General features: G+C 41.7%; 29 protein-coding genes, 2 long non-coding RNA genes and 2 pseudogenes across 31 annotated transcripts in view; 14 read left to right on the top strand and 19 right to left on the bottom strand.

The window, feature by feature from the left end:
• The window catches only part of rbpms (RNA binding protein, mRNA processing factor), a 13714-nt gene extending 2270 nt beyond the window's left edge, over positions 1-11444 (top strand). The window contains exons 4-8 of the mRNA XM_059546893.1: positions 3630-3692; positions 5541-5691; positions 7172-7290; positions 10592-10663; positions 10992-11444. Of these exons, the coding sequence (XP_059402876.1) occupies positions 3630-3692; positions 5541-5691; positions 7172-7290; positions 10592-10654 (396 nt within the window). The 3' untranslated portion in view covers positions 10655-10663; positions 10992-11444. The remainder of the gene's footprint in view (positions 1-3629; positions 3693-5540; positions 5692-7171; positions 7291-10591; positions 10664-10991) is intronic.
• Positions 11445-41408: 29964 nt separating this feature from the next.
• Positions 41409-42818, bottom strand: LOC132133984 (piggyBac transposable element-derived protein 3-like). Its single transcript, XM_059546892.1, has one exon. It carries the CDS (start codon positions 42816-42818, stop codon positions 41409-41411), a length of 1410 nt encoding a protein of 469 aa, XP_059402875.1.
• Positions 42819-48123: 5305 nt separating this feature from the next.
• On the bottom strand, positions 48124-48641 carry LOC132133953 (histone H2B-like). Its single transcript, XM_059546862.1, has one exon. The coding sequence runs from the start codon at positions 48544-48546 to the stop codon at positions 48172-48174; it is 375 nt and encodes a 124-aa protein (XP_059402845.1). The 5' UTR covers positions 48547-48641; the 3' UTR covers positions 48124-48171.
• Positions 48642-50368: 1727 nt separating this feature from the next.
• Positions 50369-51299, bottom strand: LOC132133957 (histone H1-like). Its single transcript, XM_059546866.1, has one exon. The coding sequence runs from the start codon at positions 51201-51203 to the stop codon at positions 50580-50582; it is 624 nt and encodes a 207-aa protein (XP_059402849.1). The 5' UTR covers positions 51204-51299; the 3' UTR covers positions 50369-50579.
• A 13579-nt stretch (positions 51300-64878) lies between these two features.
• Positions 64879-65258, bottom strand: LOC132133976 (histone H4-like). The gene has a single exon (XM_059546885.1). The coding sequence runs from the start codon at positions 65236-65238 to the stop codon at positions 64927-64929; it is 312 nt and encodes a 103-aa protein (XP_059402868.1). The 5' UTR covers positions 65239-65258; the 3' UTR covers positions 64879-64926.
• A 180-nt stretch (positions 65259-65438) lies between these two features.
• LOC132133965 (histone H3-like) lies at positions 65439-66350 on the bottom strand (annotated as a pseudogene).
• Positions 66351-70005: 3655 nt separating this feature from the next.
• Positions 70006-70523, bottom strand: LOC132133968 (histone H2A-like). Its single transcript, XM_059546877.1, has one exon. The coding sequence runs from the start codon at positions 70467-70469 to the stop codon at positions 70083-70085; it is 387 nt and encodes a 128-aa protein (XP_059402860.1). The 5' UTR covers positions 70470-70523; the 3' UTR covers positions 70006-70082.
• Positions 70524-73026: 2503 nt separating this feature from the next.
• On the bottom strand, positions 73027-73822 carry LOC132133983 (histone H1-like). Its single transcript, XM_059546890.1, has one exon. It carries the CDS (start codon positions 73741-73743, stop codon positions 73027-73029), a length of 717 nt encoding a protein of 238 aa, XP_059402873.1. The 5' UTR covers positions 73744-73822.
• Positions 73823-83861: 10039 nt separating this feature from the next.
• Positions 83862-84269, top strand: LOC132133973 (histone H4). The gene has a single exon (XM_059546881.1). It carries the CDS (start codon positions 83911-83913, stop codon positions 84220-84222), a length of 312 nt encoding a protein of 103 aa, XP_059402864.1. The 5' UTR covers positions 83862-83910; the 3' UTR covers positions 84223-84269.
• A 655-nt stretch (positions 84270-84924) lies between these two features.
• LOC132133978 (histone H2B-like) lies at positions 84925-85405 on the top strand. The gene has a single exon (XM_059546887.1). It carries the CDS (start codon positions 84958-84960, stop codon positions 85330-85332), a length of 375 nt encoding a protein of 124 aa, XP_059402870.1. The 5' UTR covers positions 84925-84957; the 3' UTR covers positions 85333-85405.
• A 4370-nt stretch (positions 85406-89775) lies between these two features.
• On the bottom strand, positions 89776-90327 carry LOC132133962 (histone H3-like; annotated as a pseudogene).
• Positions 90328-91215: 888 nt separating this feature from the next.
• Positions 91216-91698, bottom strand: LOC132133979 (histone H2A-like). The gene has a single exon (XM_059546888.1). The coding sequence runs from the start codon at positions 91679-91681 to the stop codon at positions 91295-91297; it is 387 nt and encodes a 128-aa protein (XP_059402871.1). The 5' UTR covers positions 91682-91698; the 3' UTR covers positions 91216-91294.
• A 445-nt stretch (positions 91699-92143) lies between these two features.
• On the bottom strand, positions 92144-93074 carry LOC132133960 (histone H1-like). Its single transcript, XM_059546870.1, has one exon. It carries the CDS (start codon positions 92993-92995, stop codon positions 92372-92374), a length of 624 nt encoding a protein of 207 aa, XP_059402853.1. The 5' UTR covers positions 92996-93074; the 3' UTR covers positions 92144-92371.
• Positions 93075-104887: 11813 nt separating this feature from the next.
• On the top strand, positions 104888-105808 carry LOC132133961 (histone H1-like). Its single transcript, XM_059546871.1, has one exon. The coding sequence runs from the start codon at positions 104967-104969 to the stop codon at positions 105588-105590; it is 624 nt and encodes a 207-aa protein (XP_059402854.1). The 5' UTR covers positions 104888-104966; the 3' UTR covers positions 105591-105808.
• A 461-nt stretch (positions 105809-106269) lies between these two features.
• On the top strand, positions 106270-106745 carry LOC132133969 (histone H2A-like). Its single transcript, XM_059546878.1, has one exon. It carries the CDS (start codon positions 106285-106287, stop codon positions 106669-106671), a length of 387 nt encoding a protein of 128 aa, XP_059402861.1. The 5' UTR covers positions 106270-106284; the 3' UTR covers positions 106672-106745.
• A 910-nt stretch (positions 106746-107655) lies between these two features.
• Positions 107656-108189, top strand: LOC132133964 (histone H3-like). The gene has a single exon (XM_059546873.1). It carries the CDS (start codon positions 107689-107691, stop codon positions 108097-108099), a length of 411 nt encoding a protein of 136 aa, XP_059402856.1. The 5' UTR covers positions 107656-107688; the 3' UTR covers positions 108100-108189.
• A 4368-nt stretch (positions 108190-112557) lies between these two features.
• On the bottom strand, positions 112558-113324 carry LOC132133970 (histone H2B-like). The gene has a single exon (XM_059546879.1). The coding sequence runs from the start codon at positions 113008-113010 to the stop codon at positions 112636-112638; it is 375 nt and encodes a 124-aa protein (XP_059402862.1). The 5' UTR covers positions 113011-113324; the 3' UTR covers positions 112558-112635.
• Positions 113325-113900: 576 nt separating this feature from the next.
• LOC132133975 (histone H4) lies at positions 113901-114309 on the bottom strand. Its single transcript, XM_059546883.1, has one exon. The coding sequence runs from the start codon at positions 114257-114259 to the stop codon at positions 113948-113950; it is 312 nt and encodes a 103-aa protein (XP_059402866.1). The 5' UTR covers positions 114260-114309; the 3' UTR covers positions 113901-113947.
• A 17626-nt stretch (positions 114310-131935) lies between these two features.
• LOC132133981 (uncharacterized) lies at positions 131936-133304 on the bottom strand. Its single transcript, XR_009429305.1, has 4 exons — positions 133111-133304; positions 132879-133017; positions 132672-132744; positions 131936-132559 (listed from the first exon to the last, which is right to left on the bottom strand). It is a non-coding gene; the product is annotated as an uncharacterized LOC132133981 (long non-coding RNA).
• A 6159-nt stretch (positions 133305-139463) lies between these two features.
• On the top strand, positions 139464-139886 carry LOC132133974 (histone H4). The gene has a single exon (XM_059546882.1). It carries the CDS (start codon positions 139528-139530, stop codon positions 139837-139839), a length of 312 nt encoding a protein of 103 aa, XP_059402865.1. The 5' UTR covers positions 139464-139527; the 3' UTR covers positions 139840-139886.
• A 9617-nt stretch (positions 139887-149503) lies between these two features.
• Positions 149504-149947, top strand: LOC132133982 (histone H1-like). Its single transcript, XM_059546889.1, has one exon. It carries the CDS (start codon positions 149519-149521, stop codon positions 149945-149947), a length of 429 nt encoding a protein of 142 aa, XP_059402872.1. The 5' UTR covers positions 149504-149518.
• An 8091-nt stretch (positions 149948-158038) lies between these two features.
• LOC132133966 (histone H2A-like) lies at positions 158039-158636 on the top strand. The gene has a single exon (XM_059546875.1). The coding sequence runs from the start codon at positions 158086-158088 to the stop codon at positions 158470-158472; it is 387 nt and encodes a 128-aa protein (XP_059402858.1). The 5' UTR covers positions 158039-158085; the 3' UTR covers positions 158473-158636.
• Positions 158637-159403: 767 nt separating this feature from the next.
• Positions 159404-159959, top strand: LOC132133963 (histone H3-like). Its single transcript, XM_059546872.1, has one exon. It carries the CDS (start codon positions 159459-159461, stop codon positions 159867-159869), a length of 411 nt encoding a protein of 136 aa, XP_059402855.1. The 5' UTR covers positions 159404-159458; the 3' UTR covers positions 159870-159959.
• Positions 159960-165681: 5722 nt separating this feature from the next.
• LOC132133958 (histone H2B-like) lies at positions 165682-166123 on the bottom strand. Its single transcript, XM_059546867.1, has one exon. The coding sequence runs from the start codon at positions 166102-166104 to the stop codon at positions 165730-165732; it is 375 nt and encodes a 124-aa protein (XP_059402850.1). The 5' UTR covers positions 166105-166123; the 3' UTR covers positions 165682-165729.
• A 1571-nt stretch (positions 166124-167694) lies between these two features.
• On the bottom strand, positions 167695-168053 carry LOC132133977 (histone H4). The gene has a single exon (XM_059546886.1). The coding sequence runs from the start codon at positions 168051-168053 to the stop codon at positions 167742-167744; it is 312 nt and encodes a 103-aa protein (XP_059402869.1). The 3' UTR covers positions 167695-167741.
• Positions 168054-173765: 5712 nt separating this feature from the next.
• Positions 173766-175460, top strand: LOC132133980 (uncharacterized). Its single transcript, XR_009429304.1, has 4 exons — positions 173766-173959; positions 174053-174191; positions 174326-174398; positions 174511-175460. It is a non-coding gene; the product is annotated as an uncharacterized LOC132133980 (long non-coding RNA).
• A 12590-nt stretch (positions 175461-188050) lies between these two features.
• On the top strand, positions 188051-188449 carry LOC132133971 (histone H4). The gene has a single exon (XM_059546880.1). The coding sequence runs from the start codon at positions 188090-188092 to the stop codon at positions 188399-188401; it is 312 nt and encodes a 103-aa protein (XP_059402863.1). The 5' UTR covers positions 188051-188089; the 3' UTR covers positions 188402-188449.
• An 856-nt stretch (positions 188450-189305) lies between these two features.
• Positions 189306-189761, top strand: LOC132133952 (histone H2B-like). The gene has a single exon (XM_059546861.1). The coding sequence runs from the start codon at positions 189339-189341 to the stop codon at positions 189711-189713; it is 375 nt and encodes a 124-aa protein (XP_059402844.1). The 5' UTR covers positions 189306-189338; the 3' UTR covers positions 189714-189761.
• A 3799-nt stretch (positions 189762-193560) lies between these two features.
• On the bottom strand, positions 193561-194168 carry LOC132133967 (histone H2A-like). The gene has a single exon (XM_059546876.1). The coding sequence runs from the start codon at positions 194109-194111 to the stop codon at positions 193725-193727; it is 387 nt and encodes a 128-aa protein (XP_059402859.1). The 5' UTR covers positions 194112-194168; the 3' UTR covers positions 193561-193724.
• Positions 194169-194575: 407 nt separating this feature from the next.
• LOC132133959 (histone H1-like) lies at positions 194576-195614 on the bottom strand. Its single transcript, XM_059546869.1, has one exon. The coding sequence runs from the start codon at positions 195425-195427 to the stop codon at positions 194804-194806; it is 624 nt and encodes a 207-aa protein (XP_059402852.1). The 5' UTR covers positions 195428-195614; the 3' UTR covers positions 194576-194803.
• Positions 195615-200349: 4735 nt separating this feature from the next.
• LOC132133956 (histone H1-like) lies at positions 200350-201388 on the bottom strand. The gene has a single exon (XM_059546865.1). The coding sequence runs from the start codon at positions 201199-201201 to the stop codon at positions 200578-200580; it is 624 nt and encodes a 207-aa protein (XP_059402848.1). The 5' UTR covers positions 201202-201388; the 3' UTR covers positions 200350-200577.
• A 5971-nt stretch (positions 201389-207359) lies between these two features.
• LOC132133955 (histone H1-like) lies at positions 207360-208247 on the bottom strand. Its single transcript, XM_059546864.1, has one exon. The coding sequence runs from the start codon at positions 208209-208211 to the stop codon at positions 207588-207590; it is 624 nt and encodes a 207-aa protein (XP_059402847.1). The 5' UTR covers positions 208212-208247; the 3' UTR covers positions 207360-207587.
• Positions 208248-224184: 15937 nt separating this feature from the next.
• Positions 224185-224989, top strand: LOC132133954 (histone H1-like). The gene has a single exon (XM_059546863.1). It carries the CDS (start codon positions 224188-224190, stop codon positions 224809-224811), a length of 624 nt encoding a protein of 207 aa, XP_059402846.1. The 5' UTR covers positions 224185-224187; the 3' UTR covers positions 224812-224989.
• Positions 224990-227500: the final 2511 nt, after the last annotated feature.

The raw sequence follows: 227500 nt of genomic DNA, 5'->3' as shown, positions 1-227500 counted from the left end.
TTTTTTTTACCTGGAGCTTTTATTTAGTTCCTGGTTCCTGCGGTGGAAACACACTGAGTACCAGCCTTAAGTGCCTAGTTCCTGGGTAAAGTTCCTGCAGTGGAAACGCGGCTTTAGAAACACAATCCCAGCAGTGTGAACTATATAAAAGAGGTTTGTCCAGATTAACTTGAGAAAGTTTGTAAAGCTTGAGATTTGAAGCTCTGCAGTCATGCAGAGACACAACAGATGGTTGCAAAGGGTGTTGTGGATGCTGTTGCAAGTGTTCTTTGGTTGGTTGCTCTCAGGTCACAGGATGGATGTATTGCGAGTTGACATTCTAGCGAGACGCAGTTAAAGATGTGTTAGGTCCTGTAAATTCACTCATAATTTCTAATCAGGTTTGCAATCACCAGATTAATGCTCCTGTGATGCAATGAATTAACTTATAAAAATAGAAATATTTCACGTTAGGTCTCAAGGACTTTTACTAAACCTGCACTAGTCCTGTTTAAGACTAAAACCGGTTTAAAACAGTTTTAGATTGAGTTTAGCTAGGTTCATTCTTTCTGTCTGTCTATGTGAAGCTTTCAATTCTTGATGTGTGTGTATTTTTAGAAATGCTTCTTATCTCTTTCAAAAGCATGAAGGCTGTGGAGACACACTTTCCGTGTGATAATGAGGACATTTTAGGGTTAGAAAATATTATCTTAAAATGAAAACTTATGTCTGTTAGAAGCTTCTCTGAAACAGTGCATATATATATACATATATGTATATAAAACTTTTTGTTCCTGTTGCTCAAGTGGTAGAACATTGCATTAGCAGAGCAAGGTTATGAGTTCAATTACCAGTCTGCTAAAGGCATAAATAATTAAATAATAATAAATATATTATTTTAATGAAAAATAAATGAAAGTAGTTAAGCTACAGTCTTCTCTTCTACATTGAAAGTACATTTTCCCCCACAATAATGTTTATTACAAAAAAAGAATAAGCACTGGAATGTTTTCAGTAAAATATTTGAAAATTTATAAAATATTGTGGTCCAAGTGAAAAAGGAACTGTTTGACTCCGTCGGTCAAGGATTGAGATGCTGTGTCCTTCAGACTAATAAAAGCAACTCCATTTATATTCATACTGATGAGAGATGGTTGTGTTTTGGAAAGTAAATGTGTTTTCTGACTGTTACGTCCCCTGTAGTTAGTAAGCGGTATGGGGAATAACATTTAGTGTTGGGGATTGGCTTCGGTCCAATACCAGGGCAAGCAGTGAAAACAAATGTGCTAAAGGCAAACAACAAGTGTTTTATTTACAAGGTTATTATAGGAAAGCTTATATACAAAAAAAAAAGAAAAAAACAGCCTGCAGTAATGTTTACATTAAAAACAGACAACTAGGGAAAAATAAGGAGTGAATTGGGCGGCAATCAAACAGATGAAATAATCAAAACATAACCCTCTAACTCAATTATCAATTCTACACTAGTTACAGAAAAAAAAAAATCTTCAGTATCCAAAGATACCCTAATATAAACTACTCTCACTAGCTCAAACTAAAAATACAGCAGGTGACGCACACCCCTTACCTAGTGTATAAAACAAAAGTTCACTGCAGGATGAGAAATGTATATCACGTGATATGCTTACCTTTCCTCTCCTTCCTTTCCCTTTGTATACATACGAATCACCAACCAAAAGATATTTAAATGAATGGAGGTCAAACTGAGGTTTATGGTAATGCCGAACACACGCAGATATTCACAAACAACAGCTTAACCACAATACACAAAGTTAGCGTCGGCTAAAAAAATCACAATAACAAAAATACTAGCAACAGGCAACAAGCAAAGCCTCTCTTGCATTGTCAGCATCTTCCTTTTATAGATCCCGATCTCTGCCAGGTGGAACGAATCAGATGACGTCATCACCTCCAACGATGATTGGCAGGAGGCAGGACCAATGGCGTAGCACTAAGAAAGGGAAAATAAAGATGAACCAAAAGAGAGAAGAGAAAAGAAAACACCACAAAATGACACCAGCCGTAACACTGACACTTAACAACTACTAGAGGGACAACAGTAATCACTGAATGAAGACTGTTTAGACATACAACAACGAAGTAAAACAAAAAAAGTGTCTTTAATGGTGTCAGAAGCTTGTGTGCTAATATTCTGCTCATTCCAAAGGCTTTGACATGTGCACTGCTTGGTTGAGTGTGTGTATGAGTGCTAGTCATCTTTTCCAGACTCATTTAGAAATGCTGCAACATCAGTGAACTCAAGATCTGCCTCTGCATCAGTTTCTTCATCATCTTCAGCAGAATCTGAACCATTGTCTAAAGTGGTTAACGCTGCTTAGCTTTGAAGGCTGAGTTCCACGTGAACACTTTCCAGCATATCTGTGTCTTCCCTTGATCCTCAGGCCTTGAGGAGATCTCTGAATCTGTCCAGTCAAACTCTTAGTTTTAACAGACCATGTATCTGTGTCTGTTATTCCTGCTCAGAGAGAACTTCACAAACATCTGCCTTCATGGAAGCATTGCTCATCCAACATTTTGACCAGTGTCTTTCTAAACATCACTATCATCTAGACATTGGTTTGAATAATTCTTTAAAATCTCCCCTTTCAAAAATACTGAGGGGATGAAGACCCTGAGTAACAAAGTCAGGACCATATTGCTGAAGATTTCCTAGGACCCTGGTCTTGTGGAATTCTGTTCTCAAAGGAGGGGACTATCATCTTATTTCTGAATTGTTGCTGTGTTCTCTGTATTTCTTACAGTTTAGACAGAAGCAGTCGCTGAATGGGGACAGAACAAATGGGGGAAAAGCAAACATTACAAAGGAAAAATTAACTAATGGCATTATAATTTTAAAAATAATAATAATAATAATAATTATTATTATTATTATTATTATGCAAGACAGAAATATATTAGCCTGATCATTTAATATATTACCACACTACAAAATAAAGGCATGTTTCAGAATTTCTGGATTTTCTTCCATCATGGATAGTAGTGATTGTTAAATTTGAAATATTAACCCACTCCTGAAAATCATGACATCATTAATGATAATCATATAACTCCTTAAAAATAACCCCAAGAAAATTTATTACCTTGTTACTTGCCAGTTGTTAGAATACTATATGGATTGGATTTTAACTGCTGTTACTCGCAAAATGTTATAAAAAAAATGTATATATATATATATATATATACAATTATATGAATATGTAAACATAAAGCTGTAAGATGCGTGATATCCCAATAGATGTTGGCAATCCACTATTTTAGTAAGCAATCTGGTAAAAGATGCTGCGCTAGATGTGAATCTAGTGTTGTGCACATGTTTGTGTGATGGATGAGTTTTAGGGTCAGGTGTTGAGTTAGCTGATAGAAAATCAGAGGAAATCTATGCAGTATCTTCACTGATATAGTAAAAGAAAGTGTTATCAGTGACAGCAGTCAATGCTAGTCAAACAGGAAAAGCAAGTAAAATGTTCTTTGAATGTCATTTCATGCTTACTTTCCCTCACTCGCCTCCATATCTCTGTAGTTAGTCATGAATCTGTCTCAGACTGTTATTCTGAGCAGTTTGAAGAGCTTCTTCTTCTTCTTACCTTGATTTCATTGTGTTTCTGCAGCCGGTGGGGTTTGTCAGTTTTGACAGTCGCTCAGAAGCAGAGGCTGCTAAGAACGCCCTGAACGTAAGTTTAACGCTTCATCTTGACATACAACCACTAAAAAAAGACCAAAGGCTCCTCGTGTGGTGATTCTGACAGAAGACACTTTCAATCACACACACACACACACACACACACACACACACACACACACACACACACACACACACACACACACATACTTGTTGGTATATGTGGTTTATGGGGACTTCGTAATGGTTTTTATTCTGAACTGTACATTCTATGTCTCTACACCTAACCCTAGACCTCACAGGAAACTCTGTGCTGTTTCATATTTTCAATACACACATTTATGTGTGATTTATATGAAAAGTGGGGATATGGGATAATGTCTTGAGAAGTCACCTTCTCCTTGTAATACCTATGTTATACCCTTGTCATTATACCAATATATGTCCTGATATGTCACAAACACACACACACACGCTCTTTATAGCAGCGGTAATTGTGGGAATATGATCAGATGCCACTTTTACCTTGGAATGGAGACAATCGACAGATTAAAGAGCTTCATCTTACTCTCTTTCTCTGTCTCTCTGGTTTTCATTGATCAGGATTTGGTTGTAATCTCAGTGTGAAGAGGAGAGACTTAACCTTGAGAAGATTTAGATGCACACATAATGAAGACAGTATTAATTAAAATGGCTTTGTTTTGTATTTGGTTGTTTCCCATGTATTTGTATAGGTTACTCTTTTAAAGTGAACTGTACAAAGCTGGTTAGTTTTTGATTGCAGTTGATGTGTGAATTTCATCTAAACTTGATGTCTATTTTGACTCGTAGATGAGCTATTTCTTATGTCACACAGAAAGCTAGTGTACAGAAATACAGAAAGTATTTTTAATAGGGCTGCTCCGATCACGATCGGCCGATCGTTATGCGCATCTCGTCAGTAAAGCCAGTTCTCTAATCAGAGGTAAATTCCCTCAGGTGCGTGATTTCACAAAGAGCAGCTGTTACTACACAGAGCCGTTGTTAACTGAGAAGATTCGCAAACAAACGCTGAAAATGAACGTGGATTTGCGCATCTTCTCAGTTAACAATGGCTCCGTGTAGTAACAGCTGCTCTATGTGAAATCACGCACCTGATGGAATATACCGCTGATTAGAGAACCGGCTTTACTGACGAGATGCGCATAACGATCGGCCGATCGTGATCGAAGCAGCCCTTATTTTTAATATAGTTCATCTCTTTGTTTCTAATGTAAAATTTAATTAGATGTAAATTTTCAATTGGGGGAAGATCTGCAGAAGTGTTTAATGTGCAAGAACAGCCTCCAGTCGTCCGAGTTTAACTCCACAAAACACAAATCTTCACAAGCAGACTTTCTTTGTCATTTGAAAATGCAGAATACTTAATTTTCAAAGCTGAAGCTGTTGTCCTTTCTGATATGAGTGTGTGTGTGTGTGATCACTGGCTGCATTAGAAGCCCATCTCAAACTCCATTATTGGCAGTATTGAGGGTCAAAGGTTTCACTGCCAATCCAAACTTCTGGGAGTCTGCTGGCGAGGACATCCAGAGTCCAGATCGAGCCACTTTTTGATCAGCTATGACAGCATTAAATCCACATATGGTAGTTTTTATTGTCCGGGTGGGTCAGAGCGTTATGAAGCATATGTAATACTGAATCTATTGTGGTGGAAGACAAACTGCAGTCGATCTTTGGAGTCTGGAATGACGTTCTTCAGCATTTCTTATAGCAATGTTTTCCCTGATACCTCTGACCCATCATAACAGACCTGACATCCACTGCATTATGAATGAGATGAAAGAGCACACATCATGTCAAGTGATGTGAGGATGAGGTTGATCCAGCACGTTTGCTGTAAATGTTTGTTCCTCTTTGTCAGGGCGTTCACTTTGACCCAGATATTCCCCAGACTTTACGGCTGGAGTTTGCCAAAGCCAACACCAAGATGTCCAAGAGCAAACTAGTAGGAATCCCAAACCCTTCGCCGTCCAGACAGAGTCCTGGCCCTCCCTGTGTCACTCGAGAGACCTGTGAGTAAAACACACTCAAGCGTTTGTATAACTATATCTAGATCTCTTTATCTAAAACTGAGACAGTATGACTGCAGACTTATCCAAACTCCGAGAGAGCCTGTAACCACAAAACATCCTGCAGATCTGGGCCTGTATACACAAAACATTCTTCTCCTAAATGGCAATAAACATGTTCTCTTAAAACCAATTCATAATCCTGCTGAGACAAACTTTTACTAAGGAGAAGTAGAAGGAGAGGTCTTCAGTTCTGACTAAGGGTTAGGATGATGTCAGCATGCTTATTAACTACTCACACAGTGATTGGCTGATAGTCTCTGTCAGAGATTTATTCATAGAAATAATCTTGCCATATTCAATTAAAGGTTTAAAAATGAAAATGTTAATAAACACATTCAAATAAAGATTTTAAAATGCAGGATAAGTGTCACTGATTAAACAAGTATATGTTCAGCTAATTGTTAGCCTCTTACTCTTGCTCTAGTAAACGATCTGAGCACAGATTGCCAGAAACAGCTATTTAAATATTGTTTAAAGATCGTGGCTTGGTCTTATAGTGACTTTGGACTCCTCTTCACGCTTCCTTACCTTTCACAGATTTAGGAGCTAGTTTAAGTGTCAAAACACCTTGTGAAATACTCTTAGAGCAAAAAATTAGGAGACCTAAATTTATGACTGACAGGCCCTTTATTTTTAATTTTTTTTCCTAAATCGGGGAGTTATGAGCTACATTTAGCCTTAAGATGTTTTGTGAATACGGCTCTGAGATCCATCTACTGGCTTCAACACATTTTACTCAGGAACACACCATGCAATGGTAGCATGATCAAATTAATATTCATGTGCTATAACCAGATTTTTTACCCGTAATCCTCTGCAACACACAAGCTTCATCTCTCTTTATTTGATTTTGGTTTAGGATTTACTCATATAAAATAATCTGTGGCTGTCAGACACCTCAGATGAATAAAAAATGCTCTCTTAGAAATCAGTTCAGCCCTCCTGAATCCTGTATTCATTGTCAGTGTGTCATTCTGTCGACAGGACAGATCGAGCTTTTTAAGTATTCTCATCTGACTGTGCTGTACCTAGTGGGCCTGTAGTTTATGAGGCTCAAATCACCTGCACTGTTGTCCACATGGACAAAATGGTGAGACTGTTCTGCTAAGACACATTTACATGGATTGGGAAGTTTAAGTCACAATGCGGTGCACAGCTTAACTCACACTCATCTACATTCTTCATCTACAGCGATATCGTTGACTTGATTGCAAATAAATGCACAGACACTATTTAACTGAACAGAGATGACATCACTGAATTCAATGATTAACTGCCTTTAACTGTCATTTGCATTATTGACACACTGTTTTCCTAATGAATGTTGTTCAGTTGCTTTGACGCAATGTATTTTGTTTAAAGCGCTATGTAAATAAAGGTGACTTGACTTGACTTGACACTCGCCCTGTTGTTTGTTCAGATGACATGAGTGTTCCTGCGCTGTACGCCAGCGGTCCTGAGGTGTGGGCGTCTTACCCACTGTACCCTGCTGAGCTGCCTCCGCCGGCTTACCCCTACAGCTCCTTGCTGCAAACTCAGGTAACAGACATGTCTGTGCATCAAACAGCTGCATGATTCCCACAAAGACACTGCAATGTTAACAATCATACATCTGTGGGTCGTGAATGCTGCTAATTTACTAAAGGGGACATCAGATGCCCATTTTACACAAGTTGGTATTATTCTTTAGGCTCTTCAGGAAATGTCTACAAAACATTCTGGTTACAACACCCTTTTTGCCTTGTCAAAACCAGCTCTGTGCACAGCGAGCCATTTCAGTTCATGATGTCCCTTTAAATGCTAATGAGCTGCTGCTCACCCCACCCCTCTCTTCTGTTTCTTGTGTAAAAGACAACTAATCGACTGCATCCTCAGTGGCTCTCATTTCAGGACAAGATAGAGTTATTTGGATTTTTATCAATGCATGGTGGATGTGTCCACACACTGCTGCACATTTACATGCAAATACCATGTAAAATGTAATTTTTAATCTAATGTCCCCTTTGAACAAATGCATCTGCACTATAAAAATTAAAGGTTGAAAAATATATCATCAAGTTGTTTTGGACAATATTGGAGTTTTGCCGATACCCAAAATGCTGATATTTTTCAACTCATTTTGGCTGATAGCTGATACCTATATATAGACACCAAATCTTTCCTGTGTGGAAATTATAAGTACATTCTTACTAACCCTAACCCTAGGTCCCAAGAATGGATTATTTTCTTTTTTTAAAATGTTTTTTTAATTATTCCTGAGGTGTACTTATATTGTTAGTATATACTATATAAAAGGTGCTGGAAGAGGTGCTAGTGAGGCCAGCAGGGGGTGCTCACCCTGTGGTCTGTGTGGGTCCTAGCGCCCCAGTGTAGTGATTGGGACACTATACTGTCAACAAGCACTGTCCTTCGGATGAGACGTTAAACTGTGGTCCTGACTCTCTGTGGCCAGTAAAAATCCCAGCCTTTCGAAAAGAGTAGAGGTGTGACCTCGGCATCCTGGCTAAATTCGCCCATTGGCCTCCGACCATCATGGTCTCCTAACAATCCCCATATCTGCTGATTGGCTTCATCACTCTGTCTCCTCTCCACCAGTAAGCTGGTATGTGCTGGGCGTTTTGGCGCAATATGGCTGCCGTCGCACCATCCAGGTGGATGCTGCACACTAGTGGTGGATGAGGAGATACCCCCTGTCTATGTAAAGCACTTTGAGTGCCTAGAAAAGCGCTATATAAATGTAATGAATTATTATTATTATTATTATTATTATGATTTTTACATTTAAAATGTAGAAATAAAAGGCATTTTTATAACCTGATTTTAGCCCTCTGGCTTGAATGCTCTGTTTGAAGGGGTGTGGCTGCTGCGAGACTCAGAGTGAACAACAACTGTTGTGATTGGCTGACATCTTTGCATTCGAAATGCGCATTACATCTGTAACCTTCTCAAATACTTTTACTATGTATATATATATATATATATATATATATATATATATATATATATTTTTTTTTTACTATTACAGCTGTTAGTAAAATTGAGATTAACGAATCGTGGAAGTGTTGATTATAGCATTATTAGATCTTTTCCCATCAAATGAAAAGCTGCAGTGATGAGCATTGAGTAGACAGATTCTGTGTATCGCGTGAATGCATTGATCTTGTCATTGCAACACATTTTCTCTAACACAATGCTTTCACAACAACTAACAGCAAACACAATATTGACATGAAAACAGTAAAAGTTTCATTGTGCAGCATAACAGTCATTCATTATAACTGCAGTTTGGGCAAGTGTGCAGATATACTCGCGATGTGTGATTGACAGCTCCGAACAAAGGAGCATTCTTTGATCGCTCTCTGTAGTTAAATCGCAATTTAAATAACAGATTTGTTTCATGCTATGCTACTAAGAGAAACAATGTGAAGTTGATCGTTTAGTCACTGGCTTGATTCACTGATGCATAAACAGTATTCAACGATTTAGAAAGAAAGTCTGTGTGAACTTGAATAATTAGCTACACATCAGAAATCACTGATCAGGCATTAAAGGAGCATTGCGTAGGTTCTGAAATTTGTAACCGTTACTGACACCAGTGGCCGTTAGAAGAACTGCAACCAGTCTCATGCTCATTATCAGTGCGCACGCTCTTTTTTTTTTACTTACGAGGAGTGTCCGTGGGTGTCTGAATTGTGCTGGAGGCTGGTCGCTTCTTTCCATCCGCAGAGTCCATTTGAAAACACTATTGCCGCTGTTACTATAATGGCTGGCGTGCCATACGGTTGTAAGCCCAAGTAGACGAGAACGCGCATGACATCACATTTTGTGAATTTTCGCTCCAATTCAGGCCCGACTCCTCCACACACAATTGAGCCTACAGGCTGATAGAGGCAACCGTGGTGGACAGTCGAGGTGTCATTCTTTTTTTTACATCATGGTTGGCTCATACATGTACAAATGAAAAATCTATCTTTAAGATTTTTTTTTAAGTAAAAACCATAGCTCCTTTAATGAACACTGTTACTCACTGTATGGGGCGGTGCTGTCGAATCCCTATCGTAAAAATCTGTAACACCTGTGCTGACATTGCGACTGAATTAAATGTAAATGTTTGGGCGGGCAAAGCATAGAAAGGGGAGGTAACCTTTCCCCTTATGACGACATCCAGATCGGCCGTCTGAGCTCTTGTTTTCTCAAAGACAGAGCAGGACACCCAGGGCTTGGTTTAAATCTATCGAAATTTCAAGCCACTGGGGGACCATAAACAGGCTAGAGAAACTAGTATTAATGTTAAAAAAAACCTCATAAAGTTAAATTTTCATGTCATGGGACCTTTAACTATCAATAAACTATATATCAATTTCTATTTGTATTTTACTTTCATCACCCACCCTGCTCTCCAAGATATCAGCATCAGCCTTTAAAATACCTACATATCAGTCGAACATTAGTAAAGATCCTAACTGCAGTGAATGAGAAGCTGTTACAGCCCAATAGTGGCCTCCTGCTTTAAAAAGTGTGTCCTTCACCAGAGCTGTACTCACTATTAGAACAGGTTATAGATTACTATTCACCCTCTGGCTGCATTTACACTGGGCCTTAACATGCAACATGTATCTGGATGTTGTCCAAATACACATTGAAAAGACAAGTGTAAACGCATTTCTGATGGCAATGCTATCCGATCAGTGTGTCCTGGTCCAGAGGTAGTCAAGGACACATTGATCGGTTATCCAGAAAAAGAAGTGTGCTGATGTTGACAAGTTTAAATGCACCATGTTCTGATTGACTGGTGATCCAATGTTGATGCAGATGATCTTACTCCAGTTTCTTGTGTCAGATTCGCTGGCTGCCAATTGCGGACGCAACCAATCAGGGCTGGAAGAACCGACAGTTTTGTTGACGTCTGTGTGTGAGTATAACACACACACACACCCACAGAAAGTGTCCTTATAAACCATGTTTACATTGTAATACCCTCATTAACATATATTCAAATACACACAGAGTGAACACAAGATTTCTAAATGACACGCCTGTGAAAAATACAGTAACTCCTTCATCCATGAACACCTTTAGCTCAAGTCCAGGCATTTCAAGGTCATGGCTGTCCACTGAATCTTGTTTTGTTAAATCAGGAAATTCTGTCTCTTTGTGAGAAGAAACCAAACTGATCTTGGTGAGGAGCTGAAGGCGTTCTGTCTGTTTCTGCAGTCTGAGAACGGTTTCATGTTTTTCAGTCTGCAGGTGCAGCAGTGACACAGATGACATCCTCATCTTTTCAGTCTTTCTTTGTTCATCTTTACTACTCTCCGGTCTGTCTTCTGCCAGAAACAGATACGTGAAACCGGAAACAAGAAGTGAGTGACTGTTGTGTAAGTGAAACATTCAATCAGCAGCGAGGTCGTGAAATGAGCCAGCCATGTAGGAAATAATAGTCAGTTTAGTGTCATACATATAGGGCTCTGTTTACACCTGGTCACTTCATGTGTTTTCTCTGATAGGATATCTATCTGATTTTCAGATTTATACTTGACAACATGAACGTGTTTCTGCAAAACAAATATAAGTCCAATCTTCAATTCCCGTGCTATATACAGTTCACCTCAAGGAAAGCAACAGTTAAACACTGCATTTTGTTCATCATCAGCTAATTTCAAGATCAGAGACCACAACAAGAGTGAGAGCGGCATCAGCACCTGCGACATTCATTCAGTTTTATTTGCATCCATTTGTGTGTCGGTCTGCTGAAATATGGAAGCAGATTAGACTCAATAATACTTCACACAAAAGACACGGTGTACACATGTATCCCAATTCACATGCATGAAACTTAATTCACATGCACAAAAAAAAAAAAAAACATATACACTTTTATATATAATTCACCTGCACAAAATAAGAAAAAAAAATATGATTCACAAATGCAAAACCCAATTCACAGATGTACAACTGCATACAAAGTAGACTTGTACTCTTAAGCCAGTCAGATTTTAGCTTGTCAATTGACCAATCATAACCAACTGTGGGCGTGGCTACTTGGATGTTATGTCATCAATGCGAGACCACGGTTCAAGTCACGGGAGAGGTTTGTTCAGCTGATTGTCTCATTTCAAATAACTAGCCTTGTAAATGTGTATTATTTTATCTTTGCATGCTTAAAACTTGAAAGTAAAATCATTGAGACACTCGTTACTGTGACAAGTGTTAGCCAGCAGCTACTGTTTAGTCCAGAGTGTGTTATGATTTAATATTGGTCGATTCTTATGTTTATTTAATAAATAATCATTATTCATGTTGATGACATACCACATTAAGATATTAGATTTACAAAATAAGGTTTTGACTGATGGGACATTTTGCAAATACATTTTTTCAAGCAGTCTCTTGTGTCTCTTGCAGAGCTTGTCTTGTGTATAAAGTCCTGCGATGGCACACATTCAGCTGATGATGTTTGTTATAACATGCACACAACGTAAACCATGTACATTTCATTTTAGTTTGTTTATGCTGAAAATAATATTTATTTCAGAATTGTGAGGCTGATGATGTACAAATTACATAGATAACCATGACCCTGCTGCTCCTCATTCATCCCCAGCTTATGAGGCGATGTGAATCTAGAAATTTCATTTGTAACTGTAACTCTTTCAAAACAGTCATGCTCCAACCCATCCATTTTGACAGTTTCAACAGATTTTTTTAAATCTACACTTCTTTTAGAGAGGTACCCAATGACTTTTTTCATTTTAAGGCATAAAGCTTTGTTATGCATTGTTAAATGGGCTAGAAGTTCTTCAGTCAAAGGGTATTAAACATCATTTACACTGAATTTACACTGCTAGTATAGTGTCCCATTTAGAGTCTTTAGCATTCTTTAAAAGTAAATGTGATGGCCGAATAATAAATACATGTAATACATTGTACAATCTGACTTTGCTGCAGCCTGGAATTGAACTACTGGGGTTGTCTGGTCAGAGGAGAACTGGCCCCCCCAACTGAGCCTGGTTTCTCCCAAGGTTTTTTTTCTCCATTCTGTCACCGATGGAGTTTCGGTACCTTGCTGCGGTCGCCTCTGGCTTGCTTAGTTGGGGTCACTTCATCTACAGCGATATCGTTGACTTGATTGCAAATAAATGCACAGACACTATTTAACTGAACAGAGATGACATCACTGAATTCAATGATGAACTGCCTTTAACTGTCATTTTGCATTATTGACACTGTTTTGCTAATGAATGTTGTTCAGTTGCTTTGACGCAATGCATTTTGTTTAAAGTGCTGTATAAATAAAGGTGACTTGACTTGACATTGTGAAAAGTTAATGAATCAAATGTTTTAGATCCAGTCTTCACTATTTCTCCCTCTGTCAGGGCATGCCAGATTTTCTTGTGATATTGAAAGCAGTTAAAGGGGGGGCTACGATGGTGTTTCATATATTCAGAGTTGTTCACAGTGTTAAAGAGATGAATTCTCATGCTAAATATGGCCAAAGTTTAAAATAAAGTCTCCAAAATTTATGCGCTGAAAATCTTGCCCGCACACACACCGATCAGAAGAGAGTGAGGCCACGCACATCAATGTGTTTCATCTGGAAATTGTTGGCAGCACTGCATAAGATTTGTTTGGAAATGTCTCTCAATAAATGCATTTTTGGATGTGAGGTAAAGTTTACCATGTTCAGCTTCCCAAAGAACCCAGCGTTACACAAACAGTGGATGCAGTTTACTTTTCCGGGGCAGCAACGGAGTGTAGCAAGTGCGTTTGTGTGTTCTCGTCATTTCAGTGATGGCACGCCTTCAGGAGCCCGGCTTTTTCCGGAGATAATCGGAAAGCTCTATTTTTCTTTAATAATTATGATAAAACTAAATAATTTTTTGGAGATATGAACAATGCAGAACTACTCTATAGGTACTCAAGATTAAAATGAGATTAGGTGAAACTGTGTATGTTATGTACCTTTTAACACCTCGCCTTGTTAACTCTTATACTTTTACAAGAGACACAGATACAGAAAGTGCAGGAAGCATTATATGATTGTATATATATATATATATATATATATATATATATATATATATACAGAGGTGGAAAGAGTACAAAAATATTCTACTCAAGTAAAAGTACCATTACATTAATGAAATTTTACTAAAGTACAAGTAAAAGTACCAGTCTAAAAATCTACTCAAGTAAAAGTAAAAAGTAGCTCATTTAAAATTTACTCAGAGTAAAAATTACTTAGTTACATTTTAACAGTGGGAGGGAGTCAAAAATGGGACAGGCCAAGGGTGTCAAACTCAGTTCCTGGAGGGCCACAGTCCTGCACAGTTTAGATTTAACCCTAATTAAACACACCCGATCAAGCTAATCTAATCATTTACGCTGAGTCCCAATTCGCATACTATCCGTCCTAAATAGTATACGAAACTAGAATTAGTACGTCACAAATCGTAGTATGTTGAAAAGAGTATTCCAAAGATACCCGGATGGTCTACTATTTCGAAGTGCAGATCAATGCACACTCTAATGGCTAATATTGCCCACAACCCATTGCGTGCGGGAGGGAGGAGCTTTGCGATGGCTTTGATACACACATTGCACATGAACGTCAGAACCAGCCGCCTCACAAACGACCTGCGTTTGGTTCTACGACGATGCCGCCCTGCTTCTTCACCCCTCAACTTGGTAGAAGAACACAATTGTAAAATGTATTGTGAAACAAAAACAATGAGAAAAAAAGATGGGAATAGTAAATTAAATTTTATTGGACATACAAGAATGAATGAAACGTTAACAGTTGTGGTGTGCGTAACTAGGCCACCACGTCGTTCATGTTGCATGACGTCATCGAAGTATGTCCCAGAACGTGCATACTCTTTTGCTACACACTCAAAAGTATGTACTTTTTCCTCACAAAAAAAGTACATACTTTTAGGTCGTAGTATAAGTAGGCTAATTGGAACTCAGCATTAGGTTTATTTGAAAACTACATGATATGTGTGCTGGAGCAGGGTTAGAACTAAACTCTGCAGGGCTATGGCCCTCCAGGAACTGAGTTTGACACCCCTGGGATAGGTCTATTAATCTCAAACTAGTTATTTTTAATTAAAGGAATCAGTTATTTAGAATAATAAAACATTTGGGCTGTTACCAGGCAAATCAGTATCAACAAACTCATCTTTTAATGCAGAGGAAATGCAGAAGATTCATTGGAAGTGGCATTTAGATGTATTACACTGTTTAGTGCCGGACAAGAATGCATTTAACCTGCAGTTACAAATGCATGAATAATGTTTTGATATACAAGACATAAAATGTTGAATACTCATTTGAAATGATAAGAAATTAATTATTTTTAAAAAAATCAAAAGATACTTTAAATGTGAAATTAAAATGGCGAGTATGTGTCAGCAAGTCACTGTTAATAAGTGAGTCATTGCGATTGAACCGAATCATTTAAACGGGTGATTCATTCAGGAACGAAACACTGTCACGTTGCTCAGAGACGCAAAACTGTGCTTTGGTGGCTGTGTTTGGAATTATTTTCTGTTGTAGAAATAGAGCTAAAAAAGGCAATATGGTGTCTAAAACGCAAGTCTCTTAATTAACTTGTTTACTGAACTGTTATATATATATATGTATGTATATATTCATGATGATTTTTGGAGGAAAAGATGGCATTCTTTGTGTGATTTTGATTTAATATATGAAATTATATAAATATGTGAATTTTCTGCCCCTATATCTTCAATTTTGTGATCATTCTAAATGCATTTTAGGAGACTGAATCACACAGTAAAAGAACGCACTATAAATGTGCGCGCACATCATTAAAACAAAAAATATTATAATATTGCAGACGATATATATAGCACACTCCTCACCACTGTCTTTGTGGCTAATTTGTGCAAAACCTCTTGCTAAAATGTCAAAGCTTAATTTTAACCACCAATGCAACGATGCAATTATTTAGCTTACCTCTACATTCTTGCGAAGGGTTGATGTCTTGTCGAGATTTTATAAGCTGCTAGTTTGTCCTAGACAAGTACAGCTTACACTGCATAATAGAGCATACATATGGCCAGGGGTTCACTTCATTTCCTTCGAGTTCAACTTCAGAATATGACGGGGTTTCGTTTTCAGTGGTGTCTGCACCACTAACGCCTGTTTTGTCCGTCTGCATCTTTCTTGTGATTTTAGCGCCAGTTTGCCCTCCTGCCCATTATTTACTGACGTAGTTTCCATGGAGCGGTTTATTTTTTTAGTTATTTGTTTTTTACTCAGTAATTAATGTGTTTTAAAATGTAGCGAAGTACAATACTTTAAACAAAATATACTTAAGTAAAAGTAAAATTACAGATTTAAAAAATTACTTTAAAAAGTATTAGTACACAAAAAAGCTACTCAATTACAGTAACGCGAGTAAATGTAATTCGTTACTTTCCACCTCTGTATATATATATATATTATACATTATATATGAGATGATGACATCACTGAATTCAATGATGAACTGCCTTTAACTCTCATTTTGCATTATTGACACACTGTTTTTCTAATTAATGTTGTTCAGTTGCTTTGATGTAATCCTTTTTGTTTAAAGCGCTATATAAATAGAGGTGACTTGACTTATATAAAGTGATAAAATCACTGAATAATGTTTACTGAACAATCTTTGCTGCATTCCTTTTTATGATCATGATTATAGTCTGTCATTGTCTGACCAGCATAAACTCCTCAACTGTTACCAAGCAAATAAAATCTCTGCTTCCCAACATCATCTGGTGCATTGTAATCTCAAAGATTTTTACATCACAACACAACACAACACAACACAAGACTAAACTTTTACATTGATAATTGTTAATCACAGTAATCATAATTATAATTAGTCGATCGACAGGCTGATTGGCTAAAGAGTACGAGTGTCTCACGTAGGAGGAGTTTGTTGCCAGGAAAGTCTCAAAATCACACAAATCCAAGGCTGTTCACACATCCAAAGTCCATGAAGAACTCCTGAATTTTATGTAAATATTCTACATTTTTGTACACAGTTGTACTTCTGTGAATTGGGTTTTGGATTTTTGAAACGTATCTTATAAATGTATATTGTTATTATATTCTCATAATAAGAATAAGCATATATGTATATATATATATATATATATATATATATATATATGTATATCCGTGCATGTGAATTGGCATATTCATGTGTGCATTGCGTCTTTTGCGTGAATTAGTAGTCAAAGTCAAAGTCAAAGTCAAAGTCACCTTTATTTATATAGCGCTTTAAACAAAATACATTGCGTCAAAGCAACTGAACAACATTCATTAGGAAAACAGTGTCAATAATGCATAAATAATAGTTAAAGGCAGTTCATCATTGGATTCAGTTATGTCATCTCTGAAGTAGTAGTAGTAAATAGTACTTGAGTCTAGTCTGCTTCCATACTGAACAGATGATCAGATACTCATCCGTAGAGATGCGTGTTGCATTAGCCCTGTCATATCTGACATTACATCTGATTACATGTCATATAGGCTATAACATGCTCTCACATGTTTATTATTTAACATTTTGGAAGGAATAAAATTTCCAATTGTGGTTTCAATAACCAGATGCATTTACACTTTTTCCAGTTTCCTCTGAATTTGACCCAGACCACCTCCTGAAGCGATCTGAGTGATTGGATTTAAATCTGTCTAGAAAGCATTCCAGGGATGAAGATGATAAGAATTGTTGACAAAATCCCAAAAACCCAAAAATGGGTTATTTTTGTTTTCTTTGTGCTCAAAAGGTATTCTCGTAGCTTCGTAAAATTATGGTTGAACCCGATTTCACGTGGACTAATCTAACAATTTCCTTGCTATGTTTCTGTGAGTTGATTGTGTTTATTACATAGCAGTCTATAGAGAATCAGAGAGCTCTCGGATTCCATCAAAAATATATTAATTTGTGTGCCAAAGATGAACAAAGGTCTTATGGGTTTGAAAGGACATGAGGGTGAGTAATTAAGGATGAACTCTCCCTTTTTATATAGGGTAGATAGCAGTTTCACTATATTTGCAGCGATTTATAGTAATTATTAACACATAATGTGCATCGATTGTGTATTTATAATGAACATAGACTGTATAAAAACATGGAAGTAGTGTCCTTGACATCACTCGTAGACTCCTGAAGAGTGTTTTTGAAGCTCAAAGTGTGCAGAGCGGACCGTTGCCATTTTGGCAGTGCGTCACGGCGTGACTCTCCCGGACAATCAGAAATGGGCCTCTTAGTGCGACGGCAGTGTCAGGAGCTGCAACCCATCTGTCACTCAAGTGACCACGCCCTTTTGAATTTGTTGAGTCTTTAAATTTAACATTGTGTGTATTACCAGCCTTCCTGTTCTGGAGTAACTTGTGTGGATTTATTAAAGATTGTAAGCCGTCGTCTTTGTTGTTCATCGACACAGAGCATTACAGGTTTTACATTTGGTTGTATATTTTAACACCATCAAACACTTGTTTTTTTATAAGTTTTATTATTTATGTATTTTTTAAATGTTAAATTTAAAAAGGTTCATTATTCACAGTGTTATTTAATGATATTCACACAAGCATACAAAATAAGTGAATGTTAAATAGGCAAGCATATAAGGAATTTAACCCAATAAAAAAAGTTTAAAATAATGTTAAAAGTGTACTTATAGTATTTACAATGTGTACTTATAGTATTTACAATACCTATACTATAATCCTGAACCTACCATTTAATCTAACTCGGCCCTGTGTAGTTACCTTATTACCAGAACTTTCTTAGGTAGGTACACTGTAAGTACAGATATTGTAAAATAAAATGCAACCCTAATTTCTATAGGTTGTTTCTTATATTTACTATGATGTTTTTTGATGGCTATGAATGTTTTATTGAGCTTTAAGCCTGCTAAAATCATTAAAACACTCTGAGACAGGTTGAGAGACTCTTTTAATGTTTAAATATAGTTAGAGAAACTTGGTCACACTCAGATGTTCTAATAATAGAAATGCTCTATATTTGACCATCAAAAGTGTTTCTGAAGCAGTGTTTCTGCAGACCGAAGCATGTGCTGCTGGATATAACTTGAGTTCTAACAAATGTTGCATTTATATGGTTACATGGTTTTCCACTTTCAGCCTTAAAAATTAAATCTGCCCCTCTGTAACTATTAGCTGAGGCACAGAAGAGGAGAGGCAGGTTCCAAACGCAAGCAGGATTAGATTTAATGAAACGAGCCAAAGTAAGGCATGAGAAGGAAACAATAAAATATGAGGAACAGAGCAAAATAACACACACTACCACTTAGAAAAGACAACAGCTGAAGATTAAAACTGGGCACACACTGTGCGATTTTAATTGTCCTTTGTGATTATTGCTTGTCAGACTGTATGAACACATGATCACTGTGACACTGTTGGCTCTCAGTTGTGATTAATGACAGACTGTATGACACTCAAGACTTGTGCGTGGAAGAATTCAACATTAACAAGCCACAATCGTTCAGTGACTGTGAGAAAAAAAAAAGATCTCAAAATTAAAATTGTAATGATTGTTGTCATTTTGCATTTTAGACATTGCACTTTCTCCAGTAAACACAAATCAATAGAACATGGTGTGATTTTACCTCATCAAGTGTATTGATTTATTATAGGCTTTTTTATAATTTAATACCAAAGACATTATGTAAACCGCTAAAACAAATGAAAAATATTATAACATTGAAATTCCAAGTAATTCTTCTAATTCCAAATTAAATTAAACTATTTCTCTGTTAAAACAACAGAGGTTGAGTAAGTCCATTTCTTCAGCGATCACAATCACAAACCGTACAGTCGAGATCTCATGACAGAGCACAGACTGGCTGAAAGATGCTTTCATTTAGATCGTTAAACTCCAGCTTCTTTGTTTTTCAGATCATCTGTGATGGCGCTGACGCTCAAGGAAAGTGACAGCATACTTTTGATGGACAAAATAAACAGGATCACAAAAAAAAAATCACAGAATAAGCATATCTAGTGTGTTTTAGACATCTCCTGGGCTGAACCCAGCAGAGCACTGGTCCCCGGATCAGATGAAGTTAGAGAAATAACATCAGCCTCCGGCAGCTCTCTCTCATCCATAGCCGATGAGCGTGAAAGGGAAAGTCCCTCTCTAAACTCCTCAACCAGATCCACCAGTGATCCCCACAAGCTCATTATCCTCCGTGCCTTGGCAGCGGCAGGTCCTGAACCGCAGGAAACAGAAGGCTGCCCCTATTTCCTCGAAAAGAGAGACAAACGAGAGTGAAGCTTTTTCATTGGAAAACGCTCAGAATGCATGCAGATAGCCCCCTCAAAGACATTGAGTGCGTGCTATTCGCCCAAACAAAACACAGAGATTGTGTGTGTCATCAGGTGTCAAATAACGATGACACAGATGCACACATCCTCTAAATGTTTTGCTAGTGCTCGCCATGATAGAATAAAGATCTCCCTTACCATGTTCAAAATGCACGCTTCAAACAAAATAATCAGTGAAGATGAAGAAGAGGGTGAAGTGTTCTCCCAACGCCTATTTACACTATAGTCACACCGGTAGTGCTGTCATGGGCTGTTGCCGGGCCAATGTGCTGTTGGTGTTTTTACATGGGTAATGTGTCCTGGCAATTGTTCCCGGGTCGCTAAATTTTGCTCTTTTCACACTGCCAGTGATTTCCCAGAATATGTGCATGCGTTCACACACAACCCATAAATGTCCCGTAATGACACGTGACATCTGGATGTGGCGTGTAATGTATGAGTCTAAAACGCTAGGCACGTTAACTACCAATTTTGTTCACAGAGAGCTCATTCCGGGACTGAACCTGGCAATATTACTAGGTCCCCAACCCGGGATCAATCCCGGAATTAATCCTGGGATGTGTTTGTCTTCACACAGAAGGCAACCCGGAAATGTTCCGGGTCCAACATGCAGTGTGAAAGTAGCCTATGCTTCAGACATGGGTCACTACGAGGCTTTCCACATAGCAACCCCTAGAGGACGCAGATCAAAGTTCCCTTGAAAAGGAACTTAAGGTTTAAGGTTTCCGCAAATACTGTGCACTCATGCAACATAATATATATCTGAGTAATAGGGTGGGAAGGGAAGTTTGTGAGTGAGAGACATGATATATATATATATATCACGTGTCTCCAGCCTGTTTGTGGATTTACCTATTGACTACTGAACCTTTTCTTCTTCATCTTCGTCATGTGTTTTTTGTAACTGATTACATGTGACCAGGGTTAAGCAATCAGATTCCAAAAATTAAGTTCTTGTAATTAGATTATATTACATTTTAAAATACTCATTATCAGATTACTGTTAAAAATGGCCTACTGAGTACAAACATTCATAAAGTCTTCCAGTTTTGTGGGCATTTACAAAAAGACCAGTCACTAGTCAGTTTACTATAATTGCACAGGATTTACAAGATTCACAAGTTTTTTTTCAAATTTGAACCTGCATACATGAACTGTTTAGGCCTGTGAGAGCACTCATTCAATTACAGAGGACATTTTACTTAACTTATCTGTATCCAGTGTGGTGATAATTGTTTAATGCTGTATCTGTATCTACTGTGATTTATGCTGATCTATTCAAATCCAAAAAATCTTTCATTTCTGTACAAAAAAAAACAATAAAAATGATGATGCATGCATATTTTGCATTATAGTAATGAGAATGTAGGGTTGTTATAACATTTCAATTGTCAATCCATAATGTCCTTTATTTTTCTTTTGATTTGGGGATGAACTATATGACCCATTTCCCGACTAAATAACTGTTTGTTAACACATCTGTCTGTCTTCTCTGTGATTCTGGGTTGGGTTATGTGTTTTATTTGGGATTGATGATGTTTAGACACCCAGATGTTAGACGGAGTGTTTCACTGCTGGCTTAGAGTGTTATAAGGAGGTAAGAGGACCAGAAAGCAATTGCGGAGCAAATAGTGTCTTTAATGAAAAACAGGAGCTTCCCAGAGAGTTCATTCAAAAACAAACAGAAATCTTCACGTTGAAATATAATAGAACAAAAATTCACTTGTAGTAGAATAACAAAACCAAAAGCGTCGGCTGTCAGGGCGATAAGCAGTATGTACAGTAGACAACTCCATAGCCACGAAGAGGGAACAGATAGATGGGCCCGTGGATGAGCGGCGACAAGCTGCGGTTCTCTCTGTTTACTCTTGGAGAAACCGAAGGGACACAGGTGCTGGCAGCCTTGAGAGACCAGCGAGCTGGGCAAACTGCAAAACAAGAAAAAAAAGTAAATACAGAAAAAATCCAGCTAAATGGACTTCTGGGTATGGCCGCAAGCTAGAAGTTCACGTTCGAGCCTGCTCTCTTTAACAATCCTGACAAATCTTTTTAGTTGAGCCAAAAACTCTCTGATAAGCCTAAATCAACTATGCAATCCAAATTACCAGGCTTTAGATCTCATGGCATAGAGCAGCCAGCTAACAAGGAAGCTAACGTTACGAATGATGCTAACACTGCCAGCAAAGGAACTAATGAAGGTGATGCGAACAATAACGCAATGATTTCACCCAGCAAAAACCAACAGCTGCTAAATATGGCTAAAGATGAGATATTGGGAGAGATAAGCAATTTGAAAACAGAGTTCACGGGAAGATTTGGTGGCTTACTGAAAGCTATAGAAGAAACAAGAAAGGATATGTCTGAATATACATAGCAGACGGGCGAGGCTAAGGTGCGTCTGTCTAACGTGGAAGACGAGCAGGTCGACTTGAAAGTGGTGGTCGAGAGTTTACAGAAAATAAATAAACATCTTGAGTACAAAATGGTCGATATGGAAACAAGATCGCGTTTGAACAATCTTAGGCTGGTGGGTCTCCCTGAAAATTGTGAGGGCTCCGACATATGTGGGTTTTTGGAGAGCTGGTTGCCAGACGTGCTGGAGTTAAACCCAATGCGTCACCCTTTAGTCCTGGAAAGGGCTCACCACGTTGGTCCAAAGAGAGACACTGATGCCTCGCCGAGAACAGTAATCATGAGATTTCTTAACTACAAGCAGAAAGAAACTGTACTAAGAGCTGCCAAAACAAAGAAGGAGATCTTCTACAAAAACCAACATGTGAAACTGTTTACTGATGTCGTTATGGAGGTGCACAGGCAGCGGAAGCAGTTCGATGTTGTTCGCGACCAGCTGCGCAAACTAAGGGTGTGGCATGGCATTCTTTCCCCATCCACGTTGGTGCGGACATACAAGGAGAAAGCCCACAAGTTCACTTCCCCAGCGGAGGCCAAGATCTTTGTCCAGAAGATCCAAATGGATACAGAAGAAACAGAATGACTTGTGTTTATAGGTACTGCCACTGCCATAACAACCACACATTGTAGGTATTTTTGATAAGGCATTTTTGAAGTTGTAAATGCAAGTTCTGTTGAAAAAGAATACACTATTTGAATACAGTTGCAGGTTAACGTTGAGATGTTGCTATACTGACAACAGTTCAGATCTCAGGAATCTGACGGGGTTAGCGGTTAGAAGTAGTGTATTTCAGGGGTTTACCCAGTTAGCTGGGAAAGGTTTTTTTTTTGATGTTCGTGCTGTTTGCAGCTTTTAGTTCATGTTCCAGTGTTCTATTGTGTCTTAACTCTCAGACACATTTATATTGTGTAAAAATAATGCTATTGTATGTTTTGCTTAAAATAAAAGATCTAGGCTCTAAAATAGTTTTCATGCAGGAGACCCACACTCTTGAGGAGGAAAATATTAGAATAAGCAGGAGGTGGCAGGGATCACTGTATGCATCCTCATTTACATCTAGATCTTGAGGTGTAATTACACTAATTCATAAATCGATACCATTACATGTCACAAATGTTATAAAAGATAGATTTGGAAGATACTTGATTATTCAATAATCTATTTTACATGAAAAAAATTTAACTTAGTGAATGTATATGGACCTAATATACAATAATACAGATGATGATCGATTTTTATAAATGTATTTCTAACCATTTCTTCCCTCTCAGGAAAAAAAATATTATTGGTGGAGACTGGAACTGCGTTTTAAATCTAATTCTAGACCGATCAACTGGAATTGACCAGACTCATCATAAAAGCAGAGAAATCATCCAGAAATTTATGAAGGAGTTGCAGATCGTAGATATTTGATGACATTATAATCCAATCGATATTACATACTCTTGTCATTCTAAAACATTTAATACATATTCTTGCTTAGACTACTTTCTGATTTCGGCAGACTTGTAGCCTAATATGGGAGCATGTTCCTATGATAGTATTACAATATCAGACCATGCTTCATGTAACATGAAATATACTTATAAAGATTTATTGATAGACCCTCCTAGATGGTGCTTACATCAAAAATGGCTGAAGAGGTGTGTGAACTTGCAAGCACGATGTCAGACAATGTAATATGCTCTGGTCCCCTCCCTGGTTACCGTGGTGACGAGATGCATAGCACATTGTCATCACTCAATGGCTGGATGTCTAAGTGGTGCCCACAGAATAACATAGGTTTCATAAACAATTGGACGAGCTTTTGGGGCAGACCTGACCTGTTGAAAAGAGATGGTCTTCATCCCTCCAGGGGTGGCGCCACTCTTCTCTCTAGAAATATGGCAAATAGTCTTAGTGTTTATACTTGACTAACTGGGGCCCAGGTCAGGAAGAAGACAAACTGGCTAAACCGACCATCTGCTAGCTGCCTCACGTCACAGAGGTCAGTTAATTCTCAGTACATAGAGACTCTTTCACCTAGATATCACACTATAGAGACTGTGTCTGTTCCCAGAACTAGAAAATACAAAAAACGTCCAAACCAAGTTAAGATTAACAATTTAATTGAGGTTCAACAAATAAAAAACAGATGCAATATGGATAAACAAATGATAAAGCTTGGCTTATTGAATATCAGATTCCTTTCTACGAAAACACATTTTGTAAATAATATGATCACTGATCATGATATTGATGTGCTCTGTTTGACAAAAACCTGGCTAAAACCTGATGATTACATTATTTTAAATGAGTCCACCCCCCAAGATTACTGTTATAAACATGAGCCGCGTCTAAAAGGCAAAGGGGGAGGAGTTGCTTCAATTTATGACAACGTTTTTAGGATTTCTAAGAGGGCAGGCTTCAAGTATAACTCGTTTAAAGTAATGGTGCTTCATATAACATAATCCAGAGAAACAAATGTTAATGATAAATCCCCTGTTATGTTTGTACTGGCTACTGTATACAGGCCACCAGGGCACCATATAGACTTTATTAAAGAGTTTGGTGATTTTACATCCGAGTAAGTTCTGGCTGCAGATAAAGTTTTAATAGTTGGTGATTTTAATATCCATGTTGATAATGAAAAAGATGCATTGGGATCAGCATTTATAGACATTCTGAACTCTATTGGGGTTAGACAACACGTTTCAGGACCTACTCATTGTCGAAATCATACTCTAGATTTAATACTGTCACATGGAATTGATGTTGATAGTGTTGAAAATATTCAGCCAAGTGATGATATCTCAGATCATTATTTAGTTTTGTGCAAACTTCATATAGCCAAAATTGTAAATTCTACTTCTTGTAACAATTATGGAAGAACCATCACTTCTACCACAAAAGACTGCTTTTTAAGTTATCTTCCTGATGTATCCAAATTCCTTAGCATATCCAAAACCTCAGAACAACTTGATGATGTAACAGAAACTATGGACTCTCTCTTTTCTAGCACTTTAAATACAGTTGCTCCTTTACGCTTAAGGAAGGTTAAGGAAAACAGTTTGACACCATGGTATAATGAGCATACTCGCACCCTAAAGAGAGCAGCCCGAAAAAATGGAGCACAGCTGGAGGAAAACAAAACTAGAGGTATTTCATATTGCTTGGCGGGAAAGTAACCTATCCTACAGAAAAGCATTAAAAACTGCTAGATCCGATTACTTTTCTTCTCTTTTAGAAGTAAACAAACAAAACCCCAGGTATTTATTCAATACAGTGGATAAATTAACGAAAAATAAAGCCTCAACTGTCGGGTCTCGGGGCTAATCACCTGTCTTTTTGGTGTGGGTGTGTGTGTGTTGGGATGGTTTGACAGCTCACCGCGTCTGCCTGTTTGTGTTTTCCCCGCCTCCCTTGTTTCCCCGTTGTTAACCTTAATTGCTCGCCACCTGTTCTCTATGTCCTTCTAATTTTTCCCCTTTATTATTCCCTGTGTTTCTCTGTCTATTGTCAGACTGTTGTTATTCATACCAATAGCTCCGATCATCTAGCAGCTCTTTGAACTCACCTTGTCGTGTCTTGTCCTCAGGCTCCAGTGTGTTTAGTTGATTCCTCTGCCCTTGTTCTTACAAGCCTTGAGCTCCTAGTAACTTCCAGCTGTTCATCCCTCCGGTCCGGCGGTTATACGTACTTCTGTGAAACGTGACTCATCTGCTAGTCATCCTGTCACTGCGAGTGAAACGTGACTCATCTGCTACTCATCCTGTCACTGCGAGTGAAACCTGTGAGACGTGACTAATCTGCTACTCATCCTGTCACTGCGAGTGTAACCTGTGAACCGTGACTCTTCTCCTCTGTTTCGAATAAAGCCTTGAGTTTACCCGCATCTGAATCCAGCCTGCTTTCTCCTGACACTCAACAAGTGTTGACATTTCCCAACACCACAGCAGTAATGACTTTATGAACTACTTTACTTCTAAAATCGATAATATTAGAGATAAAATTGCAACCATTCAGCCGTCAGCTACAGTATCGCATCAGACAGTGCACTATAGACCCCCTGAGGAACAGTTCCACTCATTCTCTACTATAGGAGAGGAAGAATTGTATAAAATTGTTAAATCATCTAAACCAACAACATGTATGTTAGACCCTATACAATCTAAGCTCCTAAAAGAGGTGCTTCCAGAAGACATAGATCCTCTTCTGACTATTATTAATTCCTCATTGTCATTAGGAAATGTCCCCAAAACCTTCAAACTGGCTGTTATTAAGCCTCTCATCAAAAAACCACAACCTGACCCCAAAGAACTAGTAAATTATAGACCAATCTCGAATCTCCCTTTTCTGTCCAAGATACTAAAAAAGGTGGTATCCTTACAATTATATTCCTTCTTAGAGAAAAATTGTATATGTGAGGATTTCCAGTCAGGTTTTAGACCATATCATAGTACTGAGACTGCTCTCCTTAGAGTTACAAATTATCTGCTCTTATCATCTGATTGTGGGTGTATCTCTCTATTAGTTTTATTGGATCTTAGTGCTGCGTTTGACACAACTGACCACAACATTCTTTTGCATAGACTTGAACACTTTGTTGGCATTAATGGAAGTGCATTAGCATGGTTAAAATCGTACTTATATGACCGCCATCAGTTCGTAGCAGTGAATGAAGATGTATCATATCCATCACAAGTGCTGTATGGAGTACCTCAAGGCTCAGTACGAGGGCCGCTACTCTTCACGCTTTATATGTTACCCTTGGGAGATATCATCAGGAAACATGGTGTTAGCTTTCACTGTTATGCTGATGATACTCAGCTAGTAAACTTGTCAAAGTGGTTCCTGTCTGAATTACAATAATAAATAAGATAATAATTTTTTAATATAATTTTTAAATAATTTTTTTTTAATTATTATGAAAAACTTTTAAGATTCTCAGGGCCATACAGATCTAAAAAAAAAAAAAAAAATTCTTAGACAAGTTAAACATACCAACTATTGCAGAAGATCTAAATCAGCAAATTACTAGCAACTCGTTTACAGGAAACCCTTAAATTGATCACACGCAGGGATCGAAACTGCTTTGTTTTGGGTCGGCAAGGTCTGCACAATGTTAGGAGGGTTTTCAATGTCATTCAAGCATTAGACAACACTAGGAATACGGCCCTCTTCTCCTTGGATGCCGAAAAAGCATTTGACAGGGTAGAGTGGGCCTATCTTTTTGACGTGTTAAGACGCTTTGGTTTTGCACCAGAAATTTGAAAATGGATACAGTTATTATATTTACATCCAACTGCAGAGATTTTAACAAATAAAATGTGTCTAAACCAATTTTAGTTGAAAGGGGATGTCGGCAGGGGTGTCCGTTATTTCCATTGCACTTCATTTTAGCAATGCAGACCTTGGCAATAGCAGTATGGTCACACTTACACATAACCTGAATCACAATTGGTCAGGTAGTACACAGACTGTCGTTATATGCAGATGATATAATTGTATTCCTTTCACAACCAAATTCATCTATTCCTGCTTTGTTAAAACTAATTGAGGAGTTTGGTCATATTTCAGGATATGTAATTAACAGATCAAAATCATCTATCTTGTTGTTAGATAAAGGAGAGAGAGAAAATCCACCCATAGTTTTTTCACAATTTAAATCAGTTTCTAAATTTACTTACATATACTTAATACATATCCTTCCAAATATAGATTAAATTGTTCAGCATAATTATGAATCGATAACTAATGAAATTAGAGATAGTGTCAACAGATGGATTCTTCTTCCCATGTCTCTTATTGGTCAAATTAATATTTACAAAATGAATATACTTCCAAAACTGTTGTATGTTTTTCAGAATATTCCCTTGACACCCCCTGCTGACTCGTTTAAAACATTTAAGAAACTGCTTCTTGATTTTATATGGTCAAACAAACGTGCTAGAATAAGACTGTCGTTACTCCATTTGCCCTACCATGAAGGAGGCTTGATGTGCCCAAACATAGTATGGTACTACTGGGCAGCTCAGCTTAGATCTACAGGGTACTATTTTAGCAAAAATATCACCCCCAATGGACAGAAATGGAAAGTAACATTTCGAGCCAGCCGTTACCTTTGTACCTTTTTTCTGAAATAGAAGCTAGTTTTGTGAAGAAAACTAAAAATCCAATAGTTTAAAACATGGTTAAGGTGTGGTATAATGTTAAAAGATATATTGAAGAACCAGTTATTTTATCACGGTTAACCCCAATTTGGGGAAATCAGAACTTCTCCCTGGGGAGAGCCTATGTAGTGTTTAAGCAATGGGCTTTAAATGGATTGGAGAAAATTTAAGATCTATATCCAACAGACTCCGACAATATGATGTCATATGACATGTTTAGACACAAATTCAACATTCAAAGGAAATATTTTTTTAAAGTATCTCCAACTTAGAAGTTATATAGGAACAAAACAAAGCAATTTATGAAAATCACCCAAATTTAAGTTAAAAGAAATAAGTGAATATAGCTTTAAATCAGTAACATACTCAGGGGCTAGACCATGCAGAGACTTAAAATGTACAACAGCGCTTTGTATTGAATTCTGTATCGTATGGGTAACCAATGTAGTTTAATTAAAACCGGAGTAATGTGTTCTCTCTTCTTAGTACCCATTAAAAGTCTGGAAGCGGAGTTCTGAACGAGCTGCAAACAGGAGAGAGAAGCCTGACACACCCAAATACAATACATAATCCAAACGTGAAGACACAAAGGCGTGAACAACCTTCTCCATATCATTAAAAGTAAGAATAGATTTCAATTTAGATATTGATCTAAGATGGAAGAAACTATTCTTAACAACATCATTGATTTGCTGCTCAAATTTAAGCTCAGAGTTAAAAATGACACCAAGGTTCCTCAAGCTAGACAGTTTTTTCCCCAGGAAACAACCCCAGTCATCATCCACACACCCCTTATTTCTAAATAAAATGATCTCAGTCTTATCCTCATTAAATTGAGAAAGTTTGCAAGCCAGCACTTAACTTCTGCCAATCATGCATGAAGAGACTGAATGTCACTTTTATGCCCATGTTTCAATCAAGTCAAGTCACCTTTATTTATATAGCGCTTTAAACAAAATACAATTGCGTCAAAGCAACTGAACAACATTCATTAGGAAAACATTGGGTCAATAATGCAAAATAATAGTTAAAGGCAGTTCATCATTGAAATCAGTGATGTCAACTCTGTTCAGTTAAATCGTTAGGGTTAGGGTAAATACATTTGAGAATCATCTGCATAAAGATGATACTGAATCCCAAATTTCTCAAAAATAGAACCTAGAGGGAGCATATAAAGGGAAAATAAAATTGGCCCCAGTATTGAGCACTGTGGAACCCCACACACAAGGGGGCAATGGAAGAAAAATCCCCTAAACTGACTGAAAGAGTCCTATCCTTCAAAAAGGAGGAGAACCATTTCAGGGCTAAGCCCTGAATACCAACCTGATCCCTAAGACGATCAATGAGAATGTTATAATTAACTGTATCAAATGCCGCTGTAAGATCTAACAACAGCAAAACAACATGGTTTCCAGGATCAACAAGTCAAATCAAGTCAAGTCACGTTTATTTATATAGCGCTTTAAACAAAATACATTGCATCAAAGCAACTGAACAACATTCATTAGGAAAACAGTGTGTCAATAATGCAAAATGACAGTTTTTTGACAAGGTTTTACAGGGGATCTGTATCTGGGGCTCTAGATGTCCTGGTCTCCGCTGTCTTTCAGGGATGTAGAGGTCCTTTCTAGGTGCTGATCCACCATCTGGTCTGGATACGTACTGGATCCGGGTGACTGCAGTGACCCTCTGATCTGGATACAGACAGGATCTGGTGGCTACGGTGACCTCGGAATAAGAGAAAAACAGACTAATATTAGCGTAGATGCCATTCTTCTAATGATGTAGCAAGCACATCGGGTGGTATGGGAAGTGTTCCCGGTTTACCTAATTAATGCAGCCTAAAAATCCTTTAACGGATTTGGATATTAAAAGCATATTAGTATGTTATGTGTAAGCCAGGTTAAAGAGATGGGTCTTTAATCTAGATTTAAACTGCAAGAGTGTGTCTGCCTCCCGAACAATGTAAGGTAGGTTATTCCAGAGTTTAGGAGCCAAATAGGAAAAGGATCTGCCGCCCGCAGTTGATTTTGATATTCTAGGTATTATCAAATTGCCTGAGTTTTGAGAACGTAGCGGACGTAGAGGTAAATAATGTAAAAGGAGCTCATTCAAATACTGAGGTGCTTAACCATTAAGGGCTAATAAAGTAATAAGCAAAATTTTAAAATCTATACGATGTTTGATAGGGAGCCGGTGTAGTGTTGACAGGACCGGGCTAATATGGTCATACTTCCTGGTTCTAGTAAGAACTCTTGCTGCTGAATTTTGGACTAGCTGTAGTTTGTTTACTAAGCGTGCAGAACAACCACCCAATAAAGCATTACAATAATCTAACCTTGAGGTCATAAATGCATGGATTAACATTTCTGCATTTGACATTGAGAGCATAGGCCGTAATTTAGATATATTTTTGAGATGGAAAAATGCAGTTTTACAAATGCTAGAAACGTGGCTTTCTAAGGAAAGATTGCGATCAAATAGCACACCTAGGTTCCTAACTGATGACGAAGAATTGACAGAGCAACCATCAAGTCTTAGACAGTGTTCTAGGTTATTACAAGCGGAGTTTTTAGGTCCTATAATTAACACCTCTGTTTTTTCAGAATTTAGCAGTAAGAAATTACTTGTCATCCAGTTTTTTATATCGACTAAGCAATCCATTAGTTTTTCAAATTGGTGTGTTTCACCGGGCTGCGAAGAAATATAGAGTTGAGTATCATCAGCATAACAGTGAAAGCTAACACCATGTTTCCTGATGATATCTCCCAAGGGTAACATATAGAGCGTGAAGAGTAGCGGCCCTAGTACCTTGAGGTACTCCATACTGCACTTGTGATCGATAGGATACATCTTCATTCACTGCTACGAACTGATGGCGGTCATATTAAAAACGATTTAAACCATGCTAATGCACTTCCACTGATGCCAACAAAGTGTTCAAGTCTATGCAAAAGAATTTTGTGGTCAATTGTGTCAAACGCAGCACTAAGATCCAATAAAACTAATAGAGAGATTCACCCACGATCAGATGATAAGAGCAGATCATTTGTAACTCTAAGGAGAGCAGTCTCAGTACTATGATACGGTCTAAATCCTGACTGGAAATCCTCACATATACCATTTTTCTCTAAGAAGGAATATAATTGTGAGGATACCACCTTTTCTAGTATCTTGGACAGAAAAGGGAGATTCGAGATTGGTCTATAATTAACTAGTTCTTTGGGGTCAAGCTGTGGTTTTTTGATGAGAGGCTTACAGCCAGTTTGAAGGTTTTGGGGACATATCCTAATGACAATGAGGAATTAATAATAGTCAGAAGAGGATCTATGACTTCTGGAAGCACCTCTATTAGGAGCTTAGATTGTATAGGGTCTAACATACATGTTGTTGGTTTAGATGATTTAACAAGTTTATACAATTCTTCCTCTCCTATAGTAGAGAATGAGTGGAACTGTTCCTCAGGGGGTCTATAGTGCACTGTGTGATATGATACTGTATCTGAAAGCTGAATGGTTGCAAATTTATCTCTAATAGTATCGATTTTAGAAGTAAAGTAGTTCATAAAGTCATTACTGCTGTGATGTTGGGAAATGTCAACACTTGTTGAGGCTTTATTTTTCGTTAATTTAGCTACTGTATTGAATAAATACCTGGGGTTATGTTTGTTTTCTTCTAAAAGAGAAGAAAAGTAATCGGATCTAGCAGTTTTTAATGCTTTTCTGTAGGCTATGTTACTTTCCCGCCAAGCAATACGAAATACCTCTAGTTTTGTTTTCCTCCAGCTGCGCTCCATTTTTCGGGCTGCTCTCTTTAGGGTGCGAGTATGCTCATTATACCATGGTGTCAAACTGTTTTCCTTAACCTTCCTAAAGCGTAAAGGAGCAACTGTATTTAAAGTGCTAGAAAAGAGAGATTCCATAGTTTCTGTTACATCATCAAGTTCTGAGGTTTTGGATATGCTAAGGAATTTGGATACATCAGGAAGATAACTTAAAAAGCAGTCTTTTGTGTTAGAAGTGATGGTTCTTCCATACTTGTAACAAGAAGTAGGATTTACAATTTTGGCTATATGAAGTTTGCACAGAACTAAATAAATATCATCACACATTTAATTATTTATATGCGTATTTAAACATGAATATTTTGTGCATTTATACAGACATTTATTTATTTATTTGTGTATTTATTTATTTATATACACATTTATTTATTTATTTGCTTCTTTATTTTAAATTTCTGTAGGTTTGGTCCTCCATAGTGTTGTTCTGTTTTGCATGCTTTGAGATGTGCAATGTTTCCCTGTTTGCATTGTGCCTTTGTGTGATGGAACTGAATAAAGAAAAAATTAATAAATAAAATAAATCAAGCCGCGTTGTCTCGGCTTCTCTGATTTGGACAGGGTTTTGTTTGTCAACATTGAGGTTTGATGGCGCTGCTGCAGTGGAATGATGCAGGAGGGAAAGAAAAGAGGGAAAGAAAAGAAACGGGGACACTGGCAAGTGGAAATGGGAGAAATGCCCCTAGAGTTACGCAGACTTCAGCTGATGATAACATACTGGTCGAGCATTAAGGGTGACTCAGAAAGTCACCCAATCAAGAATATTTTAAGAGATTGTTGGGAGTATGAATGTAAAGACTTTGCTCCACTTTAACATCTTGCTTGGACAACTTTTGCCCACTGTTGTCTAGACCAGCACGCACCGCCCCATCTGCCCCCTGCTGTCTGAGGTTCTCCGTGAACATCGCTCTAAACTCAGGGCTGCAGAGAGGAAATGGCAGAAATCAAGAAACTCTACTGACCTCAGTGTGTATCAGTCTCTCCTCTCTTCCTTCTCTGCAAATGTCTTTATGGCTAAAACATCCTACTACCACGCTCGGACACTCTTCAAGACTTTCTCTTCTCTTCTTAATCCACCGCCACCACCTCCTCCATCGACTCTTACAGCGGACAACTTTGCAGCTTTCTTCACAAATAAGACAAGATCCATCAGTGACCAATTCTCCACACCGCAGACTGAGGACAACTTCACAATGACCGATGCACACTCTTTCTCCTCCTTCTCCCCACTCTCAGAGATGGACGTCTCCAAACTTCTCCTGTCCAATCATCCTTCTACTTGTCCACTTGATCCGATCCCCACTCACCTCCTTCAAGCGATCTCTTCTTCAGTCATACCTTCGCTTACTCACATTATCAACTCCTCTCTTCACTCTGGAACATTTCCCTCAGCATTAAAGCAGGCTCGGGTAAGCCCACTGCTCAAGAAACCATCTCTAAATCCAGCACTTCTTGAAAACTACAGACCGGTATCCCTTCTTCCATTCATTGCAAAGACACTTGAGCGAGCTGTGTTCAACCAGCTTTCTATGTTCCTTGTACAGAAAAAACCTCCTGGACAACAACCAATCTGGCTTCAAAAGTGGCCACTTAACTGAGACTGCTCTGCTCTCGGTTACTGAAGCCCTGCGACTAGCAAGAGCAGCTTCAAAATCCTCGGGTACTCATCTTACTGGACCTGTCTGCTGCTTTTGACACTGTTAATCACCAGATTCTCCTGTCCAGCCTCAGAAAGATGGGCATCTCTGGAACTGCACTCCTGTGGGTTAAGTCCTACCTCTCTGACAGATCCTTCAGTGTGTCTTGGAGGGGTGATGTTTCAAAGTCACACCACCTTGCTACTAGGGTTCCTCAAGGCTCAGTATTTGGACCACTTCTCTTCTCCATCTACATGACATCATTAGGATCTGTCATTCAGAAGCATGGCTTTTCTTATCACTGCTACGCTGATGACACCCAACTCTACTTCTCATTCCAGCCAGATGACTCGACGGTAGCTGCTCGCATTTCAGCCTGTCTGAGTGACATTTCTAGCTGGATGAATGACCATCACCTTCAGCTTAACCTTACGAAGACCGAACTCCTGGTGATTCCAGCTAACCCATTGCTTCATCACAACTTCTCTATACCCTTACGAAAATTAACCATGGTTTGACTACAAATAAAACCAAAAAACCATGGTTACTATAGTTAAACCATGGTGCTCACAAATTAACCATGGTTTTGCTATATTAACCATGGTTTAACCATGGTACTTGTAGTAAATCTGTGGTTATACAAATGGTAGTCAACACGCCAAAAAACCATGGGTTACTACAGTTTTACTATAATAAAACCATGGTTATTTTTCGTAAGGGTACAGCTGGGTTCGTCAACCATAACTCATAACGTCAGCCAGAAACCTAGGAGTTGTGATGGATCATCAGTTAAGCTTCACAGACCACATTGCTACAACGACCCGGTCCTGCAGGTTTGCCTTATACAACCCTTCCTGTCAGAGCAAGCAACCCAACTTCTTGTCCAAGCTCTTGTTCTCTCCAGACTGGACTATTGTAATGCTCTCCTGGCGGGCCTTCCTGCATGTACTGTCAAGCCTCTGCAGTTGATCCAGAATGCAGCAGCGAGGGTTGTCTTCAATGAGCCAAAAAACGCTCACGTTACTCCTCTCCTCATCAGGTTACACTGGCTACCAGTAGCCGCTCGCATCAAATTCAAGGTACTGATGCTTGCCTACAAGACGACCACTGGCACGGCACCAACTTACCTAAACTCACTGGTTAAATTTGATGTGCCCTCCAGAAGTTTGCGTTCTGCAAGTGAACGACGCCTTGTGGTGCCATCCCAAAAAATTCAAAATCACTCTCACGGACCTTTTCCTGGACTGTGCCCAGCTGGTGGAATGACCTCCCAATCTCAATTCATAAATAAGTCTTTACTCATTTTCAAGAAACGTCTAAAGACTCATCTTTTTCGCCTGCACTTAACCAACTAACACTAGCACTTTTCCTTTTCTTGTCTTTTCATTTATATAAAAAAAAAAAAAAAAAAACAACAACCTGGCTATGTGTTCTACACTAGACTAATTGAGACTTGTAATGGCACTTGTATACTGTAGTTGTTCTCTTGTTGACCTGACTGCTTCTATTGTTCTCATTTGTACAACCCGAGTTCCGGAAAAGTTGGGACGTTTTTTAAATTTTAATAAAATGAAAACTAAAAGACTTTCAAATCACATGAGCCAATATTTTATTCACAATAGAACATAGATAACATAGCAAATGTTTAAACTGAGAAAGTTTACAATTTTATGCACAAACTTAGCTCATTTCAATTTTGATTTCTGCTACAGGTCTCAAAATAGTTGGGACGGGGCATGTTTACCATGGTGTAGCATCTCCTTTTCTTTTCAAAACAGTTTGAAGACGTCTGGGCATTGAGGCTATGAGTTGCTGGAGTTTTGCTGTTGGAATTTGGTCCCATTCTTGCCTTATATAGATTTCCAGCTGCTGAAGAGTTCGTGGTCGTCTTTGACGTATTTTTCGTTAAATGATGCGCCAAATGTTCTCTATAGGTGAAAGATCTGTACTGCAGGCAGGCCAGGTTAGCACCCGGACTCTTCTACGACGAAGCCATGCTGTTGTTATAGCTGCAGTATGTGGTTTTGCATTGTCCTGCTGAAATAAACAAGGCCTTCCCTGAAATAGGCGTTGTTTGGAGGGAAGCATATGTTGCTCTAAAACCTTTATATACCTTTCAGTATTCACAGAGCCTTCCAAAACATGCAAGCTGCCCATACCGTATGCACTTATGCACCCCCATACCATCAGAGATGCTGGCTTTTGAACTGAACGCTGATAACATGCTGGAAGGTCTCCCTCCTCTTTAGCCCGGAGGACACAGCGTCCGTGATTTCCAACAAGAATGTCAAATTTGGACTCGTCTGACCATAAAACACTATTCCACTTTGAAATAGTCCATTTTAAATGAGCCTTGGCCCACAGGACACGACGGCGCTTCTAGACCATGTTCACATATGGCTTCCTTTTTGCATGATAGAGCTTTAGTTGGCATCTGCTGATGGCACGGCGGATTGTGTTTACCGACAGTGGTTTCTGAAAGTATTCCTGGGCCCATTTAGTAATGTCATTGACACAATCATGCCGATGAGTGATGCAGTGTCGTCTGAGAGCCCGAAGACCACGGGCATCCAATAAAGGTCTCCGGCCTTGTCCCTTACGCACAGAGATTTCTCCAGTTTCTCTGAATCTTTTGATGATGTTTGACGTTGAGGAACATTGTTTTTAAAGTTTTCCACAATTTTTTTACGCAGTCTTTCACAGATTGGAGAGCCTCTGCCCATCTTTACTTCTGAGAGACTCTGCTTCTCTAAGACAAAGCTTTTATAGCTAATCATGTTACAGACCTGATATCAATTAACTTAATTAATCACTAGATGTTCTCCCAGCTGAATCTTTTCAAAACTGCTTGCTTTTTTAGCCATTTGTTGCCCCCGTGCCAACTTTTTTGAGACCTGTAGCAGGCAATAAATTTTAAATGAGCTAATTAAGTGGATAAAAGTGTAAAATTTCTCAGTTTAAACATTTGCTACGTTATCTATGTTCTATTGTGAATAAAATGTTGGCTCATGTGATTTGAAATTCCTTTAGTTTTCATTTTATTAAAATTTAAAAAACGTCCCAACTTTTCCGGAATTCGGGTTGTAAGTCGCTTTGGATAAAAGCGTCTGCTAAATGATTAAATGTAAATGTAAATGTAAAGAAGTCATAAGATTTGGTTGGATTGTTGAGAAGGAAGCACAGAGAATAGGTCTAGATGAGATTGATATTGCACCATCAGTAGCGACTCCGGCGATACCTCCCTGGTTGTTTCCAATGCCATTTGTTGATTTAAACATTCATATAGACATAAAAAGCACTGACATGAACCTTCCAATAAGGTTGATCAGATTGCAAAGAAGACCCTGCACAACCACAAGCTGAATTCCAAATTACAATAAGTAAATATATATATATATATATATATATATATATATATATATATATATATATATATATATATATATATAGTATTTGAAAAGAAATGGCAAAAAAGTTGGGAAAATTACAGGAAAGGGAGGCATTTATTTAAGATTCAGTAGCATGTTGGTGAAGAGAGAGTAAGTCTGGTTGAGTTGTACAATACTTCTGTCGTGAAGCATGATAATCTCTCCATCTCTAGCAACTGTTGAAGCTGTCTTGTTAGTTTAGAAGTTCGAATATACCTACCTTATGTTCTTTTTATTGCGATTTTTTCATGGTATGTTTTGTTTTTGTTTTTTTCCCAATTTTTTAGGGATGCGGAATGGGGGGATGGGTGTTTATGCATGTTATTGGTCGTACTTTGTCTAACTAGACACAATAATTGTAATATCAAAATTAACATTCAGAGTCAATACATACATTTTCCCTCTTATTTTTTTCTTTTTTATATATATAAATGTGTACTCTCTGTGTAATGCAAATATGTCAGCCCCTTATATTGTAGCAATATGACTGGGCTACTGAACTGTATTTCACTAAATGTAAGATGAATTAATTTCCTCAATTAAGAGAAAGAAAATCATAACATACTTAAAGAGACAATCTGCCAATATGGCATTTATTCAAGAGGCCCACCTCACTGATCTTGAACATATTAAGTTACGAAGGGACTGGGTAGGCCATGTTTTTTATTCCTCATTTTCCTCTAAGGCAAGAGGAGTAGCATTGCTTATTAACAAGAATCTGAGATTCAAGTTAAACTCAGTTGAAACAGATAAGTGTGGTAGATTAGTTCTTATAGATTGTGTTATAAATTTGAATAAATTTACGCTTGTGTCTTTGTATGGACCTAACATAGACGATCCCACATTTTTAAATAATTTAATAATTTATTGTAGGAGGTGACTTTAATTTGGTTCTAAATCCATCAATGGACCGTTCTTCACCCAAATCTTTTTTTTTATTATCTAAATCAGCAGCAACTCTTATCCAAGGAATGAAAGAACTAGGCTTAAGTGATGCATGGCGATCACTACATCCAAATCAAAAAGACTAACTATTTTATTCTAGTGTTCATAATACCTATTCAAGAATTGATATGTTTCTGACACCAAAGAATGATTTGTCAAAAGTAAAAGCTTGCTCCTATTTAGCATCTACTCTTTCCGATCATAATACCATAAAGATGGAACTAGAGGTTGGCCCACCTGAATCTGACTCTTATAGATGGAGATTCAGGGGCTATCTGTTGAAAGACCCAGAATTTATTACTTTTATGAATAATCACATTCATGTATACTTAGAAACTAACTTGAATTCCTCTTCTCATTCTAATATTTGGGAAGCCCTTAAGGCTTATATGAGAGGACATATTATGTCATATGTAGCACATAAAAATAAGGTAAGGAGAGAAACATTATCACACTTAGAAAAAAAGACATCAGAATATTGGAGCAAGATCATTCCTTGACAAAAAAAAAAACCTGAGTCTTATAATGCTCTAAGTAAAACACGAGTATTATATAATAACCTATGCACTAGTAAAGTTGAAGCAGCTTTGGCTGGGACAAATTATCATTATTATGAATTTGGCAATAAAACGAGTAAACTACTTGCATGGAAAATTAAAAAAGAAGATTCTGAAAAATGTATCCATTCTATTAAGGCAGAGAATGGCAGATGTTTAGAAGATCCAAAAGATATAAATTTGGAATTTAAAAAATATTATCAAGCACTGTATAAAAGTGATTTTGATAATGAATATACTTATACTGAAATAATAATAATAATAAAAAAAAAACTTTTTGGATAGACTATTTATCCCTAAAATTAATACAGTGGATAAAGATCTTCTTGAAGTTGGATTATCAAAAAGAAGGACCTTGGTGCTATCAATTCTTTACAGAATAATAAAGCACATTGGCCGGATAGATTTCCAATCGAATACTTCAAAGTATTCGCTAAAAAGCTCCTGACCCCTTTAACTAACATGATTAGAGAAGCACTAGACAATCAAGTATTACCATACTTACTGGAGATTGCGACAATAACATTGCTACCTAAACCAGGAAAAGATCAACAAAAATGTGGCTCCTATAGGCCTCTCAGTTTATTGAATTCTGACTACAAGGTCTTATCCAAAATAATTGCTTTACGACTAGAATATGTCATCACCAAAATTATCCATTCAGACCAAACCGGTTTTATCAAAAATAGACAGGGAGCAGACAATGTTCGAAGACTGTTTCATGTACTTTATACTGCTTAGAAACAAGAACATCCCATGACGATTCTATTGATGGATGTTAAGAAGGCATTCGACAGAATAGAGCCAAATTTCCTTGTACGCACATTGAGAGCTATGAATTTCGGCAATACGTTTATTCAATATATAAAAACGCTCTGTAATGCCCCAAGGCTCAAATTATGACTAATGGAGTTTTGTCGGATGCCTTCACACTTTCCAGAGGTTGCAGGCAGGGATGCCCAAGCTCACCTGGTTTATTTGCCATCGCTATAGAACCATTAGCTATAGCCATTTGGTTTGATCCATCAATTACAGTTATAACATTTGGCATAGATGAGCAGCAACTATGTCTATATACAGACAATCTGTCTCAGGTTACGAATGTAACCATAGTTCCCTGAGTCAGGAACGAGACACTGCATCCCCTAGGGGTCGCTTTGGGGGAACACCTCGTCGTGACCCTTGTCTGAAGCATACATTGAAAAAACACCAACTTTTTGGCCGGCGACAGCCTCCAACATCACTACCAGCGCGACTATAAATAAGCACCGGGAGAGCACGTCATTTACTTCTTCATCTGAAGCTTGCATCCGAAGCATGGGAGGGAGCTAGAGGACGCAGTGTCTCGTTCCCTACTCAGGAAACTATGGTTACATTAGTAACCTGAGACAGCTCCCTTTCGAGGGAACTTCAAACTGCGTCCTCTAGGGGTCACTTAGGGGAAAAGTATACACACGCCGCCATGCTGAAGGGAAGTGCAGGCCAGGATCATGGCGAACACTAAGTACCAACTCTACCATTTTTCATGGAAGCTGCCCCTGGGACGTTTAGACGGCTGTCTGTGACAGTAACCCTTACAGCCAAAAGGCCTAAGCTACATACCCAACTTAAATGTTAGGGCCTCGGCCCAGGGTAGAGCTTAACCCTTTAAGGTACGCACTATGAAAAAAGCAAAGGAAAAATTATTTCTTTGCATTTATTATTCAATTATGATAACAATAACAACAATCAGTATTTTTTTTTAAATGAGACCCAACAGTATTTTAGATACAGTCCTCTACCAAACGGTTGAGATGTCTGTTCATAATACAAAAACAACATTCAGGACAAGTCATATTAAGTGCAAGTTCTTGGCCAATAAAAAATCTGATGACTGCTATTGATGGCTCCAAACACATCGAGTGAGAGTGTTTGTGTGTGTGTGCGCGCACGCGTGCATGCGTGTGTGTGTGTGTGTGCTGGTGCAAAACTTCACACAAGATTTGAATATATTTGATTTGATTTTAATGTCAGTGGGAGAAAAAGAAAGCCTCCACTGTGCAGTAAGGGCTGAACAATGTGGTAAAAACATATTTAGTATTTTGAGGGATATTGCAATTGAGATGTGATTCACGATTACTGTAGGAATTAGGGCTACCCCGACTAAAGAATGGTAGCTAGATAAAGCCAATAGTCACCTAGCTGACACACATTTATGATACTCATTTAACTATATACAGTGTAACATAACACAGGTCTCATTGTTCAAAACACGGAATAAATAACTATCGTCAGTGAAACAAATACTGGTGGACTTATTGATACAATGGATAATGTTCCATTACACAGTCTGTGGTGGAGAGGATGATGAAGGTCGGCCAACTTTGGATGCTGGCTTGTTGACTTGAGCCATAGTGTGTGCGACTGCCAGTCGGAACTTTTTGAGAGGCAGTGGTGTTTCTTTCAGGAAGCTGCAGTCCCGCTTGTAGACGAGCCAGGCATTTGAGATGCAGAGGTCTAGGATGTATCCAAACAGCGGAAGGTACCATCGCCTGGATTTCGCCGGGGTCTTGTACATGTGTACCAGCATGTCAGACAGATCAATGCCTCCCATATGCTTATTGTAGGCAGGGATGAGTGAAGGGCACGCGACAGCGACCTTTGCTTTGGCCTCTTTGCTCCACCGTTTGACAGAGGAAAGAGGTGTGATCCCACTGGCACTGCTAAGAAAGCTCACACATTTATTATCGAACCATTTCACTGCGAGCAGCCCTTCAGCAGACATGAAGTCAAAAGCTCCACGTCCTTCCTTCATCAGCTCTTTGTCCGTCTTTAAGGTTGCTCCACCCATGCGGTTTGGTCGGACAGTGCCAATGCACCTGATGCCCAGGTTCTCTTGCAGGTTCTGGACCAAGTCGAAACTGGTGAAGAAGTTGTCACAGAAGACGACTGAAAGTCTTGGCAGTGTGATGGTTTTGCAGAGTGTTGTCACAAGTTTGGCCCCTAGAAGCAGTGCCTCCTCCTGCTCAGTTAGGGCAACGTTGAAGAATGTGGATGCCCCCTGATAAAGCAGAAAGTCATGAATGATGCCAGATGAGCTGGCCCGGCAGAACAATTTAAAGCCCCACTTGTCTGGCTTGTTGGCAATATACTGGCGGAGAGAGCCAGCCCTTGTGCCTTTATACGCCACCATGACCTCATCCACACTGTGCTGGTAAGTGGATGAGATCAGAAGACACTGCTGACGAAGCATGTCAAAAAGGGGGCGGATTTTGTAGAACCGATCTGGACTGCCATCGCACTGCTGATTGTCATTAAAATGAAGGTACCGGCGTAACAGCTTGAATCTTCTCCTTGGCATAATATCGGCTATCACATCGAACCGTGACTCAATGCACCAGTAGTCATCGATGGCTGGGAAACTGAAAACACCCATGAAGAGAAGCATTGCCAGGAATTTTTCAATCTCTTCAGGACTGGTGCTGATTGGATCTCCCAGCTCCTGGGCAGCGTAGAGATTGGTTTGCTCAGAGATATGTGTAATCATCTCATCTGTGAAGAGCATTTTAAAATAATGAAAGGGTGTCTTTACAGCATCAGGGTGGTTAAAACTTGAGTCTGGAACCTGGAATGTCTCAATATCTTCATGCCGCCACAATCTTCTTCTGCCTTCCTTTTCATCTGGGGGTGATGGTTCAGGTGTGTCCTGTAGCTCTGCCAAAGAAACAGTTTTCAGGGAGTTTTTCCCCATTCTCCTCTTCTTTTTGGATGGTGGTTTAGGGGATGAACTTGTTAAAGCAACCTCCTCCTCATCCACTGAATCAAAAGAAGTGTCCCCACTCTCTTCTGCTGGTGTGGGCAGATAATCTGGATCCTCTACAGGGTCATCATCACTCAGATCCGCATCTGAGTCCTCAGGATTTTCTGGCACTAGGGCCAGAAAAGTGCGTGGTCTCGAACTGTAAAATGATTTGACGTCCATCTATTATGTCTAAAACATAAAGAAAACAATTTGTATTACAAACCATGTACTCTTACAATATTAGTCATCTAGTAATACACAAACATAGACAATTTTAAATTAGGAAATTAATAGTAACACCAGAATTGGTGTTAATTCTTCAATTTTATTCTTGATATTTACCATATACCGTACAGAAATGGTGAAAAAATTATATTGATAAAATATTTTTCATCAAATATGTAATTGAATAATATTAAATTAATAATTTTAACAACACTAACCCTTTTGTTCATTGTAAATAGTTCATTGTAAATAGGTAGGAAACATTAGCTCATTTTAGCAACATTAGCTAGCTTCTCTACTATAAAATGACATCTCAACCGTTTGGTAGAGCATGTTTTGAAAAAATTATTTGACCCTTATAATACTTATTTTTGTTGAATTAAGTTACATAATTATGTTTAACAACTCCTCTGAAATGATAATATGTCAACAAAATAGCCTTACCTTTAAAAGTCCCGCCGATATGCGTCATCAAAGGATGAGTGAATTGGCGCTGTGTCACTTCCGGTTTGAAGGAACGCGGAAAAGGCATGCTGCTCACAGACACAGTCCCATCTAGTGGATTTTTTTAGCATTACACAACTACACCAAACGGTAGAGATGGCTCATTCAGGTGGAGATAAGCTGGATGCATTTTTCAGTGAAATAGTGACTTAAAGTGTGGTCTACCAAATGGTTGAGTAGTACCTTAAAGGGTTTTAAGGCTTGGCATCAGAAAAGATTCCTTTAAAGGGATACGGCTAAGAACCTACCATTTCTACCAAGTCTTGCCTGTCATACAGGGGCTACCGCTAGCTTACGCATAAGCTTGCTGAAAGAGCTGTCTCGACAGTTCTCTAGTAGCAACACCCTGTTTAGATAGGTATCTGAGGATACATAGGTGGACTGGCGCCCAAGATGAACGAGAGCTTTTACCAGCTCAAGAAAGGGCACGAAGCAACCGCGCGAAGCCCTCACCATATAGGATTTTAGAAAGAACGCAGAATACTAGCATGCGAACTTACCACAGTGTGGACTTCAGAAAGTGTGCAAAGACTTCACGTGCACACTTACCATAGCATGGTTTTTTAAATACTGTTCTAAGGAGGGGCTTTCGTGGCACTCTGATAGAGCAGCTCATAGATGGAATGTTGCATCTCAAAACAGTATGATTGAGAGTCATCAACTCAATCTATGGAAACAATACTGGAGCGCTCTGGAGAAAAAAAAACAGAGAATTCAGTCTCATATGAGAGGAGAACTCCGAGCTCAGAGTAGTGCGCTCATAAGCGATCTTTTTTTGGAAAAAGGCGAGCTAAATTACCACGAGAATCACCCAAATAGGGAACGAAGAGACAAATAGAGACCCCTCGGGGTGACCTGGCCAGACATCCATGAAATTCCCTGCAGTGCTGTGCCAGGCCTGATGATCAAGGAGGCTCCCTCAGAAACCTGTGATCTCAGCCGCCTAATACTGGAACATGAAGCCGGATGGCTGGTGCTGGTGAGTGTTTAGTAAACACTGTAACTGAGCACTGAAAAGGAAACTCACAAGAGTTTATTAGTAGACACGTAACCACCAGCAATTTAATACAAATAAGTATATACAGAGAGGGTTACATTACTCTAGCCTTCTGTGCCCGTCTTTGATCCTCAGATTGAGACAAGCCAGGACCCGTATGTTGTTCAGGCTCAGACCTGGACCTTCGTGGAACGAAGGATCTGAAAGCAGCAGAGTGCGCCTTCATCTCCCTGAACTTCTCAAATTGCCGTCTCAACAGAAATACCGAAAAGTTCAGAAGGCGAAACCTGAGCATTGAGAAGAAAGCCTTTTCTTTCCTCCGAATGTATGCCAGGTTCATCCACAGATGTCTCCCCGCTGCCACCATGGCCGCCCCTAGTCCCGCCCATGGCAGAGGCAGCCTGCTTGGTAGCACAGAGAGAGATCCGTGGTGCGGCGCAGCTCAGCTACCTGATCAGAAAAATGGCCCCTGCCTCTATCCAGGTCTCTTAGCAGATCAGTCTGATATGCTTGAAGCACCAGCATTGTGTGTAATAAAGCCACAGCCTGACCTGCTACTGCGTATGCCTTGCCATTTAAGCGAGATGATTTTCTGAAGGGGCTTAGATGGCAAGGAGGGAGATTAAGAGAGGATGTTTCCCCTGCAGAAAGAAAAAATTTCCAAAGATAAAAATTATTTATAAATTTAAAAATTTTAGCTCTTTCTACAGGGGGCATTCCCTCATAGCCGCTTTCGCGCATCACCTCGATGTCGGCAGATTGCTTTCATGCCAAAACCGATGGATGCGAGAAGAAAACGGCATCTTTTATTTCTTTTTAATCTCTGTATGGAGATCATGCTGAAACGAAAGTCTCACCTGAGCTGGAGGGGCTATGGCCAAAAGGTAATTTTCACTCAATAACCTCCAACAGCTCTACATACGCAGGGCAGGAGAATTGAGAAGGCTCAGTCTTTTTTTATTATGAGCGCGAAAGGGAAAGTCCCTCTTTAAACCATTCAGACAGATCCACCTGTATTCTCACGAGCTCATTCTCTTCCGTGCCTCAGTTCGGACAGGTCCTGAACCGCGGGAAGCAGATGGCTGCCTTTTTTCCCCTTTTCTTTCAGAAGAGAGACGAACGAGAGCGGAGCTTTTTCCCTTGAAAAAAACGCTCACAATGCACTCAGATTGCCTCCTCAAAGACATCGCGTGCGTGCTCTTCACCCAAACAAATGACGCAAAGATTGTGTGTGTCATCGGGTGTCAAATAAAGCCGACACAGATGCACACATTGTCTAAACGCTTGCTAGTTGTCGCCATTATAAACAAGCTTCTTTCAGATGCACGCTTCAAACAAAACAGTCAGTGAAGATGAAGAAGATGATGTGCTCTCCCAGTGCTTATTTGTAGTCACGCCGGTAGTGACGTCGGAGACTGTCACTGGCCAACAAGTTAGTGTTTTTTAAAATGTATGCTTCAGACACGGGTCAGGACGAGGTGTTCCCCCAAAGCGACCCCTAGAGGACACAGTTTGAAGTTCGAAATGGAACTCTTATTATTCTTAACTAATCCAAGGGAAGTCGTGGCCTAATGGTTAGAGAGTCGGACTGGCAATCGAAGGGTTGTGAGTTCGAGTCTCGGGCCGGCAGGAATTGTAGGTGGGGGGAGTTCATGTACAGTGCTCTCTCCACCTTCAATACCAACTTAGGTGCCCTTGAGCAAGGCACTGAACCCCCAACTGCTCCCCGGGCGCTGCAGCATAAAGGGCTGCCCACTGCTCCAGGTGTGTGTGTGTGTGTGTGTGTGTGTGCACATGCACGTGTGCACACACACTTTGGAAGGGTTAAAAGCAGAGCACAAATTCTGAGTATGGGTCACCATACTTAGCTGTATGTCACTTCAATTAATTATTTTCCCCCATTATTTCAGTGCCTAAAGCAATATGTGCTAAAGCAAGCAGTGCTGTATCTGGTTATAAGTTAAATTACTCAAAAAGTGAGGCCTTTCCAATTAATATACCAGACAATGATATTGGAATTCTCTCTGGATCTCTAAAATTGTGTCCCAGTGGTTTCAAGTATTTGGGTATTAATATCAGTGCCTCCCTTGGTGAACGATCTCGGCGTCAGCGTGGAAGGTGAGGAACTAACTGATCCCTGCTTCATTACAGTTTGCACATATTTTTTCATTGGAACGGGACGTGTTTGCTTCCACACAGAAGGCGACCTGGCAATGTTCCGGCAATTTGCCGTGTCCGACGTGCAGTGTGAAAGGGGCTTGAGTTTCCGTGAGTGTGAGTGTGTGTGTGTGTGTGTGTAAGATGCTGAAGAGGAGGAGGAGGATGAAGACAATGATGATGAGGAAGAGCTTAAACAGAAACACAAATATTATATACAAGAAGTGTATAATACAATATAGAAGGGGAGGGGGGGTGAAAAAAGAATAATAATAATTAAATGATTGTTTTTTTTATTATTATTATTATTAATATTAATCAAGCAGGTATGCTTAAAAGCTCAGGGTACATGAATGTCAATTTGAGATGGGCTCCATTTTTTTCCCAAGTTCCAGTATATTTGGCTTTTTCTTACAAGATGGTGGGACGGGGGAAACAATAATAAAAAAGGTAAGAAATTATGTGTTGGAAAATGTATTAAAAAATATAGTTACATAACTTAAATATCAACCGTTTTATGGACAAATCATTACTTGTATTTTTATTTATTTTTGCAGTGAATTAACACCTAAATATTTATAGACACTTGGGGAGGAAAAAAAATCTTAAGGATTGATTTATTGATTTTTTTTTTATAAACAAAATACAATGTTGTGAGACCATTCATGACTATATGAATATATTAATAAAACACAAACATACAATCTAAATACAATAACAAGTGAAGAAAAATAAAATCCAAGTTTTATAAAGAAGATTAAGAAAAGCTCACAATCAAACGTAGCATGTCACATAGTCAGTCTCAAGTCTTTAGTCCTGAATATATTATTTCTTTGTAGAGTTGTCCATCATAACCTTTTCTCTCAAAGGCAGCTGATCGATGTAAGCTGTGGTACAGTAATACACTGCAGTTATATTTAGAGCTGTTTTTGTCTCTGCATTCAGTCTCAGAGACTTCAGTCATCTTGAGATGATAGTAAATACATAGAAGAGGATCTCAGACTGCAGGACTTTGCTCCATACTAACGAACAATAATAACAGATTTAAAAAAGTCTGACGAGGTAAATCAGAGTTCAAGGTTCTAATTCTAAATCAAGGTTACACTTACTAAACCAAAATGTTTTAAGTTGAAATAAAAGTCCCAAATGTAAGCTTTAATTATTATGAGTTGGTCTGTATACAACTCGTAAAATTTGATCTTCATAAAATCAAATGATTCCCATAACAACTGTTGCAATTTGATTCTTCTGAAGTTTGAGAAGCGCTGGTTTAATATCGGTACTTAAAATCATTGCTCTCAACTTACATTCATTTATGATTTAACCTTAAGCTTACATCTTAACAATAACCGCTCTTTTAAGAAGTAGCTGGGTGGCTCTTAAAAGAGCCTTTGGGGTGTGTCTCGGTGTCGGACTGCTCTACTTGGAGCTGGTGTACTTGGTGACGGCTTTGGTGCCCTCAGACACGGCGTGTTTGGCCAGCTCCCCGGGCAGCAGCAGACGCACGGCGGTCTGGATCTCTCGGGAAGTGATGGTGGAGCGCTTGTTGTAGTGAGCGAGACGAGACGACTCACCGGCGATGCGCTCGAAGATGTCGTTGACGAAAGAGTTCATGATGCCCATCGCCTTCGAAGAGATCCCGGTGTCAGGATGAACCTGCTTCAGCACTTTATACACGTAGATGGCGTAGCTCTCCTTCCTGGACTTTCTGCGCTTCTTTCCTCCTTTCGCGGCGCTCTTGGTGACGGCCTTCTTGGAGCCTTTCTTCGGCGCGGACTTCGCTGGTTCAGGCATGATGATGCTTCCGATTCAAACTCTTAGATATCAGTAGCAGGCTGAACTCATACCGGGCTATTTATTCACTCGCCTATGCTAATTCTGTGGGACCTCGTGATTCCGTGTTGTCATTGGTCAGACCCATAAACTTGTATGCACTGGAGCAGAGCCAATCACAGGAGCTTAAATCATAGCTCCACCCACCACTCCATGTTTGAACGACACCCACCCGACTGGGTTTCCTTTGTTTCATTTCCCGCTATTTTTATAATATTTTGAGAAAATAAATAGTTACAGATAAATATCAGGCACACATTTAATATGAAACTATTATAAAATCAATAAGGAAATCACGGAGGAAAAATACCTATAAAGCATCGATTGTTTAACTGAACATTGAGCGTTTACTTTTGTTCTTTTGCATTTTTGACAATTTTCATATTTAATACTGTAATTAAAGCTGCTTTGACACAATTGGTCTTGTTAGAAACACTATATAAATAAAGGTGACATGACTTGATAACCTGGAACTCTGTTGCTATACAGTTAACAGAAATAACATTCGCCTTTATCTTCTGCACCATTCTGCTCGAATTCTTCAACGTCTGTAGCATTAAATTTTTTAGCCTTAAATCAAATACCATCTTTTAACTTAAACAGATTATAATAATCATGCTATAATATCTGCTTTTATTTTTTGTTTCAATGAAAAGTACCCAGAGCGCACCACGGGTTATGGTGAGTGGGGGGAGTGCAGGGGGGTTTCTCCTGAAGTCCACGATCATCTCCACTGTTTTGAGCGTGTTCAGCTCCAGGTTGTTGAGAGTGCACAAGACTGCCAGCTCTTTAACCTCCTGTCTGTAAACAGACTCGTCACCGTCCTGAATGAGGCCAATGAGTGTGGTGTCATCTGCAAACTTCAGGAGCTTGACAGAAGGGTCCTTAGATGTGCAATCATTAGTGTACAGGGAGAAGAGCAGTGGGGAGAGTTATGATTAAAAAAAAATAAAAGTTATGATTTAAGCAGTCTATCTATCTATCTATCTATCTATCTATCTATCTATCTATCTATCTATCTATCTATCTATCTATCTATCTATCTATCTATCTATCGCCCTCTGCTGAGCATCTATGGACAAAACCATTTCTGACTTAAACTAGGCTTTTCTTTAACCGACAGATGGCAGAACTCTACACCCAACACCTAGATTAATATCCAGAAACATATTACAGTATATTTAATTTAGATCATAATTTAAGTTTTTCTTTTCATATATTTCACATGCAAGATAATGGTATAGTTGAGGAATTGTGGCTATTAAGATCTTGAAGTTCTTTCATGACAATCTTTCTCATATTTTATTCCACATCATATTTAATTCCACAATCAGATCATATATTTAGCAGCTGTTTAAAACTAACACTACTCGATCATCAGCAGACATACAGTGACTGACTATGGTTTTATCAATCATACATCCAGTTAGAGTTGTGACGTTCGCGAACGAACCGATTCTTTTGAACGGCTCATAAACATGAAAAAAAAAAGCATTTCAAATTACAAATGAGGACAATGGAGCAATATATACAAGTGTTATAAAAAAAAAGGCGCAGTTTAACGCAGTACATGTAGAAAGGTTTTTTTTTTTTTTGCATTAACGTTATCTAATAATAAAAAATAAAAAACTAAACATAATAGACCAAGGCGGTGTTAATCAACAAAACAGCAATGATATACAAGTGTTATAACAAGTCTCAGTTTAACGCAGTACATGTGGAAAGTTTTTTTTTTTTGCATTAAAGTTATATAATAATACAAAATAAATAAATAATATAAGTTCATGTGGTGTTAAGAGGCCCTCTTTTGCTTGTTATATTATATAATATAAGTAAAAAACGGATAATATACACAACTTTAGAAAAGCTAACGTAAACGTTATTTATTATTATCACTTCCACTAATAGTGTGAGTGCAGGCCTTTCTTTCGCTCTTTCTTTCGAGTTTGTGGGTGGCTCTGAAAAGAGCCGTTGGGGAAGAAACAAGAAGAGTTTTATTTCTTCTTGGGAGCTGCCTTTTTAGGCTTGGCAGCTTTAGGCTTTGCCGTCTTGGGTTTGGCGGTCTTGGCCTTTTTGGGGCTCTTGGCTGCTTTCTTGGGCGCCGCGGGCTTCTTTGCTTTCTTGGGGCTCTTCGTCGCCTTCTTGGGGCTCTTTGTGGCCTTCTTAGCGGCGGCAGTGGGTTTCTTGGCCTTCTTGGGGGATTTCTTAGCGGCGGGCTTCTTTGCAGCTGCGCTCTTGGGCTTCTTGGCAGCAGCGGGTTTCTTGGCCACGGGCTTCTTGGCTTTAGGAGCCGCTTTCTTCTTAGTCTCGGTCTGCTTCTTGCTGATCTTGAAGGAGCCGGAGGCGCCGGTCCCTTTGACCTGCAGCAGGGCGCCTTTAGTCACCAGGCTCTTGAGGGCGAGCTTGACGCGGGAGTTGTTCTTCTCCACGTCGTAGCCGCCGGCGGCGAGAGCTTTCTTCAGGGCGGCGAGGGACACGCCGCTCCTCTCCTTGGACGCGGACACGGCTTTGACGATCAGATCACTGACGCCGGGGCCTGCTTTCTTGGCTTTGGCGGCGGACTTCTTCTTGGGCGCTTTGGCCGGCGGAGCGGCGGCTGCTGGAGCGGTTTCTGCCATTTCTCGGAGCGGAATCACAGTCTTTCAAACACTGAGTTCAATGAGTGTCGCTCGAGCAGCGCTGCGCTCTTAAACAACACATGAGAACCTTATAGACTCAACCCGCCCGCTCGCTGTCTGCGCGCCTCCGCGAGCCGCTCGCGCTTGTGTTTTCTTCTCCTACATTTAGGGGCAAAACTCGAGTGTTAAAATAGTTTAGCGCAGTAGAAACAAAGTCAGCATCAAGCAGAGGTTCTTGGCTTTCTGTGGAGACTAAAACCCGCGGCGAGGAAATGTTGGTTTCGCCCCGGTCAGATCAAACTCGAGGCGAGCATCAGCCACGGAACAGAGCCGCGTGTAAATCTCATGCTTTATTTAAGTGTTAAAGTTGAAAACAGATTAAAATAATCAGCTGTGTGTTTCAGAAACAGTCTGAAGATGAATATAATGAAATGTGTATAAGTGAATGGTGTGTGCAGTGTTTCATACAGCTGTTGTTTTGGGCAGCTTGATTCAATTCAATTCAAGTTTATTTGTATAGCGCTTTTTACAATACAAATCGTTACAAAGCAACTTTACAGAAAATTATGTTTCTACAATATTTAGTAGTAGCTAGTAGTTTGTGCAGGTTTGACAGGTTTTAGAAAAATAAAAATAATAATAATAATACAAGACGTAGTCAGCTAGATGATGAACTATCAATATTATTAATTAATAGTAATTATATGATGCAGTCACACATGTAGCAATAATTGTTAGTTCTGTTTGTTGATTCAAGGTTAGGATCATCTGAGGTCCTCTGAGGGTCAGCATCATCTCTTCTCAGGTGTTCTGGATCCAGACTGGAGCTTGTGTAAATCCTAGTTACCACGGGATGTAAATCCCGTGGCAAAACATAGAAACAAAATAGAGACATCATTAGCATAGCTGCTGATCCAACAAAGTAAAATTAGTTTAACCCAAGCTAAAGAATAAAAATGCAGATGCAACTACACTCACAATTTAAGAGATACATTATTCGAATGCTTGGCAAAAGAGATGCGTTTTTAATCTAGATTTAAACAGAGAGAGTGTGTCTGAACCCCGAACATTATCAGGAAGGCTATTCCAGAGTTTGGGAGCCACATGTGAGAAAGCTCTACCTCCTTTAGTGGACTTTGCTATCCTAGGAACTACCAAAAGTCCAGCGTTTTGTGACCTTAGGGTGGGTGATGGGTTGTAGCGTGGTAGAAGGCTAGTTAGGTACGCAGGAGCTAAACCATTTAGGGCCTTATAGGTAAGTAATGATAATTTGTAACTGATACGGAACTTAGGTAGCCAGTGCAGAGACTGTAAAATTGGGGTAATATGATCATATTTTCTTGACCTGGTAAGGACTCTAGCTGCTGCATTTTGGACGACCTGTAGCTTGTTTATTGCAGAAGCAGGACAACCACCTAGAAGTGCATTACAATAGTCCAGTCTAGAGGTCATGAATGCATGAACTAGCTTTTCTGAATCAGAAACAGATAACATGTTTCGTAGCTTGGCAATGTTTCTAAGATGGAAGAATGCAGTTTTTGTAACATTGGAAATATGATTTTCAAAAGACAAATTGCTGTCCAATATAACACCCAGATTTCTGACTGTAGAGGAAGTAACAGTACATCCGTCTAGTTGCAGATTGTAATCTACAAGATTCTGTGTTATGTTTTTTGGTCCAATAATTAATATCTCTGTCTTATCCGAATTTAATTGGAGAAAATTATTTGTCATCCAATCTTTTACATTTTTAACACACTCAGTTTCATCTGGTCTCGTTGAAATATATAGCTGAGTATCATCAGCATAACAGTGGAAGCTACTTCCGTATTTTCTAATAATATTACCAAGGGGCAACATGTATATTGAAAATAGAAGGGGACCTAGGACGGATCCTTGTGGCAATCCATATTTTACTGATGATAAATGAGATGACACCCCATTTAAGTAAACAAAATGGTAGCGATCGGACAGGTAGGATCTAAACCATCTTAGAGCCTGCCCTTGAATACCTGTATAGTTTTGTAATCGATCTATGAGTATGTCATGATCTATGGTGTCGAACGCAGCACTAAGATCAAGTAAGACTAGAAATGAGATGCAGCCTTGATCTGACGCAAGAAGCAGGTCATTTGTAATTTTAACAAGTGCAGTTTCTGTGCTATGGTGGGGCCTAAAACCTGAATGAAATTCTTCATACAGATCATTTTTATGCAGGAAGGTGCTCAATTGAGCAGACACAACTTTTTCTAAAATTTTAGACATAAATGGAAGATTTGAAATAGGCCTATAATTTGCCAGTACACTAGGATCTAGTTTTGGTTTCTTAATAAGAGGATTAATAACCGCCAGCTTGAATGGTTTTGGGACGTGACCTAAAGATAACGACGAGTTAATGATATTGAGAAGCGGTTCTTCGGCTACAGGTAACAGCTCTTTTAGTAATTTAGTGGGTACAGGATCTAATAAACATGTTGTTGGTTTAGATACAGTGATAAGTTTATTTAGCTCTTCCTGTCCTATATTTGTAAAGCACTGCAGTTTATCTTTGGGTGCGATGGATGAAACTGAAGTGTTAGACGCTGTAGAATCTACATTCGCTATTGTATTTCTAATGTTATCTATTTTATCAGTGAAGAAATTCATAAAGTCATTACTATTTAACGTTGGTGGAATATTTGAATCAGGTGGCGTCTGGTAATTTGTTAATTTAGCCACTGTGCTAAATAAAAACCTTGGATTGTTTTGGTTATTTTCAATGAGTTTGTGGATATGCTCTGCCCTAGCAGTTTTTAGAGCCTGTCTATAGCTGGACATACTGTTTTTCCATGCAATTTTAAAAACTTCCAAGTTAGTTTTTCTCCATTTGCGTTCAAGACTACGAGTTACTTTCTTGAGAGAGTGAGTATTACTGTTGTACCATGGCACAGTACGTTTTTCTCTAACCTTTTTCAATTTGATGGGGGCAACAGCTTCTAATGTATTAGAGAAAATAGTGCCCATGTTGTCAGTAATTTCGTCTAATTCATGTGTATTTTTGGGTACAAATAGCAGTTGAGATAGATCAGGCAGGTTATTTGCGAATCTGTCTTTGGTGGCTGGAACAATAGTTCTGCCCAGACGGTAACGCTGAGACATATAGTTAATATCAGTTATACGCAGCATGCACGATACAAGGAAATGGTCTGTAATATCATCACATTCGGGTACAATATCTATAGCAGTAAGATCGATTCCATGCGATATAATTAGATCTAGTGTATGATTAAAACGATGAGTGGGCCCGGTGACATTTTGCTTGTTTATTAGGTCAGTAAACGCAAGTCCTAATGTATCATTTGTATTATCAACGTGAATATTAAAATCTCCCATGATTAACGCCTTATCAACTGTAACTAGAAGGTCTGAGAGGAAATCTGCAAATTCTTTTAGGAATTCTGTATACGGCCCTGGTGGTCTATACACAGTAGCCAGAGCAAGAGATACATTAGATTTCTTTTGCATGTCTGACAGTGTAACATTTAGCAGAAGTATTTCAAAAGAGTTAAACCTGTATCCTGTTTTCTGGGTAACATTGAGAATATCACTATATATTGTTGCAACACCTCCTCCACGACCAGTCTGACGGGGCTCATGCTTATAACAGTAGTTTGGTGGAGTAGACTCATTTAGACCAAAATAATCATTCGGTTTTAGCCAGGTTTCAGTCAAGCAGAGTACATCAAAACTATTTTCTGTGATCATTTAATTTACAATAACTGCTTTGGGTGTGAGTGATCTAATATTTATGAGCCCAAACTTTAAAAATTGTTTTTGTTCATTTACTTTACATTTTTCTGGTTTAATTACGATAAGATTTTTTCTAGATCCTACATTATATTTTGACCTCACTATTCGGGGAACAGACACAGTCTTAATAGTTTTTACAGCACAAGTACTTTTATCATTTAAGCGGGTGGAACAAAAGTCATCATAATAGTTATTAGAGAATTGTCTTACTAGTCACATGGAGCGAAGTGTCCTGGAGAAGTTGTCAGAGAGCAGCTCCGCTCCGATTCTGCTGGGGTGTAATCCATCAGCGCGAAACAGCCTAGGACGCTTACAGAAAAGATTCCAGTTATTAACAAATAGCAGTTTCTGTTCTTTACACCATGACAACAACCATTCATTTAAAGCAAAAAGTCTACTGAACCTTTCGTGTCCTCGTCGATACGTGGGCAGTGGTCCAGACACGACGATCGTCGCCGCGGGCGTCGTGCTGCGAACCGTCTCGATCAGGCTGCTGAAGTCACACTTCAGCTCTCTTGAAGCACAAACATCTGAAGGCTTCGAGACTTTGTCACTCCTCTTTCTTTCTTTCTTTCTTTCTTTCTTTCTTTCTTTCTTTCTTTCTTTCGGATATCTGGACATTGTATTTGTCTAAATAGTGTCAGGACGGAGGTTAGTTTTAAATAACCATGGAAAAAAAAAACCTTTAAAAAGTGTTGTTGTTTCACAGGGTTGGTTCGCTCCACAAGTGAAGCACAAATATGTATTTCAGGAATTCCTCAATTAACTTGTTTTCTATCTATTATTCTTTGTTTCTTTCTTACTTTTTGAATAAAAAAGTAAAATAGAAAAATAAATTTGTGTCACTACCCTTCTAATCTCAACATGAGTCTAAAATGACCCATATTCATTTCCACTTATTTTTTTCTTCTTCTATCATTTATTAATGCAGATGGTCTCAAAGAAATGAATTTTTGACGTCCACAAATCATTGTATATTTTCCCTTCCTTACTTTATAAACAAACACGGTTTTTCTATTTCTTCATCAATTTTACACACATGACCTGTATAGAAACTTTTGTATATTTGCTATTTTTTATTGATTTATTATTTTGCTTGTAGAATATTTACTGCAGAAAACTGTCACCTGCCACACATTTCACAACTCAACATGCATGGCTACATTTCTATAATTCATGCATTTAGTCTTATTTTATAATTTATTACCACATAAAATATTTGATATACTGCGAAGGATAACTGGACATATGTGAATGTTAGGCTAAGGTTACCTTGACCTTTAAATCTCTTACTAGTGAGAAACATGTCCAATACTATTAGATAGCTTGTTTTTTACATTTTCTTTAAAAAAAAAACTAACAAGAAAAAAAAGTTAATTAATTATTTTTATTATTATTATTATTATTATTTAAGTCAAATTAATACGTTATTATATACAAGTGTATTTCATTGCTATCAGGCAAAAACCGTGTAGCTCCACATTTCATCATTTTATTTTAATTTTATTTTATCGGTCACCCTTTATGTCTGTCAGTGTTCCTGAAAAGTAATGGTTTTGGAGAACGGTTTCTGTCTGACAGTGACAGTATATAATCAGTATTGTTTATGGCTGATCCCAGATGATCAATTAAATGTTCGTAGAGATGCTGCACGATGAGGAAGATCAGTTTACTCTTAATCCTGATTCAGTCTGAAATATCTGATGCTAAAGACTGAGACTGTGCCACAGGGTTAATCTGGGTCTGAATCCAGCTCTAGATGACACTGAAGACGAAGAGGAAACTCAGGTCCGCAGCTGCTCGTGTCATATAATGCCAGTCTCTACCTGTGGGACATACATTGTTTTATTTTTAAAAAGGTTTTTTTTTTTTTTTTTTCTCTAGCTGACTAATGAGTTTATGATCACCAAAGGTTTTGTTTCTCTCTCTCTCGTCGTGACACCCTCAGATTCTAGATTTTCAAATAGTTGTATCTCGACCAAATATCCTAACAAACAATACATCAATGCAAATCATATTTATTCAGCTTTCAGATGATGTATATATCTCAACTTCAAAAAAAAAAAAAAAAGAAGAACAAACATTATCTAATTGTAACTTGTATTATAAAAACTTGATTTGGTGTAATTTAAGCACTTCAGCCTAGATCAGCATCTAGTTCACAAATGCATATACTTTATTTAGCTCAGGGTTGGGCAATTAATTTCCCCAAGGGGCCACATGAAACTGAGATTACAGTGAGATTACACCATAACACAGTTCTGACTAATATCTATTACCTTTTTTGATTTTATTTTTATTATTATTATTATTTTTTTTATGAAAAATTGCAATTAAAATGTGGAGCACACAATTATGTCACTGTTTAATGAACATTAACAAAAACAGAAACTAGCATCACAAATTTGAGAGAGAAATATATATATATATATATATATATATATATATATATATATATATATATATATATATATATATATATATATATATATATATATATATATATATATATATATATATATATATATATTCAAAGATCATCACATTTGAGCAATTCCAGTGTTATGGACATGATATTAACATTCAAAACCTGAATCACAAATTATCATTGAATGCTTTCAATATTGACCCATCTCTTTATATTTTTCTAAACCCCAGAAAATAGAGTCCAGACATTAGAAAAATTATTAGTCTATAAACATGTTTTATATCTTAGATAAGGGAAACAGACGTGACAAAAAAAAAATTCCAGGTTTTTAGGAGACAATATATTTATTTACTGTAAATGTACAGTCAAATAATTTACAATGTAGAGTTTATGTGATTTACAATGCATAACCCAGCAGCAACAATATCTGCCAGATGAAGAAGAGTTGACCATTTACAAAACATCAAATATAAATTAAATTAAAAATTAAACAAAAATTAAATAAAAAATAAAAAATATATATTTGTATTTACATTTTCTTTTTTGGTGTGTGTTTCAGAGGAAAAATCAATGTTACGGACGTGACGTTCTGAAAGCATAATTTATCCGACTATGGAAAGGATATAGTGGTTTAAATAATGTAATCTCTCTAGGTCATTTCAGTTTGGCCGCAGACTGACGTTGATTCGTACTTCGTGGCCTTCGAACTTGTTGTGGCCAAACTGAAATGGCCTAGTGTTTCCCAAACTTTTTCAACTCGCGGCCCACACAACACATATGCTTGCACTGCCCACTGCAAAAAAATTAACTGACCCTATTAAATTAACTGATCACTATTATTGAGTTAATAATAGTACTCAGAAGCTAGATTGTTAACTGTGTTGACACACACATATGTGCTAAATGCATTCAGGATGAATTTGAAACATATTTCCAAAAGAAAACCAATTAGAGCTTTATCAAAAAGTTGTAATGTCTCTAGAACAGACATAAGTCAAAATAATCACTATAGTAAAGGTTTAACAAAATGTATAGACTTATGGCAAAAAAAATATAAATAAATAAATCCCGTGTCCAGGGACATTTTTTTTCTTTGTTGCCATGCATTGTTGATAGAGCTCATTAATTGTAGCGGTGCCTCAGTGTTGTAATAGATTTGTTATACATTATAGAGGTTCACACATACTCGTTTGCAGTGTGTTTACAGTATGTGTCTGCGGTGCAGAAGCAGCAGCGAGAGCAAGTTATTGTAAGGCGAAAGCACATTAAAATACTGCACGAGCGTGAATCTCTCTGTTCGCACGCAGATTTCCTTTGCTCTGTCACAAAACCATACGTGCTTGCTCAGATACACGCTGCTCTCGCCTGGAGAGAGTGTGCGCACTTAAAACGTGTGTCCTCTCGCTTAAACTGCGTCCTGTGCACTCACAATTCTCCCTATGCTCATGTGCTAGATATTAATTATTTGTGACAGTGTGTGAACCTGGAGTTAGGCATATGCCCAGTCTGTTCTGTTCTCGCGCTAGGAGCGCTGCATTCTGATTGGATAAGCAGTACACAGTCATGGCTTTTGGGGTGCGCAATGCACCATGTTCCAACGGTTGATGCATCTTGTGTTGTCAGATGTGCAACACTGCGAAGTCTGTTTAGATGATGTGGTATTATTTACATTTATTCATTTAGCTGACGCTTTTACCCAAAGTGACTTACAATTGCTATATATGTCAGAGGTCGCACGCCTCTGGAGCAACTAGGGGTTAAGTGTCTTACTCAGGAACACATTCGTGTCTCACAGTGGATTTGAACCTGGGTCTCTCACACCAAAGGCATGTGTCTTATCCACTATAAATGTGAGTTTGCTGAGGCGGTAGTGACTTACCTTGGTAAATTGGTCGGACAAGGTCAGGTTAAACCGGTTCCGGCTAAGATTGAAGCCATTGTGAAATTCCCTTCACAATAAGCAAGAGTTTATTGCACAAATTAACAACAAAACAGCAAATAAATTCATAGAACTAGAACCAAACTCAAGCAATCAGTATTAATGTCTTCAGTGAAGATTGGCATTGAAAAAAATCAAATGCTTCAACTTTGATGGACGGATCCTATTTCTTCTTTCTGTGATTATCTGCCCTGTTTTTGAGAAGATTCTCTCTGAAGGAACCGATGTTGCCACAATACACAGTCTCCCCTCCATTAACGTTGTTACGACTCGTTAATTTGCAGTTAGTTAGTTAGTTTTTTTTTTGTTTGTTTTGTTATCTCAGCGAGGGTTGTGTGTGGTGTTTCTCCTCTCGGTGTGTTCCGAGTGACGGTGTGTGTTATCTCAGTGAGGGTTGTGTGTGGTGTTTCTCCTCTCAGTGTGTTCTGAGTGACGGTGTGTGTTATCTCGGCGAGGGTTGTGTGTAGTGTTTCTCCTCTCGGTGTGTTCTGAGTGACGGTGTGTGTTATCTCGGCGAGGGTTGTGTGTAGTGTTTCTCCTCTCGGTGTGTTCCGGGTGACGGTGTGTGTTATCTCGGCGAGGGTTGTGTGTAGTGTTTCTCCTCTCGGTGTGTTCCAGGTGACGGTGTGTGTTATCTCGGCGAGGGTTGTGTGTAGTGTTTCTCCTCTCGGTGTGTTCCGAGTGACGGTGTGTGTCATCTCGGCGAGGGTTGTGTGTAGTGTTTCTCCTCTCGGTGTGTTCAGAGTGACTGTGTGTGTCATCTCAGCGAGGGTTGTGTGTGGTGTTTCTCCTCTCGGTGTGTTCCGAGTGACGGTGTGTGTCATCTCGGCGAGGGTTGTGTGTGGTGTTTCTCCTCTCGGTGTGTTCTGAGTGACGGTGTGTGTTATCTCAGCGAGGGTTGTGTGTGGTGTTTCTCCTCTCGGTGTGTTCCGAGTGACGGTGTGTGTTATCTCGGCGAGGGTTGTGTGTGGTGTTTCTCCTCTCGGTGTGTTCCGAGTGACGGTGTATGTTATCTCGGCGAGGGTTGTGTGTGGTGTTTCTCCTCTCGGTGTGTTCCGGGTGACGGTGTGTGTTATCTCGGCGAGGGTTGTGTGTGGTGTTTCTCCTCTCGGTGTGTTCCGGGTGACGGTGTGTGTTATCTCGGCGAGGGTTGTGTGTGGTGTTTCTCCTCTCGGTGTGTTCCGGGTGACGGTGTGTGTCATCTCGGCGAGGGTTGTGTGTAGTGTTTCTCCTCTCGGTGTGTTCCGAGTGACGGTGTGTGTCATCTCGGCGAGGGTTGTGTGTAGTGTTTCTCCTCTCGGTGTGTTCAGAGTGACTGTGTGTGTCATCTCGGCGAGGGTTGTGTGTAGTGTTTCTCCTCTCGGTGTGTTCAGAGTGACTGTGTGTGTCATCTCGGCGAGGGTTGTGTGTAGTGTTTCTCCTCTCGGTGTGTTCCGAGTGACGGTGTGTGTCATCTCGGCGAGGGTTGTGTGTAGTGTTTCTCCTCTCGGTGTGTTCCGAGTGACGGTGTGTGTCATCTCAGCGAGGGTTGTGTGTGGTGTTTCTCCTCTCGGTGTGTTCCGAGTGACGGTGTGTGTTATCTCAGCGAGGGTTGTGTGTAGTGTTTCTCCTCTCGGTGTGTTCCGGGTGACGGTGTGTGTTATCTCAGCGAGGGTTGTTTGTGGTGTTTCTCCTCTCGGTGTGTTCCGAGTGACGGTGTGTGTTATCTCGGCGAGGGTTGTGTGTGGTGTTTCTCCTCTCGGTGTGTTCCGAGTGACGGTGTGTGTTATCTCAGCGAGGGTTGTGTGTGGTGTTTCTCCTCTCGGTGTGTTCCGAGTGACGGTGTGTGTTATCTCGGCGAGGGTTGTGTGTGGTGTTTCTCCTCTCGGTGTGTTCCGAGTGACGGTGTGTGTTATCTCGGCGAGGGTTCTGTGTAGTGTTTCTCCTCTCGGTGTGTTCCGAGTGACGGTGTGTGTTATCTCGGCGAAGGTTGTGTGTAGTGTTTCTCCTCTCGGTGTGTTCTGAGTGACGGTGTGTGTTATCTCAACGAGGGTTGTGTGTGGTGTTTCTCCTCTCGGTGTGTTCCGAGTGACGGTGTGTGTTATCTCAGTGAGGGTTGTGTGTAGTGTTTCTCCTCTCGGTGTGTTCCGGGTGACGGTGTGTGTTATCTCGGCGAGGGTTGTGTGTGGTGTTTCTCCTCTCGGTGTGTTCCGAGTGACGGTGTGTGTTATCTCGGCGAGGGTTGTGTGTGGTGTTTCTCCTCTCGGTGTGTTCCGAGTGACGGTGTATGTTATCTCGGCGAGGGTTGTGTGTGGTGTTTCTCCTCTCGGTGTGTTCCGAGTGACGGTGTGTGTTATCTCGGCGAGGGTTGTGTGTGGTGTTTCTCCTCTCGGTGTGTTCCGGGTGACGGTGTGTGTTATCTCGGCGAGGGTTGTGTGTGGTGTTTCTCCTCTCGGTGTGTTCCGGGTGACGGTGTGTGTCATCTCGGCGAGGGTTGTGTGTAGTGTTTCTCCTCTCGGTGTGTTCCGAGTGACGGTGTGTGTTATCTCAGCGAGGGTTGTGTGTAGTGTTTCTCCTCTCGGTGTGTTCCGAGTGACGGTGTGTGTCATCTCGGCGAGGGTTGTGTGTAGTGTTTCTCCTCTCGGTGTGTTCAGAGTGACTGTGTGTGTCATCTCAGCGAGGGTTGTGTGTAGTGTTTCTCCTCTCGGTGTGTTCTGAGTGACGGTGTGTGTTATCTCAGCGAGGGTTGTGTGTGGTGTTTCTCCTCTCGGTGTGTTCCGGGTGACGGTGTGTGTTATCTCGGCGAGGGTTGTGTGTGGTGTTTCTCCTCTCGGTGTGTTCCGGGTGACGGTGTGTGTCATCTCGGCGAGGGTTTTGTGTGGTGTTTCTCCTCTCGGTGTGTTCCGATGACAGTGTGTGTCATCTTGGCGAGGGTTGTGTGTGGTGTTTCTCCTCTCGGTGTGTTCTGAGTGACGGTGTGTGTCATCTCGGCGAGGGTTTTGTGTGGTGTTTCTCCTCTCGGTGTGTTCCGATGACAGTGTGTGTCATCTTGGCGAGGGTTGTGTGTGGTGTTTCTCCTCTCGGTGTGTTCTGAGTGACGGTGTATGTTATCTCGGCGAGGGTTGTGTGTGGTGTTTCTCCTCTCGGTGTGTTCCGAGTAACGGTGTGTGTTATCTCAGCGAGGGTTGTGTGTGGTGTTTCTCCTCTCGGTGTGTTCCGAGTAACGGTGTGTGTTATCTCAGCGAGGGTTGTGTGTGGTGTTTCTCCTCTCGGTGTGTTCCGAGTGACGGTGTGTGTTATCTCAGCGAGGAGTGTGTGTGGTGTTTCTCCTCTCGGTGTGTTCCAAGTGAAGGTGTGTGTTATCTCGGCGAGGGTTGTGTGTGGTGTTTCTCCTCTCGGTGTGTTCTGAACAAATGTTGATTATGTATCTAGTCAGAAAGAATCTTGAGCAGAAACTTTTTTATTTTGGGTATGTCATTTCTGTCTCCATGCCAAAAATGGGGGGTGACTGGTAACGGGTTAATCCACAAAGTGTCCAAACAATAAACAAACACTTGACTTTACTCACCAACAGGGACAATACTCGACAAGAGACAATGGCAACATGAGGGCTAATTATACCAAATAAATGCAGAACACATGACACAATCCAACCGATGGGCAAACCGAACCACATGACAAGACAATAAATCAATAGGTGCGTTTGGTACAGATTGATCAAACTCTGTTTTGAAGCAGTGCATACCAGTTAAAAATTTTGTCGCTGACAGAATGTGACCGTCATGCTGGGCATCAAAGTGAGAACAATTTAAGAGCAGCTGGCTGACTCTCCAGAGCGACTGCAGGAGCGCAGATGACAACACAGCTGTTTCACAACTGGTCAGATTCACCGCATGACAACAATCATTTGTGTTTTGGGTTTATTCTAACCTTTTTAATTCCAATAATGGCCACAGAACTGTGTTTTTAGAACAGTAAATGCCTTTTTACTGTAGTCACAATGTTATATTGAGTGAAGTTTATCATAAAACACTAATAAAAGCATGTATAATCCACTTCATTAGTATATGAATATGTTAAACTATTCTTGAACATATGGTGTTGTATTAAGCAGTACATAAAGTGTTTATTGCTCATGAAAATGTTTCGGAAAATAATACTTTTTATTCACTTTTGTGACAGCATATGCAAACAATGCATGAGTTTCACTAACAAGAGCAGAAAATGTCCAGCTTTCAACTCCGGAGACAGAAAACCATCGACCAAGGAGGATGCTGAGGATCCGGGGGGGCCAGGGTGGAGCTGAGGGCTTTGGCAACCAATACGGCGATCCAGAGATCCACGGCAGAACCAGAGCAACTAGGCGCAGCCAGTGGAGAAGGGTCCAGAGTCAATGGCGGGGCGACACCTGACCAAAGCAGATCCAGTGGTACGAGGGAGCCCTGGTGGAGCTGATGAATCAATGGTTGAAGGTGGAGGCGAGGGAGCTAGGAGCTGAGGTGGAGCCGCTGGGACTATGGGCTGAGGCGGAGTCCGGGCCTCGGAGGTGAGGGAGACGCTGGAGGATGGCAGTCCCGTGGGGCTAGTACCACATACATGGTGGACTAGAGGCGAGCAGAGGGGCTGCCAGATGACAGCGGTGGTGGAGGCAAGAGTGGGTGGCAGGGCAGGCATTTTGGAGGAGCGGCCACTGGAGTGTACTTTCTGGGAGCAGGTCCTGGAGGAACAGAAGCCCCCTCAGGGCTGGATGAGAAAACCAAGGAAGAAGGAGGGCTGGAATAATATATATAACTATTCCATGCATAAGTATTATTAACCTTATCTAGGACAGTTGAAATTTAGCTCAAGACCATTAATTTGTTTGTAAATGTTACCATTCTTTGAGTGACATTAACCTGCGTCAAATTCAATTGAATGGGTATGATTTGGAAAGGCACACATCTTAATATAAGGTCTAACAGCTGATAATGCATATTAAGCCTGGAACACACCAAGCCAACGCCGACGAACTAGCGCTGATGAAAGCCACCTGTGTTGTTGCCTCGCGTCGGGGTAAAAAGCTGCTCTTGAACACACGAGAGAACTACTGCCGACTGTTAGGTAGAATGCGCGTTCTGCGCCTGCGTGTAAAAGACACAACTGTCTATTTCTACAGATATATTCGTCATTCAAAAAGGGAAACTGAGGTTGGGGATTCGATTCCCCGGGAACACATGATATGTAAAAATTGATAGCCCAAATACACTGTTAGTGGCTTTGGATAAAATTTAAATTTACATTCTGATCTAATTTTTTTTAACTGAAACAGAAATAAAAATCCTCAATGCTGTGACACCTTTGTTATTCCCATTAATGAAAATATGCAGGTTTGTTAAAAGTATTATTATAATAGTAACAATCCTGTTACATTTCGCATCTCTAAAACAACGACTTAATCTATAACCAACAGTAAACTACTTAATTGTAACGAGTGTATGAACATACTGTTAGTTTCATGTTCAGCACACAACAGCAGCGCAAGCTCTTTAAGTGAGAGTGTGGGTGGCTCTTAAAAGAGCCGTTGGGTTTGTTCTCTGATCTGAAGCGGTTTATCCTCCGAAGCCGTAAAAGGTGCGTCCCTGTCGTTTGAGCGCGTACACAACGTCCATGGCGGTGACGGTCTTTCTCTTGGCGTGCTCGGTGTAGGTGACGGCGTCGCGGATCACGTTCTCCAGGAACACCTTCAGCACACCGCGGGTCTCCTCGTAGATCAGACCGGAGATGCGCTTGACTCCGCCGCGGCGAGCTAGACGACGAATGGCGGGTTTGGTGATTCCCTGGATGTTATCGCGCAGCACTTTACGGTGACGCTTAGCACCTCCTTTCCCGAGTCCTTTACCACCTTTGCCTCTTCCAGACATGATGAGATGATTTCTGTTCCAGTCAAACGACGAATACAAACCACAGTAGATGGCGGTAATGCTCTTTTTAAGAATGCGAATCGCCAAATAAGCACAAAGAAGAAGAAGAAGTCTGTGCTTTGTGTCGTGTTTAAATCCGTGTTTAGGAGTCATTTGAAAAATCATATTTACATGTTTGCATTTGACAGACGCGTTGATTGTAGATCATCGTCATCATTTGGAGGCGCGCTCCAGTGTTTGAGCTGAAGGAACGCGCACTGAAGTAAAGGAAGAGCTACAGCTACAACATTAAACCATAGGTTCTCACTTCAGCCGCAAAATAAACCGCTATTATTACGAAATTACCTCTACTGACACATTAAATGAAGAAAGATTTATGTGGAATAAATTAATGTAATATTTTAGAAACATATTTTCTTGGTGTATCGCTGTGAAATTGAGTGATTAACACCGACACCTCTGTCGCTTCATCTGTGTTTTGTAGTGATGGGCAACTAGGATTGACAGAAGCACAAATTGATGACTTGAACAGAATTGCTGAAACAGATGGAGAGCGCATTTCTTTATTTAGTTATATTCAGTAAAGTGGAAACGGTCTCGTTCAGTGCGGTGTCGGTGGCTCTTAAAAGAGCCTTTGGGGTGTTTGGCAGCGGCGGGTTTAAGCGCGCTCTCCGCGGATGCGGCGGGCCAGCTGGATGTCTTTGGGCATGATGGTGACTCTCTTGGCGTGGATGGCGCACAGGTTGGTGTCCTCGAACAGACCGACCAGATAAGCCTCGCTGGACTCCTGCAGGGCCATGACAGTCCGTCTTGAAATCCTGAGCGATCTCTCGCACCAGACGCTGGAAAGGCAGTTTGCGGATCAGCAGCTCGGTGGACTTCTGATAGCGACGGATCTCTCGGAGAGCCACGGTCCCGGGCCTGTAACGGTGGGGCTTCTTGACGCCGCCGGTGGCTGGGGCGCTCTTCCGGGCGGCTTTAGTAGCGAGCTGCTTCCTCGGGGCTTTACCACCGGTGGATTTACGAGCGGTCTGCTTGGTTCTTGCCATCGCTGCGATCAACTTCTCTCTCCGTTTTGCGCACGTAGAAAAATGCTCCTCCGTCTCGTGCGTCTGCCTTTAAAGCGTCATACGGTCACGAGCTTATGGCGTCATTAGTCTGCCCATGACTGCTAGCCAATGACTGCGCAGCTGCTGTTTTCAAACGGGGCTGTTTGTGTTTCCCGCTCAAAATGCTTTGTCTCGGTTTCGGACTTTACGCGTCATTTATTTATTAATTCAATTTTATTTTCAGAACCAATGTCTCTCAGCAAAACACAAAACAGTACAATAACATAAAAAAAACATTTTCTCATTGGTGACTGATAGCGCACCGCTGTAAGCATGGGTTTTGACAAGAGCATTATAATAGCATTCTATGAATCAACCAACAGAGAATAAATGTACACATCAAATTTATCATGAAAGCATCGTACTTCAGTCTTCATCACATGCTCTGCTCCATCTTGCTGGTTAAAATAGACTCTCTTCTGCACTCCATTACTCAATGACTCTGAGTACATCCTTTTGTCTGTCTTAAATTACTGAACAGATTTGACTACCAAAAGCATTAATAAATCTAGTTTTGGCTTTTATACAGTTCTACAATCTTCCTTCAGAGACTTCCCAGCAAACATTGGTCCGACGCGACGTCATGTGGCCGGCCAAAAATAGTCGGGGTATGACGGCATAAATCGGTAGAAATATGTAACACAGAACATTTCCTAAAAATGCATTCAGATATGTTTGTACATGTCTATAGTTCTATGAGGTTTCATGTATAATTGTTTCTTTGACTTTAAGCTGCGTGTAGTTCAATATTTACCCGTGTTGTGAATCGGTTGTGAGAGGACGTCACTATTTGACGTCTTTTGCACGTGTATTACACGTCCATCATGACCCTCTATGAAATCCTTGTGGAATATGCAAAAGCTGTGCTTACACCTTGATTAATACTGCAATAATTAATTTAAGTGCACCAAGTAGTTTTTAAGAGGTTTTAAAGAGGTTGTGAATAGACGTCCACTGACGTCTTTTACACGTCTTGTCATGGTTGTGAAAAGACTCCAAGCAAGACTAGCAGGAAAACAATTTTTTTTTTTATACAAAGTAAATATATTTACTTTATCTTGTTTCAATAATTATAATCACAAACTGCCCAGTGTGGTCAAGTGATTGCCATGCTACAATTTAGTCATCATTTCAACCTGTTTTATGTATTCGTTGTTATTGTTTTTATGGAATCTATGCATATACATGTAAAACAGATATATATCCGGTCACCATTTCGGTCTGAGTTGTATGTAATTGCCAAAACGGTGTTGCCAAGATGTAGACACAAAACATAGTAATATATTTCGTGATATTATAAAATCCCGCGATAGGGGGATCAACACAAAACTATTTTTATTTTGTTAACTAACGTTACGGCATGAAAACAGCAACCCGGATCTCTTTAAGTGAGAGTGTGGGTGGCTCTTAAAAGAGCCGTTGGGGTTCTTCTCTGATCAGAAGCGGTTTATCCTCCGAAGCCGTACAAGGTACGGTATCGATTTATATATTATATAAAATCTACTGTTGGGTAAGTATATTTTGTATTATTTGATTAATGTGCTTGAGTTTTACTTGTTTGACACGAAGGAACCAAGAAAAATGATGCCCATGTTGTCAACTGAAATTCACTGAGTATGGCTAAAACTCGCTAACGCTAGCAGGCTAAAAGTTACTTATATTGATGTAATTTTTATTGGTACGCTTTAATTAATTATTCAGGGGACATCACAGCCCTCCTGTCTTATCAGAAATGTCCTGTTCACTTTCTCAGTTACACACCCAGTTAAGAGTGTTTCTTAACGGCAACACATTAAAACACAACATCTTTTATACAATAAAAATAAAATCTAATGCATGTTGATTGGCTTTTTCTAATGTTTCATTCATGATTCATTCATCTTGTTCCAAGGTTTTTTTTATTTTTTATTTTTTTTTAGCCGTAGACCATAAAGATATTTTGAAAATAAGTGCATGTCATTTATCTCAAATGTTTTATTTTATTTATTCTAACAATAGATATATTCTCTTCCCTCAGCTGCTGTGAAGAGGTGGAGTCTCTGAGACTGATGCAGCGATGGCAGAACACCTGAAGCTCGCTCCAGGAAGAGATGAGGGTGGAGGTTACAAGAAATGAGCCAAACTACTGTCATGTGTTTAGGGATCGTTCACACAAAAATGAATAGTCATAATTTTCTCACCCTCATGTTACGATCATAATCATTTTTCCTACAATGGCAGTTAATGGATTGTGAGATCTGCTTGGTTACAAATATTCTTCCAAATATCTTTGTGTTTATAAGGCAACTGTATAAGTCAATGACAAGATTAATAAAGACATGATAAAATGAAACCATCATTAACATTTTAGTCGAAAACACGTGAACGCATTCTCAGAAATGTAATATTTGAATTCATGTCGGTTCTATACAGTTTAACATCATTTACGCTACTTTAATTTTATAAATAGCAATGATTTCAAACATATTTTATGATGAGGGTCTTCTATGTTTTATGATTTTCTTGTCACATGACAACAATGGCTCCTGCAAGGTGGTTATGCCACGTTCAAATATAATATTCTTAATATTATTTATATGATTAAAGTATTTAAAAATAAATGCAATTAATAAATACATTAATAAACAAATTCTGCGAAAATAGAATTTTTTGACAATAATAATGGACTTCAAGATTGAGTATTTCAGCACTTTGTATTCAGTGATGACCCTCATTAAATCATATTTCTGATGAAAATGGTAGGCCTGTAAACTGATTTCAGAAATCCAAAATGGATACAAAGATTACATTGAAAAACACGTTTTTGAAATAGATTTTAATCATCTTGAAGATTCTTATTTGTCATTGACCAGTAAAGCAAACGTGAAAACAATATCATCAGAACATAGAAAGGTATACAGGTTTGAAACATGGGGGCGAGTAAATGACAGAATTTCCCCTTTATATAATAATTCAGTATTTTGTAATTGGTATTTTAGTTTGGTTAACAGATGCTAAACTGTTCAAAAACAATAAAGTGTGCTAAATCAGAGCATGCTTCTTTTTTGCATATGTCCACAAATAATGTGTTCTTGTTTGTGATGTACACTTGATTAAGATGTTTTATGGACGTTCAGGTCTAACTGGACCGATCTTGAACTTTTGTCAAGATGTGTTAAACCTCAAGACATAATTGATTGCCTTTCACGATGTTACACAGTGGGTGTGTGGTTATTTTATATGCAGGCTTATATATATATACATACACTTAAACTATGCAGCAACGCATTTAAACGACGACGTCCAGAAGACGACACATTTAGACGTCCAGAAGACGTGCATTTCATGTCCAGAAGACGTCAAAGACGTCGGTTCAACTTTCACTTTGGAACTATTTTTCAACCATGACGGGACGTGTCGGACGGACGTCTTTTCAACGGTCAAAAGACGTCCAAATGTTTGCTGGGTTAAAGCCAAACTGATTGCTATCAAGATAAACACCTGATATGATTCTTACCAGATTCTTTAACGCAACACTAAAGTTACCCAAGTGAGTTACACGAATAATTCACGCTGGTCGAAAACCATAAGAGTCAACAGTTCAAAAACAGCACGTAAACTTGGTTCATTTTTTATCTTATGTAAACCTATACATGGTGTGTTATTAAGAATTAAACAAAGTAAATCGCTCGCTGTTAGATGAAGTGTGTGGCTCTTAAAAGAGCCTTTGTGTTGGAGAAGCAGAGCGGACTCGGTTTACTTGGCTTTGGCGGGTTTCTCGCTCTTCTTGGGCAGCAGCACGGCCTGGATGTTGGGCAGCACGCCGCCCTGAGCGATGGTCACTCGACCCAGGAGTTTGTTGAGCTCCTCATCATTGCGCACCGCCAGCTGCAGGTGACGGGGAATGATGCGGGTCTTCTTGTTGTCTCTCGCGGCGTTTCCAGCCAACTCCAGGATCTCAGCGGTCAGATACTCGAGCACAGCCGCCAGATAGACGGGAGCTCCGGCACCGACGCGCTCTGCGTAGTTCCCTTTGCGGAGAAGTCTGTGAACACGACCGACGGGGAACTGCAGCCCTGCTCTGGAGGAGCGAGTCTTGGCCTTCGCTCTCGCTTTACCGCCGGTTTTGCCTCTTCCGCTCATCCTCAGTGACAAAATACTTCAACTTTACAAAACAGAAATAATAACTCCCTGAGCGCTGGTGAGCTGATTTTAGAAGAGCGTGACAGTCGCCCATTGGTTTAGACATTGTAAGATTTTAAACCAATCACTGAATTTCCCTCCAACACCCGCCAAAGCCACGCCTCCACATCTGCGCGCGGACTGAGCAGCATTTCAAATTACAAATGACAATGGAGCAATACATACAAGTGTTATAAAAAAAAGGCGCAGTTTAACGCAGTGAATGTAGAAAAGTTTTTTTTTTTTTTTGCATTAACGTTATTTATTTACCTTTATTTTTACCAGGAAATAATCCCATTGAGATTCAGAATCTCCTTTTCAAGGGAATCCTGGCCAAGACGGCAGAATAATATTTCCTTTTTAAAACTACATATACAAACATTTAACAGAAAAAGACATTTTGACCATTTAAACATCATCTCAACATATTCACCAGCAGCACTCAGTAACAGCACATGTGCATTTAGTACTCAAATAGTTATTTATCCTCATTTTAAAGTGTGTCATTGTCGGTAAATAGTCAAATTTTAGCTTATTCTGCAATTTATACCAGGAAAAAGGTGCAAAAACTTTAAAAGCACTTTCACCTAAGACAGTTCGCGTTCGTGGGATATCATACATGATTTGGCCATATGATCTAAGATTACACTTCCTGGTAGTGACTTTTGGAGTCAGAAGAGAACATAAGTAAGGAGGCAGTTTACCAAGTATGGCCTTAAAAAGAAAAATATACCAGTGTTCCAGCCTGCGATTGTGCAGAGATGGCCAACCAACTCTCATACAAGCTGCAATGATGAGTACGAAAACTGGAATTAGTCACAAATCTTAGTGCTGCATGATATATTGAATCCAGCATTTTCAAAGAAGCCTTGTTTGCATGCATATATAAAACATCACCATAATCCAGCATTGACATAAATGTTGTTTGTATAAGTGTTTTTCTTCTACTAAAAGAGAAACATCATTTGTTTCTATAATAGAAACCCAACTTTACTCTTAGTTTTTTTGTTAGACCCTCTATATGCTGTTTGAAAGACAAATTTTCTTCTAAAAGGAAACCAAGATATTTATAGACTGATACTCGTTCAATTACTTTCTCATCTAGTGTAGCAATTTGACTAGCATCGTCTGTTTTCCTTGATTTAGAAAAGCACATCATTTTAGTTTTATCAGAGTTTAGTACAAGTCTCAATTTCTGAAGATTCTTCTGAATAATTATAAAGGCAGATTGCAGATCCTCTATAGCACTTGTCAAGGCTGGAGCAGAACAATACAAAACAGTATCATCTGCAAAAAAATGACATTTAGCATTTGTTACATTTTTACACAAGTCATTTATACAAATAGTAAATAAAATGGGACCCAAAATGGACCCCTGGGGAACACCATTTTGTATAAATGAGTTTGAGGACACACCACCAACATGAACACATTGTGTTCTGCCACTCAAATAGTTGCCAAATAATTTGACAGCTTTTGGAGACGTTCCAATATCCACCAATCTCTGAGACACAACATAGTGGTCAACTGTGTCAAATGCTTTTGAAAGATCTAAAAACAGTGCAGCACAATAATCTTTAGAATCGATAGCACTTATAAAATCATTTAACACTTTCATAGTGGCAGTGACAGTGCTATGATTCTTACGAAAACCTGATTGCGAATCATGTAAAATATTTTTTTGTTAATAATAAGTCTTTTAACTGGTCACTTATAAGCCCTTCTAAAACCTTGGCTAGAGCAGATAGCTTAGATATAAGCCTATAATTATTTGGGTTTGATCGGTCACCACCCTTTAATAAAGGAGTGACATATGCTGACTTCAAAACACTTGGTATTAATCCAGTTTCAGTGGTCAAGTTGAAAATGTGTGTCAAAGCTTCTGCAATATGTTCAGCAGCAATATTTAAAAAGTATGGATCCAACCCATCTGAACCAGTAGATTTCTTAGTATTTAACCCTATTAGAGCATCATACACCTCCTTTGTTCCAATACAAACAAGATCAAAATCAATAGGTACATTTTCCCGGGACAAAGAGCCATCCTCTTGTCTCTGATGTTTTGTTGAATGGTCAAACAACAACCCAGAAGATATAAAGTGCTGATTCAGGGAATCTAACATACTTTTCTTGTCTGTAATAATTTTATCGTTTAACTTCAATATATTTGGCATAACAGTCTCCCTAGCGTCATAGGACAGTGATTTTATAACTTTCCAAAATTTTGAGGGATTAGCTGAGCTATCACATAATTCATTCAAGGCGTGTTAATCAACAAAACAGCAATGATATACAAGTGTTATAACAAGTCTCAGTTTAAAGCAGTACATGTAGAAAGTTTTTTTTTTTTTTTTGCATTAAAGTTATATAATAATACAAAATAAATAAATAATATAAGTTCAGGTGGTCTTAAGAGGCCCTCTTTTGCTTGTTATATTATGTAATATAAGTAAAAAACGGATATTATACACAACTTTAGAAAAGCTAACGTAAACGTTATTTATTATTATCACTTCCACTAATAGTGTGAGTGCAGGTCTTTCTTTTGCTCTTTCTTTCGAGTTTGTGGGTGGCTCTGAAAAGAGCCGTTGGGGAAGAAACAAGAAGAGTTTTGTTTCTTCTTGGGAGCTGCCTTTTTAGGCTTGGCAGCTTTAGGCTTTGCCGTCTTGGGTTTGGCGGTCTTGGCCTTTTTGGGGCTCTTGGCTGCTTTCTTGGGCGCCGCGGGCTTCTTTGCTTTCTTGGGGCTCTTCGTCGCCTTCTTGGGGCTCTTTGTGGCCTTCTTAGCGGCGGCAGTGGGTTTCTTGGCCTTCTTGGGGGATTTCTTAGCGGCGGGCTTCTTTGCAGCTGCGCTCTTGGGCTTCTTGGCAGCAGCGGGTTTCTTGGCCACGGGCTTCTTGGCTTTAGGAGCCGCTTTCTTCTTAGTCTCGGTCTGCTTCTTGCTGATCTTGAAGGAGCCGGAGGCGCCGGTCCCTTTGACCTGCAGCAGGGCGCCTTTAGTCACCAGGCTCTTGAGGGCGAGCTTGACGCGGGAGTTGTTCTTCTCCACGTCGTAGCCGCCGGCGGCGAGAGCTTTCTTCAGGGCGGCGAGGGACACGCCGCTCCTCTCCTTGGACGCGGACACGGCTTTGACGATCAGATCACTGACGCCGGGGCCTGCTTTCTTGGCTTTGGCGGCGGACTTCTTCTTGGGCGCTTTGGCCGGCGGAGCGGCGGCTGCTGGAGCGGTTTCTGCCATTTCTCGGAGCGGAATCACAGTCTTTCAAACACTGAGTTCAATGAGTGTCGCTCGAGCAGCGCTGCGCTCTTAAACAACACATGAGAACCTTATAGACTCAACCCGCCCGCTCGCGCTTGTGTTTTCTTCTCCTACATTTAGGGGCAAAACTCGAGTGTTAAAATAGTTTAGCGCAGTAGAAACAAAGTCAGCATCAAGCAGAGGTTCTTGGCTTTCTGTGGAGACTAAAACCCGCGGCGAGGAAATGTTGGTTTCGCCCCGGTCAGATCAAACTCGAGGCGAGCATCAGCCACGGAACAGAGCCGCGTGTAAATCTAATGCTTTATTTAAGTGTTAAAGTTTGACGAAAGAGCGAAATCGTCCTCTGTGTGTTTCAGAAACAGTTCGAGAGTGGTTTAATTGAAGAAGCATCAGTGAGTGTCGTGTGCAGTGTTTGATACAGCTGTAGTTTTGTGCAGCTGGAAGCACACACAGGTCCGGGGCTCCTCGTCCTTTATTGAGCCGATAGACTACATGAAATACTAATATGACAGATGTTTTAATTGAATTAACAACAACAATAGTTATAGTAATGTATATCTGATCACTTAAGTATTCTTTCGGTAAAAACATCTTCAGTGGCTGATGTATAAAGTGAGCTGTAAGAAAGACTCCCCGGTCGTAACTTCAACGTTGAAACAACGTCAGATACCAGGGTTGAATCAACGTAGAATTACCTTTCGATTTAGCAAACTGGATCAACGTTGATATTTTCACTTTGTTTCACCGTCTTACCTTCATCTCGGGTGAATTATGGCCGTTCTGGAGACATAGGATTAACGTTGAATGATGTGTTGATTTTGCAAAGTAAATCGGTGTTGATTCACCGTCGTACCGTGCACCGTGTATAAATACACAACTGTAGTTCAATTAGAGCCTAGTTTGCATCAGGATCAACACTGTACATGATAAACGCTAAAAATCAAATGACTGGCAGCAATAGTTTTACAACCAACCCAACATTTTAAAACAGCAGTTTTATTTTGCAAACATACTGTATACAACAGATGAAAATAATCCCAAACTTTATTTTGCAGAGTATTCATGGATGTTTAAAAACATGTCGAATAACAAAGGTTTTTGTGAAATAATTTTGAGTATAAATGTATATTTTGTGCTGCACTTGCAAGAGAAACCCTTGAAACTTTATGACTGAAACCAGCGGATCTTTTATTTTGGTGTGAAAACTACAGTTTCTGTAAAAAAAACAGTTAGAGAAGGGATTGAGCCAGGGTTTCTGTAACAGGAAGATGAGGACGATTCCAAGGGTCCAGCGTTAGAAGGGACACCCTGAGGCAGTGGCCAGTGTTGGGAAAGTTCACTTTCTACATGAACTAGTTCATAGTTCTTTTTTTCCATATGTTGCTGCGATCTATTATTTTTCAAAATTATTGCCACAGCCCATATAGAATCACAGACAGCAATTATTTTATCAGTTTTAACAATGAAGCTATGCGTCAAATTTCATCTTCATATCCAATTTTGAATCCTTATCCAACCAGGGTTTACATTAGCATTGAGGGGACAGCATTTCCCCATTGTTGCTTTAATGCTTTGTCTCCCATTCTCACCGACCTTGTCATAAACATCATAAAATTCTTTTAAATGATCATACGCCTTCTTGCTGTATGCTGCTGTCGTTTGCTGTTTTTTTTTTTGATGACGCGTCACGCATGCGGCGGACGGCGGTGCGACACTGGTGGCTGGTGTTGCCAGATTGGGTGTTTTTCCGCTACATATTAAGACTCGTTTACGGTGTGTTTTAGCCGGGTTTTCGCCTGGAAGGCTCTATAGTAATCTGGCACCCTATTGAAGGAAGTTAACCTGAGAGAGCGTGCCGTTCACAGACACCAGAATGAATGAGTCCACAGTAACGTTCATCAGGCAGTAATGCAGCACGTTCAGTTCACGTTCGCCCAAAATATGAACGAGTTCATGAACTATCGTTCAATGAACGCGTTCAGGCACAACACTGGCAGTGGCGTAGCCACGGGTGTGCCAGGGTGTGCCTGTGCCACCCACAGTGGCAGCTGGCACACCTAAAAATAGATGCAGAATATTTTTTTACAGTCTCAATATTTTTTTTTTTATTGTTGTTTACTTAGAAAATATATTTTTTAAATCAACCCTTTCACGCGTAAGTTACAAATATTTTAACTGACCCTTTGTTTCCATGGCGACGCGTCATGATTGTCACGTGACACACCTCAGCCACAATAACTAACAGATGTATCGCTATTCGTTTTATTTAGTTTTTCATTTTTTATTAAAATATATTCACAAACTTGCTAACCATGCCAACTGTCTGATATTCCGATTCTTCGTTTAAAAACCTTTATAAATTATCTTGATCTATAATGAGATGAGCGCTGCAGTTCAGAGTCCTGTCAGCCGAATTTAACGTACAGCACTTGAATTCCCCAGTTTCTCCCGAAGTTCTGCTGTGTCTGATATATGAATAAAACACGTCGGCAAATTACATTTGAATAGATAGATAGTTTTTGATGCATAGACATCAGTGTGTATTCTACAAACTATCAATGTATTGTTTTACTAGTGATTATGCATATTTAAATGTATGAAACCTAAAATAAACATTATGTGGTTGAATACACTGCATATTAATTGTGATATATGACAAGCGCTGAGCGCGTGGGTCTCTGGCTCAGCTCCAGCCGACGCGCGAAAGCTGTTTGAATCTGGCAGTTCTGTGACGTCATTGAACATTCTAAATCAGACTCTCAGGGGCACAGAAATAAGAATCCAATATATGGTGCCCAAGGCCGCCTTAATGCATGGGCTTACCTGGGCTGAAGCCCAGGGGCCTCGCAAGTTTAGGGGCCTCCGATGGTCTGTGTTTTTTTTTTTCATTTTTTTTTTTTTATTTATTTTATTTTTTTTCCGTCTTCAAGGCTCTAAAGCTATTATATGTCTAGTTGCTTAATGTTTAGTCAGACTGACAGCTCCCCCGTGACAGGTGAAGTGACAGCCCACCACCAGGGGTGGTCTCCCTTCCTGCGCTACTGGGTGTGTCCGTGTCATTTAGTCGAAAGTTTGAGAGCGGTGCCCAGAAAAGAAAAAACCTTATTAAGATGGAGTTGCGCGAAAAATGTCTGCTAAAGAGCATCCCAAAAGCTCACCGGATTTTTTAAACCAGCTTCTAGTGCTACTGAAGATGCATCCAGCACCGGAGAAACATTGCTTCACACACCGGAGGCGGAGGGAGCGGAGGAGGTGCAGGCCGCGACCGCCGCGCCCGCGCTGCCCGCGCAGGTGGACGAGGAACAGCAGGGGACTGCCAGCAGCAGCATCAATAGAGGGGAGGAGGAGGAGGAGCGGGGTGCAGGTGAGTATCAGAGAGAGGACCAGGCCGCTAAACAGTCAGATGATGACCCATATAACAGTTACCCGGGCCGCTGGGGAAATAATATTGACCCACAAGTGCGGGCTTATTGGGCGAAAATGGGACCGAAGGTCTGTCAAAATAAAAATGCGGACGTGTCAGCATCGGAACGCAAATATAAACAGCAGAGAAGATTTTTCTCAAAAATGCATTTCAAACGAAAACTCAGTAATGGAGAGTTTGTGCCCAGAGAATGGCTCTGTTATTCACCATCAGCAGGTAGTGTGTTTTGTTTTGCATGCAAACTATTTGGCCAGAACACGGAGAAATCAGCATTTGTGAGTGGGGGTTATTTTGACTGGAAACATGCAAATGATCGCATAGCAGAACATGAAAGCTGCGACATTCACAGAAAAGCCACGATCACTTACATAAGTCAAGCAGCTGACAGGGGAACAGTGGATTCAGGACTAAAAAAAACAGTTCAATGAGGAGTGTGAGTACTGGACACAGGTTCTACAGAGAGTTGTTGCTGTTGTGAAGTTTTTGTCTGAACGGGGACTTGCTTTCAGGGGTGAAAGCCACAGGTATGGAGACTCAGATAACGGCAATTATTTGGGGTGCATGGAGCCGATTAACAAGTTTGATCCTTTTTTAAAGGCTCATATTGAAAAATATGGAAACACTGGCAGAGGAACCCCATCCTACCTCTCCCTGAATGTGTGTGAGGAATTCATACAGCTGATGGGACAGAAAGTGCTCGAGGAAGTAATTAGCAGAGCGAAGCTTGCAAAGTATTTTGCTATCAGTGTGGACTCCACGCCAGATATCACCCACATTGACCAGCTGACTTTCATCTTGCGTTACGAGGAGCGATTTGTAAAATTCCTCCCTATTTAAAACCACACCGGAGAAGCACTGTTCAACTCTGTTATTAGTGTTTTAGAGGAGATGGGCATTGACATTATTAACTGTAGAGGACAATGTTATGACAATGCTAATAATATGTCAGGAGCCTGTGGTTTGGCCGTGTTGGTGTTGCTATCCACGGTGCTGAAATGAGTGTGTTTGTGTCTGTGCAGGTGCATGTCATGTGATTGGTTCAAAAGGCCTGCTGAGGTCAGAGAAGAGGCTCCTACATTTATCTGTTGCTGTTCTTGCTGTTATCAGTTATATCAGTTCAGACAGGTTGAGTATGTTTGTGCAGACAGGTGATGGTTGGTGATGATGTTTTTCATAATAGTGTTTAAAATCACACATTTTGGTTTTCGTCAACGTAAGTTGCTTTGTTGATAAATAAAGTGTCTTGTGTTTATGCTCAAGAGGGCTCAGTGATATTTTAATAACAATATTATGGTGTTTTCTGTCTCAAAGAAGGAAAACTCACTGTTGTTGCCAGGTCTTGAAAGAAACTAATGCATTTTATGATGTAGATTTACACCATTTTAAAACGAGACTAAATTTAGTGGATGGCGGGGAGATTTGGGGGGCCTACAAAACCTCTCAGCCCCGGGGCCTCCCATTAGGTTAAGGCGGCTCTGATGGTGCCATAATGCTAAAAATGTTAAAATGTAATTTACATTTTAAATTATTTTCGTAAAAAAAAATATCTGTCGACATTCGGACTGCCAACCAATCAGCAAACAGCAGCTGACTGTGACCCCAGCAGTCTAGGATATAAACAGATAATTTTTGATTGCACATTGCTAGCTAGCAATATGTCGCAGAGCCCCCTTCTTAATTTTTTTAGCAAAAAAACCTCAGCTTGATGGACAGCCGGACACAAGGGCTAACGTTACACCTGATGAAGATGTTTCTCCCTCCCTGGGCCCAACATCAACAGATGTGACTCCTCCTGCACTACTGGCTACGGGAAAAAACTCCTCCTTCAAAATTGGTCCAAAATTGTCAAACATTTGCTCAAATGATCTTCAGGCCGAGCCGCATAAAACTACTGTCCCCGATTTCTGATGTTTTGTTCTTCAGGCTCCGCACTGCTGCTTGCTGCGCTGCTGTACTTGATGTGCTGGCTGTGCGCCATACTTGGTCCGCTTGCTGTGCCTCGCAGGACTTGGCCTTGTATTGCTGCTTGCAGCTATATTATTGAAATAGTTTTATGGCTATGTGGGGCATGGTTATGGTTAGGGTTAATAATTTTGCACAGTAATCTGACAATAAATGTGGCACACCCAGATTTTCATATGCACACCCACTGGCTACACTACTGCCCTGAGGGCATTTCTAACCCGGACTGTGTCTTTTTTTAATTTTTACAGTGTGGGATGCAGAATGTGATTTCTACTGAAAGGGACTCTAATGTTAGAAGCAATAGCCTCGTGCGTATAGTGTGGTTGTGCTTCAGTCAATCTTTGAAAGAGTCCCAGCTCCAGGTCCTTTCTGACGCCGTCCCCTCCTCTCTCTCTCACTTGTGACCTTTCTGTACTGTCCTGCATAAACAAAAACAATAAATATAAGTCCTCATAAAATATTAACTTTGATATTGTGAAATATATTTAACTGAAAACTGAATGCAAAAAAAATCACACAATATTTTCACTTTACAGTGAAAGTGAGGTTGGAAACAAAGTGTACAACACTATTCATGAAACACTTAATGTATTCAGATGAAAGTTTACAATATTAAAATAGGATATATTTTTAGGAAAGCTTTCATATTAAGAACACAATTCAATTCAAGTTTATTTGCATCACGCTTTTTACAAAACAAATCATGGCAAAACAACTTTACAGTAAATTAAGTTTCTATAATATTTAGCTTATCAGTGGTGACTGTCAGTTTATGTGCATATGCCAGAAATGTACAGAAAAATCAATTAAAGACGTAATCAAACAGATGATGAACACTATTAACAACAATCTGAACAAAAATTACATCTGCTTAATATCAATAAAAAGTGCTTACAGGATTCCTAAAGAAAACAAAACAACTGTAACCACTAGAGTGTCTACTTTATTATGAGTCCATTGTGAGCAATGAAATGGAGTACTGCCTGAGAAAAGATTATTGTAACTAGTTGTGAACGTCTTTCAACATCCCTCCGTGTGAAGAGAAGGTGGGTTGCAATGGGACCAAACCAAGATTTACACTGTCTAAGCAGACCCCAAAAAAAACAAAACAAAAATACAAGATGCTTCAATTGAAACGATAAACAATAGATTCCTCAATTGCTCTCCAAGACACAGAAGCATCAGGATCAAACCAAACTGATGAAGGGTGGAGGGAAAATGCTTGATCATACAGTCTAAAGTCGGGGGAAAAAAAGACCTGTAATCTACTGCGTTGTAAGGTAGTCAGTTTAATACGAGGATGTTTCCCATTCCATGAAATACATGCATCAGGTTTGTTCCAGCTGCCACCGGTGGAGCGGGAGGAATCGCTGAAGAAAAGAAAATAACACGCAGGAGAACATTCATTTTAATCACCGATATATGAGCCTGAAGACACGTAGGAAGACAAGACCAATTTTCCAAATCTTTGTCTAGAAAACTATTATAGGACAATTTCCTGCAGGGATGGAAAAACATCTATCCCCAGTACTTATAGTTTTGGACGAATGGAACAGATACAGAAAGGGAAATTGGATCAATGATAGAATTGAGGGGAAGTTGACATGACTTACCATTAATTTTAAACACAGAGAGGGATTCAACATGGTCAGATAAATTAAAGACATGGGGAACAGAATGTGAAGACGGGAGCCACATCGGTAACAATCTTTTCAAAAACCCAAGGGTGTGTTCCCAAACCTTCAGGCAATCCAACCAAACACAGATTGCTGCGCCTGTTGTGATCCTGTGAATCCACGACCTGTTGCTCGAGCGCGGCTACTCATCTATCGTGATCTGTAACAACTTTCTTTTGTTCTCTCATCTCCCCTGTAAGAAGATCAGTTTAGAACAACAACTGAGAAGTGAACTCGTTCCACATCAGCGTCAGCACAGTTCTGAGACTGTTCTCCAAGTGCACAACAGTGTTCGCCATCTTCACCATATCACTCGTGATCGCTGGCTTGGATTTCTTAATGACTGACTGTATGCCATCAGGGAAAGTATTATTAATGAATAAAACTGAAAATAAAATGACAAAATAAAAATAATCAGCAAAAAGGGGCCAAGCGTACAGAGCTCTACTCAAGTGCGACTAGGTTCATGAGCACATCACGTGACTCCGTAAATGAGTCTATTAAAAATAAAAAAAAAAAAAAATAAAAAATATATATATATACACACAGGTGAATGATATCATCATTATCATCATCATAGGCACCAATTTATGTTTCTACCGCTGGTTGGCCAAACTTTAATAATACCTAAATATATATCCAAATACAAAACCTAATGCATGCATCATGGATATACGTTGGACCATACAGCCATCTAATGATTAGAGGACAATATTACAGATGGTAAATGGTGTTAGGGGACAGCCCCCCTCTCCTTAGGATTGAAGGATTTTTCTGAATATGTGTTTATTGTAATAATGATGATTAATAATGTTTTCAACTCAAAAGTAAATATGCGCACAATGTAGTTTATACACACACACACACACACACACACACACACACACACACACAGTGGTGTGGAAAAAGTGTTGCCCCCCCTTCCTGATTTCTTTTCTTTTTTTTTTTTCTTTTTTGAAAATTGTAACCACAATCAGTTTATTATGAGTCCATTTTTTTTTTTTTTGCATGTTTGTCACACTTTAATGTTTCCGTTCAATAAACAAATTTTAATATTAGTAAAAGATAACAAGTGAACACAACATGCAGTTTTTAAATTAAGGTTTTTATTATTAAGGGCAAACTGAATCCAAAACGACATGGCCCTGTGTGAAAAAGTGTTTGCCTCCTAAACCTGATAACTGGTTGGGCCACCCTTAGCATCAACAACTGCAATCAAGTGTTTGCATTAACATGCAATGAGTCTGTTACAGCGCTGTGGAGGAATTGTGGTCCATGCAGAATTGTTGTAATTCAGCCACACCGGAGGTTTTCGAACATGAACCGCCTTTTTAAGATCATGCCACAGCATCTCAAATAGGAGTCATGTGAGGACTTTGACTAGGCCACTCCAAAGTCTTCATTTGGTTTTTCTTCAGCCATACAGAGGTGGACTTGCATTATTGCCCGCTCTCATTCTTATTGTGGAGTCAGGGGCAGATTGGCCATCGGGAGCACTGGGACATTTTTCACCAGTAGGGAGCAGGTCGGTCAGAAATACATTTACATTATATTTACCAGGTGTAAAACAAACGGGGTTCAGCTAATATTTGTTTCTGTTGATGGATGAGCAATCTGGGTTCCCAGACATTACAAAAACAGCGATGAAAAAAAAAAAAAAAATGGAGCATAAACGCAAAGGAGGAGCAACAACAAAGAAATCACTCACTGCTCTTGATTGAAAAGCTTTTGTAACTTTAATAAAGAATAATCTTTAATTTATAGTCCAAAATGCAATACTATTTTACATTTGATTCATTTATTAAATTTCTGTACCTAAAATCTAACTTTAGACCTCCCTAAAAAACCCTGAAAAGTGAGTTTATTTTATTTGCATCTTTAATCTATTGTATTTTATTTGTGCTGTTGCTTGTAATTAAAATATTCTTAATAATATGATAAAATATATATTTTTTGAAAGTATAGTTTTTCCATACACATAGCACATACAACGGTACTTGCACAAACTAGCGCACTGTTTTACATTTGGGGATACAGTATTTTTTTAGTGCCAAAATTGACCAGAAATTGATTTTCCATTTCTAGTCTACAATATGTATCCTAGTGTACAATGCGTATTTATTTTGAAGGTGATGAAGGAAGCAGCAGTAACTAGTGCTGTTAGTGCTCCTGCTGTTGAACAAGAGAGGGAGGACAGTTCAGCTTTTGAGTCAGGGCACGATCCTTCAGGGAAAGTTTAAGCTATAAGCAAAACTAAACATGCTGCTATACTCTTAGAAAAATATATGTGCTTTTATGATCTATAAGGTCATCCGTAGTAGGACTGTGATCATTGGGACATACAATTGATGGTTGCATAATTAATATAGATTATTGAAAGTGCTTATTTCATATTACAGAGAAACTCAATGTGCAGAGTGAGAGAGAGAGAGATTCGGGGAAAGATGATAGAGAGTGAATGCCTTGATACTCCATATGATGTTTTTGCCCGTCCACAGTCTAAGGATTTTGATTTATTTTTTAAGTTTCACCCAATTCAAACAACTGAAAGAGCCAAATAGTTTATCAGTCTGGTGGACACATGAATTGTGTGGTGACTGCAGCAACAGAGGTGGCCTGGGGTGGAGTCAGATTCCCTGATTTACTGTCCCAGTCCGCCACTGCCTGTGCTCCTCCATATAGCCCCCCATAAATAAAAGAGGAGAAGTTTATTACAACACGTTTGTATTTTGATAATGGAAGATGTACACACACACAGGAAACAACATTATACACAAATCGCTTTAGTTAAAAGCGTCTGTCAAATTAGCACATATGTAAATATTATGTTCATATGCTCTAACAAATCATTTCTCATTAAATTATTTTATAAAACATTTTAAAAATAAAAAGGAGAGTCATCGTAAGATCAGGATTAGCGTTAACCCACATCGTTTCCTGCTCGAACTAGAGGGGGAGGGGTGAGTCATGTGACGCTCAGCTGGTTTCAGTAAGGTCCTGTAAACAACTGTAAAACGGCTCCCTGCAGCACTAGCTCTATATTTGTATTCGTCGTTTGACTGGAACAGAGATCATCTCATCATGTCTGGAAGAGGCAAAGGCGGTAAAGGACTCGGGAAAGGAGGCGCTAAGCGTCACCGTAAAGTGCTGCGCGATAACATCCAGGGAATCACCAAACCCGCCATTCGTCGTCTAGCTCGCCGCGGCGGAGTCAAGCGCATCTCCGGTCTGATCTACGAGGAGACCCGCGGTGTGCTGAAGGTGTTCCTGGAGAACGTGATCCGGGACGCCGTCACCTACACCGAGCACGCCAAGAGAAAGACCGTCACCGCCATGGACGTTGTGTACGCGCTCAAACGACAGGGACGCACCTTGTACGGCTTCGGAGGATAAACCGCTTCAGATCAGAGAACAAACCCAACGGCTCTTTTAAGAGCCACCCACACTCTCACTTAAAGAGCTCGCGCTGCTGTTGTGTGCTGAACATGAGAACTACGTTTACACAGTCGTTACAAATAATACATTTATTGTTGATTACAGATAATGTTTTAGAGACACTTTACGCCAATATTACATTAACGATTCCTTAGCAGCCGTACACTGGGTACTTTTCATTGAAACAAAAAATAAAAGCAGATATTATAGCATGATTATTATAATCTGTTTAAGTTAAAAGATGGTATCTGTTTAAGGCTCAAAAATTTAATGCTACAGACGTTGAAGAATTCGAGCAGAATGGTGCAGAAGATAAAGGCGAATGTTATTTCTGTTAACTGTATAGCAACAGAGCTCCAGGTTATCAAGTCATGTCACCTTTATTTATATAGTGTTTCTAACAAGACCAATTGTGTCAAAGCAGCTTTAATTACAGTATTAAATATGAAAATTGTCAAAAATGCAAAATAACAAAAGTAAACGTTCAATGTTCTATGATTTAAGCGCCTGCGATTGGCTCTGCTCCAGTTCATAACGCCTTGAATGATCCAATTAAATACAAGTTTATGGGTCTGACCAATGACAACACGGAATCACAAAGTCCCACAGAATTAGCATAGGCGAGTGAATAAATTGCCCGGTATGAGTTCAGCCTGCTACTGATATCTAAGAGTTTGAGTCGAAAACATTATCATGCCTGAACCAGCGAAGTCCGCGCCGAAGAAAGGCTCCAAGAAGGCCGTCACAAAGAGCGCCGCGAAAGGAGGAAAGAAGCGCAGAAAGTCCAGGAAGGAGAGCTACGCCATCTACGTGTATAAAGTGCTGAAGCAGGTTCATCCTGACACCGGGATCTCTTCGAAGGCGATGGGCATCATGAACTCTTTCGTCAACGACATCTTCGAGCGCATCGCCGGTGAAGCGTCTCGTCTCGCTCACTACAACAAGCGCTCCACCATCACTTCCCGAGAGATCCAGACCGCCGTGCGTCTGCTGCTGCCCGGGGAGCTGGCTAAACACGCCGTGTCTGAGGGCACCAAGGCCGTCACCAAGTACACCAGCTCCAAGTAGAGCAGTCCGACACCGAGACACACCCCAAAGACTCTTTTAAGAGCCACCCATCCACTCACCCGAAGAGCTCTTTGTTATACTTTAATCCTAGATGAAGTGAAGATGATTTAAACGTCTAGCATTTATTTTAACTTGAACTTTGTTTTTTTTTTCTATCACAAGACCACATGTTGTACCACTTTTGCAACTACTGTTGCCTTAATCAATATTAAACGGTTTTATATTAACTAAAATGTTTTTCTTTTTTTTGTCTTCACATGTGGTCAGTTACAGAAAAGCGTGAGAGGAAAATACATCTTAATTATTTATTAAATTCCAGATTATGAGAAAAAATTGCAAAGAGAAACAATATTGTGTGTATTAATGAATTGCATAGATGATTTCTCCCCTTAAGAATAGTAATTTGCTAAAAAAACAAAAAAAAACCTTTTGTCCTCTTGTGGACTAAATATCTACCAGCCATGTATCTTTGCTAAAGCCATGCAAAACACAAGTCCTTACCAAGTATGGCATGTCTACAAATCGAGAATATTGTTCAGAAATCTCTTTCACTGTTGGGGACTTGTTTGCGACCCATAACCCGAGAGGGGTTTTCTCCATGCCCAGTTTGATGGTATTGAGGTTTTCTGGAGATGGTTTCATCCTTTTGATCACAGTCGTCCCGAGAGGACTCGTCCTCCCCTTCAACAGTTATTTCTGAAGAGATAGACACTCCAGAGGAAGCACTGTTTCGACTACGTTTGCGCTGGTAGCGACGCTGATCATCATGAAGTTTCCTCCATAGATTTCAAAGTCTAATCTCAATAAGTCCACTGTGGGAGACTGGGTCATAGAAATCTTCCTGGATGAAAGACGGAGGATAACAATTGTAACTTTTACAAGAATTCATGATGTGTGACGAGCAAACCAGCCGAGTGGATGTACTTTTGGTGTTATTGTAATATTGGTAAAAAAAAAAAAACCTACAGTCACTAAATTTTCAGTTGATTTTTAACCTGTTAACTAATTAACATACCACACTTACTATTCCAGTTTGCATTTGTTTAAAGTGGGCTTTGTGTGTTTTAATAAGTGCAACTTACAAAACCTTCATTCTGTTCTCCCATCTTGATCTTCAGAGAAGGAAACAGTTTTACCACACTTTCTGCCAACATCTGTTTCTCTTCATTAGATAACGCAGTGAAGCAGCCCGTGCAGGAGAGAATAATTGATTCTGGAGCCGTCGATATCAACAGATTCAGCACCATCACCACGGACAGCACCTGTAGAGTTGCACGTCAGTAGATATATCTTAAACCTATGGTTCGGGGAACACGCCTAGAAATGGTAAACCTTTAGTTAAGTTATACGTTAGGAGTCTTTGTAGCGACTCTAAGAGACAACGTTATCGAGAAAAGCAGCCCTGATATTACACAAGAGCAGCAGAGTCTTGGTCTGGGTTTCTCAAAACGTTGTCTCTTAGCGCGCTATGATGACTTTTAATATAACTGTAAGGTCACAGTGATTTTTCCAAGTAAGACATGTTCCTGGATCAACATTACTGTCCAGAAATATAGACTTAACCCAATCCCTACTCCTAAACCCAAATTTACACATAATTTATTGCTAAAACCAGTGGGAAATGATAGCTGATTAACAATGGTGTAGAAGCACCTAACTCTGGTAATAAGCCTAAAACAGATATTTTCTGAAAAGTAATATCTCAATTCTGATTGGTTGATTGGAATGTTGATCCAGGAACATGTTGTACTTGGTGAAATCACGCTCGCCGTAACGGTAACAATGAGGAAGAGGAAAAAACAGCACACGGTGGAAGATGCGGCGGGAAATGCGGCAGTGAATAGACATTGAATTAGAGTTCCTTTATAATTTTGCCATTTTAAGTTACAAGAAAATCTAATTAAAAATGTTAATAAAAGATAAAAACAAATGTAAAAGAAGAAATAAAAAAATAAAAGAATAATGGCATGGCCCTACTTTACATATGATATAATAATCATGTATGGCTCCCATAATTGTACAAAGTCCTTTATTTTACTCTTGGAGATATAAGTCAGCCTTTCCAGTCCAATGCACTCTTCTTTTATCCATTGTTTAATAGAAGGTGCTTCCATGCTCTTCCAGTTCACAGCAATGGCTCTTCTGGCATGTAATAATCCAAAGTCCAATAGTCTAGTGTGTTTCTTTGTTTGTGAGAAACCTGTATATTCCCAGTACACAAAGTTTGGCACAATGTGGTATTTTAAGATTAAACCGTTCTGACAAACAGTTTATGACATCCTTCCAGAACGTCTGTATATCAGAACATTCCCATAGACAGTGAATCAGACTCCCTTTATAATTTTGGCATTCTGTACATATATCAAGAATATGGCTAGACATATGATTGAGTTTTTCAGGTGTTATATAAACCCTTGTCAACCATTTATACTGTAATAATTTAAGCCGTGTGTTTATGATTTGTTTTGGGCCTTTAAACATTCTTCAGTCCATTCAAATTCCTCTCTTTCTTCTTGAATGTCTTTCCTCCATGCGTTTAATTTGTCTACAGCAGACTCTTTAGAGTTAGACATTATTAAATTATTCATTCTGCGTCACCGGGACTTACGGTTTAGAATCGTTTAGAATGTTTGCATGAATAATAAACAGCTGATAACATTATCCACCCCATAATTATAGTATTAACAAACTTTGATGCAATAGACAGGGTATGATTTAAAAATGAGCGTCCCTCCAAAAACATTAAATTTCTGTCTCTTTAAATACAAAAGACGGAGAAAAACTGCAAAAAGGTCCACTTTTTGAAAAAAAATAACCCCCGCCCCTTTCAATAGGCTGGCTACGAACCTGATATAAATTCTCAAAATGCATCACAAAAGTTATGATTTAAGCAGTTGGCCACATCCAGTATAATGAATATATCTATCTATCTATCTATTGCCCTCTGCTGAGCATCTATGGACAAAACCATTTCTGACTTAAACTAGAGTTGTGACGTTCGCGAACGAACCGATTCTTTTGAACGGCTCATAAACATGAACGATGGGAGCCGAGTCTCGGCTGGAGGGGAGCCGTTCTTTCTGTCGTTCTTTTTTCCTATGCGTTTCACACAGATGCACACAAATGAGCTCCTCCGCGAGACAGAACAGTTATAGGGGAGGGGCGCACCCAGCGCAGGCAAACCCTTTATAGCGTGATGATATTAGTTATTAGTTGTGCACGCATCCTTCACGTGACTACTCCAGTGGAAAAAAACCCTGCATGCCTCTGTCATTGGGTAGGAGCGTTGAAAAAAGCTGTTTTGCACAGACATTCATTGCAGCCCACTTTGTTATTGTTCATTGACTTGAAGTGGCTGTAGTAAAAGCTGTTTTGCACAGAAATTCATTGCAGCTGGCTTTGTTTTTGATATTTATTCGTGAGTAGGTATTGTATGAATAACATAAGTCAACGTAGCTTTACACACACACACTTTGTACTAAAGGTAAATCCAAAATAGTGATGTCACTGTCTAAGCAGAGGGATTTGTGCAACTCTATGGAATATAGTCCACACATGACAAATGAGGTAAAAATCAATATTTCAGAATAATTCAAACTCAGATATTGGTGTGTAATATCTGAGTTTTAATTATTTGACTACAAATCTCACCTCATCATTCTTCCCAGTGATTATTTCCAGGATAAACTGAGATGCCTCCAAGCTTCTTAAAACTGACTAAATATTTAAAAAGAGCCAAAAGAGCCGTTCTGTTGAACGGCTCTTTGAAAGGAACGGATCGCGAAGATCCGGATCCCCTCAAAGAGCCATAAATCCCATCACTAGCAGTTGGCCACATCCAGTATAATGAATAGATATATCTATCTATCTATCTATCTATCTATCTATCGCCCTCTGCTGAGCATCTATGGACAAAACCATTTCTGACTTAAACTAGGCTTTTCTTTAACCGACAGATGGCAGAACTCTACACCCAACACCTAGATTAATATCCAGAAACATATTACAGTATATTTAATTTAGATCATAATTTAAGTTTTTCTTTTCATATATTTCACATGCAAGATAATGGTATAGTTGAGGAATTGTGTGGTAGATAGATACAACAGTACTTTGAACCTCCAAAAAAAATCACAACTCTCATCTTATTTAAATTCAACATCATTAATAAAACAGTTGAGCATAATTTACCTGATCTTAGCGCACGCTTGCTTGTGTACCATCTGAACACAGATGAACACTTTGCATCTATTTATAACAGGTGCAGATGTAATCAAGTTACGCCACAGACTAATGGAGAGTGTAGTCCCGAACTCTTTCATCAGCCCGTTACATACACACACGATTTATGTAGTAACGAAAAACTACAATTGATAGAAGTCAGGAAATACGTTTTGGGAACTCAAGGGAAAACCCCATGTAAACTAGATTACGCTCTATTTGTTATATTCATTATTGCAGTGGAAACGGTCTCGTTCAGTGCGGTGTCGGTGGCTCTTAAAAGAGCCTTTGGGGTGTTTGGCAGCGGCGGGTTTAAGCGCGCTCTCCGCGGATGCGGCGGGCCAGCTGGATGTCTTTGGGCATGATGGTGACTCTCTTGGCGTGGATGGCGCACAGGTTGGTGTCCTCGAACAGACCGACCAGATAAGCCTCGCTGGACTCCTGCAGGGCCATGACAGCGGAGCTCTGGAAGCGCAGGTCCGTCTTGAAATCCTGAGCGATCTCTCGCACCAGACGCTGGAAAGGCAGTTTGCGGATCAGCAGCTCGGTGGACTTCTGATAGCGACGGATCTCTCGGGAGAGCCACGGTCCCGGGCCTGTAACGGTGGGGCTTCTTGACGCCGCCGGTGGCTGGGGCGCTCTTCCGGGCAGCTTTAGTAGCGAGCTGCTTCCTCGGGGCTTTGCCACCGGTGGATTTACGAGCGGTCTGCTTGGTTCTTGCCATCGCTGCGATCAACTTCCCTCTCCGTTCTGCGCACGTAGAAAAATGCTCCTTCGTCTCGTGCGTCTGCTTTTAAAGCGTCATACGGTCACGAGCTTATGCCGTCATTAGGGTGCAGAGGCTTGTGATTGGCTGATATGTGACGTCTGCACGTGACTGCTAGCCAATGACTGCGCAGCTTCTGTTTTCAAACGGGGCTGTTTGTGTTTCCCGCTCAAAATGCTTTGTTCTGTTTAGTTCTTTACGCATCGTTCATTCATTCATGCTCAGAATCAAGGTCTGTTAGCAAAACACAGCACAGTATAATAACATGAATTAATTATTTAATTATTTTCACCATACAAATGTAATGTCTGCCCTGATAAATAAATAAACCTGGGCTATTAAGATCTTGAAGTTCTTTCATGACAATCTTTCTCATATTTTATTCCACATCATATCTAATCCCACAATCAGATCATATATTTAGCAGCGGGTTAAAACCAACACTACTAGATCAGCAGACATACAGTGACTGACTATGGTTTTATCAATCATACATGCAGTATTACAGTCACTTACATTTTCCAGAAATTAATTCATACACACATTAAAAAGTGCTGGTGAAAGTAGACTCTCTTCTGCTCTGCATTACTCTAAATTACTCTGTTCAGTACATAACTTTGACTAACTATCAAAAACATCAATAAATCAGTTTTGGCTTTTAGACAGTTCTACACCTTCCTTCATGGACTTCAAACCAAACTGACTGTTATCAAGATAAACACCTGATGTGATTATTTCCAGAATCTTTGACACAACACTAAAGCAACTGGCATTATAGTTATTCATATTTGTTACACTGAAATAAGACAGTTTCAAAATAATTAATCAATAATAATGCGTTAATTTAGTTCATTTTCTCCTTCAATCGTATGTATGGTGTGTTATGAATGAAAAGGAAAGTAAATCGCTCTCTAACAGATGAAGTGTGTGGCTCTTAAAAGAGCCTTTGTGTTGGAGAAGCAGAGCGGACTCGGTTTACTTGGCTTTGGCGGGTTTCTCGCTCTTCTTGGGCAGCAGCACGGCCTGGATGTTGGGCAGCACGCCGCCCTGAGCGATGGTCACTCGACCCAGGAGTTTGTTGAGCTCCTCATCATTGCGCACCGCCAGCTGCAGGTGACGGGGAATGATGCGGGTCTTCTTGTTGTCTCTCGCGGCGTTTCCAGCCAACTCCAGGATCTCAGCGGTCAGATACTCGAGCACAGCCGCCAGATAGACGGGAGCTCCGGCACCGACGCGCTCTGCGTAGTTCCCTTTGCGGAGAAGTCTGTGAACACGACCGACGGGGAACTGCAGCCCTGCTCTGGAGGAGCGAGTCTTGGCCTTCGCTCTCGCTTTACCGCCTGTTTTGCCTCTTCCGCTCATCCTCAGTGACAAAATACTTCAACTTTACAAAATAGAAATAATAACTCTCTGAGCTCTGGTGAGCTGATTTTAGAAGAGCGTGACAGTCGCCCATTGGTTTAGACATTGTAAGATTTTAAACCAATCACTGAACTTCCCTCCAACACCCGCCAAAGCCACGCCTCCACATCTGCGCGCGGACTGAGCAGCATTTCAAATTACAAATGAGGACAATGGAGCAATATATACAAGTGTTATAAAAAAAAGGCGCAGTTTAACGCAGTACATGTAGAAAGGTTTTTTTTTTTTGCATTAACGTTATTTAATAATAAAAAATAAAAAACTAAACATAATAGACCAAGGCGGTGTTAATCAACAAAACAGCAATGATATACAAGTGTTATAACAAGTCTCAGTTTAACGCAGTACATGTGGAAAGTTTTTTTTTTTTTTTGCATTAAAGTTATATAATAATACAAAATAAATAAATAATATAAGTTCAGGTGGTGTTAAGAGGCCCTCTTTTGCTTGTTATATTATATAATATAAGTAAAAAACGGATAATATACACAACTTTAGAAAAGCTAACGTAAACGTTATTTATTATTATCACTTCCACTAATAGTGTGAGTGCAGGTCTTTCTTTTGCTCTTTCTTTCGAGTTTGTGGGTGGCTCTGAAAAGAGCCGTTGGGGAAGAAACAAGAAGAGTTTTATTTCTTCTTGGGAGCTGCCTTTTTAGGCTTGGCAGCTTTAGGCTTTGCCGTCTTGGGTTTGGCGGTCTTGGCCTTTTTGGGGCTCTTGGCTGCTTTCTTGGGCGCCGCGGGCTTCTTTGCTTTCTTGGGGCTCTTCGTCGCCTTCTTGGGGCTCTTTGTGGCCTTCTTAGCGGCGGCAGTGGGTTTCTTGGCCTTCTTGGGGGATTTCTTAGCGGCGGGCTTCTTTGCAGCTGCGCTCTTGGGCTTCTTGGCAGCAGCGGGTTTCTTGGCCACGGGCTTCTTGGCTTTAGGAGCCGCTTTCTTCTTAGTCTCGGTCTGCTTCTTGCTGATCTTGAAGGAGCCGGAGGCGCCGGTCCCTTTGACCTGCAGCAGGGCGCCTTTAGTCACCAGGCTCTTGAGGGCGAGCTTGACGCGGGAGTTGTTCTTCTCCACGTCGTAGCCGCCGGCGGCGAGAGCTTTCTTCAGGGCGGCGAGGGACACGCCGCTCCTCTCCTTGGACGCGGACACGGCTTTGACGATCAGATCACTGACGCCGGGGCCTGCTTTCTTGGCTTTGGCGGCGGACTTCTTCTTGGGCGCTTTGGCCGGCGGAGCGGCGGCTGCTGGAGCGGTTTCTGCCATTTCTCGGAGCGGAATCACAGTCTTTCAAACACTGAGTTCAATGAGTGTCGCTCGAGCAGCGCTGCGCTCTTAAACAACACATGAGAACCTTATAGACTCAACCCGCCCGCTCGCGCTTGTGTTTTCTTCTCCTACATTTAGGGGCAAAACTCGAGTGTTAAAATAGTTTAGCGCAGTAGAAACAAAGTCAGCATCAAGCAGAGGTTCTTGGCTTTCTGTGGAGACTAAAACCCGCGGCGAGGAAATGTTGGTTTCGCCCCGGTCAGATCAAACTCGAGGCGAGCATCAACCACGGAACAGAGCCGCGTGTAAATCTCATGCTTTATTTAAGTGTTAAAGTTGAAAACAGATTAAAATAATCAGCTGTGTGTTTCAGAAACAGTCTGAAGATAAATATAATGAAATGTGCATCAGTGAAGGCTGTGTGCAAGTGTTTCATACAGCTGTTGTTTTGGGCAGCTTGAAGCACAAACATCTGGAGGCTTCGAGACTTTGTCACTCCTCTTTCTTTCTTTCTTTCTTTCTTTCTTTCATTCTTTCTTTCGGATATCTGGACATTGTATTTGTCTAAATAGTGTCAGGACGGAGGTAATGCTCACTGGTTCATCTTACAGCTACATAATACTGAGTCTTTCACTTTAAGTCCAGACGGAAATTAAACAAACAAACAAACAAACATTATTTAAATGAGTACCAGCTAAGATATTTGATACTTATTTAAATTATGTTCCTTGTGTTCAGAACACGGTCAAGAGATCTTTTTTTTTCTTTCTTTTTTTTTTTTTATATTGCCAGATTACGTCTTTGAAAAGTTAGTTAATGTGTGTGTTTTCCTGCGTTGATAATTGCAATGCTCTGCTGGCATTGGTTTCAAAAGCTTCCTTAAATCAACAGTTTTAGTTCAGCTGAATCCTGTCTGGAAACAAGGGATCACGTCACTTCCGTCCTGAAATCTTTACACTGCCTTTCAGAGTCTGTGTGCACTTTTAAAGGTTCTTATAAAGCTTCACATTATCTCTCTGAGCTTTTAGCTCCTAAACACCAGCGACCTCCGCTCCTCTGAAACTGGCCTTTTAATGGTTTAGATTACTTCTTAAAAGCGGAAGTGAAGCAAGTTTACATTATATATAAATGATTTCCACTTCAATAATACTTCATAAACATAACAAACACGATTTAAATAACCATGGGAAAAAAAAACCTTTAAAAAGTGTTGTTGTTTCACAGGGTTGGTTCGCTCCACAAGTGAAGCACAAATATGTATTTCAGGAATTCCTCAATTAACTTGTTTTCTATCTATTATTCTTTGTTTCTTTCTTACTTTTTGAATAAAAAAGTAAAATAGAAAAATAAATTTGTGTCACTACCCTTCTAATCTCAACATGAGTCTAAAATGACCCATATTCATTTCCACTTATTTTTTTCTTCTTCTATCATTTATTAATGCAGATGGTCTCAAAGAAATGAATTTTTGACGTCCACAAATCATTGTATATTTTCCCTTCCTTACTTTATAAACAAACACGGTTTTTCTATTTCTTCATCAATTTTACACACATGACCTGTATAGAAACTTTTGTATATTTGCTATTTTTTATTGATTTATTATTTTGCTTGTAGAATATTTACTGCAGAAAACTGTCACCTGCCACACATTTCACAACTCAACATGCATGGCTACATTTCTATAATTCATGCATTTAGTCTTATTTTATAATTTATTACCACATAAAATATTTGATATACTGCGAAGGATAACTGGACATATGTGAATGTTAGGCTAAGGTTACCTTGACCTTTAAATCTCTTACTAGTGAGAAACATGTCCAATACTATTAGATAGCTTGTTTTTTACATTTTCTTTAAAAAAAAAACTAACAAGAAAAAAAAGTTAATTAATTATTTTTATTATTATTATTATTATTATTTAAGTCAAATTAATACGTTATTATATACAAGTGTATTTCATTGCTATCAGGCAAAAACCGTGTAGCTCCACATTTCATCATTTTATTTTAATTTTATTTTATCGGTCACCCTTTATGTCTGTCAGTGTTCCTGAAAAGTAATGGTTTTGGAGAACGGTTTCTGTCTGACAGTGACAGTATATAATCAGTATTGTTTATGGCTGATCCCAGATGATCAATTAAATGTTCGTAGAGATGCTGCACGATGAGGAAGATCAGTTTACTCTTAATCCTGATTCAGTCTGAAATATCTGATGCTGAAGACTGAGACTGTGCCACAGGGTTAATCTGGGTCTGAATCCAGCTCTAGATGACACTGAAGACGAAGAGGAAACTCAGGTCCGCAGCTGCTCGTGTCATATAATGCCAGTCTCTACCTGTGGGACATACATTGTTTTATTTTTAAAAAGGTTTTTTTTTTTTTTTTTTTCTCTAGCTGACTAATGAGTTTATGATCACCAAAGATTTTGTTTCTCTCTCTCTCGTCGTGACACCCTCAGATTCTAGATTTTCAAATAGTTGTATCTCGACCAAATATCCTAACAAACAATACATCAATGCAAATCATATTTATTCAGCTTTCAGATGATGTATATATCTCAACTTCAAAAAAAAAAAAAAAGAAGAACAAACATTATCTAATTGTAACTTGTATTATAAAAACTTGATTTGGTGTAATTTAAGCACTTCAGCCTAGATCAGCATCTAGTTCACAAATGCATATACTTTATTTAGCTCAGGGTTGGGCAATTAATTTCCCCAAGGGGCCACATGAAACTGAGATTACAGTGAGATTACACCATAACACAGTTCTGACTAATATCTATTACCTTTTTTGATTTTATTTTTATTATTATTATTATTTTTTTTTATGAAAAATTGCAATTAAAATGTGGAGCACACAATTATGTCACTGTTTAATGAACATTAACATAAACAGAAACTAGCATCACAAATTTGAGAGAGAAATATATATATATATATATATATATATATATATATTCAAAGATCATCACATTTGAGCAATTCCAGTGTTATGGACATGATATTAACATTCAAAACCTGAATCACAAATTATCATTGAATGCTTTCAATATTGACCCATCTCTTTATATTTTTCTAAACCCCAGAAAATAGAGTCCAGACATTAGAAAAATTATTAGTCTATAAACATGTTTTATATCTTAGATAAGGGAAACAGACGTGACAAAAAAAAAATTCCAGGTTTTTAGGAGACAATATATTTATTTACTGTAAATGTACAGTCAAATAATTTACAATGTAGAGTTTATGTGATTTACAATGCATAACCCAGCAGCAACAATATCTGCCAGATGAAGAAGAGTTGACCATTTACAAAACATCAAATATAAATTAAATTAAAAATTAAACTAAAATTAAATAAAAAATAAAAAATATATATTTGTATTTACATTTTCTTTTTTGGTGTGTGTTTCAGAGGAAAAATCAATGTTACGGACGTGACGTTCTGAAAGCATAATTTATCCGACTATGGAAAGGATATAGTGGTTTAAATAATGTAATCTCTCTAGGTCATTTCAGTTTGGCCGCAGACTGACGTTGATTCGTACTTCGTGGCCTTCGAACTTGTTGTGGCCAAACTGAAATGGCCTAGTGTTTCCCAAACTTTTTCAACTCGCGGCCCACACAACACATATGCTTGCGCTGCCCACTGCAAAAAAATTAACTGACCCTATTAAATTAACTGATCACTATTATTGAGTTAATAATAGTACTCAGAAGCTAGATTGTTAACTGTGTTGACACACACATATGTGCTAAATGCATTCAGGATGAATTTGAAACATATTTCCAAAAGAAAACCAATTAGAGCTTTATCAAAAAGTTGTAATGTCTCTAGAACAGACATAAGTCAAAATAATCACTATAGTAAAGGTTTAACAAAATGTATAGACTTATGGCAAAAAAAATATAAATAAATAAATCCCGTGTCCAGGGACATTTTTTTTCTTTGTTGCCATGCATTGTTGATAGAGCTCATTAATTGTAGCGGTGCCTCAGTGTTGTAATAGATTTGTTATACATTATAGAGGTTCACACATACTCGTTTGCAGTGTGTTTACAGTATGTGTCTGTGGTGCAGAAGCAGCAGCGAGAGCAAGTTATTGTAAGGCGAAAGCACATTAAAATACTGCACGAGCCTGAATCTCTCTGTTCGCACGCAGATTTCCTTTGCTCTGTCACAAAACCATACGTGCTTGCTCAGATACACGCTGCTCTCGCCTGGAGAGAGTGTGCGCACTTAAAACGTGTGTCCTCTCGCTTAAACTGCGTCCTGTGCACTCACAATTCTCCCTATGCTCATGTGCTAGATATTAATTATTTGTGACAGTGTGTGAACCTGGAGTTAGGCATATGCCCAGTCTGTTCTGTTCTCGCGCTAGGAGCGCTGCATTCTGATTGGATAAGCAGTACACAGTCATGGCTTTCGGGGTGCGCAATGCACCATGTTCCAACGGTTGATGCATCTTGTGTTGTCAGATGTGCAACACTGCGAAGTCTGTTTAGATGATGTGGTATTATTTACATTTATTCATTTAGCTGACGCCTTTACCCAAAGTGACTTACAATTGCTATATATGTCAGAGGTCGCACGCCTCTGGAGCAACTAGGGGTTAAGTGTCTTACTCAGGAACACATTCGTGTCTCATAGTGGATTTGAACCTGGGTCTCTCACACCAAAGGCATGTGTCTTATCCACTATAAATGTGAGTTTGCTGAGGCGGTAGTGACTTACCTTGGTAAATTGGTCGGACAAGGTCAGGTTAAACCGGTTCCGGCTAAGATTGAAGCCATTGTGAAATTCCCTTCACCTACTAGTAAACGTGATTTGCGGAGTTTATTGCACAAATTAACAACAAAACAGCAAATAAATTCACAGAACTAGAACCAAACTCAAGCAAACAGTATTAATGTCTTCAGTGAAGATTGGCATTGAAAAAAATCAAATGCTTCAACTTTGATGGACGGATCCTATTTCTTCTTTCTGTGATTATCTGCCCTGTTTTTGAGAAGATTCTCTCTGAAGGAACCGATGTTGCCACTATACACAGTCTCCCCTCCATTAACGTTGTTACGACTCGTTAATTTGCAGTTAGTTAGTTAGTTTTTTTTTTGTTTGTTTTGTTATCTCGGCGAGGGTTGTGTGTGGTGTTTCTCCTCTCAGTGTGTTCCGAGTGACGGTGTGTGTTATCTCAGCGAGGGTTGTGTGTGGTGTTTCTCCTCTCGGTGTGTTCCGAGTGACGGTGTGTGTTATCTCAGCGAGGGTTGTGTGTGGTGTTTCTCCTCTCGGTGTGTTCCGAGTGACGGTGTGTGTTATCTCAGCGAGGGTTGTGTGTGGTGTTTCTCCTCTCGGTGTGTTCCGAGTGACGGTGTGTGTTATCTCAGCGAGGGTTGTGTGTAGTGTTTCTCCTCTCGGTGTGTTCCGAGTGACGGTGTGTGTTATCTCAGCGAGGGTTGTGTGTGGTGTTTCTCCTCTCGGTGTGTTCCGAGTGACGGTGTGTGTTATCTCAGCGAGGGTTGTGTGTGGTGTTTCTCCTCTCGGTGTGTTCCGAGTGACGGTGTGTGTTATCTCAGCGAGGGTTGTGTGTGGTGTTTCTCCTCTCTGTGTTTTCTGAGTGACGGTGTGTGTTATCTCAGCGAGGGTTGTGTGTGGTGTTTCTCCTCTCGGTGTGTTCCGAGTGACGGTGTGTGTTATCTCAGCGAGGGTCGTGTGTGGTGTTTCTCCTCTCGGTGTGTTCTGAGTGACTGTGTGTGTTATCTCGGCGAGGGTTGTGTGTGGTGTTTCTCCTCTCGGTGTGTTCTGAGTGACTGTGTGTGTTCTCTCAGCGAGGGTTGTGTGTGGTGTTTCTCCTCTCTGTGTGTTCTGAGTGACGGTGTGTGTTATCTCAGTGAGGGTTGTGTGTGGTGTTTCTCCTCTCGGTGTGTTCCGAGTGACGGTGTGTGTTATCTCAGCGAGGGTTGTGTGTGGTGTTTCTCCTCTCTGTGTTTTCTGAGTGACGGTGTGTGTTATCTCAGCGAGGGTCGTGTGTGGTGTTTCTCCTCTCGGTGTGTTCTGAGTGACTGTGTGTGTTATCTCAGCGAGGGTTGTGTGTGGTGTTTCTCCTCTCGGTGTGTTCTGAGTGACGGTGTGTGTTATCTCGGCGAGGGTTGTGTGTGGTGTTTCTCCTCTCGGTGTGTTCTGAGTGACTGTGTGTGTTCTCTCGGCGAGGGTTGTGTGTAGTGTTTCTCCTCTCGGTCTGTTCCGAGTGACGGTGTGTGTTATCTCGGCGAGGGTTGTGTGTGGTGTTTCTCCTCTCGGTGTGTTCCGAGTGACTGTGTGTGTTCTCTCAGCGAGGGTTGTGTGTGGTGTTTCTCCTCTCGGTCTGTTCCGAGTGACGGTGTGTGTTATCTCGGCGAGGGTTGTGTGTGGTGTTTCTCCTCTCGGTCTGTTCCGAGTGACGGTGTGTGTTATCTCGGCGAGGGTTGTGTCTAGTGTTTCTCCTCTCTGTGTGTTCCGAGTGACGGTGTGTGTTATCTCAGCGAGGGTTGTGTGTGGTGTTTCTCCTCTCGGTGTGTTCCGAGTGACGGTGTGTGTTATCTCAGCGAGGGTTGTGTGTGGTGTTTCTCCTCTCAGTGTGTTCTGAGTGACGGTGTGTGTTATCTCAGCGAGGGTTGTGTGTAGTGTTTCTCCTCTCGGTGTGTTCCGAGTGACGGTGTGTGTTATCTCGGCGAGGGTTGTGTGTGATGTTTCTCCTCTCGGTGTGTTCCGAGTGACGGTGTGTGTTATCTCAGCGAGGGTTGTGTGTGGTGTTTCTCCTCTCGGTGTGTTATGAGTGACGGTGTGTGTTATCTCGGCGAGGGTTGTGTGTGGTGTTTCTCCTCTCGGTGTGTTCTGAGTGACTGTGTGTGTTATCTCAGCGAGGGTTGTGTGTGGTGTTTCTCCTCTCTGTGTTTTCAGAGTGACTGTGTGTGTTATCTCAGCGAGGGTTGTGTGTAGTGTTTCTCCTCTCGGTGTGTTCAGAGTGACGGTGTGTGTTATCTCAGCGAGGGTTGTGTGTGGTGTTTCTCCTCTCGGTGTGTTCCGAGTGACGGTGTGTGTTATCTCGGCGAGGGTTGTGTGTGGTGTTTCTCCTCTCGGTGTGTTCCGAGTGACGGTGTGTGTTATCTCGGCGAGGGTTGTGTGTGGTGTTTCTCCTCTCGGTGTGTTATGAGTGACGGTGTGTGTTATCTCGGCGAGGGTTGTGTGTGGTGTTTCTCCTCTCGGTGTGTTCTGAGTGACGGTGTGTGTTATCTCAGTGAGGGTTGTGTGTGGTGTTTCTCCTCTCGGTGTGTTATGAGTGACGGTGTGTGTTATCTCGGCGAGGGTTGTGTGTGGTGTTTCTCCTCTCGGTGTGTTCTGAGTGACTGTGTGTGTTATCTAACGAGGGTTGTGTGTGGTGTTTCTCCTCTCTGTGTTTTCAGAGTGACTGTGTGTGTTATCTCAGCGAGGGTTGTGTGTAGTGTTTCTCCTCTCGGTGTGTTCAGAGTGACGGTGTGTGTTATCTCAGCGAGGGTTGTGTGTGGTGTTTCTCCTCTCTGTGTTTTCAGAGTGACTGTGTGTGTTATCTCAGCGAGGGTTGTGTGTAGTGTTTCTCCTCTCGGTGTGTTCTGAGTGACTGTGTGTGTTATCTCAGCGAGGGTTGTGTGTGGTGTTTCTCCTCTCGGTGTGTTCTGAGTGACGGTGTGTGTGTTATCTCAGCGAGGGTTGTGTGTAGTGTTTCTCCTCTCGGTGTTTTCTGAGTGACTGTGTGTGTTATCTCAGCGAGGGTTGTGTGTAGTGTTTCTCCTCTCGGTGTGTTCTGAGTGACTGTGTGTGTTATCTCAGCGAGGGTTGTGTGTGGTGTTTCTCCTCTCGGTGTGTTCTGAGTGACGGTGTGTGTTATCTCAGCGAGGGTTGTGTGTAGTGTTTCTCCTCTCGGTGTTTTCTGAGTGACTGTGTGTGTTATCTCAGCGAGGGTTGTGTGTAGTGTTTCTCCTCTCGGTGTGTTCTGAGTGACGGTGTGTGTGTTATCTCAGCGAGGGTTGTGTGTAGTGTTTCTCCTCTCGGTGTGTTCTGAGTGACGGTGTGTGTTATCTCAGCGAGGGTTGTGTGTAGTGTTTCTCCTCTCGGTGTGTTCCGACTGACGGTGTGTGTTATCTCAGCGAGGGTTGTGTGTAGTGTTTCTCCACTAGGTGTGTTCCGGGTGACGGTGTGTGTTATCTCAGCGAGGGTTGTGTGTAGTGTTTCTCCTCTCGGTGTGTTCAGAGTGACGGTGTGTGTTATCTCAGTGAGGGTTGTGTGTAGTGTTTCTCCTCTCGGTGTGTTCAGAGTGACGGTGTGTGTTCTCTCAGCGAGGGTTGTGTGTGGTGTTTCTCCTCTCGGTGTGTTCTGAGTGACTGTGTGTGTTCTCTCAGCGAGGGTTGTGTGTGGTGTTTCTCCTCTCTGTGTGTTCTGAGTGACTGTGTATGTTATCTCGGCGAGGGTTGTGTGTGGTGTTTCTCCTCTCGGTGTGTTCCGAGTGACGGTGTGTGTTCTCTCGGCGAGGGTTGTGTGTGGTGTTTCTCCTCTCGGTGTGTTATGAGTGACGGTGTGTGTTATCTCGGCGAGGGTTGTGTGTGGTGTTTCTCCTCTCGGTGTGTTCTGAGTGACGGTGTGTGTTATCTCGGCGAGGGTTGTGTGTGGTGTTTCTCCTCTCGCTGTGTCCTGAGTGACGGTGTGTGTTATCTCGGCGAGGGTTGTGTGTGGTGTTTCTCCTCTCGGTGTGTTCTGAGTGACTGTGTGTGTTCTCTCGGCGAGGGTTGTGTGTGGTGTTTCTCCTCTCGCTGTGTCCTGAGTGACGGTGTGTGTTATCTCGGCGAGGGTTGTGTGTGGTGTTTCTCCTCTCGGTGTGTTCTGAGTGACGGTGTGGGTTCTCTCGGCGAGGGTTGTGTGTGGTGTTTCTCCTCTCGGTGTGTTATGAGTGACGGTGTGTGTTATCTCGGCGAGGGTTGTGTGTGGTGTTTCTCCTCTCGGTGTGTTCTGAGTGACGGTGTGTGTTATCTCGGCGAGGGTTGTGTGTGGTGTTTCTCCTCTCGGTCTGTTCCGAGTGACGGTGTGTGTTATCTCAGCGAGGGTTGTGTGTGGTGTTTCTCCTCTCGGTCTGTTCCGAGTGACGGTGTGTGTTATCTCAGCGAGGGTTGTGTGTGGTGTTTCTCCTCTCGGTGTGTTCCGAGTGACGGTGTGTGTTATCTCAGCGAGGGTTGTGTGTGGTGTTTCTCCTCTCGGTGTGTTCCGAGTGACGGTGTGTGTTATCTCAGCGAGGGTTGTGTGTGGTGTTTCTCCTCTCGGTGTGTTCAGAGTGACGGTGTGTGTTCTCTCAGCGAGGGTTGTGTGTGGTGTTTCTCCTCTCGGTGTGTTCTGAGTGACGGTGTGTGTTATCTCAGCAAGGGTTGTGTGTGGTGTTTCTCCTCTCGGTGTGTTCTGAGTGACGGTGTGTGTTATCTCAGCGAGGGTTGTGTGTAGTGTTTCTCCTCTCGGTGTGTTCAGAGTGACGGTGTGTGTTCTCTCAGTGAGGGTTGAAAACCTTTTTAAAAATAAAACAATGTAAGTCCCACAGGTAGAGACTGGCATTATATGACACGAGCAGCTGCGGACCTGAGTTTCCTCTTCGTCTTCAGTGTCATCTAGAGCTGGATTCAGACCCAGATTAACCCTGTGGCACAGTCTCAGTCTTCAGCATCAGATATTTCAGACTGAATCAGGATTAAGAGTAAACTGATCTTCCTCATCGTGCAGCATCTCTACGAACATTTAATTGATCATCTGGGATCAGCCATAAACAATACTGATTATATACTGTCACTGTCAGACAGAAACCGTTCTCCAAAACCATTACTTTTCAGGAACACTGACAGACATAAAGGGTGACCGATAAAATAAAATTAAAATAAAATGATGAAATGTGGAGCTACACGGTTTTTGCCTGATAGCAATGAAATACACTTGTATATAATAACGTATTAATTTGACTTAAATAATAATAATAATAATAAAAATAATTAATTAACTTTTTTTTCTTTTTTTTTTTGTTAGTTTTTTTTTTTTAAAGAAAATGTAAAAAACAAGCTATCTAATAGTATTGGACATGTTTCTCACTAGTTAGAGATTTAAAGGTCAAGGTAACCTTAGCCTAACATTCACATATGTCCAGTTATCCTTCGCAGTATATCAAATATTTTATGTGGTAATAAATTATAAAATAAGACTAAATGCATGAATTATAGAAATGTAGCCATGCATGTTGAGTTGTGAAATGTGTGGCAGGTGACAGTTTTCTGCAGTAAATATTCTACAAGCAAAATAATAAATCAATAAAAAATAGCAAATATACAAAAGTTTCTATACAGGTCATGTGTGTAAAATTGATGAAGAAATACAAAAACCGTGTTTGTTTATAAAGTAAGGAAGGGAAAATATACAATGATTTGTGGACGTCAAAAATTCATTTCTTTGAGACCATCTGCATTAATAAATGATAGAAGAAGAAAAAAATAAGTGGAAATGAATATGGGTCATTTTAGACTCATGTTGAGATTAGAAGGGTAGTGACACAAATTTATTTTTCTATTTTACTTTTTTATTCAAAAAGTAAGAAAGAAACAAAGAATAATAGATAGAAAACAAGTTAATTGAGCAATTCCTGAAATACATATTTGTGCTTCACTTGTGGAGCGAACCAACCCTGTGAAACAACAACACTTTTTAAAGGTTTTTTTTCCCATGGTTATTTAAATCGTGTTTGTTATGTTTATGAAGTATTATTGAAGTGGAAATAATTTATATATAATGTAAACTTGCTTCACTTCCGCTTTTAAGAAGTAATCTAAACCATTAAAAGGCCAGTTTCAGAGGAGCGGAGGTCGCTGGTGTTTAGGAGCTAAAAGCTCAGAGAGATAATGTGAAGCTTTATAAGAACCTTTAAAAGTGCACACAGACTCTGAAAGGCAGTGTAAAGATTTCAGGACGGAAGTGACGTGATCCCTTGTTTCCAGACAGGATTCAGCTGAACTAAAACTGTTGATTTAAGGAAGCTTTTGAAACCAATGCCAGCAGAGCATTGCAATTATCAACGCAGGAAAACACACACATTAACTAACTTTTCAAAGACGTAATCTGGCAATATAAAAAAAAAAAAGAAAGAAAAAAAAAAGATCTCTTGACCGTGTTCTGAACACAAGGAACATAATTTAAATAAGTATCAAATATCTTAGCTGGTACTCATTTAAATAATGTTTGTTTGTTTGTTTAATTTCCGTCTGGACTTAAAGTGAAAGACTCAGTATTATGTAGCTGTAAGATGAACCAGTGAGCATTACCTCCGTCCTGACACTATTTAGACAAATACAATGTCCAGATATCCGAAAGAAAGAATGAAAGAAAGAAAGAAAGAAAGAAAGAAAGAAAGAAAGAAAGAAAGAAAGAGGAGTGACAAAGTCTCGAAGCCTCCAGATGTTTGTGCTTCAAGCTGCCCAAAACAACAGCTGTATGAAACACTTGCACACAGCCTTCACTGATGCACATTTCATTATATTTATCTTCAGACTGTTTCTGAAACACACAGCTGATTATTTTAATCTGTTTTCAACTTTAACACTTAAATAAAGCATGAGATTTACACGCGGCTCTGTTCCGTGGCTGATGCTCGCCTCGAGTTTGATCTGACCGGGGCGAAACCAACATTTCCTCGCCGCGGGTTTTAGTCTCCACAGAAAGCCAAGAACCTCTGCTTGATGCTGACTTTGTTTCTACTGCGCTAAACTATTTTAATACTCGAGTTTTGCCCCTAAATGTAGGAGAAGAAAACACAAGCGCGAGCGGGCGGGTTGAGTCTATAAGGTTCTCATGTGTTGTTTAAGAGCGCAGCGCTGCTCGAGCGACACTCATTGAACTCAGTGTTTGAAAGACTGTGATTCCGCTCCGAGAAATGGCAGAAACCGCTCCAGCAGCCGCCGCTCCGCCGGCCAAAGCGCCCAAGAAGAAGTCCGCCGCCAAAGCCAAGAAAGCAGGCCCCGGCGTCAGTGATCTGATCGTCAAAGCCGTGTCCGCGTCCAAGGAGAGGAGCGGCGTGTCCCTCGCCGCCCTGAAGAAAGCTCTCGCCGCCGGCGGCTACGACGTGGAGAAGAACAACTCCCGCGTCAAGCTCGCCCTCAAGAGCCTGGTGACTAAAGGCGCCCTGCTGCAGGTCAAAGGGACCGGCGCCTCCGGCTCCTTCAAGATCAGCAAGAAGCAGACCGAGACTAAGAAGAAAGCGGCTCCTAAAGCCAAGAAGCCCGTGGCCAAGAAACCCGCTGCTGCCAAGAAGCCCAAGAGCGCAGCTGCAAAGAAGCCCGCCGCTAAGAAATCCCCCAAGAAGGCCAAGAAACCCACTGCCGCCGCTAAGAAGGCCACAAAGAGCCCCAAGAAGGCGACGAAGAGCCCCAAGAAAGCAAAGAAGCCCGCGGCGCCCAAGAAAGCAGCCAAGAGCCCCAAAAAGGCCAAGACCGCCAAACCCAAGACGGCAAAGCCTAAAGCTGCCAAGCCTATAAAGGCAGCTCCCAAGAAGAAATAAAACTCTTCTTGTTTCTTCCCCAACGGCTCTTTTCAGAGCCACCCACAAACTCGAAAGAAAGAGCAAAAGAAAGACCTGCACTCACACTATTAGTGGAAGTGATAATAATAAATAACGTTTACGTTAGCTTTTCTAAAGTTGTGTATATTATCCGTTTTTTACTTATATTATATAATATAACAAGCAAAAGAGGGCCTCTTAACACCACCTGAACTTATATTATTTATTTATTTTGTATTATTATATAACTTTAATGCAAAAAAAAAAAAAAAACTTTCCACATGTACTGCGTTAAACTGAGACTTGTTATAACACTTGTATATCATTGCTGTTTTGTTGATTAACACCGCCTTGGTCTATTATGTTTAGTTTTTTATTTTTTATTATTAAATAACGTTAATGCAAAAAAAAAAAAAACCTTTCTACATGTACTGCGTTAAACTGCGCCTTTTTTTTTATAACACTTGTATATATTGCTCCATTGTCCTCATTTGTAATTTGAAATGCTGCTCAGTCCGCGCGCAGATGTGGAGGCGTGGCTTTGGCGGGTGTTGGAGGGAAGTTCAGTGATTGGTTTAAAATCTTACAATGTCTAAACCAATGGGCGACTGTCACGCTCTTCTAAAATCAGCTCACCAGAGCTCAGAGAGTTATTATTTCTATTTTGTAAAGTTGAAGTATTTTGTCACTGAGGATGAGCGGAAGAGGCAAAACAGGCGGTAAAGCGAGAGCGAAGGCCAAGACTCGCTCCTCCAGAGCAGGGCTGCAGTTCCCCGTCGGTCGTGTTCACAGACTTCTCCGCAAAGGGAACTACGCAGAGCGCGTCGGTGCCGGAGCTCCCGTCTATCTGGCGGCTGTGCTCGAGTATCTGACCGCTGAGATCCTGGAGTTGGCTGGAAACGCCGCGAGAGACAACAAGAAGACCCGCATCATTCCCCGTCACCTGCAGCTGGCGGTGCGCAATGATGAGGAGCTCAACAAACTCCTGGGTCGAGTGACCATCGCTCAGGGCGGCGTGCTGCCCAACATCCAGGCCGTGCTGCTGCCCAAGAAGAGCGAGAAACCCGCCAAAGCCAAGTAAACCGAGTCCGCTCTGCTTCTCCAACACAAAGGCTCTTTTAAGAGCCACACACTTCATCTGTTAGAGAGCGATTTACTTTCCTTTTCATTCATAACACACCATACATACGATTGAAGGAGAAAATGAACTAAATTAACGCATTATTATTGATTAATTATTTTGAAACTGTCTTATTTCAGTGTAACAAATATGAATAACTATAATGCCAGTTGCTTTAGTGTTGTGTCAAAGATTCTGGAAATAATCACATCAGGTGTTTATCTTGATAACAGTCAGTTTGGTTTGAAGTCAATGAAGGAAGGTGTAGAACTGTCTAAAAGCCAAAACTGATTTATTGATGTTTTTGATAGTTAGTCAAAGTTATGTACTGAACAGAGTAATTTAGAGTAATGCAGAGCAGAAGAGAGTCTACTTTCACCAGCACTTTTTAATGTGTGTATGAATTAATTTCTGGAAAATGTAAGTGACTGTAATACTGCATGTATGATTGATAAAACCATAGTCAGTCACTGTATGTCTGCTGATCTAGTAGTGTTGGTTTTAACCCGCTGCTAAATATATGATCTGATTGTGGGATTAGATATGATGTGGAATAAAATATGAGAAAGATTGTCATGAAAGAACTTCAAGATCTTAATAGCCCAGGTTTATTTATTTATCAGGGCAGACATTACATTTGTATGGTGAAAATAATTAAATAATTAATTCATGTTATTATACTGTGCTGTGTTTTGCTAACAGACCTTGATTCTGAGCATGAATGAATGAACGATGCGTAAAGAACTAAACAGAACAAAGCATTTTGAGCGGGAAACACAAACAGCCCCGTTTGAAAACAGAAGCTGCGCAGTCATTGGCTAGCAGTCACGTGCAGACGTCACATATCAGCCAATCACAAGCCTCTGCACCCTAATGACGGCATAAGCTCGTGACCGTATGACGCTTTAAAAGCAGACGCACGAGACGAAGGAGCATTTTTCTACGTGCGCAGAACGGAGAGGGAAGTTGATCGCAGCGATGGCAAGAACCAAGCAGACCGCTCGTAAATCCACCGGTGGTAAAGCCCCGAGGAAGCAGCTCGCTACTAAAGCTGCCCGGAAGAGCGCCCCAGCCACCGGCGGCGTCAAGAAGCCCCACCGTTACAGGCCCGGGACCGTGGCTCTCCGAGAGATCCGTCGCTATCAGAAGTCCACCGAGCTGCTGATCCGCAAACTGCCTTTCCAGCGTCTGGTGCGAGAGATCGCTCAGGATTTCAAGACGGACCTGCGCTTCCAGAGCTCCGCTGTCATGGCCCTGCAGGAGTCCAGCGAGGCTTATCTGGTCGGTCTGTTCGAGGACACCAACCTGTGCGCCATCCACGCCAAGAGAGTCACCATCATGCCCAAAGACATCCAGCTGGCCCGCCGCATCCGCGGAGAGCGCGCTTAAACCCGCCGCTGCCAAACACCCCAAAGGCTCTTTTAAGAGCCACCGACACCGCACTGAACGAGACCGTTTCCACTGCAATAATGAATATAACAAATAGAGCGTAATCTAGTTTACATGGGGTCTTCCCTTGAGTTCCCAAAACGTATTTCCTGACTTCTATCAATTGTAGTTTTTCGTTACTACATAAATCGTGTGTGTATGTAACGGGCTGATGAAAGAGTTCGGGACTACACTCTCCATTAGTCTGTGGCGTAACTTGATTACATCTGCACCTGTTATAAATAGATGCAAAGTGTTCATCTGTGTTCAGATGGTACACAAGCAAGCGTGCGCTAAGATCAGGTAAATTATGCTCAACTGTTTTATTAATGATGTTGAATTTAAATAAGATGAGAGTTGTGATTTTTTTTGGAGGTTCAAAGTACTGTTGTATCTATCTACCACACAATTCCTCAACTATACAATTATCTTGCATGTGAAATATATGAAAAGAAAAACTTAAATTATGATCTAAATTAAATATACTGTAATATGTTTCTGGATATTAATCTAGGTGTTGGGTGTAGAGTTCTGCCATCTGTCGGTTAAAGAAAAGCCTAGTTTAAGTCAGAAATGGTTTTGTCCATAGATGCTCAGCAGAGGGCGATAGATAGATAGATAGATAGATAGATAGATATATCTATTCATTATACTGGATGTGGCCAACTGCTAGTGATGGGATTTATGGCTCTTTGAGGGGATCCGGATCTTCGCGATCCGTTCCTTTCAAAGAGCCGTTCAACAGAACGGCTCTTTTGGCTCTTTTTAAATATTTAGTCAGTTTTAAGAAGCTTGGAGGCATCTCAGTTTATCCTGGAAATAATCACTGGGAAGAATGATGAGGTGAGATTTGTAGTCAAATAATTAAAACTCAGATATTACACACCAATATCTGAGTTTGAATTATTCTGAAATATTGATTTTTACCTCATTTGTCATGTGTGGACTATATTCCATAGAGTTGCACAAATCCCTCTGCTTAGACAGTGACATCACTATTTTGGATTTACCTTTAGTACAAAGTGTGTGTGTGTAAAGCTACGTTGACTTATGTTATTCATACAATACCTACTCACGAATAAATATCAAAAACAAAGCCAGCTGCAATGAATTTCTGTGCAAAACAGCTTTTACTACAGCCACTTCAAGTCAATGAACAATAACAAAGTGGGCTGCAATGAATGTCTGTGCAAAACAGCTTTTTTCAACGCTCCTACCCAATGACAGAGGCATGCAGGGTTTTTTTCCACTGGAGTAGTCACGTGAAGGATGCGTGCACAACTAATAACTAATATCATCACGCTATAAAGGGTTGGCCTGCGCTGGGTGCGCCCCTCCCCCTATAACTGTTCTGTCTCGCGGAGGAGCTCATTTGTGTGCATCTGTGTGAAACGCATAGGAAAAAAGAACGACAGAAAGAACGGCTCCCCTCCAGCCGAGACTCGGCTCCCATCGTTCATGTTTATGAGCCGTTCAAAAGAATCGGTTCGTTCGCGAACGTCACAACTCTAGTTTAAGTCAGAAATGGTTTTGTCCATAGATGCTCAGCAGAGGGCAATAGATAGATAGATAGATATATTCATTATACTGGATGTGGCCAACTGCTTAAATCATAACTTTTGTGATGCATTTTGAGAATTTATATCAGGTTCGTAGCCAGCCTATTGAAAGGGGCGGGGGTTATTTTTTTTCAAAAAGTGGACCTTTTTGCAGTTTTTCTCCGTCTTTTGTATTTAAAGAGACAGAAATTTAATGTTTTTGGAGGGACGCTCATTTTTAAATCATACCCTGTCTATTGCATCAAAGTTTGTTAATACTATAATTATGGGGTGGATAATGTTATCAGCTGTTTATTATTCATGCAAACATTCTAAACGATTCTAAACCGTAAGTCCCGGTGACGCAGAATGAATAATTTAATAATGTCTAACTCTAAAGAGTCTGCTGTAGACAAATTAAACGCATGGAGGAAAGACATTCAAGAAGAAAGAGAGGAATTTGAATGGACTGAAGAATGTTTAAAGGCCCAAAACAAATCATAAACACACGGCTTAAATTATTACAGTATAAATGGTTGACAAGGGTTTATATAACACCTGAAAAACTCAATCATATGTCTAGCCATATTCTTGATATATGTACAGAATGCCAAAATTATAAAGGGAGTCTGATTCACTGTCTATGGGAATGTTCTGATATACAGACGTTCTGGAAGGATGTCATAAACTGTTTGTCAGAACGGTTTAATCTTAAAATACCACATTGTGCCAAACTTTGTGTACTGGGAATATACAGGTTTCTCACAAACAAAGAAACACACTAGACTATTGGACTTTGGATTATTACATGCCAGAAGAGCCATTGCTGTGAACTGGAAGAGCATGGAAGCACCTTCTATTAAACAATGGATAAAAGAAGAGTGCATTGGACTGGAAAGGCTGACTTATATCTCCAAGAGTAAAATAAAGGACTTTGTACAATTATGGGAGCCATACATGATTATTATATCATATGTAAAGTAGGGCCATGCCATTATTCTTTTATTTTTTTATTTCTTCTTTTACATTTGTTTTTATCTTTTATTAACATTTTTAATTAGATTTTCTTGTAACTTAAAATGGCAAAATTATAAAGGAACTCTAATTCAATGTCTATTCACTGCCGCATTTCCCGCCGCATCTTCCACCGTGTGCTGTTTTTTCCTCTTCCTCATTGTTACCGTTACGGCGAGCGTGATTTCACCAAGTACAACATGTTCCTGGATCAACATTCCAATCAACCAATCAGAATTGAGATATTACTTTTCAGAAAATATCTGTTTTAGGCTTATTACCAGAGTTAGGTGCTTCTACACCATTGTTAATCAGCTATCATTTCCCACTGGTTTTAGCAATAAATTATGTGTAAATTTGGGTTTAGGAGTAGGGATTGGGTTAAGTCTATATTTCTGGACAGTAATGTTGATCCAGGAACATGTCTTACTTGGAAAAATCACTGTGACCTTACAGTTATATTAAAAGTCATCATAGCGCTAAGAGACAACGTTTTGAGAAACCCAGACCAAGACTCTGCTGCTCTTGTGTAATATCAGGGCTGCGTTTCTCGATAACGTTGTCTCTTAGAGTCGCTACAAAGACTCCTAACGTATAACTTAACTAAAGGTTTACCATTTCTAGGCGTGTTCCCCGAACCATACCATAGGTTTAAGATATATCTACTGACGTGCAACTCTACAGGTGCTGTCCGTGGTGATGGTGCTGAATCTGTTGATATCGACGGCTCCAGAATCAATTATTCTCTCCTGCACGGGCTGCTTCACTGCGTTATCTAATGAAGAGAAACAGATGTTGGCAGAAAGTGTGGTAAAACTGTTTCCTTCTCTGAAGATCAAGATGGGAGAACAGAATGAAGGTTTTGTAAGTTGCACTTATTAAAACACACAAAGCCCACTTTAAACAAATGCAAACTGGAATAGTAAGTGTGGTATGTTCATTAGTTAACAGGTTAAAAATCAACTGAAAATTTAGTGACTGTAGGTTTTTTTTTTTTTTACCAATATTACAATGACACCAAAAGTACATCCACTCGGCTGGTTTGCTCGTCACACATCATGAATTCTTGTAAAAGTTACAATTGTTATCCTCCGTCTTTCATCCAGGAAGATTTCTATGACCCAGTCTCCCACAGTGGACTTATTGAGATTAGACTTTGAAATCTATGGAGGAAACTTCATGATGATCAGCGTCGCTACCAGCGCAAACGTAGTCGAAACAGTGCTTCCTCTGGAGTGTCTATCTCTTCAGAAATAACTGTTGAAGGGGAGGACGAGTCCTCTCGGGACGACTGTGATCAAAAGGATGAAACCATCTCCAGAAAACCTCAATACCATCAAACTGGGCATGGAGAAAACCCCTCTCGGGTTATGGGTCGCAAACAAGTCCCCAACAGTGAAAGAGATTTCTGAACAATATTCTCGATTTGTAGACATGCCATACTTGGTAAGGACTTGTGTTTTGCATGGCTTTAGCAAAGATACATGGCTGGTAGATATTTAGTCCACAAGAGGACAAAAGGTTTTTTTTGTTTTTTTAGCAAATTACTATTCTTAAGGGGAGAAATCATCTATGCAATTCATTAATACACACAATATTGTTTCTCTTTGCAATTTTTTCTCATAATCTGGAATTTAATAAATAATTAAAATGTATTTTCCTCACGCTTTTCTGTAACTGACCACATGTGAAGACAAAAAAAAGAAAAACATTTTAGTTAATATAAAACCGTTTAATATTGATTAAGGCAACAGTAGTTGCAAAAGTGGTACAACATGTGGTCTTGTGATAGAAAAAAAAAAACAAAGTTCAAGTTAAAATAAATGCTAGACGTTTAAATCATCTTCACGTCATCTAGGATTAAAGTATAACAAAGAGCTCTTCGGGTGAGTGGATGGGTGGCTCTTAAAAGAGCCTTTGGGGTGTGTCTCGGTGTCGGACTGCTCTACTTGGAGCTGGTGTACTTGGTGACGGCCTTGGTGCCCTCAGACACGGCGTGTTTAGCCAGCTCCCCGGGCAGCAGCAGACGCACGGCGGTCTGGATCTCGCGGGAAGTGATGGTGGAGCGCTTGTTGTAGTGAGCGAGACGAGACGACTCACCGGCGATGCGCTCGAAGATGTCGTTGACGAAAGAGTTCATGATGCCCATCGCCTTCGAAGAGATCCCGGTGTCAGGATGAACCTGCTTCAGCACTTTATACACGTAGATGGCGTAGCTCTCCTTCCTGGACTTTCTGCGCTTCTTTCCTCCTTTCGCGGCGCTCTTGGTGACGGCCTTCTTGGAGCCTTTCTTCGGCGCGGACTTCGCTGGTTCAGGCATGATAATGTTTTCGACTCAAACTCTTAGATATCAGTAGCAGGCTGAACTCATACCGGGCTATTTATTCACTCGCCTATGCTAATTCTGTGGGACCTTGTGATTCCGTGTTGTCATTGGTCAGACCCATAAACTTGTATTAAATTGGATCATTCAAGGCGTTATGAACTGGAGCAGAGCCAATCACAGGAGCTTAAATCATAGCTCCACCCACCACTCCATGTTTGAACGACACCCACCCGACTGGGTTTCCTTTGTTTCATTTCCCGCTATTTTTATAATAATATTTTGAGAAAATAAATAGTTACAGATAAATATCAGGCACACTTTTAATATGAAACTATTATAAAATCAATAAGGAAATCACGGAGGAAAAATACCTATAAAGCATCGATTGTTTAACTGAACATTGAACGTTTACTTTTGTTCTTTTGCATTTTTGACAATTTTCATATTTAATACTGTAATTAAAGCTGCTTTGACACAATTGGTCTTGTTAGAAACACTATATAAATAAAGGTGACGTGATTTGATAACCTGGAGCTCTGTTGCTATACAGTTAACAGAAATAACATTCGCCTTTATCTTCTGCACCATTCTGCTCGAATTCTTCAACGTCTGTAGCATTAAATTTTTGAGCCTTAAATCAGATACCATCTTTTAACTTAAACAGATTATAATAATCATGCTATAATATCTGCTTTTATTTTTTGTTTCAATGAAAAGTACCCAGTGTACGGCTGCTAAGGTATCGTTAATGTAATATTGGCGTAAAGTGTCTCTAAAACATTATCTGTAATCAACAATAAATGTATTATTTGTAACGACTGTGTAAACGTAGTTCTCATGTTCAGCACACAACAGCAGCGCGAGCTCTTTAAGTGAGAGTGTGGGTGGCTCTTAAAAGAGCCGTTGGGTTTGTTCTCTGATCTGAAGCGGTTTATCCTCCGAAGCCGTACAAGGTGCGTCCCTGTCGTTTGAGCGCGTACACAACGTCCATGGCGGTGACGGTCTTTCTCTTGGCGTGCTCGGTGTAGGTGACGGCGTCGCGGATCACGTTCTCCAGGAACACCTTCAGCACACCGCGGGTCTCCTCGTAGATCAGACCGGAGATGCGCTTGACTCCACCGCGGCGAGCTAGACGACGAATGGCGGGTTTGGTGATTCCCTGGATGTTATCGCGCAGCACTTTACGGTGACGCTTAGCGCCTCCTTTCCCGAGTCCTTTACCGCCTTTGCCTCTTCCAGACATTATGAGATGATCTCTGTTCCAGTCAAACGACGAATACAAATATAGAGCAAGTGCTGCAGGGAGACGTTTTACAGTTGTTTACAGGACCTAACTGAAACCAGCTGAGCGTCACATGACTCACCCCTCCCCCTCTAGTTCGAGCAGGAAACGATGTGGGTTAACGCTAATCCTGATCTTACGATGACTCTCCTTTGTTTCTTTTTCTGCTTTCTGTTCAATGGCCTTCCGCACATGGGTGATAAATCTGTATTGATATCACAAACAGAAAGGAAAACAAACAAATAAAAATAAAAAAGGTGTACCCAGGGCCCATTAAGAAAAAAAAAACACTATGAAATAAGTATTTTTCACTAGTACACTATGATTTCGTGGAAATTATTCTTATTTAGAATCAGAATCAGAATCAGAATGAGCTTTATTGCCAGGTATGTTCACACATACGATGAATTTGTTTTCGTGACAGAGCTGCGCAGTGCAACATAACAGTGACAGAACAAAAAACACAATAAGGAATAAAAAATACAAAAAATACAAATAGGTGGGTAAGGAATGACAATATACAAATTGACAATGTATGGCAGGTATATTACAATGAGCATTTATGTATGTACATGTATATTATGTGCAAAAGATTTAAGTGTATGCTAAGTATGTGTGTTGGATAAATAAGTGTAGTGTATATAAATATAAATAGTGTAGTGTGTCCCACAGTTATTATCAGCTGTTCATAAGATGGATTGCCTGAGGGAAGAAACTGTTCCTGTGTCTGGTCGTTCTGGTGCTCAGTGCTCTGTAGCGTCGACCAGATGGCAACAGTTCAAAGAGGGAGTGTGCTGGATGTGAGGGGTCCAGAGTGATTTTAACAGCCCTTTTGCTCACTCTGGATAAGTACAGTTCTTGAATAGATGGGAGGGTTGTACCGATGATTCGCTCAGCAGTCCGGACTACCCTCTGTAGTCTTCTGAGGTCAGATTTAGAAGCTGAGCTGAACCAGACAGTTACTGAAGTGCAGAGGATGGATTCGATGATGGTGGAGTAGAACTGTTTCAGCAGATCCTGTGGCAGGATAAACTTCCTCAGCTGGCGAAGGAAGTACAACCTCTGCTGGGCCTTTTTCACAATGGAGTCAATGTGAATGTCCCACTTCAGGTCCTGAGAGATAGTGGTGCCCAGGAACCTGAATGACTCCACTGCAGTCACAGTGCTGTTCATGATGGTGAGCGGGGGGAGTGCAGGGGGGTTTCTCCTGAAGTCCACGATCATCTCCACTGTTTTGAGCGTGTTAAGCTCCAGGTTGTTGAGAGTGCACCAGACAGCCAGCTCTTTAACCTCCTGTCTGTAAGCAGACTCGTCACCGTCCTGAATGAGGCCGATGAGTGTGGTGTCATCTGCAAACTTCAGGAGCTTGACAGAGGGGTCCTTAGATGTGCAGTCATTAGTGTACAGGGAGAAGAGCAGTGGGGAGAGAACGCAGCCCTGGGGAGCTCCGGTGCTGATTGTACGGGTGCTGGATGTGTATTTTCCCAGTCTCACTAGCTGCTGCCTGTCTGTCAGGAAGCTGTTGATCCACTGACAGACGGAGGTGGGCACGGAGAGCTGAGTTAGTTTGGGCAGGAGGAGGTTTGGGATGATCGTGTTGAAGGCAGAGCTGAAGTCCACAAACAGGATCCTCACATAGGTCCCCGGTCTGTCTAGGTGTTGCAGAACATAATGCAGTCCGATGTTTACTGCATCGTCCACAGACCTGTTTGCTCTGTAGGCAAACTGAAGAGGATCTAGCAAGGGTCCAGTGATGTCCTTCAGGTGGGCCAGCACCAGTTTTCAAATGACTTCATGACTACAGACGTTAGAGCCACAGGCCTGTAGTCATTTAGTCCTGTAATTTTGGATTTCTTTGGGATGGGGATAATGGTGAAGCATTTGAAGCATGAAGGGACTTCGCACAGTTCCAGCGATCTGTTGAAGATCTGTGTGAAGATGGGGGCCAGCTGGTCAGCACAGGATTTCAGACAGGCTGGTGTAACACAATCTGGGCCTGGTGCTTTTTTCCATTTCTGCTTCCTGAAATACTCTGACATATATTATAAACCTTTTTCACACCAGAGTGAATATTAGTTAATATTTTTACCATCAAGGCAATAATGAAAAATTTCCAATCAACAGAAAATATCACAAATCTGCCTGGAAGAGAACGTGTGTATTTTTGTCCTAAAGCAAGAAGAGACCAAAGAAAGTCTCGCCAACGATCACATCTGTAGAACTGGAGAAAACAGTTGAGTCTTGGGCTCAGAAAACACAGACATCATATGAACAGACATACTTGACTGTATATCACTTTCACTTCAGTACTGAGCTGCTCCCAATGCAATGAAATGTGTCTCTGTAAGACTAGATTAACCTGCTCTCTCCTCCAAGATGCTAATTAGCCTTTTTCACACACAACCGGAAACTATGTCACGCAGAGTAAACTTATTTCTGCCACAGATAAAAACTACAATGTTTCTATATAGCGCTGTATTTTTCTTTTCTGCACTTGGTAAGAACAATATTAACTCAAAGAAAGTGTATTTAAACATTAAAACATCAGTCTAATAATGAACAAGAGTGCAGACTAAGTAAAAAAAAAAAAATATATATATATATATATATATATATATATATTTGTATATAAATGAAAATCCCCCAAGATCAATAAACAGTTAAACTATTACTGTTACTGCATTTGTTTGTTTTATACTAAGGGAGTACATCCAGAGGCAGTGTGTGTGTGTGTGTGTGTGTGTGTGTGTGTGTGCACAGCTATAAGCTTAATGTCTTCACGACTCATAATTTTTGTTCATTTCTTTAGGTCCCCTTCCAGATGCTGATGTTTTGGCTTCTGGTGCAAAACCCATCCATCCATCCATCTTCTTCCGCTTATCCGGGGCCGGGTCGCGGGGGCAGCAGTCTAAGCAGAGAACCCCAGACTTCCCTCTCCCTAGACACTTCCTCCAGCTCTTCTGGGGGGACACCGAGGCGTTCCCAGGCCAGCCGGGAGACATAGTCTCCAGCGTGTCCTAGGTCTTCCCCGGGGTCTCCTCCCAGTGGGACTTGCCCGGAACACCTTCCCGGGAAGGCGTCCAGGAGGCATCCGGAATAGATGCCCGAGCCACCTCAGCTGACCCCTCTCGATGCGGAGGAGCAGCGGCTCTACTCTGAGCTCCTCCCGGGTGACTGAGCTTCTCACCCTATCTCTAAGGGATCGCCCAGCCACCCTGCGGAGAAAGCTCATTTCGGCCGCCTGTATCCGGGATCTTGTCCTTTTGGTCATGACCCAAAGCTCATGACCATAGGTGAGAGTAGGAACGTAGATTGACCGGTAAATCGAGTTTACCGTTTCTTCACCACGACAGACCGGTACATCGACCGCATTACTGCAGAAGCTGCACCGATCCGTCTGTCAATCTCCCATTCCATCCTTCCCTCACTCGTGAACAAGACCCCAAGATACTTAAACTCCTCCACTTGAGGCAGGAACTCTCCACCAACCTGAAGTGGGCAAGCCACCCTTTTCCGACTGAGGACCATGGTCTCGGATTTGGAGGTGCTGATTCTCATCCCAGCCGCTTCACACTCGGCTGCAAACCGTCCCAGTGCATGCTGAAGGTGCTGGCTTGATGAGGCCAACACGACAACATCATCCGCAAAGAGCAGAGACGAAATCGTGTTGTCACCAAACCTGACCCCCTCCGGCCCCTGGCTGCGCCTAGAAATTCTGTCCATAAAAACTGGGGACTCCATCATTTTACTGGGGGACTTCAACGCCCACATGGGCAACGACAGTGACACCTGGAGGGGCGTGATTTGGAGGAACGGGCCCCCTGATCTGAACCCGAGCGGTGTTCAGTTATTGGACTTCTGTGCTAGTTACAGCTTGTCCATAACAAACACCATGTTCAAGCATAAGGGTGTCCATCAGTACACGTGGCACCAGGACACCCTAGGCCGTAGGTCAATGATCGACTTTGTGGTCGTTTCATCCGACCTCCGGTCGTATGTCTTGGACACTCGGGTGAAGAGAGGGGCGGAGCTGTCAACCGATCACCACCTGGTGGTGAGTTGGATCCGATGGCGGGGGAGGAAGCTGGACAGACTCGGCAGACCCAAACGTACTGTGAGGGTCTGCTGGGAACGTTTGGCCGAGTCTCCTGTCAGAGAGATCTTCAACTCCCACCTCCGGCAGAGCTTCGACCGGATCCCAAGGGAGGTTGGAGATATTGAGTCCGAGTGGACCATGTTCTACACCTCCATTGTTGAAGCGGCCGCTCGGAGCTGTGGCCGTAAGGTTTCCGGTGCCTGTCGAGGCGGCAATCCCCAAACCCGTTGGTGGACACCGGAAGTAAGGGATGCCATCAAGCTGAAGAAGGAGTCCTGTCGGGCCTGGTTGGCTTGTGGGACTCCTGAGGCAGCTGACAGGTACCGGCAGGCCAAGCGGACTGCAGCCCGGGTGGTTGTGGAGGCAAAAACTCGGGCCTGGGAGGTGTTCAGTGAGGCCTGTTGACCTCAACTGGGGATGTCGTTGGACGGTGAAAGGAATACTTCGAGGATCTCCTCAATCCCGCTGTCACGTCTTCCATTGAGGAAGCAGAGGCTGAGGGCTCAGATGTGGACTCGTCCATCACCCAAGCAAGTAGTCAAAAAACTCCTCGGTGGCAAGGCAAAGTACCTCAAGTCTCTGGATGTTGTGGGGCTGTCTTGGCTGACACGCCTCTGCAGCATCGCGTGGCAGTCGGGGACGGTGCCTCTGGGATGGCAGACTGGGGTGGTGGTCCCTCTTTTTAAGAAGGGGGACCGGAGGGTGTGTTCCAACTACAGGGGGATCACACTTCTCAGCCTCCCTGGGAAAGTCTATGCCAGGGTACTGGAGAGGAGAATCCGGCCGATAGTAGAACCTCGGATTCAGGAGGAACAGTGTGGTTTTCGTCCAGGCCGTGGAACACTGGACCAGCTCTATACCCTCTACAGGGTGCTGGAGGGTTCATGGGAGTTTGCCCAACCAGTCCACATGTGCTTTGTGGATTTGGAGAAGGCATTCGACTGTGTCCATGCGGCGGCCTGTGGAGGGTGCTCCGGGAGTATGGGGTCCGGGTCCCTTTTTTAAGGGCTATCCGGTCCCTGTACGACCGGAGCAGGAGCTTGGTTCGTATTGCCAGCAGTAAGTCAGACTTGTTCCCGGTGCGTGTTGGACTCCGGCAGGGCTGCCCTTTGTCGCCGGTTCTGTTCATGGTGCAAAACTAAGTCAGATAAATCTCAAGTCTTTGCTGGCACACATTCTTGAGGAGTTGGTCCCCTCACAATTCGGTCCTCGTGGCGGTCCACTCACAACAATGATTGTAAAAAATGAAGTCTCTTGAATTATACAGTATATTGATTAACCTCCTTAAGGTGAATTAGCTTATTATCAGGTAAGTTAAAGTTGGGATCAGCGTATGGAGTCACTAAATTACAGCCAATATTTTAAAAGTTGTTGAGAGGCAAGACAAGACACAAGAATGATTCAAGAATGTTTATTTATATATATATATATATATATATATATATATATATATATATATATATATATATATATATATATATATATAATTTTTGCGACAACATCACAACAGCACCTAAGCGAACCCCTTTTCCATCAGTTGCTGCATGGATAGAATGGCTGTAGGCTTCAACTCTAGAGAAAGAGAGAGCAAGAGACAGAGAGAGAGAAATAAGAAACGTTTGTTTAACATATTCAACTGGTTTATATATATATATATATAAAAGTGAAAGTCCTTGCAGCATGTGTCAATGTCAATGTCAATGTCACCTTTATTTATATAGCGCTTTAAACAAAATACATTGCGTCAAAGCAACTGAACAACATTCATTAGGAAAACAGTGTCAATAATGCAAAGATGATAGTTAAAGGCAGTTCATCATTGGATTCAGTTATGTCATCTCTGTTCAGTTAAATAGTGTCTGTCCATTTATTTGCAATCAAGTCAACGATATCGCTGTAGATGAAGTGTCCCCAACTAAGCAAGCCAGAGGCGACAGCGGCAAGGAACCGAAACTCCATCGGTGACAGAATGGAGAAAAAACCTTGGGAGAAACCAGGCTCAGTTGGGGGGCCAGTTCTCCTCTGACCAGACGAAACCAGTAGTTCAATTCCAGGCTGCAGCAAAGTCAGATTGTGCAGAAGAATCATCTGTTTCCTGTGGTCTTGTCCTGGTGCTCCTCTGAGACAAGGTCTTTACAGGGGATCTGTATCTGGGGCTCTAGTTGTCCTGGTCTCCGCTGTCTTTCAGGGATGTAGAGGTCCTTTCTAGGTGCTGATCCAGCATCTGGTCTGGATACGTACTGGATCCGGGTGACTGCAGTGACCCTCTGATCTGGACACAGACTGGATCTGGTGGCCACGGTGACCTCGGAACAAGAGAGAAACAGACAAATATTAGTGTAGATGCCATTCTTCTAATGATGTAGCAAGTACATAGGTTGTTATGGGAAGTGTTTCCGGTTCCGGTTTACCTAATTAATGCAGCCTAAAAATCCTTTAACGGATTTGGATAATAAAAGCATATTAGTATGTTATGTGTATGCCAGGTTAAAGAGATGGGTCTTTAATCTAGATTTAAACTGCAAGAGTGTGTCTGCCTCCCGAACAATGTTAGGTAGGTTATTCCAGAGTTTGGGCGCCAAATAGGAAAAGGATCTGCCGCCTGCAGTTGATTTTGATATTCTAGGTATTATCAAATTGCCTGAGTTTTGAGAACGTAGCAGACGTAGAGGATTATAATGTAAAAGGAGCTCATTCAAATACTGAGGTGCTAAACCATTCAGGGCTTTATAAGTAATAAGCAATATTTTAAAATCTATGCGATGCTTGATAGGGAGCCAGTGCAGTGTTGACAGGACCAGGCTAATATGGTCATACTTCCTGGTTCTAGTAAGAACTCTTGCTGCTGCATTTTGGACTAGCTGTAGTTTGTTTACTAAGCGTGCAGAACAACCACCCAATAAAGCATTACAATAATCTAACCTTGAGGTCATAAATGCATGGATTAACATTTCTGCATTTGACATTGAGAGCATAGGCCGTAATTTAGATATATTTTTGAGATGGAAAAATGCAGTTTTACAAATGCTAGAAACGTGGCTTTCTAAGGAAAGATTGCGATCAAGTAGCACACCTAGGTCCCTAACTGATGACGAAGAATTGACAGAGCAACCATCAAGTCTTAGACAATGTTCTAGGTTATTACAAGCAGAGTTTTTAGGTCCTATAATTAACACCTCTGTTTTTTCAGAATTTAGCAGTAAGAAATTACTCGTCATCCAGTTTTTTATATCGACTATGCAATCCATTAGTTTTTCAAATTGGTGTGTTTCACCGGGCTGCGAAGAAATATAGAGCTGAGTATCATCAGCATAACAGTGAAAGCTAACACCATGTTTCCTGATGATATCTCCCAAGGGTAACATATAAAGCGTGAAGAGTAGCGGCCCTAGTACTGAGCCTTGAGGTACTCCATACTGCACTTGTGATCGATAGGATACATCTTCATTCACTGCTACGAACTGATGGCGGTCATATAAGTACGATTTAAACCATGCTAATGCACTTCCACTGATGCCAACAAAGTATTCAAGTCTATGCAAAAGAATGTTGTGGTCAATTGTGTCAAACGCAGCACTAAGATCCAATAAAACTAATAGAGAGATACACCCACGATCAGATGATAAGAGCAGATCATTTGTAACTCTAAGAAGAGCAGTCTCAGTACTATGATACGGTCTAAATCCTGACTGGAAATCCTCACATATACCATTTTTCTCTAAGAAGGAATATAATTGTGTGGATACCACCTTTTCTAGTATCTTGGACAGAAAAGGGAGATTCGAGATTGGTCTATAATTAACTAGTTCTTTGGGGTCAAGTTGTGGTTTTTTGATGAGAGGCTTAATAACAGCCAGTTTGAAGGTTTTGGGGACATGTCCTAATGACAATGAGGAATTAATAATAGTCAGAAGAGGATCTATGACTTCTGGAAGCATCTCTTTCAGGAGCTTAGATGGTATAGGGTCTAACATACATGTTGTTGGTTTAGATGATTTAACAAGTTTATACAATTCTTCCTCTCCTATGGTAGAGAATGAGTGGAACTGTTCCTCAGGGGGTCTATAGTGCACTGTCTGATGTGATACTGTAGCTGACGGCTGAATGGTTGCAATTGTATCTCTAATAGTATCGATTTTAGAAGTAAAGTAGTTCATAAACTCATTACTGCTGTGGTGTTGGGAAATGTCAACACTTGTTGAGGCTTTATTTTTCGTTAATTTAGCCACTGTATTGAATAAATACCTGGGGTTATGTTTGTTTTCTTCTAAAAGAGAAGAAAAGTAATCGGATCTAGCAGTTTTTAATGCTTTTCTGTAGGATATGTTACTTTCCCGCCAAGCAATACGAAATACCTCTAGTTTTGTTTTCCTCCAGCTGCGCTCCATTTTTCGGGCTGCTCTCTTTAGGGTGCGAGTATGCTCATTATACCATGGTGTCAAACTGTTTTCCTTAACCTTCCTTAAGCGTAAAGGAGCAACTTTATTTAAAGTGCTAGAAAAGAGAGAGTCCATAGTTTCTGTTACATCATCAAGTTGTTCTGAGGTTTTGGATATGCTAAGGAATTTGGATACATCAGGAAGATAACTTAAAAAGCAGTCTTTTGTGTTAGAAATGATGGTTCTTCCATACTTGTAACAAGAAGTAGAATTTACAATTTTGGCTATATGAATTTTGCACAGAACTAAATAATGATCTGAGATATCATCACTTGGCTGAATAATTTCAACACCATCAACATCAATTCCATGTGACAGTATTAAATCTAGAGTATGATTTCGACAATGAGTAGGTCCTGAAACGTGTTGTCTAACACCAATAGAGTTCAGAATGTCTATAAATGCTGATCCCAATGCATCGTTTTCATTATCAACATGGATATTAAAATCACCAACTATTAAAACTTTATCTGCAGCCAGAACTAACTCAGATGTAAAATCACCAAACTCTTTAATAAAGTCTGTAGGGTGCCCTGGTGGCCTGTATACAGTAGCCAGTACAAACATAACAGGGGATTTATCATTAACATTTGTTTCTTTGGATAATGTTATATGAAGCACCATTACTTCAAACGAGTTATACTTGTAGCCTGCCCTCTGAGAAATCCTGAAAACGTTGTTATAAATTGAAGCAACACCTCCACCTTTGCCTTTTAGACGTGGCTCATGTTTATAACAGTAATCTTGGGGGGTGGACTCATTTAAAATAATGTAATCATCAGGTTTTAGCCAGGTTTCTGTCAAACAGAGTACATCTATATTATGATCAGTGATCATATTATTTACAAAAAGTGTTTTCGTAGAAAGGGATCTGATATTCAATAAGCCAAGCTTTATCATTTGTTTATCCATATTGCTTCTGTTTTTTATTTGTTGAACCTCAATTAAATTGTTAATCTTAACCTGGTTTGGACGTTTTTTGTTTTTTCTAGTTCGGGGAACAGACACAGTCTCTATAGTGTGATATCTAGGTGAAAAAGTCTCTATGTGCTGAGAATTAACTGACCTCTGTGACGGGAGGCGGCTAGCAGACGGTCGGTTTAGCCAGTCTGTCTGCTTCCTGACCTGGGCCCCAGTTAGTCAAGTATAAACACTAAGACTATTTGCCATATTTCTAGAGAGAAGAGTGGCGCCACCCCAGGAGGGATGAAGACCATCTCTTTTAAACAGGTCAGGTCTGCCCCAAAAGCTCGTCCAATTGTCTATGAAACCTATGTTATTCTGTGGGCACCACTTAGACATCCAGCCATTGAGTGCTGACAATCTGCTATGCATCTCATCACCACGGTAAGCAGGGAGGGGACCAGAGCATATTACAGTGTCTGACATCGTGCTTGCAAGTTCACACACCTCTTTAATGTTATTTTTAGTGATCTCCGACTGGCGAAGTCGAACATCATTAGCGCCGGCATGAATAACAATCTTACTGTATTTACGTTTAGCATTAGCCAGCACTTTTAAATTTGCCAAGATGTCAGGCGCTCTGGCTCCCGGTAAACATTTGACTATGGTGGCTGGTGTCTCTATATTCACGTTCCGTACAATAGAATCACCAATAACTAGAGCACTTTCATCAGGTTTCTCAGTGGGTGCATCACTGAGTGGGGAGAACCTGTTTAATGTTTTGATCGGAACAGAAGAGCGGTGTTTTGACCCACGACTACGCTGCCTCACCGTCACCCAGTTGCCCTGCTGCAAGGGCTCTGTTTCCGGAACCGAACAATGTACAGGAATCCCTGAGCTAGACGCATCCAAAGCCGCATCTAGAGCCCTAACATTCTTACTGTCCTCAATTAAAGTTTGGATGCGTGTCTCTAATTCTGAAATCTTCTCTGTCAGCCTAACTATTTCCCTGCATTTATCACATGTGAATCCCTCATCAGCGACAGAGATAGATAAACTGTACATGTGGCAAGAGGTGCAAGAAACAATGATAGGAGAAGCCATTACTCACCGTGCTTGATGAAAATTCTTAATGCATGTGGTGCATCTCTTCAATGTGGGCAGGGATCTCCATTTTTCGATTGTTAAATGTATCTTGAAAAAGAGAGAGCCTACTTGTTAGAATATTTTGAGATCATGAAAATATCCCTAGTGCCTTTTTTAATCATCTGTCCTACAATGAGCCTAACCAAATCCATAAAATCACTTCATATTGGCCATGCAGAACATGACAGAAACTAACACATGATATCAATGGACTGTATGTGGAGTAGACCTGCAGACTAGGCCAAATTGTAACAAGCTATTAAAATTGCCAAACGCCTCATTCATCATTGCAAAACAATGCCAAAACAACAGGCTAACACATACTGCAACTAGGCAGTCAGTGCAGTTTAATTATGAAAGATATTTTATACATAAATATGGTAAAACAACGACTATTAAGCCAGTATTCACACCAATACATTAAGATTAAGATGCAGGTAAATCTTAAAAACTTTACATCAACCATGCTCTTGTCATCTGATAAGTTTAATTAATGTGCAGGCTAGATTCACTTATAATACTTCGTCATTTAAACTCAACATGGATTTATGAAATCATGGCCACGAATTAACGTCGTAGTAATTAATAAAACTACCTCACAAATTCTTAATTTGGTGGGAATTAATTATTAATTCATAGTAAGCAGTTCTCACTATGTAAACTTCGCACCGTTTACACGTTATAAAATAAAACTTAATTAAATATCAGTACTCACCGTCTGATTGCTGTCCACGTCGTCCATCTTTAATTAGTGTTGATCCAGTACGGTAGGTGGCGCTGTCACAAAAAAACTAGGGTCCTAAAGCTGCGGTCCGAGAGTTGCGGTCCTGAAACTGCAGCCTCCTGTTGTGCAGGAATACCCTTCTCGTGTGTGTATTTGTGTGTTTACATTTAATTGTTAATTCCAATCACCAAGCTTGTAATGTTGAACACTTGAAACCTAAAAGTACAGTCAAAGATTGTATATGCACTCTACAAAATAACTTTTGTGACACCCTGAAGTATGTACACATTTTAGGTATTGTGATTTTGGAAGAAGAAGTTTATTTTCCATACATATATTCTATATGTTAGATGTAATAGGGAGCTGAAAACTATCAAGTGTAAATAACTGTCGATTATTGAGTGAGATGGGGACTCTTATTTTGACTAAACTGAGGAGCAGTGTTGGCCATCGCCCTCACAATGGCTGTGATGTACCACACAGACACGTTTGCTCTTGTCTCCTCAGTTTTTCCTGCTTCTGGGAAATGTAGGAGCAAAGGAAACAAAGTTTTCTTCCTTTAGCAAAGGAAAACCAGTCTCTTCTTGACTTATTTTGCCGGATCATTTAGAGCAATAATAATGTCCATGTAAAGCAGACTGTTATTTGTGCATAAGTAAAGAATAAGTGTTGGGTGTTGTAGGCTAAATATTAATGGATTATAAGACAATTATAAGAAATAAGGACAAGTATGGATCCCCTGATGCAAAGTCTATCTACAAAAATAATGTGCTGTTTGCTTTTAAACATGATATACGTTCTTGTACAAAGAAAAGCAAATCAGAATATGGATTTTAAATAATCGTTATTTCTTCACGTATTTCTCTTTAAACTAATCAAGTATAGCAGCGGGTCTGCAGCTTCCCATCTTCGACGCATATGCGGCATATTTCGGGTGATAAAGATACGTCGTATAGATGTCATTTATAGTGAAGAGATTCAGTTAACAGCTCAAACAGCCGATCTACAGATGATCAAAATACGACTAAAAACATTATCCGATGTTTATCAGATGACGCGCTCTTTAGCAGATGTCTCCGCGACGTCCGTCTGCTGATTATCATTATAATGAAAGAGTTTGTTTTTGACTTACCCCGCTCTCCTAGTAATTAACAAATAAAAGTGCTCCAAAAGATTTTCTAAATTAACTTCATGAAAAAAATGAAACAAAATATAACCACTTTGTTTCAGAAAACTGAAGTATTTTACTAGCTGAAACAGTGCTATAAGCTGTTTATGGACAGTTTATCTGTTCAGATGAGACACTAGAGCATCCCTTCATTTAGACACAGTGAGGATCTGATCAGAATCAGTGCAGAGGGTCAAGTCTGGAAGATTTCGATGCTAGAGAGAGTCCAGCTGGTTTAGACGAGGACAGAGATCAAGAAAACTACAGGAGATGGTCATCTGAAGGCCATGTGACTGCAGTGGAGGACAGTCCATAAGACACTGAGCTGTGAGATGTTCAGTTTGAAGACCTTAAAACACTTCATTTAGAAATTATATTGTTATTTTATTCATCTTGAGATGTTTTAAGTTTCATTTTCAGTAAGTTACTTTTCGTGTAGAATTGTGCTTCAAATAAAGAACATTATGTTAACCAGATTGTTAGTTAATCAATTTGGCTACATGTCAATATTGCCTATATGGACAGCATTAAAAAAAGTGAATTTGTAAAACGACGCGATGCGGTCAAAAGTTTGGGTGCACCTGACTTTTGTTCTGCTTCACCTAAGAACAAATAAAAAAAGAGTTAATCTTTACATTACATTGTCACTTCTGCCAGAGACTCATTGACCTTTTGTGATAGGAGTGGTTTCACTTGTACACTGTACAGTTAGGATTCTGATTAAAACAGTGTAACTGGGGAGTCTGGAAACACTGCTTGTGAATAATTTGTTAATTTTGTAAACTTTCATCTGAATACATGCGTTTGATGAATAGTGTTGTGCACTTTGTTTCCAACCTCACTTGTTATGAAACTTTAAATTGAAAATATTTTGTGATTTGTTTTGCATTCATTTTTCAGAATAATAAAAAAATCAATATCAAAGTTGATATTTTATGAGGATTTATTTTTGGTCTTTTTGTTCTACAGGTTTTTAACAATTACATCCATGCACAAACAAACTCAAGTGTGGGATTATTTTCATGTGTTTTATACAGTATGTTTCCAGAATAAACTGCTGTTTCAATATTTTGAGCATGTGAAAACATGTGACGGTGAAACAATGCCGCGTTATCAACGTGGATCCAATTTGTAAAATCGAAAGGTGATCCATGGCACCTGATGTTGAATCAATGTTGAAATGCCGACTGGGTAAGGTGAGTTTTATTTACCAATAATTTTAACAAAAAATAATGCATACAATATTGTATTTGACTAACCTATGTTAGCAAATAACTGTGTAGGAAATAACTATTTTCCTTCTCATCTGAACACACGCAAGTCAGAACTAATCAATTGCACTTACTTCTGACAGTGCATTAAAACAGGACTGTGTTTTCCAAAACTATCATAAAGCATTTATGTTTATTGGGAACGGCAGCCCAGAACAGGGCATTTCCTTGTATCGTGCAAGCTGCATATCACTGATATTAACTATATGTCTCCGCTAGGGCTGGGACAACGCGTCGAGGTCATCGATGACGTCGACGCAAAAAATACGTCGACGCAAAATATGCGCATCGATTCGTCGACCTGTTTTTATTTCTCTAAAAAACGTTTCAAAACGTTTACCTTATGTGCGCTGAATATACGCGATGGCCGGATCAACATTCTGTCCAACGTTATATAACCAATCCAGGGGTTTTTCTGCATTGATCTTTTTTTTTGGCGGCTGTGAAAGTGTTATTTGACGGTGAGTGACAGTGACAGTGACAGGGCGCGTACGAGAGAGAGCCCCGGCTGCGCGCGCACTCACAGTCTTCAGACAACACGAGCGCTTCTTGCTCTCTCTCTCCCTTGTGCATATTAATCAAAATCATTAAACACGATAGAAAAAGGGCGAAACACCAAAGTTTCACGCGCGCTCGCGCACTCACAGTCTTCAAACAACACGAGCGCTTCTTGCTCTCTCTCTCCCTTGTGCATATTAATCAAAATCATTAAACACGATAGAAAAAGGGCGAAACACCAAAGTTTCACGCGCGCTCGCGCACTCACAGTCTTCAAACAACACGAGCGCTTCTTGCTCTCTCCCTCCCTCGTGAATATTAATCAAAATCATTAAACACGATAGAAAAAGGGCGAAACACCAACGTTTCACGCGCGCTCGCGCACTCACAGTCTTCAAACTACACGAGCGCTTCTTGCTCTCTCCCTCCCTCGTGAATATTAATCAAAATCATTAAACACGATAGAAAAAGGGCGAAACACCAAAGTTTCACGCGCGCTCGCGCACTCACAGTCTTCAAACTACACGAGCGCTTCTTGCTCTCTCCCTCCCTTGTGCATATTAATCAAAATCATTAAACACGATAGAAAAAGGGCGAAACAGCAAAGTTTCAGGCGCGCTCGCGCACTCACAGTCTTCAAACTACACGAGCGCTTCTTGCTCTCTCCCTCCCTTGTGCATATTAATCAAAATCATTAAACACGATAGAAAAAGGGCGAAACACCAAAGTTTCACGTGGAGCATTCGGAGATTTTTTTTCTCCATTTTTTCTTCTTTTTTTTTTTTGTAAAAGCACTCTCTGTATTAGCTTAAAGCCCTAAAGTTTACATTTACATACTGTATTCTTTCAATTGCTCTAAACAAGTATTTTGGGTGAACTTTTTATTGAATGCTAGACATCAAGTTGTTGTTATTTTCATCTGAAAGAAGAACTTTTTTCAGTAAGCTAGGACCTATGTGTTCAGTAAGCTTGTTTCAGTAAGCTATGTGTTTTCAAGGCTTCAAGGTTTTATTGAATGCTATCTCTATACAAGTGCAAAGTAATGCATTCTTAGTCTTTTATTTTGTAATTTTAAGAGCAATAAACATATATTGCAATGTTAAGGAATTCATGTTTTTTTCATTCAGATATGTAAATCAACATGTATAAATTGTTAGTAGTCAATTAATGGGGAGATAATCGAAATCAAATCGGTCTGAAAAAATTAATCGTTAGATTAATCGATGCATCGAAAAAATAATCGCTAGATTAATCGTTTAAAAAATAATCGTTTATCCCAGCCCTATAGACGGTGGGCCGAGGGGAGATTTCGTGTTTTCAAACGATCTGTGGCGAGGGATAACCCAGTTTTTTATATGTAACCGCTACGCTTTTCAACAAAGCAAATAAAAATTGTTGCCACTCAAACACTTTGCACATTACTATAATATCGGTCATTTTCTCCAGGTTATTTTCCCGGCGAATAGAGCAAGCAGCTACTTGCGGGGTCCGACCTGCATGACGTATTTGTTGCCTTCAGCCAATAGCGTGCGTGGAAAGTGTCGGCGATTCGTTTGTGAACGCACTGGCGAGCTTCGCGCCAAGGATTTAAGATTGTACTATTTAAGATAAGAACTATTTTACCTAATTTTGCTACATATTCAGTTTGACACAAAATTATAATGTAGAGGTTACGTTATACATTTATATTTGTTTTTATTTTATGTAACCAACTTTGTCATACGATATCCTATCATTTCTTTGTAATCTTTAATAAATACACCCTTCTGATTTAACACATTTGACATAATGGTATTGCTTGGAAACAGCGTCATGAAAAAATGAGACAGACAATACTTTTTTTCCCGCCCATGTTTACTTGGATGAAATGAAAAAACATGAAGTGCTGTATGCATATATTTGAGGGAAGTGGTGGACCCACCATTCCATTCACAGACATAAGTTGGGAGAAATTTATTAAATCAGTGTTTCTGTGGAAAGACCTTGAGGGCATAGAAGGTATCATTGCAGAAGAGGCAGTACAGGCATACAAGTTACAAAGCCAGGAACCTACAAACCAGTTAGTCAAACCAGCTAACACTGGCTACCACAGGGAGTGCTACAGTCATTTCACAAATATTACGAAGATAAAACGAGCACAAAGGAGAAGAGAGAAGGCAGTATCAGTTGAAGAAACTGCAAAGAAAGGTTGGTATTATATTGTATAGACAGGCAGTGCAGTATTGGACATACAGTACAGGTCAAAAGTTTGGAAACTACTATTTTTAATGTTTTTTTTAATGAGTTTCTTCCGCTCATCAAGCCTGCATTTATTTTATCTAAAATACAGGGGAAAAATTTAATATTGTGATTATATTATTACAATTAAAATAATTGATTTTCAATTTATTATACTTTAAAGTATCATTTATTTCTGTGATGCAAAGCTGAATTTTTAGGATCATTATCACACAATCCTTTAGAAATCATTCTAATATGATGATTCATTATCAAAGTTGGAAACAGTTCTGCTGCTTAATATTTGTTCAGAACATGTGATACTTTTGTATGATACTTTGATGAATAAAAAGTAAAACAAAACAAAAAAAGCAGCAGCAGCTATGTTTTTAAAATGCAAGTATTTTGTAACAACATATTTTATATATATAAATAAATATATAATATATAAATATATTTAAAAAAAAATCTTTTTTTAAATAAAATCAATACTTTTATTCAGCAAGGATGTGTTAAATTGATAAAAAGTGATAGTAAATAAGATTTATATTATTTGAGTTTTTTTCTTTTTAATCTTTTATTCATCAAATACATTAGCAGAACTGTTTGCAACACTCATAAAAAATCAGAATATTAGAATGATTTCTAATGATCATGTGATAGACTGATGTTACATGTGACACTGAAGACTGAAGTAATGATGCTATTTTTTTTTTTAAATCACTATCAAAGTTAATTTATATATATATATATATATTTTTTTTTCTACTCATTTATGCAGGCTTGAGTAGAAGAGACTTTCAAAAACAAAAAAATCGTAATGTTTTCTAAATTTTTGACCTGTACAGTGCAGAATGGACAGTAATATACAGTTAAGAAAGTAGTATTTACAGTAATATAAATTAAATATTATATAAGAGCAGAATAGATATACAGTATGAACAACACATACAGATATGTGCAGTGTAGTTGCAGTAACAACATAAGATTAGTTCAAAAAACTACTTGAAATGTTTTGGCAAACTTTTAAGTTGGCTTAAAGCCTAGCCCAAAAGTTAAGGCAATAAAGTTCAATAGACAGGTAGAAAGAAAAAAATAAATAGATAAGAAAAAAAAGAAAAGGTTAGAAACAAATCTAGAAAGAAGGATAGATAGAAAAAAGAAAGATATGAAGGAAGTAGGTTTAATTGAGTCTAGGACTTCAGGGAGTTTAGATTTGAGTTAACTTAATATAGCTACACAATGAATTAACTAATATAATAAAAACACCCTGCAAAAATGAACCCTTCCTATTATGGCCTCATTAACATCAACAAGGACGGACACCTGAAAGCTGTGAAACAGGTTTATTACCCATGTTAAGGGAACAGGTGGAACCAATATACCCTGCCGAAAGTTACAAACCATTTTTCTTTAATCAGTAATGTGGGGAAGGGTGCAGAACCTAAATCTATTGTTTTGCACTTTTAGTGGTAGAGGCAGAGGATGGTGATGCAACTCCAGTTAAAACACGGGCTCTGAGATCTTACGCCCGTGATTCCTGCACGTTCAAGCGGGCCCCACACCTGCTTCCAGTACAATGCATTATATGCAAACATGAGAAGTACAAGGTTCAGTCACACAGTAGGAAAAGGGTAAAAGAAAAGCTAACACAGTGTGAAACACTCCATGCCGGGAAATTGCTACTCGCCGCTGAAGGGAAAAGGGACGAGTCTCTCCTTCTCCATATCCAAGACAGGGACTTGGTGGCTAGTGAAGCACGGTATCACTTCACTTGCTATCGAGATTATACCCGGTATCTGACCACACACAAAATTAGTGAACATTGCAGCTTATAAGGCACACTCACTTAAGTCAAGACTTCACAAGTCTCATCCCTTCTTGAAATTCCTGAAGGCATCCACAACCTACCTTGTATATGTGGACAATCTGTCAGCTGACGAAATTGTGCATGAAGTTGCCGTCTCCTCTGCTTCCTCCTCATCTGAAGAAAGTGAAGGAGAAATGACAAGTCAAGGAAATATAGAAAATGGCACCAACACCACGGATGATTCTCGGGAGTTATATCACGCAGCAATGACACTTAAAGAAATCATTCAAAATACATCAAAAATATACCCAAAGCTACCATGGCCTCCAACAGCAAGTGATCTCACACTGGAAAATGGCATGAGTGTAGTGCCTCACCAACTTTTTAACTTCATTGCATGGATATCAGGAATGTCATCACAACCATCAGATGAACGTGTTGATGTCACTTACGAGGACAACAGAAAAATAGTGTCCACTTGTCAGGACATTATTACCCTGGCAACCAGAGGAAGGTGGCTCATGCCTAAACAGTGCTCACTTGCAATGGCAGTTCGGCATATGACTGGCTCTGCACAGCTTATAGGGCTGTTAAATGGTCTGGGTCACTGCTCATCTAATTCCCAGGTCCTTGAGCATGATACTGCCCTTGCTCATCTACAAATGGAGAGGGGAGAAATATACATCCCTGAAAAAATCAGTGATGAAGTGCCGGTGACTCTTGTCTGGGACAATAATGACACACACATTCCTGATATTACCAAGCTACATGCCCATCTTGGCGAAGACAAATGTGATGCCCTTGTAGGTCTGCATGCCTTTTCTGGATGTGACACAGTGAGCGCTCTGCATAAGGTTGGAAAAGAAAAAGCATACAAAAAACTAAGTTCAAAAACAGAATACATCACCATGTTTAGAGAACTAGGAACAAGTTTCACCCCATCACCAGAACTATGTGAGGCTCTGGAAGCTTACACGTGTGATCTATATGATCAGAAGGACTGCCAAGATGTCAATATTGCAAGGGCTAACCTGTTCAAATCAGGTAAATGTTCTGAGAGAGACTTGCCTCCAAACAAAGACTCCTTGCATAAACACATCCAGCGGGCAAGCTATCAGGCTGCAGTACACAGGAGGTGTCTTGAGTGCATGCCAGACATTCCTCCTCCTGTAAATCATGGCTGGAAGATGGTAGGAGATTTCTACGGAGTAGACTGGATGACTCTTCCGCCAGCTCCAGAGGCCATACTGGAACTTGTGCACTGCTCATGTAAAAAAACGAATTGTGTTAAAGGTAGATGCACATGTAAACTGCATGAGCTGCCATGTACAAACCTCTGTCAGTGTGTAAACTGTGACAATAAGTCACTTGAAGATGACTAGGGCACATGTGTGTATGCATGTACACATGTGGGGAGATGTGTGTTTGCTACTCTTGCAGAAGTAAATCTGTATGACAGGATATGTACATTATAACTCTGCTTTGTTTGATAGTCTATGTTTTTTTATAGTTATACTTATAATCTTGTTTGTTTTGCATGCAGTTTATGTTCTTTGATTGTGATCATCTTATTTCTAATACATACAGTTCTAACTAACGTTAGAGTTCTTAGCTCTCCAGTTTGAATATTGATTAGATTATTAGGATACTGACTCTATAACGTTATGTCAGATGTAACTGGTAATTAAATATATATGTCTTAAACATCAACAGGTTCATGTTCGCCTTGAGTTTTTGGCGAACGTTTGCAAAACGATCTGAGATAATTATCAACCAACATAAAGTGGAGCTGTAGTCTATGCGAGTTGGACGAAGTGTCACCGTTAGAATGTAATGTTTACACCAAATCAAATATGTAATCGCATGATGCGATTTACTGCCAGAGCAGTTAAATATGATATTCTAAACGGCTCTGGCTACTGCTAGTTCGCCAGCTGAAACGTTACCCTACTTAAAACGACACTAACGAGACGCTTACACACGTTTGAACAACACAGTGTACAAAACAAACATTTTATATAAATATATTCTAATTAAATGAATACTTACAATCACACAAAGAATGTCCTTGACGATCAATGCGCTGCTGGTGCTCGTGTCTGATAGCTAAATCATTCGTGTAACAGCTGTTCTAAATAAACTACATCTGATTGGATAGTAATAATCCCATGTCAGTATCTTGCCGCGCTATTGGCTCAACTAATATAGTAGGCAACCGCGTTTGCCTGCATATTTACGGATCGTGCATTATGATTTCGGGGAAAATGTGCAATAAATGGGAGTGGCAACACTTTTCATATCGTTGAGAATAAAACAACCGTCCCAACTTTACAAATCCAGGTTCTCCCTCCATGGGGATCATTCATTTCGAAAAGTAAAGCAGATACGGACCCTCGGCCCACCGTCTACTAGTCTCAGCGTTACCGTCTGGGCAGAACTATTGTTCCAGCCACCAAAGACAGATTCACAAATAACCTGCCTGATCTATCTCAACTGCTATTTGTACCCAAAAATACACATGAATTAGACGAAATTACTGACAACATGGGCACTATTTTCTCTAATACATTAGAAGCTGTTGCCCCCATCAAATTGAAAAAGGTTAGAGAAAAACGTACTGTGCCATGGTATAACAGTAATACTCACTCTCTCAAGAAAGTAACTCGTAGTCTTGAACGCAAATGGAGAAAAACTAACTTGGAAGTTTTTAAAATTGCATTGAAACACAGTATGTCCAGGTATAGACAGGCTCTAAAAACTGCTAGGGCAGAGCATATCCACAAACTCATTGAAAATAACCAAAACAATCCAAGGTTTTTATTTAGCACAGTGGCTAAATTAACAAATTACCAGACGCCACCCGATTCAAATATTCCACCAACGTTAAATAGTAATGACTTTATGAATTTCTTCACTGATAAAATAGATAACATTAGAAATACAATAGCGAATGTAGATTCTACAGCGTCTTACACTTCAGTTTCATCCATCGCACCCAAAGATAAACTGCAGTGCTTTACAACTATAGGACAGGAAGAGCTAAATAAACTTATCACTGTATCTAAACCAACAACATGTTTATTAGATCCTGTACCCACTAAATTACTGAAAGAGCTGTTACCTGTAACCGAAGAACCGCTTCTCATTATCATTAACTCGTCATTATCTTAAAAAAACACTATACAAATAAACTCGAACTGAATTGAATTGAATTAAATGTTTCTTGAGCAGCAGATCAGCATATTAGTGTGACACTGAAGACTGGAGTAATGATGCTGAATATTCAGCTTTGATCACAGAAATAAGTTACTTTTTAAAATATATTCAAATAGAAAACAGTTATTTTAAACAGTAAAAATATATGTATCCTAGTGTACAATGCGTATTTATTTTGAAGGTGATGAAGTGAAGTGTCTTGTGTTTATGCTCAAGAGGGCTCAGTGATATTTTAATAACAATATTATGGTGTTTTCTGTCTCAAAGAAGGAAAACTCACTGTTGTTGCCAGGTCTTGAAAGAAACTAATGCATTTTATGATGTAGATTTACACCATTTTAAAACGAGACTAAATTTAGTGGATGGCGGGGAGATTTGGGGGGCCTACAAAACCTCTCAGCCCCGGGGCCTCCCATTAGGTTAAGGCGGCTCTGATGGTGCCATAATGCTAAAAATGTTAAAATGTAATTTACATTTTAAATTATTTTCGTAAAAAAAAATATCTGTCGACATTCGGACTGCCAACCAATCAGCAAACAGCAGCTGACTGTGACCCCAGCAGTCTAGGATATAAACAGATAATTTTTGATTGCACATTGCTAGCTAGCAATATGTCGCAGAGCCCCCTTCTTAATTTTTTTAGCAAACAAACCTCGGCTTGATGGACAGCCGGACACAAGGGTTAACAATCTTTTCAAAAACCCAAGGGTGTGTTCCCAAACCTTCAGGCAATCCAACCAAACACAGATTGCTGCGCCTGTTGCGATCCTGTGAATCCACGACCTGTTGCTCGAGCGCGGCTACTCATCTATCGTGATCTGTACCAACTTTCTTTTGTTCTCTCATCTCCCCTGTAAGAAGATCAGTTTAGAACAACAACTGAGAAGTGAACTCGTTCCACATCAGCGTCAGCACAGTTCTGAGACTGTTCTCCAAGTGCACAACAGTGTTCGCCATCTTCACCATATCACTCGTGATCGCTGGCTTGGATTTCTTAATGACTGACTGTATGCCATCAGGGAAAGTATTATTAATGAATAAAACTGAAAATAAAATGACAAAATAAAAATAATCAGCAAAAAGGGGCCAAGCGTACAGAGCTCTACTCAAGTGCGACTAGGTTCATGAGCACATCACGTGACTCCGTAAATGAGTCTATTAAAAATAAAAATAAAAAAAAATAAAAAATATATATATATATACACACAGGTGAATGATATCATCATTATCATCATCATAGGCACCAATTTATGTTTCTACCGCTGGTTGGCCAAACTTTAATAATACCTAAATATATATCCAAATACAAAACCTAATGCATGCATCATGGATATACGTTGGACCATACAGCCATCTAATGATTAGAGGACAATATTACAGATGGTAAATGGTGTTAGGGGACAGCCCCCCTCTCCTTAGGATTGAAGGATTTTTCTGAATATGTGTTTATTGTAATAATGATGATTAATAATGTTTTCAACTCAAAAGTAAATATGCGCACAATGTAGTTTATACACACACACACACACACACACACACACACACACACACACAGTGGTGTGGAAAAAGTGTTGCCCCCCCTTCCTGATTTCTTTTCTTTTTTTTTTTTTCTTTTTTGAAAATTGTAACCACAATCAGTTTATTATGAGTCCATTTTTTTTTTTTTTTTGCATGTTTGTCACACTTTAATGTTTCCGTTCAATAAACAAATTTTAATATTAGTAAAAGATAACAAGTGAACACAACATGCAGTTTTTAAATTAAGGTTTTTATTATTAAGGGCAAACTGAATCCAAAACGACATGGCCCTGTGTGAAAAAGTGTTTGCCTCCTAAACCTGATAACTGGTTGGGCCACCCTTAGCATCAACAACTGCAATCAAGTGTTTGCATTAACATGCAATGAGTCTGTTACAGCGCTGTGGAGGAATTGTGGTCCATGCAGAATTGTTGTAATTCAGCCACACCGGAGGTTTTCGAACATGAACCGCCTTTTTAAGATCATGCCACAGCATCTCAAATAGGAGTCATGTGAGGACTTTGACTAGGCCACTCCAAAGTCTTCATTTGGTTTTTCTTCAGCCATACAGAGGTGGACTTGCATTATTGCCCGCTCTCATTCTTATTGTGGAGTCAGGGGCAGATTGGCCATCGGGAGCACTGGGACATTTTTCACCAGTAGGGAGCAGGTCGGTCAGAAATACATTTACATTATATTTACCAGGTGTAAAACAAACGGGGTTCAGCTAATATTTGTTTCTGTTGATGGATGAGCAATCTGGGTTCCCAGACATTACAAAAACAGCGATGAAAAAAAAAAAAATGGAGCATAAACGCAAAGGAGGAGCAACAACAAAGAAATCACTCACTGCTCTTGATTGAAAAGCTTTTGTAACTTTAATAAAGAATAATCTTTAATTTATAGTCCAAAATGCAATACTATTTTACATTTGATTAATTTATTAAATTTCTGTACCTAAAATCTAACTTTAGACCTCCCTAAAAAACCGTGAAAAGTGAGTTTATTTTATTTGCATCTTTAATCTATTGTATTTTATTTGTGCTGTTGCTTGTAATTAAAATATTCTTAATAATATGATAAAATATATATTTTTTGAAAGTATAGTTTTTCCATACACATAGCACATACAACGGTACTTGCACAAACTAGCGCACTGTTTTACATTTGGGGATACAGTATTTTTTTAGTGCCAAAATTGACCAGAAATTGATTTTCCATTTCTAGTCTACAATATGTATCCTAGTGTACAATGCGTATTTATTTTGAAGGTGATGAAGGAAGCAGCAGTAACTAGTGCTGTTAGTGCTCCTGCTGTTGAACAAGAGAGGGAGGACAGTTCAGCTTTTGAGTCAGGGCACGATCCTTCAGGGAAAGTTTAAGCTATAAGCAAAACTAAACATGCTGCTATACTCTTAGAAAAATATATGTGCTTTTATGATCTATAAGGTCATCCGTAGTAGGACTGTGATCATTGGGACATACAATTGATGGTTGCATAATTAATATAGATTATTGAAAGTGCTTATTTCATATTGCAGAGAAACTCAATGTGCAGAGTGAGAGAGAGAGAGATTCAGGGAAAGATGATAGAGAGTGAATGCCTTGATACTCCATATGATGTTTTTGCCCGTCCACAGTCTAAGGATTTTGATTTATTTTTTAAGTTTCACCCAATTCAAACAACTGAAAGAGCCAAATAGTTTATCAGTCTGGTGGACACATGAATTGTGTGGTGACTGCAGCAACAGAGGTGGCCTGGGGTGGAGTCAGATTCCCTGATTTACTGTCCCAGTCCGCCACTGCCTGTGCTCCTCCATATAGCCCCCCATAAATAAAAGAGGAGAAGTTTATTACAACACGTTTGTATTTTGATAATGGAAGATGTACACACACACAGGAAACAACATTATACACAAATCGCTTTAGTTAAAAGCGTCTGTCAAATTAGCACATATGTAAATATTATGTTCATATGCTCTAACAAATCATTTCTCATTAAATTATTTTATAAAACATTTTAAAAATAAAAAGGAGAGTCATCGTAAGATCAGGATTAGCGTTAACCCACATCGTTTCCTGCTCGAACTAGAGGGGGAGGGGTGAGTCATGTGACGCTCAGCTGGTTTCAGTAAGGTCCTGTAAACAACTGTAAAACGGCTCCCTGCAGCACTTGCTCTATATTTGTATTCGTCGTTTGACTGGAACAGAGATCATCTCATAATGTCTGGAAGAGGCAAAGGCGGTAAAGGACTCGGGAAAGGAGGCGCTAAGCGTCACCGTAAAGTGCTGCGCGATAACATCCAGGGAATCACCAAACCCGCCATTCGTCGTCTAGCTCGCCGCGGTGGAGTCAAGCGCATCTCCGGTCTGATCTACGAGGAGACCCGCGGTGTGCTGAAGGTGTTCCTGGAGAACGTGATCCGCGACGCCGTCACCTACACCGAGCACGCCAAGAGAAAGACCGTCACCGCCATGGACGTTGTGTACGCGCTCAAACGACAGGGACGCACCTTGTACGGCTTCGGAGGATAAACCGCTTCAGATCAGAGAACAAACCCAACGGCTCTTTTAAGAGCCACCCACACTCTCACTTAAAGAGCTCGCGCTGCTGTTGTGTGCTGAACATGAGAACTAACCGTATGTTCATACACTCGTTACAATTAAGTAGTTTACTGTTGGTTATAGATTAAGTCGTTGTTTTAGAGATGCGAAATGTAACAGGATTGTTACTATTATAATAATACTTTTAACAAAGCTGCATATTTTCATTAATGGGAATAACAAAGGTGTCACAGCATTGAGGATTTTTATTTCTGTTTCAGTTACAAAAATTAGATCAGAATGTAAATTTAAATTTTATCCAAAGCCACTAACAGTGTATTTAGGCTATCAATTTTTACATATCATGTGTTCCCGGGGAATCGAACCCCCAACCTCAGTTTCCCTTTTTGAATGACGAATATATCTGCAGAAATAGACAGTTGTGTCTTTTACACGCAGGCGCAGAACGCGCATTCTACCTAACAGTCGGCAGTAGTTCTCTCGTGTGTTCAAGAGCAGCTTTTTACCCCGACGCGAGGCAACAACACAGGTGGCTTTCATCAGCGCTAGTTCGTCGGCGTCGGCTTGGTGTGTTCCAGGCTTAATATGCATTATCAGCTGTTAGACCTTATATTAAGATGTGTGCCTTTCCAAATCATACCCATTCAATTGAATTTGACGCAGGTTAATGTCACTCAAAGAATGGTAACATTTACAAACAAAATTAATGGTCTTGAGCTAAATTTCAACTGTCCTAGATAAGGTTAATAATACTTATGCATGGAATAGTTATATATATTATTCCAGCCCTCCTTCTTCCTTGGTTTTCTCATCCAGCCCTGAGGGGGCTTCTGTTCCTCCAGGACCTGCTCCCAGAAAGTACACTCCAGTGGCCGCTCCTCCAAAATGCCTGCCCTGCCACCCACTCTTGCCTCCACCACCGCTGTCATCTGGCAGCCCCTCTGCTCGCCTCTAGTCCACCATGTATGTGGTACTAGCCCCACGGGACTGCCATCCTCCAGCGTCTCCCTCACCTCCGAGGCCCGGACTCCGCCTCAGCCCATAGTCCCAGCGGCTCCACCTCAGCTCCTAGCTCCCTCGCCTCCACCTTCAACCATTGATTCATCAGCTCCACCAGGGCTCCCTCGTACCACTGGATCTGCTTTGGTCAGGTGTCGCCCCGCCATTGGCTCTGGACCCTTCTCCACTGGCTGCGCCTAGTTGCTCTGGTTCTGCCGTGGATCTCTGGATCCCTCAGCTCCACCCTGGCCCCCCGGATCCTCAGCATCCTCCTTGGTCGATGGTTTTCTGTCTCCGGAGTTGAAAGCTGGACATTTTCTGCTCTTGTTAGTGAAACTCATGCATTGTTTGCATATGCTGTCACAAAAGTGAATAAAAAGTATTATTTTCCGAAACATTTTCATGAGCAATAAACACTTAATGTACTGCTTAATACAACACCATCTGTTCAAGAATAGTTTAACATATTCATATACTAATGAAGTGGAGTATACATGCTTTTATTAGTGTTTTATGATAAACTTCACTCAATATAACATTGTGACTACAGTAAAAAGGCATTTACTGTTCTAAAAACACAGTTCTGTGGCCATTATTGGAATTAAAAAGGTTAGAATAAACCCAAAACACAAATGATTGTTGTCATGCGGTGAATCTGACCAGTTGTGAAACAGCTGTGTGGTCATCTGCGCTCCTGCAGTCGCTCTGGAGAGTCAGCCAGCTGCTCTTAAGTTGTTCTCACTTTGATGCCCAGCATGACGGTCACATTCTGTCAGCGACTAAATTTTTAACTGGTATGCACTGCTTCAAAACAGAGTTTGATCAATCTGTACCAAACGCACCTATTGATTTATTGTCTTGTCATGTGGTTCGGTTTGCCCATCGGTTGGATTGTGTCATGTGTTCTGCATTTATTTGGTATAATTAGCCCTCATGTTGCCATTGTCTCTTGTCGAGTATTGTCCCTGTTGGTGAGTCAAGTCAAGTGTTTGTTTATTGTTTGGACACTTTGTGGATTAACCCGTTACCAGTCACCCCCCATTTTTGGCATGGAGACAGAAATGACATACCCAAAATAAAAAAGTTTCTGCTCATGATTCTTTCTGACTAGATACATAATCAAAATTTGTTCAGAACACACCGAGAGGAGAAACACCACACACAACCCTCACCGAGATAACACATACCGTCACTCGGAACACACCGAGAGGAGAAACACCACACACGACCCTCGCTGAGATAACACACACCGTCACTCGGAACACACCGAGAGGAGAAACACCACACACGACCCTCGCTGAGATAACACACACCGTCACTCGGAACACACCGAGAGGAGAAACACCACACACAACCCTCGCTGAGATAACACACACCGTCACTCGGAACACACCGAGAGGAGAAACACCACACACAACCCTCGCTGAGATAACACACACCGTCACTCGGAACACACCGAGAGGAGAAACACCACACACAACCCTCGCTGAGATGACATACACCGTCACTCGGAAAACACAGAGAGGAGAAACACCACACACAACCCTCGCTGAGATGACACACACCGTCACTCGGAACACACCGAGAGGAGAAACACCACACACACTCCTCGCTGAGATAACACACACTCTTACTCAGAACACACCGAGAGGAGAAACACTACACACAACCCTCGCAGAGATAACACACACCGTCACTCGGAACACACCGAGAGGAGAAACACCACACACAACCCTCGCTGATATAACACACACCGTCACTCGGAACACACCGAGAGGAGAAACACCACACACACTCCTCGCTGAGATAACACACACTCTCACTCAGAACACACCGAGAGGAGAAACACTACACACAACCCTCACTGAGATAACACACACCGTCACTCTGAACACACCGAGAGGAGAAACACCACACACAGCCCTCGCTGAGATAACACACACCGTCACTCGGAACACACCGAGAGGAGAAACACCACACACAGCCCTCGCTGAGATGACATACACCGTCACTCGGAAAACACAGAGAGGAGAAACACCACACACAACCCTCGCCGAGATGACATACACCGTCACTCAGAACACACCGAGAGGAGAAACACTACACACAACCCTCGCTGAGATAACACACACCGTCACTAAGAACACACAGAGAGGAGAATCACCACACACGACCCTCGCTGAGATAACACACACCGTCACTCGGAAAACACAGAGAGGAGAAACACCACACACGACCCTCGCTGAGATAACACACACCGTCACTCGGAAAACACAGAGAGGAGAAACACCACACACAACCCTCACTGAGATAACACACACCGTCACTCGGTACACACCGAGAGGAGAAACACCACACACGACCCTCGCTGAGATAACACACACCGTCACTCGGAACACACCGAGAGGAGAAACACCACACACAACCCTCGCTGAGATAACACACACCGTCACTCAGAACACACAGAGAGGAGAAACACCACACACAACCCTCACTGAGATAACACACACCGTCACTCGGAACACACCGAGAGGAGAAACACCACACACAACCCTCGCTGAGATAACACACACCGTCACTCGGAAAACACAGAGAGGAGAAACACCACACACAACCCTCACTGAGATAACACACACCGTCACTCGGAACACACCGAGAGGAGAAACACCACACACAACCCTCGCTGAGATAACACACACCGTCACTCGGAACACACCGAGAGGAGAAACACCACACACAACCATCACTGAGATAACACACACCGTCACTCAGAACACACCGAGAGGAGAAACACCACACACAACCCTCACTGAGATAACACACACCGTCACTCGGAAAACACAGAGAGGAGAAACACCACACACAACCCTCGCCGAGATGACATACACCGTCACTCAGAACACACCGAGAGGAGAAACACTACACACAACCCTCAGTGAGATAAGACACACCGTCACTCAGAAAACACCGAGAGGAGAAACACCACACACAACCCTGGCCGAGATGACATACACCGTCACTCAGAACACACCGAGAGGAGAAACACCACACACGACCCTCGCTGAGATAACACACACCGTCACTCAGAAAACACCGAGAGGAGAAACACCACACACAACCCTCGCTGAGATAACACACACCGTCACTCAGAACACACCGAGAGGAGAAACACCACACACAACCCTCGCTGAGATAACACACACCGTCACTCAGAACACACCGAGAGGAGAAACACCACACACAACCCTCACTGAGATAACACACACTCTCACTCAGAACACACCGAGAGGAGAAACACCACACACAACCCTCGCCGAGATGACATACCCCGTCACTCAGAACACACCGAGAGGAGAAACACTACACACAACCCTCGCTGAGATAACATACACCGTCACTCAGAACACACCGAGAGGAGAAACACCACACACGACCCTCGCTGAGATAACACACACCGTCACTCGGAAAACACAGAGAGGAGAAACACCACACACAACCCTCACTGAGATAACACACACCGTCACTCGGAACACACCGAGAGGAGAAACACCACACACGACCCTCGCTGAGATAACACACACCGTCACTCGGAACACACCGAGAGGAGAAACACCACACACAACCCTCAGTGAGATAACACACACCGTCACTCAGAAAACACAGAGAGGAGAAACACCACACACAACCCTCGCTGAGATAACACACACCGTCACTCAGAAAACACGAGAGGAGAAACACCACACACAACCCTCGCTGAGATAACACACACCGTCACTCAGAACACACCGAGAGGAGAAACACCACACACAACCCTCACTGAGATAACACACACCGTCACTCGGAAAACACAGAGAGGAGAAACACCACACACAACCCTCACTGAGATAACACACACCGTCACTCGGAAAACACAGAGAGGAGAAACACCACACACAGCCCTCGCTGAGATAACACACACCGTCACTCGGAACACACCGAAAGGAGAAACACCACACACAACCCTCGCTGAGATAACACACACCGTCACTCGGAACACACCGAGAGGAGAAACACCACACACAACCCTCAGTGAGATAACACACACCGTCACTCAGAAAACACAGAGAGGAGAAACACCACACACAACCCTCGCTGAGATAACACACACCGTCACTCAGAAAACACGAGAGGAGAAACACCACACACAACCCTCGCTGAGATAACACACACCGTCACTCAGAACACACCGAGAGGAGAAACACCACACACAACCCTCACTGAGATAACACACACCGTCACTCGGAAAACACAGAGAGGAGAAACACCACACACAACCCTCACTGAGATAACACACACCGTCACTCGGAAAACACAGAGAGGAGAAACACCACACACAGCCCTCGCTGAGATAACACACACCGTCACTCGGAACACACCGAAAGGAGAAACACCACACACAACCCTCGCCGAGATAACACACACCGTCACTCGGAACACACCGAGAGGAGAAACACCACACACAACCCTCACTGAGATGAAACACCTTCACTCGGAACACACCGAGAGGAGAAACACCACACACAACCCTCGCTGAGATAACACATACCGTCACTCGGAACACACCGAGAGGAGAAACACCACACACAACCCTCGCTGAGATAACACACACCGTCACTCGGAACACACCGAGAGGAGAAACACCACACACAACCCTCGCTGAGATAACACACACCGTCACTCGGAACACACCGAGAGGAGAAACACCACACACAACCCTCACTGAGATAACACACACCTTCACTCGGAACACACCGAGAGGAGAAACACCACACACAACCCTCGCTGAGATAACACACACCGTCACTCGGAACACACCGAGAGGAGAAACACTACACACAACCCTCGCTGAGATAACACACACCGTCACTCAGAACACACAGAGAGGAGAAACACTACACACAACCCTCACTGAGATAACACACACACCGTCACTCAGAACACACAGAGAGGAGAAACACCACACACAACCCTCGCTGAGATAACACACACCGTCACTCGGAACACACCGAGAGGAGAAACACCACACACAACCCTCACTGAGATAACACACACCTTCACTCGGAACACACCGAGAGGAGAAACACCACACACAACCCTCGCTGAGATAACACACACCGTCACTCGGAACACACCGAGAGGAGAAACACTACACACAACCCTCGCTGAGATAACACACACCGTCACTCAGAACACACCGAGAGGAGAAACACCACACACAACCCTCACTGAGATGAAACACCTTCACTCGGAACACACCGAGAGGAGAAACACCACACACAACCCTCGCTGAGATAACACACACCGTCACTCGGAACACACCGAGAGGAGAAACACCACACACAACCCTCGCCGAGATAAGACACACCGTCACTCGGAACACACCGAGAGGAGAAACACCACACACAACCCTCGCTGAGATAACACACACCGTCACTCAGAACACACCGAGAGGAGAAACACCACACACAACCATCACTGAGATAACACACACCGTCACTCAGAACACACCGAGAGGAGAAACACCACACACAACCCTCACTGAGATAACACACACCGTCACTCGGAAAACACAGAGAGGAGAAACACCACACACAACCCTCGCCGAGATGACATACACCGTCACTCAGAACACACCGAGAGGAGAAACACTACACACAACCCTCAGTGAGATAAGACACACCGTCACTCAGAAAACACCGAGAGGAGAAACACCACACACAACCCTGGCCGAGATGACATACACCGTCACTCAGAACACACCGAGAGGAGAAACACCACACACGACCCTCGCTGAGATAACACACACCGTCACTCAGAAAACACCGAGAGGAGAAACACCACACACAACCCTCGCTGAGATAACACACACCGTCACTCAGAACACACCGAGAGGAGAAACACCACACACAACCCTCACTGAGATAACACACATCGTCACTCGGAAAACACAGAGAGGAGAAACACCACACACAACCCTCGCCGAGATGACATACACCGTCACTCAGAACACACCGAGAGGAGAAACACTACACACAACCCTCGCTGAGATAACATACACCGTCACTCGGAACACACCGAGAGGAGAAACACCACACACGACCCTCGCTGAGATAACACACACCGTCACTCGGAACACACCGAGAGGAGAAACACCACACACAACCCTCACTGAGATGACATACACCGTCACTCAGAACACTCCGAGAGGAGAAACACCACACACAACCCTCAGTGAGATAACACACACCGTCACTCAGAAAACACAGAGATGAGAAACACCACACACAACCCTCGCCGAGATGACATACACCGTCACTCAGAACACTCCGAGAGGAGAAACACCACACACAACCCTCAGTGAGATAACACACACCGTCACTCAGAAAACACAGAGAGGAGAAACACCACACACAACCCTCGCTGAGATAACACACACCGTCACTCAGAACACACCGAGAGGAGAAACACCACACACAACCCTCGCTGAGATAACACACACCGTCACTCAGAACACACCGAGAGGAGAAACACCACACACAACCCTCACTGAGATAACACACACCGTCACTCGGAAAACACAGAGAGGAGAAACACCACACACAACCCTCACTGAGATAACACACACCGTCACTCGGAAAACACAGAGAGGAGAAACACCACACACAACCCTCGCCTCACACACAACTTACTGCAAATTAACGAGTCGTAACAGGCGAGAGCAGCGTGTATCTGAGCAAGCACGTATGGTTTTGTGACAGAGCAAAGGAAATCTGCGTGCGAACAGAGAGATTCGCGCTCGTGCAGTATTTTAATGTACTTTCGCCTTACAATAACTTGCTCTCGCTGCTGCTTCTGCACCGCAGACACATACTGTAAACACACTGATATAAATAAATTATAAAATAAGACTAAATGCATGAATTATAGAAATGTAGCCATGCATTTTGAGTTGTGAAATGTGTGGCAGGTGACAGTTTTCTGCAGTAAATATTCTACATGCAAAATAATAAATCAATAAAAAATAGCAAATATACAAAAGTTTCTATACAGGTCATGTGTGTAAAATTGATGAAGAAATAGAAAAACCGTGTTTGTTTATAAAGTAAGGAAGGGAAAATATACAATGATTTGTGGACGTCAAAAATTCATTTCTTTGAGACCATCTGCATTAATAAATGATTAGAAGAAGAAAAAAATAAGTGGAAATGAATATGGGTCATTTTAGACTCATGTTGAGATTAGAAGGGTAGTGACACAAATTTATTTTTCTATTTTACTTTTTTATTCAAAAAGTAAGAAAGAAACAAAGAATAATAGATAGAAAACAAGTTAATTGAGGAATTCCTGAAATACATATTTGTGCTTCACTTGTGGAGCGAACCAACCCTGTGAAACAACAACACTTTTTAAAGGTTTTTTTTTCCATGGTTATTTAAATCGTGTTTGTTATGTGTATGAAGTATTATTGAAGTGGAAATCACTTATATATAATGTAAACTTGCTTCACTTCCGCTTTTAAGAAGTAATCTAAACCATTAAAAGGCCAGTTTCAGAGGAGCGGAGGTCGCTGGTGTTTAGGAGCTAAAAGCTCAGAGAGATAATGTGAAGCTTTATAAGAACCTTTAAAAGTGCACACAGACTCTGAAAGGCAGTGTAAAGATTTCAGGACGGAAGTGACGTGATCCCTTGTTTCCAGACAGGATTCAGCTGAACTAAAACTGTTGATTTAAGGAAGCTTTTGAAACCAATGCCAGCAGAGCATTGCAATTATCAACGCAGGAAAACACACACATTAACTAACTTTTCAAAGACGTAATCTGGAAATATAAAAAAAAAAAAGAAAGAAAAAAAGAAGATGTCTTGACCGAGTTCTGAACACAAGGAACATAATTTAAATAAGTATCAAATATCTTAGCTGGTACTCATTTAAATAATGTTTGTTTGTTTGTTTGTTTAATTTCCGTCTGGACTTAAAGTGAAAGACTCAGTATTATGTAGCTGTAAGATGAACCAGTGAGCATTACCTCCGTCCTGACACTATTTAGACAAATACAATGTCCAGATATCCGAAAGAAAGAAAGAAAGAAAGAAAGAAAGAAAGAAAGAAAGAGGAGTGACAAAGTCTCGAAGCCTCCAGATGTTTGTGCTTCAAGCTGCCCAAAACAACAGCTGTATGAAACACTGCACACACCATTCACTTATACACATTTCATTATATTTATCTTCAGACTGTTTCTGAAACACACAGCTGATTATTTTAATCTGTTTTCAACTTTAACACTTAAATAAAGCATGAGATTTACACGCGGCTCTGTTCCGTGGCTGATGCTCGCCTCGAGTTTGATCTGACCGGGGCGAAACCAACATTTCCTCGCCGCGGGTTTTAGTCTCCACAGAAAGCCAAGAACCTCTGCTTGATGCTGACTTTGTTTCTACTGCGCTAAACTATTTTAACACTCGAGTTTTGCCCCTAAATGTAGGAGAAGAAAACACAAGCGCGAGCGGGCGGGTTGAGTCTATAAGGTTCTCATGTGTTGTTTAAGAGCGCAGCGCTGCTCGAGCGACACTCATTGAACTCAGTGTTTGAAAGACTGTGATTCCGCTCCGAGAAATGGCAGAAACCGCTCCAGCAGCCGCCGCTCCGCCGGCCAAAGCGCCCAAGAAGAAGTCCGCCACCAAAGCCAAGAAAGCAGGCCCCGGCGTCAGTGATCTGATCGTCAAAGCCGTGTCCGCGTCCAAGGAGAGGAGCGGCGTGTCCCTCGCCGCCCTGAAGAAAGCTCTCGCCGCCGGCGGCTACGACGTGGAGAAGAACAACTCCCGCGTCAAGCTCGCCCTCAAGAGCCTGGTGACTAAAGGCGCCCTGCTGCAGGTCAAAGGGACCGGCGCCTCCGGCTCCTTCAAGATCAGCAAGAAGCAGACCGAGACCAAGAAGAAAGCGGCTCCTAAAGCCAAGAAGCCCGCGACCAAGAAACCCGCTGCTGCCAAGAAGCCCAAGAGCGCAGCTGCAAAGAAGCCCGCCGCTAAGAAATCCCCCATGTAATGGGGCTCTGGTTATGAAAATTAGTCAACGATATGGGGTGTCTAGTCAGGACACGGAAGGCAGAGATATATGTTGAAGGCTTTAATATATCACTTTGGAATACAGATATATCACTTCTGGAATGCAGATGCACACTTTGGGAATACAGACGCACACTTTGGGAATACAGATGCGATGCACAGGCACTATTTCTTATGGTTTTACAGTGTAGGTGTGGTTCTAAATGAAAGGAAATAAACATCAATATTACTTCCATAAACACAATTTAGTTAACTGAATAACTATCTCTAGTCACTTAAACAAGCAGTGCTAAACATGTCCCGAAACGTAACCACAATGGGAATAACATATAAGTCACACATACAACAGATATAAAGGCTGTCAATGACTATCAACGTTAACATAAATTACTAATATAAACTATAATCTATATGATATAGTTCCAACTTACTTGTGGTCACTGACGCACACGAACACAATGCGAAGATTAGCTCAACTGAAACTGAAACTAAACTGACAGCCGTTCTCTACAAGCCAGGGCATGTCGCAACATGTCAGAAAAAAGGCGTGGTCTGAACGAACACTCGCTGTACATACTCTGTCCATATTCACATCACTTGAGCCTTTTGCACAGCCGCCCCATAATTCACGGTGTGAATTATCTCCTGGAGAGGCTCAACTACCCACAGGAGCTGCTGTCGAGGCATTATCCGGTATGGCTGGCAGCTCAATGAGCTTGGCCACTGGTCTGGTGTAGGTCCTCCCATCTACCTGCACCTCAGCAGTCCTCACTTTCCCATCGACATTCCTAATGGTCTTTGTGACTCGTCCCACGGGCCACAATGCACGAGGTAACCTTTGGTCAATTACCATCACCACTGTACCCACAGTGAGGTTCTCTGTGTCCTTTACCCATTTCTGCCTTGATTGCAAGAAAGGCAAGTAGTTCCGTATGAAATGCGTCCAAAACTGGTCAGCTAACACCTGACTGTGCCGCCATCTTCTTCGACTGAGAATCTCAGACTCAGGGTACACCACCTGAGGAAGCGAAGAGTCGGGCCGCCCCATGAGGAGGTAATTGGGGGTCACGGGATCCACATCGGCTACATCTGTCGACACATAGCCCAGTGGCTTGGAGTTGAGGATTCCCTCCACCTCAATCAGGACTGTCTGCAAGACTTCTTCGGTCACTGTCTGTGCTCCCAGAGTAACATAGAGTGCAGCCTTAATGGATCTGACTTCCCGCTCCCAGGCTCCACCAAAGTGAGGTGCATTTGGTGGGTTGAACTGGAAACGGATCTGGTGCTTAGCCAACTTAGTCTGCAGCTCCACACACATGGCCTCAAAACTTGCCTTGAGCTCATGCTCCCCTCCGCGGAAGTTGGTCCCACAGTCAGAGAGAAGCTCGAAGGGAGTTCCCCGTCTAGCCACGAACCTTCTGAGTGACATAAGGAACGAGTCGGTATCCATGTTGGGCAGCACATCGAGGTGAATGCACCTGGTGGTCATACACTTAAAAACAATTCCCCATCTCTTTTCCATACTCCGACCTCGCTTGACCTGGAATGGGCCAAAGCAGTCTACTCCACTTGAATAGAATGGAGGCTTCAGGAGGCGGAGACGACAAGGGGGCAGATCTGCCATCTTAGGAATCGTAGGCTTTGCTCTCCATTTCTGGCACTCCGGGCAGGATCTCTGGTGACGACGCACAGCTTCTCGGCCTTGGAGGATCCAAAACTTGCGCCTGAGCTCTGCGAAGACCCTCTCCGATCCAGAATGGTGTAACTTGTTGTCATACTGTCGTATGATAAGTTTGGTAATATGGTGCTTGGGTTCCAGCACAATTGGGTGTACGACATCATCTTCCAGACTAGTAGAACGGCGCAGCCTACCACCTACTCGGATAAGGCCCCTAGAGACATCGTACTCTGGAGCAAGTGACAAGAGCCTACTGCTGGATGGAAGTGCTTTCCCTGTTTGTAGGCACTTGACTTCGTCTGGAAAGCTATCATATTGTGCTCTCTGAAGGATTCTGAGTTCTGCTTCTGCGTAGTCATCTGCACTGAGGGCGCTTGACTGGGAGGCCGCCCCATGCAGTGACCTACTCGTTGCCTCAAGGAGATCTTCGAAGGTAGAGTGGTCTTCAGTGGCTGGGATCTCTGGAGCCGTAATGGCTGACATAATGCCACAGAACGCAGACCTCTTCATCTCTGTCTCATCTGTGACCTCCACGAAAGAAGTTGTGGCTGGCCATCTTTCACGTGATAGCCGAAGGAAGGCAGGACCTTGGCTGAATTGGTTTGGCTTGGCTAGGTCGGATAGTGTCATCCCTCTGGTGATAGCATCCGCGGGGTTATTCTGTGTGTCCACATACCTCCATGACCGGTGATCCGTCAGCTCCTGAATCTCAGATACACGAGTCCCTACAAACACCTTGTATCTGCAGGACTCTGACTGTATCCAGGCAAGTACTGTGGTGGAGTCAGACCACAGCACTGTGTCCCTCAACTGAAGGGTGAGCTCTCTCTGGATCATCTGGGCAAGCTGAGCTCCGGTAAGGGCGGCACAGAGCTCAAGGCGTGGCATTGACTGTTGTTTCTTCGGTGCCACTCTTGAACGTGCCAGCACAAAGGCTACATGGACTTGGCCATGAGGATCCTCACCACGTAGGTAAGCAACTGACCCGTAGGCGGACTCTGATGCATCACAGAATACATGAAGCTCGAGGGTGATGGCACTTACATCCACGTCCAGTGGGAAGTAACTCCGGGTGAGACTAACCGTTGAGAGCTGAGGGAGCTCTTCTTCCCATGAAGTCCAGGCTTGCAGGAGGTCGACCGGTAAGTTTGGGTCGTCCCAGTCGCGGTCTTTGGCCCACAGTCTCTGGACCAAAACTTTGGCCCTTGTCGTGAAAGGCAGGATATGACCTAGGGGATCATACTGGCTTGCTAATATCTTATAGATATTTCGCATGGTCGTCTGGCTTGGGAAAACCGGGCGATGCCTGTAATGGAGTGTATCCTCCATGAAGTGCCAACTGAGGCCTAGCATCATTTCTTGAGCTTCACCATACGTCTGAGAAACCCATCTTTCGCTGCTGTCAGACTTGGCTTCCTTAGGCAAGTTGCGAATCACCTCTGGCTGGTTACTGGCCCATTGACGAATATCGAAGCCACCTGCAGCTAGAATGGTTCTAAGCTTCGTCACAAGGTTCCTGGCTTCTACTACGTTGGGTAGACTCTGCAGGCAATTGTCGACGTAGAAACACTGTTCCACACTGTGGCGGACATTTTCTCCTGGTTGACTTGACTCATTGATGTGTTTCTGAAGAGCAAAGATCGCGCAGCAGGGACTGCACGTCGTCCCGAACGGCAGAACCTCCCACTGGTACACTGATGGCTGTTTGTCCGTTTTTAGATCCCTCCAAAGGAACCTCAGCAAAGGCTTGTCTCTGTCCAGCAGGCGGACCTGGTGAAACATCCCTTTAATGTCTCCACTTACTGCGACTCGATGCTCCCTGAAGCGCAGGAGGACTCCAAGGAGTGAGGGTCCTAAGGCTGGACCAGGAAGGAGGTAGTTATTCAAACTTTGTCTGCCAAGCTGGAAGCTGCAGTTGAAAACAATCCGCTCCTTGCCATTGTGTCTGACCATGTGATGGGGCAGAAACCACGACTCCTTGGATGAGTCCACCTCACAGGAGTCAATCTTGGTGGCGTACCCAGCAATCTCAAGTTTCTTGATCTCCTCCTGGTAGGTAGATGCACGCAGTGGATCTTGTACTAACCTCTTCTCTGTGTTTCGCAGGTTCTTCATCACGACTTCCTTTGAAACTTGCAGCTTGGGCATGTTTGGGACTCGTAGAAGGGGTGTAGCGTACCGATGCACTCCGTTTACTTCTACACGGATGGTCTCGGCCTCTAATAGGTCCACTGAGTACTTGTCCTGTCTGGATCTGGTCACCAATCTCTCACTCTTGAAAGGTAGTGTATCTAACTGCCACAACCGTTCAACTTGACTGAACAGCTCAGCAGAAGGGGAGGAAACTGTGGTGAACAAGCACTGTGTGGGGGGAAGCTGTTGCTGCAGGTATTTTGCTGGACCCTGAAGTGTCCAACCGAGCTTAGTCTTGACTGCTGCAGGACCACCAGGGGGACCAAGATGCACTGGCTCAATCGGAACGATCAGATCAGCATTATCCGATCCAATCAGGAGGGTTGGCTGAACACCATCGATGGGTGGGATTGCCAGACCTCGTAGATGGCGATATCTTCTCTGGAGCTGAGTAACCGGGTAACTGTACTGAGAGAGGCCTAGGTGTTCACCTGTGAATGCGCCTTGAATGGAGAACCTTTTTGTTGGTTGGGAAGCTGGAGTGATCGTAAAGGACACACGTGAGCCTGACAGTATCTTGATGTCTTGGCGGATAGTACGGAGTGTGAGGTCTTCTACTTGACCCTGTACTCCTAGGTGGCGTGCTGCAGACGAAAGCAGAATGGTTCTCTCAGAGCCATCATCCAGCACTGCATACGTGTCAAGCACTTTATCCTGGTATTGCAAATTGACTCTGACAATCTTTAACAGCACCTGGCTATATCTATTTGGCTGATCCAGGTAGTGAGTCTCTGCCGTCGATGTGATGGTGGGCTCGTTCCCACTCCTCTGGTTGACCTCGTGAAGGACAGAGAGGTGTTTCGACTTACAAAGGCGACACGGCTTCTTGAGGTCACAAGCAGAAGCTAGGTGAGAACGTCCACATTTCCAGCACCTCCTCTTGACTTTAATCCAGCCCACCATCTCTGATTTGGTAAGTCTAGCGAAGCTCTCACATTGGCTGAGGTAGTGTTCTGCCTCACAGTAAGGGCAGGATATCTTACCCTTCCCTTGGGTTCGCATAGAATGAGCTGCTTGAGAGGGCGTGTCGGATGGATGGTTACTTGAACTGTCTATCCCATGCATAACCGTAGTAATCTTAACCTTGGACTTCTGCTGCTTAAATTCCCTCTTATCCTTCTCACTGTGAGCTTGAAGTGAGGGCTCAATGTCCAGGCATCTGACTTCTGCCTTCAGCCACTCTGAAAATTCAATGAGCGTTAGCTTCAGTTTATCCGGGTCCTTCCTATACTGTTGACGACGAAATCTCTCTTGCTGGTGCTTGGGGAGCCTGCTTAGAAGGCGCTTCACATTGGAGCCGCAGTGGAGTTCCTCATGGCCTTCACCTCGGAGAGCTTTCAGCATCCCTACCAGCGACTGCACTCTGATGGAGAACTCGTCGAGAGCTCTATCATCTCGGATGGGGGGTAGGCGTTCCATGTCCTCTATCTCCTTCAGCACAAACTGATATGGACGTCCATAGCGTTCATCCAGTGCTTTCAGAGCTTCAGAGTAGGGCATACTAGACTCTGCATGAGCTAGCACTAGGCGATGTGCATGTGGCACCTTGACATGCTTCAGCAAGATGGCATACTTGTAATGCTCGGACTGAGAAGGATGGAGGAGTGTACTAAGGGAAAGGCGTAGCTCCACATATTGAGCTCTGTCCTCCTTGGTAAAGTCAGGAAATGTTGGGCCTTCTATATTGGGGGGTGTATGCTGATATCCAGTGGATGGATAATGGGCCAGCATGGCTGGATTCCCTTGGTAGAAAGGTTGGGGTACATAAGGAGGCTGAGGTATTGACTGGTGCACAGGTAAAGGCATCATCTGATCGAAAGCTGGATTTCCATGTAGCGATCTGGGAGGAGCCACATGTGAGAGATGTGATGTATGAGGCTCAGGTGGCACCAGATGTGGATTTTCCAACTGAGGCTCCCTACCTTTCTCGTATTGGCTGCCGGGTGCCGCTGCACTGGGCTCACAATTACCCGATATAGGGTAGGACGAGAGTGAGCTATATGATGTGGCATTTCTTAATAAGCCTACTGATGGCTGTAGACCCTGGGTTGACTCTCTGGGATAGCTGGGCTGAAGGTGAGCTGGTGGATCATGTTCAGAATCCTGCTTGATAGCTTGAACGCCATAGCGTGGAACGAGCGTATGCTGAGGGGGTTGAGTGACTCGGCTGAGAGACGGAGGAAGTGTCATTTGTTCTAGCTGATGGGTTAGTTCTGCAGCTACACTTGGGTGATCCTCAGTTCTGTGTTGGTGAGGAACAAGGGTTGGCAAAGGCTGTGGTTCACCTCCTCTGTCTGGGTAGAGTTGGCGTACTGGGGTCTGATGCCGTGATGACCTCCTTGACGACTGAGCTGAGGTCCGAGGGGAATGATGCTGCAGGAAAAACTCCAAAAGCTCTGTTTGTTTCTTAGCAGTTTCACTCTGTTGCCGCGCTGTCTCCAAGGCTTGATGAACAATGGCTTCATTTGCATTATGCATTGGTGACATTGAGGATATGCTTCTAGCAGGACTGCGTAGCTCCCTCTCCTCTTCGTGCCTGTGCATCTGCGCTAAGCTATGCTGATCTGAATATTCGACTAAAAAATCATCCAGATATCTTGGGCGTTGCAGTGAGCGTTTGGGGCGCACTGGCGAAACAGGGAGGCTGATTCCTTCTTTACTGGTTGCCATATCATTGACACTATCCGGCTCGAAGGACCATAAATTGTAATGGGGCTCTGGTTATGAAAATTAGTCAACGATATGGGGTGTCTAGTCAGGACACGGAAGGCAGAGATATATGTTGAAGGCTTTAATATATCACTTTGGAATACAGATATATCACTTCTGGAATGCAGATGCACACTTTGGGAATACAGACGCACACTTTGGGAATACAGATGCGATGCACAGGCACTATTTCTTATGGTTTTACAGTGTAGGTGTGGTTCTAAATGAAAGGAAATAAACATCAATATTACTTCCATAAACACAATTTAGTTAACTGAATAACTATCTCTAGTCACTTAAACAAGCAGTGCTAAACATGTCCCGAAACGTAACCACAATGGGAATAACATATAAGTCACACATACAACAGATATAAAGGCTGTCAATGACTATCAACGTTAACATAAATTACTAATATAAACTATAATCTATATGATATAGTTCCAACTTACTTGTGGTCACTGACGCACACGAACACAATGCGAAGATTAGCTCAACTGAAACTGAAACTAAACTGACAGCCGTTCTCTACAAGCCAGGGCATGTCGCAACATGTCAGAAAAAAGGCGTGGTCTGAACGAACACTCGCTGTACATACTCTGTCCATATTCACATCACTTGAGCCTTTTGCACACCCCAAGAAGGCCAAGAAACCCACTACCGCCGCTAAGAAGGCCACAAAGAGCCCCAAGAAGGCGACGAAGAGCCCCAAGAAAGCAAAGAAGCCCGCGGCGCCCAAGAAAGCAGCCAAGAGCCCCAAAAAGGCCAAGACCGCCAAACCCAAGACGGCAAAGCCTAAAGCTGCCAAGCCTAAAAAGGCAGCTCCCAAGAAGAAATAAAACTCTTCTTGTTTCTTCCCCAACGGCTCTTTTCAGAGCCACCCACAAACTCGAAAGAAAGAGCAAAAGAAAGACCTGCACTCACACTATTAGTGGAAGTGATAATAATAAATAACGTTTACGTTAGCTTTTCTAAAGTTGTGTATATTATCCGTTTTTTACTTAAATTATATAATATAACAAGCAAAAGCGGGCCTCTTAACACCACCTGAACTTATATTATTTATTTATTTTGTATTATTATATAACTTTAATGCAAAAAAAAAAAAAAAAACCTTTCCACATGTACTGCGTTAAACTGAGACTTGTTATAACACTTGTATATCATTGCTGTTTTGTTGATTAACACCGCCTTGGTCTATTATGTTTAGTTTTTTATTTTTTATTATTAGATAACGTTAATGCAAAAAAAAAAAAAAAAAACTTTCTACATGTACTGCGTTAAACTGCGCCTTTTTTTTTATAACACTTGTATATATTGCTCCATTGTCCTCATTTGTAATTTGAAATGCTGCTCAGTCCGCGCGCAGATGTGGAGGCGTGGCTTTGGCGGGTGTTGGAGGGAAGTTCAGTGATTGGTTTAAAATCTTACAATGTCTAAACCAATGGGCGACTGTCACGCTCTTCTAAAAGCAGCTCACCAGAGCTCAGAAAGTTATTATTTCTGTTTTGTAAAGTTGAAGCATTTTGTCACTGAAGATGAGCGGAAGAGGCAAAACCGGCGGTAAAGCGAGAGCGAAGGCCAAGACTCGCTCCTCCAGAGCAGGGCTGCAGTTCCCCGTCGGTCGTGTTCACAGACTTCTCCGCAAAGGGAACTACGCAGAGCGCGTCGGTGCCGGAGCTCCCGTCTATCTGGCGGCTGTGCTCGAGTATCTGACCGCTGAGATCCTGGAGTTGGCTGGAAACGCCGCGAGAGACAACAAGAAGACCCGCATCATTCCCCGTCACCTGCAGCTGGCGGTGCGCAATGATGAGGAGCTCAACAAACTCCTGGGTCGAGTGACCATCGCTCAGGGCGGCGTGCTGCCCAACATCCAGGCCGTGCTGCTGCCCAAGAAGAGCGAGAAACCCGCCAAAGCCAAGTAAACCGAGTCCGCTCTGCTTCTCCAACACAAAGGCTCTTTTAAGAGCCACACACTTCATCTGTTAGAGAGCGATTTACTTTCCTTTTCATTCATAACACACCATACATACGATTGAAGGAGAAAATGAACTAAATTAACGCACTATTATTAATGATTAATTATTTTGAAACTGCCTTATTTCAGTGTAACAAATATGAATAACTATAATGCCAGTTGCTTTAGTGTTGTGTCAAAGATTCTGGAAATTATCACATCAGGTGTTTATCTTGATAACAGTCAGTTTGGTTTGAAGTCCATGAAGGAAGGTGTAGAACTGTCTAAAAGCCAAAACTGATTTATTGATGTTTTTGATAGTTATTCAAAGCAGAAGAGAGTCTACTTTCACCAGCACTTTTTAATGTGTGTATGAATTAATTTCTGGAAAATGTAAGTGACTGTAAGACTGGATGTATGATTGATAAAACCATAGTCAGTCACTGTATGTCTGCTGATGATCGAGTAGTGTTGGTTTTAAACAGCTGCTAAATATATGATCTGATTGTGGGATTAAATATGATGTGGAATAAAATATGAGAAAGATTGTCATGAAAGAACTTCAAGATCTTAATAGCCCAGGTTTATTTATTTATCAGGGCAGACATTACATTTGTATGGTGAAAATAATTAAATAATTAATTAATGTTATTATACTGTGCTGTGTTTTGCTAACAGACCTTGATTCTGAGCATGAATGAATGAACGATGCGTAAAGAACTAAACAGAACAAAGCATTTTGAGCGGGAAACACAAACAGCCCCGTTTGAAAACAGAAGCTGCGCAGTCATTGGCTAGCAGTCATGTGCAGACGTCACATATCAGCCAATCACAAGCCTCTGCACCCTAATGACGGCATACGCTCGTGACCGTATGACGCTTTAAAAGCAGACGCACGAGACGAAGGAGCATTTTTCTACGTGCGCAGAACGGAGAGAGAAGTTGATCGCAGCGATGGCAAGAACCAAGCAGACCGCTCGTAAATCCACCGGTGGTAAAGCCCCGAGGAAGCAGCTCGCTACTAAAGCTGCCCGGAAGAGCGCCCCAGCCACCGGCGGCGTCAAGAAGCCCCACCGTTACAGGCCCGGGACCGTGGCTCTCCGAGAGATCCGTCGCTATCAGAAGTCCACCGAGCTGCTGATCCGCAAACTGCCTTTCCAGCGTCTGGTGCGAGAGATCGCTCAGGATTTCAAGACGGACCTGCGCTTCCAGAGCTCCGCTGTCATGGCCCTGCAGGAGTCCAGCGAGGCTTATCTGGTCGGTCTGTTCGAGGACACCAACCTGTGCGCCATCCACGCCAAGAGAGTCACCATCATGCCCAAAGACATCCAGCTGGCCCGCCGCATCCGCGGAGAGCGCGCTTAAACCCGCCGCTGCCAAACACCCCAAAGGCTCTTTTAAGAGCCACCGACACCGCACTGAACGAGACCGTTTCCACTGCAATAATGAATATAACAAATACAGCGTAATCTACATGGGGTTTTCCCTTGAGTTCCCAAAACGTATTTCCTGACTTCTATCAATTGTAGTTTTTCGTTACTACATAAATCGTGTGTGTATGTAACGGGCTGATGAAAGAGTTCGGGACTACACTCTCCATTAGTCTGTGGCGTAACTTGATTACATCTGCACCTGTTATAAATAGATGCAAAGTGTTCATCTGTGTTCAGATGGTACACAAGCAAGCGTGCGCTAAGATCAGGTAAATTATGCTCAACTGTTTTATTAATGATGTTGAATTTAAATGAGAGCTGTGATTTTTTTGGAGGTTCAAAGTACTGTTGTATCTATCTACCACACAATTCCTCAACTATACAATTATCTTGCATGTGAAATATATGAAAAGAAAAACTTAAATTATGATCTAAATTAAATATACTGTAATATGTTTCTGGATATTAATCTAGGTGTTGGGTGTAGAGTTCTGCCATCTGTCGGTTAAAGAAAAGCCTAGTTTAAGTCAGAAATGGTTTTGTCCATAGATGCTCAGCAGAGGGCGATAGATAGATAGATAGATAGATAGATAGATAGATAGATAGATAGATAGATATATCTATTCATTATACTGGATGTGGCCAACTGCTAGTGATGGGATTTATGGCTCTTTGAGGGGATCCGGATCTTCGCGATCCGTTCCTTTCAAAGAGCCGTTCAAAAGAACGGCTCTTTTGGCTCTTTTTAAATATTTAGTCAGTTTTAAGAAGCCAGCTTGGAGGCATCTCAGTTTATCCTGGAAATAATCACTGGGAAGAATGATGAGGTGAGATTTGTAGTCAAATAATTAAAACTCAGATATCACACACCAATATCAATATCAATAAACTTTGCAAATAGGACATCAGCCACTTCAAGTCAATGAACAATAACAAAGTGGGCTGCAATGAATGTCTGTGTAAAACAGCTTTTTTTCAACGCTCCTACCCAATGACAGAGGCATGCAGGGTTTTTTTCCACTGGAGTAGTCACGTGAAGGATGCGTGCACAACTAATAACTAATATCATCACGCTATAAAGGGTTTGCCTGCGCTGGGTGCGCCCCTCCCCTATAACTGTTCTGTCTCGCGGAGGAGCTCATTTGTGTGCATCTGTGTGAAACGCATAGGAAAAAAGAACGACAGAAAGAACGGCTCCCCTCCAGCCGAGACTCGGCTCCCATCGTTCATGTTTATGAGCCGTTCAAAAGAATCGGTTCGTTCGCGAACGTCACAACTCTACCAACTGCTTAAATCATAACTTTTGTGATGCATTTTTGAGAATTTATATCAGGTTCGTAGCCAGCCTATTGAAAGGGGCGGGGGTTATTTTTTTTTCAAAAAGTGGACCTTTTTGCAGTTTTTCTCCGTCTTTTGTATTTAAAGAGACAGAAATTTAGATGTTTTTGGAGGGACGCTCATTTTTAAATCATACCCTGTCTATTGCATCAAAGTTTGTTAATACTATAATTATGGGGTGGATAATGTTATCAGCTGTTTATTATTCATGCAAACATTCTAAACGATTCTAAACCGTAAGTCCCGGTGACGCAGAATGAATAATTTAATAATGTCTAACTCTAAAGAGTCTGCTGTAGACAAATTAAACGCATGGAGGAAAGACATTCAAGAAGAAATAGAGGAATTTGAATGGACTGAAGAATGTTTAAAGGCCCAAAACAAATCATAAACACACGGCTTAAATTATTACAGTATAAATGGTTGACAAGGGTTTATATAACACCTGAAAAACTCAATCATATGTCTAGCCATATTCTTGATATATGTACAGAATGCCAAAATTATAAAGGGAGTCTGATTCACTGTCTATGGGAATGTTCTGATATACAGACGTTCTGGAAGGATGTCATAAACTGTTTGTCAGAACGGTTTAATCTTAAAATACCACATTGTGCCAAACTTTGTGTACTGGGAATATACAGGTTTCTCACAAACAAAGAAACACACTAGACTATTGGACTTTGGATTATTACATGCCAGAAGAGCCATTGCTGTGAACTGGAAGAGCATGGAAGCACCTTCTATTAAACAATGGATAAAAGAAGAGTGCATTGGACTGGAAAGGCTGACTTATATCTCCAAGAGTAAAATAAAGGACTTTGTACAATTATGGGAGCCATACATGATTATTATATCATATGTAAAGTAGGGCCATGCCATTATTCTTTTATTTTTTTATTTCTTCTTTTACATTTGTTTTTATCTTTTATTAACATTTTTAATTAGATTTTCTTGTAACTTAAAATGGCAAAATTATAAAGGAACTCTAATTCAATGTCTATTCACTGCCGCATTTCCCGCCGCATCTTCCACCGTGTGCTGTTTTTTTCTCTTCCTCATTGTCTTTTAAGAGCCACCGACACCGCACTGAACGAGACCGTTTCGACTGCAATAATGAATATAACAAATAGAGCGTAATCTACATGGGGTTTTCCCTTGAGTTCCCAAAACGTATTTCCTGACTTCTATCAATTGTAGTTTTTCGTTACTACATAAATCGTGTGTGTATGTAACGGGCTGATGAAAGAGTTCGGGACTACACTCTCCATTAGTCTGTGGCGTAACTTGATTACATCTGCACCTGTTATAAATAGATGCAAAGTGTTCATCTGTGTTCAGATGGTACACAAGCAAGCGTGCGCTAAGATCAGGTAAATTATGCTCAACTGTTTTATTAATGATGTTGAATTTAAATGAGAGCTGTGATTTTTTTGGAGGTTCAAAGTACTGTTGTATCTATCTACCACACAATTCCTCAACTATACAATTATCTTGCATGTGAAATATATGAAAAGAAAAACTTAAATTATGATCTAAATTAAATATACTGTAATATGTTTCTGGATATTAATCTAGGTGTTGGGTGTAGAGTTCTGCCATCTGTCGGTTAAAGAAAAGCCTAGTTTAAGTCAGAAATGGTTTTGTCCATAGATGCTCAGCAGAGGGCGATAGATAGATAGATAGATAGATAGATAGATAGATAGATAGATAGATAGATATATCTATTCATTATACTGGATGTGGCCAACTGCTAGTGATGGGATTTATGGCTCTTTGAGGGGATCCGGATCTTCGCGATCCGTTCCTTTCAAAGAGCCGTTCAAAAGAACGGCTCTTTTGGCTCTTTTTAAATATTTAGTCAGTTTTAAGAAGCCAGCTTGGAGGCATCTCAGTTTATCCTGGAAATAATCACTGGGAAGAATGATGAGGTGAGATTTGTAGTCAAATAATTAAAACTCAGATATCACACACCAATATCAATATCAATAAACTTTGCAAATAGGACATCAGCCACTTCAAGTCAATGAACAATAACAAAGTGGGCTGCAATGAATGTCTGTGTAAAACAGCTTTTTTTCAACGCTCCTACCCAATGACAGAGGCATGCAGGGTTTTTTTCCACTGGAGTAGTCACGTGAAGGATGCGTGCACAACTAATAACTAATATCATCACGCTATAAAGGGTTTGCCTGCGCTGGGTGCGCCCCTCCCCTATAACTGTTCTGTCTCGCGGAGGAGCTCATTTGTGTGCATCTGTGTGAAACGCATAGGAAAAAAGAACGACAGAAAGAACGGCTCCCCTCCAGCCGAGACTCGGCTCCCATCGTTCATGTTTATGAGCCGTTCAAAAGAATCGGTTCGTTCGCGAACGTCACAACTCTACCAACTGCTTAAATCATAACTTTTGTGATGCATTTTTGAGAATTTATATCAGGTTCGTAGCCAGCCTATTGAAAGGGGCGGGGGTTATTTTTTTTTCAAAAAGTGGACCTTTTTGCAGTTTTTCTCCGTCTTTTGTATTTAAAGAGACAGAAATTTAGATGTTTTTGGAGGGACGCTCATTTTTAAATCATACCCTGTCTATTGCATCAAAGTTTGTTAATACTATAATTATGGGGTGGATAATGTTATCAGCTGTTTATTATTCATGCAAACATTCTAAACGATTCTAAACCGTAAGTCCCGGTGACGCAGAATGAATAATTTAATAATGTCTAACTCTAAAGAGTCTGCTGTAGACAAATTAAACGCATGGAGGAAAGACATTCAAGAAGAAATAGAGGAATTTGAATGGACTGAAGAATGTTTAAAGGCCCAAAACAAATCATAAACACACGGCTTAAATTATTACAGTATAAATGGTTGACAAGGGTTTATATAACACCTGAAAAACTCAATCATATGTCTAGCCATATTCTTGATATATGTACAGAATGCCAAAATTATAAAGGGAGTCTGATTCACTGTCTATGGGAATGTTCTGATATACAGACGTTCTGGAAGGATGTCATAAACTGTTTGTCAGAACGGTTTAATCTTAAAATACCACATTGTGCCAAACTTTGTGTACTGGGAATATACAGGTTTCTCACAAACAAAGAAACACACTAGACTATTGGACTTTGGATTATTACATGCCAGAAGAGCCATTGCTGTGAACTGGAAGAGCATGGAAGCACCTTCTATTAAACAATGGATAAAAGAAGAGTGCATTGGACTGGAAAGGCTGACTTATATCTCCAAGAGTAAAATAAAGGACTTTGTACAATTATGGGAGCCATACATGATTATTATATCATATGTAAAGTAGGGCCATGCCATTATTCTTTTATTTTTTTATTTCTTCTTTTACATTTGTTTTTATCTTTTATTAACATTTTTAATTAGATTTTCTTGTAACTTAAAATGGCAAAATTATAAAGGAACTCTAATTCAATGTCTATTCACTGCCGCATTTCCCGCCGCATCTTCCACCGTGTGCTGTTTTTTTCTCTTCCTCATTGTCTTTTAAGAGCCACCGACACCGCACTGAACGAGACCGTTTCGACTGCAATAATGAATATAACAAATAGAGCGTAATCTACATGGGGTTTTCCCTTGAGTTCCCAAAACGTATTTCCTGACTTCTATCAATTGTAGTTTTTTACACAAGCAAGCGTGCGCTAAGATCAGGTAAATTATGCTCAACTGTTTTATTAATGATGTTGAATTTAAATAAGAGGAGAGCTGTGATTTTTTTTGGAGGTTCAAAGTACTGTTGTATCTATCTACCACACAATTCCTCAACTATACCATTATCTTGCATGTGATATATATGAAAAGAAAAACTTAAATTATGATCTAAATTAAATATACTGTAATATGTTTCTGGATATTAATCTAGGTGTTGGGTGTAGAGTTCTGCCATCTGTCGGTTAAAGAAAAGCCTAGTTTAAGTCAGAAATGGTTTTGTCCATAGATGCTCAGCAGAGGGCGATAGATAGATAGGATAAGGGGAAAAAAATCATCTATGCAATTTATTAATACACACAATATTGTTTCTCTTTGTAATTTCTCATAATCTGGAATTTAATAAATAATTAAAATGTCTTTTCCTCTCATGCTCGTAATCACTGCCAGTGTTTTGAAGCGACTGATTTATGCACAATCTTGAGCGCTTGGGCATAACACGCCTGTCTATATATTATCCATTATTTTTCTGTAACTGACCACATGTGAAGACAAAAAAAACATTTTAGTTAATATGAAATCACTTAATATTGATAAAGGCAACAGTAGTTGCAAAAGTGGTACAACATGTGGTCTTGTGATAGAAAACAAAAAAGTTCAAGTTTAAATAAATGCTAGAAGTTTAAATCATCTTCACTTAAAGTATAACAAAGAGCTCTTCGGGTGAGTGGATGGGTGGCTCTTAAAAGAGTCTTTGGGGTGTGTCTCGGTGTCGGACTGCTCTACTTGGAGCTGGTGTACTTGGTGACGGCCTTGGTGCCCTCAGACACGGCGTGTTTGGCCAGCTCCCCGGGCAGCAGCAGACGCACGGCGGTCTGGATCTCTCGGGAAGTGATGGTGGAGCGCTTGTTGTAGTGAGCGAGACGAGACGACTCACCGGCGATGCGCTCGAAGATGTCGTTGACGAAAGAGTTCATGATGCCCATCGCCTTCGAAGAGATCCCGGTGTCAGGATGAACCTGCTTCAGCACTTTATACACGTAGATGGCGTAGCTCTCCTTCCTGGACTTTCTGCATTTCTTTCCTCCTTTCGCGGCGCTCTTGGTGACGGCCTTCTTGGAGCCTTTCTTCGGCGCGGACTTCGCTGGTTCAGGCATGATAATGTTTTCGACTCAAACTCTTAGATATCAGTAGCAGGCTGAACTCATACCGGGCTATTTATTCACTCGCCTATGCTAATTCTGTGGGACCTTGTGATTCCGTGTTGTCATTGGTCAGACCCATAAACTTGTATTTAATTGGATCATTCAAGGCGTTATGAACTGGAGCAGAGCCAATCACAGGCGCTTAAATCATAGCTCCACCCACCACTCCATGTTTGAACGACACCCACCCGACTGGGTTTCCTTTGTTTCATTTCCCGCTATTTTTATAATATTTTGAGAAAATAAATAGTTACAGATAAATATCAGGCACACATTTAATATGAAACTATTATAAAATCAATAAGGAAATCACGGAGGAAAAATACCTATAAAGCATCGATTGTTTAACTGAACATTGAGCGTTTACTTTTGTTCTTTTGCATTTTTGACAATTTTCATATTTAATACTGTAATTAAAGCTGCTTTGACACAATTGGTCTTGTTAGAAACACTATATAAATAAAGGTGACATGACTTGATAACCTGGAGCTCTGTTGCTATACAGTTAACAGAAATAACATTCGCCTTTATCTTCTGCACCATTCTGCTCGAATTCTTCAACGTCTGTAGCATTAAATTTTTGAGGCTTAAATCAGATACCATCTTTTAACTTAAACAGATTATAATAATCATGCTATAATATCTTTTATTTTTTTTGTTTCAATGAAAAGTACCCAGTGTACGGCTGTTTTAAGGCATCGTTAATGTAATAACATAATAATAGCGTAAAGCATCTCTAAAACATTATCTGTAATCAACACTAAATGTATTATTTGTAATAGAGTTGTGACGTTCGCGAACGAACCGATTCTTTTGAACGGCTCATAAACATGAACGATGGGAGCCGAGTCTCGGCTGGAGGGGAGCCGTTCTTTCTGTCGTTCTTTTTTCCTATGCGTTTCACACAGATGCACACAAATGAGCTCCTCCGCGAGACAGAACAGTTATAGGGGGAGGGGCGCACCCAGCGCAGGCAAACCCTTTATAGCGTGATGATATTAGTTATTAGTTGTGCATGTTCATTGCAGCCCACTTTGTTATTGTTCATTGACTTGAAGGGGCTGATGTCCTATTTGCAAAGTTTACAGTAGTAATAGTATGTAGTATGTAGACATTTCCATTTTATTTATTCTAATTGTATCTACTTTAAATACTGTCACTGTATAAGCAGAGGGATTTGTGCAACCCTATGGAATATAGTCCACACATGACAAACGAGGTAATAATCAATATTTCAGAATAATTCAAACTCAGATATTGGTGTGTGATATCGGAGTTTTAATTTTTTGACTACAAATCTCACCTCATTTTTCCTCCCAGTAATTATTTCCAGGATAAACTGAGATGCCTCCAAGCTTCTTAAAACTGACTAAATATTTAAAAAGAGCTTCTTTTGAACGGCTCTTTGAAAGGAACGGATCGCGAAGATCCGGATCCCCTCAAAGAGCCATAAATCCCATCACTAATTTGTAACGACTGTGTAAACGTAGTTCTCATGTTCAGCACACAACAGCAGCGCGAGCTCTTTAAGTGAGAGTGTGGGTGGCTCTTAAAAGAGCCGTTGGGTTTGTTCTCTGATCTGAAGCGGTTTATCCTCCGAAGCCGTACAAGGTGCGTCCCTGTCGTTTGAGCGCGTACACAACGTCCATGGCGGTGACGGTCTTTCTCTTGGCGTGTTCGGTGTAAGTGACGGCGTCGCGGATCACGTTCTCCAGGAACACCTTCAGCACACCGCGGGTCTCCTCGTAGATCAGACCGGAGATGCGCTTGACTCCACCGCGGCGAGCTAGACGACGAATGGCGGGTTTGGTGATTCCCTGGATGTTATCGCGCAGCACTTTACGGTGACGCTTAGCGCCTCCTTTCCCCAGCCCTTTACCACCTTTGCCTCTTCCAGACATGATGAGATGATCTCTGTTCCAGTCAAACGACGAATACAAATACAGAAAAAGTGCTGCAGGGAGCCGTTTTACAGTTGTTTACAGGACCTTACTGAAACCAGCTGAGCGTCACATGACTCACCCCTCCCCCTCTAGTTCGAGCAGGAAACGATGTGGGTTAACGCTAATCCTGATCTTACGATTACTCTCTTTTTTTATTTTTAAAATGTTTTATAAAATAATTTAATGAGAAATGATTTGTTAGAGCATATGAACATAATATTTACATATGTGCTCATTTGACAGACGCTTTTAACTAAAGCGATTTGTGTATAATGTTGTTTCCTGTGTGTGTGTACATCTTCCATTATCAAAATACAAACGTGTTGTAATAAACTTCTCCTCTTTTATTTAAAAGGGGGGGGGGGGGGCTATATGGAGGAGCACAGGCAGTGGCGGACTGGGACAGTAAATCAGGGAATCTGACTCCACCCCAGGCCACCTCTGTTGCTGCAGTCACCACACAATTCATGTGTCCACCAGACTGATAAACTATTTGGCTCTTTCAGTTGTTTGAATTGGGTGAAACTTAAAAAATAAATCAAAATCCTTAGACTGTGGACGGGCAAAAACATCATATGGAGTATCAAGGCATTCACTCTCTATCATCTTTCCCCGAATCTCTCTCTCTCTCACTCTGCACATTGAGTTTCTCTGCAATATGAAATAAGCACTTTCAATAATCTACCTTACAACCCGAATTCCAGAAAAGTTGGGACGTTTTTTAAATTTTAATAAAATAAAAACTAAAAGAATTTCAAATCACATGAGCCAATATTTTATCAACAATAGAACATAGATAACATAGCAAATGTTTAAACTGAGAAAGTTTACAATTTTATGCACAAAATGAGCTCATTTCAATTTTGATTTCTGCTACAGGTCTCAAAATAGTTGGGACGGGGCATGTTTACCATGGTGTAGCATCTCCTTTTCTTTTCAAAACAGTTTGAAGACGTCTGGGCATTGAGGCTATGAGTTGCTGGAGTTTTGCTGTTGGAATTTGGTCCCATTCTTGCCTTATATAGATTTCCAGCTGCTGAAGAGTTCGTGGTCGTCTTTGACGTATTTTTCGTTTAATGATGCGCCAAATGTTCTCTATAGGTGAAAGATCTGGACTGCAGGCAGGCCAGGTTAGCACCCGGACTCTTCTACGACGAAGCCATGCTGTTGTTATAGCTGCAGTATGTGGTTTTGCATTGTCCTGCTGAAATAAACAAGGCCTTCCCTGAAATAGACGTTGTTTGGAGGGAAGCATATGTTGCTCTAAAACCTTTATATACCTTTCAGCATTCACAGAGCCTTCCAAAACATGCAAGCTGTCCATACCGTATGCACTTATGCACCCCCATACCATCAGAGATGCTGGCTTTTGAACTGAACGCTGATAACATGCTGGAAGGTCTCCCTCCTCTTTAGCCCGGAGGACACGGCGTCCGTGATTTCCAACAAGAATGTCAAATTTGGACTCGTCTGACCATAAAACACTATTCCACTTTGAAATAGTCCATTTTAAATGAGCCTTGGCCCACAGGACACGACGGCGCTTCTGGACCATGTTCACATATGGCTTCCTTTTTGCATGATAGAGCTTTAGTTGGCATCTGCTGATGGCACTGCGGATTGTGTTTACCGACAGTGGTTTCTGAAAGTATTCCTGGGGCCATTTAGTAATGTCATTGACACAATCATGCCGATGAGTGATGCAGTGTCGTCTGAGAGCCCGAAGACCACGGGCATCCAATAAAGGTCTCCGGCCTTGTCCCTTACGCACAGAGATTTCTCCAGTTTCTCTGAATCTTTTGATGATGTTATGCACTGTAGATGATGAGATTTGCAAAGCCTTTGCAATTTGACGTTGAGGAACATTGTTTTTAAAGTTTTCCACAATTTTTTTACGCAGTCTTTCACAGATTGGAGAGCCTCTGCCCATCTTTACTTCTGAGAGACTCTGCTTCTCTAAAACAAAGCTTTTATAGCTAATCATGTTACAGACCTGATATCAATTAACTTAATTAATCACTAGATGTTCTCCCAGCTGAATCTTTTCAAAACTGCTTGCTTTTTTAGCCATTTGTTGCCCCCGTGCCAATTTTTTTGAGACCTGTAGCAGGCATTAAATTTTAAATGAGCTAATTAAGTGGATAAAAGTGTCCTTTAGTTTTCATTTTATTAAAATTTAAAAAACGTCCCAACTTTTCCGGAATTCGGGTTGTAATTATGCAACCATCAATTGTATGTCCCAATGATCACAGTCCTACTACGGATGACCTTATAGATCATAAAAGCACATATATTTTTCTAAGAGTATAGCAGCATGTTTAGTTTTGCTTATAGCTTAAACTTTCCCTGAAGGATCGTGCCCTGACTCAAAAGCTGAACTGTCCTCCCTCTCTTGTTCAACAGCAGGAGCACTAACAGCACTAGTTACTGCTGCTTCCTTCATCACCTTCAAAATAAATACGCATTGTACACTAGGATACATATTGTAGACTAGAAATGGAAAATCACAATTTCTGGTCAAATTTGGCACTAAAAAAAATACTGTATCAGACAAACCCTAATGGTCTCGAGCAACCCAAAAAGCGTCCCCGTTTTTTTCATCGAAACGCAAAAGCCAAAACCTCATCCCCTCTTTCCTGTCCTCTCCACATTGTCTGTTAAATGACCTCTGCTCCAGGTGAGTCCAATCAGTCTCTCCTCACATCAATAGAAAAGAGAACACGCTGTATAAAGTTCACATCTGCCAGATCACAGCCAATCAAAATTAATAATCCCCCATATTTATTACAGTAATTAGACAGTCTAAACTTTTTTAACTGGATGATACCAAAAAGTTACCATGGTATTTTTAATGGCAATCGCTTTGAAAGATTCAGGTTCTAATTTCAAATTAAAAAACATTTTAGAAAGTTCTACTGAATAAATTTGATCATATATACACTAGTCAAAAGGTTTTGATCAGTAAGATTTTGTAAGGTTTTATAAAGAAGTCTCTTCTGCTCACCAAGCCTGCATTTATTCGATCCAAAGTAGACTTTTTAGAAATATTTTTACTGTTTAAAATAACTGTTTTCTATTTGAATATATTTTAAAAAGTAACTTATTTCTGTGATCAAAGCTGAATATTCAGCATCATTACTCCAGTCTTCAGTGTCACACTAATATGCTGATCTGCTGCTCAAGAAACATTTCATTCAATTCAATTCAGTTCGAGTTTATTTGTATAGTGTTTTTTTAAGATAATGACGAGTTAATGATAATGAGAAGCGGTTCTTCGGTTACAGGTAACAGCTCTTTCAGTAATTTAGTGGGTACAGGATCTAATAAACATGTTGTTGGTTTAGATACAGTGATAAGTTTATTTAGCTCTTCCTGTCCTATAGTTGTAAAGCACTGCAGTTTATCTTTGGGTGCGATGGATGAAATTGAAGTGTAAGACGCTGTAGAATCTACATTCGCTATTGTATTTCTAATGTTATCTATTTTATCAGTGAAGAAATTCATAAAGTCATTACTATTTAACGTTGGTGGAATATTTGAATCAGGTGGCGTCTGGTAATTTGTTAATTTAGCCACTGTGCTAAATAAAAACCTTGGATTGTTTTGGTTATTTTCAATGAGTTTGTGGATATGCTCTGCCCTAGCAGTTTTTAGAGCCTGTCTATAGCTGGACATACTGTGTTTCCATGCAATTTTAAAAACTTCCAAGTTAGTTTTTCTCCATTTGCGTTCAAGACTACGAGTTACTTTCTTGAGAGAGTGAGTATTACTGTTATACCATGGCACAGTACGTTTTTCTCTAACCTTTTTCAATTTGATGGGGGCAACAGCTTCTAATGTATTAGAGAAAATAGTGCCCATGTTGTCAGTAATTTCGTCTAATTCATGTGTATTTTTGGGTACAAATAGCAGTTGAGATAGATCAGGCAGGTTATTTGTGAATCTGTCTTTGGTGGCTGGAACAATAGTTCTGCCCAGACGGTAACGCTGAGACTAGTAGACGGTGGGCCGAGGGTCCGTATCTGCTTTACTTTTCGAAATGAATGATCCCCATGGAGGGAGAACCTGGATTTGTAAAGTTGGGATGGTTGTTTTATTCTCAACGATATGAAAAGTGTTGCCACTCCCATTTATTGCACATTTTCCCCGAAATCATAATGCACGATCCGTAAATATGCAGGCAAACGCGGTTGCCTACTATATTAGTTGAGCCAATAGCGCGGCAAGATACTGACATGGGATTATTACTATCCAATCAGATGTAGTTTATTTAGAACAGCTGTTACACGAATGATTTAGCTATCAGACACGAGCACCAGCAGCGCATTGATCGTCAAGGACATTCTTTGTGTGATTGTAAGTATTCATTTAATTAGAATATATTTATATAAAATGTTTGTTTTGTACACTGTGTTGTTCAAACGTGTGTAAGCGTCTCGTTAGTGTCGTTTTAAGTAGGGTAACGTTTCAGCTGGCGAACTAGCAGTAGCCAGAGCCGTTTAGAATATCATATTTAACTGCTCTGGCAGTAAATCGCATCATGCGATTACATATTTGATTTGGTGTAAACATTACATTCTAACGGTGACACTTCGTCCAACTCGCATAGACTACAGCTCCACTTTATGTTGGTTGATAATTATCTCAGATCGTTTTGCAAACGTTCGCCAAAAACTCAAGGCGAACATGAACCTGTTGATGTTTAAGACATATATATTTAATTACCAGTTACATCTGACATAACGTTATAGAGTCAGTATCCTAATAATCTAATCAATATTCAAACTGGAGAGCTAAGAACTCTAACGTTAGTTAGAACTGTATGTATTAGAAATAAGATGATCACAATCAAAGAACATAAACTGCATGCAAAACAAACAAGATTATAAGTATAACTATAAAAAAACATAGACTATCAAACAAAGCAGAGTTATAATGTACATATCCTGTCATACAGATTTACTTCTGCAAGAGTAGCAAACACACATCTCCCCACATGTGTACATGCATACACACATGTGCCCTAGTCATCTTCAAGTGACTTATTGTCACAGTTTACACACTGACAGAGGTTTGTACATGGCAGCTCATGCAGTTTACATGTGCATCTACCTTTAACACAATTCATTTTTTACATGAGCAGTGCACAAGTTCCAGTATGGCCTCTGGAGCTGGCGGAAGAGTCATCCAGTCTACTCCGTAGAAATCTCCTACCATCTTCCAGCCATGATTTACAGGAGGAGGAATGTCTGGCATGCACTCAAGACACCTCCTGTGTACTGCAGCCTGATAGCTTGCCCGCTGGATGTGTTTATGCAAGGAGTCTTTGTTTGGAGGCAAGTCTCTCTCAGAACATTTACCTGATTTGAACAGGTTAGCCCTTGCAATATTGACATCTTGGCAGTCCTTCTGATCATATAGATCACACGTGTAAGCTTCCAGAGCCTCACATAGTTCTGGTGATGGGGTGAAACTTGTTCCTAGTTCTCTAAACATGGTGATGTATTCTGTTTTTGAACTTAGTTTTTTGTATGCTTTTTCTTTTCCAACCTTATGCAGAGCGCTCACTGTGTCACATCCAGAAAAGGCATGCAGACCTACAAGGGCATCACATTTGTCTTCGCCAAGATGGGCATGTAGCTTGGTAATATCAGGAATGTGTGTGTCATTATTGTCCCAGACAAGAGTCACCGGCACTTCATCACTGATTTTTTCAGGGATGTATATTTCTCCCCTCTCCATTTGTAGATGAGCAAGGGCAGTATCATGCTCAAGGACCTGGGAATTAGATGAGCAGTGACCCAGACCATTTAACAGCCCTATAAGCTGTGCAGAGCCAGTCATATGCCGAACTGCCATTGCAAGTGAGCACTGTTTAGGCATGAGCCACCTTCCTCTGGTTGCCAGGGTAATAATGTCCTGACAAGTGGACACTATTTTTCTGTTGTCCTCGTAAGTGACATCAACACGTTCATCTGATGGTTGTGATGACATTCCTGATATCCATGCAATGAAGTTAAAAAGTTGGTGAGGCACTACACTCATGCCATTTTCCAGTGTGAGATCACTTGCTGTTGGAGGCCATGGTAGCTTTGGGTATATTTTTGATGTATTTTGAATGATTTCTTTAAGTGTCATTGCTGCGTGATATAACTCCCGAGAATCATCCGTGGTGTTGGTGCCATTTTCTATATTTCCTTGACTTGTCATTTCTCCTTCACTTTCTTCAGATGAGGAGGAAGCAGAGGAGACGGCAACTTCATGCACAATTTCGTCAGCTGACAGATTGTCCACATATACAAGGTAGGTTGTGGATGCCTTCAGGAATTTCAAGAAGGGATGAGACTTGTGAAGTCTTGACTTAAGTGAGTGTGCCTTATAAGCTGCAATGTTCACTAATTTTGTGTGTGGTCAGATACCGGGTATAATCTCGATAGCAAGTGAAGTGATACCGTGCTTCACTAGCCACCAAGTCCCTGTCTTGGATATGGAGAAGGAGAGACTCGTCCCTTTTCCCTTCAGCGGCGAGTAGCAATTTCCCGGCATGGAGTGTTTCACACTGTGTTAGCTTTTCTTTTACCCTTTTCCTACTGTGTGACTGAACCTTGTACTTCTCATGTTTGCATATAATGCATTGTACTGGAAGCAGGTGTGGGGCCCGCTTGAACGTGCAGGAATCACGGGCGTAAGATCTCAGAGCCCGTGTTTTAACTGGAGTTGCATCACCATCCTCTGCCTCTACCACTAAAAGTGCAAAACAATAGATTTAGGTTCTGCACCCTTCCCCACATTACTGATTAAAGAAAAATGGTTTGTAACTTTCGGCAGGGTATATTGGTTCCACCTGTTCCCTTAACATGGGTAATAAACCTGTTTCACAGCTTTCAGGTGTCCGTCCTTGTTGATGTTAATGAGGCCATAATAGGAAAGGTTCATTTTTGCAGGGTGTTTTTATTATATTAGTTAATTCATTGTGTAGCTATATTAAGTTAACTCAAATCTAAACTCCCTGAAGTCCTAGACTCAATTAAACCTACTTCCTTCATATCTTTCTTTTTTCTATCTATCCTTCTTTCTAGATTTCTTTCTAACCTTTTCTTTTTTTTTCTTATCTATTTCTTTTTTTCTTTCTACCTGTCTATTGAACTTTATTGCCTTAACTTTTGGGCTAGGCTTTAAGCCAACTTAAAAGTTTGCCAAAACATTTCAAGTAGTTTTTTGAACTAATCTTATGTTGTTACTGCAACTACACTGCACATATCTGTATGTGTTGTTCATACTGTATATCTATTCTGCTCTTATATAATATTTAATTTATATTACTGTAAATACTACTTTCTTAACTGTATATTACTGTCCATTCTGCACTGTACAGGTCAAAAATTTAGAAAACATTACGATTTTTTTGTTTTTGAAAGTCTCTTCTACTCAAGCCTGCATAAATGAGTAGAAAAAAAAAATATATATATATATATATAAATTAACTTTGATAGTGATTTAAAAAAAAAAATAGCATCATTACTTCAGTCTTCAGTGTCACATGTAACATCAGTCTATCACATGATCATTAGAAATCATTCTAATATTCTGATTTTTTTATGAGTGTTGCAAACAGTTCTGCTAATGTATTTGATGAATAAAAGATTAAAAAGAAAAAAACTCAAATAATATAAATCTTATTTACTATCACTTTTTATCAATTTAACACATCCTTGCTGAATAAAAGTATTGATTTTATTTAAAAAAAGATTTTTTTTTAAATATATTTATATATTATATATTTATTTATATATATAAAATATGTTGTTACAAAATACTTGCATTTTAAAAACATAGCTGCTGCTGCTTTTTTTGTTTTGTTTTACTTTTTATTCATCAAAGTATCATACAAAAGTATCACATGTTCTGAACAAATATTAAGCAGCAGAACTGTTTCCAACTTTGATAATGAATCATCATATTAGAATGATTTCTAAAGGATTGTGTGATAATGATCCTAAAAATTCAGCTTTGCATCACAGAAATAAATGATACTTTAAAGTATAATAAATTGAAAATCAATTATTTTAATTGTAATAATATAATCACAATATTAAATTTTTCCCCTGTATTTTAGATAAAATAAATGCAGGCTTGATGAGCGGAAGAAACTCATTAAAAAAAAACATTAAAAATAGTAGTTTCCAAACTTTTGACCTGTACTGTATGTCCAATACTGCACTGCCTGTCTATACAATATAATACCAACCTTTCTTTGCAGTTTCTTCAACTGATACTGCCTTCTCTCTTCTCCTTTGTGCTCGTTTTATCTTCGTAATATTTGTGAAATGACTGTAGCACTCCCTGTGGTAGCCAGTGTTAGCTGGTTTGACTAACTGGTTTGTAGGTTCCTGGCTTTGTAACTTGTATGCCTGTACTGCCTCTTCTGCAATGATACCATCTATGCCCTCAAGGTCTTTCCACAGAAACACTGATTTAATAAATTTCTCCCAACTTATGTCTGTAAATGGAATGGTGGGTCCACCACTTCCCTCAAATATATGCATACAGCACTTCATGTTTTTTCATTTCATCCAAGTAAACATGGGCGGGAAAAAAAGTATTGTCTGTCTCATTTTTTCATGACGCTGTTTCCAAGCAATACCATTATGTCAAATGTGTTAAATCAGAAGGGTGTATTTATTAAAGATTACAAAGAAATGATAGGATATCGTATGACAAAGTTGGTTACATAAAATAAAAACAAATATAAATGTATAACGTAACCTCTACATTATAATTTTGTGTCAAACTGAATATGTAGCAAAATTAGGTAAAATAGTTCTTATCTTAAATAGTACAATCTTAAATCCTTGGCGCGAAGCTCGCCAGTGCGTTCACAAACGAATCGCCGACACTTTCCACGCACGCTATTGGCTGAAGGCAACAAATACGTCATGCAGGTCGGACCCCGCAAGTAGCTGCTTGCTCTATTCGCCGGGAAAATAACCTGGAGAAAATGACCGATATTATAGTAATGTGCAAAGTGTTTGAGTGGCAACAATTTTTATTTGCTTTGTTGAAAAGCGTAGCGGTTACATATAAAAAACTGGGTTATCCCTCGCCACAGATCGTTTGAAAACATGAAATCTCCCCTCGGCCCACCGTCTATAGGGCTGGGATAAACGATTATTTTTTAAACGATTAATCTAGCGATTATTTTTTCGATGCATCGATTAATCTAACGATTAATTTTTTCAGACCGATTTGATTTCGATTATCTCCCCATTAATTGACTACTAACAATTTATACATGTTGATTTACATATCTGAATGAAAAAAACATCAATTCCTTAACATTGCAATATATGTTTATTGCTCTTAAAATTACAAAATAAAAGACTAAGAATGCAGGGAGAGAGAGAGAGGGAGAGAGCAAGAAGCGCTCGTGTAGTTTGAAGACTGTGAGTGCGCGAGCGCGCGTGAAACTTTGGTGTTTCGCCCTTTTTCTATCGTGTTTAATGATTTTGATTAATATTCACGAGGGAGGGAGAGAGCAAGAAGCGCTCGTGTAGTTTGAAGACTGTGAGTGCGCGAGCGCGCGTGAAACTTTGGTGTTTCGCCCTTTTTCTATCGTGTTTAATGATTTTGATTAATATGCACAAGGGAGGGAGAGAGCAAGAAGCGCTCGTGTAGTTTGAAGACTGTGAGTGCGCGAGCGCGCGTGAAACTTTGGTGTTTCGCCCTTTTTCTATCGTGTTTAATGATTTTGATTAATATGCACAAGGGAGGGAGAGAGCAAGAAGCGCTCGTGTAGTTTGAAGACTGTGAGTGCGCGAGCGCGCGTGAAACTTTGGTGTTTCGCCCTTTTTCTATCGTGTTTAATGATTTTGATTAATATGCACAAGGGAGGGAGAGAGCAAGAAGCGCTCGTGTAGTTTGAAGACTGTGAGTGCGCGAGCGCGCGTGAAACTTTGGTGTTTCGCCCTTTTTCTATCGTGTTTAATGATTTTGATTAATATGCACAAGGGAGGGAGAGAGCAAGAAGCGCTCGTGTAGTTTGAAGACTGTGAGTGCGCGAGCGCGCGTGAAACTTTGGTGTTTCGCCCTTTTTCTATCGTGTTTAATGATTTTGATTAATATGCACAAGGGAGGGAGAGAGCAAGAAGCGCTCGTGTAGTTTGAAGACTGTGAGTGCGCGCGCAGCCGGGGCTCTCTCTCGTACGCGCTCTGTCACTGTCACTCACCGTCAAATAACGCTTTGACAGCCGCCAAAAAAAAAGATCAATGCAGAAAAACCCCTGGATTGGTTATATAACGTTGGACAGAATGTTGATCCGGCCATCGCGTATATTCAGCGCACATAAGGTAAACGTTTTGAAACGTTTTTTAGAGAAATAAAAACAGGTCGACGAATCGATGCGCATATTTTGCGTCGACGTATTTTTTGCGTCGACGTCATCGATGACCTCGACGCGTTGTCCCAGCCCTAGCGGAGACATATAGTTAATATCAGTGATATGCAGCTTGCACGATACAAGGAAATGCCCTGTTCTGGGCTGCCGTTCCCAATAAACATAAATGCTTTATGATAGTTTTGGAAAACACAGTCCTGTTTTAATGCACTGTCAGAAGTAAGTGCAATTGATTAGTTCTGACTTGCGTGTGTTCAGATGAGAAGGAAAATAGTTATTTCCTACACAGTTATTTGCTAACATAGGTTAGTCAAATACAATATTGTATGCATTATTTTTTGTTAAAATTATTGGTAAATAAAACTCACCTTACCCAGTCGGCATTTCAACATTGATTCAACATCAGGTGCCATGGATCACCTTTCGATTTTACAAATTGGATCCACGTTGATAACGCGGCATTGTTTCACCGTCACATGTTTTCACATGCTCAAAATATTGAAACAGCAGTTTATTCTGGAAACATACTGTATAAAACACATGAAAATAATCCCACACTTGAGTTTGTTTGTGCATGGATGTAATTGTTAAAAACCTGTAGAACAAAAAGACCAAAAATAAATCCTCATAAAATATCAACTTTGATATTGATTTTTTTATTATTCTGAAAAATGAATGCAAAACAAATCACACAATATTTTCAATTTAAAGTTTCATAACAAGTGAGGTTGGAAACAAAGTGCACAACACTATTCATCAAACGCATGTATTCAGATGAAAGTTTACAAAATTAACAAATTATTCACAAGCAGTGTTTCCAGACTCCCCAGTTACACTGTTTTAATCAGAATCCTAACTGTACAGTGTACAAGTGAAACCACTCCTATCACAAAAGGTCAATGAGTCTCTGGCAGAAGTGACAATGTAATGTAAAGATTAACTCTTTTTTTATTTGTTCTTAGGTGAAGCAGAACAAAAGTCAGGTGCACCCAAACTTTTGACCGCATCGCATCGTTTTACAAATTCACTTTTTTTAATGCTGTCCATATAGGCAATATTGACATGTAGCCAAATTGATTAACTAACAATCTGGTTAACATAATGTTCTTTATTTGAAGCACAATTCTACACGAAAAGTAACTTACTGAAAATGAAACTTAAAACATCTCAAGATGAATAAAATAACAATATAATTTCTAAATGAAGTGTTTTAAGGTCTTCAAACTGAACATCTCACAGCTCAGTGTCTTATGGACTGTCCTCCACTGGAGTCACATGGCCTTCAGATGACCATCTCCTGTAGTTTTCTTGATCTCTGTCCTCGTCTAAACCAGCTGGACTCTCTCTAGCATCGAAATCTTCCAGACTTGACCCTCTGCACTGATTCTGATCAGATCCTCACTGTGTCTAAATGAAGGGATGCTCTAGTGTCTCATCTGAACAGATAAACTGTCCATAAACAGCTTATAGCACTGTTTCAGCTAGTAAAATACTTCAGTTTTCTGAAACAAAGTGGTTATATTTTGTTTCATTTTTTTCATGAAGTTAATTTAGAAAATCTTTTGGAGCACTTTTATTTGTTAATTACTAGGAGAGCGGGGTAAGTCAAAAACAAACTCTTTCATTATAATGATAATCAGCAGACGGACGTCGCGGAGACATCTGCTAAAGAGCGCGTCATCTGATAAACATCGGATAATGTTTTTAGTCGTATTTTGATCATCTGTAGATCGGCTGTTTGAGCTGTTAACTGAATCTCTTCACTATAAATGACATCTATACGACGTATCTTTATCACCCGAAATATGCCGCATATGCGTCGAAGATGGGAAGCTGCAGACCCGCTGCTATACTTGATTAGTTTAAAGAGAAATACGTGAAGAAATAACGATTATTTAAAATCCATATTCTGATTTGCTTTTCTTTGTACAAGAACGTATATCATGTTTAAAAGCAAACAGCACATTATTTTTGTAGATAGACTTTGCATCAGGGGATCCATACTTGTCCTTATTTCTTATAATTGTCTTATAATCCATTAATATTTAGCCTACAACACCCAACACTTATTCTTTACTTATGCACAAATAACAGTCTGCTTTACATGGACATTATTATTGCTCTAAATGATCCGGCAAAAGGAGACATATCGTCTTTACTGGAAACAAATGAGAACAGAAGCGGGAAAAAAAGAGAAGTTTTCAGTCATGTAATCCATCATACACTCTTAAATCTGTTTGTCCAACTATCCGTTAGTTTGGTTCTTCTGTAATAGAGAGGAACATGTGTATGCAAGTGTTACAGGCAGAAGGCCGTGTTGGCAGATTAGAAACTACCTGTAAAAACATTGGAAGATTTCAAAATAAGTCAAGAAGAGACTGGTTTTCCTTTGCTAAAGGAAGAAAACTTTGTTTCCTTTGCTCCTACATTTCCCAGAAGCAGGAAAAACTGAGGAGACAAGAGCAAACGTGTCTGTGTGGTACATCACAGCCATTGTGAGGGCGATGGCCAACACTGCTCCTCAGTTTAGTCAAAATAAGAGTCCCCATCTCACTCAATAATCAACAGTTATTTACACTTGATAGTTTTCAGCTCCCTATTACATCTAACATATAGAATATATGTATGGAAAATAAACTTCTTCTTCCAAAATCACAATACCTAAAATGTGTACATACTTCAGGGTGTCACAAAAGTTATTTTGTAGAGTGCATATACAATCTTTGACTGTACTTTTAGGTTTCAAGTGTTCAACATTACAAGCTTGGTGATTGGAATTAACAATTAAATGTAAACACACAAATACACACACGAGAAGGGTATTCCTGCACAACAGGAGGCTGCAGTTTCAGGACCGCAACTCTCGGACCGCAGCTTTAGGACCCTAGTTTTTTTGTGACAGCGCCACCTACCGTACTGGATCAAGACTAATTAAAGATGGACGACGTGGACAGCAATCAGACGGTGAGTACTGATATTTAATTAAGTTTTATTTTATAACGTGTAAACGGTGCGAAGTTTACATAGTGAGAACTGCTAACTATGAATTAATAATTAATTCCCACCAAATTAAGAATTTGTGAGGTAGTTTTATTAATTACTACGACGTTAATTCGTGGCCATGATTTCATAAATCCATGTTGAGTTTAAATGACGAAGTATTATAAGTGAATCTAGCCTGCACATTAATTAAACTTATCAGATGACAAGAGCATGGTTGATGTAAAGTTTTTAAGATTTACCTGCATCTTAATCTTAATGTATTGGTGTGAATACTGGCTTAATAGTCGTTGTTTTACCATATTTATGTATAAAATATCTTTCATAATTAAACTGCACTGACTGCCTAGTTGCAGTATGTGTTAGCCTGTTGTTTTGGCATTGTTTTGCAATGATGAATGAGGCGTTTGGCAATTTTAATAGCTTGTTACAATTTGGCCTAGTCTGCAGGTTTACTCCACATACAGTCCATTGATATCATGTGTTAGTTTCTGTCATGTTCTGCATGGCCAATATGAAGTGATTTTATGGATTTGGTTAGGCTCATTGTAGGACAGATGATTAAAAAAGGCACTAGGGATATTTTCATGATCTCAAAATATTTTAACAAGTAGGCTCTCTCTTTTTCAAGATACATTTAACAATCGAAAAATGGAGATCCCTGCCCACATTGAAGAGATGCACCACATGCTGCAAGGACTTTCACTTTTATATATATATATATAAACCAGTTGAATATGTTAAACAAACGTTTCTTATTTCTCTCTCTCTGTCTCTTGCTCTCTCTTTCTCTAGAGTTGAAGCCTACAGCCATTCTATCCATGCAGCAACTGATGGAAAAGGGGTTCGCTTAGGTGCTGTTGTGATGTTGTCGCAAAAATTATATATATATATATATATGTATATATATATATATACAAATAAATAAACATTCTTGAATCATTCTTGTGTCTTGTCTTGCCTCTCAACAACTTTTAAAACATTGGCTGTAATTTAGTGACTCCATACGCTGATCCCAACTTTAACTTACCTGATAATAAGCTAATTCACCTTAAGGAGGTTAATCAATATACTGTATAATTCAAGAGACTTCATTTTTTACAATCATTGGTGTGAGTGGACCGCCACGAGGACCGAATTGTCTGGGGACCAACTCCTCAAGAATGTGTGCCAGCAAAGACTTGAGATTTATCTGACTTAGTTTTGCACCATGAACAGAACCGGCGACAAAGGGCAGCCCTGCCGGAGTCCAACACGCACCGGGAACAAGTCTGACTTACTGCTGGCAATACGAACCAAGCTCCTGCTCCGGTCGTACAGGGACCGTATAGCCCTTAAAAAAGGGACCCGGACCCCATACTCCCGGAGCACCCTCCACAGGCCGCCGTGAAGGACACAGTCGAATGCCTTCTCCAAATCCACAAAGCACATGTGGACTGGTTGGGCAAACTCCCATGAACCCTCCAGCACCCTGTAGAGGGTATAGAGCTGGTCCAGTGTTCCACGGCCTGGACGAAAACCACACTGTTCCTCCTGAATCCGAGGTTCTACTATCGGCCGGATTCTCCTCTCCAGTACCCTGGCATAGACTTTCCCAGGGAGGCTGAGAAGTGTGATCCCCCTGTAGTTGGAACACACCCTCCGGTCCCCCTTCTTAAAAAGAGGGACCACCACCCCGGTCTGCCATCCCAGAGGCACCGTCCCCGACTGCCACGCGATGCTGCAGAGGCGTGTCAGCCAAGACAGCCCCACAACATCCAGAGACTTTGCCTTGCCACCGAGGAGTTTTTTGACTACTTGCTTGGGTGATGGACGAGTCCACATCTGAGCCCTCAGCCTCTGCTTCCTCAATGGAAGACGTGACAGCGGGATTGAGGAGATCCTCGAAGTATTCCTTTCACCGTCCAACGACATCCCCAGTTGAGGTCAACAGCTCCCCACCTCTACTGTAAACAGCGTTGGTAGGGCACTGCTTCCCTCTCCTGAGGCGCCGGACAGTTTGCCAGAATGTCTTCGAGGCCGACCGATAGTCCTTCTCCATGGCCTCACCGAACTCCTCCCAGGCCCGAGTTTTTGCCTCCACAACCACCCGGGCTGCAGTCCGCTTGGCCTGCCGGTACCTGTCAGCTGCCTCAGGAGTCCCACAAGCCAACCAGGCCCGATAGGACTCCTTCTTCAGCTTGATGGCATCCCTTACTTCCGGTGTCCACCACCGGGTTCGGGGATTGCCGCCTCGACAGGCACCGGAAACCTTACGGCCACAGCTCCGAGCGGCCGCTTCGACAATGGAGGTGGAGAACATGGTCCACTCGGACTCAATATCTCCAACCTCCCTTGGGATCCGGTCGAAGCTCTGCCGGAGGTGGGAGTTGAAGATCTCTCTGACAGGAGACTCGGCCAAACGTTCCCAGCAGACCCTCACAGTACGTTTGGGTCTGCCGAGTCTGTCCAGCTTCCTCCCCCGCCATCGGATCCAACTCACCACCAGGTGGTGATCGGTTGACAGCTCCGCCCCTCTCTTCACCCGAGTGTCCAAGACATACGACCGGAGGTCGGATGAAACGACCACAAAGTCGATCATTGACCTACGGCCTAGGGTGTCCTGGTGCCACGTGTACTGATGGACACCCTTATGCTTGAACATGGTGTTTGTTATGGACAAGCTGTAACTAGCACAGAAGTCCAATAACTGAACACCGCTCGGGTTCAGATCAGGGGGCCCGTTCCTCCAAATCACGCCCCTCCAGGTGTCACTGTCGTTGCCCATGTGGGCGTTGAAGTCCCCCAGTAAAATGATGGAGTCCTCAGTTTTTATGGACAGAATTTCTAGGCGCAGCCAGGGGCCGGAGGAGGTCAGGTTTGGTGACAACACGATTTCGTCTCTGCTCTTTGCGGATGATGTTGTCGTGTTGGCCTCATCAAGCCAGGACCTTCAGCATGCACTGGGACGGTTTGCAGCCGAGTGTGAAGCGGCTGGGATGAGAATCAGCACCTCCAAATCCGAGACCATGGTCCTCAGTCGGAAAAGGGTGGCTTGCCCACTTCAGGTTGGTGGAGAGTTCCTGCCTCAAGTGGAGGAGTTTAAGTATCTTGGGGTCTTGTTCACGAGTGAGGGAAGGATGGAATGGGAGATTGACAGACGGATCGGTGCAGCTTCTGCAGTAATGCGGTCGATGTACCGGTCTGTCGTGGTGAAGAAACGGTAAACTCGATTTACCGGTCAATCTACGTTCCTACTCTCACCTATGGTCATGAGCTTTGGGTCATGACCAAAAGGACAAGATCCCGGATACAGGCGGCCGAAATGAGCTTTCTCCGCAGGGTGGCTGGGCGATCCCTTAGAGATAGGGTGAGAAGCTCAGTCACCCGGGAGGAGCTCAGAGTAGAGCCGCTGCTCCTCCGCATCGAGAGGGGTCAGCTGAGGTGGCTCGGGCATCTATTCCGGATGCCTCCTGGACGCCTTCCCGGGAAGGTGTTCCGGGCGCGTCCCACTGGGAGGAGACCCCGGGGGAGACCTAGGACACGCTGGAGACTATGTCTCCCGGCTGGCCTGGGAACGCCTCGGTGTCCCCCCAGAAGAGCTGGAGGAAGTGTCTAGGGAGAGGGAAGTCTGGGGTTCTCTGCTTAGACCGCTGCCCCCGCGACCCGGCCCCGGATAAGCGGAAGAAGATGGATGGATGGATGGGTTTTGCACCAGAAGCCAAAACATCAGCATCTGGAAGGGGACCTAAAGAAATGAACACAAATTATGAGTCGTGAAGACATTAAGCTTATAGCTGTGCACACACACACACACACACACACACACACACACACACACACACACACACACACACACACACACACACTGCCTCTGGATGTACTCCCTTAGTATAAAACAAACAAATGCAGTAACAGTAATAGTTTAACTGTTTATTGATCTTGGGGGATTTTCATTTATATAAATATATATATATATATATATATATATATATATATTTTTTTTTTTTTTTTTACTTAGTCTGCACTCTTGTTCATTATTAGACTGATGTTTTAATGTTTAAATACACTTTCTTTGAGTTAATATTGTTCTTACCAAGTGCAGAAAAGAAAAATACAGCGCTATATAGAAACATTGTAGTTTTTATCTGTGGCAGAAATAAGTTTACTCTGCGTGACATAGTTTCCGGTTGTGTGTGAAAAAGGCTAATTAGCATCTTGGAGGAGAGAGCAGGTTAATCTAGTCTTACAGAGACACATTTCATTGCATTGGGAGCAGCTCAGTACTGAAGTGAAAGTGATATACAGTCAAGTATGTCTGTTCATATGATGTCTGTGTTTTCTGAGCCCAAGACTCAACTGTTTTCTCCAGTTCTACAGATGTGATCGTTGGCGAGACTTTCTTTGGTCTCTCCTTGCTTTAGGACAAAAATACACACGTTCTCTTCCAGGCAGATTTGTGATATTTTCTGTTGATTGGAAATTTTTCATTATTGCCTTGATGGTAAAAATATTAACTAATATTCACTCTGGTGTGAAAAAGGTTTATAATATATGTCAGAGTATTTCAGGAAGCAGAAATGAAAAAAAGCACCAGGCCCAGATTGTGTTACACCAGCCTGTCTGAAATCCTGTGCTGACCAGCTGGCCCCCATCTTCACACAGATCTTCAACAGATCGCTGGAACTGTGCGAAGTCCCTTCATGCTTCAAACGCTCCACCATCATCCCTATCCCAAAGAAATCCAAAATTACAGGACTAAATGACTACAGGCCTGTGGCTCTAACGTCTGTAGTCATGAAGTCATTTGAAAACTGGTGCTGGCCCACCTGAAGGACATCACTGGACCCTTGCTAGATCCTCTTCAGTTTGCCTACAGAGCAAACAGGTCTGTGGACGATGCAGTAAACATCGGACTGCATTATGTTCTGCAACACCTAGACAGACCGTGGACTTATGGGAGGATCCTGTTTGTGGACTTCAGCTCTGCCTTCAACACGATCATCCCAAACCTCTTCTTGCCCAAACTAACTCAGCTCTCCGTGCCCACCTCCGTCTGTCAGTGGATCAACAGCTTCCTGACAGACAGGCAGCAGCTAGTGAGGCTGGGAAAATACACATCCAGCACCCGTACAATCAGCACCGGAGCTCCCCAGGGCTGTGTTCTCTCCCCACTGCTCTTCTCCCTGTACACTAATGACTGCACATCTAAGGACCCCTCTGTCAAGCTCCTGAAGTATGCAGTTGACACCACACTCATCGGCCTTATTCAGGACGGTGACGAGTCTGCTTACAGACAGGAGGTTAAAGAGCTGGCTGTCTGGTGCACTCTCAACAACCTGGAGCTTAACACGCACAAAACAGTGGAGATGATCGTGGACTTCAGGAGAAACCCCCCTGCACTCCCCCCGCTCACCATCATGAACAGCACTGTGACTGCAGTGGAGTCATTCAGGTTCCTGGGCACCACTATCTCTCAGGACCTGAAGTGGGACTTTCACATTGACTCCATTGTGAAAAAGGCCCAGCAGAGGTTGTACTTCCTTCGCCAGCTGAGGAAGTTTATCCTGCCACAGGATCTGCTGAAACAGTTCTACTCCACCATCATCGAATCCATCCTCTGCACTTCAGTAACTGTCTGGTTCAGCTCAGCTTCTAAATCTGACCTCAGAAGACTACAGAGGGTAGTCCGGACTGCTGAGCGAATCATCGGTACAACCCTCCCATCTATTCAAGAACTGTACTTATCCAGAGTGAGCAAAAGGGCTGTTAAAATCACTCTGGACCCCTCACATCCAGCACACTCCCTCTTTGAACTGTTGCCATCTGGTCGACGCTACAGAGCACTGAGCACCAGAACGACCAGACACAGGAACAGTTTCTTCCCTCAGGCAATCCATCTTATGAACAGCTGATAATAACTGTGGGACACACTACACTATTTATATTTATATACACTACACTTATTTATCCAACACACATACTTAGCGTACACTTAAATCTTTTGCACATAATATACATGTACATACATAAATGCTCATTGTAATATACCTGCCATACATTGTCAATTTGTATATTGTCAATCCTTACCCACCTATTTGTATTTTTTTGTATTTTTTATTCCTTATTGTGTTTTTCTTCTGTCACTGTTATGTTGCACTGCGCAGCTCTGTCACGAAAACAAATTCATCGTATGTGTGAACATACCTGGCAATAAAGCTCATTCTGATTCTGATTCTGATTCTAAATAAGAATAATTTCCACGAAATCATAGTGTACTAGTGAAAAATACTTATTTCATAGTGTTTTTTTTTCTTAATGAAAATCTTTTTATTTTTATTTGTTTGTTTTCCTTTCTGTTTGTGATATCAATACAGATTTATCACCCATGTGCGGAAGGCCATTGAACAGAAAGCAGAAGAAGAAACAAAGGAGAGTCATCGTAAGATCAGGATTAGCGTTAACCCACATCGTTTCCTGCTCGAACTAGAGGGGGAGGGGTGAGTCATGTGACGCTCAGCTGGTTTCAGTAAGGTCCTGTAAACAACTGTAAAACGGCTCCCTGCAGCACTTGCTCTGTATTTGTATTCGTCGTTTGACTGGAACAGAGATCATCTCATCATGTCTGGAAGAGGCAAAGGCGGTAAAGGTCTCGGGAAAGGAGGCGCTAAGCGTCACCGTAAAGTGCTGCGCGATAACATCCAGGGAATCACCAAACCCGCCATTCGTCGTCTAGCTCGCCGCGGCGGAGTCAAGCGCATCTCCGGTCTGATCTACGAGGAGACCCGCGGTGTGCTGAAGGTGTTCCTGGAGAACGTGATCCGCGACGCCGTCACCTACACCGAGCACGCCAAGAGAAAGACCGTCACCGCCATGGACGTTGTGTACGCGCTCAAACGACAGGGACGCACCTTGTACGGCTTCGGAGGATAAACCGCTTCAGATCAGAGAACAAACCCAAGGGCTCTTTTAAGAGCCACCCACACTCTCACTTAAAGAGCTCGCGCTGCTGTTGTGTGCTGAACATGAGAACTACGTTTACACAGTCGTTACAAATAATACATGTATTGTTGATTACAGATAATGTTTTAGAGACACTTTACGCTAATATTACATTAACGATACCTTAGCAGCCGTACACTGGGTACTTTTCATTGAAACAAAAAATAAAAGCAGATATTATAGCATGATTATTATAATCTGTTTAAGTTAAAAGATGGTATTTGATTTAAGGCTAAAAAATTTAATGCTACAGACGTTGAAGAATTCGAGCAGAATGGTGCAGAAGATAAAGGCGAATGTTATTTCTGTTAACTGTATAGCAACAGAGCTCCAGGTTATCAAGTCATGTCACCTTTATTTATATAGTGTTTCTAACAAGACCAATTGTGTCAAAGCAGCTTTAATTACAGTATTAAATATGAAAATTGTCAAAAATGCAAAAGAACAAAAGTAAACGTTCAATGTTCAGTTAAACAATCGATGCTTTATAGGTATTTTTCCTCCGTGATTTCCTTATTGATTTTATAATAGTTTCATATTAAAAGTGTGCCTGATATTTATCTGTAACTATTTATTTTCTCACAATATTATTATAAAAATAGCGGGAAATGAAACAAAGGAAACCCAGTCGGGTGGGTGTCGTTCAAACATGGAGTGGTGGGTGGAGCTATGATTTAAGCTCCTGTGATTGGCTCTGCTCCAGTTCATAACGCCTTGAATGATCCAATTAAATACAAGTTTATGGGTCTGACCAATGACAACACGGAATCACGAGGTCCCACAGAATTAGCATAGGCGAGTGAATAAATAGCCCGGCATGAGTTCAGCTTGCTACTGATATCTAAGAGTTTGAGTCGAAAACATTATCATGCCTGAACCAGCGAAGTCCGCGCCGAAGAAAGGCTCCAAGAAGGCCGTCACCAAGAGCGCCGCGAAAGGAGGAAAGAAGCGCAGAAAGTCCAGGAAGGAGAGCTACGCCATCTACGTGTATAAAGTGCTGAAGCAGGTTCATCCTGACACCGGGATCTCTTCGAAGGCGATGGGCATCATGAACTCTTTCGTCAACGACATCTTCGAGCGCATCGCCGGTGAGTCGTCTCGTCTCGCTCACTACAACAAGCGCTCCACCATCACTTCCCGAGAGATCCAGACCGCCGTGCGTCTGCTGCTGCCCGGGGAGCTGGCTAAACACGCCGTGTCTGAGGGCACCAAGGCCGTCACCAAGTACACCAGCTCCAAGTAGAGCAGTCCGACACCGAGACACACCCCAAAGGCTCTTTTAAGAGCCACCCATCCACTCACCCGAAGAGCTCTTTGTTATACTTTAATCCTAGATGAAGTGAAGATGATTTAAACGTCTAGCATTTATTTTAACTTGAACTTTGTTTTTTTTTTTCTATCACAAGACCACATGTTGTACCACTTTTGCAACTACTGTTGCCTTAATCAATATTAAACGGTTTTATATTAACTAAAATGTTTCTTTTTTTTGTCTTCACATGTGGTCAGTTACAGAAAAGCGTGAGAGGAAAATACATTTTAATTATTTATTAAATTCCAGATTATGAGAAAAAATTGCAAAGAGAAACAATATTGTGTGTATTAATGAATTGCATAGATGATTTTTCCCCTTAAGAATAGTAATTTGCTAAAAAAACAAAAAAAACTTTTGTCCTCTTGTGGACTAAATATCTACCAGCCATGTATCTTTGCTAAAGCCATGCAAAACACAAGTCCTTACCAAGTATGGCATGTCTACAAATCGAGAATATTGTTCAGAAATCTCTTTCACTGTTGGGGACTTGTTTGCGACCCATAACCCGAGAGGGGTTTTCTCCATGCCCAGTTTGATGGTATTGAGGTTTTCTGGAGATGGTTTCATCCTTTTGATCACAGTCGTCCCGAGAGGACTCGTCCTCCCCTTCAACAGTTATTTCTGAAGAGATAGACACTCCAGAGGAAGCACTGTTTCGACTACGTTTGCGCTGGTAGCGACGCTGATCATCATGAAGTTTCCTCCATAGATTTCAAAGTCTAATCTCAATAAGTCCACTGTGGGAGACTGGGTCATAGAAATCTTCCTGGATGAAAGACGGAGGATAACAATTGTAACTTTTACAAGAATTCATGATGTGTGACGAGCAAACCAGCCGAGTGGATGTACTTTTGGTGTTATTGTAATATTGGTAAAAAAAAAAAAACCTACAGTCACTAAATTTTCAGTTGATTTTTAACCTGTTAACTAATGAACATACCACACTTACTATTCCAGTTTGCATTTGTTTAAAGTGGGCTTTGTGTGTTTTAATAAGTGCAACTTACAAAACCTTCATTCTGTTCTCCCATCTTGATCTTCAGAGAAGGAAACAGTGTTACCACACTTTCTGCCAACATCTGTTTCTCTTCATTAGATAACGCAGTGAAGCAGCCCGTGCACGAGAGAATAATTGATTCTGGAGCCGTCGATATCAACAGATTCAGCACCATCACCACGGACAGCACCTGTAGAGTTGCACGTCAGTAGATATATCTTAAACCTATGGTATGGTTCGGGGAACACGCCTAGAAATGGTAAACCTTTAGTTAAGTTATACGTTAGGAGTCTTTGTAGCGACTCTAAGAGACAACGTTATCGAGAAACGCAGCCCTGATATTACACAAGAGCAGCAGAGTCTTGGTCTGGGTTTCTCAAAACGTTGTCTCTTAGCGCTATGATGACTTTTAATATAACTGTAAGGTCACAGTGATTTTTCCAAGTAAGACATGTTCCTGGATCAACATTACTGTCCAGAAATCTAGACTTAACCCAATCCCTACTCCTAAACCCAAATTTACACATAATTTATTTCTAAAACCAGTGGGAAATGATAGCTGATTAACAATGGTGTAGAAGCACCTAACTCTGGTAATAAGCCTAAAACAGATATTTTCTGAAAAGTAATATCTCAATTCTGATTGGTTGATTGGAATGTTGATCCAGGAACATGTTGTACTTGGTGAAATCACGCTCGCCGTAACGGTAACAATGAGGAAGAGGAAAAAACAGCACACGGTGGAAGATGCGGCGGGAAATGCGGCAGTGAATAGACATTGAATTAGAGTTCCTTTATAATTTTGCCATTTTAAGTTACAAGAAAATCTAATTAAAAATGTTAATAAAAGATAAAAACAAATGTAAAAGAAGAAATAAAAAAATAAAAGAATAATGGCATGGCCCTACTTTACATATGATATAATAATCATGTATGGCTCCCATAATTGTACAAAGTCCTTTATTTTACTCTTGGAGATATAAGTCAGCCTTTCCAGTCCAATGCACTCTTCTTTTATCCATTGTTTAATAGAAGGTGCTTCCATGCTCTTCCAGTTCACAGCAATGGCTCTTCTGGCATGTAATAATCCAAAGTCCAATAGTCTAGTGTGTTTCTTTGTTTGTGAGAAACCTGTATATTCCCAGTACACAAAGTTTGGCACAATGTGGTATTTTAAGATTAAACCGTTCTGACAAACAGTTTATGACATCCTTCCAGAACGTCTGTATATCAGAACATTCCCATAGACAGTGAATCAGACTCCCTTTATAATTTTGGCATTCTGTACATATATCAAGAATATGGCTAGACATATGATTGAGTTTTTCAGGTGTTATATAAACCCTTGTCAACCATTTATACTGTAATAATTTAAGCCGTGTGTTTATGATTTGTTTTGGGCCTTTAAACATTCTTCAGTCCATTCAAATTCCTCTATTTCTTCTTGAATGTCTTTCCTCCATGCGTTTAATTTGTCTACAGCAGACTCTTTAGAGTTAGACATTATTAAATTATTCATTCTGCGTCACCGGGACTTACGGTTTAGAATCGTTTAGAATGTTTGCATGAATAATAAACAGCTGATAACATTATCCACCCCATAATTATAGTATTAACAAACTTTGATGCAATAGACAGGGTATGATTTAAAAATGAGCGTCCCTCCAAAAACATCTAAATTTCTGTCTCTTTAAATACAAAAGACGGAGAAAAACTGCAAAAAGGTCCACTTTTTGAAAAAAAAATAACCCCCGCCCCTTTCAATAGGCTGGCTACGAACCTGATATAAATTCTCAAAATGCATCACAAAAGTTATGATTTAAGCAGTTGGTAGAGTTGTGACGTTCGCGAACGAACCGATTCTTTTGAACGGCTCATAAACATGAACGATGGGAGCCGAGTCTCGGCTGGAGGGGAGCCGTTCTTTCTGTCGTTCTTTTTTCCTATGCGTTTCACACAGATGCACACAAATGAGCTCCTCCGCGAGACAGAACAGTTATAGGGGGAGGGGCGCACCCAGCGCAGGCAAACCCTTTATAGCGTGATGATATTAGTTATTAGTTGTGCACGCATCCTTCACGTGACTACTCCAGTGGAAAAAAACCCTGCATGCCTCTGTCATTGGGTAGGAGCGTTGAAAAAAAGCTGTTTTCCACAGACATTCATTGCAGCCCACTTTGTTATTGTTCATTGACTTGAAGGGGCTGATGTCCTATTTGCAAAGTTTACAGTAGTAGTAGTATGTAGACATTTCCATTTTATTTATTCTAATTTTATCTACTTTAAATATTTTTAGTTTTCTATCAAAATGTTCTTGTGTGATAATGTTCTTGTGTGGAAGTGTTTGTAGTAAAAGCTGTTTTGCACAGAAATTCATTGCAGCTGGCTTTGTTTTTGATGTTTATTCGTGAGTAGGTATTGTATGAATAACATAAGTCAACGTAGCTTTACACACACACACACTTTGTACTAAAGGTAAATCCAAAAAATCATACATCCAGTCTTACAGTCACTTACATTTTCCAGAAATTAATTCATACACACATTAAAAAGTGCTGGTGAAAGTAGACTCTCTTCTGCTTTGACTAACTATCAAAAACATTAATAAATCAGTTTTGGCTTTTAGACAGTTCTACACCTTCCTTCATGGACTTCAAACCAAACTGACTGTTATCAAGATAAACACCTGATGTGATAATTTCCAGAATCTTTGACACAACACTAAAGCAACTGGCATTATAGTTATTCATATTTGTTACACTGAAATAAGGCAGTTTCAAAATAATTAATCATTAATAATAGTGCGTTAATTTAGTTCATTTTCTCCTTCAATCGTATGTATGGTGTGTTATGAATGAAAAGGAAAGTAAATCGCTCTCTAACAGATGAAGTGTGTGGCTCTTAAAAGAGCCTTTGTGTTGGAGAAGCAGAGCGGACTCGGTTTACTTGGCTTTGGCGGGTTTCTCGCTCTTCTTGGGCAGCAGCACGGCCTGGATGTTGGGCAGCACGCCGCCCTGAGCGATGGTCACTCGACCCAGGAGTTTGTTGAGCTCCTCATCATTGCGCACCGCCAGCTGCAGGTGACGGGGAATGATGCGGGTCTTCTTGTTGTCTCTCGCGGCGTTTCCAGCCAACTCCAGGATCTCAGCGGTCAGATACTCGAGCACAGCCGCCAGATAGACGGGAGCTCCGGCACCGACGCGCTCTGCGTAGTTCCCTTTGCGGAGAAGTCTGTGAACACGACCGACGGGGAACTGCAGCCCTGCTCTGGAGGAGCGAGTCTTGGCCTTCGCTCTCGCTTTACCGCCGGTTTTGCCTCTTCCGCTCATCCTCAGTGACAAAATACTTCAACTTTACAAAACAGAAATAATAACTCTCTGAGCTCTGGTGAGCTGATTTTAGAAGAGCGTGACAGTCGCCCATTGGTTTAGACATTGTAAGATTTTAAACCAATCACTGAACTTCCCTCCAACACCCGCCAAAGCCACGCCTCCACATCTGCGCGCGGACTGAGCAGCATTTCAAATTACAAATGAGGACAATGGAGCAATATATACAAGTGTTATAAAAAAAAGACGCAGTTTAACGCAGTACATGTAGAAAGGTTTTTTTTTTTTTGCATTAACGTTATTTAATAATAAAAAATAAAAAACTAAACATAATAGACCAAGGCGGTGTTAATCAACAAAACAGCAATGATATAAAAGTGTTATAACAAGTCTAAGTTTAACGCAGTACATGTGGAAAGTTTTTTTTTTTTTTTTGCATTAAAGTTATATAATAATACAAAATAAATAAATAATATAAGTTCAGGTGGTGTTAAGAGGCCCTCTTTTGCTTGTTATATTATATAATATAAGTAAAAAACGGATAATATACACAACTTTAGAAAAGCTAACGTAAACGTTATTTATTATTATCACTTCCACTAATAGTGTGAGTGCAGGTCTTTCTTTTGCTCTTTCTTTCGAGTTTGTGGGTGGCTCTGAAAAGAGCCGTTGGGGAAGAAACAAGAAGAGTTTTATTTCTTCTTGGGAGCTGCCTTTTTAGGCTTGGCAGCTTTAGGCTTTGCCGTCTTGGGTTTGGCGGTCTTGGCCTTTTTGGGGCTCTTGGCTGCTTTCTTGGGCGCCGCGGGCTTCTTTGCTTTCTTGGGGCTCTTCGTCGCCTTCTTGGGGCTCTTTGTGGCCTTCTTAGCGGCGGCAGTGGGTTTCTTGGCCTTCTTGGGGGATTTCTTAGCGGCGGGCTTCTTTGCAGCTGCGCTGTTGGGCTTCTTGGCAGCAGCGGGTTTCTTGGCCACGGGCTTCTTGGCTTTAAGAGTCGCTTTCTTCTTAGTCTCGGTCTGCTTCTTGCTGATCTTGAAGGAGCCGGAGGCGCCGGTCCCTTTGACCTGCAGCAGGGCGCCTTTAGTCACCAGGCTCTTGAGGGCGAGCTTGACGCGGGAGTTGTTCTTCTCCACGTCGTAGCCGCCGGCGGCGAGAGCTTTCTTCAGGGCGGCGAGGGACACGCCGCTCCTCTCCTTGGACGCGGACACGGCTTTGACGATCAGATCACTGACGCCGGGACCTGCTTTCTTGGCTTTGGCGGCGGACTTCTTCTTGGGCGCTTTGGCCGGCGGAGCGGCGGCTGCTGGAGCTGTTTCTGCCATTTCTCGGAGCGGAATCACAGTCTTTCAAACACTGAGTTCAATGAGTGTCGCTCGAGCAGCGCTGCGCTCTTAAACAACACATGAGAACCTTATAGACTCAACCCGCCCGCTCGCTGTCTGCGCGCCTCCGCGAGCCGCTCGCGCTTGTGTTTTCTTCTCCTACATTTAGGGGCAAAACTCGAGTGTTAAAATAGTTTAGCGCAGTAGAAACAAAGTCAGCATCAAGCAGAGGTTCTTGGCTTTCTGTGGAGACTAAAACCCGCGGCGAGGAAATGTTGGTTTCGCCCCGGTCAGATCAAACTCGAGGCGAGCATCAGCCACGGAACAGAGCCGCGTGTAAATCTCATGCTTTATTTAAGTGTTAAAGTTGAAAACAGATTAAAATAATCAGCTGTGTGTTTCAGAAACAGTCTGAAGATGAATATAATGAAATGTGCATCAGTGAAGGCTGTGTGCAAGTGTTTCATACAGCTGTTGTTTTGGGCAGCTTGAAGCACAAACATCTGGAGGCTTCGAGACTTTGTCACTCCTCTTTCTTTCTTTCTTTCTTTCTTTCTTTCTTTCTTTCTTTCTTTCGGATATCTGGACATTGTATTTGTCTAAATAGTGTCAGGACGGAGGTAATGCTCACTGGTTCATCTTACAGCTACATAATACTGAGTCTTTCACTTTAAGTCCAGACGGAAATTAAACAAACAAACAAACATTATTTAAATGAGTACCAGCTAAGATATTTGATACTTATTTAAATTATGTTCCTTGTGTTCAGAACACGGTCAAGAGATCTTTTTTTTCTTTCTTTTTTTTTTTTTTAATATTTCCAGATTACGTCTTTGAAAAGTTAGTTAATGTGTGTGTTTTCCTGCGTTGATAATTGCAATGCTCTGCTGGCATTGGTTTCAAAAGCTTCCTTAAATCAACAGTTTTAGTTCAGCTGAATCCTGTCTGGAAACAAGGGATCACGTCACTTCCGTCCTGAAATCTTTACACTGCCTTTCAGAGTCTGTGTGCACTTTTAAAGGTTCTTATAAAGCTTCACATTATCTCTCTGAGCTTTTAGCTCCTAAACACCAGCGACCTCCGCTCCTCTGAAACTGGCCTTTTAATGGTTCAGATTACTTCTTAAAAGCGGAAGTGAAGCAAGTTTACATTATATATAAGTGATTTCCACTTCAATAATACTTCATAAACATAACAAACACGATTTAAATAACCATGGAAAAAAAAAAACCTTTAAAAAGTGTTGTTGTTTCACAGGGTTGGTTCGCTCCACAAGTGAAGCACAAATATGTATTTCAGGAATTGCTCAATTAACTTGTTTTCTATCTATTATTCTTTGTTTCTTTCTTACTTTTTGAATAAAAAAGTAAAATAGAAAAATACATTTGTGTCACTACCCTTCTAATCTAATCACACACCGTCACTCAGAACACACCAAGAGGAGAAACACAACACACAACCCTCACTGAGATAACACACACCGTCACTCAGAACACACCGAGAGGAGAAACACCACACACAACCCTCGCTGAGATAACACACACACCGTCACTCAGAACACACCGAGAGGAGAAACACTACACACAACCCTCGCTGAGATAACACACACCGTCACTCAGAACACACCGAGAGGAGAAACACCACACACAACCCTCGCTGAGATAACACACACACCGTCACTCAGAACACACCGAGAGGAGAAACACCACACACAACCCTCGCTGAGATAACACACACACCGTCACTCAGAACACACCGAGAGGAGAAACACTACACACAACCCTCGCTGAGATAACACACACACCGTCACTCAGAACACACCAAGAGGAGAAACACAACACACAACCCTCACTGAGATAACACACACCGTCACTCAGAACACACCAAGAGGAGAAACACAACACACAACCCTCACTGAGAGAACACACACCGTCACCCGGAACACACCGAGAGGAGAAACACCACACACAACCCTCACTGAGAGAACACACACCGTCACCCGGAACACACCGAGAGGAGAAACACCACACACAACCCACTCAGAACACACAGAGAGGAGAAACACCACACACAACCCTCGCTGAGATAACACACACACCGTCACTCAGAACACACAGAGAGGAGAAACACCACACACAACCCTCGCTGAGATAACACACACCGTCACTCAGAACACACAGAGAGGAGAAACACCACACACAACCCTCGCTGAGATAACACACACCGTCACTCAGAACACACAGAGAGGAGAAACACCACACACAACCCTCGCTGAGATAACACACACCGTCACTCAGAACACACAGAGAGGAGAAACACCACACACAACCCTCGCTGAGATAACACACACCGTCACTCAGAACACACCGAGAGGAGAAACACAACACACAACCCTCGCTGAGATAACACACACAACGTCACTCTGAACACACCGAGAGGAGAAACACAACACACAACCCTCGCTGAGATAACACACACCGTCACTCAGAACACACAGAGAGGAGAAACACCACACACAACCCTCACTGAGATAACACACACCGTCACTCAGAACACACAGAGAGGAGAAACACCACACACAACCCTCGCTGAGATAACACACACACCGTCACTCAGAACACACCGAGAGGAGAAACACTACACACAACCCTCGCTGAGAGAACACACACCTTCACTCAGAACACACCGAGAGGAGAAACACAACACACAACCCTCGCTGAGATAACACACACACCGTCACTCTGAACACACCGAGAGGAGAAACACAACACACAACCCTCGCTGAGATAACACACACCGTCACTCAGAACACACCGAGAGGAGAAACACAACACACAACCCTCGCTGAGATAACACACACAGTCACTCGGAACACACCGAGAGGAGAAACACTACACACAACCCTCGCTGAGATAACACACACACCGTCACTCTGAACACACCGAGAGGAGAAACACAACACACAACCCTCGCTGAGATAACACACACAGTCACTCGGAACACACCGAGAGGAGAAACACTACACACAACCCTCGCTGAGATAACACACACACCGTCACTCTGAACACACCGAGAGGAGAAACACAACACACAACCCTCGCTGAGATAACACACACACCGTCACTCTGAACACACCGAGAGGAGAAACACCACACACAACCCTCGCTGAGATAACACACACCGTCACTCAGAACACACAGAGAGGAGAAACACCACACACAACCCTCACTGAGATAACACACACCGTCACTCAGAACACACAGAGAGGAAAAACACCACACACAACCCTCGCTGAGATAACACACACACCGTCACTCAGAACACACCGAGAGGAGAAACACCACACACAACCCTCGCTGAGATAACACACACACCGTCACTCAGAACACACAGAGAGGAGAAACACCACACACAACCCTCGCTGAGATAACACACACACCGTCACTCAGAACACACCGAGAGGAGAAACACCACACACAACCCTCGCTGAGATAACACACACCGTCACTCGGAACACACCGAGAGGAGAAACACTACACACAACCCTCGCTGAAATAACACACACCGTCACTCAGAACACACCGAGAGGAGAAACACTACACACAACCCTCGCTGAGATAACACACACACCGTCACTCGGAAAACACAGAGAGGAGAAACACCACACACAACCCTCGCTGAGATAACACACACAGTCACTCAGAACACACCGAGAGGAGAAACACTACACACAACCCTCGCTGAGATAACACACACCGTCACTCAGAACACACCGAGAGGAGAAACACTAGACACAACCCTCACTGAGATAACACACACCGTCACTCAGAACACACCGAGAGGAGAAACACTACACACAACCCTCGCTGAGATAACACACACCGTCACTCAGAACACACCGAGAGGAGAAACACTACACACAACCCTCGCTGAGATAACACACACCGTCACTCAGAACACACCGAGAGGAGAAACACCACACACAACCCTCGCTGAGATAACACACACCGTCACTCAGAACACACCGAGAGGAGAAACACCACACACAACCCTCGCTGAGATAACACACACCGTCACTCAGAACACACCGAGAGGAGAAACACCACACACAACCCTCACTGAGATAACACACACACCGTCACTCAGAACACACCGAGAGGAGAAACACTACACACAACCCTCGCTGAGATAACACACACCGTCACTCAGAACACACCGAGAGGAGAAACACTACACACAACCCTCGCTGAGATAACACACACACCGTCACTCAGAACACACCGAGAGGAGAAACACCACACACAACCCTCGCTGAGATAACACACACCGTCACTCTGAACACACAGAGAGGAGAAACACCACACACAACCCTCACTGAGATAACACACACCCTGCTCTGGAGGAGCGAGTCTTGGCCTTCGCTCTCGCTTTACCGCCGGTTTTGCCTCTTCCGCTCATCCTCAGTGACAAAATACTTCAACTTTACAAAACAGAAATAATAACTCTCTGAGCTCTGGTGAGCTGATTTTAGAAGAGCGTGACAGTCGCCCATTGGTTTAGACATTGTAAGATTTTAAACCAATCACTGAACTTCCCTCCAACACCCGCCAAAGCCACGCCTCCACATCTGCGCGCGGACTGAGCAGCATTTCAAATTACAAATGAGGACAATGGAGCAATATATACAAGTGTTATAAAAAAAAGACGCAGTTTAACGCAGTACATGTAGAAAGGTTTTTTTTTTTTTGCATTAACGTTATTTAATAATAAAAAATAAAAAACTAAACATAATAGACCAAGGCGGTGTTAATCAACAAAACAGCAATGATATAAAAGTGTTATAACAAGTCTAAGTTTAACGCAGTACATGTGGAAAGTTTTTTTTTTTTTTTTGCATTAAAGTTATATAATAATACAAAATAAATAAATAATATAAGTTCAGGTGGTGTTAAGAGGCCCTCTTTTGCTTGTTATATTATATAATATAAGTAAAAAACGGATAATATACACAACTTTAGAAAAGCTAACGTAAACGTTATTTATTATTATCACTTCCACTAATAGTGTGAGTGCAGGTCTTTCTTTTGCTCTTTCTTTCGAGTTTGTGGGTGGCTCTGAAAAGAGCCGTTGGGGAAGAAACAAGAAGAGTTTTATTTCTTCTTGGGAGCTGCCTTTTTAGGCTTGGCAGCTTTAGGCTTTGCCGTCTTGGGTTTGGCGGTCTTGGCCTTTTTGGGGCTCTTGGCTGCTTTCTTGGGCGCCGCGGGCTTCTTTGCTTTCTTGGGGCTCTTCGTCGCCTTCTTGGGGCTCTTTGTGGCCTTCTTAGCGGCGGCAGTGGGTTTCTTGGCCTTCTTGGGGGATTTCTTAGCGGCGGGCTTCTTTGCAGCTGCGCTGTTGGGCTTCTTGGCAGCAGCGGGTTTCTTGGCCACGGGCTTCTTGGCTTTAAGAGTCGCTTTCTTCTTAGTCTCGGTCTGCTTCTTGCTGATCTTGAAGGAGCCGGAGGCGCCGGTCCCTTTGACCTGCAGCAGGGCGCCTTTAGTCACCAGGCTCTTGAGGGCGAGCTTGACGCGGGAGTTGTTCTTCTCCACGTCGTAGCCGCCGGCGGCGAGAGCTTTCTTCAGGGCGGCGAGGGACACGCCGCTCCTCTCCTTGGACGCGGACACGGCTTTGACGATCAGATCACTGACGCCGGGACCTGCTTTCTTGGCTTTGGCGGCGGACTTCTTCTTGGGCGCTTTGGCCGGCGGAGCGGCGGCTGCTGGAGCTGTTTCTGCCATTTCTCGGAGCGGAATCACAGTCTTTCAAACACTGAGTTCAATGAGTGTCGCTCGAGCAGCGCTGCGCTCTTAAACAACACATGAGAACCTTATAGACTCAACCCGCCCGCTCGCTGTCTGCGCGCCTCCGCGAGCCGCTCGCGCTTGTGTTTTCTTCTCCTACATTTAGGGGCAAAACTCGAGTGTTAAAATAGTTTAGCGCAGTAGAAACAAAGTCAGCATCAAGCAGAGGTTCTTGGCTTTCTGTGGAGACTAAAACCCGCGGCGAGGAAATGTTGGTTTCGCCCCGGTCAGATCAAACTCGAGGCGAGCATCAGCCACGGAACAGAGCCGCGTGTAAATCTCATGCTTTATTTAAGTGTTAAAGTTGAAAACAGATTAAAATAATCAGCTGTGTGTTTCAGAAACAGTCTGAAGATGAATATAATGAAATGTGCATCAGTGAAGGCTGTGTGCAAGTGTTTCATACAGCTGTTGTTTTGGGCAGCTTGAAGCACAAACATCTGGAGGCTTCGAGACTTTGTCACTCCTCTTTCTTTCTTTCTTTCTTTCTTTCTTTCTTTCTTTCTTTCGGATATCTGGACATTGTATTTGTCTAAATAGTGTCAGGACGGAGGTAATGCTCACTGGTTCATCTTACAGCTACATAATACTGAGTCTTTCACTTTAAGTCCAGACGGAAATTAAACAAACAAACAAACATTATTTAAATGAGTACCAGCTAAGATATTTGATACTTATTTAAATTATGTTCCTTGTGTTCAGAACACGGTCAAGAGATCTTTTTTTTCTTTCTTTTTTTTTTTTTTAATATTTCCAGATTACGTCTTTGAAAAGTTAGTTAATGTGTGTGTTTTCCTGCGTTGATAATTGCAATGCTCTGCTGGCATTGGTTTCAAAAGCTTCCTTAAATCAACAGTTTTAGTTCAGCTGAATCCTGTCTGGAAACAAGGGATCACGTCACTTCCGTCCTGAAATCTTTACACTGCCTTTCAGAGTCTGTGTGCACTTTTAAAGGTTCTTATAAAGCTTCACATTATCTCTCTGAGCTTTTAGCTCCTAAACACCAGCGACCTCCGCTCCTCTGAAACTGGCCTTTTAATGGTTCAGATTACTTCTTAAAAGCGGAAGTGAAGCAAGTTTACATTATATATAAGTGATTTCCACTTCAATAATACTTCATAAACATAACAAACACGATTTAAATAACCATGGAAAAAAAAAAACCTTTAAAAAGTGTTGTTGTTTCACAGGGTTGGTTCGCTCCACAAGTGAAGCACAAATATGTATTTCAGGAATTGCTCAATTAACTTGTTTTCTATCTATTATTCTTTGTTTCTTTCTTACTTTTTGAATAAAAAAGTAAAATAGAAAAATACATTTGTGTCACTACCCTTCTAATCTAATCACACACCGTCACTCAGAACACACCAAGAGGAGAAACACAACACACAACCCTCACTGAGATAACACACACCGTCACTCAGAACACACCGAGAGGAGAAACACCACACACAACCCTCGCTGAGATAACACACACACCGTCACTCAGAACACACCGAGAGGAGAAACACTACACACAACCCTCGCTGAGATAACACACACCGTCACTCAGAACACACCGAGAGGAGAAACACCACACACAACCCTCGCTGAGATAACACACACACCGTCACTCAGAACACACCGAGAGGAGAAACACCACACACAACCCTCGCTGAGATAACACACACACCGTCACTCAGAACACACCGAGAGGAGAAACACTACACACAACCCTCGCTGAGATAACACACACACCGTCACTCAGAACACACCAAGAGGAGAAACACAACACACAACCCTCACTGAGATAACACACACCGTCACTCAGAACACACCAAGAGGAGAAACACAACACACAACCCTCACTGAGAGAACACACACCGTCACCCGGAACACACCGAGAGGAGAAACACCACACACAACCCTCACTGAGAGAACACACACCGTCACCCGGAACACACCGAGAGGAGAAACACCACACACAACCCACTCAGAACACACAGAGAGGAGAAACACCACACACAACCCTCGCTGAGATAACACACACACCGTCACTCAGAACACACAGAGAGGAGAAACACCACACACAACCCTCGCTGAGATAACACACACCGTCACTCAGAACACACAGAGAGGAGAAACACCACACACAACCCTCGCTGAGATAACACACACCGTCACTCAGAACACACAGAGAGGAGAAACACCACACACAACCCTCGCTGAGATAACACACACCGTCACTCAGAACACACAGAGAGGAGAAACACCACACACAACCCTCGCTGAGATAACACACACCGTCACTCAGAACACACCGAGAGGAGAAACACAACACACAACCCTCGCTGAGATAACACACACAACGTCACTCTGAACACACCGAGAGGAGAAACACAACACACAACCCTCGCTGAGATAACACACACCGTCACTCAGAACACACAGAGAGGAGAAACACCACACACAACCCTCACTGAGATAACACACACCGTCACTCAGAACACACAGAGAGGAGAAACACCACACACAACCCTCGCTGAGATAACACACACACCGTCACTCAGAACACACCGAGAGGAGAAACACTACACACAACCCTCGCTGAGAGAACACACACCTTCACTCAGAACACACCGAGAGGAGAAACACAACACACAACCCTCGCTGAGATAACACACACACCGTCACTCTGAACACACCGAGAGGAGAAACACAACACACAACCCTCGCTGAGATAACACACACCGTCACTCAGAACACACCGAGAGGAGAAACACAACACACAACCCTCGCTGAGATAACACACACAGTCACTCGGAACACACCGAGAGGAGAAACACTACACACAACCCTCGCTGAGATAACACACACACCGTCACTCTGAACACACCGAGAGGAGAAACACAACACACAACCCTCGCTGAGATAACACACACAGTCACTCGGAACACACCGAGAGGAGAAACACTACACACAACCCTCGCTGAGATAACACACACACCGTCACTCTGAACACACCGAGAGGAGAAACACAACACACAACCCTCGCTGAGATAACACACACACCGTCACTCTGAACACACCGAGAGGAGAAACACCACACACAACCCTCGCTGAGATAACACACACCGTCACTCAGAACACACAGAGAGGAGAAACACCACACACAACCCTCACTGAGATAACACACACCGTCACTCAGAACACACAGAGAGGAAAAACACCACACACAACCCTCGCTGAGATAACACACACACCGTCACTCAGAACACACCGAGAGGAGAAACACCACACACAACCCTCGCTGAGATAACACACACACCGTCACTCAGAACACACAGAGAGGAGAAACACCACACACAACCCTCGCTGAGATAACACACACACCGTCACTCAGAACACACCGAGAGGAGAAACACCACACACAACCCTCGCTGAGATAACACACACCGTCACTCGGAACACACCGAGAGGAGAAACACTACACACAACCCTCGCTGAAATAACACACACCGTCACTCAGAACACACCGAGAGGAGAAACACTACACACAACCCTCGCTGAGATAACACACACACCGTCACTCGGAAAACACAGAGAGGAGAAACACCACACACAACCCTCGCTGAGATAACACACACAGTCACTCAGAACACACCGAGAGGAGAAACACTACACACAACCCTCGCTGAGATAACACACACCGTCACTCAGAACACACCGAGAGGAGAAACACTAGACACAACCCTCACTGAGATAACACACACCGTCACTCAGAACACACCGAGAGGAGAAACACTACACACAACCCTCGCTGAGATAACACACACCGTCACTCAGAACACACCGAGAGGAGAAACACTACACACAACCCTCGCTGAGATAACACACACCGTCACTCAGAACACACCGAGAGGAGAAACACCACACACAACCCTCGCTGAGATAACACACACCGTCACTCAGAACACACCGAGAGGAGAAACACCACACACAACCCTCGCTGAGATAACACACACCGTCACTCAGAACACACCGAGAGGAGAAACACCACACACAACCCTCGCTGAGATAACACACACCGTCACTCAGAACACACCGAGAGGAGAAACACCACACACAACCCTCACTGAGATAACACACACACCGTCACTCAGAACACACCGAGAGGAGAAACACTACACACAACCCTCGCTGAGATAACACACACCGTCACTCAGAACACACCGAGAGGAGAAACACTACACACAACCCTCGCTGAGATAACACACACACCGTCACTCAGAACACACCGAGAGGAGAAACACCACACACAACCCTCGCTGAGATAACACACACCGTCACTCTGAACACACAGAGAGGAGAAACACCACACACAACCCTCACTGAGATAACACACACCGTCACTCAGAACACACAGAGAGGAAAAACACCACACACAACCCTCGCTGAGATAACACACACACCGTCACTCAGAACACACCGAGAGGAGAAACACCACACACAACCCTCGCTGAGATAACACACACACCGTCACTCAGAACACACAGAGAGGAGAAACACCACACACAACCCTCGCTGAGATAACACACACACCGTCACTCAGAACACACCGAGAGGAGAAACACCACACACAACCCTCGCTGAGATAACACACACCGTCACTCGGAACACACCGAGAGGAGAAACACTACACACAACCCTCGCTGAAATAACACACACCGTCACTCAGAACACACCGAGAGGAGAAACACTACACACAACCCTCGCTGAGATAACACACACACCGTCACTCGGAAAACACAGAGAGGAGAAACACCACACACAACCCTCGCTGAGATAACACACACAGTCACTCAGAACACACCGAGAGGAGAAACACTACACACAACCCTCGCTGAGATAACACACACCGTCACTCAGAACACACCGAGAGGAGAAACACTAGACACAACCCTCACTGAGATAACACACACCGTCACTCAGAACACACCGAGAGGAGAAACACTACACACAACCCTCGCTGAGATAACACACACCGTCACTCAGAACACACCGAGAGGAGAAACACTACACACAACCCTCGCTGAGATAACACACACCGTCACTCAGAACACACCGAGAGGAGAAACACCACACACAACCCTCGCTGAGATAACACACACCGTCACTCAGAACACACCGAGAGGAGAAACACCACACACAACCCTCGCTGAGATAACACACACCGTCACTCAGAACACACCGAGAGGAGAAACACCACACACAACCCTCACTGAGATAACACACACACCGTCACTCAGAACACACCGAGAGGAGAAACACTACACACAACCCTCGCTGAGATAACACACACCGTCACTCAGAACACACCGAGAGGAGAAACACTACACACAACCCTCGCTGAGATAACACACACACCGTCACTCAGAACACACCGAGAGGAGAAACACTACACACAACCCTCGCTGAGATAACACACACCGTCACTCAGAACACACCGAGAGGAGAAACACTACACACAACCCTCACTGAGAGAACACACACCGTCACTCAGAACACACCGAGAGGAGAAACACTAGACACAACCCTCACTGAGATAACACACACAGTCACTCAGAACACACCGAGAGGAGAAACACCACACACAACCCTCGCTGAGAGAACATACACCGTCACTCGGAACACACCGAGAGGAGAAACACTACACACAACCCTCGCTGAGATAACACACACCGTCACTCGGAACACACCGAAAGGAGAAACACCACACACCACACACAAAACCCCTTGCTGAGAGAACATACACCATCACTCGGAACACACCGAGAGGAGAAACACCTCACACAACCCTCGCTGAGATAACACACACCATCACTCGGAACACACCGAGAGGAGTTTAACGCAGTACATGTAGAAAGGTTTTTTTTTTTTTGCATTAACGTTATTTAATAATAAAAAATAAAAAACTAAACATAATAGACCAAGGCGGTGTTAATCAACAAAACAGCAATGATATAAAAGTGTTATAACAAGTCTAAGTTTAACGCAGTACATGTGGAAAGTTTTTTTTTTTTTTTTGCATTAAAGTTATATAATAATACAAAATAAATAAATAATATAAGTTCAGGTGGTGTTAAGAGGCCCTCTTTTGCTTGTTATATTATATAATATAAGTAAAAAACGGATAATATACACAACTTTAGAAAAGCTAACGTAAACGTTATTTATTATTATCACTTCCACTAATAGTGTGAGTGCAGGTCTTTCTTTTGCTCTTTCTTTCGAGTTTGTGGGTGGCTCTGAAAAGAGCCGTTGGGGAAGAAACAAGAAGAGTTTTATTTCTTCTTGGGAGCTGCCTTTTTAGGCTTGGCAGCTTTAGGCTTTGCCGTCTTGGGTTTGGCGGTCTTGGCCTTTTTGGGGCTCTTGGCTGCTTTCTTGGGCGCCGCGGGCTTCTTTGCTTTCTTGGGGCTCTTCGTCGCCTTCTTGGGGCTCTTTGTGGCCTTCTTAGCGGCGGCAGTGGGTTTCTTGGCCTTCTTGGGGGATTTCTTAGCGGCGGGCTTCTTTGCAGCTGCGCTCTTGGGCTTCTTGGCAGCAGCGGGTTTCTTGGCCACGGGCTTCTTGGCTTTAAGAGTCGCTTTCTTCTTAGTCTCGGTCTGCTTCTTGCTGATCTTGAAGGAGCCGGAGGCGCCGGTCCCTTTGACCTGCAGCAGGGCGCCTTTAGTCACCAGGCTCTTGAGGGCGAGCTTGACGCGGGAGTTGTTCTTCTCCACGTCGTAGCCGCCGGCGGCGAGAGCTTTCTTCAGGGCGGCGAGGGACACGCCGCTCCTCTCCTTGGACGCGGACACGGCTTTGACGATCAGATCACTGACGCCGGGACCTGCTTTCTTGGCTTTGGCGGCGGACTTCTTCTTGGGCGCTTTGGCCGGCGGAGCGGCGGCTGCTGGAGCGGTTTCTGCCATTTCTCGGAGCGGAATCACAGTCTTTCAAACACTGAGTTCAATGAGTGTCGCTCGAGCAGCGCTGCGCTCTTAAACAACACATGAGAACCTTATAGACTCAACCCGCCCGCTCGCTGTCTGCGCGCCTCCGCGAGCCGCTCGCGCTTGTGTTTTCTTCTCCTACATTTAGGGGCAAAACTCGAGTGTTAAAATAGTTTAGCGCAGTAGAAACAAAGTCAGCATCAAGCAGAGGTTCTTGGCTTTCTGTGGAGACTAAAACCCGCGGCGAGGAAATGTTGGTTTCGCCCCGGTCAGATCAAACTCGAGGCGAGCATCAGCCACGGAACAGAGCCGCGTGTAAATCTCATGCTTTATTTAAGTGTTAAAGTTGAAAACAGATTAAAATAATCAGCTGTGTGTTTCAGAAACAGTCTGAAGATGAATATAATGAAATGTGCATCAGTGAAGGCTGTGTGCAAGTGTTTCATACAGCTGTTGTTTTGGGCAGCTTGAAGCACAAACATCTGGAGGCTTCGAGACTTTGTCACTCCTCTTTCTTTCTTTCTTTCTTTCTTTCTTTCTTTCTTTCTTTCTTTCGGATATCTGGACATTGTATTTGTCTAAATAGTGTCAGGACGGAGGTAATGCTCACTGGTTCATCTTACAGCTACATAATACTGAGTCTTTCACTTTAAGTCCAGACGGAAATTAAACAAACAAACAAACATTATTTAAATGAGTACCAGCTAAGATATTTGATACTTATTTAAATTATGTTCCTTGTGTTCAGAACACGGTCAAGAGATCTTTTTTTTCTTTCTTTTTTTTTTTTTTAATATTTCCAGATTACGTCTTTGAAAAGTTAGTTAATGTGTGTGTTTTCCTGCGTTGATAATTGCAATGCTCTGCTGGCATTGGTTTCAAAAGCTTCCTTAAATCAACAGTTTTAGTTCAGCTGAATCCTGTCTGGAAACAAGGGATCACGTCACTTCCGTCCTGAAATCTTTACACTGCCTTTCAGAGTCTGTGTGCACTTTTAAAGGTTCTTATAAAGCTTCACATTATCTCTCTGAGCTTTTAGCTCCTAAACACCAGCGACCTCCGCTCCTCTGAAACTGGCCTTTTAATGGTTCAGATTACTTCTTAAAAGCGGAAGTGAAGCAAGTTTACATTATATATAAGTGATTTCCACTTCAATAATACTTCATAAACATAACAAACACGATTTAAATAACCATGGAAAAAAAAAAACCTTTAAAAAGTGTTGTTGTTTCACAGGGTTGGTTCGCTCCACAAGTGAAGCACAAATATGTATTTCAGGAATTGCTCAATTAACTTGTTTTCTATCTATTATTCTTTGTTTCTTTCTTACTTTTTGAATAAAAAAGTAAAATAGAAAAATACATTTGTGTCACTACCCTTCTAATCTAATCACACACCGTCACTCAGAACACACCAAGAGGAGAAACACAACACACAACCCTCACTGAGATAACACACACCGTCACTCAGAACACACCGAGAGGAGAAACACCACACACAACCCTCGCTGAGATAACACACACACCGTCACTCAGAACACACCGAGAGGAGAAACACTACACACAACCCTCGCTGAGATAACACACACACCGTCACTCAGAACACACCAAGAGGAGAAACACAACACACAACCCTCACTGAGATAACACACACCGTCACTCAGAACACACCAAGAGGAGAAACACAACACACAACCCTCACTGAGAGAACACACACCGTCACCCGGAACACACCGAGAGGAGAAACACCACACACAACCCTCACTGAGAGAACACACACCGTCACCCGGAACACACCGAGAGGAGAAACACCACACACAACCCACTCAGAACACACAGAGAGGAGAAACACCACACACAACCCTCGCTGAGATAACACACACACCGTCACTCAGAACACACAGAGAGGAGAAACACCACACACAACCCTCGCTGAGATAACACACACCGTCACTCAGAACACACAGAGAGGAGAAACACCACACACAACCCTCGCTGAGATAACACACACCGTCACTCAGAACACACAGAGAGGAGAAACACCACACACAACCCTCGCTGAGATAACACACACCGTCACTCAGAACACACAGAGAGGAGAAACACCACACACAACCCTCGCTGAGATAACACACACCGTCACTCAGAACACACCGAGAGGAGAAACACAACACACAACCCTCGCTGAGATAACACACACAACGTCACTCTGAACACACCGAGAGGAGAAACACAACACACAACCCTCGCTGAGATAACACACACCGTCACTCAGAACACACAGAGAGGAGAAACACCACACACAACCCTCACTGAGATAACACACACCGTCACTCAGAACACACAGAGAGGAGAAACACCACACACAACCCTCGCTGAGATAACACACACACCGTCACTCAGAACACACCGAGAGGAGAAACACTACACACAACCCTCGCTGAGAGAACACACACCTTCACTCAGAACACACAGAGAGGAGAAACACCACACACAACCCTCGCTGAGATAACACACACCGTCACTCAGAACACACCGAGAGGAGAAACACAACACACAACCCTCGCTGAGATAACACACACACCGTCACTCTGAACACACCGAGAGGAGAAACACAACACACAACCCTCGCTGAGATAACACACACCGTCACTCAGAACACACCGAGAGGAGAAACACAACACACAACCCTCGCTGAGATAACACACACAGTCACTCGGAACACACCGAGAGGAGAAACACTACACACAACCCTCGCTGAGATAACACACACACCGTCACTCTGAACACACCGAGAGGAGAAACACAACACACAACCCTCGCTGAGATAACACACACACCGTCACTCTGAACACACCGAGAGGAGAAACACCACACACAACCCTCGCTGAGATAACACACACCGTCACTCAGAACACACAGAGAGGAGAAACACCACACACAACCCTCACTGAGATAACACACACCGTCACTCAGAACACACAGAGAGGAAAAACACCACACACAACCCTCGCTGAGATAACACACACACCGTCACTCAGAACACACCGAGAGGAGAAACACCACACACAACCCTCGCTGAGATAACACACACACCGTCACTCAGAACACACAGAGAGGAGAAACACCACACACAACCCTCGCTGAGATAACACACACACCGTCACTCAGAACACACCGAGAGGAGAAACACCACACACAACCCTCGCTGAGATAACACACACCGTCACTCGGAACACACCGAGAGGAGAAACACTACACACAACCCTCGCTGAAATAACACACACCGTCACTCAGAACACACCGAGAGGAGAAACACTACACACAACCCTCGCTGAGATAACACACACACCGTCACTCGGAAAACACAGAGAGGAGAAACACCACACACAACCCTCGCTGAGATAACACACACAGTCACTCAGAACACACCGAGAGGAGAAACACTACACACAACCCTCGCTGAGATAACACACACCGTCACTCAGAACACACCGAGAGGAGAAACACTAGACACAACCCTCACTGAGATAACACACACCGTCACTCAGAACACACCGAGAGGAGAAACACTACACACAACCCTCGCTGAGATAACACACACCGTCACTCAGAACACACCGAGAGGAGAAACACTACACACAACCCTCGCTGAGATAACACACACCGTCACTCAGAACACACCGAGAGGAGAAACACCACACACAACCCTCGCTGAGATAACACACACCGTCACTCAGAACACACCGAGAGGAGAAACACCACACACAACCCTCGCTGAGATAACACACACCGTCACTCAGAACACACCGAGAGGAGAAACACCACACACAACCCTCACTGAGATAACACACACACCGTCACTCAGAACACACCGAGAGGAGAAACACTACACACAACCCTCGCTGAGATAACACACACCGTCACTCAGAACACACCGAGAGGAGAAACACTACACACAACCCTCGCTGAGATAACACACACACCGTCACTCAGAACACACCGAGAGGAGAAACACTACACACAACCCTCGCTGAGATAACACACACCGTCACTCAGAACACACCGAGAGGAGAAACACTACACACAACCCTCACTGAGAGAACACACACCGTCACTCAGAACACACCGAGAGGAGAAACACTAGACACAACCCTCACTGAGATAACACACACAGTCACTCAGAACACAACGAGAGGAGAAACACCACACACAACCCTCGCTGAGAGAACATACACCGTCACTCGGAACACACCGAGTGGAGAAACACCTCACACAACCCTCGCTGAGATAACACACACCGTCACTCGGAACTCACCGAGAGGAGAAACACTACACACAACCCTCACTGAGATAACACACACTGCACTCGGAACACACCGAGAGGAGAAACACCACACACAACCCTCGCTGAGAGAACATACACCGTCACTCGGAACACACCGAGAGGAGAAACACTACACACAACCCTCGCTGAGATAACACACACCGTCACTCGGAACACACCGAGAGGAGAAACACCACACACCACACACAACCCTCGCTGAGAGAACATACACCATCACTCGGAACACACCGAGAGGAGAAACACCTCACACAACCCTCGCTGAGATAACACACACCATCACTCGGAACACACCGAGAGGAGAAACACTACACACAACCCTCGCTGAGATAACACACACAGACACTCGGAACACACCGAGAGGAGAAACACCACACACAACCCTCGCTGAGAGAACACACACCGTCACTCTGAACACACAGAGAGGAGAAACACCACACACAACCCTCACTGAGATAATACACACAGTCACTCAGAACACACAGAGAGGAGAAACACCACACACAACCCTCGCTGAGAGAACACACACCGTCACTCTGAACACACCGAGAGGAGAAACACTACACACAACCCTCACTGAGATAACACACACCGTCACTCAGAACACAACGAGAGGAGAAACACTACACACAACCCTCGCCGAGATAACACACACCGTCACTCGGAACACACCGAGAGGAGAAACACCACACACAACCCTCGCTGAGATAACACACACCGTCACTCAGAACACACCGAGAGGAGAAACACCACGCACAACCCTCGCTGAGATAACACACACAGTCACTCAGAACACACCGAGAGGAGAAACACCACACACAACCCTCGCTGAGATAACACACACCGTCACTCGGAACAGACCGAGAGGAGAAACACTACACACAACCCTCACTGAGATAACACACACACAGTCACTCAGAACACACCGAGAGGAGAAACACTACACACAACCCTCGCCGAGATAACACACACACCGTCACTCAGAACACACCGAGAGGAGAAACACCACACACAACCCTCGCTGAGATAACACACACCGTCACTCAGAACACACCGAGAGGAGAAACACCACACACAACCCTCGCTGAGATGACACACACAGTCACTCGGAACACACCGAGAGGAGAAACACTACACACAACCTTCGCCGAGATAACACACACACCGTCACTCAGAACACACCGAGAGGAGAAACACCACACACAACCCTCGCTGAGATGACACACACAGTCACTCGGAACACACCGAGAGGAGAAACACTACACACAACCCTCGCCGAGATAACACACACACCGTCACTCAGAACACACCGAGAGGAGAAACACTACACACAACCCTCACTGAGATAACACACACACAGTCACTCAGAACACAACGAGAGGAGAAACACTACACACAACCCTCGCCGAGATAACACACACACCGTCACTCAGAACACACCGAGAGGAGAAACACTACACACAACCCTCACTGAGATAACACACACACAGTCACTCAGAACACACCGAGAGGAGAAACACCACACACAACCCTCGCTGAGATAACACACACCGTCACTCGGAACACACCGAGAGGAGAAACACTACACACAACCCTCACTGAGATAACACACACCGTCACTCAGAACACACCGAGAGGAGAAACACTACACACAACCCTCGCTGAGATAACACACACCGTCACTCGGAACACACCGAGAGGAGAAACACCACACACAACCCTCGCTGAGATGACACACACAGTCACTCGGAACACACCGAGAGGAGAAACACTACACACAACCCTCGCCGAGATAACACACACACCGTCACTCAGAACACACCGAGAGGAGAAACACCACACACAACCCTCGCTGAGATAACACACACACCGTCACTCAGAACACACCGAGAGGAGAAACACTACACACAACCCTCACTGAGATAACACACACACAGTCACTCAGAACACACCGAGAGGAGAAACACTACACACAACCCTCGCTGAGATAACACACACCGTCACTCGGAACACACCGAGAGGAGAAACACTACACACAACCCTCGCTGAGATAACACACACACCGTCACTCGGAAAACACAGAGAGGAGAAACACCACACACAACCCTCGCTGAGATAACACACACAGTCACTCAGAACACACCGAGAGGAGAAACACTACACACAACCCTCACTGAGATAACACACACCGTCACTCAGAACACACCGAGAGGAGAAACACTACACACAACCCTCGCTGAGATAACACACACGGTCACTCAGAACACACCGAGAGGAGAAACACTACACACAACCCTCGCTGAGATAACACACACCGTCACTCAGAACACACCGAGAGGAGAAACACCACACACAACCCTCGCTGAGATAACACACACCGTCACTCAGAACACACCGAGAGGAGAAACACCACACACAACCCTCGCTGAGATAACACACACCGTCACTCAGAACACACCGAGAGGAGAAACACCACACACAACCCTCACTGAGATAACACACACACCGTCACTCAGAACACACCGAGAGGAGAAACACTACACACAACCCTCGCTGAGATAACACACACCGTCACTCAGAACACACCGAGAGGAGAAACACTACACACAACCCTCGCTGAGATAACACACACACCGTCACTCAGAACACACCGAGAGGAGAAACACTACACACAACCCTCGCTGAGATAACACACACCGTCACTCAGAACACACCGAGAGGAGAAACACTACACACAACCCTCACTGAGAGAACACACACCGTCACTCAGAACACACCGAGAGGAGAAACACTAGACACAACCCTCACTGAGATAACACACACAGTCACTCAGAACACAACGAGAGGAGAAACACCACACACAACCCTCGCTGAGAGAACATACACCGTCACTCGGAACACACCGAGTGGAGAAACACCTCACACAACCCTCGCTGAGATAACACACACCGTCACTCGGAACTCACCGAGAGGAGAAACACTACACACAACCCTCACTGAGATAACACACACTGCACTCGGAACACACCGAGAGGAGAAACACCACACACAACCCTCGCTGAGATAACACACACCGTCACTCGGAACACACCGAGAGGAGAAACACTACACACAACCCTCGCTGAGATAACACACACACCGTCACTCGGAAAACACAGAGAGGAGAAACACCACACACAACCCTCGCTGAGATAACACACACAGTCACTCAGAACACACCGAGAGGAGAAACACTACACACAACCCTCACTGAGATAACACACACCGTCACTCAGAACACACCGAGAGGAGAAACACTACACACAACCCTCGCTGAGATAACACACACGGTCACTCAGAACACACCGAGAGGAGAAACACTACACACAACCCTCGCTGAGATAACACACACCGTCACTCAGAACACACCGAGAGGAGAAACACCACACACAACCCTCGCTGAGATAACACACACCGTCACTCAGAACACACCGAGAGGAGAAACACCACACACAACCCTCGCTGAGATAACACACACCGTCACTCAGAACACACCGAGAGGAGAAACACCACACACAACCCTCACTGAGATAACACACACACCGTCACTCAGAACACACCGAGAGGAGAAACACTACACACAACCCTCGCTGAGATAACACACACCGTCACTCAGAACACACCGAGAGGAGAAACACTACACACAACCCTCGCTGAGATAACACACACACCGTCACTCAGAACACACCGAGAGGAGAAACACTACACACAACCCTCGCTGAGATAACACACACCGTCACTCAGAACACACCGAGAGGAGAAACACTACACACAACCCTCACTGAGAGAACACACACCGTCACTCAGAACACACCGAGAGGAGAAACACTAGACACAACCCTCACTGAGATAACACACACAGTCACTCAGAACACAACGAGAGGAGAAACACCACACACAACCCTCGCTGAGAGAACATACACCGTCACTCGGAACACACCGAGTGGAGAAACACCTCACACAACCCTCGCTGAGATAACACACACCGTCACTCGGAACTCACCGAGAGGAGAAACACTACACACAACCCTCACTGAGATAACACACACTGCACTCGGAACACACCGAGAGGAGAAACACCACACACAACCCTCGCTGAGAGAACATACACCGTCACTCGGAACACACCGAGAGGAGAAACACTACACACAACCCTCGCTGAGATAACACACACCGTCACTCGGAACACACCGAGAGGAGAAACACCACACACCACACACAACCCTCGCTGAGAGAACATACACCGTCACTCGGAACACACCGAGAGGAGAAACACCTCACACAACCCTCGCTGAGATAACACACACCGTCACTCGGAACACACCGAGAGGAGAAACACTACACACAACCCTCGCTGAGATAACACACACCGTCACTCGGAACACACCGAGAGGAGAAACACCACACACAACCCTCGCTGAGAGAACACACACCGTCACTCTGAACACACAGAGAGGAGAAACACCACACACAACCCTCACTGAGATAATACACACAGTCACTCAGAACACACCGAGAGGAGAAACACCACACACAACCCTCGCTGAGAGAACACACACCGTCACTCTGAACACACCGAGAGGAGAAACACTACACACAACCCTCACTGAGATAACACACACCGTCCCTCAGAACACAACGAGAGTAGAAACACTACACACAACCCTCGCCGAGATAACACACACCGTCACTCGGAACACACCGAGAGGAGAAACACCACACACAACCCTCGCTGAGATAACACACACCGTCACTCGGAACACACCGAGAGGAGAAAAACCACGCACAACCCTCGCTGAGATAACACACACAGTCACTCAGAACACACCGAGAGGAGAAACACCACACACAACCCTCGCTGAGATAACACACACCGTCACTCGGAACAGACCGAGAGGAGAAACACTACACACAACCCTCACTGAGATAACACACACACAGTCACTCAGAACACACCGAGAGGAGAAACACTACACACAACCATCGCCGAGATAACACACACACCGTCACTCAGAACACACCGAGAGGAGAAACACCACACACAACCCTCGCTGAGATAACACACACCGTCACTCAGAACACACCGAGAGGAGAAACACCACACACAACCCTCGCTGAGATGACACACACAGTCACTCGGAACACACCGAGAGGAGAAACACTACACACAACCCTCGCCGAGATAACACACACACCGTCACTCAGAAGACACCGAGAGGAGAAACACCACACACAACCCTCGCTGAGATGACACACACAGTCACTCGGAACACACCGAGAGGAGAAACACTACACACAACCCTCGCCGAGATAACACACACACCGTCACTCAGAACACACCGAGAGGAGAAACACTACACACAACCCTCACTGAGATAACACACACACAGTCACTCAGAACACACCGAGAGGAGAAACACTACACACAACCCTCGCCGAGATAACACACACAGTCACTCAGAACACACCGAGAGGAGAAACACCACACACAACCCTCGCTGAGATAACACACACCGTCACTCAGAACACACCGAGAGGAGAAACACTACACACAACCCTCGCTGAGATAACACACACCGTCACTCGGAACACACCGAGAGGAGAAACACCACGCACAACCCTCGCTGAGATAACACACACCGTCACTCGGAACACACCGAGAGGAGAAACACCACGCACAACCCTCGCTGAGATAACACACACAGTCACTCAGAACACACCGAGAGGAGAAACACCACACACAACCCTCGCTGAGATAACACACACCGTCACTCGGAACAGACCGAGAGGAGAAACACTACACACAACCCTCACTGAGATAACACACACACAGTCACTCAGAACACACCGAGAGGAGAAACACTACACACAACCCTCGCCGAGATAACACACACACCGTCACTCAGAACACACCGAGAGGAGAAACATCACACACAACCCTCGCTGAGATAACACACACCGTCACTCAGAACACACCGAGAGGAGAAACACCACACACAACCCTCACTGAGATGACACACACAGTCACTCGGAACACACCGAGAGGAGAAACACTACACACAACCCTCGCCGAGATAACACACACACCGTCACTCAGAACACACCGAGAGGAGAAACACCACACACAACCCTCGCTGAGATAACACACACACCGTCACTCAGAACACACCGAGAGGAGAAACACTACACACAACCCTCGCTGAGATAACACACACCGTCACTCGGAACACACCGAGAGGAGAAACACTACACACAACCCTCACTGAGATAACACACACCGTCACTCGGAACACACCGAGAGGAGAAACACTACACACAACCCTCACTGAGATAACACACACACAGTCACTCAGAACACACCGAGAGGAGAAACACTACACACAACCCTCGCTGAGATAACACACACCGTCACTCGGAACACACCGAGAGGAGAAACACTACACACAACCCTCACTGAGATAACACACACCGTCACTCGGAACACACCGAGAGGAGAAACACCACACACAACCCTCGTCGAGATAACACACACCGTCACTCGGAACACACCGAGAGGAGAAACACTACACACAACCCTCGCTGAGATAACACACACCGTCACTCGGAACACACCGAGAGGAGAAACACTACACACAACCCTCACTGAGATAACACACACCGTCACTCGGAACACACCGAGAGGAGAAACACCACACACAACCCTCGTCGAGATAACACACACCGTCACTCGGAACACACCGAGAGGAGAAACACTACACACAACCCTCGCTGAGATAACACACACCGTCACTCGGAACACACCGAGAGGAGAAACACTACACACAACCCTCGTCGAGATAACACACACCGTCACTCGGAACACACCGAGAGGAGAAACACTACACACAACCCTCACTGAGATAACACACACCGTCACTCGGAACACACCGAGAGGAGAAACACCACACACAACCCTCGTCGAGATAACACACACCGTCACTCGGAACACACCGAGAGGAGAAACACTACACACAACCCTCGCTGAGATAACACACACCGTCACTCGGAACACACCGAGAGGAGAAACACTACACACAACCCTCACTGAGATAACACACACCGTCACTCAGAACACACCGAGAGGAGAAACACTACACACAACCCTCGCTGAGATAACACACACCGTCACTCGGAACACACCGAGAGGAGAAACACCACACACGACCCTCGCTGAGATAACACACACCGTCACTCGGAACACACCGAGAGGAGAAACACCACACACGACCCTCGCCGAGATAACACACACCGTCACTCGGAACACACCGAGAGGAGAAACACCACACACGACCCTCGCCGAGATAACACACACCGTCACTCGGAACACACCGAGAGGAGAAACACCACACACAACCCTCGCCGAGATAACACACACCGTCACTCAGAACACACCGAGAGGAGAAACACCACACACAACCCTCGCTGAGATAACACACACCGTCACTCGGAACACACCGAGAGGAGAAACACTACACACAACCCTCGCTGAGATAACACACACCGTCACTCGGAACACACCGAGAGGAGAAACACCACACACGACCCTCGCTGAGATAACACACACCGTCACTCGGAACACACCGAGAGGAGAAACACCACACACGACCCTCGCTGAGATAACACACACCGTCACTCGGAACACACCGAGAGGAGAAACACCACACACGACCCTCGCCGAGATAACACACACCGTCACTCGGAACACACCGAGAGGAGAAACACCACACACGACCCTCGCCGAGATAACACACACCGTCACTCGGAACACACCGAGAGGAGAAACACCACACACGACCCTCGCCGAGATAACACACACCGTCACTCGGAACACACCGAGAGGAGAAACACCACACACGACCCTCGCCGAGATAACACACACCGTCACTCGGAACACACCGAGAGGAGAAACACCACACACAGCCCTCGCTGAGATAACACACACCGTCACTCGGAACACACCGAGAGGAGAAACACCACACACGACCCTCGCCGAGATAACACACACCGTCACTCGGAACACACCGAGAGGAGAAACACCACACACGACCCTCGCCGAGATAACACACACCGTCACTCGGAACACACCGAGAGGAGAAACACCACACACAACCCTCGCTGAGATAACAAAACAAACAAAAAAAAACCTAACTAACTAACTGCAAATTAACGAGTCGTAACAACGTTAATGGAGGGGAGACTGTGTATAGTGGCAACATCGGTTCCTTCAGAGAGAATCTTCTTAAAAACAGGGCAGATAATCACAGAAAGAAGAAATAGGATCCGTCCATCAAAGTTGAAGCATTTGATTTTTTTCAATGCCAATCTTCACTGAAGACATTAATACTGTTTGCTTGAGTTTGGTTCTAGTTCTGTGAATTTATTTGCTGTTTTGTTGTTAATTTGTGCAATAAACTCCGCAAATCACGTTTACTAGTAGGTGAAGGGAATTTCACAATGGCTTCAATCTTAGCCGGAACCGGTTTAACCTGACCTTGTCCGACCAATTTACCAAGGTAAGTCACTACCGCCTCAGCAAACTCACATTTATAGTGGATAAGACACAAGCCTTTGGTGTGAGAGACCCAGGTTCAAATCCACTGTGAGACACGAATGTGTTCCTGAGTAAGACACTTAACCCCTAGTTGCTCCAGAGGCGTGCGACCTCTGACATATATAGCAATTGTAAGTCACTTTGGGTAAAAGCGTCAGCTAAATGAATAAATGTAAATAATACCACATCATCTAAACAGACTTCGCAGTGTTGCACATCTGACAACACAAGATGCATCAACCGTTGGAACATGGTGCATTGCGCACCCCGAAAGCCATGACTGTGTACTGTAATACAAGTTACAATTAGATAATGTTTGTTCTTCTTTTTTTTTTTTTTGAAGTTGAGATATATACATCATCTGAAAGCTGAATAAATATGATTTGCATTGATGTATTGTTTGTTAGGATATTTGGTCGAGATACAACTATTTGAAAATCTAGAATCTGAGGGTGTCACGACGAGAGAGAGAGAAACAAAATCTTTGGTGATCATAAACTCATTAGTCAGCTAGAGAAAGAAAAAAAAAAAAAAAAAAACCTTTTTAAAAATAAAACAATGTAAGTCCCACAGGTAGAGACTGGCATTATATGACACGAGCAGCTGCGGACCTGAGTTTCCTCTTCGTCTTCAGTGTCATCTAGAGCTGGATTCAGACCCAGATTAACCCTGTGGCACAGTCTCAGTCTTCAGCATCAGATATTTCAGACTGAATCAGGATTAAGAGTAAACTGATCTTCCTCATCGTGCAGCATCTCTACGAACATTTAATTGATCATCTGGGATCAGCCATAAACAATACTGATTATATACTGTCACTGTCAGACAGAAACCGTTTTCCAAAACCATTACTTTTCAGGAACACTGACAGACATAAAGGGTGACCGATAAAATAAAATTAAAATAAAATGATGAAATGTGGAGCTACACGGTTTTTGCCTGATAGCAATGAAATACACTTGTATATAATAACGTATTAATTTGACTTAAATAATAATAATAATAATAATAATAATTAATTAACTTTTTTTTTTGTTAGTTTTTTTTTTTAAAGAAAATGTAAAAAACAAGCTATCTAATAGTATTGGACATGTTTCTCACTAGTAAGAGATTTAAAGGTCAAGGTAACCTTAGCCTAACATTCACATATGTCCAGTTATCCTTCGCAGTATATCAAATATTTTATGTGGTAATAAATTATAAAATAAGACTAAATGCATGAATTATAGAAATGTAGCCATGCATGTTGAGTTGTGAAATGTGTGGCAGGTGACAGTTTTCTGCAGTAAATATTCTACAAGCAAAATAATAAATCAATAAAAAATAGCAAATATACAAAAGTTTCTATACAGGTCATGTGTGTAAAATTGATGAAGAAATACAAAAACCGTGTTTGTTTATAAAGTAAGGAAGGGAAAATATACAATGATTTGTGGACGTCAAAAATTCATTTCTTTGAGACCATCTGCATTAATAAATGATAGAAGAAGAAAAAAATAAGTGGAAATGAATATGGGTCATTTTAGACTCATGTTGAGATTAGAAGGGTAGTGACACAAATTTATTTTTCTATTTTACTTTTTTATTCAAAAAGTAAGAAAGAAACAAAGAATAATAGATAGAAAACAAGTTAATTGAGGAATTCCTGAAATACATATTTGTGCTTCACTTGTGGAGCGAACCAACCCTGTGAAACAACAACACTTTTTAAAGGTTTTTTTTTCCATGGTTATTTAAATCGTGTTTGTTATGTTTGTGAAGTATTATTGAAGTGGAAATCACTTATATATAATGTAAACTTGCTTCACTTCCGCTTTTAAGAAGTAATCTAAACCATTAAAAGGCCAGTTTCAGAGGAGCGGAGGTCGCTGGTGTTTAGGAGCTAAAAGCTCAGAGAGATAATGTGAAGCTTTATAAGAACCTTTAAAAGTGCACACAGACTCTGAAAGGCAGTGTAAAGATTTCAGGACGGAAGTGACGTGATCCCTTGTTTCCAGACAGGATTCAGCTGAACTAAAACTGTTGATTTAAGGAAGCTTTTGAAACCAATGCCAGCAGAGCATTGCAATTATCAACGCAGGAAAACACACACATTAACTAACTTTTCAAAGACGTAATCTGGCAATATAAAAAAAAAAAAAGAAAGAAAAAAAGAAGATGTCTTGACCGAGTTCTGAACACAAGGAACATAATTTAAATAAGTATCAAATATCTTAGCTGGTACTCATTTAAATAATGTTTGTTTGTTTGTTTAATTTCCGTCTGGACTTAAAGTGAAAGACTCAGTATTATGTAGCTGTAAGATGAACCAGTGAGCATTACCTCCGTCCTGACACTATTTAGACAAATACAATGTCCAGATATCCGAAAGAAAGAAAGAAAGAAAGAAAGAAAGAAAGAAAGAAAGAAAGAAAGAAAGAAAGAAAGAAAGAAAGAAAGAAAGAAAGAAAGAGGAGTGACAAAGTCTCGAAGCCTCCAGATGTTTGTGCTTCAAGCTGCCCAAAACAACAGCTGTATGAAACACTTGCACACAGCCTTCACTGATGCACATTTCATTATATTTATCTTCAGACTGTTTCTGAAACACACAGCTGATTATTTTAATCTGTTTTCAACTTTAACACTTAAATAAAGCATGAGATTTACACGCGGCTCTGTTCCGTGGCTGATGCTCGCCTCGAGTTTGATCTGACCGGGGCGAAACCAACATTTCCTCGCCGCGGGTTTTAGTCTCCACAGAAAGCCAAGAACCTCTGCTTGATGCTGACTTTGTTTCTACTGCGCTAAACTATTTTAACACTCGAGTTTTGCCCCTAAATGTAGGAGAAGAAAACACAAGCGCGAGCGGCTCGCGGAGGCGCGCAGACAGCGAGCGGGCGGGTTGAGTCTATAAGGTTCTCATGTGTTGTTTAAGAGCGCAGCGCTACTCGAGCGACACTCATTGAACTCAGTGTTTGAAAGACTGTGATTCCGCTCCGAGAAATGGCAGAAACAGCTCCAGCAGCCGCCGCTCCGCCGGCCAAAGCGCCCAAGAAGAAGTCCGCCGCCAAAGCCAAGAAAGCAGGCCCCGGCGTCAGTGATCTGATCGTCAAAGCCGTGTCCGCGTCCAAGGAGAGGAGCGGCGTGTCCCTCGCCGCCCTGAAGAAAGCTCTCGCCGCCGGCGGCTACGACGTGGAGAAGAACAACTCCCGCGTCAAGCTCGCCCTCAAGAGCCTGGTGACTAAAGGCGCCCTGCTGCAGGTCAAAGGGACCGGCGCCTCCGGCTCCTTCAAGATCAGCAAGAAGCAGACCGAGACCAAGAAGAAAGCGGCTCCTAAAGCCAAGAAGCCCGTGGCCAAGAAACCCGCTGCTGCCAAGAAGCCCAAGAGCGCAGCTGCAAAGAAGCCCGCCGCTAAGAAATCCCCCAAGAAGGCCAAGAAACCCACTGCCGCCGCTAAGAAGGCCACAAAGAGCCCCAAGAAGGCGACGAAGAGCCCCAAGAAAGCAAAGAAGCCCGCGGCGCCCAAGAAAGCAGCCAAGAGCCCCAAAAAGGCCAAGACCGCCAAACCCAAGACGGCAAAGCCTAAAGCTGCCAAGCCTAAAAAGGCAGCTCCCAAGAAGAAATAAAACTCTTCTTGTTTCTTCCCCAACGGCTCTTTTCAGAGCCACCCACAAACTCGAAAGAAAGAGCAAAAGAAAGGCCTGCACTCACACTATTAGTGGAAGTGATAATAATAAATAACGTTTACGTTAGCTTTTCTAAAGTTGTGTATATTATCCGTTTTTTACTTATATTATATAATATAACAAGCACAAGCGGGCCTCTTAACACCACCTGAACTTATATTATTTATTTATTTTGTATTATTATATAACTTTAATGCAAAAAAAAAAAAAAAAACTTTCCACATGTACTGCTTTAAACTGAGACTTGTTATAACACTTTTATATCATTGCTGTTTTGTTGATTAACACGCCTTGAATGAATTATGTGATAGCTCAGCTAATCCCTCAAAATTTTGGAAAGTTATAAAATCACTGTCCTATGACGCTAGGGATACGGTTATGCCAAATATATTGAAGTTAAACGATAAAATTATTACAGACAAGAAAAGTATGTTAGATTCCCTGAATCAGCACTTTATATCTTCTGGGTTGTTGTTTGACCATTCAACAAAACATCAGAGACAAGAGGATGACTCTTTGTCCCGGGAAAATGTACCTATTGATTTTGATCTTGTTTGTATTGGAACAAAGGAGGTGTATGATGCTCTAATAGGGTTAAATACTAAGAAATCTGCTGGTTCAGATGGGTTGGATCCATACTTTTTAAATATTGCTGCTGAACATATTGCAGAAGCTTTGACACACATTTTCAACTTGACCACTGAAACTGGATTAATACCAAGTGTTTTGAAGTCAGCATATGTCACTCCTTTATTAAAGGGTGGTGACCGATCAAACCCAAACAATTATAGGCTTATATCTAAGCTATCTGCTCTAGCCAAGGTTTTAGAAGGGCTTATAAGTGACCAGTTAAAAGACTTATTATTAACAAAAAAATATTTTACATGATTCGCAATCAGGTTTTCGTAAGAATCATAGCACTGTCACTGCCACTATGAAAGTGTTAAATGATTTTATAAGTGCTATCGATTCTAAAGATTATTGTGCTGCACTGTTTTTAGATCTTTCAAAAGCATTTGACACAGTTGACCACTATGTTGTGTCTCAGAGATTGGTGGATATTGGAACGTCTCCAAAAGCTGTCAAATTATTTGGCAACTATTTGAGTGGCAGAACACAATGTGTTCATGTTGGTGGTGTATCCTCAAACTCATTTATACAAAATGGTGTTCCCCAGGGGTCCATTTTGGGTCCCATTTTATTTACTATTTATATAAATGACTTGTGTAAAAATGTAACAAATGCTAAATGTCATTTTTTTGCAGATGATACTGTTTTGTATTGTTCTGCTCCAGCCTTGACAAGTGCTATAGGGGATCTGCAATCTGCCTTTATAATTATTCAGAAGAATCTTCAGAAATTGAGACTTGTACTAAACTCTGATAAAACTAAAATGATGTGCTTTTCTAAATCAAGGAAAACAGACGATGCTAGTCAAATTGCTACACTAGATGTGAAAGTAATTGAACGAGTATCAGTCTATAAATATCTTGGTTTCCTTTTAGAAGAAAATTTGTCTTTCAAACAGCATATAGAGGGTCTAACAAAAAAACTAAGAGTAAAGTTGGGTTTCTATTATAGAAACAAATGATGTTTCTCTTTTAGTAGAAGAAAAACACTTATACAAACAACATTTATGTCAATGCTGGATTATGGTGATGTTTTATATATGCATGCAAACAAGGCTTCTTTGAAAATGCTGGATTCAATATATCCTGCAGCACTAAGATTTGTGACTAATTCCAGTTTTCGTACTCATCATTGCAGCTTGTATGAGAGTTGGTTGGCCATCTCTGCACAATCGCAGGCTGGAACACTGGTATATTTTTCTTTTTAAGGCCATACTTGGTAAACTGCCTCCTTACTTATGTTCTCTTCTGACTCCAAAAGTCACTACCAGGAAGTGTAATCTTAGATCATATGGCCAAATCATCAGTGTTGGGGAGTAACTAGTTACATGTAACGGCGTTACGTAATTTAATTACAAAATTAATGTAACTGTAATTAGTTACAGTTACTAAGAAAAAATGAGTAATTAAATTACAGTTAATTATGAAATTTTGAACGATTACAAAGTGGATTACATTTGAATATTTACACACATCCACATACAGATTTAACTGATTTATTTCCCAAATTGCACTGACTACTCTGAGACATACCCCCCTAATAATTTCCCGGATGCGGAAACACAGTCTGGTTCGTAGAATCCAGTCATAAAAACGGAATGCCTAACGCGGACGGAATATGCCACATTTTGGATGACTAAATCAAAAGTAGGTCAGTACACTTGAATCAAAACATGAATATTAAGCCCCAAAAATGCAATATATGACTCCTGCACATTCTGCGTGTCTGTGGAAATCAGGCGCGGACAGGACACCGGGAGAACCGGGACAATTCCCGGTGGCCTGGCAGGCGATTTTGCCCGCTATTTTAATATCATTATTGTATAATTGCCTGCCGAATGTACTAAAGCGATCTTTTGCGAATCCGCCATTTGATAATTAAATCTCTAATAAATCAGGAAGTGTTAGTCATGACGCGCGCGCTCTCCGCGCCTCCGCCAAACGGTTTGGATCAGACTCAGAGTAATCACAATGAGAGAGAGAGAGAGAGAGAGAGAGAG

Source organism: Carassius carassius, unplaced genomic scaffold (genome assembly GCF_963082965.1).
Source record: "Carassius carassius unplaced genomic scaffold, fCarCar2.1 SCAFFOLD_79, whole genome shotgun sequence".
Lineage (NCBI taxonomy): Eukaryota > Metazoa > Chordata > Actinopteri > Cypriniformes > Cyprinidae > Carassius > Carassius carassius.
Note: the sequence above shows the minus strand (reverse complement) of the source record. Positions and strands in the feature narration are given on the sequence as shown.

Excerpts from the sequence above, each read along its gene's own strand:
- LOC132133984 (XM_059546892.1), bottom strand. The coding sequence starts at position 42,818 with ATGGGGAAAAACTCCCTGAAAACTGTTTCTTTGGCAGAGCTACAGGAC.
- LOC132133953 (XM_059546862.1), bottom strand. The coding sequence starts at position 48,546 with ATGCCTGAACCAGCGAAGTCCGCGCCGAAGAAAGGCTCCAAGAAGGCC.
- LOC132133957 (XM_059546866.1), bottom strand. The coding sequence starts at position 51,203 with ATGGCAGAAACCGCTCCAGCAGCCGCCGCTCCGCCGGCCAAAGCGCCC.
- LOC132133976 (XM_059546885.1), bottom strand. The coding sequence starts at position 65,238 with ATGTCTGGAAGAGGCAAAGGTGGTAAAGGACTCGGGAAAGGAGGTGCT.
- LOC132133968 (XM_059546877.1), bottom strand. The coding sequence starts at position 70,469 with ATGAGCGGAAGAGGCAAAACCGGCGGTAAAGCGAGAGCGAAGGCCAAG.
- LOC132133983 (XM_059546890.1), bottom strand. The coding sequence starts at position 73,743 with ATGGCAGAAACCGCTCCAGCAGCCGCCGCTCCGCCGGCCAAAGCGCCC.
- LOC132133973 (XM_059546881.1), top strand. The coding sequence starts at position 83,911 with ATGTCTGGAAGAGGCAAAGGCGGTAAAGGACTCGGGAAAGGAGGCGCT.
- LOC132133978 (XM_059546887.1), top strand. The coding sequence starts at position 84,958 with ATGCCTGAACCAGCGAAGTCCGCGCCGAAGAAAGGCTCCAAGAAGGCC.
- LOC132133979 (XM_059546888.1), bottom strand. The coding sequence starts at position 91,681 with ATGAGCGGAAGAGGCAAAACAGGCGGTAAAGCGAGAGCGAAGGCCAAG.
- LOC132133960 (XM_059546870.1), bottom strand. The coding sequence starts at position 92,995 with ATGGCAGAAACCGCTCCAGCAGCCGCCGCTCCGCCGGCCAAAGCGCCC.
- LOC132133961 (XM_059546871.1), top strand. The coding sequence starts at position 104,967 with ATGGCAGAAACCGCTCCAGCAGCCGCCGCTCCGCCGGCCAAAGCGCCC.
- LOC132133969 (XM_059546878.1), top strand. The coding sequence starts at position 106,285 with ATGAGCGGAAGAGGCAAAACAGGCGGTAAAGCGAGAGCGAAGGCCAAG.
- LOC132133964 (XM_059546873.1), top strand. The coding sequence starts at position 107,689 with ATGGCAAGAACCAAGCAGACCGCTCGTAAATCCACCGGTGGTAAAGCC.
- LOC132133970 (XM_059546879.1), bottom strand. The coding sequence starts at position 113,010 with ATGCCTGAACCAGCGAAGTCCGCGCCGAAGAAAGGCTCCAAGAAGGCC.
- LOC132133975 (XM_059546883.1), bottom strand. The coding sequence starts at position 114,259 with ATGTCTGGAAGAGGCAAAGGCGGTAAAGGACTCGGGAAAGGAGGCGCT.
- LOC132133974 (XM_059546882.1), top strand. The coding sequence starts at position 139,528 with ATGTCTGGAAGAGGCAAAGGCGGTAAAGGACTCGGGAAAGGAGGCGCT.
- LOC132133982 (XM_059546889.1), top strand. The coding sequence starts at position 149,519 with ATGGCAGAAACCGCTCCAGCAGCCGCCGCTCCGCCGGCCAAAGCGCCC.
- LOC132133966 (XM_059546875.1), top strand. The coding sequence starts at position 158,086 with ATGAGCGGAAGAGGCAAAACCGGCGGTAAAGCGAGAGCGAAGGCCAAG.
- LOC132133963 (XM_059546872.1), top strand. The coding sequence starts at position 159,459 with ATGGCAAGAACCAAGCAGACCGCTCGTAAATCCACCGGTGGTAAAGCC.
- LOC132133958 (XM_059546867.1), bottom strand. The coding sequence starts at position 166,104 with ATGCCTGAACCAGCGAAGTCCGCGCCGAAGAAAGGCTCCAAGAAGGCC.
- LOC132133977 (XM_059546886.1), bottom strand. The coding sequence starts at position 168,053 with ATGTCTGGAAGAGGCAAAGGTGGTAAAGGGCTGGGGAAAGGAGGCGCT.
- LOC132133971 (XM_059546880.1), top strand. The coding sequence starts at position 188,090 with ATGTCTGGAAGAGGCAAAGGCGGTAAAGGTCTCGGGAAAGGAGGCGCT.
- LOC132133952 (XM_059546861.1), top strand. The coding sequence starts at position 189,339 with ATGCCTGAACCAGCGAAGTCCGCGCCGAAGAAAGGCTCCAAGAAGGCC.
- LOC132133967 (XM_059546876.1), bottom strand. The coding sequence starts at position 194,111 with ATGAGCGGAAGAGGCAAAACCGGCGGTAAAGCGAGAGCGAAGGCCAAG.
- LOC132133959 (XM_059546869.1), bottom strand. The coding sequence starts at position 195,427 with ATGGCAGAAACAGCTCCAGCAGCCGCCGCTCCGCCGGCCAAAGCGCCC.
- LOC132133956 (XM_059546865.1), bottom strand. The coding sequence starts at position 201,201 with ATGGCAGAAACAGCTCCAGCAGCCGCCGCTCCGCCGGCCAAAGCGCCC.
- LOC132133955 (XM_059546864.1), bottom strand. The coding sequence starts at position 208,211 with ATGGCAGAAACCGCTCCAGCAGCCGCCGCTCCGCCGGCCAAAGCGCCC.
- LOC132133954 (XM_059546863.1), top strand. The coding sequence starts at position 224,188 with ATGGCAGAAACAGCTCCAGCAGCCGCCGCTCCGCCGGCCAAAGCGCCC.